Source organism: Rhipicephalus microplus, chromosome 4 (assembly GCF_043290135.1).
Source record: "Rhipicephalus microplus isolate Deutch F79 chromosome 4, USDA_Rmic, whole genome shotgun sequence".
In the NCBI taxonomy this organism is placed as follows: domain Eukaryota; kingdom Metazoa; phylum Arthropoda; class Arachnida; order Ixodida; family Ixodidae; genus Rhipicephalus; species Rhipicephalus microplus.
The window spans coordinates 26130265-26378635 of NC_134703.1; the positions used below are offsets into that span (position 1 = coordinate 26130265).

The 248371-nt window shown below is 47.1% G+C and overlaps 3 protein-coding genes and 2 long non-coding RNA genes across 11 annotated transcripts; 2 read left to right on the forward strand and 3 right to left on the reverse strand.

Annotated features, from left to right (window-relative positions):
- Nucleotides 1-11426: 11426 nt before the first annotated feature.
- Nucleotides 11427-209577, forward strand: LOC119171764 (ETS transcription factor pointed). 5 transcript variants are annotated; one of them, XM_037422593.2, is made up of 9 exons: nucleotides 11427-11876; nucleotides 39634-39742; nucleotides 90769-90964; nucleotides 165305-165421; nucleotides 169876-170076; nucleotides 192278-192454; nucleotides 202443-202676; nucleotides 203575-203931; nucleotides 206712-209577. In XM_037422593.2, the coding sequence occupies exons 2-9, from the start codon at nucleotides 39644-39646 to the stop codon at nucleotides 207050-207052; spliced, it is 1722 nt and encodes a 573-aa protein (XP_037278490.1). In that variant the 5' UTR covers nucleotides 11427-11876; nucleotides 39634-39643; the 3' UTR covers nucleotides 207053-209577. The 5 variants fall into 5 exon arrangements, with proteins under 5 accessions (XP_037278490.1, XP_037278491.1, XP_037278492.1 ...); XM_037422594.2 differs by having other exon boundaries at nucleotides 203575-203922; XM_037422595.2 differs by having other exon boundaries at nucleotides 203575-203850.
- Nucleotides 89975-97726, reverse strand: LOC119171766 (uncharacterized). The gene is made up of 2 exons (XR_005109890.2): nucleotides 96902-97726; nucleotides 89975-90193 (listed from the first exon to the last, which is right to left on the reverse strand). It is a non-coding gene; the product is annotated as an uncharacterized LOC119171766 (long non-coding RNA).
- On the reverse strand, nucleotides 150303-192363 carry LOC119171765 (uncharacterized). The gene is made up of 2 exons (XR_005109889.2): nucleotides 192226-192363; nucleotides 150303-150531 (listed from the first exon to the last, which is right to left on the reverse strand). It is a non-coding gene; the product is annotated as an uncharacterized LOC119171765 (long non-coding RNA).
- A 14059-nt stretch (nucleotides 209578-223636) lies between the features above and the next one.
- On the reverse strand, nucleotides 223637-230007 carry LOC119171571 (acetylcholinesterase). The gene is made up of 3 exons (XM_075892379.1): nucleotides 229727-230007; nucleotides 225172-226664; nucleotides 223637-224137 (listed from the first exon to the last, which is right to left on the reverse strand). The coding sequence occupies exons 2-3, from the start codon at nucleotides 226659-226661 to the stop codon at nucleotides 223990-223992; spliced, it is 1638 nt and encodes a 545-aa protein (XP_075748494.1). The 5' UTR covers nucleotides 226662-226664; nucleotides 229727-230007; the 3' UTR covers nucleotides 223637-223989.
- Nucleotides 230008-236223: 6216 nt separating this feature from the next.
- Nucleotides 236224-242203, forward strand: LOC142814203 (protein C-ets-2-like). Of its 3 annotated transcripts, none has more exons than XM_075892382.1 (2): nucleotides 236224-236684; nucleotides 239341-242203. In XM_075892382.1, exons 1-2 carry the CDS (start codon nucleotides 236429-236431, stop codon nucleotides 239679-239681), a joined length of 597 nt encoding a protein of 198 aa, XP_075748497.1. In that variant the 5' UTR covers nucleotides 236224-236428; the 3' UTR covers nucleotides 239682-242203. The 3 variants fall into 3 exon arrangements, with proteins under 3 accessions (XP_075748497.1, XP_075748495.1, XP_075748496.1); XM_075892380.1 differs by having other exon boundaries at nucleotides 236233-236765; XM_075892381.1 differs by having other exon boundaries at nucleotides 236238-236756.
- Nucleotides 242204-248371: the final 6168 nt, after the last annotated feature.

Consider the following 248371-nt stretch of genomic DNA (forward strand, 5'->3'; position numbering starts at 1 on the left):
GCCGCGATTCGATCCCGCGACCTGCGGGTCAGCAGCCGAGTACCTTGGCCACTAGACCACCGCGGCGGAGCATGTACTGAGAGATGTCAGCGCTTGTTAAAGAACACCAGTTGGTCAACATTTTTGAAGCCCTCCACTACGGCATCATTCATAAGCATATCCTGGTCTTCACGACGCGAAACGCCAGATATAAAGTGTATAAAATTTTGGCAGATTACACGTACCATATTTCCGCATGCATGCGGGCCATGTGGGCAATTTATTTTTAGTGAAACGCAACGAAATGACGTTAAAAACATGTACAAATATTGTACACGAGACATATGTTGAGAAGTCACATATGTTATATAAAACCAGCTGTTCACAACTGAGTAACGATGCTGTATTAGCAACGTGGGCATTATACCAGAAGCCGTAACCTGAAATGTAGTGCTGGTGCTTGCGAAGATGGTAGCCCTGAATAGTTCTACCTAGACCAAATGGTGATTAACTGCAGCTGACGTTAACCCTATATACGTGACGGCTGTATGATACGAGTATATCGTTTATAACGTTTTTAAATAGCCAGCACTGCAACCACATTTGACGTTTCGCCAACAATACGCCTGCATAGGGTCTTCTTTTAAAGCAGTTCCGAGACCTGACGTGGCTCTGTGGTAGAATACTTGATTGGAACGCAGAATGCTTGGGGCGATTCCTGCTGCAACCCTAATATTTCTTCTCTGGATTCATCGGGTCGACGCTGCCGATGGCAGTTTTACTTAGCGCTCCCGCATTTAAATTAGCAATATCTGTCTTCGTCCTTCCTGATATAAATTCTCAATCACCTGTGGCGCGTATCCACACTACCTGTGGCACATACCCACCCACGGGTATGTGCCACACGTCTGGCGGATAGGGTTTGACGACGTACGCGACAAGATTGTGACATTATTCATGTCATGACCAGACAATCATATTCATCAAGCCCTCTTACTTTCACATACTAAGTTTGGTCCCAAAGTTAAGGAGGCCATCACGAGTGCACCCAGACGTAGGCAGCTGGATACATTCAGGCATAGATAGAAACACTCAAAACCTGTAATAACCACAACCGACCGATTCACTGCTCGGAATACCTGTTCTTTATTTAGACCTCTTGAATATCTCACGCTTATTTGTTCTTTCGATGGTACTGCATACGCAATAATGATTGATGTGTGCATACGTGTAGGCCTATATACGCGCTGCGAAGCATGTGAATCGAAGGTGCGCGAATCGAATCGCTGTAATTTGGAATCTGTTGTCATGCGTCCAGAGCCTGTATCACTAATTGTGGCTCTGCATAGCATGCTTGACTGCTGACCCGTAAGACGCGTGATCGAATCGCGGGCGCGTCAGCCACATTTCAATGAGGGCGAAATGTCAGAGCCCCGTGGACTTACATACAAGCCCAAATGGTTGAAACTTCCGGAGCCCATCACTACGGCGTGCCTTGTAATCACATAGTGGATTTTGCGCGTAAAGCCTCAGGTATTTTTATTGCGACTACGCTAATGGCATATACAGCAAGCGATTACTTTAAAAAGAATGCTGCATTACTAAAAAGAAAAAAGAATGGTTTTTCATATGACGCCATAGGAGGCAAGACTAGAGAGGTGAATTAATGAGTGTCCGACAGACACGAAGTCAAACAGACGCTTCTCGGCCTTAATTTGTCACCCTTTCTGACAAGGCGTGCAAGAACAATAAGCCTGGCCAAGATGTTCCCCGCGCCTCTGCCAACGGTGGAATGCGCCCAGCGCGCCCACTGCAGACGGGCCCGAGTTGCTCAATGCGTCGAAATGTGCCCCTACTGGAGGTCTCGAGTTTCTAAAAATGCCGGCGCTGCCTCATAAACACGTGAAGGTCGTATTTCAGCCTGTTGGTCTGAATCTGATAGCGAAAACTGCGTTCCGCGACGATAACGTGAAACATGATAATTTATGAGTGAATTGTGGTGGGGATCTACACTGCGTTCTGTGACTTTTCATTCAGGGTTAATGCGGGCGGCATCGAGAAAGGTAAAAGAAATGGAGAACGGCAATCTGGTTCACTATATTGAGGGCCCAGTTACTGTGCTCAGCTGCTGACCTGAAGGACATGGGTTCGATCTCGGTAGCATGCATATATATGGAGACAAAACGCTACACTTCCATGCAGTGTGCAACGCCACTGCACGTTGAAGAAAAGCAGGTGGCTGAAATTCTACGGAATCCTCCATTACGGTGGGCATCGCAATAAAATCGTAAGGAAACGCAGCCGCTGTATAGTCTGCGAGGTGACCTCCATGCTGTCCCTGGCTTCATCACTTTATGAAGAGAACACAAAACCTACAAAGCCCCGCCGCGGTGGTCTAGTGGCTAAGGTACTCGGCTGCTGACCCGCAGGGCGCGGGTTCGAATCCCGACTGCGGCGGCTGCATTTCCGATGGAGGCGGAAATGTTGTAGGCCCGTGTACTCAGATTTGGGTGCACGTTAAAGAACCCCAGGTGGTCTAAATTTCCGGAGCCCTCCACTACGGCGTCTCTCATAATCATATAGTGGTTTTGGGACGTTAAACCCCACATATCATCATCATCACAAAACCTACAAAGGTATGCGCCGTCTGCCATGGTCTCTCTGAAGATACGGTGCGCGCAACCGTTCGCGATTGCTCTTGGCAGATGAAAGTGTGCAGCTCCACATTCCACGATCCATCTATGCGCCTTGATCCATCTGTGCGCCATCTACGGCTGGCGCATTTCCCCTTCGCTGAAGTTGCATCGGTCGGCAAGTCCAGACAAGCTTTCACTCCCCGATAAAACACAACTCACATGCACATGACGATAGTTATAGCGCGAGAACAAAACGACGACACAGAGACAAGAAGGTGTGTGTCGTCGTTTTGTTCTCGCGCTATAACTATCGTCATGCCATACCAACTAGCCCAAGCTGCCACACTTCTAAGTCACATGCACAAAGCGATATTATCAATTTGGATTTTGTACGGAACCTTAGGGTATATAGCTCCGACACCGACAGCTGCGTCAAGAAATATGCTGGTAGTCGCAATAAAGGAGCCTAGATTATTGACTACAGTGCAAATTGAGAAGAATATTACGAAATATTCGACATCCGGCACCTAAATGGGAGGGCCTACTGGAGGAAGGAGTCGTCCACTATAACTGCGTTTATAAAAAAAAAAAATATCTGCATTGTCCTAATTATTTGTTTTAGAAGTTTTTATGCCGTTAAAGATATTTTCTCATAAAATGTGGAACTAATATATGTGCTATGTAAGGCGATGTCCCATCGCGAATTTATCAGTTGTCCATATTCTTATATGGCTCAGAAGACAAAAAATAAATCATGCAGCATCTCTGATCACCATCAACCCCACACTCATGTCTTCACTGGAACTATATAATATGCGCATATATTTTTTTTCTGCTTGACCTTGCAATCTGTTTTCCAGCTGTCACTTCACTATCTTCCCGTTTTCTAATTTCCTGCTTGACGAAAACCAGGCATCAACAAGAAGAAAAGCCTCTCTTTGCTGATCAGCACGAACAGGAAACGATCTTACCCCGTCCTCTGACCGTGCGTTTTTACGACCAGCCTATTACGATCGGCCAAACAACGCTTTTCTTATTAGGGAGTGCTGGTTATTGCTTGCTTCCTAAGAGATGCAAGCTGTCGGGTGTACGATAAGTTCAAAAAGGCACACAAAAAAAGCGCAGGAGGTGCCCGAAAGAATGCAAGCATGATGTGGAGATTCGGGCGCGCACTGACGTCAAGGTGAGTCATTTCTATAATATTCAAGGGCTTCACAATGTGATTCTTTCAAGTGTCACAATATGTAAACAACAACAAGTGTGAACGTGTTCATTGCACCAATGACGTTGTTTTAGGCGCAGTGGGTCATATGTAGATATGCAGTTAGGAATAATGCAGAGCCATATAGTCATATGCAGTTAGGAATAATGCAGAGCAACGGAAGCAAAAAAAAAATAACAAAATAATATAGCGCAACACGTTGGAAGGAGGATTGCCATTGCAAACTCTTTAAAAAAACTTTTTTCGAATAAACAAGTGTCAGTTTCCGCATAGGGCGTGGAGGTTCTCCTTCGCTGCTGGATGCTGAAGGATGTCTTCTTTATCTGAAGGTTCAGCTGAAGGTTCTTCTTCATCCATATATATTATTCGACCTAAAAATTGTGTTATCACTGTCTCGTAGTTTTATACTGCACCAAGATTACCTTTTAATAATAGTAAGTGGGTGTTCACGTCCGAAAACCACGAAATCGACTATGAGAGAAGCCGTATAGTGGAGGGCTCCGTAGATATCGACGATCCGCTGTTCATTAACACGCACTGACACGGGCCTCTACCGTGTCACCTCCATTGAAATGCGACCTACACGACCGGAATCGAACCTACGACCTTCGGTTTAGCAGATGAGAACGCTAGTCGATGATCCCCCGAGGTATACAGACTATATCATTCATGTCCACGGTATCCTGAAAGCAGAAAATGCGGTGTCAATCACACGCGTGATGAAAGGATCTCACTGCTGCCGACAAAAATGTATTCGTTTTGTTTCAATCAAGATGGTCGTCCGTGGACGTAGCATTATTCCGCAACACAACGCTAAAGACAAGACACACGGACACAAACAAACCTGATTCGTGCATGCATGGACAAAGACAGGTGACATGGTACATTGATCCAACATTTCAGGTGCCGGAAGGTTAACGATGCTCGGTTGTTATGCGCTGGCGAACACGTTCGGGCTGTATCTCCTGGCACAACCGCAGCAAGTGCTACCCGCGCGTTCACCGCAGTGATACAAATGCTACACGTCCCGACGGGGAAACTACACGGAAATAAAGTGCCCGTACGGTGCATCGGGCACATTTGTTTGGCGGCAACGATGTTGGGGACTGAAAGGTTGTACTGGGCGAGCTAGTAATAAATTCATGGTGTGGCTTAGCGCGTGGAAAACTGGACACATTGAAAAAGACACGGCACAAGCGCTCACCGACCAGCGCTGAAAAGTTGTTCGAGCAGCCTCCTCCAGAGATTAAGGCATTCGGTGCTATATGGCTGTTAAGCGAGTGGCAGCTGAACAGATAGCGTGGTTCGTGGCGCCGATTTGAGAGTTGTCAAAATAGTGGTATTTTTCGAATCCCGGTTGCGGCGGCTGCATTTCCGATGGAGGCGGAAATGTTGTAGGCCCGTGTGCTCAGATTTGGGTGCACGTTAAAGAACCACGGGTGGTCGAAATTTCCGGAGCCCTCCACTACGGCGTCTCTCATAATCATATGGTGGTTTTGGGACGTCAAACCCCACATATCAATCAATCAATCAATCAATTAATCAATCAATCAATCGAAATAGTCGAAATTTCCGGAGCCCTCCACTACGGCGTCTCTCATAATCATATGGTGGTTTCGGGACGTTCAACCCCACATATCAATCAATCAATCAATCAATCAATCTAAATAGTGGTATTTCGTACCAGCAGCTGGTGGTTGGCATCTGATAGCGACATATGAATTGCTACTCATATCCAGAAATGCTTCCACGTAGGTTGACAACCTTTGAATCGTGGATGACTTCATCAACACGCATCGGGTTCCAGCCATCGTGACACGTGACGGCCAGCTCAGCGATACGCTCTGGTGGCTCAGGGTCGGTTACAGGCGCACGCATGCTGTGCACATTGTTGTTTTGAGCATTCAGGTGCTCTATGTGCACCATACCGGTTTGGATACATCGGCTGTGTTCCAATTCTTAGACAGCACGTAGACAGTCTACGCAGACTGCTTAGGAGACAGCACCGAGACCATGCTGTCCGAGAATCGGAACATGTCTGGATGGCTTTTACGCGACGATGCGCCACCTCGCGTCGAGAAGAAAAAGCTAAAATAAACAAACGTAACAGTTGTATTTTCTGGCTTATTTCGTGTTGAAATCAAAAACAAATAAACGTTACTCACATTAAGCGTCTGGGAAAGCGTCAGCTTGTGTGCAGACGACCACTTTGTCGAGATCTGATCTATTTGAGCGATTCGCTGAGCCACCATCTTGTTTAGACAGCAAAGTAACCTGCATTGTATTTGTCTACGATGTGGTCTTCTCGGAGCTGTCTATTTTGCCGGCTACGTAATGGGACTTAAGATAGCCGCCGTGCATTTAGCTGTCTATTTAGCCGTCTACGGTGAGTATTGGAACACAGCCATCATACGGTTTTGATACCGCACAAGAATTCCTTGAGCCGTTCGTCGATGCGTATGAGACGAGAGGGGAGAGTCGCCTGTCGAGGGACCGGGAGATGGAGAATGCCACGTGGAGGGTCCTCCGTCAGCTGTAATCAGCACCACCGTGGAGGAAAAAGGGTTGTAGTAATGGGAATCACTGTCGCCGACTACGAAGGGGTAAGACAGGAGGACGGTCCGCGGATCTCTTACAAAACGGGACTAAACCTGATCTGAGCTTCACCACCAGTCGGCGCCAAAGATCCACGCCTTTCTCTAGTGTGCAATGGCTGATTTGTCTAGTGAGAACGCCTTAGATGCCTCATCAAACGCGAAAAGTGATCGTCTGCGGCGTCAACACGAGTGATGCGAACAATCATCATCACGTGATCATGTCATCCTAGACATCACCACGACATCACAGGTCGCCAATATTGGTCATCACGATGTCATTATGACGTCACATCACATGATGGTGTTCTCAAATGACATCGTCGCTTGGTCAGAGGAGGGTTGATCACGGAGGCGCTGCAGAACCATGTGGGGCGTAGAAACCTTCCTATTCCTCCGATCCCAGAGGCAGTGCGAAAACACAATGTGAAAGCTTTGCGTCGGAATCGACACAATCGACTCAGAAGAAAATCAAGACGACAGCTTTCGTTTTCCAGTTGCCTCAGGTCAGTTGACCTAAGCCAACTGCGTAAGTTGCCCAAGTGACCGTGTTACTTTTTCTTTCGAAGTGTGGTGATGACGATGAAACCCGAGTATCCCGCTGCGTGAAGTGGTTGCAAAAAATTTCGCATCTTGATGGTGATGGTGATCAGGATGGGTAGCTGTTCCCTTTGAATCGGGTAGCCGCAGATACAGTGTCCTAGCCGGGCAAAAAGAAAAGCAAGAAAATTATCGCATGGATAGCGAAGCACACACTAATGTCTCTGCAATCCAGAAGCGTCGTGACCGTCCGGTCTGACCTCAGTTCACCGTTGACCTTCACCACAGTTGTAGACAAGCTTCAGTAATCAACACGACAGCGGCATTATATTCTTCCTCTTCCCTTGTAAATCCTGCAGCTTCTGTGGTAGAGTCTTGTCCTCGGCTGGACGTGGAGAGAAACGTGTAATCCAGTATTAAGTGTTCAGCCATCTTGCTTCTTTCTGCGCAATAGCGACAGGTCATTCAAAACGTACAGCGTCATAGGCGACATGCCCATAAGCTCGATTTACCATGTTTTCTTAGGTGCGAGAACGAAACCACTCTCATACCACAGCCTTTCGTGGCGCTATCTGTTGCTTTTTAGGGGCGAAGCTCCTTATAGCGGCACCCGTTCGTCTCTCGTAGCCGTTGTAGTATGTAACAAGAATAGCATTTTGACCTCCAAGGTGGTGCCGGTGAGAGATTTCTTCTGTGCGTTGTTGAACAATAAAAAAGTAGTGCTCAATGTACATGCCAATGGCTGCTAATGAGGAATGAGAGAGAGGAGCATTCGGCTTTTAGTTAACGCGCACGCTGTGATCCCCATCAGCAGCCATTGGCATGTACATTGAGCACTATCTGACAAGAAATGGTTGCTACGTTATACTCCCTGGGTGTAACCTCCTTAGTTTTAGATAGGTTTAGTGAGCGTTGAGCCGCAGTGCCATGAATACAATGAACTAGTATATACCATGAATGAACTCGAGCTGGTTAAAGGTGGGAAGTAGATACGAAGCGCAAGCCGTAAGAAAGTAAAAGCCGAATTCTCCTGTCTCTCATTTCCCATTAGCAGCCATTGGCATGTACATTGAGCACTATCTGACAGGAAAAGGTTGCTACGTTATACTCGCTGGGCGTAACCTCCTTGGTTTTAGAAAGGTTTAGCGAACGTTGGGCCGCAGTGCCATGAATACAGTGAACTAGTATATACCATGAACGCGAGCTGGTTAACGGTGGGAAGTAGACCCGAAGCGCAAGCTGTAAGAAAGTGTGCGTGTGCCACCTCTCGTTTAGTCCTTGGAATGTCCGCTGGATGGCGGTGCTTCTATATGGGGAATATATGATGAGAAGATGCGAGATGGTGGTACTTGGAGTGTTGAATAGATGAACGAACGGACACACAGACAGATGCATGGATGGACGCATGAACGGACGCAGGGGCGGATTCATGGACGAACGCAGGGACGGATGCGCGAACAGACGCACGCACGAACGGGCGGATGGACGCATGGACGGTCACACAGATGGACGCATGGACGGACGGAAGCAAAAACGAATGCACGGACGAATGTTTCGCCCCACTCTCCATCATTCACTCCGTGGATATGCTGCGAATTTTTGTTGTTGTTGTTGTTGCTGCTGCTCTGCGATGACTTCTTAATACGTCGTGCACTTTTCAGGCAACTATAGCCGGAAGCCCTGACAATGACGTGATAAAGGTAACACTATTGTCAATTGAATTTATCGGTTTGCTGAAGAAACAAAAAGAAAGTACCGCTGTGAACTTGTTTCGTCAACAAGATCGTCATTGGGCTTTGGTTTGGAAATGTTCAGCGCGCTGGAAAGTGCTCCTCGACCTCAGTTTTCATTTCTCCATGCAGTTTTGTTGCTCGCCCTGAACGTAAGCTAGACTTGCGTTGGCAAGTCTAGTCGTCGGCCGTCAAGTCGTCAGCCGTCTATTTAAAAAAGCATATGTAATTTTGAATATTACGACACATGCTTTTTAAAATAGACGGCCGACGTCGCACACGCAGAGAGAGCATGATAAATCAACATTAGCTTGTTAGTGTTGCAGATCGACGAAAGTAATGATTAAAGAGAACATGATAAATCAACATTAGCTTGTTAGTGTTGCAGATCGACGAAAGTAATGATTAACGTAAAGAAACATGTGTAATAAGAGCCACAGACTCTTCTGCAGGCCTCCACGGAAAATCAGTGCAGTCAAACGAGACCCGATTGGCGCGAAAATCCCGACAGGCAGGCTTGTCGTAGGCGGCTACTCTGTACAAAATTGGCTACTTTAAGGACTCCCGTCTATCAGCAAAAATATCAGCTTGGCGCCATAGTTAAATTTTGGCTTAAACATCAGCTTTCGCAAACTTAGAAGCCGATTTGTTTACTATTTTGACGTAAAAGAATAGACAAGCCAGAAGAACGCCCACTGTTATCAATCTTTTAACGCGACAGTGTTAAAGAGCTCGTTTCGCTGAAATTTCGGCGTTGGCGTGATTGGTTGTGAGCGAAAAATCATCAACTTGAGCATGACCGAAAAATCAGGAAAGTTCCAAATAAAATAAACAACAAAATTTTTCGGGTCCTATAGTGAGGATCGAACCAAGGCCGTTTGCTTGGCATGCACTTGTTCTATACAAAACAAAGCCACAGAAATTTCGACTATCTGGTGCTCTAGCGCGCCCTGACATGGCACAGTACACAGGGCCTAGAACATTTCACCCCCATTGAAATGCGAACCCACGACCTTCAGGTTTAACGGCCGAGCACCCTAACCACTATACCACCGTGTCGGGCCTCGGTTTCATTTAAAGCAGTGTAGCTTCCTACATGAAACCCGCATTGACCCGAAGTAAAGTGTGATTAAACTAACGAGAAAACAACCACTTAAACATTGTGAACATCCTTCATGGTATTTGACCCGGAAAGCGCCACTCGGCACTCGTGTGCCTTTGTTGATCACATCACCGGCCTGAAAATGGAAACTACGCTCGCAAACAAAAGCGGCACGACATGTAAGGAAGATACAACAAAGAGAACTAAAATGCAATGTTGAATGTGCTAGTCCCCTGGAACACACTGAAGGTGCACTAACTCTGGAAAACAATGCGTCATGACTCAAGTAAAACAACGCGGCCTCTAAGTCGTTACGCATCGTAAAGCATTGACAGTGGCCCCTCTGCTCTGTTATTTGCTCTTCCTTTTGACCGCACCATAAAGCATCCTGAGGTGCAATTCTACTCTCGTTTGTCTCTACCGCGTACCAGCCGAACGTTCGCCATGCGGCGATGTCTGTGGCACGTTATGATGCTTTCGTGATCAAACAGTTTTCCAGCATCCGCTATGCAGCACACTTCGGGCGATCTACGCCTTCCCTTCACTCAGGCTTTTCAGTGGTCAGTCCGATCACCCTTCGACAGAGGAACAAGTTACTCCAAGTCTACAAAAAAAAAATTACACTCGTCCCATTCATGTATGCTGAACATACGTATAGGACTGCGCCACGTTGCGTACACCATCCACCAGCTAAATGTAAAAAGAGAATGGAAACAGGGCTGGTTGTTCTCGCACCTTCCTGACCCATTCCTCCGACAGACAAACGGCCGCTCAGAAGCACACCAGAGCACAAACATAAAGAAGCGGATGGGTTCCTAAAATACTCTCCCTCCACGCCTGCCTCACGCTTTCTGGCGAGCTCTCGCGAGCAAGCAAGCCGACACTGTATGCGCGTCGTTTCTTTGCTTTTCGCCGGCTTAGCTTAGCGAGTCTCCTCGGCTTCTCTGCTGCAAGCATCGACGATGATGATCCCCGCCTGCTCCTCTTCCTCCTCCTTCATTTCTCCTCGGAGGAAGAGGAGACCGCTCGCTTTCCCAACTGATTCCGCGAAGTGGCAGCAGCAGCTCGTCCTGTGACGTCACGCGTGACGTCTCCCCGTTCAACCTCCTGCCGAGCCAATGGACTCCGCCGTGGCGTAGCTTCATTCACATCGGCCCGCTCGGTGATCAGCAGCGCCCCCGTGTGCCGCCGCACCGGCTGCTCTGGAGTGCTCCCCCTCGCCATCTCCACTACTCGTTGCCTCTTTCAGACCAGCGTTCAGACGCGAAGCTCCGATTCCCGTACGGGACGTTCGTTCTCTCCCCTCGCCCTCCGCACAAGCGTCCCGTCCTGGAGTTCCACTTGATCGTCGCAGTTGGTTTCGGGTCTTATCTCCACGGCGGGCGATCGCCCTCTCTAGCCTTCTTTACGAGAAACACACACAAAAAATAAAAGAGGGAGTGCATAACAAAGTGAGAAAGAAAGTTTCTGCCTCGAGAGTTACCGTGCATTACACACGCAACGTCAGGTTTGTTTTGCTGTTTGGAGCTGCCGGTGAGAGTCCCAGTCGGTGGAGAGGAGGACCGCGCCCTTTGGCGCGCGTGAGCGAGCGAGCGCCGCTGTCGGAACGGCGCGCACACACTTTCTTCTCGGGCCTCAGTCGAGCGAGGTTGCCCCTCTCGATCTGACGTGGTTCCTACGTGCGTGCGTTCGTTGAGTGCCTCGCTTTGGTCCCTTCGCCGAGCGTGCTTTGCCTCGGCCGTCACCGGGCCCCATCCACGACCTCCGCCACCGTACACTTGGTTTTCGGAAACGTACGAACCAGGCCCACCGACGCCCCGTGTCCGAACTTCTGGATGGAGAGCTGTTACGGATTGAGAGAGTGAATACGCCGTTACGTGTCACCGGGTGACGGGTGGAACACTTGGTGGCGGAGAGAGGCGCGCCCCATCGCGCGTCGGTTTGTGTGTGTGTGCGCGCGTGTGTGTAACCAGCGACCCGGCGACGAGACGTCCCAACCCGGCTGTCTGCTTTGGCGTGTTAAGCCTAAGGCAGGGTTGGGTGGCCCCGGGCTGGCAACTGTCAAGTTGCTGGGTGAGTTGACTTTGCGTAGCTCCGACTCTTTCCCCTAAACATCTCATTCTTGCCTTCTCCTGTATTGTGCACATACGTGCTTCATCGCGAAACGAGAACATTCCTCTGTTGGTTAAGGATTTAAAGCTTCGCACAGTGATGTCGTATAACGCGTTAAGCCGCTACGCTCTTTTACAGCAGCTGGAAAGTGCACGTAGCAACTATTAGCCACAGCGATGAGCACTCGCGAGTGTCATTGGGCTTCACTGGTTGATTTGAAACGGTTAATGTAATATTTGTATACTATTTCACATGTGCACTCACTTCTTGCTGGTATTGCACCTGGGATCCTGAATTCAAACAGGCTGGTTTCACTCGGAAGCAACGTGAACTACCTTAGAAGGAGTTGTGCCATGATTCCATGGCGAGACGTTTAAGCAATATGGACACCTGCCAGATTCAATGACCGTAAACATAGAAAGTGGTAGACGTAGATAGCTCGAAAACATCATAATCCTTGTTAACCATCGGTTTTCCAGATTATTTCGTGGGGCTCAATATGCTTTTGCCCGAATTCTTCATTTTCAAGTTTACACACTCGTGCTTACCTTATATTGCCGAAGCAAACCACAACGTGAGGAGAATGACAGCGGCTTGAATTTTGTACTGCTTGCCGATGGTTTTGTCATTAAGGATGTTGGGCCACGAACGCTCATACAAGTTTTTTCTTAGCGAAACACCGTCACGATTCATCGTTTAAAAAAACCTTAGATATACCATGCGGCGAGCCAGTTGGGACGTCATTGGGCTGGCAAGCTTGACGTCGCTCTTCCTATGCATGTCGTCCGTAATGTGACGGAGCCGGAACCCGGTAGTGCAGGTGTGTGCTTGCGACTGTACTACGGGGCTTCCCGTAGTAAGGCCCTTTTTGCCCACCGTAGGTCTTTCAGTTGTTGCGTGGGTGGAACTTCGGTGAATACGCGAAGGTGCATGAGAAATAGTTAAGGAACGTAATAACCGCGGGAAGGAAAGGCGTTCAGCGTAGGTTCACGTGTCACTGATAGATTAATTAGCCAACTAGAGCCGATATTAATAAGTGGAGCAAGGTTTTATATATATATATATATAGGCAGGCATGGTGGTTGAGTGGCCGTAGCGTTGTAAGTAGTCAAGTAGATCCTGCGTGAGCAGTCACAACATGGTTTATTTCGACGTTTCAGCCAGCGTAAATGCCAGGAGTGAAATCCTGATGAAAGCCAGACCTTGGCTGAAATGTCGAAATAAACCACGTTGCACGTTGTGACTGCTCACGGAGGATCTACCTGACTAATATATATATATATATATATATATATATATATATATATATATATATATATATATATATATATATATATATATATATATATATATATATATATATATATATATATATATATATATATATACAACTACAGAGCGGTTATTAGAAGTGCAGTTGTGTACGCCAGGGAATGGGGCTGTGAAATGTGATTAGAAACGTACGTCAAAGGCGTTGGCTCGGAGGCACATGAACCATTTCAGGGTTAACTGGGGATGTCTTACACTGGGGGTGTCTTACTTTGCGGACATGCGTGGCATAACGACGAAATACTTAGGTTAAAGGTTGTGGTAAAGAACCCGGGAGATCGAAATCAAGCCGCACACCAATTCTATACCGCTTCTCTATACTACAGACAGTGTTGATTGGATGCGTGCACTTCAAGTCAACCTAATTGACCGTTGGTTGATATGATTGATATGTGGGGTTTAACGTCCCAAAACCACTATATTATTATGAGAGACGCCGTAGTGGAGGGCTCCGGAAATTTAGGCCACCTGGGGTTCTTTAACGTGCACCCAAATCTGAGCACACGGGCCTACAACAATTCCGCCTCCATCGGAAATGCAGCCGCCGCAGCCGGGACTCGAACCCGCGCCCTGCGGGTCAGCAGCCGAGTACCTTGGCCACTATATAGACCACCGTGGCGGGGCAACCTAATTGACCGTACAGAAGGGCGACTCTGGCGCACAATCGGGGACAACATTCTCGTTATGAGAACTTAGTCATCGATTTGGATAGTCCGGCGCCCGACGTGGCAGACGGGAGGAGGCTTGGAAGAAAGCTTAGCCGCGGGCGAACGCCTGCGTCGCTGGGAGTTGTCGACACAGTCGTGGAAGCGCAAGCATACGCACGCTATCTGCCTGCTTCTGTCGCTATATCAGCTCGCTCGCCGTTATTATTTCACCTCCACAGCCGCCAGCGCAGTATACTCCGACCTTTTGCAATCGAGAGGCAAGCCGCGGCGTTGTTTTTGTGCGCCGATGCTCGACTCGCGATGGTTACCGGGCACGCAGCCCACTACAGCGCCGGTGTTTCGATACGCCGAGGCAACGCGCGAAAACCGCGGGCATCTCTTTCATTTTCAGCGGACAGCCGACCAAGCCGTCTCGTGCGCAGGACCGTACAAAGTCCCGACTGGCCGATACTGCATGCACACCATAGGTTTGAAGCTTGCCTCAGCTAGCGGCCCGCAATAGCGAACTTAAAGGGGGTTGTGAAACGCTCGCTCTAAAGCGACAATGCGAAGCCACCGGCGTCCACACACACTAACTTGGTGACGTCATCATAAGTAATGCTTTGCCTCTCGAGGAACGCAGAACTCTTCGGTGCTTGCGAGTGCGTGAAACCGGGACACCCATCAGCGTCTTTGCCATACGAAATCGGCACTACCTTGAACTCTGTGAAGTCATATGATGTTGTCTTTTGATTGTTGAAACCTTGTATTGAAATTTAAAGTTTCTTCAGGTATTTTACATGTCTTACATTAGTTTTGTTTATGTCCTCTACAGTTTGCTTCATTTGTCGGACACGCATATGCTTTATTGATTTCATTGCCTGCGCAAACTTTCGCTCATTTATGTTTTCTGTACATGTTTTGCATGTAAAAACTTATTTATGCTTAATTTCTTATTGACTCATTACTTTACACTGAGCACTGTGTTATTTTGGCGGGGTTTTGGGTTTACAGGGGGCAGGCGCTTTGTCAGGTTTTTATGCCTTTTCGCTGGTCCCCTAGGCAAATTGTATCTTTTTTCTTTTTTTTTTTTCGCTTTTGCCTGAAATAAACTTAAACTTCGTATTAATCAGCGTTCTTGTGGGACGCAGATCGCGTATGGCAGACGCTGATGAGCGCCTCTTTCACGCGCTCGATATGCCATATATAGCTCCGCGTTCCTCGATAGACAAAGCGTCTATGCAGGTCCACTCGGGCTGATGATATAGTTAGCGCATGTGGCTGCCGATGCTGTCGCATTGTCGTTCCACAGCGACTGTTTCACGACCCCTTTAAGCCCGGCAAGGGTCGAGAAGAAGGCAGGAGCAGAGACGGTGGGGGTGGGGGTTGAACAGTAAGCCTGCCACTGTTGTCGTTTGAAAGATACGGGTTCTTTCCGAAGAGGATTTGACGTCAGGATTCGAGAAGACTAGAAGCTCCAGCTTGTTGAGCTGAGAGTTTGAAGCCGCTATTTTAATACAAGTTTGGGCGATGCGCGAAAAGAAATCCCGTAAGACACTGAAAGTCTTAGTGCTCGCTTTCCTTCGTAAGGTAACAACGTACACCATGAAACCGTGTGAGGCACCATGCTTTACAAGTGGCCATCTTAGGAAAACACATAAGTAGACGAGAGCTTTTAGACCTGACATGTGCGCATAAATGTGTGAGGTTCATAGGCTCTCTCGCTTTCGGATGTCCACCAAACCAGATTTAGATTCGCCGACTGCGCCGTTTGAACACACTACACGGCGACACCTTGTACATGTGGTATCGCTTCGACAGATATCAAGGCCGCGTTATTATGCCTATCCCATTATCTGATTTTTCTGATTTACCCTGTCTTTATTGTACACGACGATGGTACCAGTGGATTGGTTGCATTGGGGAGTCAATGCCGAAGTCTCTTTTTTTTTACCATTGTCACTGCCACACGTAAGTGGACACTGCAAACCGCGGCATGTCCTTGGCATGTAATGAGTGCAGCTGTCAAGCTTACGCCCCTCGCCGGCGTGCGCACCAGGATCACGCCACGCTTAGTTAATGGTCCGGGACATTGTTGAAGCCCCGGAGGTCAGCTGGTTCGTTATCGGTCGAAACCTAGCCGGCATGATTTGTTCGACTGGCATTCTCGTTTATTTATTTTTACCTGTACTTTTTCTTTTATTCACATAAAAAACAGCGCCAATAACGAGGGACAAGAGAAAGAAGGAGACAGACAGTGGCACTGACTTACAACAAGATTTATTTGCTAGAACCGCACAATATATACCTGGGCAGTATTTTACCCACGCTGAGAGGCTGCTTACTACCATCATCGGCCGTAGCGAAATTGCAGAAAACCTGTAATCTCGCGTGATCAAATCCTGGCAGCGGCGGCTGCATTTTCGATGGAGGTGAAAATGCTGTAGGCCCGTGTGCTCAGATTTCGGTGCACGTTAAAGAACCCCAGGTGGTTGAAAGTGCCGGAGTCCTTACTACGGCATTTGTCATATCGTATAATAGTTTTGGGGCATTAAATCCTAAATATCATTTAATGAATAAAAAAACATGTAATCTTGGCTAATGCGTATTGTGCAAAGATGTTTAGTAGTTTGATTATAAAACAAAAACAAGCAGATAAGTCCTCTAAATGTTGCTGCTTTCAAAGCAATGTATACTGTGAAGCAAACAACAAACATCTGGCCTGTTTTTAAGAAGAAAACAATAGGGCGCGGTGTAGTTCAGTAAAACGGGAATGCCGTTATTCTGAGAAAAATCATGTGTATTTGATTCCCAAAATATGCGCGTTGGGAACACCTGTTGCTCCTCTCGCCTACATGAAACGAAAAATACCACGGTACGCTATTCTATCAAAACATACTCCCGTCCCAAACAATTTCCCGTCTGGCACCTCTGCTTGTTTTACGCCCGCATGATCATGATTCATTTCTGAATTCAATTCCTTTATCGTGACATAGACTTGCCCTTCAATTTCATCACGCAATTCCTGATAAGCCGTGCTGTGCTTGTTTTGCTTTTTAGACATGGTTTCGTTAGTCTCCGTGTGCAATAGAACTTCTTTCGAATGTTGAAAAGCAACAAACGATTAAGAACGTTTATAGAACTTATGGGCATGAATGTGAAATCTTTGTTAGTGCCTTCACCCAACTTCAGAGAATAATGTATGCCGATGTGTTTCACTAGGTGACAACAACATACTCTGGCATTTGACATCGCCATCTTCTGAAACGATTTCTCATTTTAAATACAGTCCGATAATAATATTAATTGAATTTATTTATTCAAAAGCAAGAATAGATTGTGAGAGACTCCGTAGTGGAGGGCTTCGGAAATTTGTACCACCAAATTTGTTCTATACGATGACATAAATCTATGTGCACTGGCCTCCAGCATTTCCTCCATCGAAAATACGGACGCCGCTGCCGGGATTAGCTCGAGTGGCCTTCGGGCCAATAGTTGAGCACAATAACCGTTACCATGTCACGACAGCAGCGCGTCAGGAAGCCTTAGCGATATCGAGTCGATGTTTTTAGAGAGCTCTCTGTGAGCTATTTGATAGCGCGATGAAAATTGATAAGGTCATGAAACGTTGACAGCACGAACCGAAGCGTTTTCATGCGTATAGGCCTACCATAGTGATAGGCTTACCGTAGTGTTCGTTTGGTGATTGAAAATGCAAAACTGCAAGGCTGCTACCATAGTGATAGGCTTACCGTAGTGTTCGTTTAGTGATTGAAAATGCAAAACCGTAAGGCTGCTACCATAGTGATAGGCTTACCGTAGTGTTCGTTTAGTGATTAAAAATGCAAAACTGCAAGGCTGCTACCATAGTGATAGGCTTACCGTAGTGTTCGTTTAGCGATTGAAAATGCAAGACGGCAAGGCTTCTAGCAGCCTGACAATGGTGGCATCCAGATCCATTCGTAGAATAGTCTATAGACCAGCAAGCAGCAGGTCGATCGCGGAATACACGCGTGCGCAGCCAGAGGGGCGTGCGTGAACGCATGGACGGCGACTTGGGTCTTTCCACCGTCGCAGCCGCACTTGACCCGCAAGGCAGGCGTGCGAGCTCACACACCTGACAGGGGGGGGTTACTTTCACGGCCGCCCAAGCCGGTCGCTGGAGAGGGCTGACATTGGGCCGGCGAGACCGCGTGGCCGAACCGCTCCCCGCGGGCCTCTCACGACGGCGGCATAACGAGCCGCCCCGAAGTCACGGCGCCGGACTCTCTTTCCGTTGCCACCGCCGCGACGGCCTTCGCCGTGCACGGCATGCCTGTGGATTATTTGTGTGTAAGTATGGACGTAACGCTATCTCAGCGCGTCTACAACGCGCACGGGGCTTGTCTTGCTGATTGGTGTCGCATATTCGTAAAAAAAAAAAAAAAAAATCACACTTGCGCATTTACCTAAGACGGCTCGAAGACGAAAGCGAGCTTTTTTTCTTTTTTTTTTCTTCCTTAGTCGATATCGTCTTTCCTTTCCGAGAGCTTTGTCGTTGCCTCCAAGATCGGGAGCATCAGAAGGCTACGGCACACAATTTGGTTTTGCACAGCCTCCGTGATTAGCCCACTTTTCACCAAGCGATGTGACGTCACGTTGACGTCAATAATTTTAATAACATGTAATGTCTTAGGGTGACACGATCGCGTGATGGCTTTTATTTACACCACTCTTGACGTCAATGGCATATTTTTGTGTCTGATAAGACGTCTAAGGCTTCCCCTTTAATAAAGAGCCGCAACCTCCGGCTTGATGCAATGCTATGTTTGAACGATAGCGAGGCCTGGGCCTACGCGGCCCTTTTGGTTCGAACCCTTGGTGCTGTGAGCTTTGCTATTATTACTTATTGTACGAGGAATGTGCGTTTGTCAGCTTGCCTTTAAAGACAAACAGGAGAGAACGTGGAAATAACATTCCTCGAATGCAATGTAAGGTAAATGTTTATACAAGCTGCGTGTAGAGAGGAGCTCTCACATGGGCTTTGGTGCGATTCGTGTCCGTTGTGTACTAGCTGGCATTTATTGTTCGGATTCGAGGTGGGCAACGCAATCTACGACTACACTACGCACATGTATAGTTGGTGGGGTCTTGGAGGTAGCTTAGACCTCGGAGTAGACGCATATGATGAGGAAGGCGTGTTCGTTTGATAAATCACATGATTTCGAGCAGGGTCTTGCGCACGGTGGGGAGGAGGGCAGATGCAAATCCAGCCCTATACATTGGCATGGTAGGGAGGGGGCGGGGCGCTACGAAGAACATTCCCCCCCCCCCCGAAATCCCCTGAAGGGGAACCCTGCGCAAGCTTATGATTCCGAGTACAATGTGAGGTGTAGGGGGTGCCATGGAGTGATCCCATGAGCGTTAAGTGCGGTGGTAAGCGGCACAAATAACCGATTCGTCATTGGCGATTTTGTGACGGGCAAGAGCAGTGCTGACTTATTTTTTCTTATTCGGCGTCGCAAGTTAATGGTGACAACGAATGTCGAGAGACGCAAAAATAACCTGTCTCCGAGAAAAAATATAAAAAACAAACGCCTACGCTTTTCAAGAATGCTCCCCCCCCACCCCTTTTTTTTTGTTTTGTGTGTGTGTTGTTAGTTGCACTGATTTCATGAATTCACCGCTAAAAGAGGGCGGTTATAAATAACCTCGCTTCCACGATCTCATGTTTCCACGAAGAAGTGCAATGTAGAACGAAAAAAAAATTCAAGCTTATAGTTTGCGAAGCTGTGTACACGATCTGAATGACTACACTTATACGCGATGTTTTCTTTTTCGCGTTTTTTTTTGTCTGTATAAAATGCCGAATCGCTTGCTCCTGATATAGCCGCTGAAAGTGCAAGAAATAGAATTAGTGCAAGTTGCACTTATTCCATTCGCTCTGCTAGAGGTATGACGGCAGTGGAGTTTCCTCGATTGAATTGGGGAAGCCCCTGGAACTATTCGGAAAGCTGCATTCAAGTGCGAGTCCAGTGTATATAAGCGTATATTCAACCAATAGGTTTACCGTTATATAGCTTCACTTACGAAACACGGAAAGGGTACAGGAACAACAGCGACAGCCTCCCAAGTAGATGTTTAATAATAACCCGTTTTGCAGTGGTGTGATCGAGAATATGTTCCCTGCGGGAACTCGTGTCGTCATAGGTAGAGAACGTTCGATAATTCAGCCTTATCATTTTTTAACATGGATTTGGTTTCAGATTAGTGAATAACTGCTGACGTTACCGGGTTAGCTATTCACAAGTCGTGCCTGGTGAAAACTAGCATTTGGATTTACATCTAGTTTCTTTTAATGGCAAGCAAAGGCGCCTTACGTGAGGAACAGAAAAGATAACGTCACGTATTTTTATCCATGTAGAGAGTTAACTGTGCATTGAAAACTAAACTAAAACAGGCTAAAGCGAAAGTGGTTAAGGGCTCACCTCATTGATCGTTTTGATATGTCCATCCGCGTCCTATCTCGAATCCAAAAATGCGTTACCGGAACATTTCTAAAAAGAAAAAAAAGTTTGTATTTTTTTTTTTTGAGGATTCTACTTTGAGGAAGCGACAAAAACCAGTTTCAGATACGTTATTTTATTTCATTTTTTTATAAATGCGCAGCACCGACTACGTGGAACGCGATGGCATTGCGAAGAAAACAGGCAACACATTCCGCTCGAGCAGCAGTATGTTGATACGTCGCGCATCAATAGTTTAATACTAAAAGGGACTTATTTGGCCCATGAGTGGGACCACGACAGACAATTGATCCACACATAATTCTACCCGTAATGACATTTTATTATGCATCATCCACTCCGGAGGTGGTGTAACGCGCAGTGCACTACGCCCCTGTCTGGTCCCCCCCCCCCCCCCTGATCGTCAGACGTCTTGCACTTCCTTTCCCTTGAAGACATATATGTACGCAGGAAGTATATGTTATCCATATCCAAGTTTCAAGACCTAACGTACCCCCCCCCCCCTTGTTCCGGGTTATTACGAAGCGGTACACGTACAGGCTTTCCCCGAGCCATCACTGTACTGCACTGTACGCTAATTTCAGAGATCGCAATCGAGCCAGCTGTTGCCGTGACTCGCTAACACCCTCTTTTACATATGTGCACTTGGCGAAATCTGGCGTCAGTTCCTATCAGTTCCACCTCGGCGCCTTCTCTATGAGTCCGGGAAAACAGGTATCGCAACCATGGCGCCACCCGTATACAGCTAGTTGATTCTCAGTAAAGTTGCAGAATTGGTTGGCAAAGGCATCCTAAAATGCATGGTTGTTGATGGATCTGTACCACTATGTTGAGATGTTTGTACGCAGCTGATGCATGCATCGTCAGGGCAGCCTGCAGTGCATACAGGTATACCTGTAGCAACGGATAAGCTTAGTGTCTGACGGTCTGCCTTTTCTTATACTATAATACAATCAATCAAACAATCAATCAAGAAAACAATATTTCTATGAAGATACGAAATAAAAATGAGTTCCGTTTCGTGTCGTAATATCAATGAGCAGTGCTAGCAGTCTTAGCAGTCTATGTACATCTAGTCACTTTTCTCGGGACAACTTGTTGCCCTGTTAATATTCTAATGCGCGTAAATAATCCGTTCATTGAAGAAGTTCAAGTTTGTGCCATTATAAAAAAGGGAGGCACCGGCAAATAAAGCTAGCCTTAAAGAAGAAAAAAAGAAAGAAGAGGGAGATGCAAAAGAAGTCAATAAAGTACGGGAGCGAAACAAAAACCCCGTCGCCGCGCTAAGTTTAGCGCGAAGGCTTGGGCCGCTCGGGACCTCGAGACCCCATTCATCATGGCCCAGAAAACCACCGTTGTACCATACGATCTTCACTCAGCAAGAACACATGGCTCAACTGTTCCCCCGTGCTAACAAACATTCTTCGTCACTTGTTTCGTTTTTGTTTAGCGTCCTCCAATCGAATTTTAAATATTTCATGACACGGCACACCTTTATGCTAAGCTGAGTACAAGAGGTAAATGTCACTCAATACGCATCTATGTTTCAAACGCTTTTATCTTTCATTTCTCTCATTTTTTCGTGAGGGACGGCAGAATAAAAGTTACACCATAGTATATCTTTTGTTACGTGAACGACAGACTGTTTTATATGTGCATATCAACGTAGTGCGCACAATAACCACGTGGTCCAGCTTATAACAAGTGGCGGTACAGTGGTGAGTGGCGACTGTGCTCGGCTTCTCGCCCGATCCTCGCAGGATCAATGCCGGCTTCGGCGGTCCCATTTCGATGTAGGCGAAATACTGAAGGCCCGTGTATACAGTGCCGTGTCAGTGCTCGTTGAAGAACACTAGGTGGTCGAAATTTCTGGAGTACTCCACTATACGGTGTGCCTCATTTTCATAGCATGATTCGGGCACGTAAAAATGCCAGACTTGATATTTATTACCGTAGAAAAATGATCAATGAAGATGGCTTGCACTCTGTCGTCTGAGTACGATCACTGGAGTTTCGTTCCGGTTGGCTGTTTTCAAAATAAGAATAGATGCTTGTGACAGAGCATCACGTGTTCCAACAATGTAGCGAGCACTGACGTATTATAAAGACTTTTATTCTAAACTGATCCCGAGGCGCAGAATGTCACTGTGACCAAGTGGTACGTTTCGCTCCCGACGTCGGGAGCGAAACGCCAAGACCACAGCATCTCGATGACCAATGTGGGTGTGGCCCAGCCCAGACGCTTATAGGAAGCAGTGCCCCCATACGGTGCTTTGCTATCGTGTTCCGTGTACCATCACTGCTTCATGTGTTGAGGCTGTTGACAGACTGTTGTTGTGGTACGAGTAAGGCGTGTAGGATTGAACTTCCGCTCTTGCAGTTCTTAGACTACTTTGGGATTAAGGAGTGACATTTTTTAGGTATCGGAAAATCTCGCTCTATTTGAAAAGCCTCTTCAGCGCGTGCTCTTGTTGCACTTTCTAACAATTATGGTAGCTTCGAAAGCGTTGCTAGCAGGGCATGAGTTTGCCTGAGTCGTGCCTTCTTCCGAAATGGAGGCCGACTGCTTGCCACTTACGTCGGTGTCGTGCTTTAAATTGTCAGAAGGAGGCGCGGGGTCTAACTTTAGGAAAAAATGGCTCGCAGCCACGCCAAATGGCTGCTGGATGATCCATGTGCGCCATATGAGAGAGAATACTTGGACGTCATAAAAATCGAGCCGTTCCGGAAAGCGCACGTCGTGAAACTTCGGGCCGATCACGTTCAGACGCGCAGCTTTTCGTTTCAAACGCGCGGAGTCTTTTTTCGAGGAACGGGGCGGGAACGGCGTTATCTCCGCAGCTTGCACACCGCCGACTGAGCGGGAAAGAAGAGCGTGGCTTGACTATCGGTGCGACCCGAACGAGCCACGTGTAGTACCTCGGCCGATAAGGCCCGACCGTTGCAGCTGCTGGTAGTTTTATCGGGGGGCGATCGTAAAAGCGACCGGGGAGATAAGCCGCGAGCGCACACACGCTCGTTTCCACTCGAACGCCTTTCGTGCGGGGGCGTCAGTCCGTGCCTGCATCGAGTCTTCGCGAAGAGCAGAACGACTAAATGGGGCCAGCGCGGACACGCTTCTTTGAACGCCGGCGCCTAGAAATTTTCGCGTGATAGCGCCTTATAATAATAATAATAATAATAATAATAATAATAATAATAATAATAATAATAATAATAATAATAATAATAATAATAATAATAATAATAAATTTCTTGTAGTGCTATTTCTAAAGCTTCGAAAATTTGGAAGAGCTGGAGATCTTCAGCGGTCGAGCACCGTATATATATACGCCCCGCCGCGGTGGTCTAGTGGCTAAGGTACTCGGCTGCTGACCCGGAGGTTGCGGGTTCGTATCCCGGCTGCGGCGGCTGCATTTCCGATGAAGGCGGAAATGTTGTAGGCCCGTGTGCTCAGATTTGGGTGCACGTTAAAGAACCCCAGGTGGTCGAAATTTCCGGAGCCCTCCACTACGGCGTCTCTCATAATCAAATGGTGGTTTTGGGACGTTAAACCCCACATATCAATCAATCAGCGTGTATCGACCAAACCAACGTTGCTGGAGAACCTCACCTTAATGTAACCCGGTTGGGGATGATTTCGCAGCGCATGATGGGCAATATTGATAGGCGTTCAAAAAAAGTACTGTTTGAGTGCTGTTTGAGTATACTGTCTGACCCTCCTCCTCTTCCTCCATTTGCTTTCGTATGCGCAGAAACTGAGAAAGTTTCATGAGTCTGGTGTTGAACTTAGTCGTAGCGGTCTAACCCCCGTATTCTAGAACGTCCCTTCACTGAACGCTTCACCTTCACTTGAGAAAGCAGATTGAAACGCCGTCTCTAGGCACGACAAGTCACTGCATATCAACCAGAATCTGCTGCGATTCTTGAGTAGCGCAGCGTCATTTTCAATTTAGTGGTGGCCCAGTGCTCAGCTCTGTCAAGTGAAGGATGAAAGTCGAGTCGAGGAGCGTTTGTGAATACGGGGGTAAGTGGGGCTTTTTTTTTTTTTGAGAAGTAGAGCTCGCTAGCAAAGCTTTCTTGAACTGTATACCTGCCGCTACCCGCGGAAGGCAACTCGAGTCGTCGACGCGGCGTCCCATGGCCCGCATTGACGTGGTTTGCTCGTTCGCTTGTTTACATCTTTTGCGCGTTTTTGTAGCCTTCGGGCAAGGTCGCGCGAACCTTGATGCCATGTGCCGCAACTTCTGCGGGCGCGAATCGAGTGCTCCGGAATAGCGCCGAACCAGCGGGCGAGTCGTCCTCGGTTTTGACAGCAGCTGTCCCGGCGTGTAGAGGACCGCGCTGCAGCGGCGCGTGGGAGACGCGCTCATCTGCGCGGGCGCTGCGAATGCGTGCCGGCGCTTGTCAGCGACCCCCTGGGGCGGAGGCGGCCCTGGGGCCAAAGAGAGATGTCCTGACGTCTTTTTCCCCCCTCAGAGCCCTTCTTCGTACTTGACTGGCCTGACTAATGCATCGTCGGCTTTAGCGCGAATTATAAACTCACGAAAACGAAAGTAATGTACAACAACCTCGGAAAAGAGCAGCGCTTCGAGATAGGTAGCAGTGCACTTGAAGTTGCAAAAGACTATGTCTACTTAGGGCAGGTAATAACCGCTGAGCCGAACCACGAGATTGAAGTAACTAGAAGAATAAGAATGGGGTGGAGCACATTCGGCAAGCACTCTCAAATTATGACAGGTAGATTGCCACTATCCCTCAAGAGGAAGGTATATAACTGCTGTAACTTGCCGGTACTTAGCTACGGAGCAGAAACCTGGAGACTTACAAAGAGGGTTCAGCTTAAATTGAGGACGACGCAGCGAGCAATGGAAAGAAAAATGGTAGGTGTAACCTTAAGAGACAAGAAGAGAGCAGAGTGGATTAGGGGACAAGCGGGGGTTAAGGATATCATAGTTGAAATGAAGAAGATGAAATGGACATGGGCCGGGCATGTAGCGCGTAGAGATGATAACCGCTGGTCATTAAGGGTAACTAACTAGATTCCCAGAGAAGGGAAGTGGGTTAGGGAGAGACAGAAGGTTAGGTGGGCAGATGAGATTAAGAAGTTTGCGGGTATAAATTGGTAGCAGCAAGCACAGGACCGGGTTAGCTGGCGGAACATGGGAGAGGCCTTTGTCCTGCAGTGGATGTAGTGAGGCTGATGATGATGCTGATGATGATGATGATGATGATGATGATGATGATGATGATAAACTCACGGGTCTCGAATCAGCTCGAACGGCTTCTGGAATGGCTTCAATGTAGTATGCGTGCGAGTGACGTAGTAAAAACAACGGTGGTTCACTATTGATCGATTGCAAAGCGCTGCTGATGAATATCAGTTTATAAACTGTAGTTCACCTATCAACTAGCAGCTGGCGCTTAGAACTAGCAGCCGGCACTTTAGAATCACTAGTTCCGGTTGCGACGGCAATATTTTAACAATCATGCCAACAACTGCTTCGTACTTTTCCACGGAGTATGCGCAGTAAGTTAGCGAACGACTTCCACGGTTCGTATCTCTGCATATTTTTTGCAGCTGTATGAACCACCTGCCCGAGAAAGGTGAAGTTTATTTCCTTTCGTACAAAGGAGGAAGCCGGGGCTAAAGGCAGGGGTGCCGGACAAAGGCCTCGGCTCCATTGTGCAGTCTGGCAACAGTTAACAAAATAATATAACTACATACATGCCATAATAAAGACAAATCGGCTACACTTGCCAGTACAACAAAAACTGTTCTTAAGCATATAGCAGTGAAAATGTTACACCTAACAGAGGTCTGTAGTACTTTGTACGATTGTTTCGTTCGGCCTAAGGCTATAGCGAATTGTCATACAACGTCATGCACAATGCGTCACACTGAGACTTGCGCGGCGAACTTATATATATATATATATATATATATATATATATATATATATATATATATACGTCATCATTGGACGCCCGAGAGTGGACGTGTACGGCACCGCGGCTTCTATAAAGCCAACATTTCATTGACTGTCAGCAATGTTTGTGGCAATTCCAGGCGCGACGCAAACAAGTATCAGTCCCACTCGCCTATAGCTTCTACGTTGTTTTCTTTGTAATATTATATTGCTCTACAGCTGAATCTGATGACGTATCAGTGCGGTCCACGCGGCAGAACGAGCTCGTGCATACACGCGCCACCCACCGCAGCGCGATGTCTCAGTAATTCCGTGCAGTGTAGGGGAGCTTGAGTCATTCGATTAGGTACCCCGACTAGCGGTGCAATTCACAGCGCAGAACTTCTGGTGACTGCGCCGACGTAGTAGCTGCGGCGTGTGCAGCTATCGTCATTGGTAAAAAGGAGGCCTACATAGTTTACCCGGTTAGACCAAACCATGTGAACGCAGTCACCCGATTGGCTGACGGAGAGTGGAGATTCCACATCGCTGCACGGTTTAGATGAAGCAAGCGTGTACGGTACACTATATAGTGCAAGCGGTCGCTCTCTTGCTGCCGTCACCCAAACAACCCGGCTGTGTTTTGTCTAGAAGCTTCGCCTCAGCCGCTTGCAGGGCAGGGCTACGCAATGCGCGCTCTTAAGGCTTTCTTTGCCCACACTGCCATTAGCGTCCTCGCGCGCGCATTTCTTTCTTTCTTTATTTTCTTTCTTTTTTTGCCTTTCATTCTCTGTCTTTCTCTGTCTTTGATTCTTTCTTTGCCTTTCTTTCTCTGTGTTTGTTGCTTTCTTTGCCTTTCTTTATCTTTCTTTCTTTCTTTGCCTTTCTCTGTCTCTCTGTCTTTCTTTCTTTCATTATTTCATTCTTTCTTTCATTCGTTCTTCCTTTCTTTCATTCTTTCTTCCTTTCATTCTTTCTTCATTTCATTCGTTCTTTCTTCCTTTCATTCCTTCTTCCTTTAATTCTTTCTTCCTTTCTTTTCTTCTCTCTTCATTTCTTTCCTTCTTTCTACCTTCCTTCTTTCTTGCTTACTTTCTTTCTTGTTTCCTTTTTTTTTGTTGTTTCCTTTCTTTCTTGTTTCCTTTCTTTCTTGTTTCCTTTCTTTCTTGCTTTCACTTCCATTCAGATTACGCGCTTACTTCAAGGATTTCTCTATACTGCTCCCTCCCTTTTTGCCAGCGCATGATTGCGCGCTTTGATGAGGCTTCACTTACAATATAAATCTTCAGGAACACTCGGTGAGCACCTAAGAACACGTGCACGTGTGCTGTGAATTTTCGCATCTTTTGGTATGCTTATTTTGTTATAACTTATATGTTAAAGTAGAACTGATGTGAAAATTGCCTCGCTTACGGGATCGCCGTGTCTTGAACTAAAGCTAAAACGATTAAGTGACATTAACGCGGCCATTACGAGGCCATTACGAGGCATTGAGTAGTCATGCTAATGTTGTCAATACCGCTCAACTGCCGTATGTAACGAGATTTTTCCGCGAACTTCAAAACGTGCCTCAGTTGAGTAATAATGACATCTGAGGCCGTTTAGTCATACAAAAATTGCAGTTATGTTTGAATTGCAGTTAGGTGTTAAGCCATACAAAAAACTGAACGCGCGGGAAGCACCGTTCGTTTCGTAAGTGAGAGGCTTGTGTCCTCTGCTGCGAATGATGACAAAAAAGGCTGTACCGTGCTATGCATAGACGGTATACATAAGCCGTGCCATTTCAGCGTGTCAATTCACTTGAATGATTCATATGGTACAAAGTCCGAGTGAAGAAAAAGGCCCTATGGCATCAGCTGTAATGAACGGCCTGCGACAATTCCGATCGCCTGCGGTTGTTTAACGATTGCGTAATGTGCGGCATGCCAGCGTTATCGCGCTGTGGCAGCGTCAGCGGATAGTTATCAAACTCGCTGTTCGGCTCAACGCCAATAAATGACATATTGAGCCACAGACGGCCCCTCCAGGCTGTTAATTTGCATGTTCAACATCGGTGACACTAATACGGCTAAGGTACCACAATTCTATTCAGCACGTAGACATTGCTTTGTTTTTCTAATAAGATAACTAATAGAAGGTTCCAGTGCACGCTGGGAATACACGTTGGCCAGTGATAGGTTACACCAGTGTGACGTCCTTGATAAGATTGAGCAATGCAAATCAATCCTTGGTTCATATCCTACAGTTGTCGCCTCCAGGCATTGCTTGAAAAGGGCAGACACGTGCTTCAGTCACGTGGTTCTGACGCATATTTCTGGCTTTCTTTTGGTTGACAATCATTGTAATTATACGTAATGAAAAAAATGAAGACATCTTGAATGCATTGAATGAAGGCAATAACAGCGGATAGCCCATTACGACTAGCACTATGGCCATTGATAAGTGCTGACAGCGGGCAAATAAATGCTCCAAACTGCACTGTCTTCAGGATCGGCCCGGACTCTCTGTCGACGCAGGCGACGGAATCTCGCAGTCCGAGTCGTGCGAGGCTTCGCTGTACATAATAATCTGTGGCCCGCTGCTGTGACGACGTACGCCCATAAATGCCGAAGGGTATTATGTTGCTCCACCAGTAGCTCTGTCTCACAAACAATTCCGCGCTGCAGAAGTTGCGTCTTTTCCTTTCCTCAACATCTCTCTCTCTCTCACACACACAAACGCACTCGCGCCGCGAGCATGACATAGACGCCGCAGAACAGAATCAGATTCGAGTTGCTGAACGGACGTCTCAACTTGGAAATAGTGAGTAAACGGATGCAACATGAAGGACCACGCTATAGATTAATTAAAGGCCGCTCATATAAATCACCTGTCATAATTTGAGAGACAGGTAGATTGCCACTATCCTTCAAGAGGAAGCTATATAACAGCTGTATCGTGCCGGTACTTAGCTACGGAGCAGAAACCTGGACACTTACAAAGAGGGTTCAGCTTAAATTGAGGACGACGCAGCGAGCAATGGAAAGAAAAATGGTAGGTGTAACCTTAAGAGACAAGAAGAGAGCAGAGTGGATTAGGGGACGAACGGGGGTTAGGGATATCATAGTTGAAATAAAGAAGAGGAAATGGACATGGGCCGGGCATGTAGCGCGTAGACAGGATAACCGCTAGTCATTAAGGGTAACTGACTGGATTCCCAGAGAAGGGAAGCGGGTTAGGGGGAGACAGAAGGTTAGCTGGGCAGACGAGATTAAGAAGTTTGCGGTTATAAATTGGCAGCAGCAAGCACAGGACCGGGTTAACTGGCGGAACATGGGAGAGGCCTTTGTCCTGCAGTGGACGTAGTCAGGCTGATGATGATGATGATGATATAAATCACGCGCGGTCGCCTTGTAGTGGGATGCTGCGTTCAACAGTGACGTGTGGCCAGCTGTCGTGCACCGCACCGCGCGAAAGCTAAGAAAGGGTCATCGTTCCGGAGATAAAGTATAAAAGGAGGGGGGGGGGCAAATGATTCAACGAGACAAGGAGGTTGTGGCTGTTTAGTCTGCGCGCATGCACCAATGGCACAGCTGTCGCGCTCGCCGCCGGGAATCGCCGCCTACGAATGGGCGACAGCAGTCGACATCGGCCGCAACCGCAAACAAACGACGTGACGGCGGCCTTTTTTCCAACACGCACTCAGTCTCGTCTGCCCACGGCGACGATCTACACCCATGCGGCTGTTCAAACAGTGCGGCTGCCACGATGGAGGAGGCGGAGCGCGTTCACGGTGCGACCCGAAAAAGGGCGAAGTCATCGACCATCCGATATCTGTGATTGAAGAGCGCCACGCGTGATTGATCGAGACACATGGGTGGAAAGGCGCTGCCATGACCCTCTAGGCTTTCTTCTCCAGACCGTGTCCATTGTTCGTTTTCCTTTCGGAGCCAGGCACGAACTTGTTTCCGTGGGTGTAAACACGATATGCGTAGTCGGTAATTGCGGTATACGCTCTTGACAGGTGTTTATGACAACCGATCACAGTTTCCTGCTGCCGCAGGTAGTGTGTCATGGAAACCGTGCGTTTGGTCGGAATCCATGTTAACACCTTATCTCTATCAGGTGAACATTAGTGACCTTTATGTACACATTCATCAGCTTTTAGCTAACGACAGTGTCCGTTGCATTCACCCATTTGTCTTCTAGAAATTAGTTAACGCGAGAAGCGCCGATTGTGAACGCTCTCTTAGAAGCTCCGAGAAGCTCCGAGAAAAAACGTGTTCTTAAAACACGTTTTTTTCTGGTGATAGCAACCGTTAAGGTTAATCGCGACGTAGACGGAAAAATGTGGCTTGTCTATGAGATTTAGGCGTAATGCGCCGACATCGTTTTATTGCAGGCTTATAATACGTTAGTAGGGTCATTTAACATAGTCCCACTGTATAGTGGAAACGAATGCTAGATGAACCGACCCTCTTCACTGCACATCTTCGAGCGTCTGTAGCGCTTGCATTTCCTGCCAGGAAATTGTGTTTCGTACATCACACACGCCAACGGAAACACTCTCGTGACGCCGAATTGCAGAGCTCCGCACCCAAAACCTTCCTTGCTCATATCTTCGCTCAGTCATCTTCGGTCACTGGTCATCCTTCAGCAGGAAGATCCCTTCGTTTTGTCTCAATTTTTCAGCTTCAAAGCCGTGGCGCTTACAAAGATACACTGAGTTGATACAGTGATACCACATGTTAAATGTGTGTGCGTGTTTCCTCGGGGAGACTTGCATTGCTTGCAGATTGTTAACAGCGGGTGACGGCTGCCTCGCCCGCCACTTGGTGTAGTACACCTGTCTCAGTGTCTCTGCTTTCACGGTCGCGTACATCTGTACACTCGCTGCTATGCGGTGGGTTTCGCGTGGTTGAAAAAGAGTGTCTTCTGATGAGGCAGCTGCAACAGGCTCTCGTCATTTGCCAGCAGCGCAGCTCTTCTAATGCGCACAAAGCATTCCGATGAGTGCAAAAGTCTGCCGCGGTGGAAACATTCCAACAGCTGCCTCCCAGTCGATGCGACTAATCTTGTCCCAGTCGAAGTCGAATGCTCTTGGGTGCCGGCCATGCTGCTTCAGTATAGAGCCAGTCGCAGCAACGGCACAGAGTTGTAACTACACCCAATCTTCGTGGAATCTTCGCTTCGTGTAACTAATAAAAACGGCCTTGCATCCAAAACAGCCGGTGCAACAGATAGCTTCATTCTGCGGGGACTAAGAATGCGTGACAGATGTTCGGCCAAAGCGTACAACCATTGTTGAAGCGACCGCTGCGCCCCTTGCGAGCATGTGATGCGAAATGCGGTATACACGCAGATTATTCAATCGTTCCTTTCTCACTCACACTCGAAGACATGCGACTCGCAATCACGGGCATTCAGTAGCAATGACGCTTCGACCCGCATCAAATGGTGCAGCGACTGGAACGCGATTATTTAGCGAGGCAACCGCAATTTCTATTTGATTTGAACGTAAACATTCGACAGAAGTCTGTCTGCAGGGTTGGGTACGAAACTGGGAGATGATTTAGACTCCAACCAAACGTTTTTGAAGAAATCCGACGCTTCGAAACTGACTTGGTTCGTTCCTCAGGGTTGACTGCTGGACTACGTTGCAGCGGCGTCTTCAAAGCACTCGCGAGGCAGATAATGAGGCCCCCCCCCCTTTCTCTCTCTCTCTCTCGTTTTGCAGTGGAGCGCAGTACATGTGTATACACTGGGGGAAGGGCTCCGAGAGAGCGGTTGATGTCCTCGGCTGACCTCTGTATGTGCCACGACTCGAGTAGTAATCTTCTTCTTTCTATTTGATGCATTTAAGAAGAATGCCATGAATACAACATCCCGGTACAACGGTGGTAGAGTCTGGAGAATATATAATGCTATTCGTTGAACTTTGCATTTAAGGACACTTGTATGTTAGCACTGATTCCGCAGCTAGTTGCCCTAACTCTTGCAATGTGACCATTTGTGAGTCGGCTGCATTCAGAACTCGAAATCTTCCAATATGTTATCTGTAATATAGAATTAAACTCCACGGGCGGTGTACTGGTGGACACGACTGTCATCGAATGACTCGCGGCGCCATCGTTTTTATATTACATATGGCATCGACACGTGGATAACAAATAGGAAGGCGTGAACCAGCAAGAAGCTTTATATAGCATACAATAAACTTTCTCGTGGCCTGACGTTCCTGAAGAAAGCGTTGACATCTGTCGGCACAGTCTAGAACCATAACGCCTGAATGCAGCACAGTGATTCGCACGCAAGAACCCACTGATTGGAGCCACTTTTAGGAACAGCTACATTATAAAAAAAATCGCACAATATCTACGAGGAGAATGGTGACGAGTGGGGTGAAGTGAACGAATGGACGCTTCAGCCCACTCATCCTTTACTCCGTGGATATGCTGCGACACCGTTTTTATGGACATGCAATGCAATGCAACTGGCTACTACGACTACGACGACTACGACGATACGGTACATGCGACCCACGAAGTGAGGGACTTCACCGATAAAAATGTACCGTTAGCTTTCACAGTGTGCTACCTCTGAATAATAATGTCGCTATATGTGAAACACATCAAATGTTTGGTAAATAAATAAACAGAAACGAAATTCTTTGCGTGTATGTCTGTCCGTTTGTTCGTCTGTCTGTTTGTGGTAGAAAGCTTTGAGAACAGACAATGAAAGGTAAAAAAAGGATGAAAAGATCAGATCGTCAACACACCAAGGCGTACAAACATGCTGCGCACAAACAGCTGGGTGCAGAATGCTATCTCTGGTCTCGTCTTGCATTGCACCTGGCGGCCGTTTTTTCGTCAAAGTTTATTGTCTACGTCTCCTTCTTTCTTTCCTATTTTTTTCAACACTACCATCCAACCATCGCTTAACGTCCATCGTAGTGACCGATAGCCTGTTCAAGCGACCTTCGTACGTGAGAAGCCTTTGCTAATTCGTTCAACTTGTATATATCAGAGGTCACTAATAGCGCCGCGCGTTATGTGGCGATCAAATGTTGTTTTATTTTTTTGAATTTCACGCACTCTAAACAAACCCTGGACAAAGAATTAACCAGCGTCGTTATCACACCGTAAATTGAAACTTTTGTTATTTCTGGATAAGGGCTACAAGCTTTGCATTGATTTTTTTTTTTCCTCTCGAGGCAATGTTCGAAAATTCGCCAAGCAATTTTTGTTAAGTACTGTGCTTGGGGGGTCCGAAAATATTCTGAGGCGCTACATACAGCTAAGAACAATACCGCGCTACATTTGGGTACGCGTAGCGCTTATTTTCAATTTTTATTGCTTAGCGCTTTTTAGGTGAAACACCCTGCATGCATACATAGTACATATACCTTTACGACCAGTATGCCGCGAGGACATCGCTCGATTGACACAACTGACATCACGTGACTGTGCATGTCGCTCAACAACGTAATTGTTAGCCAACGCATCATCTTTCGTCGTACCTTACGAGTGCGAATCTATACACATGCGCTCTATATACATGACGCCTATAGCTATACGCGCTCTTCTCAGAACAGTGTGCTCGTGATTGTGTGTACCTTCTCATCTTTCTGCAACCTCTTTTCTTCCCTTTATCCCTTCCCCAGTGCAGGGTAGCAAACCGGATGTGCGTCTGGTTAACCTCCCTGCCTTTCCTTGCATCTTTATCTCTCTCTCTCTCTCTCTCTCTCAGAACAGTTCGCGAGCTGTTCGGGTCACCTAATTCGTGCAAGTGGCGCCTCCATTCCGTGTCGTTGCGCTCTCTTCTCCCATCTCGGAGGCGCAAAACATTAACAGACGTCGGGGAGCTTGGAAATAGCGCTGCCTTCTTGTCTCTCTGCAGAGACGACGCCCTCTGCGAAGGACGCACGCTCTTGAACTTCTTGGCTTTGTGTTTGTGCGCCACCTGGCCGCCCTCGTTTGCTCTCTCGCTTGCCGCATGACATCTCGTTGGATGATACCTCGCGGAGGGGGGTCTGGGTGTCGGTGTAAGGTGACGCAACCGCGAGCCGAGACACTCGGCGGGAAGCGACGGCAGAGAGAGGAGCGAATGATTCTCTTACGAGCACGCGACAATGACAGGAGGCTGTGACAATGAAGCACCCGGCTCGAAACGGCGTCTAAATACACATAAATGAGCAATGTGAGAGCCAATACTGGCAAATTCTCGCACTTCGCTTCGTATACCGTCTGGGAACAAAGTGTAGTTAGCACTGACGATCGCATATTATAGATCTACCTGGCAAAGTTGTAACTGCGGGTATCGCAAAGCTGTATGCTAATGTATACGATTATTTGGATTTTTTTTCACTAGCTTGACCTTGAACAGCTTTTAGTTCCGAAGGAAATTAAAGATTCCGTTGCGTAATGCCGTATACTTAGCAAGGAAAACCTGGTTTTAGAGCGCAGAATGTTTGAAGGAAAGTCAGGCCAAAATCCATGGAAGCACGCACTGTTACCACAACGTTAAATCAACTTTCTCAATGACATGGCAACGTTGTGTCGACATTTGGGCCTACTGGGAATATACGTCAGAGCTAAACACTTGCCACCAAGTTTATAGCTCAGAAGGTTGGACTACACACGCAATGAGGGGGGGGGGGGGGGGGTTAAGGATCAAAAAACAGAATGGGAATGCACATGTGCAAAAGCGCTGATAAATATATGTCGTATAGCTGTGATGGTAGTATAGAGACACTGATTGCAATAATGGTGACATTATTTCAATGGGATAGTTGAAGTCCATACTTGGTAACCTATATATTTTTTCTTATAAGCGAATGAAAGTAAGTATCATACCAATACCCGGCGCCTCTACACGCGTAAGGTTAATGAGGCGCACGTAATAACTTTTCGTTTGGTTACTCTTGGTACTTAGACATTGGTAGAACGTGACGGCGGAAATTGATTTGGAAGCAATTACCGTTGCTCGCAGTTGAGCGGTGGCTAAAATTTATGCCAGACCATATTTGGTTAGAGCTTCGGAAATTTCGACAAGTTCAGATCCTTCAACGTGCTCCTATATCAAAGTACGAAGACCTGTCGCGCTTCTCTTTCATCGAAATGCGACCGCCGTGACTGGGGTGAAACCGACGACTTTCAGGCCGAGCCGAATTGATCGGATGCACCTTTGAACGTGTGTACTTGCATCGATGACATACTTTTGTTGTTGTTGTTGTTGTTGTTGTTGTTGTTGTTGTTGTTGTTGTTGTTGTTGTTGTTGTTGTTGTTGTTGTTGTTGTTGTTGTTGTTGTTGTTGTTGTAAACTACAGGACGCTTTGGGCCATGGAGGAAGAAGACGTATTGTCAGTCTACTCAACCTCCACGGCTGAATCGTATATATTTGCTAAAGCATCTGTTTTAGGAAGACTCCTTTGTGGTGGTGTAGCGGTTACGGTTCTCAGCTGCTGACCCGAAGGTCATGGGTTCGATTCCAGCCGCGGTGGTCACATTCACACGCAGGTGAAATGCTAGACGGTCGTGTATACTGCGCGTTGTCAGGACGCGTTAGAGAACGCCAGATGGTCAAGATTTATATAGTCCTCAACTATGGCGTCTCTCGCGATGACTTCAGATGTTAACTTGTTTCACGAAAAGCACCGCAGGTCGCGGGTTCGATTCCCGGCTGTGGCGGCTGCATTTCCGATGGAGGCGGAAATGTTGTAGGCCCGTGTACTCAGATTTGGGTGCACGTTAAAGAACCCCAGGTGGTCAAATTTTCCGGAGCCCTCCACTACGGCGTCTCTCATAATCAAATGGTGGTTTTGGGACGTTAAACCCCACAAATCAATCAATCAATCACGAAAAGCACAGCTAATGTAAAATTGTACAGCAGGAATTCTAGTTAGGACTTGGTATCGTCAGAACTTCTTCAGCAGGCAATGTGGCCCTTCAAAAGAAAACGAAACAAGTAATATGCAGAAAGAGAGAGTGAGAGAAAAAAGAGACACCAACCGCTGGTGTCGTTGTGCTGGTGGATGCAAATAAAAGCGTACACTGTGCAGAATAATGCCTCCTCGCCGGCGTTGACACCCGCGCTCTCTCTCTCTCACCCGCGGAGTAAATTTGGCCGCCGCCGCTATGGCGCTTGGTTCGAGGCCATGGCAGTGCTGCGCCGAGCTGTTTTAGCGGCGCTCTTGTGCATGAGTAAGCAGTCCACTTAACGAGCCCACGCTTACACGCCTGCGGCTAGGGAGGCTGTAGTAACATGCGCGTGCCAACGAAGACGAGTGCTGGTTAGGTTTAGGCATACGGTCTGTCCCTGCGAGGCGCGCGCCCCCATGCGACCTCCCTATATGGAGCACAAGCTTGAACATCAAGGTCCCTTGCGTCCTGTGGCGCTTCATCGAAAATGTCTGGCGTTGGCAGTACAAACACTGGCTTGATTTCAACAGTTCTATCACTATCCCTGACAGCATCATCACCACCACCTCCACCAGTGATTGAGACTTGAAGAGAGAGAGAGAATAAAATTAGGGACAAGCAGGGAGGTTAACCAGAAAATGGAGCATCCGGTTTGCTACCCTGCACTAGGGGAAGGGGAAATGGGGAAGAAAGATTGGAAAGAAAGCGAAGAGCGAAATAGACGCGCGCAAAAAAAAAAAACCTTGAAAGGCCCCTGTTGTGGTATTACATAAGGTGTGAGCACGCATAAGAACTGACGACGACACAGCGACAAATGAAAAATCGAAGCATAAGGTCTAAAGCAAAGACAGTTAAGTACACATATGATGCCGTAACATTCAATGCCCTCGCATAAAGGTCGTTTAATACTGTAAGGTCGCATCCCTATATGAGTTTTTTTCTCTGTTTCCTGCTCCTTGAGAAAACGGTGTAGCACATAGTTAAATATACGGACACATATAGTTTGTACGCTCGCCTTACGTGGAAACCGCATCGAGTATATATATACAGTTCGCCATATGCAGTTACACCATGTGATGCCGCCGCCGTGGGCGTGGCGGAACGCGTTTCGCGCGTCTCACGCTACTGAAAGGAAATCAAACCCAAGCACAGCAGACAGTTTTCGGCATGTTCCAATGCATAATGCACTCACAAGACAATGCAGACCAGGAAGATGTAAGGACTCGGCGCTCTCTTGAAGTTACATTTTTTTATGATTTGATTTATATGTGGCGTTTAACGTCCCCAAAACCACCATCATATTATGAGAGACGCCGTAGTTGAGGACTCCGCAAATTTCGACCAGCTGAGGTTCTTTAACGTGCACCCAAATCTAAGCACATGGGCCTACAGCATTTTTGCCTCCATCGAAAACGCAGCCGCCGCAGCGGCTGCGTTTTGATCCCGTGACCTGCGGGTCAGCGGCCGAGTACCTAAGCCACTAGGCCACCGCGGATGGGCGCTTACGTTTTATTTATTTATTTATATTGTAACAGGTGCGATTTATTTGCGTGTACGCAGAAAAAAAATCGATAAAATGAGAAAAATAACAAAAAAAGCAATGGCTCAAACGATGTTGAGGATATTAAGAAAACCAAGGTTGTTGATGCCACCCAAATGCATATAGCATTCCCATCACCGGTCCAAAGGAATGAAACTTCTCATTTATCGGACAAAGAACGCACTCAAGCAACTGAGTTTCACGCCATCATCACAGATTTTTTTTTTATTTTTTACCTAACTCAATCGCAACACTGTTGAAAAAAAAAACGAAACGTCTTGAGCGGTCTTTGTTCCTCGGTCGTGTACCTACTAACCAGCATGCCAAGTAAGAAGCGTATGTCTCCGCCCTTTCGGTATTCTATGTCGAGAACGTACAGTTTTGACACATCCAGTGCTGGGACACATCAGAAGCAGCAAACGCGAGGGAACAGTTTTTGCCTCGAAGGTCGGGAACAGTCGATTTCATCGGTGCTCAAGGGACAGCTGAGCTGTTCTCCTTGAGAACTTAGAAAGCAAGGCGCAAGTGCTCGAGTGAGAAAAGAGAGGGAGAGAGACGCAGTAGGAACAAAAGAAAGACAAAAAAGTTGAGTCAGACCCTTCTTGGTCGTCATCGCGTGCTGCCCTTTCGCGCGCTTATGTGGCGCCTCCTCTCCCTGTCGCCCCTTATTCTTCGCGAGGTTCGAGTCAACTCCGCTGCGGCGGCTGTTTTTAGAAGCCAGGTTTAGCCGACTCCCAATCGGCACATCGGTGTCCGAGACATCGGCTACACAGTTCTCACAGCTCAAGCGCGCATCGTGCACGGGACACACTCAAAAGAATGTATTTGCTGGAGGTGGGTTCCTTCACTGCCTCGTGCCGAGACCGCTGGCTGTTGTGCGTAACTACGAATTGGTATTACTGTGACGTAAGCATGCGGAGTAATATGGCTCTTCATGTGAGCACCACATCTCTCTCTCTCTCTCTCTCTCTCTCTCTCTCTCTCTCTCTCTCTCTCTCTCTCTCTCTCTCTCTCTCTCTCTCTCTTTCTCTCTCTCTCTCACTCTTCGTATTAACGTACACCTGTCAATGACGTGCGTTTTATTATGAACCAACCGTGTTGTTAGCTTAGCGCCCTGAACCTCTTTCGCTACTTGATGCATGCAGGGAGTCTTCTGCAGAGAAAATTCTGCGCTGTCCTGACTTCTCTCTTCATTCATTCATGACCCGAGCCGATTAGGGTTATGTGCGATGTACGCTATAGGTGGAATCTTATCTTTCGGCATGCGTGAGATTGTTCTAAGCGTTATTCTTTAGCAAATAACACGCCAGCACAATTAGCCCATGTATGCGTACCGCTTTCGAAGAGAACAGGAGAGAAATTCAGTGTTGCATCGCCTTGTTCCAATGGTATTTGGCCATGAACTTCATGCGTTCACATCCGAGCACTTGTTCATATCTACCGTCCTATTCCCCTTTATCGAATACAGCTCGCGTTGTTGCCAGGGCACCTCCAGCTGTGGAAAATATACACGAATATGGCTTGAAACATGCCACGTTCTGCTGCGGCAATGATGAATAACCCTTTTCTGAGGACAGCTGTTTTTGAAGCAGAATGATACTTAAAACCATGAATTGTACTTTTTGGTGCGTCTCTTTGGCCGATGGAATTGTACCGTCACCCAACAACTTCGTAAACGCTCTTATTTTACAGCGAAGGTATGTTGCTCTGGAATATGAAAATGCTAACACAATCTATGCGCATTTGCATCTTGCTCATCAATTACAATTAAAGTATACAAGGGCCTGCAAGATGCAATACTCTTTAAATAAAGAATTCGTTGTAAAAGCTATGTAGTGCAGATCATCTAGAAATACGAGTTCTGATTGTTCCTTTGTGTATTTTTCAGGATCTGGAAGATGGATTTAGAATTCTACGCTGACTTCAGCGCCGTGGGTCACTACTCAGCCCAGACTTGCCTCAAAAACATGTCGGCGAGAAAGAACAAGGTGCCTAAAGTGAGTACTCGAACGGTTTGGTATACCGGACTGGGTCATAAATCGAGTACCTTACTTGATTTGCACATAGTATACTAGTATTTCCACCAGAAATACATAAACTAAAGCTCTAGCTGAATATCGTATCTTCAATCAGGCGCAGAATCAGGCGCAGAATCAGGCGCAATCAGGGCAGTACAGTAGTGCTTTAGAGCAGTACAGTATTGCTTTGCAAATCTGCGCATGCCAATTGATCCTTATCTATAGCTGCGTCGTCTGCCGAGATGCGAGCATGTATGGATCTTCGTCTTCGCGAGCAACTGCTTCACGCTGCGGTGCTAATGGACACAACGTAATAAAGCAAGCAGAGAGTGAATGTAAAGGTTAAGGGGAAACTGATCAGCAGTATTAAATGATTTAATTAAGTGTTGGAGATGTCGGTATATGCTACTCGCCAAACACGCACGGCAATTCACACTCCGGCGAAGCGATTGTGATCGCTTCGCCGGAGTGTCTCTTGCAGTTAAATCACACACCACGTTACACACCACACCACGTTAAATCACCTGCGTCGAAAAATTGTTGACGGCGACCGAGGTTCTGGATCATGACAACGCATTACTCAAAAACTCAGACGCGATAACTGCAGCTGAATTTTATCCTACAGCCAGTGACTGTAGTTGATTGCAGTCACTTCTGGACAAAGTGACACCGTCCATGTATTCCCCGATCCATGTCTTTGTTTTCGATTTTCAAAGTAGCAAACCAAACGTGTGTCTGGTTGACCTCTCCGTCGTTCTTTTCGCTTGCGATTTTTCCACGTAGCTTGGACATTCCGCTTTATTGTGAAGCCACTCTTTCTTTACCTTTGGATACCGTGGTTATTCCAGTGGTGTCTGCAATAAGTATACCCACACGCACCAGAGCAGTGGTTTTCTGGGCCGCATAAAGTACGTGTACGAGGCCCTCAATACGCCTAGTATAAGTTCGTAAGCGCTACAAGGCCTTTTACAAGGTTTCCTGCGCAAGCTACGCGGTTGTCCATATAGTGGACAGAGCACTCCGCCAACTATTGATTACCACACAATCGAAACGTCGCGAAGCGTTATTCTGCCGACACGCCCATCACTTTCTTCGCGGCTTGTAATTAGACATCCTTCTAAATCGACACACTACACCAAGGTGGCCGGGCTGGACGATTATACGGGAACAGCGGTGCGCTTTGAGCTTCGCTTCAGACTAACGCAAGGTCACAGAAACACGCTGCACACGTGAGTCAGAGGCCCCCAATAACCGTCTTTTGCGCTATGCAACGCTCGTACAAGTGCAAGTCCAAACCGCTAAGATCGCGCGCCATCACAAATTAGCCGCGGGCTATAGACTGTAACGGACACACTTACTCCGCAAGCTTTCTTGGCATCATCGTCTTGCGAGGCGAGTTCGTATATAACCGAGCCTGGGCAGAGGTGTTGGATTCGCTCCAGTGGCTAATGAGACGTAATCTCTACTTATTTTTAGGCTCGGCCTATCGGCGCGTGGTTTTCGTAGCCTTCGCGCGTCTTTCGTACGTATACAGTGTCGATCACACGCCGCTTTGTGTGGCATCCTATAAGTGTCTGTGTGTGCGTTCGTTCGTGTTCCGCACGGTATCCGCCTCTTAATTGTTAGCGCATCGTTCGCGCACATGGTTGTGCGTTGCAGGCACGCGTTAGTATACGCGGAGGAATAGACGAGGTCAAAGACCGAAGGCCACGGAAAGTCTCGATCGCTTTCGAACGAGCGGAGAGGCCGTTTTTTTTTTTTTTTCTCGACTATGTGGCCGTTCATTTTTGATATGTCTGTATTTTGTCTTCCACCATGCGGCCTCCGTTATATGCGCAAACATGCACAGGCGTGCGGAAAAGTGCTAGGCCGCCTTCGACGCGTACAGCTCGTGTTCTCCGCATTCGAGGTCGCAAGCATCGGCGACTATACATGCCTACCGCTTGATTAACGGCGGAGGAGGCGAGCGCGGGCTGCAGCATTTTCGAGCCTTGAAAAGAAAGCGGTGGACGTGTTCGCCGTCGTTAAGGATGGTAATACCGCCGCTCGTAATCATCATCGCGGAGGCCTTTTGTTTTCCTTCTCGCAGTCTTTCCCTTAGAGTAGAAAATTAAAAAAAGAAAGCAAGGTGACAGGCTTCAGCCCGAGTGTGTCTCAAAAAAGAACCGCGCACTGTGCTCTCATGTTTTAGACTGCAGAAGCCCCACTGCTCTGCTACAGGAAAATGGCAATGAGACCCTACATGAACGCCAGGGACCACCCGTACCGCAGTTTAACTTTGAAGAGAAAAATGCGAACTCTAAACCGCAGTGGAATCCTAATCAAAACAGCCTGACTCTCCTCAGCCGCCGTGCAGCGACTCCCTCTCAATCAAAAAATTATAAGTGCAGCTCAATATTCGTCGTCAGCGCGCGTTCGCGATATTCGGTATGAGAGCGAATGCACCGCTATGTTTTTATTGTTGTATCCACCACACTGTCTGCGTTGGAAGATCTATGAAAAGCTGTTATTTTGTGTGTAGGCATGCCATATTTCTATCGACTTAACGAAAGAGCCAGCATCTAAACAGAACCACGTGTCGTCCAAGCAAGTGAATTTTCACGTGCCTATACTGTGTTAGTACTGGACAGAGTGCTTTCCAGCGATGTAGGCAGTAAAGAAAATACCTAAATATGTTTTTTTTTTGATAATTATGAGTTCATTTTCTCGTGCGAGAAACGTGTTAATGAGATTCCCTACAGGAAGATTACTGAAACATGTTGAACACCCTTCTAACTGGTAGCGAAAAATCTCATAACCACAGCGTTCACTTTCAATCGTTTTTCGCCTCGACAAAGATACAACGATATCATGGCTTCGTCAGCAAAACACGCTCTTGAAGCCAATAGTAGGATACGCAGTTGGCAAAGACAGAAACACATACGTGCGCGTGCTTGCAGGGTCTTCACTGTGTTGCTTACACTTTCGCTAAGCGTGTGTCGGTTATTTTCTTATTCGGTGTTTCCAGCGCTTGGCGCAAGCGCATGTTGAGGTTCGCACAGCAATCAGTGCCAGAATTAGAGGCGTTCCTCGATCGCCCAAGGACTCGTTCCGACTGTTTCGCGAAGGCAATAGAGTCGGCAGAGAGAGCCAAGCATGGCATCAAACGCACGCTCTTCCACAACCGTTATGCCAGAGCAACCGGGTCATATACGTGTTCCGTTGTTCGGTGCAGCGCGAGGCCAAGGTCGGTTGCGCCATGGTCGCGCGAAGGAAACGAATACAGGTGCATGCTTGAAGGCGCTGCAATCACTCCTTCGTCTTCACCTGAAATTTTAAATGTTTCGTTCACCCAGAGCCGCCTGGATGCGCTTGCTTTCATTCACAAACCAACAATTTGCCTGAACCAAACTCTTCGGTAACGTCAGTGAGGCGCGATCGCTTGTATATAACATTGATGAGGTGCCGTTGTGTTCGTTCGCTTCGTAACGTCTGCGCTGTAGTGCACCGTATTTGTGAAGAGGGAAAGTACAGGCAACATCTGGGCGTCTCTCGGTCTGCATGTGTCCACCTTGGCGCGCTTCCCGCGTTCGCTTTTCTGTTTGTACGCGTCAACGATTCCGCGAGCGACTAGCGGTTCGTGTAGCCTTGAAGCGAAATGCGGGCCTGCCTGTGGCTTTCTACGGAGTGCTTGTGCTGGTTTCGCGGGCGGGTGTGACGTTGCCTCACGGCCACACGCTCTAGGTAGCTAGAAGCCTCGCCAGGGCACGTTATGGAAGCATTTTTATAAGCGAGCACTCGAAGCGACTTGAGAGTGAGAACATGGGTTTGTTTTGTTAGGTTTTATCGAGAAGAACCGAAAAATATATACGGCAAATAACTGAATAAGGATGTCGGCCTAAGCCAGGAGATGCTAGGAAGGACTATGTGAAATAGACAGGATATCATCCGTCGAGATCTCCGCTTTAATGAACGCGAAATAACGGATTAACTACTATACCTAATGTTAAATATTCGCGAATGTCCTGTTCTTGCGTCTGAATGTGTGAATTATCAACAACTTTCTTTTATTTCAAGCTAAGTTTCTAAACGACTTTCGTACAGAGGAGAAGTATGTAACATGTGCGTTAACTATATGACAAAGATAGAGAGAGAGAGAGAGAGAGAGAGAGAGAAAGGCAGCCTTTTTTTTATTTTTCGAAGGTGGCACTGCTGAAATCATCAGATTAATGGGATGACGAAATCGGTTGAGGTGATAACCAATGCTACAGTATAACCTTACATCGACCACACGACCCTAACTCCGTTGCCTGAGTCACCGTGCATTACTCGAGCTGTTATTACTCCAATTACGCCCACCTTGAAGCTTCGCGACGCACAGCTGCTCGTGTGGCATGGGCGGACTAATTTGAGCCATTAGGACAGCCCTCATACACACGAGAACGCTTTGCAGGCCTCGCCAGGGGTAGCAAACAAGGCCGTTTTTCAAGCCGTGGTGATGGTCGATATACGATGTTCATCAATCGTGCTTTAACTGTTGTCGCTTCCGTCAGTTGTTCCAAATCGCACTCGCATTCGGCAAATAAATGCCTCTAATCGACCTGAACGCCAACGCCATGATTGAAGCCGCCTTCAAGCTCAAATTAAGAGAGACTGAACAAAGAAGCGATTTTTCTCGCATTAGTGAATCAGAATTCCACACTATCGAAAGCGCCACTCTGAGCGCGAGTAGATGCTTCGCAAGTGAGAGAACGCCCAGAAAGAAGACACGCGTTGACAGATCTTAGTCTCGGCATGCTAATAATGTGTTTAACCATGGCCTCCGAAATGACAGTCGCGCGGCAGGTCACGCGCCTGCCATCTCTGAGGCCATGATTTAACTATTTCATCGCACTTGCTAACGAAACAATAGACAGAAGAACGACACGGACATATCTCTTGTGTCCGTGTCGCTCTTCTCTTCCCTGCTTTGTGGACCAGTGCGCTTAAGTTGTAAAAAGATACAGGTGGCGATGCCACTTCGGAAATTTTCGCCCCAACTCTCTCCTTGAAGTCAACGATTTTCGTTAACGTAAGTGTTTGTTGGGCAAACTTGGTTAAGTTGTGTTGTGTTGGATGTCCCAAAATAGCAAGTTACAAAAATGTTCATTGAACAAACGTGGCCACAACACACGCCAAAAGACATTGAAATTCATAACGTCACATTGACGTTTACTTGCTGAAGTTCCGGTGCTAAATTGTTGTAATATTCGTTCGAAAAAAATGAATTGATCGACCTTAGCTGAGCGCCTCTTTAATGGTGTTAAGTGTGTACGCGGACGACGTTAAACGAGCGATTATGCAAAATTGTTCGTTGAAACAGAAAGCCTGTGCGTGTGTACCGCCCTTAAAATAAGCATTTGGATGCTTAGGTTTGAAGCAGCGCTTACGTGTTGCGATACTGTTAAACGCAGCCGACCATAGCCGTTACAGGCACGGAGCCAGGATATATTCTTAGTCAAAGGTGTGTCAGAACCAACGGGTTATGGCGGAGGGCAGTGGTTTGGGTAGATCCCGTTACCCGGCGAGCCGAAAAAAACACGTTATGTTTGGACTTGCGCGCGTACGTGGTAACCCAACGACAGTCGAGCAATGTGTTTTGAATTACGCGCACGAAACCACTACAGGTGCGATGTCCGTGACGCAGACCAGAACGTGACGTGACGCAAAACGTGATCCATGGGGATTACTGTGGACTCTTGACATATATCAAGAAATATTGAAAATATTATTTCTTTGTTAGGACATAATTCTGCAGTACATATTCATTCAGGTTGACATGCAGGTAGAGACAGTGTCGAGGTATTTGACATCGGAGAAAAGCTGTTAATTGTCGCTTTGAAAGTAAAAAATAGTTTCTAAGAATTCCTGATACGGCGTTTCAGTTGCTTGAAAATTATCAGTGGTTAAAAAGATCAGTGCTTTAAAATTACCCATGATCTTCGTGCGTGATATTGATGAAATGATCACGGGGAATCGCTACATGTCGTCGCAACCAATGTCTTGTATTTGTTAGGTTTTACTGATGACTACTGGTCGCAACTTAGCTGTTAGCGAAATGCTGCCACTAATGACTGTGGTAGGAGTTTTGCCACTTGAAAAAGGTATCAACTGTTACTAGTGAGACGTTAGAAAAAGTAGTAACCAGAACTAACGCGTTAATATTGCCGCACAATTCTACACAGCGGTAGAATGACCGAATGACGACACTACCACACAGCTGCATGTAGTGTCAATTTCGCCATAAGGCTCCCTCAGCTAAGAATATAAAACGGCCAAGACGGGCTAGTAAGCTTCAGTGCACCCGACTGAATGGATGACATAGCCTCAGTGCACCCGACTGAATGAATTCCCGTGCTGCTAAATAGGTAGTAAATGTTCATCAGCAGTAGTAAATAGGCATATTATTAGCATTTTACTACCTTTTTTTTTCGAGAGTATAAAAAAGGCACGCCACTGGGTTCCTATGGAATAACTTTTATTACTTAAACTTACCAAACGAACGCAGCCTAAATGTACACGGGATGTCTATAGCCTTTCGCTTGCACCGAAATATGACCATCGTCACCGGGAGTCGAACCCGTACCCTTTCCATGTCGTTGCCTTAGCGCTAAGCCACACATAAAGAGTGCGCTTCGTTGGTGTTTCATGTGCGGTCGAATATTTTCACGCCTCGCTGACAGAGCCAATAAAAGTTTATCCAATCCAATAAAAGTTTATCCAATCCAATCCAATCGCTGACGGAGCCGGCCAGTTGTAGAAGTGGTGTGTCTACACAACGACTCGCCTCGGCCTTCTTGCAAGAGTGGGCGTCCCAGAAAGAAACCGCCATAAAACATCCTTGCACGAGGAGTACATACATATATACACACACTTGACTGACTCCTTCCGCGCCGATTATTGCGGTCGCCGTTGCCTTGGGAGAGCGCGCCGCTGTGCATGAGTCGAGATATAATTAGTAATTACCTTTCTCTTCTGTTTGCTTTTCCTTTTCCCACTTAAAGCGCGCTCCGAGGCGCTCGCTAAACAACGTCTGCGCGAAATTCGCTACATATTGGCAAGGCGAACAGCGTGACGTCACGCAAGAAGCAGTGACGTCACCCACAGAGTGACACGAACGAGTGATCTCGCGAGCGCAAACAGAGCAATTACGACGAACTACTGGGGGAGCAGCTCTGTCGAAGGTTGAACATGGGTGATTTTGGGCGCACGCTTCCGTCTATTTTTTTGCTCCTTACGACTGCCGTTTACCACCTTCATTAGCGGTAATAAACGAGGGAGGGAGAAGAGATGTGTGTTCACGTGGCACTGCGTATACGTATGCACATGCGGACGGACGCATGCCTGCTCCGCATGCCGGTTATAAGATTCCCCAATCTGCGAGTCTATCTTGTGTACGCATATTCCGCTATATACACTGTCTCGTTCTCGTGTCCGAACGAGAAGCTCAGAATGTACGCTTCCAGCGATAACTTATGCGATTCAGTATGTCAAAAATTTATGGAGCAAGCCGTAGCGGAGCTAGGTCTCCGCAATTTTAACCATTTGGAATTGTTTAATGTGCCCTATGGCATCGCACTCTACGTGATTCTCTGGCATTTCACCACCATCGTAATGTGACCATCATTGCGGGAATCAAAGCAGTAACAGTTCGGTCAGCCAGCAGCAAGCAGTAATCACTGTAGAAGACGTACTCAGTAGAAAGCAAACGTACCTATACGTGTCTGGTGTCGTCTTAATTCTTAATTTTGTGTGTTCTAACTTGCTGTATAACTATGCTCTCTTTTTGTGCCCCTCCTGCTTGGTCTACGGACTGCAGTATGTAATAAATAAATAAAAATAAATAAAAATAAAAATTCTGTTTTCTTTCGCTGTCGTCCGCTCGAGTGATGCACCGACCGCTTCCACAGACACTGTTTATTACTATTGTTAATTTCATTTCCCTTTCTCACAAACATAAAAAAAGAAAGAACGATTTCGACCGAGTATTCTGGGGGTCCTTACCCCAGAATACTGGGGTAAGGACCCCAGAATTGTTGCCTTAACGAGAAGGGTAACCAGTTTCTCGTTTTACAACACCGAACCTTTCACCTTCGTCTGTCCCATCAGCCCGGTGTTTTCGAGCTGATTGTTGTGCGGCTGCCCATTCGTGGAAAGATGTATAAGGGCGGCCACTGCGTGGGGGAAGTGTGCTCGCACTGACGCACACCTGTCCCAGCAGCCTCGTCTCTCTTTCCACTCCTATCTCGTCGCTGTTGTTGTTGGTTACCTCAACGGCAGCCTGTGACGCTAATGACTGGTTTGTGCAGCGCGCCTCTCCTTGTGATCGCTCCCAGCACCGCCGCCGAAATTACGCTGTCAGTCTGCTCATGCGTGCGCATTGTATCACACTGCAAGCAGCTTTCGTTTTGCCCGATAGCAGCGCGCTGCCTCGTACACCACACGTGCAGTACTCGTATACTGTTATTTACTGTTTGTTTTAGGAGAGCGAAGCTGCCCAAGTCGTTCCTATAGTACACAGCCTCTGTGATGCGGCTGCACTGAGCGCATCGCTTGTGTGTCAGCCTAGTTTCGCACGGTGCATCTCTACGGTATACTCTTGCTCTTCTGGAGCTGCCGTTGGTAGTGGCGGCGAACAGCTTCTGTTCAGTGCACGTATGACAATCTGACATATGCATTGGCCCTCCGCGTAGAAAACAGTAAGCGAAATTTTGCCCGAGAGCCTGGTACTCATACGTATATAAGCTTTCGGCGCACTCATTTCTGTGCATATAACGCCGGGCTGTCAAATCTCGCGAATCGAAAAACGGGCCACACACGCAATAGCGGCACTTGTGCTAATTAAGATCACTACAAGAATTGTGGGCGACTTGTTTTCGTGATCGTTGGAAGTAAATGTGGGCTTCTCTCAAGTGCAGAGCACTTTACGGGACATCATGCTGTCGTATGCTGTTGTCGCATGGCGTAACGCAGAATGGATAGCACAGCCAGCTGTAGCATATATACTGAGCGTGCTAAGAAGAACGCATCCTCCTCTTGTTCTTGGAGCACCTTGATGATGATGATATTAAGTGCGGATATCACTACTAAAGCCAGGTTACTATGACCCTCATACCACGTATAAAAATGTTAAGACGAAGTAAGTGAGAAATATAGAAAGCGAGAGAAATTCGAAGAGATATATAGAGAGAAAACCACAGAATAAACTGGAAAAGAGATCTGCAGGGAATAAAAAGACGAGGAAAGCAACAGAAAAACGAAGAGAAACAAAGAATGCTGCCCAGCACTGCATTTCCTTCAGGCTTCGAGGGTGAAGCTGCTTTCATTTTTTTTTTGTTCGCAAAGAGCAGAAGGTTCGTAATTGCACCCCCCCACCCCCTTCTTTGCCTGCTCTTTCGCGAAGTTTCTCTTCCTTGCATCTTTAGTGACCCGTCTTTTCCGATCGGTTTTCTTCCTTTCATAATTTCGCTGCGTTAGGCAATCGAGAGGCCCAGCGAATCGCTGCGTCCAAACGCGCACAGCAACTTTCTTCTGTGCTCCGTAATTTGCGAGGCCTCGAAAGGCACGCATGCGTGCGCCTTCTTAATTGCGAGCCTCTTACGCCTGTATACGGTTACTTCGTTTCGTGCACGAGGAGCGCAGAGGCAATGCATTATAAAACAATGTGCACGTTTAACGCGTGTAACATATGAGGACAGTGCTGTTCCATATCGCCTGCTAGGCGCGTTGAACAGGCGTACTGGACCAAACTAGATCGAGCACGTGTAAATGTTCCCTGCTCGGGCGGTAGTTGCGTACATTGCATTACACGCTATGATTGGCCTAAAATAGCGCTCAAAACTTCGTACCTTAACATCAGTGTCTTGTATGACCGGGTCATTATTCTGGCGTGTACTAATGGCGCGAAATCGTTTAAAAGATATTGAAACGCTTACGCGAAAGAAGCTTGAGAAATGCAAAGAAACGAAAGTACGAAAATGACGGGATGAAGTTTATTGCCTTTCGCAGACGTTGCTACATTACGCGTTATATATGATAAAACTAATTGAATGAACGATTATGAACGATTATGAGACACATAATGCAGTAGTTAGACGAAGAAAGTGCTTAACAGCGCAAACGACCGGAGGGGATAGAAGAGACGAGAACAGAACGCTGAACTAACAACAAAAGTTTATCGCAACCCAACTGCAATATATAGAAAAACATAATCTGCGCATAACCACGCAACATCAGCAAAATCTGACATATATACATGTGCCGAACGGCCTACCTAATCAAGTAGTTAATTGTGATTAATAGTAGTTAATTGTGGATACATTTTTACGACATAAAGTCAGTCTGCGGCTGGATATAAGTACTATCAGCGTCAAATGAAACCTGAGCCCCGCCGCGGTGGTCTAGTGGCTAAGGTACTCGGCTGCTGACCCGCAGGTCGCGGGATCGAATCCCGGCTGCGGCGGCTGCATTTCCGATGGAGGCGTAAATGCTGTAGGCCCGTGTACTCAGATTTGGGTGCGCGTTAAAGAACCCCGGGTGGTCTAAATTTCCGGAGCCCTCCACTACGGCGTCTCTCATAATCATCAGTGGTTTTGGGACGTTAAACCCCACATATCAATCAATCAATCAATCAATCAATCAAATTAAAACTGAACAGCGGCAAGCCTTTGCGATAGTGTAGCGCTTGCCGTCCAGGTATCACCACTGACAGGCGCGCGCATCCTGTTCAGCAGCAGCTTTGCATATTTGCGTGCCTGTTCGTATATAGTGACAAGTATAGACGGCGTGCACTATACCATCGCGAAGAATTGCCGCTGCTCGGGTTTCATTTGATGCTGATGATAGCACACGAAGTGTATTGACATTTCGTCCATCCACGCGTATATACGCACGTCGAAATGCGGCTTCCGTGTCAATGAATCGAACCCGCGCCCTGGGACTTTGCGGAGCAACGCCGTGGCCGCTAAGCCACCTCGCCGGTCCATATAAGCAATGCGGAGAACGTGGCTGTCATCTATAACTTGCGTGGCCCACAACGCATGACCGCGCCTCCCCGGGGATGCGTTCTACCGGTGAAGGGGATAACCGGGAAATTCTTACAACATATAACGAGCTCACTAAACATTTCTACCTGTCTAGAAGGATTTTCCCTCCACCTCACAAAAATCTAACCCGGCCCCAAGCACTTACATTAAGGCTTTTGCAAACGCGGATGTACCCTACTTTTAAAATGTTACACATCATGTACCCTGACCTATACCCAAGTAATCTTTGTCCACATTGTGGGGAAATAGCTTCATTAGAACACATGCTCTGGCAGTGCACCAAATTCGCTCATTTATCGCACATCACCTCTGCCAGATGGGAGGCGGCAATCCGCAGCTCGTCCTTGGCAGATCAGCTCTGGGCTGTCCACCAAGCCCGCGAGGCGGCTGAGGAGCTTGGCATCACAGTCCCCACGTGAGAGCTGCCCGCAACACAGTGATCTGCGTTTTGGAGGACCAAATAAAAGTTTCTCTAATCCAATCCAATCCAATCCAATCCACAACGCATGAATCGCGTTGAGTAATGTCGAATACAGGCTACGTCATCGTTCTTTCGTTTCTCTAGGCCGTGTTTGTAGCCCTTGTTTGTTTTTTTTTATTACGTTTGCCTGCGGCTGGCGCAATCGAGAGCGCGCTCTTTCGTCTTCCGCGTGCCTTCGGGTGACTCACGCCGAGAGTGATAAATAACGCGAGCCGAATCGCGTCGAGGGGGGTGATCCCTTTCAGGTTCGCCCACACACGAGCTTCTAGAACGCGCGCAGGGCACACACACAACCACCTCTTCGCGGTGGCGGCGGTTTTGCAGGTATACTACTACATCGCGAGCCATCTCGGTCGACATGCGCCCGTCTTCCCATGCGGTCTTACGTCGCGTATGCGAATTCGCGGGCTTAGTGTGAACGTGCCGCGAAAGCTGAGCAGCATCCACTCATCCTGCAGCGTCGTCGCCTTTTCGCGCGACTTTAGCGGGCAACGCCTTTTTGAAGAAGAGGGCGACGCATGCATTGAGTCTTTCCTCGCCTCGCTCTGCACCGCGCATGCCTCGTGCTTAGTGGGCCACAGTTATTATATGCTCGCAGGAGTATAGCGTGGGCGCGTTGCGTAAGGAAGAGAGCGAGAGAGAGACCCTTCCTTCTCGTGCAAAGCTTCTCGAGCGCAGCGAGTGTGCCGTTAACTTATTCACATCGCGGGAATGCGAATGGCTTCGCTTCGTACACTCGCCATTGTTTTCTTGCTGCTTTTTTTTTCTCCCAGCAAGCGGTTCCTTCGAGGAGACCACCGTGGGGCTATCATTCGCACAACTGCCCTGCAGCATGGCAACTGTGCCTTACGGGTATGGGCGCCTCCATCGGCAAGGGCGCGTTTGTATTCATAAGCAGGAAGCGTCGACCACGCTGTATTCGCTCGTTCGATCACGCGGGATTTTTTTCAGGGGGAGTAGCGCTTCGGCAGAGGAACGTGCAGGTCTTCAATGTGTGTATCGTGTTGCGCAAACACTGCGATCAGACAAGCTTTCTTCGCCGGAGTGTATTACTGGTGCGGTGTTGTCAGCGTGGGGTACAACTTACTTGGTAGCATCTTGGCAAAAAAAAAAAAAAACCTGTTCAGTGAAAGTTCATCCAAACTATTGTTAAGACCTGCCTTCTATTGAACGGAGACATGCATGTACATTTTAACAATTGTGAATTATTGACAAATAAATATTCTAGAAATCATTTTAGCGTTAGCATTAGTCGAAGAAAGGTTAGTTTCAATTGTGCTGTAGTGTGCAATACACTTCACACACGTGTACTGCCGGAAGTGTCATCTGACATTCAGAAATATCTACAGATACTACTTGGCAACACAAGTACTACGTCACACCACAGGCGAATTTTAGCAGACGACGTGCTCCTGCAGAAGCAGGTCTTTGTAGTATTTTAAATTTCAGATGTATACATGTTGAATGTATACACACTGCCAGAACGGACACACGGGTATTCGATAACAAAGTGTATGCTAACACGACATGCATAAAGGCGTGTTCTACACTTTGAAAGTAACAACAAGAAAGTTGGGATAGACACCCACCCGATAGAAAAAACTCGAACAAGTAAGACTGCATGATTTAAGGAAGATTTGTTCTATAGGATGGATGGCCTGCGATATTCCTCAGTGAAAAAGAATACGTCGCGACGGATCGCCGACAGTCTTGAAAACACGACATTCCGAGTTTTATCGTTTAATTTTTCGGGTTTCACTGATTTACTCCAAATAAGTAACAAACATGCTAAACAGGGCCACAAAAAGTGATATTGAGAAGAAAAAAAAACTGACGTGCTCCCTTATCAGTCTCCTTAAGCCAACTCGGAGACGAAAGCCACCATCACATTAAATCTGCAAATTTCTCCACTAATCTATATTCACAAACTTCTGCGATTTGTGACGTCACGATGACATCGCATCACGTATGCCATCCTGATTTGGTACCGCTCGTGTTGTAACGCAAGGTCACCTTCCCGTCCGATCAGGCTTTTGCACTGATAAAAACAAAACAAGAAACACGATAGAACTGCAATTTGCGTAAAGAGCGCGAAATTCACGCAGCTCATCGGAATGACCTCGCTATTTTGTTTTCTCCGCCTGGTCACCGCATCAGGCAAGCGCAACGCGAGGGTTGCTCCGCATGTTTGGCCCTTGGTAGAGCGAAGGAATCCGACGTTTTCACGGCCGCCCGCCCGCTGGACGAACGGATCTGCACGCATGCGAGGTTGGCAGGGAAAACAGGTTCCGCCCCGTTTAATTCTCGCCTTCCTTGGCGAGGCTTACGTGGCACAGAGCCCTTCGAGCACCCCTATGCGTACACCAAGGCACAGACTGTGCGGTCCCCGCTTGCCGCTGCTCTTGACGTGCCTTCTTTCTAGCCAATCGCGGTTCTTTTTTTTTCCTTTTTTTTTTTGTCAGTACTTTCTTCGATGCCGTCCAGTTCTCTTCTCCCGCGACCTCGACGTCCCTCTCCATCTCCCTCTTATTCACCGTTGCGGAATCTGGGTCAATGTCGGAAGGAGATGGCCAAAGGCAACACGCTGCCACCGTCATAGACTTTTGGCCCGTACTCGATGAAGACCAGGAAGAATTGAAAGTGCTGGAAAGGACGTTTTCTACGTCCTCTTCTTTTCTCTCTCACCACTCCTTGACATTTTTTTTTCCCCTTTGTAAAGTGGGGATGCTGGTGACTGCCAAAGACGATCGCAAATCTTATTGCGCAGTTTGAAGGATATTCCTTATGGTAGTGCGTAGGAATTGATAACAACCAAAATAATCGTGTATCCGCGTCGCAGCTGTTATGTATTTTGAAGCGTTAGCTTACGTAACCACCTTCAACGTAACTGCGCACAACATGCTTTTTCTTGGCGAGGGTATCGGCTGTACTAGCAACCATAATATGTAATCCACTTCGGTATCCTCTGGGTCTAGACTTTTCGTATTGTAACTGAACGGACACAACGCATTGTTCGTATTGTTTTGTTCTCCGGACACAACGCCCTGACTTATGAAATCTGCGGCGCCTTGCAGTTCCAATAGGCATCTGCTTGATCGTCATCTATAGACCATTATCTCGTTACCCTTAATCCGTGCATGGTCGCAGGCAGACTGTCTTTCTATATGGGTAATTTCTCACGCTCGGAATGAAACGTGCAGGTGAGAAAGCAATTTCGCAATGATAAGAATGCCAGTTAGACGCCCTTCCGCCATAGCTCCTCCAATCTTCAACCGTCGTGCTTTCACGGCGCCATCAAACGGGCTAGCTGATGCTACACAATGCGTATAGCGGCGCTGTGAGTAAAATTCCCTCGCCACGATTCGCATCCTTGCTCTAATGTAGGGTTGATATGCAACTTTAGCGCAACATTTGACGCTTGGTTACCTTAAGGGGGTCTCAGTTGCTATATGCAGAAACTAGTTTTTTTTACTATCATATCTCCTCTCGCTGCCAGTGGAAGTTTCCAGAAGCAGCGTACCGTTTTATCTGCCTTGAACCTTTGCTGTATAGCAGGACGACACCAAAAGGGGGGGGGCGCATTCGGTGTCCACGCTGGCGTATAGGTGACAGAATATTATACGAACCGCGGCCTCTATAAAAAAATGAAAGGAAACTAAATTAAGAGAACAGAACGGCGATGCGGAACTGCAGTAGGTTATAAAATATAATCGTAACAGACCAGAGGCTTAGCCAGGTGGTGGAACACCAGGCCCGTGTCCCCCCCCCCCCCGAAATTTTTTTCGCCATGGCATTTTAAAGAGGTGCTCCTTCCCCTCCCCCCCCCCTAAAAAAAGTTCTGTCTACGCGCCTGTATAGAGACGCTACAGGTGTCGACTCGTCGCCGTCCCGGTTAAAAAGGAGTGCTAATAATGGTCGTTGTTCAACCAACGTAACACTCCTGTGTGATTCAGTTCACCAACACGCAGACCTCTCTGAAGTTTGTTTACAAAACATTCGGCCATATTGCATTGTTGCTACTTCGACAGCAGCGCTAAGCGTATCGCGTTTCACACAGTTCGCGCTGTCTGCCGCGAACCCTTCTCAAATAGCGTCGAGGAGATCCCATGCAGAGCGACGCTTGAAGCAAAGAAGGTATACGCGTGTCCAGGTAGTTCAGACGAAACCGTTCCGAGCGTGCTCCTCCTCCGAGCGCTCTCCGAGACCAGTGGTGCGGTCGCTGGCAGCATTCAAGGCCACCGGGTCAGCGACAGCTGCCGACGCGGCGAGCGCGCCGACGGCCTTGAACGGGCCCGACTGCAACCACCTGAAAGACACGTTCACCTGCTTGCCTCGCTATACTGACGCACTTACGTGCGCCGTGCATTGAGAGACTCCTGTCCGCGCGCAATTTTTATATAACGCGAAACGAAAACGACCGCCGAGCCTCGCTAGCGAGTCGCTCCCTTCCACGGTGCACGTCCTCCCAGTTAATTTGGTGCCACTGCGTCCTTCGGCTCTTGGCTCTCGAGACCAAAACAAAGCGCGGCTGTGGAGCAGCAACTGCCCTTGAAACTGCCGGGAAAGACTCGGTGCCAACGGAATGCCGAATTCGTCTCATTAGCTATAGACAAACCTGGAGTATACCTTCGTCTCACAGTTGGAAGGCGAAAGAAATGTTGCGCTCGTTCCAACAAAACGAAACAGAAGTGAAGCGATTGCGATCGGAAAGAAGCTTTGTTTTGTACCCCACAAAAGCGCAGGACTTATACCGGTCCGTGGTGGTCCTTCTCGCACGAGACACGTCGTGGAAACTCCTGGACCGATTGATTGATTGATTGATATGTGGAGTTTAACGTCCCAAAACCACTATATGATTATGAGAGACGCCGTAGTGGAGGGCTCCGGAAATTTAGACCACCTGGGGTTCTTTAACGTGCACCCAAATCTGAGCACAAACTTCTGGACCGACGTCTTCCCGAGCCCACCTAAGCATATGCGTGCATTTACGCGGAACTATTTAGCTGTTATCACCAGTGCTCATATAAACTAAAGCGCCACGTGCGTATATAGGTCAGTATCCACTGACCACTGACCTGTGGATAGTTGTCCCTAAACTGCAATGCTTATTAACGGCTTCATCCTTAGTTGACGAACTGCGTCAACCCTTGGTTGATGAGATGCAATCTGGTTAACCTCGCTGCCTTTCCTCTTTCTTCATAACCTGTACGATAAGTGCACTTTGTAGGGATGCTATTCGTGCTAAAATTTTGCGTCGTCCGCGATCTTTGACGTCTGCAGCGTAGCTCTCGCCGATTGGTGCCCCGTCCTCGGACTCCTTCGACCATGTCCCCCATCTTTCCTACCTCTCTCTCTCTTCTTTCTGTCTCTCCTGTGGGGCTAGTGCTCTCTCTTTATCTTTCTATTATTCTTTTTATCCCCTTCTCCCATCCCCTACAAGGCAGTGTTCCGTACGTGTCGCCGATTAGGCATGCAGACAGAAATTGGGTGCCTTTTTTTTCCTTTCAAGAACCACGAATTCATTCATTGTAGCGCCCATTCACGAAGAGAATGTAATTGGCTACGAGTTCATTTCAATACATACGATTGCTTGCAAGTGCTCGGGATTACACGTGACACACACACACAAAAAAAAAGAAGACAACATAACACAACGCTACAGCACTGTGCACAACGAAACATGAATAGAAGCATGCAAATATTGCTATCATTCTAAGAGCTTTTTTTCTTTCTTTCTGCAAGAGGTCTCGTCTACGCTGGTGTTGCTGGAAATTTCTGCGTATTTTCGTTTTCGTCAGCAAATGATCGGAAAGTACTGTCGTTCCGTTCTCACAGTGTTCTATTTATTTCGTATGACACCGAGAGAGAGCGAAAATTTCATCAGAGATCATGTGTGTCACATGCAGGTGGCAATTGTTTCTCCGTTTTAGCTGAAAATCACTTGCATAGTGCGACTGCGATTTTAATGACAACTTGCGTCGTATTCACCGGCAGTTGGCGATGGTATGACTTCTTTCCTTTAATACATAGGTTATTTGCGCTGCCACGATGACAAATTGAGCGCGTGGCATGGCGCGCTGCGTTTGTGGGTGAGAGCCCCGACATTTAATATCAATTTATCAAAAAAAAACAGAGGTGAAAGATGGCGTTTGCATACGACCGTACGTTGTTTTACGCAGTTAACAGTGAAAAAAAAAGGGGGGGGGGGTCGACTCTTTCCCGCTTTTTTGCATCGGATGTGATGTATAGACGAGCTTAAGGCTGATATTCTGCACGACCTTCTGATCAATTTTTTTTGCAGCAGGCGGAGCTTGAGCTTAGTTTGATGTTTATCTTTCATCACGTCGGCGCCACGTGGTGTAATTGTGCGCGAGCTATAGAATCGGTGTTGCACACTTCGGGTGCCGGCCCGCCGATCTAAAAGCGGCGTGCAACAGACTCGCAGCTAGGCTTTCATTCTACACGTTTAGGCCTGCGACGCCTGAAAAGCCTCCAAGTGGTACACTTCAAATTTATTTGCAGCACTATCTGACCAGTAAAGGTTGCCACGTTAAACTCACTGGGCATAACCTCCTTGGTTTTAGCATGGTCCCTTAATTCCTCAATTCCAGTCCCTCAATTCCAGTCCCTCAAAACCATGGTCCCTCAGGGACCATGGTTTTAGCAGGGTTTAGCGAGGGTTGGGCCGCAGTGACACGAACTAGCGGCGGTTGCACGCGCAGTAATGTTTGGGTCTGACCGACGTACTGCGAGTAGACACACACATTTACACAAACAGGCGTTCAATCAAAACAGGGGCAAAGGTGGGAGATTACAAAAGTTAACTAAGAAGAAAGACACCGTAAAGCGTGATGAAAAGAACCGCTACAAAAGCAAACTGTGCTCCAAGAAAACAGTACAAGAGCTACAAGCAAACAGAACGTGGAATGCTAATACAATAACTACACATGATGGAACTAAATGAGGTACACAAGGGGAATTCGAGAAATGTCACGCTCGCGATTCTGAGTTAATAGGTGCGGCGCAGCGCACACTAAAACAATTATTTGAAAGCTGTAAATAATAAAATAGCGATTGAAAAATAAAATCGCATTAAAAAGTTCCACGCAGACCAGTCCAGCTCGGGGTTCAGTGGGGGAGTTGACAGGGTGCCGCTGAAGGTCTCGCCAGTTTAGTAGGCGACGATGGTGCCCGGCGGTGCAGCCGTCTTAATACCTTGCGCAGTACACGCCATGCTTGCCGCCTACGCGAGACTCGCGACACTGACGGCCGCGTTTCTCGCTGGTTGAACGTGAGCTGCCGAAGCAGTCCGATTCTCCTCGGGGAGTACTCATCCCTCCATTGGGGTCATTTTTCCCTAGCATATACGTGCCCCCTTCGTTACAGTCTGAACGACGTATTATGGAAGCCAAGCTCTGTCAGCTGGATTCACGGCCGCTTACAGAAGAGAAGATCCTGGGACCTTGGCTGACGATTCCCATACGCGCAAATCCACGAAAGCGCTCTTGTACTTCTTAAGGAACACCAGACTTCAAGACTGCTTGTTGAAAAACAGTGTGAGACCGCGCTGTGTAGTCTCGAGCTGAACATTTATCCTTACGATACTTACCCCTCTTCTTTTCTATCTCTTTCCTTTCTATTACTCTCCTTTTTCCCCACACCAAGTGTAGCGTAGCCAAGCGAGCCAAGCTTGGTTAACCTCCCTGCCTTTCCCCTATATTTGTCTCTCTCTCTCTTTCTCTCTCTCTCCACTACAGGTGTAGGGAAGACGTGACGGCACCGTTGCCGAGTAGCTAGTTGCCAGAACTCTTCCCACTTTAAAGGTGTCCTCCCTTCGACGAAAGGGGCGCGCAATGGAGAATGTTTGAAGTTTGTGACAATCGGGTGCAATAGATGGTTGCATTACCGCAGCTCAAATGGTCTCATTACGCCTCATAAACCTCTAAAAAATTATTGAACTAAAATTCTATGCTCAGTAAGCACAATATGACTTGGAGGTCGCCTGTAAAATCACTCAGGCAACAAACGCTAGTGTAGTAAATGTATATAGTGCAGCAGATGGAAACAAGTACATGGTAGTAGTAACACCACGTTCTTTAATCAACGATTGGGTGAAATAAATTACTGTTTGTGTGAAGTATACTATAATTCTAGATGTAGCTTTCCGCTCGAGCATTTCCTGTTAAACACTTTCGCGCTAACCAACTGCGTTTAGCTTTTGTCACCTTTAAAATCTAACTTTACTGTTGCCTCACATGTTGCTCGCGACTACAAACAGCTTAGAGTTAGGCACGACAAACAACCGTTCTCGCGCGATTGCACAAGAAAGTCGATAGAGACATATTATATGTGCGATATGTCGGATCAGGTTGCCCTGATTTATCAAGTCAGACGCGCCCTTGATGTCGGGAGTTGTACCCCGCCGCGGTGGTCCAGCGGCTAAGGTACTCGGCTGCTTACCCGCAGGTCGCGGGATCAAATCCCGGCTGCGGCGGCTGCATTTTCGATGCAGGCGGAAATGTTGTGGGCCCGTGTGCTCAGATTTGGGTGCACGTTAAAGAACCCCAGGTGGTCGAAATTTCCGGAGTCCTCCACTACGGTGTCTCTCATAATCATATGGTGGTTTTGGGACGTTAAACCCCAAATATCAATCAATCATGCCGCGAGCTGTGGTGGCCTGTACACAGGCGTCAGGAGAGTTTCCGTTCGCCTCGCAATATTTTTTATAAACACCCGTTGTGGTCGCTTCCATCCGGTACTGCGCACGGCCAGAGGCTAGACAGAGCAAGTGTTGTTTCCTCTTCAGGAACCGTGCAGTGTTTCTATTATCGCTTGGCAGGTGTGTTGGCAACAGGTGCGCTGTTTTTCACTGAATGGAAATTATACCCACGAAGTTGTAAAATTACTCTTAACTGATAAGCGTGTTTCAATGGAATTGAGTTGTAAACAAGCCCGCGCACTTTTTTTTTCTTCTTCTGTGCGTGCAGTGCTCAGGATGTTTCAGGATGAGGCTATCGGTAACACTAAAATCAGCAGACAATGCATTAAATTTACTCATTGGCAAGAAATTCCAGACTTATCTGTGCTGAATTATGGCAAGAGAAATGTCTTTTGTGATGAATTACCGAAAATAAAAATGCTGAGAGAAACTCACTGGGGGCGATTCTGTAATCAGTACTATGTTATTATATGAACACCAAACAGTCCATTGTACGAATGTCACTCGGTGCTCACAGATTTCTAAGGTGTGCACTCACACACACACACACACAAATCTAATCTTTATATGTACTCCACAAGCCAGCTTCGCTCATTTGGTGCGATGACATCTACATTGCGCGTAAATGCCTACTTTGCTATTGGACATGCTCAGTGAGGCGCGGCGTGCGTTGACAGTCCTTCCGGCTTATTGTCTATCACAGTGCTACAGTTTTCGTTACAGTTCCATCTGATGAAAATTAATGCGTTGTGAATTGAAACATAATCAGCCCCTTCAGCGAACCTGCATCCATGGCGCGCTATGGCAGAAGCAACCTTCGCTTATGAAGGTGCCACATAGACGAGGTAGGGAGTGACGGCAAATATACGGGACCCCAAAGACGTCAGGCGAGCGCGGGAGACCTTGGTCGCCAATCAAGGCGGGTCCACGCCGGCGTGCAAGCGGGCTGTACCGCGTGTGAAGCGACGGGGAGCCCGCTTATGCCTCCATGGATCTTGAACCCTCACTTTCGTGTACCTTCCCCCCCCCCCTCCTTTTTTTTTGCTTCTGCTGTCACCCGCATGTGTGTGTGTGTGTGTGTGTGTGTGTGTGTGTGTGTGTGTGTGTGTGTGTGTGTGTGTGTGTGTGTGTGTGAGTGTGAGTGAGTGAGTGTGAGTGAGTGTGAGTGTGAGTGAGTGAGTGTGAGTGTGAGAGTGTGTGTGCGAGTGTGTGTGCGAGTGTGTGTGCGATTGTGTGTGCGAGTGTGTGTGCGAGTGTGTGTGCGAGTGTGTGTGCGAGTGTGTGTGCGAGTGAGTGTGCGAGTGTGCGAGTGAGTGTGCGAGTGAGTGAGTGTTCGAGTGTGCGAGTGAGTGAGTGTTCGAGTGTGCGAGTGAGTGTGTGTGTGTGTGTGTGTGTGTGTGTGTGTGTGTGCGTGTGTGCGTGTGTGTGCGTGTGCGTGTGCGTGTGCGTGTGTGTGTGTGTGTGTGTGTGTGTGTGTGTGTGTGTGTGTGTGTGTGTGTGTGTGTGTGTGTCGGACCACGTTCATTGCTGGCCCGTCAAGGTTGCCTGTTGATTCTGATGACGGTATAGCTCGTTCCGAAACGAGCTATATACATATTCAGCGCCTGCGCACAAATCCGAAGCTGTATTGGCTGGTTTTAGTCCGTCTCTAAAATGCATGCTCGTTAGAAGTCACAAACCTGCCGGATTCAAACCTGCGAATTCAAACTCTGCGAAGCAACGCCGCCCTCTCTGGGTGATTCAATGAGTGGTGCGCAAATTCGCCGCCCCCTCTGGGTGATTCAATGAGTGGTGCGCGAATTCGCGGAGTCCTTCCCTTTCTCCCATCTTTCTTATTCTCATTTTTCTGACGCTGGATAACCAACTAGACGTTTTATACTGGTTAACCTTCCTGCCTGTTGCCTTTATTTTCTGCTCCATTTCCCGTTCCTCCTCGCTGAAATTGCGAACGTAAGATTTAGGTGCTGCGTGATCCCACATCTAGGATATTGGCTTACGCGGTCGCAACCTGCAAGTTACTTCGGTTTAAGGTCAGTATGGAGCATTATACGTCCGCTCTGCAACATTATCGCTACTCCATCAGCTCGATGATTTCAAGGTATAGATTCCTGGATACCTATTTGTGCAATCCTTTAGAAATATCGTGGATTCATGTCCGTTTCCTTTGTGATCGTCTGTGCCTGAACGCCAGGCATTATGGTATAGGTGCGCGCGCATGGCAGCATCGCTTGTTCTGTTTCATTTTTTTTCAGTCCACCTTTTCCTCATTTCCCGAACAATGTAGCAAATAAGGTGCAACAGTGTTATCATCCCGACCTTTCCTTTGACATATATTTCTCTATCTCGGGGTCATTAGCCCGCGCAGCGCCGATGGTATAAACGTTTGTGTCACATAGTCCAGAGATGATCACCTTGTTTCCGGACTGTAATACAGTATTTTACCGACAGGCGTAACAAATCCTGGACGTATGTCTCCTATCGCCCAATTCAGCCATACCTGAATTGACGTTTATGAAACTACAAGGAGAGGAACGCCCTAGTTTTCCGGGAGCGTGTATTTGTATGTTATAGAAATGGCTGTGAATGTCGCTATGGTTAAAGTGAGTAATAGAAATAAATTACTGCTTCCGCATATCACTGTAACGCCGACACCTTGAAGCTGCGCCTGTTAAATATTGAGGAGAGAGACCTTGTAGAACTCACCATTTCACTACGCATATTTGCGCAACGTTTTTATTGACAAATAGTACGTTAAAATCGATTTTCCACTAGCTTACATTCTGTTGATGATTATATATGGTGCTTATTGGCGCAAAAGGCTATTTGATGGCCAAAGAGCGCCGGTACACGAAACAAAAGATGTGGCCAGTTGGGTATGGTGACTTGTTGCATTGAGACCTAAAATTCCTCGCGCTAAAGGCGTGTGAAACGCATAGGTATTAAAATCATTAGAGTGACATGAAATGTGCGCAGTGAAAATGAGCGGCCGACGGCTGTGATGATAGTGCTATGGGGAGGTGCTATAGAGCGCGAATGTGCCTTCAACGCCCTTGCGTCCTATAGAGGCGCGAGACAAGTGCTTTGTAACCATCTTGCATATCTATGCGGGGATTGTGATTCCCTCGTAAAGGTACATACCGCTTCATTCCTAATGCTTGATTCATAGTATACACACTGCACAATGTCCCCCGAGTTGAGAACGAGGCTTAGCTTGAGAAATACTCGTCGTTCGTTCTGCGTATAAGCACGCGTCTGCATAAGGATTACACGCACCAGGTGAATAATAAGCACCGAACACTTGAATTCACACACACACAGAGAGAAAAAAAAGAAAACTCGCTCTACGGCTGCGCGCCACAACCTGCTCCATAAGGTCGTCGACATGGCGCCAGCGTCTCCTTGTCGTCCTCCGCCGTCGGCCGCGCGAGCTGACGTCGCGTCACGCTAGGCGGCGCACCGTGACTGGCCAAGGGGAAAGCACACCACGACGCCAGCGTCACGCTTGCGTAACTTCCGATTGAGACGCCCTTACCGACGAAGAGGGCGATTCGTAGGCGTCTGGCTCGACACTTTCAGCCTCACGGCGCAAGGTGCACGTGTAGCAGACCCACGGCTTCCGACATCTTCCGGATTACTGGGAGACAGGGGAGGGTCCGTCGACTCGCATCGGGAATCTCGGAGGCCATTCTAAGAGCCTGGTCAGACGTTGGGTGCCGCAGGGCAAGAGAGATAGAGCGTCGTCACTGGCAAGCGCTCTTGGTGCCTGCCAGCGCACATGCAACTGTATACCATATTGCAGTCCCAAAGGAAACGATGCTTGAGAGTGGAGATTAGTCTCGTGGTCTGCACAACTATCAAGCGTTGTGCAGCTTTCATGTTAAAAAAAGGGGAAAAAATGCGGGAGGTGGAGATACGGCAAATAGCGAAATTTCAATAAATTTTACTAAATGTAGTTATAAGGCAGCTAGTCTTGAGAATTGGGCAAGTGCGTTTGCCATTCCTAAACTGACACAGTGCAGCAAGAGGAATGAAGAGAGAGCCGAGCCGGCCAGTTCGGTCCTTTGCCGGTCGGCTTGACTCTCTCTTAATTTCTCTTGTTGCGTTGTGCGCGCTTACGATTGATTTCATTACCTTTTAAATGCTGTTCAGATGGGCACACGAACCGAAACCTGACTGGGTTAACACTGCAAATATAGGCACCGCCTAAGACTATGGGACGCTAGCTCCTCTTATGACTGGCAAAGGCGTGCACCGGATTCCCCGTGTTGGAGAGGGAGGGGGGGATTAATGTTTCACCGCAGCCCTATTAGCTGCCTCCAAAAACAACATGCTTGACAATGGGGGAAACAAAAATTAAAGTGAAGAGCTGACGTGCTTCTGTCTAGTGGCCTATAGCTCCCATCGGTCCCTTGCCTTGCGGGACTTCATCAGGGCCTTTCGGCCGCCGTTATCGTCAAGTAATCAGCGTGGCCATAACCCTTCTAGTAAATGAATTGGGCATACTTCGCCCTCCCCGAAGAGATTGGGAGGAGGCGGCACCTATTTTGAGTATAGGCCTCCTATAGATGTCGGGCTCTGCCTGACGTACTCGAGTGACGAACAATGGTTACAGCTGTGGCCGTCGAATACATCATGCTGTACACAGGCTCGATTTGGCAGAGATTATAAAACTATTTTTATTGTAATCGAACGTGGACGAAGGCAAATTTGTACCTTTCGGAGTCATCTGACTAGGGTTCATCGCAGAGGTCAGGCGCGTGCAGAAAAAAAATTTCCCACAGGATGCGTTTCAGGTGTTTCGGCCAGATTGCTCTGGAGGCGAGAGGCTCTCAACAAAACATGGCGATTTGTCATCGGGTTCTGCGATCACTTAACGATCGTTCCTCACTTTGGCGATAGAGTATACAGGTGCCTGTCACTCGAATCGAGCCTGCAGACCTCAGCGCGGCGCGCATACCGATGGATGGATGTGTGCATGCCACGGCGTGCACGTTTGTGTGAAACAAATCGAACAAATATCGGAACAATTTCGTTCTATAAGTACTTTGCCCGCATTAAGAGCGTCTGTTTTCCTGAAAGGTTAGCGTGACTAAAGCCACTTCAGTCGTTCACGTGATTCCCAGTACTAAATCGGCGTTTTTTTTTTCCTCTGTATTTCCTTTATATTTGCGGGTCACGTAATGTAATGTGTAATTTGTGCCAAACGCGAACATCTTTTCCCCTCCTCTTTTAGATCCCTGTCCCCTTATTGCACGATGCTCATCACTTGCCTTAGAGGTAGACGTTCTAAACACAAACGAATGGCAATAATAATCGACGAGGGCAACACTTTTTTTCTTCATTTGTGATGCTTGCTGTTTTTTTTTCTGTTGCCTATATAAGCTATCTTTAGGCCTAAACATGTAACTGTGCGAAAAATTAACTTATTCGGAGTAAAAAGTGATTAGCCGGTAAGCTCGGCCTAAGTTGTATAAGTAAGACAATGGTAATTGGGGCAGAGGAAAATTCAACCTAATTTTGCCGAGTAGGTTAGTTTCGATACTTCTCTGTACAACGTCGTGCTCTGTAAGATTAATTGAACAGCGTAATGCTAACGTCGAGTTAAAATTGTACTTTCGGCGAAAGTCATGGCTTACTGTAGCAATTAAAAGTCAGTATGCACGTGTTCAGTGCTGTGTTTCTTCCCGATTTGTTACACAGAAGATAAAATAAAAATCTGAGGGTGCGTGCGTTTTAATGCGAGTTCTAAAAGTATAGCGTGCATTGTTGGAATGTAATGACTGGTCGCACCTAAACTATTGCAGATTCACTGTTATAGCTGTGTGTTAAGTATATCCGCAAGCCGACACCGGCCGAGAAGACAGTGGGCGATAGCCTTAAACAATTGAATGTTGGAAATGCTACACGAGGAAAATATTCACCGTTCACTCGACGCAGCAAATATTCACGACGACGCCCTTGGCACTGGACCAGATTCTGTGCCAACACGTGTTCAACAAGTTGCGAACAAGCCCGGAAACCAGGTGTCTGCGGAGTGCTTTTCTTCCATGATTAAAGAGCTCTTGTCACCTAAGGAATACCGGTGAGGTCGCGACGCAGCTATGTTGAGCTCCTATTTCATACAGACGTAATCTTAGCTGTATACAACCTAGCGTTCGTGCTACGATTGAAGACGCTGCCACAGGAAAGGAGAAAACAAGAAGACTGAAGGGAAGTAAAATTAATATGATGGTTGTTAAAAATAAAAACCACGATATGATAATGAGTGTAGGGCATTGGAAATCTCGGTCACTAGGAGTTATTTAACGCGCACCTAAATCCAAGAATACATGGGTCTAGGGCGTTCTCCATTCCCCTCCCATGCGTAGTGTAGCAAAACGGCTGCCTATACCCTGGCTAACCTCCGTGCCGTTCTTTTCCTCCTATTTTCCTTCCTTCCTTCACATCCATCGATTATGAGAATGCCGCGGCCGGGATTCGATCCCGTGACCTTTTGGGCCAGCCGTCGGGCGGCATATATACCATTAGACCATTGGGGCTGGTGAAGCGAGGTTAACCCGAAAAAAAAAAAACCTGTATACCGCTACACTGAGGGCAGGGAGCGATGAAAAGATCAGAGAGGGATAGAAAAAAAAAAATGGGCGGGGAAGTATCGCATGTGTTCAAGACTGTGCGAGTTTGTCGAAGGCGTTCGCGCAGATCAGTCGTCCTGAATCAGCCGTCCGCACAAGACGAGTGTCGTCACCAGTCAAACCGTATAGTCCTGCTAGAAAGGAGGACGGCTGGCTTTTTCACAGTACTGCGCCTTCACGAAAAGTGATCGATCTTCCAGCTATCGCTTCGCGTTGGATTACATTTGTCTTCCCGAGTCATATTAAATATGCAGTTGGTGGAATTTATTTATTAGTCTTTTTTTCTTATGGCTAATTGAAGTAATGACACGCGTGCTGCGCAATGTATTGCCTTATGTATAACACACACATAAGTTAACTTCCGTTGTTCGTTTAGTTGATATGATGAGAGGAAGCTTGTAAAACACGTGCATACAGCTTTGCCCTCTCTTCCTCCGCGTGCTTGTGTGTGTTGCCTTGTGTCGTGTGTGTTTTGATTCATTCACACGTACGTTCTATTCGGGGCAACCGCGAATGGTGCCCTAAATAGAACACAGTATCTGTCTCTCTCACAAGCTGTCTGCGTTTGTGAGCGTACGATACTGATGAATTACGCTCCAGTTCCTCCTCCAGCATCCCCGCACTTCCACCCACATACGCACTTTTTTTCGTGGGCGTGCATTTAGTCAAGGACTGCGATACTACACGTGCTGCACGAGGCACTCCATACTCGCGGCAACAGTGAACTGCAGTGCAAGATATTTTCAGATCAAGGCCATCACGCTAGCTGACGAAGTACGGATCTGGGTTGTCATAATTGGTCCTTTTAAACATTTTTTATGTTTCTCTATCAATAGCTCGCACATGAAGTCACGGACACGGCTTATTAAAGTATATGTACTTTCAACATGCCCGCTATGAAGAAGCCAAGACAGAATAATGGCCTGCTTCACCTGAGGAAATTTATTGACCTCTGTGCCTGAATGATGAGCGAACCTGCATGCGATGTACTGATAACACTAATATGCCATCGTGAATTTCTTGTCTTACAATGTCTGGTAATCCTGAATGGCGGTTTTAGTGACGTCAATGCAAGTAATCGGTTTGTCTTGAAAAATGCACATAAGGTGGGCACGACATTGTGTCCGGAAATTCAGTAGATATATTAGATTCAGTAGTTTTGATCATAATTGCATTTCTCTTGTAGGTGTATTTATTTATTCAGAGGGCTTGCCGTAAAGAGGTACATGTGTGCCAACTTATTATACGTTGCAGTAAGCGCATACACCCAGCAAGTGACGCTTTCGTTATTATTTTGAAAACGTATATATTCGTCTATACTGGCTCATATCATTTCCTATGCCTATGTATTGTGGAGGTTGGATATTACCTGGGATCGTTGCCATCGATTGGCTTTTACCCACTTCCCAACCTTTGCCTAAATCGTGATTCATACTGTGCTAATATTTGTGCATCTACATAGACAGATGCACACACGCGTGCGCTCGCATACGTCAGCAACATTCTCTGTTAAAGAAATCAACGTGACGTGATTAAGCATACTATTCAAGCACCAAGAAAGTGTAGTAAATGATCACAACACTAAATGAACTCTGTCTAAGCCTTACTTTATTCAAAGCGGAGAGGCCGTAAAAGCAGCCCCTAATTGGCTCCTACATATAATTGCCCCCACTCCAGCAGTGCGGGAGCTTATTTATTGCGCTTTGGAATAAAACTATGCTTCGTAGCGGTGACGTGGCAGTGGCAAAATTCAGCTGCTCATGCCCGTGAGCAGCTGCCCCATTGGTCGGTTATCAGTGCGCGATATAAATCAATCTCCGAGATCTTCCGCCACGCGGAGAAGTGACCTTGGTGCTGTTTATCTCTATAGTGACAAAACAACGAAGTAATGTGATTGGGTATTGTTGTCACATAAGAGCACGATGACGGCGCACTAACATCACAAAGTACACGGACCTCGACCATTGCGCCTCATTTGGGTGCACACGATTGATTGATTGATTGATTGATTGATTGATTGATTGATTGATTGATTGATTGATTGATTGATTGATTGATTCACTGATTTGTGGAGTTTAACGTCCCGAAACCACCGTATGATTATAAGAGACGCCGTAGTGGAGGGCTCCAAAAATTTCGACCCACCTGGGGTTCTCTAACGTGCACCCAAATCTGAGTACACAGGCCTACATTTCCGCCTCCATCGAAAATGCAGCCGCCACAGCCGGGATTTGATCCCGCGACCTGCGGGTCAGCAGCCGAGTACCTTAGCCACCAGACCACCGTGGCGGGGCGTTTGGGTGCACACGTTAAAGAACCCCGGGTGGTCGAAATTTCCGGAGCCCTCCACTACGGCGTCTCTCATAATCATACGGTGGTTTTGGGATGTTAAACCCCCAAAATCAATCAATCAATCAAATATTACCATTGCGCCTTCATCGAAACGCGATCGCCACGGCCGGGATCGAACACGTGGCCTTCGGGTCAGCAGCAGGACACCTATAGCCACTGATTACCGACTGGCCGGAGCCTTGGAAAACTGAATTATTTACTAGCGAAACACTTAGATGCCCCATCAAACGTGAACGTTGACTCTCGGCGACGTGGACACGCAGATTGCGAAAAATCATGTTATGACGTCACCGTGACGCCAAATCACGTGACTTCACAGCAGAACGCCACCACATGGCATCGCCGCTAGTTCAGGGGGTGGTGATCGGGGGAGTCAGGACAAAACTATGCGCGATGCATAAAAATTTCGTGGGGAGTTAGACGGAGGGGGGTGGGTAGGGAATAAATACACCAACTTAGAATAAAAGAAAGATTGCTTTCACGTTATACGGTCGTCTTAGGCGAATGCCTAAGCAAGCTTGTATAAGGTTTTTTAAAACAAGGCGATCTCAAGTGATTTCACGCGCCGCTGCCACATTTCCGTCGTTTCACCTGTAACGATTCCTCGGGGCATTTACCTAACATCACCTTGTCTTGTGATCAAATAAAAAAAAATTAACAACGCCGTCAGGCATAGTTCTATGCTTCGTCGGCGTACACGGTGATAAAAAAAGTCGTATCGAAAAAAGAAACACACGAAAAAGGTATTTGTTAGTCTAATCGAGAATTCTCCGCAGATGTGCACGGCTCGTTGCGAGGCCACAGACACGCTTTTCTTCATTTATTTTTCTTGTTTATTTTTTTGTGGCAAACTGAAATGAAGCCTCGTGTGCCTCAGTTCAATGAGGAACGGCACGAGGGAATCAAAAATAAGGAACATACGGAGAGAAAAACATAACGAAAATGCGCGCGCGTACAAGCACGCAGTAAAATTTAGAGAAAAACAAACAAAATCTCAGCCGCCGCTATATGCTTGTTCCACCATAAACACGTCATGTATACGAACCGAAGCAGATGTCAAAACGTTGGCGGCCGGCGATATCCACGCGCGTCGCCAGAGTGCACAGTGCTACGCGCCACTCCGCTAACAGGTGGAATGGGCTGTCGATCTCTTTGTTGTTTTGTACGAATCGCGAAGCGCGCTCGCCGATGTCTCACTGCTGCTTCGTGCCTTCGTCTGCACCGCTGACACGACCGGCCGACGGACAGCGATCCGCGACAACACAACTTTCCCCTCGTTCTTCACCCGTCCACCGATAAGTGTGCCTAATACGTACTATACGTGCGCAAACTGACGTAGTCGTGAAAGTGTTCGTGGCGGGGGGATCGGAATTAGCGCGCTCGTATTTGTGAAAGCGACAGGCAGATCCGAGAGCGTCTACGGCGTTGAGACACTTTGCGAGGTAATGCCCATTCGGTGGGAGGAGCGTGCTTGCAGACAACTGAACTGAAAGAAACTACGAACTTTTCGGAACTGCTCGAACTGCGCAATATGACGTTGACATACTTCTGGGATGTATTGCAGGTGAGGAATCGTTTTGAACGGATTTGTACATACAGGAGTTCGACTATCTTTTCATGTCTCGTGAATGGCCTACATATACACATCAGTAGAAAGAGAAAAAAAAAACTACTTTATTTACATATCAGTAAAAAGTGTCTTCTACAGATCAAACGACTAATTTATATGTAGTGATTGGTTCTATACTTTCAAATTTTAGGATCAAGACGAAATGTAGCTGATGCCACCGTAAGTGCCTACCTGCTTCACCTGGGACCTCTGATGTAGGCTTAACAACTGCGCAGCATACCTCGCACAGTTTTGTAGCAAATGTTTAGTGCCCACTTTAGAGAATAGCAATGGCAGTGCTTTTGTCTGCATTATTTGATATCCAACTAACATTACTTAACGTACTTCCAGTGTCCACATAGATTTCGTAATAGTCGCCTTCCAGCATAAAAACCCTCTGGAAGTTCTCGGGTAGCCTACATACGCGCCTCGTTCATGTGAAGTATTCTTTATTAACGCACTATATTGTCACTTTTTCAGTGCCTTCTATCTCTGTAACGCCTGACAGCTGATGTAGAAATGGTATCTGCCACACGGCGTGTACTGTCACAGCATTCTACGATTGATGACAGCTTTTGACTAACCACAATAGCATTCAAATGTGAAATATATTGTTTTCGAATTCTCGGTGATGCGTGCAAGAGCGTGGGCAGGGGGGGTGCAAAAGGGGCACTCTCCCCTCAATTCTCACCAGCGCATGCCATCACCCGAGATACACCAGTGCTCCCCCCCTTCCCAGCCGGGATGCAACACTGTATGGTCCGCACCTCTCAAGAGGAAAATCCTGCCGACGACCATGGATACGTGTCAGTGGTTTTGCCATCGCCAACGGCAGCACCTTTGGAATAGTGCAGTCGTACTAGCCGAGGTCTCGAATTAAGGCTAATTTATGCTCAGATATGCGGCGAATTCCACGGCGAACATTCTCACAGACTGCCGGGGAAAATATATTGCTTTAAAGAGAAAGAAAGGGTTGTTGGTTGATTTATTTTTGTTTATTCTCTACTGAAGAATGTGTGCATCTATATGTCTAAACCGAAGGCGTGCGCATGGCGTAAGCAGGGGGGGGGGGGGGGGGAGTCTGCTCTCCATACTTGGACTTAATAGGAGAGGGAGGTGCAGCGACCAACCTTTGAACCCTCTGAAGGGGTACCATGCACCACGCCTATAATCTGAAAATAAGTGCGCAGTAGTTAGGACGCGAAGAAGCTGAACACGACTTTATATAAAAGTACCCTCATCACAAACCTGTTTGTTTATTTTTCAAAACGCTGAAACTCCTATGACTTGCGTGATTTACTAAAACATATGTCTGGTTGGCCGGCTGGTGATGCGCCATTACGTTAGCTGTAATTGCGGCGCGCATCGTCGGCCGCTGGTTGTACACCTGTCCTGCACAATACCGGCCCTTGAGCAACTTCACCACAGAACAAATCTTGCTGCCTTCGTTCGAACAGCAAGGAATGGCTATCAATCTTTATTGTTGCCAAGTGGCTGCCTGTCCTGGGCGATTGGGAGAGACAGGGACAACAGTCAAGCCTCGTTTTCGATGACAAGGCTATGGTTGTAGCTGCTGGGCCTCGCAGTCAGCGAGCATCTCTCCCACACTCGCATCAACGCGACCATCGAAAACACGCAGGAACTGATGACGCGCCGTCCTTCTGGATGGCCCGAGTATACTCCACGCATCTGGAAAAGCCGCTGTTCCAGACTCGCCAAGCGTACAAATAAAGAGGGTGAATCTCCAGCTTGATCCAATCAGCGTCATGCCATTTCTGATTGCCGCTGATCGTGTAGAGGTTGCTGTCGCGCCACGGAGGCACGCAGCGATCCGTTAACCCTGTGAACTCCACGCGCAACGACAAACGCTGGGATTGCCCTAGCTGACGCTTCTCCTCCGGCTCGTAGCGTGCATCAGGGGAGAGAGGCCCCTGTCGGCAGTGAAGTTATATGCGCGGGCGTCTTTGAGGCCTTTGTTGTTGGCTCGGCTTCGCGCGCGCTATTCTCGCGCAAGCAGCGGCTTGTTGAGCGCTAATAAGGAAGTTCCGAATTGAGGATCCCTTTGCTCCTGGCGGCGGCAGTCTCGCTCGCAACACGGTCTGCTTGTTTGCTTGCAGAACTTCGCGGGGGTTTAACGCTGTTCGGCTTTTATTGTTTAGTTTTTTTTTTCTGTGGGACCACTTGGTGGTGGCTTCGCGGCCTCTCTCATCGGTCGGCCTTCCTCCAATCTGTCGGCAGGCGCGAACGAATCTGACTCTTCGTGCCTGCCCTCGCTCTCTAATATAGCGAGACTTCGTAGCTTCTTTCTTCCTTCACCTCTTTAAGTGACACTGAAGTAGCGCGAAAGCTTCGCGACAAACCCAACTCCAGATTGAGGCGCTGTGCTGCCGCGGTGTTCTGAAGGCGGTTTTGTTCTGAAGGCGGTTTTGTTCTGAAGGCGGTTTTGTGCACTCTGCTACGCGCTCTGAAAGCCCAGAAAAGCAAAGTATTTTGATTACCCAGTTAAAGCTATGAAAATCTATGTGAAGTTTTGTATTTACCTCGTCTCTAATTCATTTATTCACTTGCGAACACATGCGGCAAAGAACCCTGACGAAAGTGTATATTTTCGTCAGGGTCCACAGCACAGAAACAGTTACGTTTCTGTGCTAGTGAGTGGCACACTTACCACGTCGCTTGAGCCTTCACCGGTAGATACGAAGCCATATCACAGTATATAGCACACACGACAAAAAACCTTTACTCGGATAATTGAGGGTCAAGTGACTTTTGTTAGGAAAAGAAGAGCTTCAGCAGCCTATGCGAAAATAGAGAACTCCAGCTCTTCTTTTCCTAACAAAAGTCACTTGCCCCTCAACCATCCGAGTAAAGGTTTCTATCGTTCGTGCGATACTGTGATACGGCTTCGTATCTACCGGCGAAGGCTCAAGCGACGTGGTAATTAAGTGTGCCACTCACTAGCACAGAAACGTGCTTTCGTCAGGGTCATTTGTCGCATGTGTTCGTTGTGACAGGCGCTTTCTTTCATCAATGTAACTGTACCTTGTTATATTTCAGTATTAATCACATCTCGATTGTCTTCTAGCAGCGTTTTCATACCCAGCCTCGCCAGGATGATTTCTCTGGGTTTTGTTTAAGGTGTACCTATATTGTTCCCCACGCTTGTCGGCGTTGAGCGGCTGGCTGTTTGTGCCGTGCCCACTAGTTTTGGTGGGTGGTCGCCACACCTTCGGGAGTGGAGGACCATTTATTACCTTTACAGGTTCGACGCAGCCATTTCCACTGCTCTCAACACGTTAGGGCCTCGTGTATACGCACTTCGACCACGCTGCATTAATTTTTTCTCAGTTGTTCGTTACGTGTTGGATTCTTTGTACGTCAGGGGGAGTGGTGCAAAGTTGGAAACAAAGACAGGCATCCTTCAACCGAGATCGACGCCTTCCAATGGATGTATTTATTTGTTTCTTTGTATTAAGAGTACGCTTAGAAGCTGCAGTACCGCGCAGCAAAGTCTCGGCTAACGAGGAAAAATATAAAGCAAGAACACAGACTATCACAACCACTGGAGAAACGGCCTACAACGGGTGGTACATTTCTCCGGATGCGCCGAACCGCCAGCGGGAGCCCTTTCTTTAGGCGCGGAGGGAGGCGAGACGTTCCAGCCAGAACCAAAACAAATTGTGGTCGCCCTTTCGCCTTGCTGTTCTTCGGACGTCCCACGAATGGCACAACTGGCAGCCGCGCTTGTTCGGGTCGCCGGCGCGCCCCCGGCAACAACACGGTGCCCGAAAAACCTTCGCTCTAGACGAGGATACCCTGCGAGGCCGTGACTCGGGAACGCCGCCGTCTTGTTCCATTAAGACTCGTCCGAGCTGCCATCTATCACGTCTAGATAGATGGGCCCCTTAAAACAAGCTTCACCCGCTCCGCTTATGCGACCCAGAAAGAAGGTTGCACGTGCTAGGAAGGGTGTCGCAGCCGGGCAGCTTCTCGCCCCCTTGACGAGCGATACACAATAGCACGCGGCGGCAAAAAGAGAGGCTATACACTTGATCCACCGTGCCTTCCTTAACACTTCTTTGTACCGTCAGCTCACTTTATTTCTTAGCACCCTTGTACCCAACTTTTCGCGATGGGGTACTGGCGGTTGACACACGGATGTGCGTTGGTTTTTGCAGACTGACGTTTAAACTGGATACGGCTCGCACACAGACACTAGACGGAAAAGCGCAAACGCTGCAGGCATCTCTCTAGACTCGTGGATGGTGACGTCAAAAAGTGCCTAGTTTGTATGTTGTTTTGGTCGGACGGTTACACTTTCGAGGTAACATAAATGTTCACCTATGATCAACCGCTCAACCAACCAATCTCCGCATTCACTGCCTACACGATTAAATTCTTTTTAAGATGCGAAGCATCTTTCTTATGAGCGAGTTTGATCCGGTGGCGTCCGTGCTCCACTGGGCATTCGCCTGCTCTCTCTCTCTCCCTATCCTCTCCTATGCTCTCCTTCTCACCTCGCAACGCCGACGCGGGTAGCGTTTGTTAGCGAGTTTCTCGATTGAAAAAACCGACTGCTCTTGCTGCACAACCGTTCAATGGGCACCATATATATATATATATATATATATATATATATATATATATATATATATATATATATATATATATATATATATATATATATATATATATATGCATTGGAACTTGCACCTCCAAGGTAGTGTGCCGGTGGGAGATTTCTCCGGTGGGTTGTCGAACAATGAATATTCGCAGCGTGCGCGTTATCGAAAAGCGTACTGCGGATATCTGTGTCCAATCGAGTGTTCTATCTGTCATTGCCCATTAGCAGCGATCGGCATGTTCCAGTCGGAAACACCGGTCCATGCGTGCCTTGTGCCTCACCTAGTTTGTCTCCTGTGCAACGCCGCCATCGTCATCGCCGCCGCCAGTGAGCGTTAGTTAGCGCCCTCTGCTTCGCATCCACACATGGTTACCTTTAGCCGGAGGCTGTGTAAATTTTTTTTGTGTGTGTTCCGGGTCATACGGGTACGTCCACATCGTCACTGTCGATATCATCGTAAGCCTCTGCAAGGTGAAGGTCTCTTCAAATAATCTCCGCCTCACCCTTACCTGCGTGAGGCTAATTCCGTTGTAGGCCTCGTTGTTAATTTCCCATACCACGGCATTTATTCCCGTCGCTAATCCTGGTCATTTTCGGAATATATAACTACGAATGCGTACAACTAAAGTAACAGTGTGCTCGTATGCACCACGGTCATTTAGCCTTCTGCGTGGTTCCTTTCTTGTTTCGGCGGAGGCGTTGGCTGCTCCACATGGAGAGACGAAGACCACCTCCCCACCTGTTGCTACCAGCTCGTTGCCAACCACTTCCCCCCGTTTCCTGGAACCAAGCTCAGCATCCGCCTCGACCCGACCGTTGTGTAGAGGCCGCCACCTTTCTCGCACCCCGCGGAGCTGATCCTTGAAGCGTACCCCTCTTCAATTTGACTCGTTTTCGTCTCGACTTGGCAGTGGGTTGGCGTTCTTAGCCTCCTCTTCCTCCTGCCATGTTTCGGCTTTTGTTATCGTTTCTTTGCCGCGCCATTCCTTGACGCGGTTTCATTTTGTTTCTGCTGTTCTCACTTTTAACGATTTATCTGTCGACGCTGTGCCTCTGTGAGGATGACTGGCTGGCCCCGTCTCTTGTTGCGCGTACCACTGGATCTGGCTAATTATAGGCCCTCTGTTAACTTTTTCCCCTCTATATTCTTACTTATCAGCTTTAGTGGTGTTCGTCGTGTTGCTTCTGATACTGCCAATGTTCTGAAGGCAAGAAGGGGCTTTCATAAGGCCCCAGGTGTAGAACAATGCATCAAATTTTATTCGCGTTCAGTTATGCTTTGTGTTTCTCCGTATTCAGTATTGGGAATCTCCAAGCAAGATTCTTTCTGAAGTTTACACAGCAGGTAAAGGTGGCAATACTGTATGTTCATAACTTCAGTGGATTCATAGACGGTCTGGAAATGACGAGACGTGGTTTGGTTTGGCTTACAGATTAGCGCACGATGCCACCCTTGATAACCCGAGTCGCTTCGGGACGTCAAACCCCACAAACCAACTATGAGGGATCGCAACACGCTTTAGTGTCTTGCCTACTATGCTCTGTAAATTATCGATACATCCGCGAGTCCGACTCGACAAAATTTCAGTTTTAGTGACAGTGTACCGTCACAGAAAGATGTGAATACCTATAGAAAGTATGATGCAGCAGCAGATATAGCCTCTCTTGTGAAGGAAACGCCGATGATTGCGTTCTACCGCGAGGGATGGGGTAGGGGATACTCGGGAGAGGGTGGCCAGCAGTATTGCAAGCTTAGTGGAAACGTGAGACAAAAACCCTTAATTATAGCATTTATTTTCACTCTTTTTTCTTTGATTCTGTACTATTTTCCAACACTCCCTTCTGACTTACATTTTGCCTCTCTATCCTCTTTTTTTTTTTCGACGCTCACTGAGCACTGCGTGTTGTTTTTTGAAAAATGGCTTAATGAAGCTATAGCCACAATCTATCCCGCTATCTGCTCTCTATCGATCAATCTATCTGGTACCTCGCACCAAGCCTCAATGTTTTATAGGCTACAGTGCAGGTTAGTCGGAAGCTATGTTCTGTATGGGCGTTGTTCGCAGCACATATATACGGTGAAATGGGCGCACATTACTAAGCTGAACCCAACTGATTCGTTGAACGTCGCGTCGGTAAGGTGACTGCTTGTAGGACTGTTAAAATGGTGACTGTAGACTACTTTCTAGAACCATAATCTTTCACAATTTCTAGAATCATTGGAATCACGTTGCGTAACACACGTATTTTTTTCATATCAAAATTAAGGCTAGCTTGTTTCATGCGTTTTTTTTTACTCCCACACCTGCTATAGCATGGTCGTCAGGAGCGATACAATGTTGTCGATCATATTGAAACTACAAACTCTGCAAAAGAAAATGCTCCGCGTTATCGGGTGCTATTATTCGCCCGTTGAGCATGTTTTCGTACAGCATAACATTCTATCTATGAACTAATTATTTGCATGCATTTTGCATGCTTTTATGAAACAGTAACAAAAAATGACTAATTCATTTGTAAAATTGTTCTATTTGCATTTCGTCACTCATCATTTGATACCAGAATACAAAGCAGTTTCGTATTACGATAGTGTAGAATTACCTATGGTTTTTCTATGTTAAGCTATATTGTGCCAAAGTTATTGAATACCTTATTTTACGACTTCCTAAACACTATGTCTATTTCAGCCATCCGCACGAGCGTTATTCAGCAATCTGTGTTACCGTAATATCAAGAGCTTTCATGTATTCGTAGACTGCATCAATCTGTGTTACTGTTTTAAACTCACTTACAATACTGCTGCCAATTAAGATATATATGTCTTTTTGTCAATTTTATCTCTCTGTGAATTCCTAGCGACTTATACGAGCATTCTGTGCAGTGCTTGTTTACTAATTCCTGCCTACTGCTGACATGCGAGGTTGGCGAGGGCCGTCAAGAAGCGTGAAATTCACTGATTTTTGTCGTCGTGCCCTGTTTGTACGTACTTAACTGAAATAAAGACTAATTATCGATTGATTGAAATCTGTTGGAAATTTCAGCGAGACTTATTAGCTTGATTGTCTCTCAGATGGGGTGACTTTTACCAGCATATATGTCGTGAACATGGATGCTGACGATGTAATTGTTCGACGTAGTTTTAACAGTTATGCCATAACGTTAGTGATTGATCAATTCAGTATAATAATTTAAAAAAAAAAGTTGACTCAGGGAAACGTCGTGGATGAGTGTGGTTGTTTCTCAGGGGCGCATAGATCTCAGTCCAGTTGGTTTTTGCTAGGCGGAACCGAGGAAGTTATAAGCACAAAACGTGATTGAAAAAATCGAGTATAATGAGATACCGCAGGGACTTGTCTACGGGTGGAAAATAAGAATCGAGAACGCGGAAACGTTTGCATATTTTAACTATAGATTCACAACTAATCAAGCACTGTGTTTCGTCTTAGGGAAGCAGGTTTTCTTATTACGGATGACCATGCCAAGTCCCAGTGTCTGGACGTCTTTGATCACATCTCGTTGGGTTCAATGCAGTAGCGACACCGGCTACAAATGAGTTGCTGAGTCGCCTTATTGAATATTGTTGCTCTCTAGCCCGATCACTTCAATGAAGAGTACCGTGACGGTGCACGATGCATATCACTTTCTCTACTGAATATGCGTAAAATTGAGGCACAGAATGAATGACGTGAGCGGCCGTGCTGCACGCCCTCTGTTTACGTGTGCGCGGTGAGATTGTCATCTGACCAGGCCTTATTGGCGAGTGGGGCAGACTGACCATTGCATTCACAAACGCTCCTCGACTCGACTTTCATCCTTCACTTGACAGAGTTGAGCACTGCGCCACCACTCGGCTGAAAATGACGCTGCGCTACTCGAGAATCGCAGCAGACAATCGCTGATATGCAGTGCCTTGTAGTATCTAGAGATGGCGCTCCCGTCGGCTTTCTCAAGTGAAGGCGAAACGTTGAGTGAAGGGAGGTTCTAGAATACGGGGGCGAGGAAGGACGGCTCGCCAGAAGACGGTAGGGCAGATCGAAATGGCTCTCTTCGTAACCGCCATCAGGAGGAAGCTGATTGATTAATTGATTGATATGTGGGGTTTAACGTCCCAAAACCACTATATGATTATGAGAGACGCCGTAGTGGAGGGCTCCGGAAATTTAGACCACCTGGGGTTCTTTAACGTGCACTCAAATCTGAGCACACGGGCCTACAACATTTCCGCCTCCATCGGAAATGCAGCCGCCGTAGCCGGGATTCGAACCCGCGCCCTGCGGGTCAGCAGCCGAGTACTTTAGCCACTAGACCACCACGGCGGGGCGCCATCAGGAGGAAGCGGCGGCAGTGGCTCGACATGTGGCCCTAATGCGATGGGAGCATTCTGGGAATTCAGATTCAGAAAAAGGCCGCAGCCGGGACAGTAGAAACTTCGGCAGAGAATTCAATGGAAAATTATCACCAGAACTTTCACCTTGACATTCGCGGAAGGTTCTCAGCATCCCTCGCATTCCTTTTTTTTTTTTTTTTTTTTCAAATTGATGTATATGTGACGGACAGGATCATACGTCAGACGTTATCACGTTCGCAGGACAGACCATGAATGAAAGCAGAAAATGCCCTTAAGAAACACTCAACACTGTCTGAAGAGCCCGAAGACGTTCACATCTTCGTAAATGATGAAGAGAAAACACGCTACTTTAGCGATAAGCCATAGCATAAAGCACGTTGATATCAATAAATTGTGCCGTGCAGTGCACAAGCGTCGGCTCCGTAACTGAACACGTTGACAGCACGTCAAAAAAGGATCACCGCTCTTTTGCAAGAGTCACCGCAATTTCGCCGTCGCAGCACTGCACTCATTGTAGCGCGTGCAAAAATGAGCCAGCGCAGTTACCAGTGCAATATTTTGGGGGAAAGGGCGCAGCGAGACGGCAGAGGAGGCGAGAGGGATGGGTCGAGTCAGCGTCTACGCAACCGATGCGCAGACGAAGCAGCATGGACGGTGCATCCGATGCACACGCCTCGTCGGTCTTCGCCGTCGACCGGTTTGTAGTCTATTAACCCTCATTAGGAGGAGCGGGCCCTCCCGGCTGTGTTCGACGACTGCTCGGCCCGGCACCAAGCGGAGGTCGCGGAGCCCTCCTTCACCCTCCATAGACCTCCTCCCCCTCCCCTTTCATCTTTCACTTCCCCACATCTTGTGGCCGAGTTAGCAGCGCCACCCCGGTGAGCCAGACTTCGTCCTCTGCGAGATACGATCTGGTTCCATTCAAACTATACTTCTCGCGAGAGTTCACCGATCGAAAACGAGTCTCCGCTTCATTTGCTGCTGTGCGATAACAGATAGGCCAACGTCGCTATTAGCATATCGCGACCGTAAACCGTGCTCTATCGGTCCTTGAGAGGCAACGTCTGTTCACACAAAGTTACGCCGCATCTCACAGTCTTGACTACCTGGTCGTATAGATGCTGCGCTACGATTCTTTCCTGAATGTAGCCTCTTCGATGGTCCCTCCACGTAATTGAGCATTTGCTTGTGACTTGCAGAAGACAGTGATATGCGCGTCACTTACGCAATTCACCGAGCGTTAGGCATGCGGCCGGCTTTTATGCTGCTTGGTTACCGCCGCGCGCATGCATCGAAATCTCCCAGATGCGCACACGTTCTGGCAGCCTCCAGAGCTTATACACTCGCTGCTCCTCAACTAAACCACGACGCTAAATCATGGCGGTAGTGAAAAGCCAGCAACAGTCAAAGGATCTATGACGCGAAACGATCGCGAAAACGACGACTTGGAACAGAAAGCGTTTTCCTGTGCTTCCTATGCAGTCTGGTCGTCTTCCTCACGCCTTTTAACGTCTAGAGTCAAAACCAACTCCTCAGGCTTTCCCTTGAAATAGACCCCATGTAATCAAAATTCATTTAGAAAATTGCGGTACAACACCGTAGCGCGAAATGTTTTGAACAGAAATCATTGCAAGGCATTTGAATTACCTGACCAACGAGCAGGCACTGCGGCACAGATTTCGGCGTGTCCCCCACAGTTTTCGGCTTGGTCGTTGCTGCACGTTGCATCATGCCTCGCCGACTGGAAGGCGGCAACACACGTTATCACTGTTTGAAAGTACCACTGACCATCCGATTGGCGTGAACTGTTCTAGCCGACGTCATTCGCAACTTTCGGTGACCGTGGCGCCGCCACACGGCATTCGCCGAAAGCCGAGATCCGGCGCTAGCTCAGAACACCCGTGATAGCTGGTAATAGAACGAACACGACGACAACGCGCGAGTCGTGCTTCGTCATCGTTGCCATGCGCATCTCGCGTTTCCAGCAAATGAATGACGGTGGGTTTTGTTGGTGCATGCAACGTCGTGGGCGTCGGAAATGGGTTGATGGTACAAGAGGAACCTCATATGCTGCGTGCCGCAGCGCTCTAACAGCATTGTGCAATGAGTCGTAAGTGTGGTTAGTTTTCCTTTGGAATGACGGAAGAGGCGCTCAGCTGTCCAACTGCGCGTCGGGAAGCTTGTCACACAGAAAATGATGGTTTGGAACGTGCATTCCAAATGGGCTGATTGGTGCCACGCAACTGAAATACTCGGATATTACGCGCTACAAAGGCACACTAAATGTGCGCCTTCTATACTAGTAGTGCGCTTTGTAGGGTGTAGTAAACCACACCATGACTCTGCCGTTTTGTAAGCCTCAACACGGCACCGATTAATCGTCTCCAGCGACAACACTGGAGGTGCCACCTGGCTCGCAGGTACAAACGCTGTTGCATATCAGCTGCCGCTGCAAGCTGAAAGCATCGCGGTCCAGGCGGCATCAAGGGAGTCCTTTTTAATTCTTGAAGAACGTGTCTTTCGGGTGTAAAAAGAGCGCTTTCTCGTGAAAGGAGAGGAGGAGGTGTGTAAAATGAAGCGAGGGGGGGAGGCGACTTATCGTGCGACCCGGTGGTTTCGTTCGATAGAGGGAGCCACTGGCGCCGCGCAAAGACGCTTGCGTTTGTACAGATGCGCGCCCTCACGCAGGCACGAACGAAGGAGACTGCGAGCTCTATTGGCCCTGAATGGTGGAAAAACGGCGGCAGCAGCAGTGAGCTGCTGCAGGTGCTGTTCCCACGGTTCGGGGTGAAAGGTCGCACGCCTCCCCCCCCCCCCCCCCCTTCCCCCTGCACCGCCCGACACCGGCTGTCTTTTGCCGCTGGTGTTGCCCGCCCGCCCTGAGGCAAAGCTTCCCCGCTTGCCTTGTCGCTTCATGCAGGGGCGAGAAAGACAGCGGTAGAGCAGGAACTGATCTCATCTGCGCTCGTCTCGTGGAAATGCGTACTTGGCCTACGCTTCATCTTTCATCAAATTTGCTTTCTCTCGGGGGCTAGATTCGCTTGCCTCGTTTTACGCCCGCAACTAGTTCAGTGGCTGCGTCGGGCTCGCCTCTTTGTTTGGAATACTCGTGGGAAGAGAAACAGGCAGATACGGAATTTAAAAATTTGAGGAAACGACCTGTGTTGAGATGTTAGTTAATGCCGTGTCAAGCTCCGGCTATCTCGTGAAATGTGTTGCGTGTAGTGTCGACCGACGTGATAGCTTTACCTAAAGGTGCCCGTAGCTTGGAATGAGGAATTGGAGGTTCCAACAATTGGTACCTACTCCTTATGAAAAATTCATAGCGATGAACACGAAGGAAAGAAATACTTGCGATAGGTGTCAGTTGAGCTTACAGTTCCGCGTTCGGGAGTGATAATACCATCAGTGTTAACTGCTCTGCAAAACAGCAGCCTTAATCAGTCGTTGGGGGCATTGATAATGATGATACCACACCAATGAGGAAAAAATGCCGTGCACCATCCAGTTCGGAAGCTATCAATATCAAACTGATGTAACAAATGCTCAGTAACACTGTCGCGAGCAGATTCCTGTGAGAAGTGTGGTTCTATAAGAGATGTAGTTAGCATACCCTGCGTTCAATACTGAGCGTTCAAAATTTCATCCGGCGAGGTTATACCCATGGGGGCTTCATTGATCGTAGAGCTCAGTTCAAAATTAACAAATTGCCTTTGACGAACCATTAGGTTAGCGCTAAAGGGCGCAATCATGGACGCCGTCTTCCGAAGTCGGTGTCTTGTAACTGAGCAAACAGGGTAAAATAAAAATAGACGAAAAGACATTGCCCACACCATCTCATTTCATCCTATCCTCCCTAGTTAAAATTCCGTCAAGGCATGTTCAAAAGCTGTTGATGCCAAAAACCCTCCGAATGCTCCCACGGGGTTTTTAGTGCACGGTCACGAACTGATACTATTAATGATTCAGTGGCACTTCTTCGGGCTCACCCCGAAATGCCGGACAGAACGTCTTGAATCGACGTCCGCAGTCAATGCAGCGGAAAACGCGGTACCACTATTGTTCACCCTCCATTCCACACGCTCTCAATGGTAAGCAGAAAACGCGATCATGCACTACAAGGAATGGGTAGGAAAGATAAGAGGAGTACGGGGACCTAAAGGAACTCGACGCTGCCGTCATAGGTAGATGTCCCCGCGGTAGCGGAGGGGGGGGGGGGCGTAGGGAGGGAGAGGGGACGACGTTTGAAAGGATCTGAACACAGGCAGGTCTCACTTTCCACTGTCGCCGGCAAAATCCACTTTGTGCCCACGGTGAATGCAAGCCCTCTTCATGAAGAAAGGGAAGAATGAGGAACGCCACAGGGTCGTCCCTGCTTGCTGTCTCCCTCTCTGTGTCTGTCTACGTTTCCCTTTCCCATACCACTCCGGCGAAGGGCATTCGTATGACTTCATTTTTATTGTCCTCCTTTTATTCATAAAAGGCTGATTTCTCTTTTCGTTTTCTTTCTTCCCTATAGTGTCCCAAATTTTTGTAGTTATCTCTTCCTTATCTCGCTTTCTTTTACCTTGCGGCACGCCTGCGCGAGGTTGCACCGGTTTACTTGATCTCAAGGTTGGCGAGGTTCAAACCCCACCGAAACAGATTGAAACAGGGAAAGGAGGGGGACTTAAAACGAAAGGGCGAAGCATGGCACCTGCGTACGGCAATAGTGGCGTGCACGCGCTGTTCCGCGTAGCTTTTGGCTAAACAGGAAAGCGGAAGTAGATTGACAGGACGTCCTATGGCCTTGCTATTACTTATCCTATCCCCCGTCTCACCTTCATCGTTTTTTTTTTTTCGTAGTAACGAGGTGCTATGAAGGTAACGGTGGTAGACGCAATTCCCGTTATTCAACGTGTTATCCAGCTGGTGCGATCTCCAACAAGGCTTGTCTCTAATGTGGTGCTCACTTTCTAGCTGTGCGTGTATACGAGTTTCGCGGCACGCTGTGCAATGAGTCAGAGTAAACAGCATCAATATTTTCTTGGTCAATTTATCGAACTTTTTTTTTGTTTTACGATAAATCACAACTCAGTGAAAGAAAAGATGGAGAACTCTCTATCCCTAGCGTATTTGTATCAGACATGAAGGGTACCCTTTTTAACGTTAGCGTGTTACGGGAATACCGGATTAGGTTAATCGTGTTACCAGAACGCATCTTTTATAAAGGCTCTAACTTCACGTTTACGTATGAATACTTGAACGTATACTTTTAAGTTTGCACGAACCACCAAATGATGAAAACTTCATTCAAACTAAATTTGATTTATTATTCAATCACCGCTGCGACTAAATTGCTATAGACGCTTCCGGCGTGTACGGTATTACGTACGTGCTAAGGGGTGAAGAAATACCAGGTTACCGGACGATGATATCGATAACTTGTGGCGATTCGTACAACCACAATCGTATACATGTCTATAGACATGTTTGTTGTGGGTTTCAGGTTCTTGTGAGAAAAACTTTAAAAGGCAACTAATTCGTAATTACGCCGCTGCAAAGAATTTACACCAGGAGTATAAGTTTCCGCGTTTCTAACTGAACAATTTTGCGCTTACCTATTGCATCTCGGCCCCGCTAGATGGCACCACCTATCCACCTTCCTGGGTTTTTTAGGCTTGTCACGTTTACGACTTCCGTATTCACGGTCACTCTAATCGCGGCAATTCGGATCAAACAAGCTGGTCCTAAATGAGTTTCGGATACTCCAGGAGGCTGGAGTATCCGAAAAGCCGATAACGCGAGTAGCTACGAACGAAGGCGAATTCGCGAGCTATGGCCGCAAACGTAATATGTTAAGGCCGCGTATATATTTACGTTCCGTGAAAGCAAATCTACGTTGCGTAAAGGCCCGCGCATGTGCAGATTCCATCCGGTAAGGAAGAATACGTGCAACCTGAAAGCCCCTATTATTAATTTCTGTGCTTGTTTCACATGCGAAAAGCGCGATATGATCGTAAGGCACGCCGTAGTGGATAATCCAGATTAATTTCGACCACCTGTGGTTATTTAACGTGCACCTAAGTCTATGTGCGCACGGGTGTCCCTTGCATTTCGCCCCCATCGAAATGCTACCGCCGCGGCGGGAAATCAAACCGACGCCCTCAAGCGGAGCGACACGTCACTACGGGCTCAGCTGTAATACGCGTAGGACATACTCACTCACTCACTCATATATATAACGATTCATAAAAATTGCGTACCGAAAAACAACAACGGGACAGAAAAGCGTTTCCATGTGCTCCCAGCGCTTTTAATGGAGATTTCCCATCACAGATGGTCAGCTACACGATGAATTGTGCGCAGTAGATATTCCACAGTGACATGGCTGGTTGTGATTTACACGGCATCGTTTATCTTGCCACGTAGGTGACCTCTACGCCAAAGCTCAGTTGCGTGGATGATTCATCTCGTGGAAGAAGTCATAAATAAGCTCGTGTATACGTTCAGGCAAACGTGCGATTCCAGAACGTGCAGGTGTATGCATGCAGTGCGATCAACCGGCATGCTTTCGTGCCTCTGTTCCGGTAGCGGACGAAGCGACCGGTATACCCCCGCAGTCCGGCCCACCTACGTGTTTCGGATAAGCTACGGTGACAGATTTGACAGGCAAGGCGAGAAACACAGGAACACGCAGGCACATTTATATTGTGTGTGCATATGTAGTCAGCTCCATGGAGCTTTGCAGATCTCCTGGGCTCATCGCATCATTGTCTCTGGCAGGCACGTCGCTTTGAGCAACTCACCTTTGCTGTATACTATGTAAGGAAATATATAGTGCGGCTGCAGACAAGCATTGTATATGGTCGACAATTTCGCCTATAGCGCGATGTGCCTCGGGCTCTCCAAGACGTTTCCATTGGCCCGCTGCGCGTGCTTGTTCAATGGCGTCTGTACAGCATATGATATGTAGGAGAACTTGCGTGGGAAGAAATTCCTCTTCGATGACTGGGCGCATTTTTCATCGCATGGCCCACCCTGCACGTAAACCGAGACGGCTTGTTGCTCTTCTTCTTGTTATTTTTCTCGTGTCTCCGGCGGGTGTCTCCTCGGGTGTCGGCGCAGCGAGACGCAGAGCAACGATCTCGTGCCCGTCTCGGGACGTTAGCAAGCGACATGGCCACTTGAATGCATGTAGGATGCTTGAATGCAACGTAAGCCATGGCGCAACGTAAACGACAGCGGCGCTGTTCTGTATCTATAAGACAATACGCTGAATTCGTTTTCAATAGGGAATGGTGACTTCGGTTAACCACCAGTGCAGCGGAACTGGTTCGAGCGCACGCAAACCTCTCAGGAACCTCCGATGCTGCCTCCTTTTGAGGGTGCAGTTAAATGTGCGTTATGCAAAACAATGTTGATCGCATGCTTTCTGAAAAGCTCACTGGTGAAAGTATATGTGGAAATATTGGGTGCAGCTGCTTTTTTTTTTTCCTCTAGCGAAAGCGGTAGTGCACTTCAGTATATTGGTAAATATCTTCCATGTATACACTATATCGCAGAGTTCGGTTGCCTATCACCTATATATAGGTAGCAGCAAGTGGATTGCAGGATAGAGATCCTACATTCCATACGTGCTTGTGTTAACGGAAGGAGTAACGAATGAGGAGAGAGAGCGTCGTGGGGCACCAAACGTACCGATCCACAAAGTGGTATGATGGCGCCATGAAGAGCGCGCAATATTAGCGCTCCTATACTCTGCATGCATGCAGATGCGGCTAAGTGCGCTTAAAACCTACTGGAAACCACCATACATTACTGGCGAGTACGCCATGCCTGTGACGTTACGTCTTGGTCAGACATATACGCGCTGAAAAAAAGTGACAGAAAAACAAAAGCAATGATTTCAAACGTATAGTTCAGTGGTCAAGGCTGGCTGTGCGAGTGAACACTCATTATTTTTTTTATTTTCTTGCTCGAGGCATGTATGACTACAGAGGAAATGTGGTTGTTTTACACCTATTGTTTAGCGCAAGTCGTACATATTCATGCACACCTTAGGTAATGTTAACCCAAACATCGTGCAGTAATTTTGCTCTCACCCTTCGGCCCAAAACACGTACGAGCCATTGGCTGGTGCGCGGCCCCACGCATCCATTCACGAGGATGCACGCGTTACATCGGCGTTGTCAAAGCGGGAGACGTCGTTCTTGCGTGTCGTGTCGTTACTCTCCTCGCGCTGCAAGCAGTCTGGAAATGGCGTCTCGTTTTGCGTCTCTGCGACACCCGCGTGACGTGACTTATACGCACCCGCGACGAAAGACGCCGCTCGACGGCTGACAGCCGCGCTTCACGCTGACCAGCAACTCTGCAGCAACGCGCAAAAGAAACAATGCATGTACACACGGCCGTCAGTCAGCGAAATCGAACAGTCGGTTACCGTTACGACCACGACAATGCATACTGGGCTGTATTTCGCGTCTCGACCAGTTCGAGGTCACGTGAGTTGAACAGAAACGTCACGCGTGACGTCATTTGTAGAGAGACACGTCACAACGGCAGTGGCGATGCTGGCGAAACAACGAGGACCGCGTTCGGTGTGACGGAACTACGTGCTTATACATTTTGCGCCCAAAATTCCCTAATGAAATTGGCATGCGCATGCACAAGGAACACGAAAATAAAAGATGTCTACATTTCGCTTCGAGGGGGGGGGGGGGGGGGATAAACAACAAGAGGGAAGGCAGGGAGGTTAACCAGGGACATGCCCGGTTTGCTACCCTATGCTGGGGAAATAGGAAGGGGGCATAAAGATGAGAAAGAGAGAGGAAAGAGAAGAGAAAGAGAGAGAGAGAAAAAAGAGGAGGATTGTCAGTCAATCGGCTGGCGCGTATGCAGCGGTGGCACTACAGTTTTTAAATAACGTGCATGCGCTGTTTTCATGACTCAACCATACCAACTCGTTCGTATGGATCTTAATGCAAAAGTTACTTGTTAATCTTTCGTCGAGTGCTGACTCGTCATATAACTCTATTTAAAGATGCGCGCTAGCTGTGTTTCGGTAAGTCGCGCCTGCTATGACTCTCTGAAGAGAGTATAATGACCTCCTAAAGAGAGTCAACGTGTTAAAAGAGAGTCAGGACTTGCGAAATGGTGTAACAGGCGATATTTCCTTTTTTTGATTGAGGGCTATTACAATAAATATACAGGTATCATAAGTGTCATTGCACGCCGGAAAGGAAGAAGGGAAGAAAGAAAGAAAAGAAAGAAGGACAGAAAGAAAGAAAGAAAGAAAGAAAGAAAGAAAGAAAGAAAGAAAGAAAGAAAGAAAGAAAGAAAGAAAGAAAGAAAGAAAGAGAGAAAGTGCTTAAGGTGATGCGAGTTGATGAGACAACGACATCGTGGTGCTGCACGTGCGCTGCCTAGCACAACATCAAATACGAGTCGTCGTGGTGCCTCAGAGGGACGACTCTGAGCGCGCAGAAGAAGGAGCAACCTGTCGCTCCGTGGGAAAAAAAGAAGAGGGCACCCAGTGGCACCCTGCGCCTCCTTGCTGTCGTTTCTCGATGCGCGAGAGCCAACGAGATCGTGGGATCTTGGAAACCTTATACTGGTCCGGGGTAGCACCTCCTTTCTTCGGATTTTGCAGACGTGCTGGCATTAAACGCACACATAGTTAAGATGGCACGTCGGCTGGTAAATAGCTAGGAAAGATGTTATCCAAGACAAATGACCGGGGTCCTACTTCGTGTTTCGCCTTGAATGAGAACGAAGGAAAGACTGGAATCGTCAAGGAGCTGGCACGAATGCAAAGTCGCGTACACTTTTCATCCCGAGATAACGTGTCCTATGCACCGTCTTGTGGACATTATTTTCGACGGAAACATTTTGCCTTTCCCGCTTGGCAGCCCTTATTCGTTTTCCCTTCTACCGGCTTGTTTTGTTTACATCGCATTGGGTTAAGGCAGGAAGATGGATACAACTGAAAGAATGATTAGAGGCGGGCCTGCAGTCGTTTTGTTGCCCTGCAGACGAACATCCAGTGTGACGCGCGCATGTACTGTGCTTGAGCGTCCGTGTCGCTATCTCACGTTTGATGGATGTCTCTTCGGAGTCTTGTTTCAGCGGGCGATGCTCTCCGTTCGGCGTTCGCGTCGTAACAAATGGCTTCTTGCGACTGTCAGCCACTCTCAGTCACTTCATAGAGCAGGTAAAGGAAATACAAACCGGGAAGGAAGGAGCTTGTTCATACTATACTGTGTGCTGTGACAGCTCGCACCTTGGACTGTTGTCTTTCGCGCTGAGTCGAGTGAAATATTGGTCGTTTTACGTGTAGAAGCAAAACGTGGTTTGTCGCATCTGTTTGGTGAGAAGTATATTGGAAATGAAAAACAAAAACAATTGTACCAAACAGGATTTATTTCCATATGAACGTCGATACAGACACAAGAAAAGCGACGGTTATTATAGATTGATACACAAGGTGTAAGTATCAAGAGAGTCACAAATTTTGCTCGCATGGAGCATGCGTAGTGTTAGTTGTAAGCGTCATGATGCACGAGCTTGACATTTCGTCATGGGAGAGTCGATTTGTGGCTGAACAGTCCGGAATCACGAAACCTGAAAAAAAAAAAAAACGTCGCACATTCACTCTCTCCACACGCAATACTATCGCTTTTCGACGACATCTGTAGATTTTTTTTAGAGGTCGTAGTAGTACTTTATTCAGTACAATACAGTGCAAGTAAAATGTTGATGTAATACAGAAGGAGGTCCCAAAGTAAAAACTGTCAGGGGGACCTCCTGTGAATTCATGTATAAAAATATAGAACAAAAGATTGGCATTACGACATTACGTCGTACCCCTGCGTTATAGTTTGAATGTAAGGCAAGGGGCTCGCTTACGTTGCGCAAGTGTCGCGAATTTGCTATCGTCATAAGACGGGTAACAGCGGAGAGCCAGTAACCGTAACTATAAGTCGTATACCCGCTGCACGATTCTCACCATTATGCCACGACTATACTACTGCCATAGACATGGTCGACGGCGACGAACCGGTCTACACGTGACGTGTGACGTTTCTGCTCAGGCCACGTGAACCCGGGCTGTCGAGGTGCAAAGAGACTCTCTCATCTTCGTGCGCAGGCTCTTTGCCGTGTGCACATTGCAATGTGCGCGTGTTGCTTTCTCGCAGCAAATCAAGTTCCAGCTGGACCTTCCCACTCGAGGCGACCTGATGGGTGGCGAACCCGGCGGCGGGACCCTGATCGCGCCCGAGAACATCAAGCGCGAGCTGCCTGACGACCTTCCACCGTCGTCGGGCCCACGCTCCCTGGGCTCCATGCAGAAGGTGCCCTCACTCTCCGACCTGTCCGAAGAGAGCTCTCTCGGTGAGTAATCCTACTCGCAAACCATAGAGTTTCTCAACATTAACTAGAGGGCACTCTGGCGCTGCGATCGTTCAGCGACCATGGGAATGATGGGTAGTACCCACATTTGCCTAGTCTTCGTACTTGCGGGTGGCGAATCGTACTTGCGGATTCATTTATTTATGTGTTTCGATTTTGTTTTGAAAGAAAAATTCAACCCTTTTGAATGTCGTGACCCAATTTGGAAAGGAAATTCGAAAAAAATAGGGTGGTGAAGCGCAATCGCTGAACATTTGCTAATACTTGTTTCGTAAGAAAACAGCTCCAAGCCACACGAACACACACGGAGCCAAAATCAGGCCACAAGTACTAATATTAGACAAATGTGTGTACTACCCATCATTCCCATGCTCGATGAAGCGCCGTGCGTTGTAGCTCCCATAGATACTAGCGCCAGAGTTCCCTCTAGTAAGTATTGTGGGAAACTCTATGTCGCAAACTACGCGCAAGTGTAAACGGGCGCGTTTGCATGACAACTGGTTCACATCCGGGTGTATCAGTGAATTGAATCCGGATGCTGCTGCTAGCGCTATCGCCGCTTCCTCAGCTTCTGTCGTATTAAGCACACGGACAGAAGCAGCCGCTTTAATTTGAGGTGAATTGGCGTTGTTGCCGGGGAGAGTGATTACGCTTATTGCATATGCTTTAGTAAACATATACTCAGTGACTCAAAGGCTGCTATATCCAACTTCGCACGTGGCATTGTGGCCCCCACAACTCTGCGTTTACTATTGCCCAGTCTCCTTACAGATGCTGAGGAAGACGCACTATCCTCCATTGCGCTGGTATGGGTGCCGGCTCACGCGGGGAACCCAGGGAACGAGGCGGCCCACCTATATGCTCGAGGATTCGTCAGCCGAGCGGTGGTACCCGCCTCTGATTTGGAAAACCCTGGTGAAGCCTTGACATCCTACCATGACATCACACAATATTACCGTCTTTCGAGGCAGACAAAACCACCCCCGCACCATAAGCTAACTAAGCGCCAGGAGGTTATCTGGCGCCGCTTGCAAACACATTCATTTCCGTGCCCATACATTTATGCACGTATATACCCCGACTCGATTGATCCGCATTGCTCGCATTGTGGCTCAATAGCCACACTTAATCACATTCTCTGGGCCTGCAGGGAAGATCCCCCCTCTCTCGATCTCCTAGCCGCTCCCTCGCCAGAGGGGTGGGAGGCAGTTCTGACCTCCACCAGCCTGGCCGTTCAGCTCCAGGCCGTACAAAGGGCAGAGGAGGTGGCCATCAGGTTCAGCCTGGCGGGTCACCTACCTCCTTAAGTCTGACGACAATAAAGTTGTGTTCTCTCTCTCTATCAGTGAATTGAGAGAGATTTATCGCGGCGGCTGATGCTGGCGGCGAAGGTGTCGCCGTCTGCGTTGAAACGATATTCCTACGTGTCGCCATTTAGCGTCCGCCTTATCTAAGATAGGTCGCTCTTCGGTTTTACGGCACTTGAAAAATATTGGGCTACTTTACGTCAATCAATGACGTACTGTGTGTATTGCTGGCGCTAGTTTACTTCTGTGGGGAACGATGGGAAACGCCTTCTGGTATCCACGCCATAATCCCGCAGCACTCCATCTGTTGCTGCTATTCTAAACTATTCCTATTCTGACTTTTCTTACTGCGCACGTGAGAGCTGCATGAGTGAGACAGCTCACTTTGATGTACCATATTAATGTGAAATGCTACAAGCCTTATCGTAAGCGACAAGTGTTTGTCAACGTCACTCGCAGGTGGTGATCACCAAATATGCGTGTAGTACACAGAGCTCCTATTAAGTTTATATGATTATGATGTGGAAATTGTGCCATAGAAGCAATTAGCAGTAGTGAATTATGGTTTAGTATGATTTAGTAATTAAACAGCAAATGGTTTATTGTGAGAACGGGGCTGTGGTGTAGCTTTTGAGAGTGTATATGGCAAAAGTGAGTCATGTGAAAGTCATAAACAGCTAATACTCCAAAACTCCATTCCCTGAGCATTAAAAGAAAAATAATTTTTAAGGTATTCGATTATGCGACCTCTAGTACGAAGCCGAAATACTATAGTCATTACAGTGAAAGCTGCTTTGTATGTCTTCGTTGACGTTGTGGAATTCATACATAAAGACCCATTATTCAGACGAGGGTGATGCAGACACCCACAGAAACGTTGGTTGTGAATGGAAGGAATCAAAGCTACCCACACATACACCGGCCCTCCTAAATCAGGCAACCAGTCTGCTTCCGGTTCTTGAACTTTGAATGTTTACACTAACTCCACGTACGCGAGATCCCCCACAGAGAGTTCCACACGTGAAAGCTGCAGCGCGTTGAAAACTTTAATGATTTTCCGCTTCGCCGCATGGAATCGTGGTGCCGTGTTGGCAACTGGTGCTGCATCGATTCTCGAAATGTGTTACGTTACGCAGAAGTGGTTGGTGGTGGGACAAGAAAGGTGGCGCTATCTTTTCCATGTCAATAAGGATCGGTGACGCAGGAAAGTGAGGGAAGGAATATAAGTGATAAAAGATGGGTGCTGTAAAATACAGTAGAGCTTCGCAGTTTTTTACTGCGAGTACTGGTTTATTCTCAAGAAAGCTTTATTACGAAGACGAGCGCAACAAAGTAAGCGACTTTTCCGAATAATCAAGGGCGTCGGTGACAAATTTATGGAGTCGACGTGCCCCCTCGTTAGCAGTTACTACGAATAGTCTTCGCAAGGAGGTGCCAGCATGGCGCGGTTGCATCATGGCGATGACACCACAGAGCTGTTATTTACACCTTGCCGTGGCAAGTTGGGGCTCAGAGCACACTTTATTTTCATTTTGGCAAAGTTAAGGAGCCCGACAACGCCAAGAAATGCTCTAGCTGTCATCGGTTTCTGACACGCTCTCGCTGTTTTGCTCTACGCGTCAAAAACGTGAATCCTGAAATAAAAAAAATAAAAAATTAGCTGATGTGGTTATGTCTTCAAGTAAACCATCTTTTTCTGGGTTTTTTTCTTGTCGTTATTTTTCTCGAGTGCACCGTTTGGAGTCCACGTCGCTAACGGCTTGAGAAAAGTGTGCAGAGCTTGCCTCGCCTGGCAAGACGAGTCAGCTTATTCACGCCATTGCAATCCTGATTATGCATAATATACCACGTCTTCTTACGTAATGCGCACTTGAGTCTGCCGAGTACTTTCACCTTCCCTTGCACACCCATCATTACATCAATACACCAATGACCGAATTAGACTTCTCTTTAAATTGGTAGTGCGAGTACCTTACTTGTTTCATGATTATTGGGCTCGACTATCGTCTACAACATCGGCATATTTAAATAACAGCGGCGCTTTCGAGAATGGTGAGCTTGTACAAACAATAAATAATACAGCTCAGAGCTATGCTATCTCATCGGTGAATTTCTTGGTCCGTATAGTGAAAGCATGAATACTACATCTCAAACCTAAGCCTAACTGTTATGCTTGTGGGAAACCCTATAGCAACTAAGAAAATAAGGAAAATCTGTGCCTCCAAGACAGACGAGCGTAAGTCGGCCCCCGTGTCCTCCTTTCCAGCTGAAACAGCAACGCGTGATCACCACCTTCTTCTCGAAACTAGCCGTTTCTTCGACAGTTGCTACAAAGAGTGCAAGAAGGCGGGAGGGAATGCGAGCAAAGGCGAGAAGAGCACCGACTCGGCACGGCGGCGACCTCTGCGTTGCATCCAGATTGCTCATTCCGGCGTCGTACGATATACACACCGCATACCACTATTGCGCGGCGCGGCGTTCGTTTTCCTCTAAGGAAAAGAAAACGTTCGAATGGCGTACGATTTGAAACCCTCGTGAAACTCGATTGGCGGTTGTGTACGATGCGCTACGTCGTGGCTGACGTCGACCCTCGATCGTGGCCTTCGGAGTAATACCCGTGTCATTCACGAGCGTGTCATCCGTTTCGCCGGCAAAGCGCTTTTCCGACCTCTCACGTTTGTTCTTAAATTCCGCGCGCACTCGGTGATTGACTGGTCGAGTGGTTTCTACGCTAAGCCTAATAACGTTTGTTTTAGGGGCGATGCTCCTTAGGGCGTGGGCTGTGCGTCCCCTCTATGTAGCCACCTCTAGTTTAGTTCTTGCAGTGTTCACTAGATGGCGGTACCGTCCCCTGTATGTAGCCACCTCTAGTTTAGTTCTTGCAGTGTTCACTAGATGGCGGTACCGTCTCCTGTATGTAGCCACCTCTCGTTTAGTTCTTGTAGTGTTTACTAGATGGTGGTACTTGTAGCTGATGATGAAAAGATTAAAGATGTTATAAACTAGAAAGCGGTACTTGTAGTTGATGAAAGACGCGAGATCTTATAAAATAGGAATGATGTCACATATGGCGCGTGTCATTGGTTGAAGGCCATCGTTCGATTTAGTGCGGCGACGTACGCTAGGGGAGCGATGTAATAAAATCGAGTGGGCGAAATGTACAGAGGATTCATGGTTTACCAGGTTTACCTCCGGAGCTTCGCCCACTCATCATCATTCACTTCGTGGATATGGCGGAATTTTTTGGGTTAGATGGTGCATAGCTGAACTTCACTCGGAGAAAGCGCGCTTTTCAGTGTCTTACGTCTTCCGCGCCTTCTTCTTCGCTCCTCTATGAACATTTGCGCCATCAATTCAAGTTCAGTCACGCTAAGCTACATACCCGCACGCTTTTTATGATCACAAACAGGAGCGATGACCGCGAAGCGATGACGTTACAAGCACTGATGAAGGCGCAGTTTTCGTTATTAATAGCCACCAGTTATCGCTATTCCTAATGGATTGTATGACCCTATGACGCCGTTTTCTTTGGTAGCGATAACGAGTTTCTGGAACCAGTTTGCCTTTAGTTACAAATAAGGGGAGAGATATAAACGCTTGCAAGTGTATCTGTAGGGTACTGTTTCAGTGAGTATTTACAATATCAAACGATCGTTGCTTTTGCTGTGCAATTACGTGCACATAATTGAGGTCAAAAACCCGTAATTGTCGTCACCTTTCTCAATACGTGTAATCCGCTTCGTAACACAGAGACAAATAGACAGCTCCGATGGTGGTCACTATCGATCATACGGAAACGGTGGGCGTATCGAATTTGGTTCTTCTTGATCGCTGGTTGAGACTTAACGAGCTCGTGTTTGATAATCTTTCGGTCGGCAGCCACGTAGTTCATCGTCGATTATTCTCTCTTTTTTTTTCTCTTTATTTTACGCTCGTGTAACATCGTTAGGTGATCTATTACTCGTAGCTTTCATCGTATTGATCATTTAGAGCGGCTACATATCAACCAAGGCTAGTCCCGTGCATTGATTTGTATGCAGTTACTCAACCACGCCAACGTTTTCTTTTCTGAGTGCTCTCAGAAGTAGTAACGATGTATTTTCGAACATCAGTGCGCACTCCTAGATTGATCGAAACAAAACGTATACGAAACCCGTCTGTCCAGTTCTAGATGTCTCTAGAGAACGTTGTCCACGTATAGTACAATGTATACTGATTAACACAGTTTTAGAAAACGGAGAAAGTTAGGAATATAATTTTTTTGTGGTTGGTCAGAGAATTCGTAACCACTTCGGTGGTTACGAATTGGTACAAATGGTACAAGTGGTACAAATGTCGCTGGATCAAATCCTGACCGTGGCGGCCGCATTTTGCCGGAGGCAGTATTATGAGTGCCCGTGTACTTAAATTTGGGTGAATGTTTAAAAAAAACCCTAAGGTATAAAAGTTTTAGCATTCCTTCACTTCAGGGAGGAAGCAACAAAAAGGAGAAGGCAGGGAGGTTAACCAGAACGACATCCGGTTGGATACCCTACACTTGGGGATTAGGGAAGGGGACAAGAACGATGAGAAAGAGGGAAGAGAGGGAAAAGAAAAAAAAGGAGTGACTTACAGTAATTTCACTGTAGCGTGTAGAGCTCCACTGCGTGTCAGAGGCGTTCACACAAGCCTGTCTTTCTCGGGAAACACAGCAGGGCTTCACTTCAGCGTCTCTCATATTCATATCATGCTTGTGTGACTTAGAAACCCAAGCAATTATTAAATATAGAATGCAGAACGCGCTGCTAGCTTTAAGATTATGAACGTAAAAACGACGACGAAACAATAGTTCCTGCGGACGTAACGTTGCCTGTAGGCCTTGCGTGATAGGACTAGGTGAAAGGTCAAAGAAAAAGTGGAAACAACGAGACCACTGACAGAACAAGCATGATATTAGCGCGAGAAATAAGGCGTTCTTCATCGGCGAGCAAACAAGTATTGAGACGTGTACTGCCTTCGTAACACACTGCGAGCCGCTATACAGCGGAGAAGACAAAACGCGCAGACATGCACAGTATAGGAAAACATGCGAGCCATAGCCGGATTGCCTTGTGCGCGAAGGGCAGCCAGCGAATCACCCTTCGGGAAGAATATAATGCGCGTCGCTTGCTGCTCAAGCGCGAGGAGGAGTTGAGTGGACAGAGAGCTCTCTCTCTCTCTCTCTCTCTCTCTCTCTCTCTCTCATAGCGCTGCCTTGAACGGTTCTCTTTCCCAATCCAACTTCACTACCACATAAGCTATCTTCACTCATACGGGAGGCATAACCGTTAATTGGCGAGCTGGATGTTTGAGGAAATGAATGTCGCGTTTTCGAGCTTTATAACACTCGCGCAAGCGACAGTCATCTGCTAGGCTTTTACGTAAGCGTGCAAAGGACGCTGATGTAAAATTTCATGTTGCGCGCTATTAACTTGGCAGGCTACGTTAAGTGTTGCTTATAAGTGGGCGATCTGCTATACGGATTCGTAATCGTGGCACGGCACCACGATTTAAAGAAAATAATGGAGGTGTTTCTGTTTCTTCAGTTTCTCTGTGATGAAGGCGGTATAACTGCTTGCATTACTGCACGAAAATATAGAGAAAAACGAGCTCAAAAACAATAATCGTTGACTTGTATAGAGCGGTGTATTTTTTTCATAAGTTTTGCGGGTTGAATACTTATGTGGTCGTCTATGTATGTATTTGACCGCATCTTAAACTACCCCCTGCTTAAGCATATCATTAGTTTACACCTGCAACCGTGTGGGCTGTATTTTGCGATACGATGAACTACAGTACAGCAGCCACTCTCTCCTTTATGAAGCTTATGAAGGTTTGAGGATAGCCTGGCATTCAATTTTTAGACGCTATCAAGCTTGAGACGATCTATACTTGAAGTGGTGCTTGGTTCTGTAACGTCAGGCGGATTTACTCTCACTCTGTCTCTTTCTCTATCTTTAAAACTCCCCCATTTTTCCCCAGTATGATACGACATGTGATATGTAAGGTTTAACGTCCCAAAACCCCCATATGATTATGAGAGACGCCGTAGTGGGGGCTCCGGAAATTTCGACCACCTGGGGATCTTTAACGTGCACCCAAATCTGAGCACACGGGTCTACGAAATTTCCGCCTCCATCGAAAATGCAGCCGCCACAGCCGGGATTCGATCCCGCGACCTGCGGGTCAGCAGCCAAGTACCTTAGCCGCTAGACCACCGCGGCGTTCCCAGGTTTGCGGTATCATACCAATCCTTCTAGACTTGTTTGCAACCCTACATTCCCTTTGTATTCTGTTCCTTCCTTGGTGTTCTTATCATTTTCTTTGCGTGTACTGGATGTCATTTTATCTGGAATTTCTACTCAAGAACGAACAAACGGTGTCATAAACTGCTAAATAGGCTGTTTTAGAATTTATCAATAGCACTGGACTAGATACTAGACTGTAGGGTACAATGCTAAGTGGCTACTGTACATACGCACCACCTAATCTTGTCCCCATCATCATCCCTCTTTCTAAGCTCAGGCCAACCTCTTTGCCTTCTATAATAAATTCTCACTCACACACTCTACTCAAGAAGAAGTCGAGACGAAGGAGGGTCACGTCCTGTTCTGATATCGAGGATTACAGAGTTCTGTCTAAAAAAAAAAGTGTAGTTGCGACATTTGTACGCAAGCTCGTGTACGCGACAGCCTATCTCAACAGCGTATACACTGTTGAGATAATAATAGCGCCCCCGACGCTTGAAGCTTTAAGTCATGCTCCCAGAGCTGGGAATGTCACACATGCTCAGAGATGGACACACTCGGAAGATACCCGTTTTATTCATGTGTGTTGAGCCCATGAGGGCCTTCGGTCGGCGCAAATGACAGACATTCCGTGGGGCAGTGACATGCCTATAATATAAGCCGCTTGGTCACCGAGCCACACTGTTGGCAGCCTGCCGGGTTTTTTCGCACTTCATCAGTGTGCGTCCAATTTGTAGTTGCTTTTTTAAGAGATCTTAATTAGTATTTGTATATATTATTCCTTTTATTTTTATTTTATTTTATTCCTAATTTTTAACGTCTTACAAGCGTCCTTGCTTATACACGTCACTTGCACCAGGACGCGCCCGTTCAGCCGCTAGAATGTATTGAAACGTTTTACTGCAGTTCCATTTTTGTTCTTCTTTTTGTCGCATTATTTACGTGACTTAATTTACTTTCCCGATCCTTCCTCGAAACTGCTTCACGAGGTTATTCCCATCTATTCCCCAGGAACGTGTCGGAATTCTGTGTATTTCCCCTAATTTCACGCACCACCTTTTGCTATCCTCAAGGGTACGAGTTCGATTCCCGACTTGAGATTTGAAATTAGATATCTGATTTGAAACACAAAGCAAAATCGAAAGGCTACATAGTATGACGAAGGCTTTTGCTCTGAAATACAGTCTGGTACGAAGAAAATATGTCATACGCAACTGAGACGCAAATAGAGAACATCATTTTATACATACACCCTCTTCGCCGGCCGTGTTTCGTTTGAAGTGAAATGAGCAGACAACTCGCGTGCTAGAAAATAAAGTTTATCCAATAAATAAAGTTTATCCAATCCAATCGCGTGCTAGACTCACACTAAAGAACCCCTTGCGGCTCAAGTTAATCCGCTATCTTCCAATATGGCGTACTTCATAATGATAACGCGATTCTAACACGCAAAAGTGTAGTTATTATTATTATTATTATTATTATTATTATTATTATTATTATTATTATTATTATTATTATTATTATTATTATTATTATTATTATTATTATTATTATTATTATTATTATATACCGCTGTTACACACAGCCTACGGCGACAATGCAGCACCACAGCTTCCACACCGAGTTGGATTCTGACCCGGTGGTCTGGTGGACATGGTGCTCGAATGCTGGCTGTGGCAGCTGGATTTCGACCGTGAGGCGACGTGGTACAGGCCCACGCAATTAGATTTACGTGCGCGTTAAAAACATCGGTTCGTCAAAATTCCCGGAACGGTCCACTACGGCGTCCCTCACAATGACATCACGCTTTTGGGACGTAAGACGCCAACAGTTACCCTCGTATTCACAAACGCTCCTTCACTCACAAAACTCTCCTCGACTTAAAAAGGTCGATGGGAGCGCCATCTCTTGGCAGACCATGTCACTGCATATCGGCAATATTCTGCAGCGATTCTTGAGAAGCGCAGCGTCAATTTCGGTCGAGCAGTGGCGCAGTGCTCAACTCAGTCAACTGAAGGATGAAATTCGAGTCGAGGAGCGTTTTTGAATACGGGGGTTAATGTTACAAGTTGAAAGCCCCGCCGCGGTGGTCTAGTGGCTAAGGTACTCGGCTGCTGACCCGCAGGTCGCGGGATCAAATCCCGGCGTCGGCGGCTGCATTTCCGATGGAGGCGGAAATGTTGTAGGCCCGTGTGCTCAGAATTAGGTGCACGTTAAAGAACCCCAGGTGGTCAAAATTTCTGGAGCCCTCCACTACGACGTCTCTCATAATCATATAATGGTTTTGGGACGTTAAACCCCACAAATCAATCAATCAATGTTACAAGTTGAAAGAATCACGGCCGCAACTGGCGCGATTTCGCTCTTGGAAAAGGTCGCGCTGCGCGGGCGCTCTTCCACAGATGCGCGAACGGGCGCACGCACATGCTGCGAAAAGCGAGGCACGGGAAAAGCTGCACGGGTTCGGAATTTTAAGGCGATGCCCTCGGCTGCAGGGGACAGCCGTCGCCCTTGTGCGTGAGTGTGGCGCGCCGCGAAACCGACGACTTCAAGAGCATATAGCGCGAGAGGAGCAGCATGCGGCATCGGGACGTGCCAGCCAGTTAGTTGCACAACGGTTCGGCGGCTCGCTTGCTGACTCGCGCGCTACGATGGAGGCCTTGGGAGGAGCTTGTCTTTCGCCGCTAAAGCACGTCGTAATATACGAAAGTGCATGGGCGTGCAGCGCTGAGGATCTCTTTTCTCGGGCTCTTTTTAGCTGAGCTTGCATTTCAGTTTGGCCCTTGCGTGAAGTGTAACAAAGCGAGGCGGAGGCTGCGAGGGAAGGGTGACATTGCGCGCGGAGTAGTTCCAGCTAGCGAAAATGAGCAGTGCAGCGGGACCTGCTAACAGTTACATCAGCGGAATGCCTTGAAGAGGATTTGGAACGAAACACTTTTTATAGTCTTCAGGACAGTACAAAGTCGATTGACGCATTCTTTTAGCGCTTGTGCACATTATAGGGCACATTATAGTGCACATTATAGTGCACATTAAGTGCACATTGTAGTCCACTCGCTCCATAGTACCATCAACAATCTTTCGTAAGAACATTGCGTCACAATATGCAAGGTATAGGAGCGATTTGTTCTTTGCCCTCCTACTCCTCTTGTGCGTGGACATCGCATAGTTGATGTGGGGACTTCCAACGCGCATGGTCGAAAACGGCATTTGGCGGAATACCAAAACAAAGGGGTAGAAAGACTCCGGCCATTTTGTACATTGTTATATTGGATCAGTGGGACAGACAGTTGGGTTACTCGCATTTCAACCAAGCCAATGTCATCTGCGTGTTCGTCATTATTTGCCCTGATTGGGCTTTGTTACTATAAGGAAATTAGACCATCTTACCAACATTACGTCGCCTATGTAGAAACAGAATTCTTCTCTATACAACAGTACATATATTTCAAGGAACTCGCGCAACGCTGCTAGTTGGCTTTTTCAGTATTCCAAGACCTTTGACGGAGCCCGGCTATAGTGAACTAGATAGGGGCCGCGGCGGCCATTTCATGGAAATGTTGCCGCCTCGCGCCAGACTCTTATCGGCAGCGCAGATTTGCCTCTCGTCTGTATCGGTGACGCCCTCTCAGCGCGCGCCGCAGACTTTGCCCTCCTCGCTCCGCGCCTGGTTTTCTCCGCCCGGCTGACTCGGCTTCGTCGAGTGGTCGTGCAAGCTCCGTGTTTATTCGGCACGCGATGCTGAGTCGAACGCTGTTGCACCGTCCTCTCTCGACGGGAGCACGTGCCGCGAGCGGTGTTAGTCTTCCACAAGCCTTCTGGAGCCTCATGGCCAGGTGATCGATAAGGATTGGACGTGCAACAGACAACCCTCTTGGTTTATATAGGGCGTACTCAGCTATAGACTAACACGTCGTAAGAGTTTCTAATGGTAACATGGTTAGAGACTGCTTCGTATTGTTGGCGTTCCGTCTCTTCGTTCCTTGGAAGTTTGCCGGCCAGCTGGACGCAGCCAGTCTGGCCGTGGAATATCCATATGCCTTTGGCATGTAATAAAGTCGTTTCTTTCTCTCTCACTCGCCACCTTGACTGCAAGAACCGATTCTGGGTTATCCGGCGGGTATCAGACGTCGCTTGGTTAGCAGGGGTCCTGGACTAGGTATTCCCCTCAGCGAGGACATGCGAACACACTCCTTGCAAGTTAAATGCTCGCTCTGTCCGTTCTGAGGAGGTTAGTGTTGCTGCCATGCAATAGTGGCAGTATTATCGACGTGAACCGAAAAGTGACCCCACAAGATGTAGCAATTGATAATTAAGTATGGCTAATGGCTGTCAAGTTCTTATACAACGGGACCGGTTGCTTTATGTTTTATGTCTTACAAGGAAAGAAGAAGATAGGAAAGAGAAATCAGTAGCAAGAACACGTTAAGTCTTCGGTCCCGTTTCAGCAGACAGCTATAGACTACTGCTCGTGCTCAACAAAGAAAAAAACTCGCCTTGTCCACCTACGCGAACCGGATCCGTTATCTGTTCCGTACCGTAGGTGTTCCGTTGTCACTCCGCCAGTTGGCGCGCGTGCATGCGCGTGAGCCGCGAAGATTCATTCTTTCGCGGCAACGAGAAAAAGTGGCTGTCGTAGTAAACACCTTATCGGCAAGCCCGCCTACGGGCAGGCGACCTGCGAGCACTCGTCCTTATCTGTGGTACCAGTCTCGGTTGCGCTGCCGGGACAGATTCGTTCTCACCTTGCGCTTATCGCCGTCGCCTACGTCAGTGTTTGCCGTGTGAGTAAGCGCTTTCATTCACGTAAACGGCGCGTGATGGAAGAAGAGACGGTAGAAATTGTGCTCCTTTTTTTTGTTGTTGTTGTGCGTGAGGAAGGCTGACTTTCGTCTGCAGGCGACACACTTTCTTCGCCTCTTTGTTATGACGCCGGTCGAACTTTCCGCTCGTTGTTTGCAGCATCAGATTGAGATAAGAAGTCTGTAAATGTCATGGCTGCAACCTTTACAGTTCAGTTTCTGTTTGTTTTGTGTGATAAACCTGTGGCGCCGCCTGGCCACCGTTGCCCTTGGAATGTGCGCCTGATTGATTGATTGATATGTGGGGTTTAACGTCCCAAAACCACTATATGATTATGAGAGACGCCGTAGTGGAGGGCTCCGGAAATTTAGACCACCTGGGGTTCTTTAACGTGCACCCAAATCTGAGCACACGGGCCTACAACATTTCCGCTCCATCGGAAATGCAGCCGCCGCAGCCGGGATTCGAACCCGCGCCTTGCGGGTCAGCAGCCGAGTACCTTAGCCACTAGACCACCACGGCGGGGCTTGGAATGTGCGCCTGGTGCGCGGGATTCTCACATATGGAAGATAGCCAGCTCATTCTGTATGAACTAGACCATGGTGTCCGATACACACATTCATGAACTCAACAAAAATAAATCAGGAAGGCCTGTTGATGGCCTGATGTTTGGTCCTCGGGAAATCGGTGACATGATCAAGTGCCACGCATAATCTGACGTACTTATTCACAAAGTTACGTCGTAACTCCAGCTCCACAAAGGTACCGCGATTACTTTTTGCATCCCCTTTGTCCATATTACGACGCTTGCGAATTTCATAGTAGAATGTCACTTCTTGCGTAGGTAATATGGCACAACTAAACTTTGTGTATACAGGAAGCAACTATTTCAGCGGTCTCTTGCGTTTGATGTCTAATGCCGAAGAAGAAAAGCACACAATGGCAAAAAAGTGGGTCACTGTATTCTATAGGCTGTCGGGAGTAGTTAGTTAGTTGGTTGGTTAGTCAGTCAGTCAGTTAGTTATTTTGTTAGTTAGTGTGTTAGTTACTTAAATAGGTAGGTAAATAGTTAGTTATGGTGTTTTAATTCACTTTTAGTCTGTACAAAATAAGCATGAAGAGCCATTGTTTGTCACTCACCGGGTGTGTGCTAGATGGCGCTATATTACCCGACCACTGCTTACGTTGGTTCGTGCTTGGTAAAGCGGAAAAGCTTCACCAAAATGAGCGTGCATTCTCTTCCCCTTGCTAGCGCAAGTTCACCAGCGACAACATGCATGAGCAGCATGGCATATTCGTATTGTGCAATGAGTTCTGTAGATTGAACTTGCCATCTCAGGGCTATTCAGTCGCAGTTTATTTGCTGTTTGCTTTTTTTGTTGCCGTTGTCTAATTTCACGCTGGGCTCAGTGCATGGACGTGTATGCAAACGACTTTTTAAAGCTCCCAGCTGAGCAGTGTGGGACGTCCGGCACGGGGGCGGGCGTGTTACGCTGCAAGAGGGCTCCGTATAGCGCCCCTGACCGGATGTGCCAGTTTCCGCTGCACCGCCAGAGTTTCTCTGACCTCGCCGATTGTTTTCAGAGTCGCTCATTCAGAACGCCGCGGGCTCTCTGCGGCCGCTTCGGGGTCCTCCCGGAAACTGGCTGCCCCGTCTTCATCCCCCGTCTTTCTTTTACGCTTTCGATTGCTCCCTGCACTTGCGTCTTCACTCGCTATCTTTCTGACTCCCCCCCTCCGCCCAGCCAGCCCCCTTGTGACGTAAGCTTTCCGTCTGCCTCCTTCACTACACGCTGTTCACGGTCGTGCTCTAGTGCGTGGTGAGTGCTTTTAGTGGTCAAACCTTTTGTCGACGTTGTTTGTGGACGGCCGGACCCAGTGAACCTGGACAGGAAACGGGATAAGGCGATCTCGTGTGCGTAAGACTCGTGGCTACGGCGCCAGATCACGTGGGAGAGACAAGCACTTGAGAGAGCGGCTGTGTACGCACCACCGCCTGGTCAGAGGCGTGCGTTTACGTTTATTCCTCGTAATACGGCAGTTTCCATGACAACTGTTGTCTTCGGTCGACCGAAACAAGGAGCGACCCCCATTACGCTACCAGAAGCAGAACTTGACACAGTGTCACTGTTTCTTTTTTTCTTTTTTTTGCTTTTTTTACTATAGGTTATTTCATTACTGTGCATTCACACGACATCCTCTAAGCTACCCTGATATTATTGCAAGGTATTGCACTTACACGTAAAAAAAATCGGCAGGTTTTGTTTGAAATATCGTTCTGCCGCTATTCCTACTACAGTTGACAACATTATTTATTTATTTATTTATTTATTTATTTATTTACAAGATACTGCAGGCATGGAGCCCAAGCAGGAATGGTCCAGACAGTATGTCAATCAAGCCAAGCATCACACAGCATACAATAATCCAAACATCACACACATACAACAATAATGCAATCAAGCTTATCATAACAACAATGAATTAGGTGGTATTTCGAGAATCGCATTTGCGAGAATCGCAAAGGGAAAGCAACATGGCACTGAAAGTAAGCAATCAACAAAAAGGATCAGTGGATAATAAAACTGCAAAACATTTTTACATTAGTAAACAATATCAAATAATTTTTGTAGGACGTACCAGGTTGGTAAAGCGCTTACGTTATTAAAAAAACGTTCTCGCCATTTACTTCTGTCTTCTGTCCCTTCGCTTATCTTGTTGCATAACAACAAAATCCTCTATCAGCCAATTAGCCTCAGTGCTTATCTTATCTCGCGATGGTACTTGTATGCATCGTATCTGGCGCAATCGCCGAGCAATTAAAGCGTTCCTACGCTGTAGCGGAGGTGAGCCACGCATCGACAGTCACATAAGCAATGACCTTTTCCGTCCTGGTGGGGTCGTGTTCCGTTAAGCTGTCCCAAACTCTTTCTTGAGGTGGACGCAGCTGCTGATTGGGTCAGGACACACTTTAGGACGTGCGGATGTATGCTATCAAGAGCCCCATCACGTATTTAGTCCAAAAAGCGAAAACAGCCGTCCCGCTTTCACCTGAGCGGAAGCGCATCGTCTGTAATACCTGCTTCCGGTCTAACCACCGCACATTCGTCAAGATCAGTGCGTGCTGGCTCCTTACGAAAAAATACTTCTTTGCCGCGGGTCCCTGTACAGAGGAACCGTTAAAATGAGCGATTTAGTTGGCTGCTTTCTCTGGGGAGGAAGAGTGACTACAAGGGGGGACGCACAAAAGGAATCGACGTCCGTTACTGCTGCTCGCAATAATGGAGCGGCCACCGGCGTTTTTCCTTTCGACCAGCGCTCCCTTACTACGGAGCCGTGCCTTTCTTAGAGCCATCAGAGAACGGCGGGACGGAGCGCAACTTTTTCTAAGCCGGACGCGCTGATCGTTCCGAAAAGCTGCCGCGGCGGCTGCCCGGAAGCACTGAAGTGAATTTAGCGTCACACGGTGAAGGTAGCCCAGTGCTGTCCCCGGGTATAGTACACAGGGACAGTGCTGTTGTTGTTGACCGTTTGTAGCGAGAAGGCATGTTCGCCCCCGTTACACGGTTCACTTTCTGTACCACCGTATAGAGGACGTGGTGATTTCGCTGGTGGTGGTGTGAACGCCCCCGGTGGCTCCTCTCGTTGGTGTCTACCTCTGCCAGTTCTGGACGCGGCTAATTCACAGCCGAACCTTCAGCAGAAGCGGGGGTGGCGACGGACTGATGCAGGGCGTGGGCCGTGCCTGTACCGGATACGGAGCTCCTTGAAACACCGCTTCCGGCGTCAAGGAAGCGTGTCGTATGCGGCCCGGGTCCCTTATACGAACCCTTCATTTCATCGCCACTCCTGTAACTGGTGCTAACTAAAAGTTCTATTGGGTGACGTCGCAATTTCCGGGATAGTGTGCTATAAGTTAGCCGTTAGCTCCACCCCGACTTGACAGGGTACTTGTTCGTTCGGAGACAGCCACCTGGACGTCAGAGTTGTTTCTTTTCTCGGAGGTTTCGCCCTACTTCGCTAGTTCCGGGGATCACGTTGCGGAGCAATCTCGCCATTTCGTATGACGTGTCATTGCTGTTAAATCAAAGGCTGACAAGCTAAGCTGTTATATAGGTATGTGAATGATTTACCGAATCTGGCGTTCATAAGGATGTCACTACGGTTCACCTCAATGGATGAAGTTTAGTACGGCAAGACAAAGAGAGTGACATCAGAAGCTTAACACTCGGTTTCTGAGGCTGATTTACAGGATCGAGTCCCATCAAAATCAGAAGACTCGCCCGGTGTTGCCGGCATGAGTTGGCCACGCTCGGTGCGTGGATGCGTGCACATCCGCAGGTCTTCAAAGTAAAGGGCAGAACGGCCAATGATCAGGACTTCAGGGATTAACTTGAAACCGCAAGCACGATGACCTGGTCCACTTCAGTATTGTTATGAGGAGGCGACATAAAAAGGCTGTAATTAGAATATTTACACAGTCACAGTAATCGGGGTAGAAGCAATCCGGATGGCGGGATCAGAAACCACCCAGTCTTTCATTTCTTCTTCCTCTATGTGAGTGACCGACAAGAATAAGGCGTTGGTAATTGAGTTAATCATGGCGATATTCGAGAAAACGCACATAACTTAATATTTCTGGTCTTCCTAATTGCCAAAATGAGGCAATTATGTCCAATGTTTTGTAGCCTCAAAATGTTTATGTGGAAAACATGCATCATTCCCGGAGGACGCAATTGGTTGTTTTGAATTGGAAAACATTATCGCGCTTGCATTCAAGTCTGGTGCGCAGGTAATCATTTTGTTGTCCCACCGAAGGCTTGACATGGAGAAACACGTACCATACAAAGTCCGGTTATTACCCGAAACCGTCAGAAAGAAAGTTACTTGAAATATGGTCTTCACTCTGAAACAATGCCTACTTATGAAGACAGACCAACCGATAATTCACCGTATGTTGTACTCCATGACATTCAGTAAAGCGCACTGACTCTGGGTAATAAGGACGAGTAGTTACTGTTAGGAATGTGGGTTGATGGCATCCCACCGCTGCCACTACTGTTATAGGAATTCACTGTGTTGCGATGGTAGCGGTAGCCGAGAACGGCGAGCAGTGGAATGGACTTCGCTAAAGCCTTCGCCCAAAGGCGCCATAGGGAGGCAATCGTCGTGAAAACAGCAACAGGTAGGAACGTTTACTATAGCAGGTTATAGTTTGTACAAAGCCGGCCAGTACGACGAAGTCGGCTGGGGCAAAAACCCTCAAACTTAAATAACGTATTTGGTACTTTCTTCGATACCAGTACCCGGTGCTTGGCGGAGAAGCCTTCCTCGAAACTGCCAACGATGTTCTGTGACGTGGCTTGGCGGAGGAAGTGCAGTTTTCCCCGTAACTACATAGTAGTTCACCGCCGTATGCGCGGAAGGTGGCGCTGGGAGGGAGGAACAGTGCTTGTTCTCGTGGCAAGAAGCTCTCCCGAACGAGGACCATGTCTGTGGCATAACATTCCACACAAATACACATTTCGACGTGCGAAGACTCATCCACTAAGAACGCATCATCTATCATCAACATCGCGGAGAACGAAACAAATTTTCATCTCTATCATTCTCTCACACAATCCACGTCTCGGAATTCAAAATTCTGGCCGGGGCAATGCATGATGGCCTTCTCCTCAGCGTGCTTTCAGAAATGGCCACTTTCACCTTCGCAAGTATACGACGACTCGAGTGTACCATCACAAGCAGCTGCTTCGGCGCTTACAATGTTTACGCAATCGACAGTCTGAGTGCCGTCCTGTTTGGACGGCTGGTGCGAAGCTCAGATAGAATGAATAACGCTGCTGATAAGGCGAACTCGCACATCTGTAGCCACCCTCCAACAGCACCCCTCCCCTCCGCGTAATCTTTGTACTTTGCGCCATTCATTTTTTTGTAACTTATCTTATCTCTGCCCTGTGGCTACAACGACGGCGAACGTCTACGTGTCCAGCACCTATATGCAGGCGAATGCTTGGAACATTCGATTTTTTTACTCGAAATATGAAAAAAAGTCATTAATCATACAGAACCGGTTCACCTATAGAACGCTTTCTTGTATTCTACCTACTTGGCGACCGGCGCCATTTCATTCCAAGGATCGCGGCAAAGTGCATGTTTAAAAGTAGCATATGTAGCATGTTTTTGAGACTGACTCCTCCACTTAAATATTTATCCTTCCCCTCTCCTCCAATAATTGGCACTCGTTCTTTCTTAATGGTTTCTGTATTTTGACGCAGCTACTTGTTTCGTATATGTATACAGCAGACCGCCCATGCTACTGTTTATGCTTTATGAGTATAAAAATTCTAATTAGGAATAACTCGCCACAGTAGTACAAAAAAAAACACACACACACAGACGACGACAGAGCGAGCTACTATACAGCGCTATAGCTCTGTCATTGTCTGTATGATCTTTCGCGTTACCGTTTCGAGTTATTTGTCCTTTTAAACTTCTAAACAACCCAGGTTAACATCATGCGCGTGTGACAGTAGTATAATATCATTTTGTCAGATAATACATTATATCCGCACTGAATTATCAGTTGTCTCATCAAACCTGAGAGCGCGAAGGTTACGCTAAACATGCGCTAATCTTGTACGAATAAAAAGGTAACCTATATATTGCGGTGACACGCGAGACGAGGTTTTACGAGATTGCACGTGATGCACGGATTCTATTACCCCATTCGTACTGTAGCGCACTCTTCAATGACCACAACGGTGGCAAAGACGCAATAATAATCACAGGGTCCATCAAGTATTTGCCCTTGAGGGCGAAACCCAGCTTCGTCTTTGCTTCCCTTACCCCTGCGAATCTTTCTGCGTCTCACCTGGTATTGAACTGCCTCCGAGATCAGACTACCCTTGAGCAAGTGATCTATGACGTCATGCGATGACGTAACGAATTAAGGTGACATGTGACAACCTGATGACGACATGTCGTGACGTCTCCAACGTCGTAACTTTTTGCATCACTCGTATGAACGCCACCGACGGGCGATTTTCGCGTTTGATAAGGAATAAGTCTTTCGTCTTAATAACCTTGGGCGTGATACGCTTCGATGTGCAGCATCACTACAGATGCAGTGCTAGCTGTCAGTGTGGGCGTGAGTGAGGGGGAGTGTAGTAATTGTGTACACTATAGTCGGCGATGGCGCAAGGCACCCGAGATTCAACTATATTTACGCTCAAACCGTGAGCAGACAGCCGGCGGCCTCGAAGCACAGCACTGCAAACAAAGCTCTCGCATTATGCCAGGCTCGCGCATATAATACCAACTGCTGCTGCCGCTCCTCGGATAGGCAAGCGAGCGTGTTGTTATTCCTGGAGTCTCCGTGGTACCAGCACCAGCTCGAAGCGTTCATTGAGGCTGGCTCATTAAGCTTTAGGCTTCGTCTGAATGAAGGAAACCAGTGGAGAGATCGGACGACGTTTCCCCCGCGGCCAAATGCATCCCGTTCTCGCGGTTGCCAACGGGTTTCGGATAGCGCTGGCACTTTATTTTACTTTTTTTCCCCCCGAGATTTCGCGGCTGTTCGCCGCAAAAGCTGACTCGGCCCGGCACCATTGCGGCCTTCCGCGGCTTGTCTGCAAAATAAACACGCCGCAGCTGTGCTGCTTGCTGCTCCCTGGGAGCATAGTTCAAGGGACGGCATACAAATAGAAGTCCATATATCTATCTCCTCCTCGTGCGCTGCACTGCCTCTCTCCCGAGTGCTCACTCTGTGAAGATATCTTTATTATTTCACTCTCTCTTTCGGCCTTTGTTTTTTTGGCGGCAAGGCTTGGAGAAAAAAAAAAATATGTCTACCGATTTGCTTACAGAGCCCAGCGGTTTCTCTTTTTTCCGCTGAGTCCGCACGGTGCACTCTGCGCCGCCTTCTGCTGGTGTGCGGTTTCTCTTTCCCGGGTGCTCTCGTCGCTCTAGTTCTCTCTTTCCTCTTTTCTTTCTCCCAACTCACTCTCTTCAATTCTTCTCTCTCAAACTTTTCTCCTTGCCACTATTTCCTTCTTTCAAAAGTTGTTCGTGGCTTCGTGGGTAGATGGCGCTAGCAGTCGCGTGCGTCGCTTCGCGAGTGTGTTTCCTGTTCGAATGAGCCGTCGCGTGGGGCGCGGCATATGACTAGGGCTCGGAGTCTTCGTAGTTTATTTACTTATTTATTTCTTTAGGTGAAGGGGATTCACAGGGTATTTTTCTGAGTTAATTATCTTTCTTTCGGAAATTCGTAGTTCATCGGAGCCCATTTCACGTGAATTTTCGATTCGCCGAACTTCGGTGCTAAATTTGGCATTACGAGCGGCTGCAATGTCTTCTCGTTAATATGATTTCAAATGCTAATGCGTTACATTGTTGCTAATAAGCCTGTTTTTCATTTTTTATCTTTTTCTCACTTCCTGCTCATTTGCCCACTTAATAAGGCTGTCGATCATCATCTTGCGTTCCTCATCGTGTTGACGAAAAATAAAGGACCTGTTACTATCATTATTCTAAATACTCAAAGATCTTAGATGAAATGATATCTCAACACGAAACCACGTGAACACACTGGTGCACATTCGATGTCTGGGAGGTATGAACGCGAAAACACCTCAAACAACCTTATAGCTTGTTGTAATAGACGCAAGCATACATCACGAGGTTGCTACCGCTTATGGAAGTGCGCTCCGTTAGGTTGAAGATTGTCAGCTTGATTGTCAGCCACACATTTAAATCGAAGTTTGCCGGATAAACCCGAAATGTCAAAATTTTCAGGGGAGTATTTATCGGATTTATCGGAATTACCTGAAAACACGGAGCCCTATACTTTAACGAATATTCCGCCGCACTGCGTAGCTATTCCGTAGACTCAAATTCGGAATGAGGCGAGGCCAGGGGATGGAAGGCGTTTTGTGTGAGTTACACTTGACGCTTTTATTAAAAAAACGTTTAGTGATTTATTGTAACGTAAGTGTGTTTGTACAATCAAGTGCACCATGACGCATTACTTGTGTTATACCAGACGCCATAGCAAGTTACATTTATCGTGTTAAGTGATTATTTATTAATAGCGCTTCCTCCTTCTACGATAATTTGGGGCGTCAGGAGTTACCAAACAATATTTTTCACATTATTTCCACGTTCCAAATTTTCTATCTGTGATTTCATCGTCCTTTTTTTTTTACCCCACCGCTCCTAATTGCGCTGGCGTAATGTTCATTAGCGTCCCGGGTGCAATTTCGCTTATCCTACTATCGGTAGGCAATAATGCACTTTTTTCCAGCCTATCGCGCATTTCACATGGAATTCCTATTTATTCTATTGCGTAAAAAAAAAAATGTCACCACTCGTGTCAGCCTATCCATCCCATTAAGTTGTGCTACCACTCTATCCTGCATTTTTGTAGGCGCGGAAGTTTTCGAATGGGCGCCCTACTTAGGAGAAAGCTGTGATCAGATACACAACCGACCTTCGGATGCGCCGTGCAATGATATCGGAAGATTGCAGTGAACACAACATTCTGTGATAATCGTTCTGAGTCAGCATTCCTTTATATCGCGCTGAGGCTCATAATGACGAGGCTACGCTGGTACACGCTGGTTCTCCTGCCACACACTGACTCGCACGTGCTGAGCCTGTCGAAGGTTGATTACGCCTATAACAATGAGAAAAGCTATCAGCGATGGAATATTTTCGCTTTGACAATACGCCTCGGATATTGGCAACATGGAAACCATCCACATTTTCATGCAGTGGATCTTTATTTGCACCTGTCAGATTTGGGTGCACGTTAAAGAACCCCAGGGGGTCGAAATTTCCGGAGCCCTCCACTAGGGCGTCTCTCATAATCATGTAATGGTTTTGGGACGTTAAACCCCACATATCAATAATTTATTTGCACCTGAAGGACTGCAAGTAATGTTTTCACTGCTGCATGGTGTATACAAACTAGATATGCCGATAAGAAAATAACATCATGTGACAACATATTCACGTGTGCATGTTGATATTGAAGACGTTTCATGCGTCATGGGACTCCGTGCTGGGCTAGTTGCCTTGCGTAGCGGCTAAGGTAACAGCGCTACAAAGACAGGCACACGCAGAATTGCATATTTGATCGTTTGTTGTGGTTAGCATCTGTCTTCCATATTAAATTAAGTTACCATGGTCAAATTCATTCTTCGACATCTGCAGCAACCCTAGCGTATGCTTTATGTTACTTTTATGATCCGTATGGCAGGTTGCCATTTCGACATGTGTTGTTCATTTATGTTCATTTTTGTTATAGCTGCGCGGCTTGCATCACACCTCTAGAATTGTGGACACTGTCACTGACGCACGCGTTTCAGATAACTGTCATTGTCATCGTGTCGCTGCGTTGTAACTTGTAAATGCCCCTGTCCCGCTTACAGTAGCGCCATCCCGTGGACGAAGTGCGAAACGTTGAGAAAGAGTGCGCCTTTTTCCTCCTCATTTCCGGGCTTCTCCCTCACTTCCTGTCAGCGGCCATTATTCTATCGCTCTCTGCTTTCCATATTCCCCCCTCGGCTGTCGTCAGTTATGCATTCATTCCATTTTAGTTGCGGTATGTGTTGGGCTACCACCAGGGTTTGTTATTTGTAGTGTGTGTGTGTGTGTGTGTGTGTGTGTGTGTGTGTGTGTGTGTGTGTGTGTCTGTCTGTCTGTCTGTCTGTCTGTGTGTGTGTGTGTGTGTGTGTGTGTGTGTCTGTGTCTGTCTGTCTGTCTGTGTGTGTGTGTGTGTGTGTGTGTGTGTGTGTGTGTGTGTGTGTGTGTGTGTGTGTGTGTGTGTGTGTGTGTGTGTTGAAAGAGAGAGAGAGAGAGAGAGAGAAAGTAGTTGGGTGAGTGGGTGTGTGCTAGAAGTGAGCGAGCGTGCCACATTTGCAAGGCAGCCTTCTTTTCTTTGAAGTGTGGCAGCTTGGGCTAGTTGGTAAGACATGACGATAGTTATAGCGCGAGAACAGAACGACGACACAGAGACAAGAAGGACGCGAGTGCCCGTGTCTTTCCTGTCTCTGTGTCGCCGTTCTGTTCTCGCGCCATAACTATCGTTCCTTTCTTTATCTTCCATCTCTCTATTTCCTTTCCCATTCACCCAGCGTAGGATATAGCCAACCGTGCACTTCTCTGGTGAATTTCTCTTCCTGCCAACAGTGTCTCTTTTCGCCTTCCTCCTCATTCTCTGTATCCTTTCACGTATTATGTATTTTCTTCTCATTTTTGATGTCAAGCTTACATAAGTTCGGTCCACTAAGATGCACTTCTGGAATAAAAACACAGCGCTCTTACTGCGAACAGCTGTCGTAATAGTGAAGGAGTTTTAATCATCTGTATTTTCTTCCTTGACGTTGAAGTCGGAGAGAGAGGGACGAAACTTTATTTAAAAAAAAAAAGAACATCCAGCGAGTTATTCAGGGATCTGGGCAGATACACCCGCCTAGGTATCGGCCACAAGCCCTTGAGCTCTGGTGGCGGCCTCGGCCCGCTGGACGGCCCACAGTTGGTCTTCAAGGGCGTAACTGAGCAGTGCACTCTCCCAGCGCTTTCGGTTCGAGGCTGCGTCCCCGTCCGGAGCGTAATTTTTTTATTCGCGCGAAGTCGGGGTAAAGTGCAAGCGTCACTCTAGTAGTCTAGTAATTCACCGATGCATCGCTGTCAGAGCTCTAAGCGAGCGCGGTTTAGGCGCGAATTCCTCTTAGCTTGTCAGTTCGCATCATGTATGTCCTCTTCTTTTTTTGCTTTCTCCGCGTTTTCTTTTTTTTTCCCTTCTAATTACCGTCAATGCTGGCTTCTTACGTCAACCCGCTTGGCGTCAGCGTCGCCTCTCACTGTCAGCGGAGGCAGGCGGGGCGGGGGGGGGGGGGGGGGGGGGATACTGCTGACTCGCCCGTCAGACGGCGGGCAGCAGCAGCTTTGAAACTCGCTGTTCGCCACAGTTGAGCAGGCACGTCCTTGGAACCGTCTGTTCTCTCTGGCGAGCCCGACAGCTCGTAGAGAGATAGCCGCCGCACCGCGCTTGCATCGTTGGGTAACAAGTGCGACAGCGGAGGCAATGAACAGCTTTTTCTTTTTTTTAATGAAAACAAACGCATGCAAAGCCCCGAAACGCTGCGGACATAGATGCTAGCGGGCGGCAGAAATACGGGCATGAGCAACTTGTATACGCGAGCGCGTGCAGACGATTTTTTTTTTTTTTTCAAGGGCAGACAAATTGTGAAGCCGCCCATGCGTAGACGTAACAAAAGGAAGGCTTCCCAGCTCGACTCTTTCTTGGCACCTCGGTGGCGCCTCCTTCTTCGAGCATTCTCCGTCATCAGTCATCGCCGCCAATTGCGAAGACATTTTTCGCACATTTTCCGGGGCTGTTGTAGCTCGTCTCGTGCCAATGAGATTGCGTGTCGTACTTTCTTTCCCTCGCGCATTCGAGACTGCGGTCCACTTGGTTCATCCGCATGTTAATCGAGTTTCCTGAGAATGCTTTCGCGATGAAACGCCACCTGAATGTGGGCCTAGGAGAGTCTCGCCACACGTTGACCCAGCGTCATTTTTTTCAGATACAGTTTACTACACATAACGAGGGGAGGTACAGGCGCGCTCAATATGACTTGCAACCTTGCTACTCGGGAGGGTGCGACCTCAAGAGTTCAAAGGATGCGCATGGCTTTAGCTCCCTTTTATTTGAACAACTCAATACTGTTTTTTTTATTATTTGGTATCATACCCAACTGAGAGAAACGCGTTTAGTTATGAAAATAATGGCCAGTGGAAGCTCGTGAGTCCATTCGCTCCCGTGTGGCAAGTCATATTGAGGGTGACTCTACACGTAATGTAATTTGACACGTGAGCAATTTCGTACGAGTGTACCACGCTAAACATGGAGGGCTGCTATAAGAAAAAAATTACAGCATGTCCACGTGGTGAATGATGACGAGTGGGGCGAAACGGATGGACTGACGCACGGATGGACGCACTCCAAGTACCGCCTCTCACATATTTGCATCGTATATTCGTCATATACAAGTGCCGCCATCCAGCGGGCATTCTAAGGACTAAACGAGAGGTGGCTACTACGACGACGACACGGAATATGCGACCCACGGCGTAAGGAGCTTCGCCCCTAAAACCCACATGGCAACTTATGGATTCGTCTCAAAAGACTTCAAAGCCAAAGCCTCACGATGTGGCTATTTTACCATGCACTTTTACTTTTTTTGCCGTAGAGGCATAAAAGCCGCAAGGACGAAGTGAACGCGCTGCTAGCGCGCCTCGAGCAACGAAGTGTGCGGGGGGGTCATGTGACTGCGAACGCGGCTTTTTCAATTCCTTTAGTCAGGCGAATGGCTATATGGTCGAATTCACGCTTGAGACGTATTCCGCTCACAGCTCTCGCTTGTGTTTTAACTCACCGTGCTTTCTTTCCTACAAGGTCATGCTCGAGGTCTCTCAATGATGAGTTAACATTTTTGCCTTAAGGAGGAGGAGGAAAGATCAAGCGGAAGGACAGGGAGGTTAGCCAGTTCTTAGACCGGCTGGCTACCCTGTGCTGGAGAAAGGGACGAGGGGAATAAAGGATGATAGAAATGTTGCAAAAATAGAGAGAGAGAAAAAATATAAAAAAATAGCGACAGAGGAAAGCCAACATCAAAGATTTGCCTTAATATTCGAACACCAGCAACGAGGTATACGGCAGCGCGTACGCACTCTGTAAAATGGTTGCCAGTCTCCTTTTGATAAGCATACGAAGTCGTGAGAATAATGCAGCCTCCTTATTTATATTTCTTGGCAAACTTCTTAGACTTTGAGCGTATCTATCTATCTATCTATCTATCTATCTATCTATCTATCTATCTATCTATCTATCTATCTATCTATCTATCTATCTATCTATCTATCTATCTATCTATCGATCTATCTATCTATCTATCTATCTATCTATCTTTTGTATCTTTTGAATAAAATCCTTTGATAATGAATGCGCAAAAAGAATTATTTTAAAATTTAGTTTACACTGTTGTCAGCATTACCCTCTCCTCTTCCAGACAGCCTGCTAAGCGTGTAACTTGGCTCGCTTGTATTCGCCTTCGAATCCCAGCTTTCAAGTACGCTGTATGACCACATGCCTGTGATTTCCTTTTCTTTTCTTTACATTTTCCACGTTATTTGCTAAAAAAATTATTTGGCCCAAATAACGGCATGTGTGATCATTACAGTGCTCCGATTACTAAACCCGACGTTCATGTAACGGCCTCTGAAACGAGGTCAGTGTGCCAGATGGCTGCTGCTCGGGTTATAAAACTCTTAGGGGCCTAGTGGAAAACTCGCTTTCGAGCCGGAATCGCTCATTGAAGGCTCATTTGCGTAGAACCGCAGTCGCGGCGACTGCGAAGGCGACATCTGTAACAGACCCCGATTGCCGATATCGGTGGCTTCATAATCTTCACCAAAAACGCGTGCGGCTAACAAAGCGCCAAGTCACCGCACCCCATTTTCGGTCTGGATAGCAGCGATAGCGAGAGGGCGGCACTCTTTTAGAGCTGGAGACGAGCAAGCGCGGCGAGGTTGTCTGGGTCAAGGTCAAGTTTGATGAGCTGGCTCTCTCTAGCTGGAGGTCAGCGCCGCGGGAGAGCAGCGGTCACTGCTTTGTTTGAGGGGCGGCTCCTTTCAGAACATGCCTGCAAAGGCGTACATGCCGGCATCGTGAGCAGGCGCTTGCTTGCTTTCTTTCTTTCTTTCTTTCTTTCTTTCTTTCTTTCTTTCTTTCTTTCTTTCTTTCTTTCTTTCTTTCTTTCTTTCTTTCTTTCTTTCTTTCTTTCTTTCTTTCTTTCTTTCTTTCTTTATGATAGGAGGACAGGGTCGGAAAAAATGAAAGCCATACAGCAGAGAAACCGTGCCGCGAAGTCGACGCCAACATACCCTGTTTGCAACCGCAACCAATCTTTCTAAAACCAGATTGTGGTACTGTATATAAGTCCTTGTCAAGTACGTGTAAAAGGGTCGATGCAGTTACTCCGTTGTTGGTCAATTACTGGCCAGTGTCACCGCGCCCTTGCTTCGTTTTTCTTTGCGCGTAGGTTTGACGATACTTTTAAAGTCAACCCGCCAGATCTCTATCGTTCTGCGCGCGTGTTTGATTGATTGATATGTGGGGTTTAACGTCCAAAAACCACTATATGATTATGAGAGACGCCGTAGTGGAGGGCTCCGGAAATTTAGACCACCTGGGGTTCTTTAACGTGCACCCAAATCTGAGCACACGGGCCTACAACATTTCCGCCTCCATCGGAAATGCAGCCGCCACAGCCGGGTGCGCGCGAGTTTAGCTGACGACAGTTCCATCGACAAGGTTAATTCGAAGCACTCAGAGTCGATTATATGTTTATTCTCCGAGAAAGTCACCGAACAAAAGAATTCGGTACGCCAGTGGACTGCCTTTCACTTTCCGCCTCTTCGAATTCCCACGTAAGCTCCCACACGTCAACAACGTTCTGGCTCTGTTTGTTCTTTTTGTCTGTCGGTGAAGCTGGCCCGTGCGAGCCTCAGTGCGTGACAAAGAAGACGTCGCCCCTTCGGACGAGCGCGAAAGCGTCCTTCCCTTTTGACACCAGAGAGTGGAACGAAGTAGAACGAAAAGGTCGACCGCACCGACCTTCTGTTTCGACTCGCCGAGTGTCGACCACACTTTCCCTTTTTTTTTTCTTTCCGCGCCTGCTGCCCGCTGACAGATACGTGCTCAGTTTCGTCAAAGTGCGACCAAGACCGCTTCTTCCTCCTCCCTGAAACGCAAGAGAGGCTCCTCTGGACGCCGCGTGCTCTTTTTGTATCGCCGTCGCAGGGCCGCGGCGCCAACTACGCGGCCTGACATCGCGAGGGATGGGCCGCTGGGGGCGCGACTTCCTTTTCCCGTTGCGAGAAATCCGCTGCGCGCCGTCGATAACGGCTGTCGCATCGCGGTTTTCCAGAAGCCGATCGCTACTTCCGCCGCTGCCACCACACACCGCTACCCTGCGAAGCCTCTCGCTACGCGTCAGCCTAAGCGCACAGCTGCCTGGGCTAGAAGCCCGACTCTCTACGCCTATCGCAGTCACGCAGCTTGGGCGAAGGGCTTGGTTGCCCAAGATGTCTTGTGTAAATCCCTGTTAGGACTGTGGAAGTTCTGTTATCTTGAACCTTTGTGGGTGCTTGCACAGTTGGTGCGAAAGCATAAGTGAACTCGCGTCGCATTATCGTTGGAATTATATATACAAAGCTGTAAATGGATAGTTTCTTGTAAAGCATTTAGCTGTGGATTCATGATTGCAAGTGAAGGCCAAAAATAACGACTCGGGCTACAGCCAGGACCATGGAGGAAATTTGGTTGTAATACACTTGTTTGTACGAATGCTGCCAGTGAATATAGGGTACACTACGTAATTCATCAAAGTATAACGTACGCACAAGCAGCAGTTCTTTATCCACGAAGTTTTCCTTTCTTCAGCGTAGCATAAAAGATGTTCGCCGATTACTGGACGAGATTGAAATGCTGACCTGGCAGGCGGTGCCGTCATTTTTTTTTTATTTTTGCACGTGTGGTACCGCACGCGGCATTACTGCCTTTTGCACGACTGCCGAAATGAGTAGAAGTTGATTGATTTGTGGGGTTTAACGTCCCAAAACCACCATTTGATTATGAGAGACGCCGTAGTGGAGGGCTCCGGAAATTTTGACCACCTGGGGTTCTTTAACGTGCACCCAAATCTGAGTACACTGGCCTACAACATTTCCGCCTCCATCGGAAATGCAGCCGCCGCAGCCGGGAATCGAACCCGCGACCTGCGGGTCAGCAGCCGAGTACCTTAGCCACTAGACCACCGCGGCGGGGCAATGAGTAGAAGTTAGCCAGCTAGCTTGTGAGCGTTGCCTAATAAAGCATACATCAGTTTATAGCTCGTATTTTTAATAACTACATCTGTCGTCCACAACATACGCTCACGATTTGGTCGTTTACTAGTTAATCATTGTTAATTCGAGCCGTGCGATTCTTTAAGACAACATTCTCTTTCTGGGGACAATGGTTATCTGAACTCAAGAGTGCGAAAGCTTGGGGCTTTATCTCACACCACCACCGCACCTGCCACACGGTCTGTAACGGAAAAGCGTCGAAAGGAGTGGTTTCCGACACTTCGCTTGTGTGAGATTTCATCCATCGCGCCACTTTCTCGTGCTTTCCTTTTTTGTTTCTCTTTTCGAGTCGGTGCTACCCGGTGCAACAAGAAGTCAATTCGAAAGGCGAGAAACTGCTATTGGCTGTCGTATCTCTTTCGCGAGTGTGCCTGGTAGGCGTTTCCGTCGAGCGATCGCAGCGCCACCACACAAGATAGACACGGGGGTTGAGCCTACGGGCTTTTGTCTTTTTCACTTTTTTTTCCTGTCGAGTTTTCAAACACGTGGCCCTACCAAGCTCCGCCCCCATTGAAGACTTTCGTACCGAGTCGACCTTCTTGTTTTTCTGGTTGTCGAAACTTCCACCCTTACTGCACTTGATGCCCGGCAAGGAGATCTGCCATGCAAACGGCCATGTGTTTGATGTAGTTCGGTCTTAAGATGTGGCGGGATGTCTTAGGGGTCTTCGTGATATAGCACCTATTTAATGCGATCTAAATGCGGCTAGCATCCGGCTTGCTCGTCGGAAAGAGTGCACTGATTGTGGACTCTGCGCACCAACTCTTGCATTCGTAAAGTAACAAGGACCTATCCCTTTTGGACTTGAAGCGAATTTGAGGTAAGTGGAAAGCTTCACCTTGTTAAGAGGGCAGAGAGAAATAAATAAAAGGAAGAGACAGGGAGGTTAACCTAGAAGAACTGGTTTGCTACCCTGTGCAGGGGTGGGGAAATAAGGGTCGCAAAGATGATAGAGATAGAGAGATATAAAATAAATTAGAAAAAAATTGTGAATTCACCTTGTTAAAGTCTGCAAGAACGTTCGATGTCCTAAGCCGCATACTTAATGAAGAAAACGCGATAAGACGTGCTATATCGTACGTATGGTCAGCTGGTGTTGTTATTTGAAGAGTTTAATTGCGAAACCGATTTCGTCAGCCGATGTATATCTAATGTTTCTTCAAGCCAGGCTCTTTGTGCAGCAACTAGAAGCTTTCTAGCTCAACAGGACCATGTGACTCACCGGACATATTGCGTACCGTGACACACGCGTGTCCATATGTGCAATCGATGTGCAAGCTTCCAATATAGTTTGAAATACATTCCTGGTACCCGCCGCGGAAGAAGCTTGTCCATGCTTGCGGATAGCATCTATAACAGCACAATCTGTTCACCAACGAGGGAGCCTTCAATTCTAAGAACGTGGCCACGCTCACGGGAACGATCTTTGAAGCCGATAACAGTGGCCATGGTAGAAGCGGCAGTCTGAATCTGAGCCGTCTTGACCACCTGTTCTGGGCAGCCGCCATGTTGGTTCGATTCCGCTGCGGTCTTCGCGCGCCGGCAGGTGTTGTTAGACGTACAGCGATCCGTCTGTCGCGGACGTGCCTGCTTTTCGCTGTGCACGAGCAGCCCGATTTGTGTCGAAAAATGTATTGTTTTTCAGTTTCATGGTTGGTAGCTTGCATGTGCCATCGCTTGGCCGCGTGTTGCGACTAGCTCATCCCGACGTGCCAACGGTATAAGACATCAGCCCATGCCTTGTTCGTTCCTGCCCGGATCATAGTATTTTGGCGATAGAACGTGATTTGTTACTGTCACCGTTTCCAAGGCTTTACGTCGCACTTTGTTTACTGAGAGGCAGTGAAGCCTTTCCGTGGCCTTCTAATAGAAGCGACCGTCGCGACCTCTGTGTCCCACGGGTCGCAGGGGTCAGAGTACGTCCACGACAGCGCTGGTACCGAAAAGACTGCCTCTCGGCGGCCGCCGTCTTTTCTTTTTTTATCCTCGCTATATTAGTTTCTTAGCCGGGTCCAGCAAAATACTTTTCTTCCTGGTTGTATTTTTTTTTTAAATTTCTGTTTACTACATCACGAGGAAATATAAAAACCAAAGTCCTCTTTCTTACTGACTTTCCGAAATGCCTGCGTCTACGCCGTTTGCATTATTTGGGAGCGAGCGATACAAGAAAGCGGCGTTGACCAGTTGCCATTGTGCCGTGTATTCGCGTGCCGTTTCGAAGGAACGCGATGGAAGAAAAGAAATGCAAATCACGAAATTTCGTACGTAAAAATGTAAATGTCTTACAATATGTGTCAAAGGAAGCTAGGGGAAGGGGGCTGGTGGCACGCGAAAGGAAAGGGGGGGGGGGGGGGGGTTCGTTCTATAGACGGTATTCAGGTGGTGTCACGCTTTGCCGTATGCACGTCGGCACAGTATGAGCATTGATGAGGCGAAATAAGTAAAAAAATAAAAAGGAGACACAGAAAAAAAAAAGGAAACAAGCCAGGGGAACAAACGCTATATAAGAACTTTATGGAAAAGGAAGAAAACCGCGCGACGCTTAGAAGGCGGGAGGAGGGCAACGGCGTAGGCGAAGAAGGTCTCCCGTCGGGCACGAGAAAAAAAAAAAGAAAAGCAGGGGAAGGTTAGCGTCTTGGGGGGAACAACCCCTGGCCCTCCGTTTTTCTGAGCTTTTCCCCTCGTTTTCGTCGGCGGCGACTCCTTGGGGTTCCCTGGCAGAGCCGCGTTCACGATGTGGCTGGCGGAAGGTCCTCGACCAGCTGTCCGACTTTCCCACGGCGCTCCTCGCAACCAGACGCGAAAGGTTGAAGCGGGGGCTCCGTAAAGCGGGGAAGCCGGCTGCCTTTCGCGCCCCACTGCGGCTGGCTCCACAATCAACGGCGGGAACAGTAGTAGCACGCATGCTGCTGTTCCGATACCGTGCCACTGACCGCACTGAGCCTCTTCTCCCCACCGCCTGCTCCGCGAGCGACAACGAAGGAGTCAACCTCGTTCAGTCTGGCTCCTGGTTGATGGCAGGACCCGGAACGGAGTACACGAGCAGATCTTTCACCTGCTTTCTGAAACCACTCGCGCATGCTGATATTCCTCCGTGAAGCTGGGAACGCGCGAGCACGCAGCGTGGAAAAACGGAACTGCGTCGTTCCGTATGAAGGCGCGTAAGACGCAGCTATGGTCGTGCCGATACGTCAGTGATTCGGGTGCAGAAATGTACGCAGCTAGGGCAGTAGGAGTGGTTATTTAGCGAAAACCTTTACGCAACGCGTTCAGTGGCAATACTTTTTTGCAGACTAGTTGGTTCATACTTGAAAAATTGAATTGCTGCACAAACTTGAAGGAAAACAAGGGAGACAGGAAAGAGCGCAGTAGGGTAGCTATAGGCTATGTAGACAGGAAAGAGCTGCGCTCTTTCCTGTCTCCCTTGTTTTTCTTCAAGTTTGTGCAGCAATTCAATTTTTAAAGCGTTGCAGGGGCCTCGAAATTATGGTGCTGTTATTTAGATAGCTGGGCTTTGGGAATAACGAGCGCATATTCACAACTTTTTGAGCTGCGCGAAAATGTCGGTGAACTCTCCGGTGAAATGTCGGTGACATCGACTACTGATGTCAAGTCAATATTTGCTTTCGTAAAACTTCGTGGCCAGTTGTTAGTGCCAAAAGAAAACCATAATCAGAGAGAGAGAGAGAGAGAGAGAAATTGAGGAATGACAGGGAGGATAACCAGAACTCTTTTGTGGGAGACCCGGTACCGTGGAGGAAGAATTGGATGGAGTGCGAAAGAAATAATTAGAGGAATCGCGAACAATGTAAGTAGAACTATCAGTTACGAAAAGTCCCATATCGAGCTTTAGTCCTGAATACGTTGGAGGCAGCTCGGCCTGCCTCTTCTCCGCACTTCGGCGTATATAGGAAATTGGCCCTCGCGTTCGAAACGTCAGAATATATAGGTATTCAATGTACAGCTGTGTATTCGAAAGCACTAGAACTGTGCGAAATAAGTCCTCTCGCTGCTTGAGGAAGCCACACGGTATTATTAAAGCTATAACAGACACTGGTGCCAGGTCAAGGGTTATTAGCGTGGAACGCACGACTAAGTTCTCGGCAAAACCGGCAATAGATAAACAGAAACAAAACTGCGCTGTATACTGCGTATGCAGAAGCGACAGCCACGTTATTTGTTTCGCGTCAGCCGACTTCACGCATGAATCGCATCGATGCACACAGTGTAATGCCCTGCCACAGAACTTCTGTCGGTACTGCTGCGAGTATGAAGAACGACCTGCTTTCCTTAAGTCGGTTTTTATTGCGTAATCGAAGCAAGTATGGGAGACTTGCTTCTGTGGTTGGTTTGGGCATATCATAATTTCTGCATGTTGGCTGTAATAGAGCAGAACAAAAGAAGAACTAACAACCACGAAGAACAAAAGTGTTATGTGCAACGTTCTCGTACGATATATATAACTACTGAAGCTGCGAAGGGCGGTAGGGTAACGAAAATTTACCCCGCCCCCTGCACGTTCTAAGAAATGAGGTGTTTCAATTCTCTCTCTCTCTCTCTCTCTCTCACACACACACACCAGTTTTTTCGTAAGACAAGATATAGCCAATGCGGGCGCTGGTAATATTATTAGCAAGGCCTACTGGCCAATAATAGTAAAGAGCACATTAGAAAGAGTTTTTTCTAAACTCGACCCCTGAATGTTACGTTTACTAATGCTATAGTTTTAGCAATGACATTCTAAGCAAGACTCCTTTATTTTTATTTTTTCATGAATTACTCATTGTTTTATGTCTTACTTAAAAACCAAACCTTGCACTCAGTAGTTACACCCTGCCGCGGTGGTCTAGTGGCTAAGGTACTCAGCTGCTGACCCGCAGGTTGCGGGATCTGCGGCGGCTGCATATTCGATTGAGGCGAAAATGCAGTAATCCCGGGTGCTCAGATTGGGGTGCACGTTAAAGAACCCCAGGTAGTCGAACTCTCCGGAGCCCTCCACTACGGCGTCTCTCATGATCATATGGTGGCTTTGGGACGTTAAAGCACACATATCAATCAATCGTCAATCATCCCAGTAGTAAAGTACTGCTTCCTTCTCAGCTGAACCATTGCACTGTCTCGTCGCGGCCTTGTCTACAGGCACCGCACACTGACCAGAGGGAGCTGTGTTGATCACACTGCCCCGTCTCGAAGTTTCTGACATTCACCGTCAGGGGAACGCAGAAAAGAAACGCGTGCTCGCGTCCCCAATGTATCTTGGGCACAATCCGCTGACAGATGCAGGGCGCGAGACGCGCGCGTTGCGATCCATTTTTTACCGATGCCGTCTCAAGGTTTCTTTTTTTATCCACTAGGCTATGCATTCTGGCGCTGAAGTCAGACTGCGAAACTCGACTGAACGGTCCCTATGCTCAGTTAGTAAAATAACGATGGGATATGAACCTGCACGATATACAAGGAAGCCAACAAACACGACTCCGCGAACGTATTATTGAGCCACCCCTGCTGCCATTCCTAATTCGAAGACCGAAGCATCGGTTACGAAGACGAAGAATTCAGTCGTCGCTTCTCTCTGCAGCAACACGATATGCAAGCGTAGATTCGATGGTGTACGTGCGTAGGCTTATGTAATAGTGTTTGAAGAAAAAGAAAAAGTGAAACACGTATGACCGAAGGCGTCACGTTATACGGCGAGGCAAAAACGGGACGCCCGAGCGAGCGCGTTCCACAAGCAAACAAGCGAGCGAAGACGAATGAATCGCTGGGCAGTTGTGGGAGGCCAGCCATGGCGGTCGCACAATGAGTTGTGTTCGTTCCTCCCCTCGGCTTTTCACTGTAGCCGCTCCTCCCCCGCACAACCAATTGACTCACTTTTGCGTCGAGTTCTCTCCGTCCGCGTTCACGCTCGCTGGATTACGGGCCGCAGACTTAATTTCCGTCGCCGGCCTCTCAAGGGCCTTGCGTAGTAATTTCAGGCATTGTTGCGTGCAGGCATGTGCTGCGAGCGAGGAAAGCAGAAAACGCGGGAGCATGGTTGTTGAGTCTGCCCTCCTCGAGTATGACAGCGCTTTCAAAATAGGAGTGCACATGTAACGTGCACATGGTCCTCGTGGATGTTTTTAGAGCCTTTGAGGGTGCAGGCCCGTTCGTGTGCGGCTTGTAGGCCTGACCAGTGTCTCAAAGGCGATCGCCAAGTTTTTGCCGCTTACATCATGTAACGTATACATGGAGTATGCAGTGCAATGGAAGAGCAGTGCCTCTGTCTCGAAATAGCTGCAATTAAAAAAAAATGAAACTAGCAAGATTTTGGCAGACGAAGAAAGTGCTTAACAGCGCAAACGACAGGAGGGGATAGAAGAGACGAGAACAGAGCGCTGACCAATACTACCATGCGCCGACCACGTATACCATGCAGCACCAACCAGCCCAAAGCACCTTGTTATAGCAAGATTTTGTTTCCGTAAATTATTTGTTTTTTAGCGAAAACTGACTGCGTTGGCTAATATCATTTTCAGCATGAGAATTGGTTGACCTTTGATCTTATGAAAAAGGCTGCAACCTACAGCGCCTTGTGAAGACAAGCATTGGGTTGTCTTCACATGCGAAACAGGAGACGTACCTATATTCCATACTCTCACTCGTTTTAGTCACCGTTGCATTCACTGTTGACGTCAGTGAACATTGCTAGAGAGCCCTGCGACGTTTCGGTGAGCTCTTCCAACTCATTCGCGCAAATATTTTCCGGTATAATCATCTATAAACAATAGGGACATCTGCGCCAAGACCACGATTGTTAACCGTTTGCTAGATTCGGAAGTCCAGTTCGCCCTCAATTTCCGCTCAGGTCAATACCATTCATAAAATTACCATGCAGTGCACCGGAAAACAAAAACAAAAAAGAGCCTCGTACTCTCAGAACAACGTCTTGCTTGGCCTTATCGTGGATGATCGAGAGGAACTATGTTACAGTAGGAAACAGTCAAAATGTTCAAACTGTTGCCGCACACATCCTCCCCATTTAATGTGCGACGTTGGGGAAGATGAATGAAGTGTCGGGATACGAGGAAGCTGCTCTGATGTGACGTCATAAGCGAAGCATACACCGTTAACTTCTCCCTTCGTGGCGCTTTCTTTTGAATCAAACGCAATTTCATTGTCCCACTTTTCCGGTCAGGGCGAATAAAGCAACCGAGCCGAAAGGGAGAGTATGGGGAGGGTGCTCCCTTCTCTGGGCTTATAGGGAGTGAACGCAGCTTTTGATGCCTTTGTTACGTCACTGCTACAGAAGGAGGCAGCAGGTGGAGCGGGACCTGCTTCCGTTGTTTCCAAGTGAGGTTGGGGCAGGGCGAAGGGGCTACGTCATCCGGCCAGGCTGCACTACTGCCTCACGAAATGACGCCTCCTCGCCCGAACACAAGGAGTAAAAAAAAAAGGGAACAAAAAGGTACAATACAGAAACGCACTTGATTGGCCTCCTCAAGCCGGCTTTCCCCCTTCGCGAAGCTCTTGAAAGCCACTTTTTAGACACGTTGAGGAACTGCAGCGTGAAAAAACAAATAACGGCACATCGCAATGATCACGCGTTATGCACGGTGCTTGCAGGAGCACGTATCCGAGGCAACCGTCGGCGGGTACACATGCATCTCCCTTCACTCCCTTTTGTGCCTTTCGACGTACATCCATATTTGTTTGTGTTCTTGCGTGTTGGGCCTGTATCAATAGGCCGAGTGTTCCCCGCCGTTTCCTTTTCATCATTTTTGTCTTTGATCCCGACGCCACCACTTCCCCCTTATTTTTTATTTCTTTCCCGTCCGTGCTCTACTGGCCGACTTCCTTCGAGCCGGAGGAAAATAGTTCAAGGCCGTTGCAACGGAAGGAGTTCCCCAACGTCTTTCTTCCTATAGCTTACGCGGCAACACTTCCCCAGCTCCGTCTCTTTCGCTTTTTTTGCTTTTGTTTTGATGCGTCCCTTGCTACTGCATTTTCGGCCTCGCCTTTCTGTTCTCAGGGTTTGCATGTATAGATGCCACACTATGCATAAGACCAAGTTACATCCTTCCCGCATCACTTTGGAAACAGATGACAGTCAATCGCGCGTCTGCTACGGGGTTGGTATAATTACGCGAACGTTTTAAATGTGAATATACTTGGAACAAGACCTACATGGCTTTTTTTATAAAGTGTGAGAGACTGATAAAGGTGCGTCACAGAAGTGCCTCATGGTTCGCGAGCTAATTTAGGACGGCTGAGGCGCCTAGCAGTGGCTGATATTTGCCGAGCAGTATACTAATTAGACGTAATTCCATGTTTTGTTACGGCTCGCACTATCTCAACTACATAGAGCTGCTATGGGCTTCCTACGTAAGTTGTTCGTGACAACGTCACGTCTGTCTGGCTTTTATACCGGTCTTGTTATGAAATTGCAAACAAAGTTTTCATCGCTTCGGCTAACATGAAATGCTTATCGTAGAAACTGTAGTCTGAACTTTGTGTTGCATCAAGCACACTTTGCCTCGTTACATAGTGCCCCGCCGCGGTGGTCTAGTGGCTAAGGTACTCGGCTGCTGACCCGCAGGTCGCGGGCTCGATTCCCGGCTGCGGCGGCTGCATTTCCGATGGAGGCGGAAATGTTGTAGGCCCGTGTGCTCAGATTTGGGTGCACGTTAAAGAACCCCAGGTGGTCGAAATTTCCGGAGCCCTCCACTACGGCGTCTCTCATAATCATATGGTGGTTTTGGGACGTTAAACCCCACACATCAATCAATCAATTACATAGGAGATTGTTGAAAACATTACAGAGACTCATTGACTCATTACAGAGACTCATTACAGAGACTCATGTATATATAGTACGCGTGCGCATATACACGTTAAGCAGAGGCTATCGAGACGGGACTTGTTGGAACTACTGTTCGTGATCCCATGCATGGTTTTCAGGCAGTTGCACAGATAATTTGTCACTTCCATAGTACTGTATCTCCCGTGGTGTAATTTACCTTTGAGTACAGGCTAATAAAACGACACGTGAGCATACACTGCAAATGCAAGGTCAAAACGCAGGACATGTATAATTTATAGGATCTTCAGGAGCAGGTTTTATACATAGATGAGTGATATATTACTGCCGTTAGCTTTTATGTACGCCACTAATTAAAGGAAGTCCCCCTGACAGTCTCGTACTTTGGGATTTCCTGATTCTGTACGTATCATGTAATCTGTTTTTGTGCATGCAATAATAACGAATAAACTTGAAATTGAACTTGATACTACACGCATATGCAGATGTATGTACCCACCCATACATACCCCATAAAGTGGACGAAAGGATGACCATCGCTATACCTCAGTTGCATTGGACGCGTTATTCGAAGGTCACTCGTTCTGTCACTGTTCACAGTGAAGTTATCTTTTAGTCTTTATTTTTCATTTACATCACAATTACTACACACTATATCCCAAACAATTTCCTTGGTTTCTGACTGTTAGTTCTAATTAAGCATTGTTTAGGCATTCGCTCGATGTTTGTCCCGCGTCTTTGTAAGCAACACTTCCAGCTAATGCATATCGCGGAGGCCCGTGTGCTCTGATTTGGGTGCACGTTAAAGAACCACAGGTGGTAATAATTTCCGGAGTCCTCCCCTACGGCGTCTCTCATACTCATATGGTAGTTTCGGGACGTTAAACCCCGCATATCAATCAATTACTTTTACGCTGGAAATGGGCTGGCGGGTTCGGTGCGCCGACGTGGTCAAGCGCGCCATGGCGTCATGACTCACCGTTTTTTTTTTCTTGTTTTTTATAGCTCTCCTGAACATACAACAACTGGCCGTGTTTGTGCTGCTCCGGGTTCACGTCAATAGTTCCTTAGCTACGATCCTTATCTGCGTTTCCTTATCGGCCGCGGATGGTTTCTTCGAGCGCCGTAGCCAGCATGGCGCGCGAGTGACCGACAAGAGCGAGCGAAAAAAAAAAAAAAACAGCGCGTTTCCTCGGCGGCGATAATGCGGGAGTGATTCAACGCAGCAAGGTTCGTTGCCTCCTCCGCGCATGCAGTGTGTGAAGTTTCGCGCTTGTTTTACTATGTCTAAACGTACACAAGTTACATTTGTTCATTCAATCTCCTGCCACTTAAACAATGCTTCATCCGCCTGCCGTTTGAGTGCGCACCATTCATTGCTTCTTTGCCATATTTGCAGAACGACAGCGCAGTGTTTGCGCAATCATAGTTCTTGAAGTCTATTCTTGGTTAAGCGCGCAGACAAACGCAGTTTTTAACACGACACTTGTAATTATAACATGAAGTCTAAGAACCGAGGTCACCTGCGCAGAACCGAGGTCACTTGAAAGGTCATGGAGGTACTCACCTGTAATTTGTTCCGCGTGTAGTTTGCGGTTTGTATCTTGTTATTTGTTGTGTGTGTATTCCCGTATGGTCCAACACTCAAACACCCCCTAAATTCCTCTGCGTCTCCTATAGGCCGACATTCGGCTCGCGTTAATCGTCAGAAACATATAAACCTTGAACGGTGAAGGTTAGTGAGGCATCGGCGGTGTATAACGCCGCAAATCGTGACCGAGCAATCTGCGAAATGCTATATGCGCGCGTGAGCTGTGAATTGCAGCAGTTGTAGGGGAGCGGCTTTCGCGAAAAAAAGAAAAAGAGAGAATAGAGTCGCCATCAGGCCAGCCCCAGTGCTCGCTCGTGTGGGCATTGATGACGCCGCTGGGCTTTTCTGATCACGACAATAGCCACAAAGAGAACTTTGCACTGCTCTCTTCGCTCTCTGTGGAGTGCTTTGGAAGCCTCACATGCAATGCTTAGATGCGACATAGCTGAGAAGTTGCATCTTGTTTCGTAAGCTGATACCCGGGTATCTTTGTATTCGTTTCGACGCGCAGCATGGCAATGCGTGCAACACTGACCTACCGCACTGCACCGTCGCGGCGCCCTCTGGGGGTGAAATGAAACACCGGATAGACCAGTTTCACCGAGAAAACAAAATGCATTAATAAAGACGGCACTTCGTTACCTTGTGCACATCTTATACAATACGTCTTCAAGGCGAGAGCAGTGATGTGGCTTTTAGCCGCCATCTTCGTGGCTGTTTGCTAGGCCGAGATACGCGATAATTATACAGGCTCGCCCGTGCTCTACGGCCCCAAAATTGTTCGTCGGCGAGAAAAAAAACTTGATCTCGTAATCGACTCACTACGTCACATGTGGACGACGTGTGGGTCGCACGCATCCTTGGTGTTACGCAGGCGCTGCCGCGGTGCCACACAGAAATTGTTGGAGCGTCATTATATGCGTAATTCATGGAAATTTTCTTTTTCTCACTATGGCTGCCTGTCTGCAGGAGAAGTGCAAAGGTTATTTTTCAAGGTTGACACTGGAGCCGCGTTGTTTTGGGTCGGACGCCACTTGTAATATACGGTCATTGGGGTAATTTTTCTCTTATCGCGGCTCACTTATGTCGCCTGGCTTCAGAGACTGCGCTTGTCCTCCTGAGCGCATACGAAATGACGTTTTCTTGGCTGTCGCTTCTTATTTTCGCTGCGGCGATGGGTTTCGTATGCGAGACGTGTGCGTCGCTGTAGAAGCATCATTGTGGCCGCGGTAAAAGCTTAATGAGGAAGGATGCTACTTCCGGTGCCAGAATATATTCGGTCCTGTGTGTTTATGTATCTCTCCTCATTTTGGCCATGATGGCCACTGTAAGTTCCCTTAGCATATGGTGATCTCGGAAAACACGTTACACTATTATGTACGGATGCATATATGGTAGAGAAACTCAGGAGTTGTATATTTAATCAAGCACAAACGCCCATATGCTTGCTGCGATGGGCACACATCTGTTCCGTAAATCCCTCCAAATGTCTAGCTTCGAAGCTACTCTTCATTGGCGCGCATGAATTCGCATGTATGGTTCTCCTTATGTCGGGGGCAGTGGTACAAAAGGTGCGAAGAAAATCAGTGCCTTACGACAGCTCCATTTGGTACGCCTATAGCAGGGGCGTGGACAGATTCATCTTTTTTTTTTTTTTGGGGGGGGGGGGTCTTTTTGATTTGAAGCGCGAGCTGGTCAGGCAGACGTTGTCGAGTCTCATTTTGTGCTATGATTGGCATGACAAAAAAAAAAATGCCAGAAACAACATTTGAGGGGAAAGCCACGGACGTGATGTGCCCTCTCCGGCTACGCCACCAGCCCATGACCAACCACACACTTCTCGAACTAGCTTACCGTTTACGTAGTGAACACCGACCTACAAAGAGCATTCTCTGAGCTTCCCCCGAATCATACCTGAACGCAGCTCGTTTGCGTGGGTAGAGTCTGCGGGTGGGAACACGCAGACATAGAAAAAGCGGCGAACCCAGCAGCCCGTTACGCCTGACGTTTGGAGCGACGTTTTAGCCTTGCGCTGCTACCCGAAGACCAGCTTTGGCGTGGCATCGTCGTCAGGCAACCTTGCGTCGGCGTGGAGCGTGCCAGACGGTGAGAGTATGGCAGGGAAGAGCGCATACTGTTCGGTAACAGACACTGTACACGTTGATGGCGGGGCCTCTGATTAGCCGCAATAAAAAAAGATTCCCCTCGTATGCCCTCCGCCACTGAGACGCACAAACACGAGCCCTCTATTCTTTAGCGCAGAAGGTCACAGCAATCGGCCGCTCCTGGCGGCGTTGTTTCTTTTCTGTGGAAAACACCTTCGCCGCGAAGGCTGACTCAGGGGGGGTCGCGGCGTCCTTAGCGGCACGCTCCGAGACAATCGGCGAAGCCCGCTGTTGTTTCTTCTTCTCCATAGCCTGAATAGACGCGCCCCTCTCTCCGCTTCTCTTTTGTTGCCACTACTCGTCATCGCCTACCGGCAACGAACGAACGTCGTCGCCTCGTGTGCGTGTGTGGACGGCGCGAAACAACGATGCTTTCTTGGCTTCGTTGTTGTGGTCCTGCTTGCGCATACTGCTCGTTACGTGTTGTACGCGTCCGCGGCGAGGGTTCTACGAAGAGAGTGTTGCGGGGCAACAGCCACTACAAGCGCCCTCTTGATCCTCTCCTCGCTCTCGAGCTGCAATGGCCGTTCTACTCCCTCGGCACCTTTTAGGCGCCTGCTTCTTTATGACCGCAGCTCGAGGGCGGCCGGTAATGGCACCGTCGCCGCGCCTTGAGGGAGAGCGTCGGGCATCGCTTGTCGCGCGCCGTTGCTCTCCATCACTGCATTGTCCGTACAGGTGCGGTAATGTTTGGGGCCGGCGCAGCTGATCTCCGCGGCCGCGCTCAACCGTAGGATGCACGACTGCGCCATGGCTTTATAAAATCCCTGTATAGAACGCCTATTTTTCACGCTCTCCTGCCCGTGGGACGACACGTCTATCTGTTTGACGGGGTTTCCGAGAACGATTCATTAACCTTGTCTATCTGAAAAAAAAGTTGCTTGCAACGCTAAGTCGTTAACACGCTTGGCGTAGGAACCACGAGAGAGAAAAATGAGTTTAAGGTGACAAGAGTCCTATCTTTCACATTTAAATAACAGCTAGCCTCAAAAATCTGAACATAAACTGTTCAGGCACATCTTTGGATTATTGCATGTCTGTATTCTTTCATTTGAGGAACCATGACTTCACCGAGTTCGCTAAGTTCACCACAGCCGCATTCTATAGCTTCTAAGCTGATTGGCGCTGTGCTGTTTAAACGTAGCAATAATTGGGAGTAACAGATCTCAGACATTTAGTGCTAGCTGTCGTTATTACGCTCGTGTTATTCTATAATCCGTCAATGAGGTTCTCTTGAGCTCTTGCAGAATTGTTACTTTCAATTAAGCGGCAATAAGATGTTTGCTTTAATACGTGATTTGGGGGCACTGCCATCTCGAGACGTGGGCGTTCTAGAGCTTACGAATATAACCAGATTGGGTGGCAGGTGACTAGGCGAATGTACCGTGGAAACATCGAGTCGTTTTGCAGGCTACCGCAGCTGTCTTCCGTGGTTACGTGAGCGTGGGCACCCGAACCGGCTTTCGCTGTGTCGCTTAGGAAAACGAACCTCCAGATGCCCTCGCTCCCGATTTTCGTCGCAGTATGTTTCGTTTTCTTCGTCGCTCTTGCCTTCATTGCACTGCGCGGTTCTGAAGAAGAAAAAAAAGATAAAAAAATCACCCTTCTCTTTTAGTGCCGCTTTTTGAGGTGAAGAGAACTCGTCTTCTCACTGTGAGCTCCATTCTTTCACGCCCTCCTCTGCTCTGCCCGCCAATTCACGCAACTCCATTGAGAAATGCGCGAGCCAGAAGAAACAAACAGACCCACGAGGACAACATAGGGGTGCTTCGTGTTTTTTTTTTTTTTTGTCGTTTATTGAGGCCTCGCTTGTTCCTTTGGGTCTCCTTCTTCACTTATTTCCGCCCACTGTACTCCAGCGTTCACGCACCCGACGCACACATACGACCTCACTCATCGCCCGGAACCCCATAGTAAAATAAGAAAAAATACTATTAAAACGAAGAAAGCAACGACGCGTTCAGAAACCGCTGGTTCTGCCGGCACCACCTGACTTAGCACTGCCCCGCGATTCCGTGAGAGGAGGGCTGGGCGCTTGCCGACGCTGGGGGCAAATCGGAAAAAGGAAATACACACTGTAACAGCCTTGCCCCAGTCTTCAAAACTCGGTACCCGTGCAGCGATGGTGATGATGGAAAAAAAGCGAAAAGGTCGAGGAGGGTTCATTCGAAGGTTTCAACTACGGCAATGGGGAGCGAACACTGCGAAGGCAGTGGAGGGGTTGGCGGGGGGTGTCACGGGAGAGTAAGGAGACGGGAAAGAGCCCCCCCCCCCCCCACCCGTACTCCCCGCCACCCCACGACCGGATGTGACGGTCGTGGCCCTCTCTCGCCGGTTCGTTCGCGTGCGTCTCCCCCTCTCTAACCGTCTCCGGCCGCGGCTCAGGTGTCGTCCGTCTTCTTCACTCCGGCTCGTCCCCCCCACCTCTAGGACTCGGGAGTGTGCACCGTCGCTCGCCCTCCTCCTCTCGTGTAGCGGAGCCGTTCTCCCTCGCCTTACACACTTTACTACCCTACTACGACTACAACTCCTCTCCATTGACATTTCGAGGGCAAGGGTGGTACGGCGCGAGGGGCTGCGGCGGACTGAGCAGCGTAGACGAAGAATCGCGGCACGCAGGCAGCACATGGTCGGCGTCTGGTCGACCGGTGGCAGTTGTGGTGGTGGTGTTTCGGTGGTGCCATCGCGTCGATAGGTTCCCTTGTTTCCGGAAAGGCTCGGCGAGTTTGTCCTTCGGGGAAGGTCTAGCGCCAGATGGATTTTATTCGGCCGTGTGCTCACCATCGTCGTCCTTGACCGTCGCCGCGAAGACCGCGCGCGCGTTTGACCACCACCGGCTTTCCCCTTCCTCCGCCCAGCCGATTTCGTCAGCGGGGAGTGTGCCCGTGAATGGGGCAGACTAATCACCTGTCTCGGTCACCCGTTTCTGTTGCCGCCTTAGTCCCGACTCCGCAACGCCGTCTTTGTAGCCACACCAGTCGAGTGCTGGGAAGACAACGCAGCGGCCCACGACTAAGCCCGGCTGTCTGTCCTGCCTTGACAATGGATACGTGCCATGGATTACGGCTGCGGCCAGGTTCGCATTGAGGACGTGTGACCCGACTCCAGCCTTCTTTACCCTTGAGCGTTCACGTCACCAGGACGCCGCTCACCAGCCTACTACGGCATCTCGTGATTCAATGTGTAATTCCGGAGGTCCTCCTCTTCCACGCGATTGTAGGCACCTTTCTCGCGTTTTTGAACTGTGAGCAAGCCTGCGATCAGCGAAAGTGAAAAGAAAAGAAAATCAAAACTAAAAACAAAGTGTACAAACATTCCTTGACTCGATGACGATGGTGCTAAGCGAAGAAGCGCCGCGACCCCTGGTCAAAGGTCGAGCCCAGTTGCCCCCTACCGGTCCGCCGTCGCCTGATTCAACGCCACGGCTGACGCGAGAGGCGAACAACAACACTCCCGTCAGTCACCACCATCACCATAATCATAACGAGATCTCCAGAACGGACTTCAAGATGCGGCCGCCTCCTGCACCCAAGAGCGCGATTCACAAAACCACAAAAGGTGAGCTTAGCGCACGCTTCAAACTGGAGACGCAGCTCAGCTGCAATGTTCATTCTGTCACTGCACTCTCACCATGTGACCTGTGTGCAAAGCTAAACATGCCTTTAATTTGGTATCTGTACCGGTTGGGGATAATCTACTAGCAAATGTTCAGCACAAAACAAGGATCCGATTCATAACTTAAACTACACTAAACTGCTCAGTAAACTTACTCCACCTTTATCCACGCTATCAGTTTAGGCTAAACTAGAACGGCTACCATGCACTAATGCATCACTGCTGGATAATGTGTGTTGCCTATTATGTAAGCGCACTTTATTAGCTTTTGTTCAGGCGATTTACCTTAGCGCCAATAGACGCGCGCAGCGCAGTGTGCGTGCAATCAATTCGCGAAAGATGATTCGCCACGTCTCGCGCTATGGTTTAACCAGAAAGAACTGAGAACGCCCTGATTTGCATACACGGCCGTCTGCTCTAGCGACACGCGAACGAAGAGCCGGTGCTCGAGTGAGAGAACGTAGAGGGTAGAGGGGGGTCGGGTAGGAAGGGGGCAAATGCAATGGCGCCATTTCTATGGACATGGAGCCGAAGCTGGGCATGATGGACGAGGGTACATACAAGTGAGCAGGCACATGCCCGAATGCGACGGCGGTGCCTTGCTCTTTCGGCATTTCCCTCCCTTTCTCTCTATCGACACCTAATCGGATTCGCATTTCCACGGAGACGAACCAGTGGCGGCGACGCGGCGAAAGACGGAATCTCGTTTTACGCGTATTTCCGTTCTCCCGGCATTGTTCTATAAGCCAGCCTCGGGAAAGATCGCCGAGTCGGCCGGTGGCCTCTCTTCTTTCATTTGCTCTTCTTGTTCCTTTGTGTTTTTTTCTTTCTCCGGCCTATACCAGCAGCGTCACGTGATCGAAGCGTGTGCTTTGCCGGCCTGTATTTTGGCGTGTACATAATTAGCGTGTAGAGTCACGCTCGGAACCTTTGTAAGGGTGGTGCCTTTCTGGGAGGTCCTTCGGCGTGAAACTGCACAATACTTTGCCCTCCTACAGTGGGCTACTCGACCGGATGTAGCTGGCGAGAAAGTGCGAACTGTGGATCGTTTGCAGGAAATAGCCAGTCGCTGTGGGTTCGAACTCACGACCGTGTTGGCGCGGAAGTTATCTTGTTTGAAAACGCCGAACCAGGGCGCTGCGTACGGAACGTTATCGATAGATTGGCGGTCCTGCACCACCTCGCCTGGACAGCAGCTGCGTTGAAAGAGCTGGGACGCGTTAAAAAGTGGAAGATAGAGCCAATCGCACCGCTTTCTTGAAGTAAAGATGGAAACGGGCGTCCACAGCACTGATGCTCACTTCGTCTCGTGAAGGTTGTAGTCGTGATTTCAATTAACCCTCGCACATGTGTTTTTGATTGGCTGAACTACGCTCAGTGAAGAATACTACTCGCGTGTGTTGGGGAGTCACTGATAAAATCGGTTTTCCGTTGACCATGTTGCCTCTGCACAAACTGTTAGATAAATGATAGATATGTGGGGTTTAACGTCTCAAAACCACCATATGATTATAAGAGACGCCGTGTTGGAGGACACCGGAAATTTCGACCACCTGGGGTTCTTTAACGTGCACCCAAATCTGAGCATACCGGCCTACAGCATTTTCGCCTCCATCGAAAATGGAGCCGCCGCAGCCGAGATTCGATCCCGCCACCTGCGGGTCAGCAGCCAAGTACCTTGCACTAGACCACCGCGGCGGGGCACTGCACAAACTGTGACTCCAATGACTAGTGATCAAAGTGTGAGGATGGGTGGGAAATTATGCAGTAGGTTTCGCATACCAGCACATACCGAAGTAGTACACTGAAAACGCATTTTCCTATGCGAAAACGTTATGAACACAAATCAAACTTGTACTATGGGTGCCACATGCGGCTATAAAATTTTATGTGAGCAATCACCACACGCATTAAAGCGTTGGTCATTTACTTGATTCACTCTTGGACCTGAAATTGATCTTTGCAGTCTCTTGTACGCCGATACGCGCACGCAGCTTACCAACCAACATACGCGGGACAAAAGGTACCATAGAATTCAAAGAAATAAGTTTCTCGTTTAATGATCACATATTGCCAGAAATTGATATTAAAGATGTTTCAACAGCTCCTGTTAAGCTTACATACGGGTAGCCTTCAATCTTTATAGATACCCCAGACTTCTTATTGCCACTAGCTTTCTGAAACGCGCCCAACTGATCTGTGGGTATTGAAGACGGGTCTATGAGCTTGTGGCGGTTTGTGGATTTGGAAGGTGCCATTGATTACTCTTTATTCGTGGCGTACATTCTTTGCTCGAAGTTGATTTTTGAAACTGCCACCCTGACTAGCGTTTCTGTCTAGTAACACCATTGTGCGAATGCTCGTAGCTTTATTTCTGCTAAACATTAAACGACATGGCAAAAGTCGTGATTTCCCGAGCTGCATCTATGAAGGCAACAAGGTATACGGACACAGTATCGGTAATTTCGAATATCTGGACATCAACGTCTGACTCTGGTTAATATTACATTTCTATTTTACATTCTTCCAGCCCTGCAGAGTTGCAAATCGGGCTTACTCTAGTTCATCGCTTCTTTCAATTCATGCTCCTTCTGTCTCAAGTTCGAGAAATCAAAGCTGGATACGCGTCATATAGATATGTCGCTGACGTGTATGTATCTATACCGTGAAGGTGTTTATTTTAGCCGTTATTTGGTCTCGGGAAATTTCGTAAAGGTTCGTTTTAATAGACCGTCCCCAGTGCCCTTCCAACCTTCTTTCTTTTTCTTTTAAGCGTGAATGGTAAGTTGCATGCATGTAGAGCAATGCCACTGACCAGTCGGGGACGAACATGTCTGTGGGAAGTCCCGTCGCGTCGTTTCCGGCCATTACCCTTAGAGGCCGCCCTTGACTATATAGCCTCCGAGTGCACAGTGGATGTACCATTCGATGACTAACGAAACGACCCTTAACTTTTTTTTTAGTACGTTCCTGTTTCTCTCGGTATTTCTCCGGGGCTTCTCGGAGAATCCATTGCAAAAGAATAACTTTCTGGGGGGTAATTTACTATACAAGCCGATGGTGTGCGCGTCGCAGTTCTACATCGCCATCTTCTATACACCGTGACATGGCGCTTCTATTAGGCACACATTGCGTGCCTCGTTGTTTTTGGTTGGAAGACTTGTTTTCAAACATCGCCACGATCACGAGGTACGTATGGGACGATAGCACTTTGTTTTTGTTCGCCCGATGCTGTGCGAGGATGGCGAAACCGTTCCTGCATGTGACTCTCTGAGAGCATCGTGCTCTGCCTCTATTTTACTGCCTGTTTCGCGAAGATTGTATCGGCACAGACGTAGCACGGCGCCTTTTAAAAAAAAATCGTGCCCGGTGCAAAGGTTAACGCGTGCTTAGCGATTATCTTTGATTTGCATTTATTCAACTACTCCTCGCTTAAAAACTAAGAGGGTCTTTGCAGTTGTTTGTGTAGGTTTGAGGCAGATTGAAGACGTGCTTGCAGTTATGGATTTTAACGCAGTTCCACCGATATTTCATAACTTAACTTTTAAGTGGTCGCGACACAGACCTATTCGAATATGTCCTTTCATAGGTTGCGGAATGGCAATACAAATAATACCTTGGTACCGCGTTTATTTGGTCACAGTGTCACTCGATGCCAGAGGTATCAATTGAGTCTGAAAAGAAGAAACGAGCACAAGGAACTCTCATTTCTGTTTTATTTTATATCAATAGTCAAGATTTTCCATCTTAAAACCACGCTGTGATTGTAAGAGGCGCCTTGAATAATAGAGCAGAGCTAATTAGAAAGTAATTGATGCTGAAGTTAGACTAAGCACGCCAATGTGGATGTAGCCCAGACACCATGAATGCGTGTGGTTCTGTGGTGGCTTGACTTCTCTTTTGTGTCCGTGTTTGCACGCTTAGTCTATTACGTGACAGAGGCCATAGTGGGGGGCTCCAGGAGTTACGACCACTTGGGGTTCTTTAACGTGCGTCTGAAATTGCGTCTAGCATTTCGCCCCCATCAAAATGCTGCCGCCGGGGTCGGGATTCCATGCCACGACCTTCGAGTCGGCAATCGAGCACCATGACAATCTTGGCAGGTTGTAATTTCTTTTTTTCCCCAAGCTCTAGTGTGCCAATAGTTATAGTGCGAGAACAGAACGATGACACAGAGACAAGAAGGATACGAAGGACCTTTGTCTCTGTGTCGTCGTTCTGTTCTCACGCTATAACTGTATATCGTCATGTCATACCAACTAGCAAAAGCTGCCACTCTTCTAGTGTGTCAGCATACTATAGCAACGATACAAACAATATTCCAACATAAAACCTAATCGCAATCGTTGTAAGAATTGGTTTTCCTCATCGTTCCATCGCTACGTAATACCATTGACGCATACAGGCGGTACCTTAGTACGTCTAGTCTCCCACACACATAATATTGGGCTGACGAGCAAGAAAAGATGGTTAAGCTCATCTGTAACTGCGCTTCGTTGGCTCGGATCTAGATCAGACGAGCAACGGTCGCGCGCCTGTTGGGGCATCTACTGCATGCTTCGCGGTCCCTTGATGATGGACGGCCGAATTAAGGTCATTGTCTCCAGTTGAGCAGTGAGATTGGGGCGGGTCGCTCTGTACCACTTATGTGTGCCAGCTGACTCACCAATTGAACGCGCGTTCCCAGCAGCCAGTTCAGGGTCCCTAACGTCGTTAGTGGCGGGAGCCGGCCCGACAAAAGAGCGACACGCGTCTGTCGGCCAACCACGGCGTCCCCCGCACCCAGACACTGCAGGCGGCTCCCCGTTTGTGGGTACGCGAAGTCGGGAGCCTTGCATGCGAACGAAGTGTCTGCCCGTGACCTCCAGACCAGTGCTATCCTTTGGCGCCATGCGCCCGTTCCCCAAGGGTTTTCGCCCTTCTTATTCGGTATACATCAGTAAACTCTAAGGCACAAGGGCAGCAATTCGGCCTTGTTGGTAAGACATTAGGCAATATTTAGCGCACTTCTTGTGTCCTGCTTTCTCGTCATTGTGTGACTTTGCGCTAAATATTGTTCAAAGACCCACCTATCACCATCATCTGGGTACCGCCAGCTTGCAAGACGTACCAACAGCGTTCATTAAATTTTGGCTGAACGTAGCCTCTGTACCAATGAAACGAAAACAGAAAATGAATCGCTAAGGAATTCAATGGTAACATTAGACCCTACCGGTGTTTGTTCACATACTGCATGGTCTAGCTTATACCGACTCGTACGTCAAATAGTATTTTGCAGATCTCCACAACTTTGACGAATTTCTGCAGCGATAGTATTTAGCGATCGCGTAGAAGGGGTCGCTAACATGCTACCAATGTCAATGGGCACAGCCGCCTTTCTATTTACAGTGGTGGTACAGCAAAGCTGACTTTGCATGAACGGCTGGACACTGACAAAACTGATTTTTTCTATAGATGGAATAGAACTGGCGTATAAGGACGCTGCGTTATTATGGTTGTTTATTTATCGCGCAGCGTGCAGCTGAATTCTGCTCAAGAAGTACATCTTTTGCTAAACACTCCTTTGTTTTTCTTATAGAGCTCGAACTTAAGTTTGGTTATCGGTTTCGATCTCTGCAATGTACTCCAAGAGACGTGGATGCTTTCGCTTACGGTCGTTTCCTTGCTCCTGGCGATGATGCTTGGCCAGCTTGTGAGCGGCGCCCTTCTCGACAGCAGCCATTGACAGACGCACCCCGTCTAAGCCTCGTCGGCCCTCGCGGCACCCAACCAAAGCCAACGAAAAACGCCGCTTTCGGCGTCATGCTTGGGGGCCCACTTGTGAGAGTTTGGTTGGCTTTGGTCTCGCGATGAAGTCGGGGAGGGCAGCGGCCTGCCACAGCCACCGAGCCTCAAGTGCAGCTGCTGCCACGTTTCGGTCCGCGTATTGGGTTACAAGCCACGACCACGGGCTTTCTGGCACGACCTTGGAGCGTATTTTGCCCCGCATTTCTCGTGCGCGTGCTGGCGCGAGGGGATAAACCACTTTTCGTTAACCAGCCGCTCCTTCCACTTAACGCGATGCCCCCTCGGCTTACTGAGTCTGCGTGGTGTATCTTTTCCTCGCCGATTCTTGGAAACACGCTCGAACGCCTCTGCTGTGCAGTTCTTCTATAAACCCGACATATGGTACGACGCTTTTTAAGGGTGACTCCACAGCCTCGTCGAATCTGGCATGGTACGAGCACGTCTTATGCGCTGCATCGCACCCCGAATGGAGTCGCGGTTCCCTCGCTTTATACCAGAGTTAGTAGCGCTACCGTCTTGAAGAATACATTGCGACAATCGGCGCGTTTTCGCTCTTTTGCGGGGATGTCTGTCTCTCCATTTAGTTTGTACGTCGCGGAATAGTTGGAGCAACCTCAATCTCATCCCGATGGTTGATTGAAACGACACGCTGGTCGCATTATCAACACGATGGTTATGTTAAGAAAATGTTTGCCACGCACATTTCGTTGTATTCCTCTCTTCGAGCTCCTTCATACCTGCATGTTACGTAAGGGAGACGCATGCTTGCTAGTCCATGTGACCCGGCCGATCTATCGAAGTTGAGTAAGTCGTCTCGCTGTATACAGCTTTTCCATTGACGCTCCTCCGCCCACTTTGCTAACGACCCATATATCTCGCGTTTTCCAATGTGTGTGTACACGCGCGCAACAGTACCTTACATGCCTGTGTCTCGCGAGTCACACAACTGGCAGCGCCGTGCCATTCTCGAGCGGCTGCAGATAAATTTAATGCGGATAAAATTAAAAAAAAAAATCCAAACGAAGCACCGCGTACACTCACTGTCCGCTTCGTGCTAGCGTCACGAAAATAAAGTGCAAGAACGAATTGAGAGAGAGAGAGAGGGTTCCCGTAGCACAGGTCTCCCACCTAGCTGATGACGATATTGCAATCGCACACCGGTGGGCGCGAAAGAGGAAAGAATAAAAGAAAATAAATGAAGCTGTACTGTGGCGACATCGCTAACAGGCAGCTGCGCAGAAGCTGTGCACTGTCGGTGAGCGCGAATTGCGTTCCTGGCTGCAGCCGACGCCAGTTCCGAGTCAGGTGGTGTTAGAGCTCCGTGGCGGCTAGAAAAGTTAATCTATACGTCCAGCGGTGGATGCACGTGAGATGAGTTCGCGTGGACCGAGCCAAGTCGCCAGCACCGATGCGGTCGACCTCTCGTCTACGGCCGACCATCGCTGCGATGGCGCGCGTGTTACCGCCGACGGCCGGCAGCGTGCGGCGGAGGATCTTGGCTTTTTACTCCAGGCTCTTCTTGCGGAGTGAGTGTCGATGTGGGTGCAGTGCGTGCGTCAGTTCACACGTTCTCGTTGTGTACCTTAGAAGTGTGGCAGCTTGGGATAGTTGGTATGACGTGACGATAGTTATAGCGCGACAACAGAACGACGACACAGAGACAAGAAGAGACGTGTCCTTCGTGCCCTTCTTGTCTCTGTGTCGTCGTTCTGTTCTCGCGCTATAACTATCGTCTCGTTGTGTTAGGCGTACTCTAGACGAAGACCTGTTTTTGACGCCAGGCAAACACGCGGCTATATGTTACGCGCGAGCTATTTCACCGGAGGTCTACGTTTCCCAGAAAAAAGTTTCCATCATGGTGTAGGTTGCAAGAGATAAAAGTGCCATTGCGGCAGTACAGATCTGGAAGGCGGGCTCGTACTTTTCATTGGTCGTTCGGATATTACGCGCTGGTGTAGGAGATAACTAGTGACAGTGGTTAGTGTTGTTTCCTGGCACAGCCAAGTAAAATGACGCGAAGCAAGCAGCGCAATATCTCCTATGCGTGGAATTTAGATTAAGCGCAGCGGTAAAATGTCAGTTCACGAGACACGCAGTGAAAGCTAAACTTATGATTGGAAGTACATTTAATCAGCCTCATTTTCCTCCGCAGCATCACCGAACAGTTGATACAGTGCAAACAGTGTGACTTGCTCAAACATCGTGCCCGGGTTTGTACAATAAGGCTATAACGAAACAAGATTCTTACTTGAACTCTATAGAAACACCTGTGACTCATAATGGGTGCATGCTAACTGTGGAGGGCATCGCGGTAATCAATATAATAGCCGCGATGTCCCATTTGATTTGGTTTGCACGAGTGCAAGTGACCGTTACATCATGGGGTGTTCGTTGACAAAGTTTCGGATGATTGTGATGATGATGATGACCCGTGGTGCATGCACATGCGTGAGTACATGAGTCGTCTCCCGTTGTCGCTTAGCACAGCTACAATTAGACCTCCTTTTAACTTATATACGTGCTGTTATACAGGTGTACTGGAATGGGTTATAATAGAGCGACGCTTTTATCGCATTCACGATTTCAGGTGAGCAACGCCTAAACACCACACTCAACAACTTTTGAGTACATGCAACCATTATTTTTTCCTGTCGATTTACTGTGATCCGCAGATCACGCACATTCGCGGAATTTAATATCTCCTGGCATGCTTCTGAAAAGCGCACTTCTAAGAACACATTCTCGAACTGCTGTTATGTGCTTTCGCTTTACCGAGTGTCATTGTCGTAGACGACGGTTCGTGCGTGCTTTTCCTTTCGTTTTGAGTAGCATCATCGTTTCAGTGTTTGTCTTTTTTTGCGGCGGCTGCTACGACGCTTGGCCATATGGCTGTCTGGATGTGTACTCCTGGGCACGCTATGCACTCCGGCTTTTCGCCTGCTCGCTCGATGCAGTAGCCGGGTGTTGAAAACGAAGGGCAGTCAGTCGAGAAAGACAGCCTCTATCTTCTCCTCACGCACAGAGCAACGTGGAGAGACGAGACAGGCATGTGTTCCGTACGTGGGCCGTGCTGCAAGCAGCGACTCTGCGTTTCTTGTTTTAACCGAGCTTTAAACGGGATTCTGGGAAAATGGTGAAAGGAGCGAGCGAGAATTTCACGGAGGCGGGCAAAACGGTTCCACGCGCGCACACTGGAAAACCACGATGGCGGCGGGGGGTGCTAGGGGAAGCGTTCCCTCTTGGAAGGCTGCGGCATGTGTGCATGTGCGTGCCGCACGAATGAGCAGAGCCCGGGGGCCGGCCGTAGCTCGCTGAACAGCTGCGACCTCTCTCTGTCGAGCCGGTGTGATGGGAAAGAGTGGTTGCGCTGAGAAGACGAGGCACTTGGCGGATCGCGCACCCCTACTCTTCTTATTGCAAACCTGTGCTTTCTATGCATAACCGTGCTCAATGACTGTGACCGCCAATACTGTGTGTGTGTGCGTCTCTCTCTCTCTCTCTCTCTCTGTGTGTGTGTCTGTCTGTGTCTGTCTGTGTGTGTGTGTGTGTGTGTGTGTCTGTCTGTGTCTGTCTGTTTGTGTGTGTGTGTCTGTCTGTCTTTCTGCCTGTCCGTCTGTCCGTGTGTCTGTCCGTCTGTCCGTGTGTCTGTCTGTCTGTGTGTGTCTGTCCGTGTGTCTGTCCGTCTATCCGTGTGTCTGTCCGTGTGTCTGTCCGTGTGTCTGTCCGTGTCTGTCTGTCCGTGTCTATCCGTCCGTCCGTGTGTGTGTGTGTGTGTGTGTGTGTGTGTGTGTGTGTGTGTGTGTGTGTGTGTGCGTGCGTGCAAGTGTGTGTGGCACAAGCTCCAGTAGCTATCACGTGATGCCAAGCTTCAGCAAATGAGTTTACACTGCTTAATGAAGCCGTATGTTTATTGAGCATGATATAATCACCAGGTCCACTTGTTTAATTGCAGACTCTTTCCATTGTCACTGCAGGTAAATCTTTCGGTAGAATTTTTTGTTAGTAGCAGATATACTATTTCTTCTGTAAAAAATTATCATCGGTGGACACTTCACCTTAATAGTAGTGTCACGTTATTGCAAGAACTTGATATGAAGTATTTATGTCTCCTCAGTTTCCTTCTGAATCTTCCGCTTGACGATGCGTTGCAAAGTTTCCTTTCTTTTTATTCGTTTTTGAAGATAACCGCGCCTCGTCATAAGGGTATACAACTTTCCCACCGTGTCCACCTATATTTCCCTGTTTCGACACGTCCGGTGTTTCGACACACGTCACCATTGCGTCGTCCGCGGGATCGTCGGCGTTTCCACGTTTCGCCACTATAAAACAAAATAATGATTCAATAGAAAGGCCAGTTCGACGGCCAGTTGTCAGTCGGGGCCCTTCGACCCCATGAGCTCTTTTTCACCCTTCTGTTACGCCGTAGCGAAGAAAAGCCACAAGCACTGCGATTCTCTCCACGGGGATTGAAATCCTTTATTCACGCTGATCTCACCATCCCAGCCTTCTCTTTAAAAATACGGTGTAGTTTTAAAAGGCCATGAAAAGAGGGAGGTCGGCGGCGTTATAAATCCGTCTCGTGTCGCGCAGGGAGAAAAAGAAGTCACCCTCTAAATCCTCGAGTGATGAAAGGGAAGAGTTGTGGAAGCGAAGGGAACTTCTCACGTTTCGCCCTGCGTCCGCCATGCCGCTTCCGTCGCGCTGTCCAGACGGGTGATTGTTGAGCTTAAACCCGAATCGGGACTTTGCTGCGCTGTCTCCACGTCGTAACAAAAGAGACGATGTTGTAATCGCCGCGCGCAGACAAGAAAGTGGCTTCCTGTTCGAGTGGTCGCTGTCGCGTCCCTTTTCCGATATCTTTATTATCGAGAGGCTCTAGCTGCTCCGAAGGGGTGCCTCTCCAAAGGAGACACGAAAGGAATAAAACGAGACTTGCTTCGGTAGACACGACGGGAAAAGTTGCGGAGAGTTTCTCTCCGAACTCCTTTTTGCACGCTAGCGACAGTGATCTACTTTCTTTTCTTTTTAGACCCCTCATGATTTCACGCGTACATTATGCCCGCACTTGGAGTTGGAGGGCAGCGTGAAATTAGGACACAGTTTTCGCACGGTTCGCGTTCGTTTTATAGACCTTGGCTTTTCTCTGAGAGTATACGCGTGTTTCTTTATCACCCCAAAACATTGCCGCGCAGTAAGGCATGCAGAACCAACTGAAGAAATTAGAATGGGCGAATAAATACGCTTGCCGCCGGTAGCGCTCGGAACTCCATTCAAAACACGAAGCTTGTGTATTTGGGCCCCACCGACAGCAAATGATTTTTGTTCTTTCACTTTGATTTCCATTTACTTCATATTTACTACAATACAAATAAAAACTGCAACTAATGTTTCCTATGCTTCACCTGGCTCCAATATATATTGGTTGCATTGGGTTGTGTCTACAAAGCCTCTCGAACAATTTCTCTTCTTTTGTTATTCGTGGGACTGGTATGAGAATTGTATCCTGATTGATATTTGGTTCGTTAAATCACCTGTCAACTACTTTAGCTGATGAGCATTGCTGTGACGTGTTTGCAATATTAACATTGCTCAGCACACACACACTATATATATATATATATATATATATATATATATATATATATATATATATATATATATATATATATATATATATATATATAACGCGTTCGATGCTCGAACGCGTTATCGAAGGTTCGATTCCTGCTCACGGCTGGTTATTTTTTCATCCACTTTTCTTTCTTCTTATTTACATTCCATTGGTTCTAATAACTTCCCCTGTACATTCCTTGGCATTACTGTCTGTTAGATCTCATTAATATTGTGTTAAAACACGGAAAAACGAGCCCTTAGCTATACACTTCTTTCCCTTATATATATATATATATATATATATATATATATATATATATATATATATATATATATATATATATATATATATATATATATATATATATATATATATACTTCTAGTTAAGATGCTATAATTCGGTGAGGCTTCTCGTTCTGGCACACGTGTGTTGGCATGCCGTCGAGCGCGTCGGCCATGTCGTCCGCGACCAGCAGAGAAGACTGCTGCACACCGCCGCGGAGTGGAGGGCCAAGCGGCAGGTGCGCGGCGTATGAAGCCAAGCCGAACGCAGCACTGGCGGCCACATCGTGGAGCGCTCGGAAGCATCGGATGGTGCTCGAACCATCCCGGCGCCCCGTTCCTCCTCCTCCCTCTTCGGCGGTGAGGGAACCATCCAGGCACAGCCGTGGTGCAAAGGAAGGCTTCTCGTCGGAGGCCGTGCGCGCCTGCCAGGTGGCCCCAGCGAAGCATGTGTGGTGCGGGGATGCCCCTGCAGCCCTCCCCAGCCACCGTGCGCGATGGCTGTGTTTGGAGCGAGTTTTCGGAGACGAAACGGAGTTAGCACAATGTGTGGCCTCTCAAGGGCATCAAGTGTCCACTGCCGACTGTGCACTTGATGTCAACACTGTCTGGTTGTTTTTCCTAAATGTTCCTGAACAAACAGTTGCGCCGTAAGTCCTGCTGTAGCCGATTTCGCCTAGGCATTACTCATGACCAAGAACAAGCGTGATGATGATTCCGTCCGGAGGTGATTAGCTATATAGGTACCATCCGTGATCATCATCGGATAGCTGCTACACGTTACGGGGCTCACTATTCAAACGTGTGCTCAGATTTGGGTGAACGTTAAAGAACCCCAGGTGGTCTAAATTTCCGGAGACCTCCACTACGGCGTCTCTCATAATCATGTAGTGGTTTTGGACGTTAAACCCATATATCAATCAATTACTATTCAAACGTATATACGTGGTCGGTGTGGAAGTACGGATTATAAGGCTGTGTGCGAACGACGTCATACGTAGAGAATCTGTCATGCGTCACACTTGCTAGTGACCAATCTCCTGACGTAGTCTACAGTTACATGTTCATGAATGAATCAGTGAGGGAAGAGGGGAGATAGAGAGAGAAGCGACTTAATTGAAATGAGTGTTTTTCGGAGAGTGGATGGGAAGATCCCTACTCCGATAGCACCGATTCATATGCGCGCCTCATTACTAGCACTGCCGTATAACACCATGTGAAACTCAAGCATGAACTCGCATAGCACGTTCACTTGGAAAAGCATCCGTCAAGGGAGCTTTGACACACAAGCTTGTTTCATGTCCCGTTGCCCTAATAGGAGCCAAGCGGATCGGTGGTGTTCCTTTACGGTCGTCCAATGAGGGCGACATCTGGTGTGTACCACCGCATAAGGGGGTCTTCGGTCGGTGAGCGAAGTCCTACAAGTTGGTTCCTATAAGCCCACCCGCGGAGCTTGTCGCAGGCACTCGTTCTCAGCGTGTCCTCTGCTGGGCTTCATCAGGCCCTTCAGCTTCCACACGAGGGCCACTGTCTCGGTGAAGTGTTGTCGAATGACCCCGACGCCACTTACACTCCCGCTGTTCTCACAGCGGGCTTTAGACAAGCGAGCTACAACCGGCCGCCTCTGTGGAAGCCACATACATACATCGGCTGAAGCAGGGGGCTTCGGCCGTCAGAGCCCAAGGGCTGGTCGGGAGTACACGTGAGAATAAATGTGAAGTATATGATGACAGTCTCATCTCATCGTTATGGTTAATCCACGTTTTTTTTTTCAATCTTCTTTCTAATTCTCTGTTCGAACTTACGCGCTATTTGCGTGATCGGGATGACTCATCGCTTTACGCGGATTCGGCTCCCGCTGTGGCTTGATTCGTGCTGAAAGTTGCGCGTTTTTCATTTCAATCTTTACACTAGTGTCTCACTTCGCTTCAACGTTTCTGAAGTGGTATTTCGAACACCCCCATTTTTATGCGATAAAACTTGAAACTTTACGCATAAGTGCTGTGAGGGCACCGCTTTTTCAAGGTTAATCTTACCCGTAGCTATGTGTGCTCCTTGTAAATGTGTGCGCGCGCGTGTGTATGTGAATCAAATACACAATGAACAAACAAAGTGGATGACAGCAGGCTGCCATAGCCCTCGGCTTTATTTATGACGCCCTGGTCGCGGTGCATTCGCAACTCCAGTTTGCGAGATGGGAAGCAGTACTACGTGGATCCTGCAGCGTGTTGGCGTCCGAGCTGGGTCGTTGGTTTTCTCCTCTCTCTCTTTCTCGCAGTCGACCTGGTGGCTTCGTTTCAGAGTCGTTTTTCTCCGCCCCACCAACAGCAGGCCAAAGGAACCTGGGAGGAGTAGGAGGGGGTGGATATGGAGAAGATGCGCGAATTGCAAATCAGTCGGTGAGCTGCTAGACGACGTGCACTCTGTGCCGATGTTTTCCGATTCCCGGTCATAAATAAATGGTCCACACGCCGACAGGTGGCGTCGGCGACTTGTCGCCGTGACACCCCCTCGCACTCTTTTTCGACTCCCGCCCTTCGTATAGGCGCAGACGTGGCGTCTCGTCCCTCACGTGTTGTCACAGACGGTCGCTCGAGAAAAAAAAATAAAAAAATTGTACATCGCATCACTGAACACCGCCAGTGTGTATGTGTTTGCGTGCCCGAGTTCTCTCTCAACGATCTTCGCTGTGGCTGTCGCTTGATGCACTGCCTTCCATACCGGCGTGACTCACGTTGCAAGCATGCCTCAAAAGTCGTCAAACCTGTTCGATTAGCTTTTCTTGCTTTATGGCTAGATCTGCTTTATTTTTATTTTACTTTTTTCCTTCAATTTCTCTACTCCTTGAAGAATCAACGCGTGAAATAAAGAAGAATACCACACTTTCTATATATATATATATATATATATATATATATATATATATATATATATATATATATATATATATATATATATATATATATATATACATATATATATCTAGATAGCGGTAAGTCGATGTATGTTTCTTGCACAGTCGGCGTTACAAGTTTCATCATCATCATCATCATCAGCCTGACTACGTCCACTGCAGGACAAAGGCCTCTCCCATGTTCCGCCAGTTAACCCGGTCCTGTGCTTGCTGCTGCCAATTTATACCCGCAAACTTCTTAATCTCATCTGCCCACCTAACCTTCTGTCTCCCCCTAACCCGCTTCCCTTCTCTGGGAATCCAGTCAGTTACCCTTAATAACCAGCGGTTATCCTGTCTACGCGCTACATGCCCTGCCCATGTCCATTTCTTCATCTTGATTTCAGCTATGATATCCTTAACCCCCGTTTGTTCCCTAATCCACTCTGCTCTCTTCTTGTCTCTTAAGGTTACACCTACCATTTTTCTTTCCATTGCTCGCTGCGTCGTCCTCAATTTAAGCTGAACCCTCTTTGTAAGTCTCCAGGTTTCTGCTCCGTAGCTAAGTACCGGCAAGATACAGCTGTTATATACCTTCCTCTTGAGGGATAGTGGCAATCTACCTGTCATAATTTGAGAGTGCTTGCCGAATGTGCTCCACCCCATTCTTATTCTTCTAGTTACTTCAATCTCGTGGTTCGGCTCTGCGGTTATTACCTGCCCTAAGTAGACATAGTCTTTTACAACTTCAAGTGCACTATTACCTATCTCGAAGCGCTGCTCCTTGCCGAGGTTGTTGTACATTACTTTCGTTTTCTGCAGATTAATTTTAAGACCCACCTTTCTGCTCTCCTTGTCTAACTCCGTAATCATGAGTTGCAATTCGTCCCCCGAGTTACTCAGCAATGCAATGTCATCGTTTAGCTACCACTAAGTGAAAGAAAACATTGAATTTCTCAGAAGCTTGTGGGCTGTATTCGGCCGAGCTGAACACTAGTATACACGTTTAGCGCGTTTTTCAACACACTGAAACTCTAAATTCAATAGAGCGGTTGACTGGGCTAGTTGGTATGGCATACTTGGGTTTTAGCAGCGCGAAAAATGCACAAAAGACAAGAAAGGGACGAGACAAGGCTGGCTAAATTCAAGGCTGGCTGCCAAAGCAGCTGGAGGCAGCCTTCTGTAACGTGGTGTCAAAACTTTTGACGGTGAATGTACGTGACCAGGAAAAAAAAAAAAGGATGCGCGATCACTTGTACAGGGCTTCAGGCGCTATGAACGACGAAAACGTCGAATGCTTATCTGCGCCGAAGAGTAAAAAAAAAATAAATGTGTTAAGAGTAAGGCGTCCAACAACAGCACGATTTTGAATAGAAGGTCAAATCAAATTGAAGTTCAGACAGATAAACTTCTTTGCAAATAAAAAAAAATGTCGCCCTATATATGCAGTATCAGCACCTTGATGCAAGATGGCGTGAAACAAATAATTTTGCACAATTTACGTAATTTTTTTTTTTGCAATGACTGAACAGTTGTGTGCGTGAACTACGCCGAAACGTGGGCGAAGTGATAGGCGCAGAGCAAAGTAGAAATTCATATGAAGGCTTCATGGTTCTCACTGTCACCCATTATATGTCACGTGCCCAATTCCAGAAACTACGTAATAAATGTACATGCACCGAAAAGTTCGCATGTGTTGAAGCCCTCTCGTGTTTGACCATATTATGTAGGTGTTCTTAAAGCACATTCTTTGCCACTGACAATATAGCGTTTTTTATTAAGCACAAGAGAAGCGTAACAACTTGGTCAACTGGAACATAAACATATCGGTGAATATGTGAGGCGGTAGCGTTTGGGAACCGTAAGTTCCAGTATGGTGCAACTTCTTCGTAAAAGCTAAATTATTCGTAAGGAATAAGATGTCCAATTGCAGCATTACATAATAGTGCATTACAACATTCAGGAATGCACATGGTTGCCACAACTGCGGGGCTATCGAAACGCTGCTGCACAGCTCAAGGCCACAACGTCCAATCCCATCTGCACGTTCTGAATCGCGGGTTTCCACTATCGTGTCCTTGGACCATTCGTCGTAACAGCGCGGCTGGCGCATCTCTGTCTGATTAGCGTTTTCGACGCGGTACCTCTCGCGTGTATCGTGCTGGAGGCGCCGTGGCCTCCGCCGTGGGCTTGTGGATGCGTAATAAGAAACGAAACACAGAAAAACTGGGTGAACACACAAGGGCATCTCGTGCAGGGCGCCACCTTCCAAACGCGCGCTTCCGGTGGTGGTGGCGACTGAGAAAACGATCGTAAGCAGTTTCATACGGCGTGCGTATTCGTGTGTACGGACCACGGTCGGGCTGGGCCGAATGATACTTTTCTTTTTCTCTCTCTTTTCGCCAGTGTTTATGCTTCAAACAGGCCCGCTGGCGACTTCCGCAGGAAGTGAGGGTAACCCCGTACGTGAGAGGGAGGGAAAGCAATGGGAGAGATTGAAAGCGAAAAAAATATATACGAACAACTCCAGTCGCGGGGTGCGTATCACCCTCCACCAGCAAGAAATCCATTCACATCGTTCCTGCGTCTGCTGACCCTCCTCCAGTTTTTTTCTTCTTTTTTTTCTGTTTATTTATTGCGCGCTACTTGTACGCTGTTGCTTGATCAGCGTCACCACAGCCACTGTCTGCCGGCGGGGAGGAATACCGCAGAAAAGCTCCGCGCAACTGTACCCTTACTACTACTACTACGGAGACTGTGTGGAGAGGGAAGGGGGCATGTGGCTTAGTGGAGCTTGTCGCGTGCACAAACGCATAAAGGGAGAAGAGACCTTAACGCGAGGCACAGAGACGATGGCGAGGATATTGTCGGAGGGTGAGGGTATGATGGGACCATTGAGGATGCAAGAAGTGCGGAGAAAGAGCGTCTGAAGGTGGCAAGGAGACGCATTTTGGGGTGGGGAGGGGGAAATCTCCGCAGATCTGGTGCGGCCGTTCGTTTTTCACCTGTGCGGCTTTTTTCCCATGGCCTGTGACCCACTCCTCCTGCTTCCCACGGTTCCTCGACTCTCCGTCGTGGCGACACACAACTGAGGCACAGCTTGCCGGCATCCCCCCTGGGCGTACATTCTCTTTGCATCCCGACCAAAGCGAAAACATGGAGGCGATGCTGCACGCTGGAAGGGGCCAGAAAAGGAAAACAAGAAATTTTCTGATGTGGCCCGAGGTGGTGGTAGCTCGCTCCTCTCGCCCTCCTCAGCTGGCGCCTCTCTCTCTCTCCTGGCGGCGTCTCGGGTAGTAGTACTACTACGTCGCCCGCCGTCGTCGTAGTAAGACTTTTTTTTCGCCGTCGTCTTCCTCCAGGCGATTCGTGAATGAAAGCGTAGAGTAGTAGTAGTGGTGTGGCGTGGCTGCGCCCGCTTTGGGCATCCAGCGCGTGAATGAAACTGGTTTTGATGCCGGAGCTTTCGCTCTTCCTCTCTCCCTCTTTTTCTTACGCATCTCGTTCCTTCCCGTAGTTGTTGTTTTTATGCTTATTGCGCTTCCTTCCTTGCCACCCTGCGCGTAGAACGGGAACTTGTTTGGCCTGCTTGCGGACTTCTACGCTTGTCTGACGTGGCCGGCGCCTGAGGCGCTCGTTCGACATGTGCTTTTATTGTTTTTCGCATTCTCCTTGCGTCAGTTCGAGCGCCAGTCCTGTTTAACTTTTTTTTTTCTTCCTCTCGCTTACTCTTACCGCACTTGATGATGTGTGTATGCGTGTGATTGTGTACGTGTATCTGTGCTGCGAATGAATTGGCTTCTCACTTTCTGGCGCTCCCTCGGTCGAGGGTGTATAGAGATCGATCCTTTCTTTGCTTACAGCATCGCGGACCGGATGGAGGCGGCTGAAGCGATGCGTTCTTGTGTAAATAAGCGGCATATCGGTAAGCCGAACTGAGATGGGCCCCCAAAAACAATGCACGCTTTTGTAGCCGTTAAGCTCCCGCACTGCCGAATTTTTTTTTTTCGTACTTTTCCGAAATTTCGTCGGTTCCACAGAGAACCCTCACTCTCGGCAGCCGCACCCGTTTTAAGCAAAGAGACGTGCCGAATTTTAGGGGCGAGTGCTCGCACTGGAGTAGAAAGTAGTCCGAAGATGACGTCGCGCCGAAGCACCTTTTGCGTAATATCCAGATTGTGTAAGGAATCCGCTTCAAAGCCTTTCTCTCTATAGTCTACCTTCCTTCATAGCACCATGTTTAAAGAGCCAGCCATGTGGTATACGAAGAAGAACATGTGATTGATTGATTGATATGTGGGGTTTAACGTCTCAAAACCACTATATTATTATGAGAGACGCCGTAGTGGAGGGCTCCGCAAAATTTCGACCACCTGGGGTTCTTTAACGTGCACCCAAATCTGAGCACACGGGCCTACAACATTTCCGCCTCCATCGGAAATGCAGCCGCCACAGCCAAGCACATGTAAATTTTGGAAACATGTCGGTGCGCACACAGTGTACGTGTCCTCAAAAGCTACTCGCCCAACTTTCCATACTATTACACGTAAATCTAACTATTGTTCGTACGTCGGCATGGCATTTATGAATTATTTACTGCGAACCGTACGCTAGCCAGATACAAGACAATGGAGCGGAAAAGCACGAGTTCTACAAGTGTATTGAAACAATGTTTTCTCTGCTCTTACGATAATTTTTTTTCGCAATTTCAAAAGCTTGCCCCCACAATTAGCTACCATTGCCAATCGTGGGATGATAACGCGAAAAAGTCTTTTTATGGAGAGGTGACGCACATAATCTGGGAAGACATCTTGGGAAGACATCTTGTTCAAGGAAACGTCGGTTAAACGCTCCTCCCTTGTAGCGGCTCAATAGTTGATTGATTGATTTGTGGGGTTTAACGTCCCAAAACCACCATATGATTATGAGAGACGCCGTAGTGGAGGGCTCCGGAGATTCTGACCACCTGGGGTTCTTTAACGTGCACCCAAATCTGAGTACACGGGCCTACAACATTTCCGCCTCCATCGGAAATGCAGCCGCCATAGCCGGGATTCGAACCCGCGACCTGCGGGTCAGCAGCCGCGTACCTTAGCCACTAGACCACCATGGCGGGGCCAGCGGCTCAATAGTACCCCACGTGTTTCAGCCGAAGAACAAGCACAAAGCGTCCCTTTAAAAGTCAAGAACGCTTTTGTCCGACGATACTTGCACCACCGCTTTCAACGGCGGCCACTGTATGCCGTTCAGTTTTGAACACGCAAGTTGCACCACCCGTCGTGGTGCTCACAGGTCTGGAAACCGGCGTCCCCGATCCTGCCAGTGTCCTGCGCAGGGTGGCGCTCTCTACTTACAACAATGCTTGCCGCAGATCTCTTATCTTGTCATGCGCCCCTAAAAGCGTGCAGTGTTGGCAATATTACAGCTGCCACCACGCGTAATGGAGTTAAGAACGTGGTTAGTTTGACATCATATATCAAAGATGAAGAGCGATTGCAGGCTTTTTCCGTTACTCACCTGTCTGCAATTAAAAAAAAATAGCACTTTAACAAGTGTACTAACGATGAGAAACGCGGTTGGTGCAGCCTCGATCTTGTCACACCAGTTGACAGTGACGTCATCGAAAGCGGCAACGTGTACTGGTGTCTAGATAATTTATAAGGGAAGCAAATAATGAACATGGGAAGGTTGAAAGTTTTTTTTTTTTTTTCCTGTCACGGTAGTCGAAATACGACGTCTCATTGATGGTTCGCCCTGCCGGCTTGGCGTGGAAATCTATAAACAAAAATCTGTCTTTATCTTGTGTTGTCGGTGTAATCGATCGGTAATAGCACGATCGAGTTAGGGTCCCTTCAGCCACCTCATCGGTGGGCGTGGTGATTTGCCATGATTCTGGATACCGTTCGTACCAACGTTGCTGCATCGAACTTTCGAACGTGGTTTTGGGTCTAATAATGCTGCACGGTTTTGGTGGGGTAGACTGTCGGGAGAAGGGGATGCACTGAGCGATGAAGGGGTCCGCCTTGTGGAGCTGCTTGAACCCCCGAGGTTTACCACTGGCACGAAGGCGCACGATGCTCGGCGCGTAGGGGCTCCCATATGGTGTTTTTCGGCACTTCCATTTCGCCTCGACTGCTGCCGCTGACACGCACCGGTTATTACGGCGGAATTTCGGGACGTGGAGGGAAAGACTCTTCGGGTCGACCATTGGCGGCAGCACCCCGTTTCAATGGCGCGGCTGTTTCGCGCTTGTGCATAGGCAAAACTTTGCTGAGGGGCGCCTCACGGAGGAGAACGTCCTGTGCTATACGGTATACGGGGCATCGGAGAGATTCGGATTGTCCGTAAACTTGTTACAGTTTACGGCGTACACGGGTTACCGGAGAAGTACACGGTGGCAGCGTCGGCCATGTTAGTATATGGTAAACAGAAAAAAAAATTAGTGGCCAGTCACTCCTGCGCGGAGGGGAGAGGGGGGGGTGTTGACCTCCGGGAACTGGGTAGTTGCATTCTCCCCTGCAGTGCGCCGGTCTCCCTGGTGTTGGGAACGCCCAAATGAGAGGGCGCCTCAGCTCAGAGGTCAAGGGCACGCCCGACTCTGTTTCTATGCCCACCAGCTCGGCTGCCGCCACGCGGCGCTCGTAGATGTCTGAAAGTAGAGCTAATGTATATGCTACCTTTCTATCGCAAAGTAAAGTCCCTATAGAGGGGTTAGCTAGTAACAGTGGCGTTCTTACACACAACACAGCGAAGTCATCTCCGCGGTTGCAAATCGTTATACACGCACTGCTTTGAATATTGCGATCCGCTTAGAAGTGAAAGACTCGGTTACTGTTTTCCGTGGGTGTAAAGAGAAATCAAATTTTAGACAGAAACGTAAAGTTATTCCCGTTTTCTGATGCACAGATTCTCCAACATTCCTTTAAACAAACTGCTACTCAAGATAGGCGTACCAGGGAACTTTTTGCAGTCGTGTCAGTGTTAGGAGACTTTCACTTGTGAGACTTTCATTGGTGTCACGGGAAACGAAAATTGTTTAAATGTGGCCAAAGACGGGAACCAGGTCATGGCGTTTCATTCCTCATTCGTCGAGTGAGAGCTGTAAACAAGCTTTTGCACGTACTCCTCGCTTCTCAACGGGGCAGCAAGGTCATGCTGACGTCACTCGTACCACCATCACAGTGGTCGATGCTCTCGAGGAGTCATCTGGACGAAGGGCGCTGTGTCGGCAACCCTAAACGCGAACACTGCCGAGGCATGCGAGCAACCGAAATGCATGGCCGCACGTGTAGTTAAAACCAGCGAAGCACCAGCTGCCCCAAACACGCGTCTTTCCAGCAACCCGAAAAGGGCAGGTGGCCTCCCCTGCCGACCCTCCCCTCATTGGGCGCCTGTTGTCGCTTGCGTTCGCGTGCAGTTGCAGGTGTTGTTACGACATGGGACAGTTCATGGAGCACGCGGGCAGACTGCGCAATGGAAGAAGGGGAGGATAGCTATAGTGCCAAAGCCGAGCAGGTTGCAGGCAAGACAGACAGACGCCACCGCGGCCTGCTGCTGCCTCGCTTTAGCTGCATCCACTTGCATGGTGGCGGCGGTCCAAGCGTGTCTGATTGGCCGATTTCGGCCACGTGAGCTGAATGTCTTTACGCGCGTGCTCTCAGACACGTCGTTACCGAGGTCCCCGCCGCCAGGCTGACTCGACGCATGCCGGCAGCGAAGGCCAGCCCCCGACCGATGGCCTGCGTCGTCATCTAGCAGCTGTCGCCGAGCCGTTCTGCGAGGACGAAATGAGATTTTATACGCAACGAGATTCGCAGTTTTGGGGCAAGCGAGCGAAAATGAGATCGGGGAGGAACGTAGTTTGGGGCCCGGTGACGAGGTTACTACCCGCGTTCGGCAAAAGGTCCGTGTGCAATAGTCGCGCCTCTCTCTCTCTCTCTCTCTCTCTCTCTCTCTATATATATATATATATATATATATATATATATATATATATATACATATATATTACTGTGGATGAACAGCGAAGATTTGTAGAGCACGGCACAGAGGAAACACAGCATATTTTTATCAAAGGCGCAGAGAGCTCATCTTCGAAAGCGTGTGACCCTCTGAAGCACCTCCACGTCGATTTGCGAGGCCCAGAAGTGCATCACGTACGGAGAATATTTATTTATCAAATTAATCTTGTTCTTTTCATTTTAGTAGATCAGTGACGGGGAGTTGCTCAATTTCTGTGGCACATATAGCCAGAGATATCCCGTTGGAAGGGTCGCTGCTGTCGTAGTTACGAATCGCCTAGTTTGTGCAGCTTCATTATAAAACAGTATAGGAACAATCACTGTAAAATAATAGGGAGCAATCCACATTTTTTCATTTTTCTGTGCCGTTTTAAAATTGGAGGACACTTGAGCTTCGCCTTCAATAGTGGATCGTGATGGCGTAATTGGGCCCTGTGTGCAGCACCTTCTATAACGGGTAGTGAAGCTTCCGTTCTCAGTGCATGCCTCTCAACGGTGCCGCAAGGAAATTAGTGTCTGTGCACATAACATTGGGCGTCTAAAACTATACTGGAATGCCTACTGCAAGTACACCGGCCAAGTTTCTTCTCTCTGCGCCATAATTCTTCTCTTTGATAATAACCGAAGGGTCCAGTAGACGTCCACATGATAGATCCGAACTTCTACCCAGCTGCTTACGTTGTTTATTCTTAAACCGGTAATCCTGGGATTGTTAGCCTCCCTATCTTTCCTTCTCTACCATTTCTTCTCTATCTTGATGCCGGTGATGAATAAATATGTGTGAGCGCTTTGCGATGAGTGGGCCTTTAAAGCACCCACCCGTTGCCGAAATTCGCGCGTTTTGAGACCTGGTGCAATTCGGCCACGCAATATTTACACGCGTTGAGGAGGCTCCTCCCACTACAGGTCACTCATAGAGTGGCACTGAGGTAGAACTCTTGCTTGCCCCGCAGAAGGCCCGAGTTCAATTATTACTCGAACCGACAATTTTTATCCCCATTTTTTCGCCCACGAACAACGCCGATTTTTCGCTCACAATTAACGATGTCGACAACGAAAGTTCTATGATGTATACGAGCTTAATAAGCACTGTCGCCTTAAAATTATTCGAGAGCTAAAGCTATTCGGAGATACTATATCAAGGAATTCCGATGTTCCGTGAAAAGGCAGATATAAGTTATTACCAGGTGGCAGAGCACAGTACTACAACTATTCTTAGCTGTTAGGTGATAAGAAAGACGCCTATTCGCAGCGTTGTTGCGGGAGCAGAACAATAAGAAGTGAGAGAAGTGGGAAACCGTGGCAGTTCGCTTATTTGTTGACTTGCCCTTTCAACTCTCCCCTGTACTCCCTGCATCGCATTCCTCTTCTTCCCTTTGAAGAGTGCCGCGCCGTTTGCAACACGCGTCCAGCAAATACTCGGGAAAACTTGTTACCAAGGTCACAAAAGACATTTTTCAAGCTTCCACAGTCGGCAGCGTGGTCTATCGCGGCGGTGGCCTTTGAAGTGTTATCAGTGAAAGCAGCGCTGCTGTTGTTAATGGATAGCGGCAAATTAGAAAAAAAAAAGGATGGCCGAAGGATTCCGACAGCGGCTTTGCGACAAGAGTGTTGACCCCTCCACGATACTACGGTGTACACTATAAATGATACCGCCTTTCTGTAGAAGTGAGAACGAAGTCGCCGAATGACCACAGGGACTGAAGTCACGTGGTATTTAAGCACCAGTCTAGCAATGCACCCAGAAGCTGGTTTTCTGCGCATTTTGATGCACGTGTTTGCACGCTGTGTCTGCCTTCTGAACTCGTGCCTACGCGAGTACGTCATGACTCCTTCTGTCACAACATGGCGCGCGCTACTGTCATCGTCGTGCATCCACGGATATTTCCGCGTAGGTTGTCCTCAGCGGCTCACTCAGGCAAGTCACGATTATTCATTTTTTTCGCTGCTTCAAGATCGCTCACCTCATTTGTCCGCGCGTTTTTTGGGACTCATTCAAAAGTGATTGTGACTTCGGCCACGTCAAATTAGCCTGTACGTTTCGCCACATCCGACCTACGGTTGCGTTTGCTGGCGTATCTCTCGGACTGCAGATGCACTGAACATGTCTGCGTATTTCGCGCTTATCGATGTGCGCAGTAGCTGTCCCCGGCTTGATCGAAGATCCTACGGGGCTGAAAATGCGCCCGCCACACGCATTACATCGTACGTGCTAATCGTATATACGAGCACACGTATAGTACAGTAGGCACATGTATACGAGCACATGTACCATAGAATATTACGGACCATGCGAGCACAAGCCGAAACTGCCGTGAAACAGCAGATGGCAAACTATATGCTGGCGAAAGTATTTGCTACAGTGGCTATATGTATAATGCATAGTAGTGCTCCTGCGATCGCGCGGCCGCCGTCGACAAAAGACGGTTCACCGTTAGAGGGCGCGGACGGCAATTTCGTCTGGCGCTCACTTATTCCGCATTTTGTGGCCAACTGTGCATTCACGGAACTTTAAAGAAGAGTGCGATAGCTTGTGTCACAAATGGTGCGGGTACACAAAATTTATACAATTGTTATGAAGACGGTCTTACTATAGTATCTCAGATACCATTATGCTGCCATGTTTCGCTGATGTATATGCATCATTAACTGAATGCGGATTTCCTCATTTGCATTTATTTCCTGCCACATTTGCGGTAACATCATTGCGTCAATTAGCATGCGGAAGAAACTGGCGCGCACGAATATTCGCGGTTCCTGGTTGTTCCTCAGTTATTTGAATCCTTATCTCGTGGTGTGATCTCAGCTGCTGTATAGTGGTCGTAGTAATCCTGTCAGGTGGCGGAAAGAACACCCATGAAGACTTGAGAGTGAACAATAGTCACACGACCGCGTCAATTTTAACCAGTCGGTACGTAACGCGGGAAATGGACCAACTTCTACATCACTTTACGCAAACGCTTCCCCGCTCGCCATGAAACCAGGCAATCCCCTGCTTTCGCAAGGTGGTGGTTATCAAGTTCGCTCAGGCGTGAATAACGTAGGTTTGGCTGGACGAATCCGCAATCAACAGGCTCTTTGTTTCACGAATGAAACTAACTACTTACTAATTTTGACTATGCTCTTTGCATGCTTTTGCAAGTCGTACGCTCAGTGGTTCGCTTGATGAACGTGCTCATTGAAAACGGATTCTCCGATTAAAGCTTGACGTTCCATCTTCTTTTAAGACTTTGGACACTCCTTAATTATGACCTTGCGCAAATCTTGGCGATTTCACTGGTTTTTCCATGGGAGATGTTAGTTGCGCACAGCGCAAATAGAACATCGAATCTGGTGTACGGGAACACTATTGCCATGTATATAGTTTCTTATCGAGCAGACGTGGAAGTCTCCATAAGTGTCGGCAGGGAGGTGCAAAAGGGGCACTTGCCCCTCTCCCCAAACTCTTCCCAAAGCCAAGGTGCAACATTGGTTTGCATCCCCTTACAGAAAATACTGCCGGCACATATGGCAGTCTCTAAGGCCGCACTTGAAGCTATAGAACATGAATATACCGCACAACATTGCGCCTGAAATGAAGTTTGTCAATGCCATGTGGGGCTTGCGTAGCGTAATACAATTTGATACAATATTTACAACGGATAACACCACGCGCTTCCAGCCTTTGTTGCTCAGTTCTCGCTTCTATATTGATCTTTATGCGGAGCCAGCGTCGACAACACGTAGTCATGCATGCAGTTGCTTCTTTGTAACAGGATCTATTTGTACCACTACGTTTTGTGCACTGATGTGCAGGCGAAACAAATCCGGCGTGTATAGATAACGCGTCTTCATCACAGTCAGTTGCATCCTCTCCGTCGAGATGCCAAGGCGGAACATCTAGGACTCTTGAATCAGTGTTTTAAATTTCTTTCATTGGCTCATTCTCGTGGGTGCCACTATAGCAGTGTCGCAAATGGTCGCAATGGTATACGTGCGTGGGCTGCGAAAGGATGTTGATACGGATATCCTCGCGTCAGAAGCTTGCTTTCTTACGATGACACGTATTCGCTCGTGCAAGCGAGATGCTGCTGCGGCCCTCACCATAAAAATGAGTGAAAAGTGGCCGATTAGTAATACTCATTCAATAGTACTGTCATTAGTATTGTTCTCATTTAGCACTGATTATCGTAAGCTTGAGTTTGAAGAGCTGGTATCAATAGATGCTAACTTAAGTTTGAAGAGCTGAAAGCACTATAGATACTGACTTATACTTAAGTTCATTTCCTCCATATGCGCGTTTTTTTTTTCGTTTCTTTTTTTTTCTGCGAGTCGGTGAGAGAGAGCATGCATTGGTGTCAGCTAGACGTACTCAAACATGAAAACATTACACCACATATACCACAGCTTCGTTTTACCACCGAGGCTCGCGACGACCTCTATATATTATTGTGGAATTATATATTATTGTGTATATTATTGCGGAATTTGAAAATAAAATAAATAATGAGATATGTTCATGAAACCCACTGCTGAAGTAGTTTAAAGAACGTAACGCATATGAAAAAAAAAAGGCTTGACCGGAAAGTCACCTTACAAACTTTTACTGTATGTCAATCGTCTGCACAGATCAGCAACTTTCTGTGCGCCTCCAAGGTAATCTTGCCATCAAATAATTTGTTTTATTTGCTGAAATTAGGGAGAAAAAGCTGTGCTTTCCGTAGTTCTGGTAACTCATTTTGCCGAGCTCTGTCCATAACTGCAGAGCTCAGTTAAATAGAGATAATTCGTGTTCGATTGTTTATATTTTGCGTATCTTCATCAACCGCTTCTCTCACGCCCCTCTTTGCTGCTTCTTGGACGATTAGAAGTCGTCAAGCGTGATTCATATTTCATTGGTGCTTACTCGCTGCAAAAATAACGTAAGAAAGAAAGCAGACCGGATATGGCGCGACGCGAGGTGATCCACGCAGTTCGTTTTTCCGGCTAATTGCATGGTAGAGCCATGGCGCCTCTTTCCCTTCGCTTCTCCCCCCCTCTTTGTAATACTCACTCGGCACGAAAGACTAGGACGAAACGAAGAATTGAGCTTTCCACTGGGGCATGTTCTGTATATACTGCGCCGCTCATAGTGACGCACGTCCGATTCGCGAGCAAAGATTCGAGCGTGCGCCGCCTTATCGGCGATCTCCGGATCTCCCTTGGTTGGTGCGGTTCGGCAACTTCCTCGTCTAACCGACCAACCGCGTACTCGCGTCACTACCGCCACCCAATCAGCGATGCAAGAGAACCATTTTGAAAATGGGTTCCGAGGCGGGCAGGCTCCTTGGAAAGCGAGCGAGTTAAAATTTAAAAAAAGAGTTCGCGAAAGAAAGGATGTGGGCTGTCTTTCTCGCGTAAGCCAGAGTTAGCAGCGACGCTATACGCGTGGCCTCCAAGCACGTTCATTTGTTTGCCCGTGTCCCACGCCTTTCAAACAACGTATCCAGCCGCGATCAGTTGATCTACTCCTTGTACACATGTTCGGCCGCCATCTTGTTCGAAACCTTTCCGGCCCCGGCTGGGACATGTGGGATGCAGAGTACGTTTCCTCTGGTTTTACTTGCCAATAATATTAGTGATATTGCTAAGGAAAATATTCATTATTTGTACGGCTACTGTTCGTTCACGCAGCGATGATTTGAAGACGTCGTTGGAAAATAGTGTAGCCATTTATTTCTTACTTTTAATTGTGGCCAACCCTTTCGCATGTTTGAGATAGGGCCAATGTTTTTTTTTTGTTTTTTTGCTACAATTTCTACTATGATGTATTTTCGTAAAGTGAAAGCAAATGAAAAAAAAAAAGAATGCTTCTGTTCGTCATTCACCTCTTGTCTTCTACTTTTTTTCACGCTATATTTAGATACTCATTTCTACACTACATGTTTTACCATGTTTCTCTGATTATTGTCGTGGACGGTGACGTAATTACTAGTTTGTAATTATTACGAGGGAAATTGAGACGTAATATGCATCATATATTTTACTCTTAATTGAAGGTGTCTAATTTATGTAGAGCAAGCGGGGATGTTTTAGGTGTACAGGTTGATAATTTGCAATTCTAAGTGGGTTCCTTATGGTTTTCCTTGACGTGTTTCTGCGGGTATTTCAGCAACGCAAGCTCTCGCAGTCAGATCAGTGCAAACTCGCGTATTGAAATGTTTACATTGTTTCTGCTCGCAGAACTTCCAACTCAAGTGCCTCCTCTTACTCCTGGGACCAACCAAAAGATGACGCAAGCCTTAACTGCTAGCTTCAGCAGTTGGGAAAAGGAACGAGAGTCGCTGAACATCGTCAAGGGTGAGCATAACCCTGTTTTCGTGTCTTCCGATTTCTTAGATATGGCTAACTTATTCTTCTTCACACCGCTTTGTTTGCTATCCGTGCACTGGGCGACCAATATACCAAGAATATGCAAGAACAGAACAGGGACCAACTGCATATATGCGATAAAGTCGCAAAGCATTACTGCATGAACATAATGGAATTCGCAGTATACTGCTAAGCTCAACAGAACTGAAGCGGTGACTTTTGCGATTGTCAATGACAAGAGCTTCCGCTAATCCAAACTTTATTAACCAGTTTTATCCAAACAGAGAGGTACAAATCAATTGCGAGAAGTGCGATGGCATCATTACTCTGGACCACATGCTTTGGCAGTGTCCTGCGGCTTTCACTGGCTGTCACAAGGAAACACACTGTGGCAAAGAGTGCTTCACAGTGGACATCTTTCAGATCACAAGTACAGGGCCGTCTAGAAGGGCTACGATACGGCTGTAAGGTTAAATCTTACGTGGGAACCACCTGTGTCAACCTAAGCCACGGCCGATTTGGAGGCACGTGCTCGGAGAGATCGAGAGTGCCCCCTCTAGACCGGCCATACCATACCACACCACACCACACCACACCACACCGCACCACACCACACCACACCACCCCACACCACCCCACACCATACCACTTTGTTTCCTGAACACGGCCGACCTCGTGCATTGAATGGATCCGTATAGTATAGGACGGAATCCTGAAGCTGTCGGCACGAGGGACATTCTTGACTATACTGCGAGCACGCTCATACGCAATTCTTGGAGAGTTGGTGCATTATTACTAGCGCGTGCAGAAACTGTGCGACTTGCGAACGTCCAGCCACTGACACATGTATGGGTATACGTGTCACGTGATTACCTATACGTGTACAAAAGAGCTGTCGCAGGACTTGCGATGTTCGCGCCCTCGCCAAGTGACAAAATCTTTCCTCCGCGTTTCTCAGAATATCCGCGTTTCACTTACTCCCCACAAATGCACGCAGCTATGGGGCGATAGTCCATTCAACAGTTCACACCTGCGCCCACGCTGGCAGCACGTCTCAACTGTGCACGCGCCTATACTTGTCGAGAGTTGTCTTCCCGAGAGCGTGCTTCACTCCCGAGCCGAGAGGCGCGCATACAACGTATAGAAAAGACCTCGTCTCGTAATCGGAGACGGCTCGGCCTGGGATCCATCGCGCTTTCTTTAGCTAGTTACGTGCACCGGTACGTCGGCTGAGAAACGGATAAGCTCGTGAGTGCACGTGCCTGGGACTTGCCTGACATGGGCAGGCTTGTTTCGCGCCCTCTTCTTGGGACTACGCGTATATTGATGTACATGGACATATGTGTTGTGTGCAGTACACTTACATATAGTGAGTGGTGTGAGCAGAACAGCAGAGATTGAATGTAGCGCAGCGCTGTGCAACATGAGATGTGCTGTGTCCCACAGCACTCAACTTCAAGTGTTCAAAACTACGAAGCGCATTTTAGGTTTGCGAGGCACAGCAGTTCGATGCATCGTGTTCGACGTGTTACGGCTGCGTTGAAGTTCGCTCCTGCCGTAACCACGGCAGTAACCACGGCAGTACACTGTACAACGGCAGTACACTGTACTGCCGTTGTACAGACGGGTGCTATAACAACGGCAGTACACTGTACTGCCGTGGTTATAGCACCCGTCTTATGACCCGTTTATATCCACAATGACACGTGCCGGTGTCCTCGCTGACAGGGATTGGTTTGGAAGGGTCGCAACTGGCGGAGGGTGTCCATTGTGTACCAGGGCTGCACACAGCCTGGCGGGGGCGAGGCCACCACAGGGCGAGGTGCGGGCGTTGCTCCCCGCAGGCTGAAAACCAGCGTGTTGTGCGGGGGCAGGATATCCCTTGTGTGACAGGTGAATCGCAGTTCCCCTCCGAGCTGTATAGTATTCTGGGGCATGTCCGGCGGATGTCACGTGTTGTGCCCTGGTTAGAGACCTTTTTGCGCCTTTTCACCACGCTTCGTTATGCTTCTTTTTAGCGGGCTCTCGCGAACATCGCCATGCAAATGGCACACAGCTCATATATGAGCGGTAACCTGGGGCCATAAGTGCCTGCTCGCGGTCGTCGACCGAATGGTGCCTTCTAAGCGTGTCCCCCAAAATGACAACACGCGTCGATTTTGTTTTTTATTGTATCGTTTCGACTTGAGCGAGTGATTGAGTGCGTTTGACAAAGATTAACGCGCGCGAAATCAGACAAAATGTATAATTAACAACATCACGAATAATCCACAAGCTCCGTCATTCATACTATATTCCCGTGCCTTAAGTCTTGCTGACTCTCCTGCGCGCTGTTTTGAGGTGTAATCTCACTAAATGAAGCTACAATAAGAGTCTGCTCTAACATAAATATGCGCGTAATGTTAGACTATGAGATGGCTTGCTGCCTATAAGGTCGAGCGATACCTCCTGACTCTCAAAGTATATTTTATGGGGACAAAAGTGAGTGCTTTTGAAAAGATTTAGGTCCGTATTCACAAACCAACCTCATACCTTCCTCAAGTTTTGCTTATAGATTTTGAACCTTTATTACGCATGATAAACAAATTTCTCCAGTATACCTTAAACAGTCTTGTCCTCATTTTTCACCTTATTGCCATTTTTGTGCCTTTATTACGCATGTAGAGAGTACAGGAAGTTGAGGAAAACGTGAGGTAAGGCTGAGGTTGGTTTGTGAATACAGGCCTTAGGATCAACTTAGACTAAATAAGTGTGCATTCTCTTAATTTTACAAACACTGATTTCGTTTATCACAATGAAGCCCTCATCGCTTACTTATATCCTGACATCTCAGCACATTTGGACCGAGAAACTCCCTCACTTCACACAGTAATACAAGTATCTTATTTTTTTTTCTTTCCTTCATGAGAGGTGAAGGGAGAGGAGAGAAAGAGAAATCGAACAAAGCACAACCTTGCTACAATCGTCGGGTGTTTGGGCGCATTTGCTTTTTTTTGGGGTGGGGGGGGTGGGGGGGGGTTGGGCTGTTCGAGGTTGGTGGAGCCATGGGACGGCATGCCGGAAATTGCTCGTTTGCCGCCTGGAATTGAACTTTCGAGGTCCAATAGGAGCGAGTAGGTTTGCCAGCAGCAGTTCCTCCGTAACGCGCTTACGCCACTTGTGTCCTGCCAAACACGCAGTGTTCTTTCTAGTTCTTTTTAGTGTCGGGTTACCTTACGGCTGGCGTTTACCTTATACTGCCCAAAGCAACGAACAGCAAAAAGCACACATTGCATCTAGCAAACATGTATACGCACCCTCCACACAAGGAAGGAATCGGTAGTGCTAATGCGAGCGTTCGCCTTCACTGCAACGTCAATGGTCCGCAGGAGAAGAAACAAGCAAGATAGAGGGCGCGTTGGAAGCCGAGACGTGATGTAGTTACACAGCCAAGAAGCAAAGATGAGCAAGTAAAGCAACGAGTGCCCACACTACAGGATTGAGTCGGGGTTTGTAGGAAGCGTTCGAAAAAAAAAACGTATAAGCAATACTTAGAAATAGCTAGAACGAAAAAGAAAGGAAGCTTGTTTGAAGAACGACGGGAGCGAATATCGGAAATCGGTATAAATGGAGATGCATGGTCAGCGCCGGAGCTCAGATCCTCGTCCAGCAGCGTTCTCAATCTGGCGGTCACTCGGTATAGGTGCGCTGGTCCTTCTCACGCGCGTATATAGCGATCGAGGAGCCCCCCGCCGGCTTACACACGTTGCAACGATTCTTCGTGCTCGCTCTCGCTCATTTTTTGTTTTGTATCTCGTGGCCTCCGAGTTCTTCAGCTTGCTACATCACTTAAGTCGGCTGTGGCTATCCATGGACCAGTGAGTGGGCGCGCGTGCCTATGGCAGCCTTTAAAACGCCGCAGGCGTTGCACCGCATCCTAATGGCCCCATAACCGAAACATCAAATGCTTCTGGGACGATGGCAATCGCAGGCTATGGAGGTATGGTTTCGATTTCTTAATGACTGGAATCTCGAGTATGTACCATGACGTAAAGATGTATGAAATAACGCTGGCGGTTTGGTACGACGTCCTGGTGTTTGGGCTCCGACAAAGTTTTCAGCTTGTAACTCGTCATAAGTCCTTTCCTTAACGCTGGCGCACAGCCACTATACCATGGGCGCTGCAAGCAGAGCCTCCTCCGAGTAACGCAGTCTTCGAGTTCGGGTAGGAGCAGACACTATCTCAAAGCCGACTCGGGCTCACACAGGCAGATCTGTTGTCATCACTATCGTCTCAATTAGACGCATGGTTATATATATTTTTAGGCCTGCCATCTATACATGCGAAACCTTTTGCCTTCGTAGTGTTTGTTGTTCTTTCCCAAAGTGTAGCGTTACATTACGGCGTTTCCCACTTTGTAAGAGTATTCTCTCTTCTAATTCGTCGCCTTTTCTCATTTCAGACCCTCGGCAGTGGTCGGAGATGGACGTGGCGAACTGGCTGAGCTGGGCGATTCGCGAGTTCAGCCTGGAAGGCGTCAACATGCCCACCTTTGCCATGAAGGGCAAGGACATGTGTGCACTCGGCAAGGATGCCTTCCTCGCAAGGTTTCCGCCCTTCATGGGCGACATCCTCTGGGAGCACCTGGACATTCTCGAAAAAGGTAGCTTTGCCTCTCGACTGGCTTCTCGTTCGATCGAAATCTGTCACCACGCAGAAACTGCCATAATGTTGACGTAGGTAACAGCATCGAGAGGGCTCTGTATTCGTATGGTGTTATCGATGGCACTCGAATATACAGGGAAGTTTTAAAAAAATGAAAGTGTTTACTGCCGACAGCCCTGACCCATTTAGCGGATGTCTTAAAGCTCCTTTATGTGCGGCAATTGACAAGTCATTCAAGATCCACATTAAGAGCTAAAGTAGATGGTCAGAACTTCTTACATCTATCTGTTGTTTGGCGCAAGGAAAGTGGCAAACTTGTCCCTTATATTGGACCGTTGCTGAATTAATTAGCATAATTGAATGAGTATTAGCTAGTCGACAAAGGCTCCCCCCCATAAATTTGTATAGTGGGGTAGTTTTATAGTGGATAGTTTTATAGTGTTTTTCAAAGATCTTAACAAATACCCCCCCCCCTTCCCTCAAAAGAAATTCCTGGCTACGGGCTTGCTTATAATGCATTTCTTTCTGCTTTAGCCAGATGAGAATAAAAATGAGTTGTAGATTTATATCGAAACATTTTTTTCTCATATGACGTTGTTCGAGAACCGTAAATGGGAGCTGCTGATATTTACATCGTACAAATTTAAACGCGAATGAATAGGTTCTTAGGTACGGCAGTGTTATTTCTAAGACGGGACGAAAGTTGTGTTCGTCAACAGCTGTGTTGAGCGAAGAGAGAGAAGAAATGTAGAAAAAGTAGGGATGGTAAATGCGTTGAGATTTGGGATGTAAACAAGCGGCTCGGTCAACAGCGTGCCGTGTGGTCAGCTCTATTTAAGACAGCCACGGGTGGTATAGCTCGTTTTTGAATAACCGCTTTGTGCAGGTATACCTCTGATTTTATATGAATCAGTGTTATTGGGAGTGCGCCCTCGTTTGTTCTTCACTTTCACAGCGAAAGCAGAGTTCGCTCAATCAGCCCCTCTGTTTGATCATGCAGTTTGTAGTGCATGATCATCATCATCATTTTTTCAACCACCGCGCCGCGCCTCTCGCGCAGCTGATGCGAGCTCGAGCTGCGCGAGGATTAGAACAAGTTAGCGCACTTGGTGTTTCGGACGTGGACAGCCACCGCGGCTCCGTTTGAGGCGTGGAATAAAGTGGCGAGAAAGAAGACACGACCACGTTGGCCGCCGTCTCGTCTACCTCTCAAGCTACAAGTTCTTTACATAAGACGTGCTATGCCTACAATCCGGCGAGGCGCGGATGGTAGGGATAGCACGTACACTTTCAGGAAGAGGAGCATGTGTTACTCTTTTCACGGAATCCCGATTAGCCACGTATATGTGCTCCGCCGCGGTGGTCTAGTGGCTAAGGTACTCGGCTGCTGACCCGCAGGTCGCGGGTTCGAATCCCGACTGCGGCGGCTGCATTTCCGATGGAGGCGGAAACTTTGTAGGCCCGTGTGCTCAGATTTGGGTGCGCGTTAAAGAACTCCAGGTGGTCTAAATTTCCGGAGCCCTCCACTACGGCGTCTCTCATAATCATGTGGTGGTTTTGGGACGTTAAACCCCACATATCAATCAATCAAAGCCACGTATATGACTCTTTGACGAGAGATATAAACTCTCTTTTGGGTAACAACTACTCTGCGACGAGAGTAAACTTGCCCCCAGAGACCACTGCCTTTAAAGAGATATATACATGGCAATTAGGTCTGTGCTAAAAAAAGTAAAAAAGGCTCTTTCTGAGAATACCCATGTGACACCCACTTGTCTTAGCCTATTTAAAGACTGGGTAATTAATTGATAACGGCTATCTGCAATGCTAGGAACATAGACGGTAAAAGGAAATCGTGTCGGGTTAAGGTATACCTGCACCACGCGCTGCCGTAGGGGTGTTCCACGATTTGGCGGCGCCGCCCACCCGGAGAGCAAATACGCCTCGCCCCGGGGCGGGCGATGCCGCGTAGGGGAGGGTCCCACGTGAGAGCGCGAGCACACAGAAAGCCCCCGTGTATGCATACGAAGTCCTCGCCGTGATGGAGCTGAAGAGTGTGGAAGAAAGAAGCCGCCGAGACTGGTTTGTGTGCGCGCGTGCGTGCTTACGAGGCTTCGGTCTGGTCATGCGACGCGACCGAGTGACTCATACACGGCCCTCGCGGTGACGACGGTTCGCTCTCGTATGTGTCGTGGGCGTCGCCAGTGATACGGAAAGCCTTTACACGGAGGCTCTGCAGCGTTCGCTATATACGTTGCAGTCAAAAATTTTGCCTCGCGTACTGACAAGCTTCGACCGGAGCTCGTCTTGTTCTGCAGAAATGGTTCCGCGCCATTCACTATTGAGAGAGCCTAAAAACGTGACGTCTGGTAACGTGTATTTAGGGCATGTCGAGTTTCAATAATGATTGATATGTGGGGTTTAACGTCCCAAAATCACCATATGATTATGAGAGACGCCGTAGTGGAGGGCTCCGGAAATTTTGACCACCCGGGGTTCTTTAACGTGCACCCAAATCTGAGCACACGGGCATGCAACATTTCCGCCTCCATCGGAAATGCAGCCGCCACAGCCGGGATTCGAACCCGCAACCTGCGGGTCAGCAGCCGAGTACCTTAGCCACTAGACCACCGCGGCGGGGCTGTCGAGTTTCAACGTGCTGATAGTTATAACGCGAGAACAGAACGTTGACACAGAGACAAGAAGAACACGGAGGACACGAGCGCTCGTGTCCTTCGTGTTCTTCTTGTCTCTGTGTCGTCCTTCTGTTCTCGCGTTATATCTATCGTCATGTCATACCAACTAGCCGAAGCTGCCACACTTCAACGTGCTATCGCATCTGTCGTCGTGGCCAGGCTCACTGAGTCTTTAAAAAAAGGAAGAGTCGTTTCACTCTTGTTCGTTATATTGGTATTTTATGATATTTTATTTTTATTTTATATCAACTTTTTCTCCTATGTCGTCAATATGAACTTGCGCAGCTATCAGAATATTTTTTTTTTCGTTGTAGCATACTGGGGGAACAGTTGCCTTGACATCCCAAACAGCGTTGCCAGCCAGATATCTTAATGCGGAGAACAAGTTACTTTGTAAAGGCACGAGTTCTTACAAGAGTCCCGGGTGCCACACCCGCACTGTTCTATGAAAGTTCTTGTCAAAAGCGTAATTGACAAGAATCTGACTTTGTTTCGAAGTATCACAAAAAATACTGATTAGCTTTTTTTTTCAGTTAGCGCTATGACGAAGTGACCTAGCTAGGGGGTGGTTATATGCCAACACCCAGCAACGGCCACCATTGCTGGGTGCTGGCATATGGCTCTCCGGACCCGTGCTTACCTATCTTCCCGAAATTTTTTTCGCTCTGAATACATAGTGCAGAAAGACGGCATGCCTGTCCAGCTCCCCCTTTTAAATCAAGGAGGCCCCTCCCCTTCTTTCCACCACAAAAATTCTGCATACGTGTGAAGTCCGCGGTTTGTGGTGCGTAAGCTTCAGCGAAGTCTCAACTGTCTGCATCGACAACGAAACAAAATACAATTTGTGGTATTTCCACAGTGGGTAATTAGAGCGTAAGAGCGGGCTTTTTATCGTGCGTCCGATTTGGATGGTGTCATTATAGGCCTGCAGCAATAACTACAGAGACAGAGAGAGAGAGAGAGAGAGAGAGAAAAACAACGCTTTCGAAGTAAAATCACATCCACTGAACCTCAAAGCGTGGCGTCATTTCTGGCCTCAAGAGATAAACCCACGCGAGCAGCAACTCCAGGTCCATGTACGCTGACACAGGAGCCACTCAAGTGTACGTGTCGCCCAAATTGAGTCACACACCCATGCCGTCGCTGATAAGCGGTCCGTTTGCAGAAACTTCCGTTCGTTGGAGACGGACTGGTTCGTCAGATAAGGAGCTGAGCGTTCTTGAAGCGCTCGCCACTGCTCAACGTATACATATATGCAGCGTTCAGTTAATGAAAACAAAAGTCGCATAACGGAGGGACTGTGTGGGTCCTACTGGAAGATGCTTAGATGCTACTGGAAGGTATATGGTTAGCTTTGGACATTTGGGTTACCAGCGTACTTAAGATGGTTGTATATGCCGTACATAGTGAACATATATATGGAGAAAAATGCTTCGCGCCTCTTTGGCCTTCAGAGTTTGTTCATGTAGCCACAGAGGGATCGTAAGTGTGCAGATGTGAATTCGGCATTCACACTTAATAATGAGGGACGATTAGGTGAGGATGCGCTAATCTGGCTGGCAAGAGCGCTTTTCGCACCATGAGCGACCGCTGTAAGTTGTACAGAGGACGGCGAACGCTATTGTCACTTAGAAGTGTGGCAGTTTGAGTTAGTTAGTATGACATAACGATAGTTATAGCACGAGAACAGAACGACGACAAAGAGAAAATATAGCGCTCGTGTCCTTCTTATCTCTTTGTCGTCGTTCTGTTCTCGCGCTATAACTATCGCTATTGTCACATTTGAAAATTGAGCCTCGCGTAATAGGGAGGCATACCCTCCGCATTTCGAAATGACCCAATGGCACGTGTCCAAAGCTCCTCAGGTTTTTCTCGTTCGTTGACCAACCGTCGTGTGTGGCCCCTTTGTTCTAGCCACGCATGCATACCAGAGGGGGGGGGGGGAGGAGCTTTCAAGAAAGTAAGTACTATCTGGTTCTGGAGACAAGAAGATTATACAGCGTCATTTGCGCATAATGAGGTAACGTACACTTGAATCAAGGCTTGGGCTTCACAGCTCACAGCTTGACGCTTTGGTTCGCCGGCGTAATATTTTTTTTTCTTTTTGAATGCCTGCTTTGTCAGATGTACGAAGCCTCACTTTGATGACGGCACCAAGTGCGTATGTATGTATGTGTATGTATGTATGTATGTATGTATGTATGTATGTATGTATGTATGTATGTATGTATGTATGTATGTATGTATGTATGTATGTATGTATGTATGTATGTATGTATGTGTATGTATGTATGTATGTATGTATGTATGTATGTATGTATGTATGTATGTATGTATGTATGTATGTATGTATGCTGGACACTTCCGGCGACTGCATTGGGGCTTGGGAAAGTTCGAGGCGTAAAACATACCAAACACTTCAATAAATATGTTTTGCAGACGTGGAATTTCATATACGTAGTCAACCAAACCAACGAAAACTTGTGCCTGGCGGATCACGTGAACATGAGCTCCGTCCGCAGCGGCGCTCCTCTCTGCTTGCTACGCGAAGGACGCCTCGCGCGAAAAGAAAAGAAAAATGCCCGGAGCAGCCAAACGAGCACAAACGACGTTTGGCTGCTCCGTTCGGTAAGCTGAAACACGTGTTTGTGAGCAGAAAAGCGAGCCGCCGCTATCGAAGGCCCTCGCGTGTGCCGGCGTCACAGGCACTCGGCAGTGTGAAGTGCACGAAACAAAGCTTCAAAATGGAAAAAAACCTTGACGGCTCTTGACTCGTTTGTCGAGGCCTGCGTACTGGTCGTATTCTGCGCCTAAACTGAACCATGCACGTTTGCTGCGTGGCGCCGTCGCCTGTCAGAGCGAAATGTCACCGTGGCTGCTTTCAAAAGCCGCCCACGTGGGGGGGCTCAAAGAGGTGCCGCACTTGGTGCTGTCCCCGGACGGCTCGCTTTCATGACGACCGCCGAACGAGGATTGATGGCCCGTCCCGTGCGGAGCGGTGGCGTGCCGCGGGAGCCGAGGAGACGTTACATTACTCGTCGTCAACTGCCGACGTGCTTTATCTTTGTTAGATACTGTGGAGGAACGACTCGTGTCAGCTGGCATGTTGTAGCGAGAGAGGAAGACGGGACGGCGGCCAACGTGGTCGTGTCGTTCTCTCGCCACTTTATTCCACGCCTCAAACGGAGCCGCGGTGGCTGTCCACGTCCGACACACCAAGTGCGCTAGCTCGTTCTAATCCTCGCGCAGCTCGAGCTAGCATCAGCTGCGCGAGAGGCGCGGCGCGGTCATTGAGAAATGATGATGATGATCATGCACTACAATGTATCTTCTTATTTGCCTTTCATGATTGCCGCCAAACGGTAGAGTAGGGAAGCGGGCATGCATAGGTTCGGCGTTGGGCCGATCCGCAAAATATTTCAGTGGAAAGAAGGAAGGACGGGTGGACGCAAACAGGCGGGACTCACAGGCTACCCTGTACTGGAAGAGAAAGTAAGGGGGATAAAATATATTAGAAGAGAGATGTTCCAAGAAAGAAATAGTGAGAAAAAAATGGGGAAGGAGGGAGGGAAGAGATTAGGAGAATACGATACTTGTTCGTGCGTTCGTGTGCGTGAAAAAGGAAGAAGCTGTTCACGGAAAAGGTGTTATCACACCCCATGTAGTAAGTTCTTTTATGGCGTTTCGGTTACTTGGATTATCTGGGAGTGTAACAGTCACCGTGTGAGAGGGTAAAAATTGTTTTTGTTTAGTTTTTTACAAGTGTATCCCTAAATTACGGTGCACTGAAGCGAAAGCTTTGTACGTCTTACGCAGTCGTGACCTTTGACGAAAGCCGGCGTCAACAAGAAAACGCTCCCCCCTCCTCCCCCCCCCCCCAAAAAAAAATCACCTGACCAACCGCGCCCCTCGTGGCGCACAACGCTATGAAACAAGCCAGAAACCAGCAATAAAAATGTGGACGCAACACGAAATGACGGAACAAGAGAAGCGCACGAAATGAGGAACAGTGACAAGTTGATTCACAGCTTAATTGTGTGTATACTAGAACACGTAAGGTTCCGGTCACATATGGAGTAAATTAAGATTACGATAGCGTTGAATGAAATAAACTGACGATGACAGCGGACTTGGAGCTTTCTGCTGGGCGTGTCGCAAATGATGACCAAACGACACGCCCAAGAAACACAGTATACTGAAATACTGGCCGTTGTGATCACGACTGTGCGTTTCTTGTGTTGTGCGTTTTTATGCGCCCACATCTTAGTGTTGTTCCCATTTTTTTTTGTTCCCGCCAACACCTGTTTCTGATAAAACAATTGATCCCGACTACTCAAGGCTGTTCTCGTAGCAAACACTGCCGTTGTTATGATACAATAACAGTGTCAGCGGGAACGAAGTCGGCAGCAGCGACAGGTGGAAGCCAAGAAAGCTACCTCGCAGACATTGCGTGGCGGCGAAGCACTGCGGTGATCTTGAACCTGACACACATTGTAGCGCGGGCGTCCACCGCGTGTCGCGTGACACAGAGAACTTGAACTTTGCCGCGCCTGTGGTGGAAAGGCAGCAGGGCCATCGGGCGTCTTGAGACCGATTCAAGGACTGCGCAGTGGCGCTCGTTAGGAAAAAAATGGCGGTGACCCTGAGTGGCGGAACGGCAGCGCGAATATAATGCTTCTTTTGCTTCGCGTATCATTAGGCGCAAATGCTGTTTTCCCTCGGAAAAGAGAGAGAGAGAGCGGCAAACCTTACGTAACGCTCCAGGCGCGCTGCTTCGCCTCGCGTCCACGACGGAGGCCTTCGGCGATATCGCCCGGCAGCACGCGTGAATTGTTGTCGCACTTAAGCGTTTTTTAATATACCTCTTTTCAATCTAGCTTGGCAGGGAACAAGTGCGCGGAAACCCTCGGAAAGGCTGCAGATCACTGTGAGCCGTTTGTTTATGAAAGCGCGCAGGTCGTCGGCAACGTTTGATTTTGAGTGCTTTCTTGCCTTGTACCTTCTTACCACTAGCAACACTTTTTGGTCCCTTCGAATACTTGGACAAAAGAAAAAAAAACGATTTCCTATTAAGAAAAACGGGCGACAAGCAAGGGTTTTATTGCGTCAACTATTTCGAATATTCGTGCTCATGTTGCAGTGACTTAGGAATGGTGACTGCCGACAATTTGGATAGGTTGACGTGTTGTCCTGTGTGTTGACTAACACAATTCGTTCAGCCTTAGCTTTAGCGCAGTTTTTCGCCAGGCCAATGAACTGTGGTCACGAAAACGTTGCTTCGATGGTCACATCCTACTTGTTGAACGGCGTGTATACTCCGCTTCAGCAGCCCGTGATTTTGGCCACTGTTTTACTTGTGGGGCGTATATATACACTATCAAGGCCGTTCATTCCGGGTAATACCTTATATTGGGCAGCTACTTCCTATTGGTCAGCGAACTAGCTCTAATCAAGAAACGGTGCGCACGCAAACTTCTCCATTTCTACTACTACTTCACTACGCGTCGCATCGGAAGCAAGGACAACTAGTGCCGCGGTAATGGCCCCGTTATACAAGAACTCCCCTTCCCGTCACTCGGCCCCGGAAAACAAGAGTAATCGACCTTGGCAATATCCCTGACATTCTTTTCTCTCCAATTCGTCAGCCGCTCGTTGCGCTCCGAAAAAAGCAACACAATTTGGGCTTTCCCTTTCTTGCCCTTTAATGTGCGCCAAGCGAGTGGTTTCAAGGCCGGGAGGGGGAGGCGACGTCGTTCCGCACTGCTCTCTTTCGGCCACCGCCGCTGCTCAAGGTGTTTCCACCTCGCAAGCTGCCAAGGCGCCTGCCGTCGCACGTGTTGAGTGGCCGCGGATCGCGCCGTGATTTGCTCCGCGTAGCCGCTTTCTTTTTTAGGTCACTCCTCCTCTCTCTCGCGCACGCCGCGTAGCACCGCGCCACACCTCCTCTCTTAATTTCCAAACCTACCGTTGGACGTCCTTGATGCGCTCCGAGCGCCGACTGTACGTTAGACAGTGGTGGTTTAAATAAAGGCGCTCGTTTGGACTACCCCCTCTCCGCACGCCGTGCCAAACGCTTGGTGACGTGGCTTCGCTATCGAGCAGGCAAGGAAGTAAGACATGTAATCCCTTACGTGTGATGCACACGGACGCGCTCTTCATCGCATTCAAAGGCACGCGCCATTGCGCTGTCGTGTCACGTTTTCGACTCCCCTGTCCCTCGCCTCGATTTTTTTTTTATCTATGGGAACAGAACGCGCTTGCTTGCATGCACACAACTGGCCCTGAGCACACACAGCGCGTGGCGTTTTCATGATTCTCGTTACGAAGTGCCTAATTGGAAAAGACCTTCCACGGCTCAAGCGATGCGCTATCGCTCTGGGAATGCTGTGCTCGCATATATATTGCTTCACATCGCTTGGGACAGGTGACGAAATGACGGCCGGGCACTAATACCGCTGCTGTCTGTTGGCGAGGTTTCACTCTTTTCGAAAGGGCCATTTCCATGGTGCGGAGATGGTCATAGAAACGATATGTATGCGCAGCCCTACTATTTTTCAACGCCTTCGTCTGCGCCTTACCGCCAGAGGGCGATCAAATAGAAACACCGAATTCGCAATGAGATGAAATCTCGGATCTCGTTGATTATTTTTTGATAATTTGTTGCATGCACCATCACTGGCCCACACCCCACGTCATAGGTTAGCCGGTATGTCGGACAGTGACAAAGCCTCCCTCCATCAAAACAAATAGAGAGAGAGAGAAATAGAGAAGAAATTAATACTAAATTTGCTCAGAGCAATCATATAGTATCCCTCCCGACTGCATCTTTGCACAGTTGTTACATGTCTGTAGGAGTAGTTTTGTGTGTTCATGGGTATGGTGTATGGACTGACACCTTGAATACGATCGCAGCGAAACACGGAGAGATTAAGTTGCATCCCGTACAAGACTTCATAACATGTCGTGCCCCACCCCCCCACCCCCGTTTTCGTCTAACAACGGAGCACTTGCATTGTAATTTGTGGGATGATATGCTCATAAGCGTCAAAGGGAGCTCAACAAGAGCACACGCGAGACACGGCGCCTTTCTGTCACAAAGTAGTCCGGATGCCGACGCAACTATCCTCCTCCTCCTTTTCCTCAGTGCTCATTGGGAGCGAGGCTGCGCTCGAACCATTAGCTCTGCCGCCTTCATATGCACGCAAGTACAAGCCCGTACAGTGGTGAAAAAGCAGATGAGGATGATGGCACAAACCAAGAGTAAATACTCGAGCATATCGAAACAATACAATTGAAAGAAAAAACAAAAACTTCTGCATGCACGCAGCCTGGAATCGCGCGACTACCCGCATGGGCGGTGCAAAGTACGAAAGGTGGCGGTACGGAAAGATATGAAAGCCAACTAATAAGCGCTTCAACGCACAGACAAAAGAGGCTTCCGAGCTTTTTTGCTACAGGGGCGAACCATAGCTGTGGTGGCGCCGACCGCATATCCGCGCCTGCCGCAGAGAATATATACGCGGTCACGCTCAAGTTGGCAGTGTAGCGGCGGGGATACGCGCATGCGTGTTATGACCCGAACTGCGGCGAACGCCCCTTGGGTGCGCTACCGTCAGCGGTGCAGAGAGGCGACGTGCATGCGCCGAGCCGAAAAGCGGGGCATCCTGTATTTTGTCAGATCGAGGAATGCCATTGTGCGAGCGAGCGAGTCCTGCGATGCACACCGCTCTCTCTCTCTCGCCCTCGCCGTTTCCTTCCTCCTCTCACAGTCTCGCTCAGCTGCCACTACCCGCGTGACAGAACGCGACCAAGTCAACAGAGTGCTCGGTGCGCAATTAGGCTTCGAAAACTGTACGTTTCGTTAAGAGAGTTTGTTCAGTCAAAGTTTTGTTGGTGCAGCATCCATTGACAACTAGCTGACCATGCGTAACGCTTAGGAGCTCACTTTAATAGGGGGTGTCTGCTGAAAATTTTAAACCTCGCGTACTCGCTTACGCTAGAAAGAGTCAGAATTGCGTAACCGTAAAGTGCTTACGATGGAAATATTACTAACTTAACAGTGTTCAAATATTCTAAAGAAAGCCGTCATGCTATGAGGAAGGCAGCGCACAGCGTAATGGTAAAAACCTCGCAGTTGGATATTCCGGATGCTCCTTTCGCAAGGAGCGACAAGGAATCCCCTCCTGCCGAGCACTGCCGCCTTTGAAGAGGCTTTTGTGCCTTGCTTGCGCGTCTTGAGGAGAAACAAACTCAAGCAGTGAAGGCCGTGCGGATACAGTGCTTCTTTCGTCCACACTACACGGAACGCTTGATTGTGGATTTCACGCAAGGCCTATTTTTTTGCGAGTATACACAGAACTTTTTGAACTGCGGAAGCCGGCCGAAATCCGAGTGATCTTTTTCCACTATACGAACAGTCTACCGTGCGCAAAACCGTGCACACACACGTTTTTAAGCGCCGTAAACGCATTCCCCAGCAGTCTTACACTTTGCGCGTTGCCACGACCGTCGTTCTGACTTCCTTGCTTACCTGAAACGTCTCAGACACAAAATGCGCGATATGTTAGATCGTTTGTCTCGCCCGAACAGCATTTGCCAACGCTTGTATACCCTATAGTATATTCCCTGCTGTGGCATTCTAAGTGTAATGCGGCGTCTTTATCTCCGTGGCGTCTACATCTTTCTTTCCTTTTTTTTTTCGCCCCATCAGCTGAGCACGATCAAGGTTGGTGCCATTAACCATTGTTCCTTTCGCTGTATACGGGAGGTCGGCCTTAAAGACGTCATTGCCGCCGCTACAGTCCTCCAGTGCTGGCGGTTGTTTTTCATCGAAGGCGAACCACACCGCGCGCGTTGTCCCCGAGGACGAAGAAGAAGAGCCCTTCTTTTCCCACTTGCGCCAAAGCTGAGCACCGGGAGCGCCGAAGATCGCGCCGCGATTGACCGTGAAGCAACGGCGCACCTGCACGAATGGCGCAGCAGCTGATGTCCACTCGGGACGATCATTCTCACTGCCTGGACACCGTGCATTTTTTATTTTGTGTGTGTGTGTTCTCACTCCGAGTCCTCACAGATTGCCCGTCCTTGCGAAGAAAAGCGGCTTTCTTTAGCTCGCCCGTGTCCAACGATAAAGCACCACCGGAGCGACTAACGATCGCACCTCCGCGAGAAGACCTTGTGGGCGGGCGCCGTCAGGTATATTGCCGCGTTTCGCACCTATCGCTGTCGTGTGTCGATTGTTTCTCTAATTGCCTGCCACGTGGTGTCTTGCGTTCCTTATTCTTCCTTTGTTGTGTGCTGGAACGTATGCCTTGATAGGGCGTGGACAGAGTTAGTGCTGTATACGAAAAACTTTAAAATTCGTTTGTCGTTTAGCATTTCAGCATTCTGACAGAGCGTGGTGTACAAACGCTGCCGCACTTCCATGTCGGCTAGCAACGGTATTGTATGAACGCTATGAGAACAAGGCCGACCTATCTTCCTTCTAATAAATTATATATCTCTCTCCCTATAAGTGCTGTACATACTGAGTTGACTTGGAAGCCTATAGTGCACTGGTTTTGTATAATTAGGCAGACGACCAAAAACACGGTGATTAAAGGAAGAAAAATAAACGCCTATCTGCGACAAATGCATTTCGTTAAATTAGATTGATATCCGAGTAATTGCTTAAACGGGCCGTAATTATACAAGTAACAACAAATTTTGCTTGCCGTGCGCGCTTTTGTATTCGCTAAACCTGAGAACCGGCCTATATGCAATTAGGTGTGCTGAACAACAGATTGTTACGGCACCTGTAACAATATGCGACTAACGCCATGGGGGTACGGACGTAGCACGTGATCGAGCTACTTGTATAGCACTTTGTCGTAGCTACGCTGATTAAGAGCGTCAGAGCTGAACGCCGTTTCGAGATACTCGGCGACAGCGGAGAGAAGGGCATCGCACAAGACAAAAGGCCAGCATCGCGCCGCGTGGACGAAAAAAAGAGAAGTTTGCGACATCGAGAAATAATCATGCAAGGGGGGGTGGGGAGAAAACGAAATAATAAGGGGGCAGAAATAAGCCGACCCAGGCCGCATGTGGGTGCGCGAAACAACAAGAGGGGAACAGCAGAAGAGAGAAAAAAAAGCAAAAAAATGAGTGCGGCACACGAACGCGCCGAAACAAGGCAGCCATCCGAGCGTGGCACCCCTCCGCCCGTCCCCGCTGAGCCAATGAGCAGCGGACCGGGCCGTTCCCGCCGTGGGACCTTACCTGAATCCGCCATTCACGTCGACGGCTCCCGCACGCCGTCCTTCCAGCCTTCAGCCACCGCTACGCGCGTCGTCAACGCGACGTGTTCCGCGCGCTCGGGGTGTCCTGTCCGACGGAGCTGTCTGATGTGCCGCCGAGGGCGTGACAACGCGCTGCACGCAGGCCCCCAACATTCCTGAACAGAAGAGATCCACTACATGGACTTTGAGACTCTGACGTCGTCGCTCTTCTGGCCAAGTGGTCGCAATGGTCTTAAGGGCGTCTGACTTGGCGACTACATCGCTCTGCAGTTGTTGGTCACGAGACTGAAACTCTATTCTGAAGACCAGGCACCAGGCTGTTGACAGAACTCCTGTAGTCCTTGGCACGACCCCACAAACTATTCACGGCTGTCACGAACAAATTTCTCGAACCAGACTTGCGGACGGATCTTCAAGTATCCATACTAGAGGCATCCACAGGAGGAGTCCAACAAGTGCCGATGAGTAAGGCAGGGACAGTCTTGATGTCCACACTTCTTCCTCGAGGCACGTGGTGACCCCAGGTTGTGTTCTCGACGTGTGTCCTGGTGAGCATTTCGAAGACGACGGCCGGCGATAGTCCAAGCTGGGTGATTCGGCGCTGCTTCGGTCGCTGCTTCTCCAGAGCCCGGCTCCACCACCGGCCGCTGCGTGCAACCGGGCTGCGGTCGACTGTGCTTCTGGCGTCCTTCCCGGACGCATCCTGGCTCCGACGCATCCGACGACCCCGGGCGCCATAATAGCGACGTTCTGCCAACTTCCGACCGGCAGCAGCCCCAAGCTCTTCCTCTCGGGCGCCAGACTGCGTAAGTCGCCATCCGCCCCCGGGCGTCCGCATCCTCCCGCCGCATCCCATGTATAGGCGTCAGAAAGAGAACAGAAAGAGAAGGGGCGGCTTTCCGTTTTCCTGTGCTCTCTGGCGGACGTTTTTAATCGGTTCCGACGACTCCTGGCCCTTTGTTCGATGCGCAGAGGGGGGTCTTCCGCTGCGACAGCAGCAACAGCTTGGCTGTTCTGTCTCCGCGCGCTATGTACGTGGACACATCTACGCTTCCGCAGTCGCAATGAAGCTGTCGTACATGCAAATCTGGCGTTCAAAGCTCCTAAGCTTACGCGGCTGGCATATAGGGTCGATCTAACCACCAGACACCAAAGCCATGCCGAGCGGGTTCCATACCACGTGCAATCGCCGCCTAAAAGCTCCGAGATAGTCATCTGTTCTATTTACTTATCTTCTGCGGAAAGCTATACCATTGATAGCAGGCGTTCTAAAGCAGGTGTTAACCTCACTTTCGCACTTCTGTCATAGATAACTACAGGGCGGACAAAAAGGCAGCGATAATAGCGCACGACTGGTGCATCACACCGCTGACCAAGTCGATATTGCCGCTCCATGTCACTCAGTAAGACGCAGTGTTTAGGATCAAAACTGAGCTCTGATGAGCGTGAGCTGTGATACAAGTGTAATGCACCCTCTTTTATGTCTTATCTTCCATACGCTGGGCCTTCGGTTATATCTTATCAGCCTTCATGTTTGTTTCCTACGACGAAAAGCACGGCGTCGACTCCCTATATCCTCCATCGTGGGCGCAGTGTTTTTTCCTTTGCCGGGTAGCATCGCGTCGGCAGGTTGCGAACATGGTTGCCAGGTGACCTGCCAGTCCGGAAATGGGCCAAAAATGCCGCGCCGTAAACAGCCGCAAGTGCGTTCCACGATCCCTCCGATAGGTTGCTGTACGACAGACAGGGAGTGAATGTAAACGCCTGTGTCAGTGTTCACGAGTGGGCTCCATATCCCAATGCTGAGCTGCAAATTTGCGCACTCTGGTAATAGATCGAATCGAGGCGTCCTGGAAGAATGGCTGTTCATTGACCGCCGGCGAACGAGGTATACGTACCATGAGTTTTTTTTTCGTTTTGTTTAGATTTGACTCACTATATTCATTATTTTAGTTGGTCGTGTGATTTCGAGCGTGGTCAGTACAAACTCAGCACATTTTGTAAATCAGGAAAGCAGTTTCTAGCGGCCCGGCAAGTGTAGCCCTGGGCGACGATGTTGATACCGCGCTCACATCTCCCTGAAGTTTGAATGAATTATGTTTGCTTCTACATGCCGGCATAGTTTTCTGAAAACATACCTCAGACGCCGTGTATACGGAAATTATAATTGTGCGTCTTAGCATTGATGTGAGCGTCAACGTAGAAAATGATCTTATCAAAACCTAGAAGTGAAATTTCGATTGCCTTATACGTGAGCAGCATTCTAGTCTATACCACGTCACAAACTTGACTTTTTTTTTTGTCTCAGATATAGTGGTATAGCTGTGGCTTTTGTTGATATTTTCTTATAGTACATACTGTTGCTGGTGCTAGCAAGATTATAAAGCTGTCAAGTCTGCGCCATATGGTCTTCATCAAAAGTCAAGATGCACGAAATAGATGTGTTTTCGCTGGAAAGCCTATACACTGCATGAGGCAGTTCGCGTGATGCAGTTTCTATTAATATCAATGTTTACAGCAGAACATTGAACCTGCCTCTTTTAAAAGGAATAAAAAAAAGGCCACGTTCACTGGCGTCATGCCCAGTACCCTGCGTTCACATAGGCACGTGCGGACGTGAGACGCCTCATAGTCGGAAAAAAAAAGCTTTGCGTTTTATTTTTATCGCCAACGAACAGCTGCACGTGCTCTCTGATTATTACCTCTCGCAGTCTTTCTTTAAAACGGTCATATTTTCCGCGAAACATTCGCGCCAGCGATGCACTTCAGGTTGCATTCGAACGTCGAAAGCGGGGATTCCCATTACTGGTCCACACCAGAAAAAAAAAGGGGGGTCTTTTCCCCGTGCCAAATTCACGGCGGGTAAATGGAGACAGAGAATATGAGAGAGAGCAGCCGAGAGGAGAAAAAAATAGATAACCAAGCGTTCTGTCTTGGACTCCTGGTACATTGTAAAGTTAGCAGTAGGGTCTTAACGCCTTGGTTGATAACTTTAGACACGTGCACGTCTAGCTGTTATTAGAGTTCATTTACAAGTTAGAAGTGTGGCAGCTTGGGCTATAGTTGGTATGACATGACCTTAGTTATAGCGCGATAACAGATCGACGACAAAGAGACAAGAAGTCCTTCGTGTCCTTGTCTCTGTGTCGTCGTTCTGTTCTCGCGCTATAATTATCGTCATTTACAAATCCACACCGGGGCATCTGTAGATGTTATGCTTTTAGCGCAGTTCTCTGTATCACTTGAACACAATCTCAGCGAATTAACGGTGGTGCGGAGAATTCTTCCGCGGGGGAAATCTTTGGTCGAGTCACGGTCGTCCAGCTCGTTTAATGGGAAACGTCCGTCGCCGCGAACGTTGTCGCATTTGCACTGCTAGAATTATACTGCTGCCAAGTCATTGCGGATCTATACTTATCAGTGCGTAATAAAAAAAAAGCGGTGTCGAAGCACGCTATAGTTAAACGATCCAGGATGCACTTACGGTAGTTCGCGGTATTTTTGAAGACTTTCTGTATTAGGCGCATCATCCAGCTATAGTTAGGCAACACTAACGACACACCTACGCACTTCATTAGCGGATGCTACGACAAAGAAGACATTCTCTTTTTTTTTTTCGGGAAGCAACGTGTGGAAAGCACCCGTGGAGTGCTAATAGAACAATGTTTTAGTGTTCATTGTTTTACCAGTGGAAAGATGTCGCAACGAAAGCAGTGCCAGTAGACCTTGTGAACACGTACCGACAGCCAATCGGCTGAAGTGTCCAAGATGAATTTTGGTCAGTTGCCGACATCCGAGTTCACGATGCCTCGCAGGGACGTCGTAGGAACGACTTTCAATAACAGTGAGTAACATTCTGTTGTAGAAGACAGGTGCCCTGAAGTCGAGGTTGTGTAGTGTGGAAGTTTGAACGTAATTAGCTAGGACAGAGAATTCAATTAAAACAGAGACTCCTGGATAAAGAAGAAAGAAAGCCACTTTTGAGAGAAAAAATGTGTGACCAAGTATATGAGTGGCCAGTTTTCCTGCTTCGTTTTGCCAACCGTTTTTATTTTTGCTGAGCTATATAACACTCCCTGCAATGATATTCATAGATTCTCTAGCTACACACACACACACACTGCCTTTCATTTTCGAGTAGCATTGCCGAAGCTGCAGCTTTTGGACATCGTATAGTTGTGAGGAAAGCCGTAGCGGAACAACGGCAGTTGCTTCTCAACATGAACACCGATGCCAACTGTGGGCATGTAGGGCGAGAACATCGAAAATGTCCTTGCCTCACTTGCGTCAAGCTTAGGCAGACTTTCCTTTATGAAGAGTGCAACATTCCCACGGTGCGCGTTCCTCCCACATCGTGGGAGTCGACGAGTCAGGTCGCACTCATGCAACGAATGTCACGCTGATTGGCCCAGTGCTGCAGCGCGGGGGTCGAAGTCGAACGCTTGGCTGCTTCCGCAGTCCGTTGGTGTCGGCACCTGCCGCTAACACGGCTCCGTGGAGTGGATTGCATGCTCGCGTGCGTACATATCAGCTGCCTTCGACAGTGTGCTGAACAGTGTATAAGGAATGCCTCGTAAACGCCGATTTATATCTGCCCGTTGCTTACATACCAGCTTGATGGACAGAGTGTACGGCCACATTGAACAATGCCGTGCAGACACTCTGCTGGGCACTTGATGATATTGTTACCTTATTTATCGTTATATACAATGCATACAACGAACGTGTTCATGCTTCTCTTCCGTGCCTCCCATCACAGGCCTTTCCCACCTTGTGTCTCATATGTTTCTTTACCCGTGACAACTCATGTTAGCTGCAATCGAAACGCCCCTGTCTTTACCAGATTTTCGAAGCTTTGCCGAAAGCGATCACCAGTCCTTCGAACAAAATGTTAATTACGCGGCGCTGAGGGTGCGAGTGCCTTGATGCATTGTGGCCAACCAGACTGTCGACCTGGTTAACCTCTCCGCTTTATCTCTCTATCGGATCGGGTGACGAGATGTAGGCGACTTGACATGTTTATGTGGGGTTTAACGTCCCAAAACCACCATGTGATTATGGGAGACACTGTAGTGGAGGGATCCATAAATTTCGACCACCTGCGGTTCTTTAACATACATCGAAAATCTGGGAACATGCGCCTACAGTAGACTTGACATGTTCGTTGAGGTCATTTATGTCAGGCACTTGCACGAAAACACCAAATAAATGCTCTAAATATCTACCATTACTTTATAGACGTCCTATGGGGCTCTACGGCTATATATCATTCATAATGTCCAAGGCGTTGACTTGGTAACTTATTAGCTTGCGAATATATTGTGATGACGCGAACATCGTTGGTGTGCAATAACCTTGTGTTTAGCAGAACGCATCAGCTTTTCAATGTCCCTACTTATGAAATACTTTAATCCATGTTAGGGGTCTGTCGGTCAGCGTAGAACGTATATACAACATTATAGCGTGTCATTGTATTTGAATGGGTACTTTACTTGACGCAACAACTTATGGGCGACGTGACAGTTGAACTATAGTTTATGACGTTCAAAGATAGGACTGCTTAGCTTTATTCGCCACAGTTAGAATCAACGACCTTTCGTCAATTTCACATCTGCTGCGTATGTAACTGCATCCTGTTGCGCCGGAAATATGAGCACTGCGGGTCATCGAAGAACACTGACAGATTAACATAAAAGAAATATGGGTAGGTGTAGCGTCCTGTTATTTACTGGAATAAAAAAAAACAAAACCTGCGCATGGTCGGCACATGTTCTTCGGCGCATCAACGAGCAGAGTTCATTGAATGGCTGTTCCAACGCAGCCGTGTAAACACGCTGAATCATCCAGGTCGGAACCGTCTCCACCGTAAATGCTAAGCTCCGAAATAAAGTAGGCACCTCAGCCGGGAACTGCGCAGGCTGGTTGTTAAGGAGGCGAGTGTGAAATAAACAGATATGGTATAAAAAAAAACAGTGGCGGAAACTATTTAAGCCACCGTGTACAGTTCTTCAGTTGTTACATAAGAGCTGGCTGGTTTGCTAGTTTAGAGAAGAACAGGCCTTTGCAGCATTTCTGGACAACGTGGTTCGATGTATTGCATTCTGTGACACATCAGAAAGTGAACTCACGAGGTCAGCAAACACGTGCAGTTGGGGAATTTGATATGCGATTAAATAAAGAGTTACTGCATGTGGACTTTTCTGTTGAGAAATACGTAGTGTAACCCTACGAGATGCACTCAAAACGCAAAACTGTATACTGTAACTAATGAACGAAATTTTTTAACGTTTAAGTGTAAGCGATATGTATTTTTGGCATTATACCGTTGTTTCTCCTTGCGTTTCGCGACCTTTACTTATTGACAAGATTAAAATGCTTGAACCGGAAACGATTGGCCCTTTTGTCCAAATATTAACTCAGGATTTCCTCATCTACCAGTATAGCTGTTATGGTTTACATTGAGCGAGTAGCACGTACTTGGGCTTGCGTAGTGGAAGACACTTGAATTACCAAAAGTCGGTAGGAAATCATGACCAAGAACAGAAAGAAATGCTGTTCCTTGTGTCACGAGGATGAAGAGCTTTATTACGCAGCAACCATTTAGTTCGCGCTGATAATATGCCACCACCACCATCATCATCATCATCATCATCAGCCTGACTACGCCCACTGCAGGGCAAAGGCCTCTCACGATCTGCCAATCAACTTGGTCCTGGGCTTTCTGCTGCCACGTTACACCTGCGAACTTTTGAGTCTCATCAGTCCACCTAAATCTCTGTCTCCCCTTCATGCGTCTGCATTCACTATAGGAATTCAGTTAGTTACCCTTAATGACCAGTGGTTATCCTGCCTACGTGCTAAAGTAGGTGGGCATGGCGCATGTCCATTTATTCTTATTGATTTGAACTTTGATGTCCTTAACCCTGGTTTGATTGATTGATTGTTTGATTGTTGTGGGGTTTAACGTTCCAAAATGACCATATGATTGTGAGAGATGCCGTGTGTGGAGGGCTCCGGAAATTTCGACCACCTGGGGTTCTTTAACGTGCACCCAAATTTGAGCAAACCAGCCTATTTTCGCCTACATCAAAAATGCAGCCGCCACAGCCGGGATTCGATCCCCCGACCTGCGGGTCAGCAGCCGAGTACCTTAGCCACCACGGTGGGGCTAGCCCCGGTTCGTTCCCTGACCCACTCTGCTCTCTTCTTGTCTATGAAAGATAATATGCCACGGACACCTATATAAAGGTAACGCACAATGTCATCAGCCTATATCAGCACGTTATTATAGCCTCACAGCTGGCACAATTGAAGAACCTGACGGCAAGCCAGATTTTCGATCTAGCCTGCGTGAATAGACCACATCGGCTGATTACCGACCTCGCTCAAAGAAGTGAAGTCTATATGTTCAATTTATCCGCGAGGATATCTGTTTATTCCTTGAATATGCAGCATGACCCACCTAGTCTTTCACTCTGTCCCTAAAAACAAGAACGTTGTGAGTGTGAGGGTGAATTAAGGTTCGTGTGTTGCGCACTGATTTTATATACGTGAATGTCTACCCGAACTTCCACCTCTGAAAGTATATGGCGGGGTCATTCGTGCTCTGTGAGCTGAAGGATTCGGCGTCCCGCTTTGAATGCCCTCGACTCGGCCGAGAAATTGCCTGCAGCCACCGCCCCCGCCGTCTTCACCTGGAAATTATCCGCGTTCGAGTTTTTTTCCCCTCCGCACCCTTGACCCAAACCCAACCTTGGTGCTGCCGTTCTTTTCGTGCGGCCTTTTGCGTCGCCAAGCACTGGTGAGTGGAAGGCCCATTGTGGACCTAAGTAGGGGCGGTCACTGCTCTTTGTGTGCTTAGCTTCACGCCAGCTGGATTAGTCACGTATACACAAACACGGCCGTCTCGTGCTATATGCACTTCCGAGAAAGTAGAAACACAGGCAATGTCTGGCTGGCCGTTACGAGAGAGCTCAAGCGTGTTAAATTAGCTGAACCGAGAGTCTGTTGCCTGCACAAGTTGCTACAATCAAGTCGTTCCACGATGGGACCCGATTGGGCGATGAGTGAGCGAGAGTTCCAACAAAATGAAATTAATTTTTCTTGTGATGCAACGTAAGCCGATTCAATTGTGTAGCCGTAGCTTGGCTACTGTCCTTGAACCACTTCTTGTTTTGATGCACCGACGTGATAAGTTCGTGCGGGACCATTTATTAGTTCGTTTCTTTGTAATGAGACCCCGTTAGAGCAAAGAACAATGCAATGTACTCACGTTTCATCACATGACCGGTGTGACGTCATTGACAAGTGCTGCCTATAAGCACAGACACGCACCGTCATGAGCACGAACGATGGGACTATTTCATCATCGCGTGCAACGCGTCATCCGAGTGCCCCTTTGTAGATGGTGCGCAGTGTGCACCGATGACGTGACGTGCGTGATAGTAAAATAACTACAACACAAGCAAACTGTGCATGTTCAGAGCACGGCCTGATATAGGTATACGCCTATCTGATACTGCACGCGCTTCCATGCTCACGACTGTATGCGGAATGCATATTTGATAGTAGTACAGATGAATTGCTTGATATGTGGGGTTTAACGTCCCAAAACCACGATATGATTATGAGAGACGCCGTAGCGGAGGGCTCCGGAGATTTAGACCACCTTGGAGTTCTTTAACGTGCACCCAAATCTGAGCACACGGGCCTACAACATTTCTGCCTACATCAGAAATGCAGGCGCCGCAGCCGGGATTCGGTCCCGTGACCTGCGGGTCAGAGCAGCCGAGTACCTTACCCACTTGACCACCACGGTGGGGCTTAGTACAGATGAACAAAGCACAGATTAATTGGAAATGAACAACGTGTGTACAGGGCAGCACTCGTCCTGTCCACCCTGTGCGCTTTCCGTCTTCGTCTCTACCGCTGCGCCGATCATGCAAGCATTCCAACAAGCGGAACTTTCCATTCAAATGTCGTACAAATGAGTTAGATAATCGTTGCCAGTGGCTTCAGCCACAGTACGTGACAGAACACATGCTTGAAGGAGCGAGTGTGCTTATCGAGAAGAGCATATAAAACGCGCAATGCTGCGGTGCACATCTTATAACGAGTACTTGTAAAATCCACGGTGTGCCGCGGCGTAACACGTAAAAGACAAAATGTACTTACCAAGTAAATCGACGAATTAGTTAACCTTTTGTTTGCTCGTTCTCTGTCGCAGACGTGGAAAAGGAGTGCGCCTCCCTGGAGAACGTGCCCTCCAACCTGTACGAGTCTGTGTGCGTCCCAGGTCTGGACGAGTTCTTTCAGCAGGGGGGAAGCTTTCCGATGCCGGAGCAAAAAGTCACGCCTGTCATGAATGGAGCCGCAGCGCCCACTTCGCAAGCCTACATCGACGGTAAGTGAAGGCGTGTCAGTTCTGGACTTCGTTGCGTCACGGCCGACTCTAACTGAACCGCTGTTGGACTGCAGATGCGCGGCTGTCGTCTCTGATAACCGAGGGAGATAAATTAAAAAAAAAACTGCGGTGGTTCGTGCTTGCACATCATCCGTGTCGCTTGGCTTGAATCGCTATCGGAGTTGTTAATCTTTTGCCGCCAACGAAAATTGCATACTCATACTGGGTGAACTACTTATCTTTTGATAAGCAAAGGATGAGTGCAGTCATCAACTTTAGCGAATTGATAACAGGTAAGGCTGCATCTAATACTGCTACACGAATTGAAGAGCTTAACGACTCGGGGCGAAAAAGAGAGAGAGAGGAGATGAACAACAAGAGAGAAGGCAGGGAGGTTAACCAGGCACATGCCCGGTTTGCTACCCTACGCTGTGGGAATGGGAAGGGGGCATGAAGATGAGAGGGAGGGGAAAGAGAAGAAAAAGAGAGAGAAAAATTAGGATTGTCAGTCAATCGGCTGGCGCGTATGCAGCGGTGGCACTACACAAAAGTTAAAGGCTGTCACGTAGGCCTGTAGTCCTCAAAGAAGAGAAGAAGCGAAAAAAGAAAGGACACCCATGGGACTCGTTTCATGCCACCCATTTTCTTGTCTTTGCGCGTTTATATTTATTTAATGCATCTTGCTCACGCAACTTTCAGCATACGTTGCCATGAACAGCGAATATGTACCCTGCAATCTTCGATGCAGAAAATCGGTGGCGCGGAACGCTGAAAGGAAGCCCGGTTTACTGGAATGCACGGCGTTGTAGTACCATGCGGTCTGGTCATTCGGGGCAGTCACTTCCGCTGCGTCTAATTAACGCACTTATCCGGGGCGGGCACTTTTTGAAACAAATCCCTGGATAAGCGTCTCGCCCTCGTGAGCCGACCAGAGGTCGCATATAGCGCGTCAAGGATCTGTAGGAAGGGAGTGGGAGGAGCTGCTCCCGTAATGGAGCCCAAAAGGCGACTTCCTCCTCCTGTTAGCGGCGCGCGTAGTGTAGTCTCACTTCCGCCGCTAATTACAGCTTCCGGTTCCAGCGTTATGCGTACGACTCCTCCCTTTTTTTCTAAAAGGGGGGGTCATAGCGGGCAATCGAAAATGACCGACTGATTCGCACGCGCGCCACCGCCACGGATCAGCGGACGCAAGCAGAGGCGATGCGAGGAGCACCCCGAGATCCTGAAGTGTGCCCGCTCTACTATGACGTCATTGGAGGCAAACCTCGTGATGCGGGGTCTCGGCTTGAGACACGTGACACGAGGCTGACAACGTAAGGACGTCTTTTTTTTTTTTTTTTTTTTTGCTCCTAGCTTCGGAAACAGAGGTGTGCCTAGCGGATGCACGGGCCCGTGGGCTCGCATCCCATTGCGTGGTTTCTTCTCGCACAACGGGATGGTGCAGCCTCCTCCTCCTCTCTCTCTCTCACTCCTGGCTCACCTGTTGTTGCGGTGGTGAGCCGGTCGCTTTCTACCGGAAACGCGCGGTTCTTTTCTCCCCTCCACGTCTCGCTGTCACTCGCTGTCCGCTTTTTTTCTTCCCGTCTTCTTCTTTGTTGTCGCTTCTGATCTTTCCTCCTTTTCTATATTTTGTTGTCGCTGGGTGGAGTATGCTGCGGCATTTCTGAGCTTCTTCGTGTTCGCTCTGCCACTAGCGGAGCCGCCCTTCGGGTGTTTGTTTTCGACCCACGTTTTCTTTTATTTCTTCGCGGGGCTCTCCTGTTCGCGACATACTTCCTGCCCCCCCCCCCCCCCTTTCGACCATTTCTCGTCTTTCTGTACGTGACCAAACATGAAAGCAGAAAGAAAAGTAATGTTCGTTTTTGTTTCGATTGCTTTCCGACAATTGCGGGCGTTTTCCTAGTTCCACCACGGTTAGAGCACTCGTCTTAGGTGAGGACTTCCAGAAGTACCGAAAAAAAAAAAAGTTCGCTTGATTAGTTGGTGATCATTCTTGTAGACCCTTTTCAGGTGACGCTTAGGTGTCTCTTGCCCGCGTTTAGTTACTTTGCCCTTCAGAGTTTTGCCGAAGAGCTTGTTGCTTTCTTAGCGCAGTATCTGCGTTTGTATTACTTTTTTGCGTGTTGGTTTGATTTCTGATGCAGCCTTCAGTCACGTTCATTTACATGCTTTTTTCTGCTCCTTTTATTTAACTGGGTGGTTATACTGCTCTCAATAACCGAAGCGGTTTCCGGCGGATGTTTGTGTTGAGAGCCGCACCAGTGTCGCATGAGGTTTTCCCGGGTCTCGGGTCAATCCTCTCCCGACGCGTTCCACTGACAAGTGTGCTCTTCCACTGATACGCCCAGCGACCAGCGTATAGTGTCATGCTGATTAAGAAATGCAGCATGAAGAGTACTCGTTGGACGTGAGCTGAACTTTTTTCTACAGACGTACGCTAACTATTACATGTTATCAGGAAAGACCGATAGGTAAGATAACGATTAGTAGCGAGAAGTTAATCTCTCAGCAGTGCTTCGTCTGTCGTGTTTATTACTCCCTTTCACCATTGTCAGTCTTAGGTATCGTTTGTTGCGTGATTCATAGGGTTTAACGTCCCGAAGCAGTTCAGGCTACGAGAAATGCTGTAGGGAAGGACTTCGGATAATTTCAGTCGCGTGGGGTTCTTTAACGTGCACTTCAATTACTCAATGTACGGGCCTCTAGCAATTTACACCCATATAAATGCTACCTCTCTCCCTCCTCCCCCTCTGCTGGTACCTAATCTTTCGTATCAGAAGCTAAGCACCATACCCACTGGACCGTCGCACGGATGAACGATATGGTGTCACTCAACGAACAAAGCAAAAATTTACGACAAAAAAAAACTACAACACTTTTTTTTTTTTTTGCGCCTGCATGAATGCGTGCTTCATCGGGTACATGCGAAAATTCACCACCGTCTGTGCTCAAGTACAGACTGTTGGCTTTTTTTCTTAGAGCGGTGACAAAGCTGGACTGCAGCTCTCTGCAGCTTTCTGCGTCACAGCCCCACCGTATTTCCCCACAGAGATCCTATCTAGAAAATCCCCGTGATCTACTGCCGCTCGTGTGGCTATCGGTGCCAGATCCGTCTTCGAACCTGCGGAGATCGTCACTCAGCTCTTCGCACTTTTTTTTTCCACTCTACGCAAAAAATTGAGAAGTGAGCAGGCGAAATGGGCGACACCGTCAGTCAGGGCAGGCCGCGGTATCCCACAAAGGCGTCCGAACCTGCGAGATGAGGCTTTGCCGCTTCTCGCCGGCGTGTATATGCTGGTCGCACCACACCTGCACTGCAAACACGAGGGCGGTCGGCGATAGCGGCACTGGCGAGACCTCCCGCCTCTTCTCCACTGCACCTTTGGCCACGGGGGCCGACGAGTGGTTTGCGATCCTCGGTTTGTCGGCTTTGCGGAGCGCGAATTTTCCACTATGGTATATGTGTTGGCCTATAGCTCGCTTGGGGCGGGCGATGGCGCATGCGCGTTGCGTCTTCCATCAGTGAGAAGGTTCTGTCTGGTGCGAGCAGACCATCTTTGTTTCCGGCCGAGATAACCACACGTATAGAAGTGGTCCCATGTACGCCTCCACATACCGTGTTTTCTCCAACTCATAGACTTGCGATGGGGGCTGGAAGGAGATGTGCAGGGGGGGCACAAACCCAGCCCCATGCATTGGGGAAGGGGCGAGATGGGGCCGAAAATTCAGCCCCATACATCAACATCGCCCCCCTCTGAAAGGAAACCCTGCGCACGGTTATGGCCCTAGTGGTAACGTCCCCTCCTGCAGTGCCGAGAAATGAAGATCAGCTGGTTTTGAGTAAATTTCCTCGGGCCAAATACTGGAAACAGAGACAGTGGGATTGGGCGTGTTGGTATAACATAATAAAGGGTGCTTACCAGCGCAAACGACAGGGCAGTAGGGGAATGTAAAAACGAACAAAGCATTTCTCTAAAAGAATATAAATGGTAACGCTGTGTTTGCGTGCACCTTATACGAACGACCACTGTTCCCTTTACCTCATTCGCCAATCATGATAATTACACATCCATACAGTTCTAAGGACCAGGTGGCCTGTAATTTATCTCGTATAGTATATTTTACGATTGTTGAACCTGGGCATTTTCGGTGTATAATCACCGGAGGAAGTCCGTATATAGCGGACACAGGTTATTCACTCTGTTTTCGCACGATTCATCCGCATATTCATCGGAATTCCCAAATCATGCGCTGGAGGCTTCACTGGCTGGGCCATACGACACGACTAAACCCCTCCCCGATTCATTATCGCGATTCCTCAGCACACATGTGGCTGTTCTGCTGGCTCGGCTTTCCAGAGATGTGACAATGTGTGTGTTAGTCATTGAGATAGGATATACGTCAGCTTAGGCCTACTTACACTTCTGGGGGTTTTTCTTTTCTTCTTTTAACAAACATTTTGAACCAACCACCTGAGGTAATTTCTTGGTGCTCAGTACGCCCGTTATGTTCCCCACCTGGTATCCGATGTCATTGGATTCTATTACCGGCAGCTCGCGGTATCGAATCTAAGGCACAGCGGCCGCAGATTCGATGGAGGCGAAAGTGATTATTATTATTATTATTATTATTATTATTATTATTATTGATTCCTTTAGCACTGAGAGATCCAGGATCCCCTGCCTGCTTCGAAAGTTTTCTAAGCATTAAAAAAAACAACGAAACAGAATGTTGATGTTTTCTTTCCTTTGAAAGTATGGGCTCAAAAATTTTCGGAATTCCTGCAGCGTTGCTGTGTTAACCAGGTGCCAGAATTGCGATCGTCACTTGAACTGCGTTGCGAACGTGTGGTGCTGCCTGTATAGCAATCTGGCACGTGCCAAACTGGCAGCTTTCGCGAATGCCAATGCCAAAGGTCGAATCGTATAGGGAAATCATACCACGCTAAAACAAACGGAAAGCACAGTTCTCCCAGTGTTGAGCCGTATTCAGAATTCGAATACGGTGATGATAGGCAGCCCCTGGAATAGAAAGAAAAGATGAGACAACGCAAGGCGAGGCGATGAGGAACAAAAAAAAATATGAAAAAAAAACAAATGAAAAACTTTGGTGCTTCCGCACGCACTTTTGGCTTCGAGCTCGTAAAATATCCTCAGTAGAAACTCACAGTTGACCTCAAGACACATAATTTACTATTGCAATTTCGTCACTGTGCTGGAATTTATGGCCGAAAGTGAAGCTGACAGAATCATCAGAGCGGACAGTAAAAATGCATTTGCAGAGAGAAAGTTAGGGGGGACGAAGCAAAGCAACCAGTGTATGGCAAGAAACAAGCCTACCGAGCAAATGACGTAATGACCTTGCGACATACGCGTTGCCTGCAGGCGGGCTGAAGTTAAGAAACGCTTTTCCAACCGGGGAAAAATAAGGCACGGCTCCAGTGAGTCCGAACTGGTCCGCTGGGCAGTCCGACGCCGTCGCCTTCTCTACCCCCCCTCCCCCCCCCGTCATCTTATTTTTGCTTCTTTTTCTTGCTATCTTGCGGACTTGGTGGCCTTGTCGGCGCGTGGCGGTGGCAGCAGGGTTTCTGCCGCTCCTTAGCTCTATTAGCCGTTTTGAAGAACGACATGATTTTCTATGCATTTCTATATTTTATTCTGTTATTTTATTGCTTTCTGGCTTTACTATGTACGAGTGAGGCGCTGAAACTCGGTGGTAAACACATTTTCCACGTTCGTTCTGTTCTCCAGTACGAAGACAATTGCCATTTTGCCTTAATCTAGCTGCTGTTCCTATTTATATTTTCCCCTTGTCTCCTTATGTGTTCCAGTAGGTTTCCACCGGGGCAAGGACACGAGAACACATTAGTCATGATAGGCGTTTACGTACGGTGTATCATTTGTCGTTCGCGTCGTCGTTTCGGGGTATCGTGGTGGATTTCGTGCAATAGCTGATCGCTATAGAGTTGTTGTGACCAGTCACACGGATCCAGAATATCACTTCTGCAGACGCTATCCATCAGAAAGGTTTCTTCGCTTCGCCGTGAGCCTTAAGCACAAGTGCACAATTTCTCTCATCTATAAACGATTCCCCTGATAAAAGTTTCACCATCATCCCCTGAGGTAAACATTTCGCGCGTTGTACTTGGAACTAACACCAGGAAAGCATTGATAATTCCCGGTACACGAAACTACCGTCACTGAAATCGACCATTATGCATTGCTGGAAGTGAGTTTACCATGGCGGTTTGTGTTGTTTTCCCGCTATCGCTGAGAAAATTGCGGGCACGCGAATGGCGCGATTCGGCTGTTTCGTGCCATCCTTGAAACCGTTTGCCGCCTCGAATAAAAGTGTATAAGAATGCAGATACAGTATCAAGGCTACAACGCATACGTACGGAGCTTATGACTCACGCGAGAGTGATAGACGCCTCGCAAAATATGGCCAGAGCGAGATATGGTTTGCGCGGCGATAGTTTTTATACAGACACCTCGCGCTATGCAGCGTTGTGGCACTGCAGGCAACCGCGTAAAGCTTCAACGCATAGCAATGCAGAGTGGTTCCATTGCATGCAGACAACGCCGTTCTCACGGCTGCAAACAGGGCTCGGACGGTAGCTGATTTGGATCGATGAGTGAGGCGGGTTGTGTTTGTGCCTCTCTACGCGTTTTCTCCTCTTTCTCGGCCCCGTGAATTTATAGCCGGTACCCGCGGTCCCTCTATCCCAGGCTTCCGCGGGCCCTAAATTAGCCCCGTTCCGTTGTTTTTCGCCACGGCCGGACGAATGCGTTTCCTTTTTCCCGCGCTGATTTCTGTTCGTCGCGCTTGCCACCTGTTGCGCGTGCGTATTTATGACGAGACGGGCTTGGACTGCACGTTTTCCTTCTTCCGATTCCTTTCGCCGTGAGATCGTTCGTGGCCGCTGCTGTATACGTAGGGCTGATTTCTCCGAATTCCGGTGGCGCAAACGTGCTTATACGGCACATTTCGGATGCCGCCATGTCGACCTACCCGCACCGCTTAGACACGTGTGCCGCGATTTTTTAGAGAAACATCGCCTTTCTGTCATTATCCCGCTCGTCTTTAGAACTTGGCTCACGGTATAGACAATAGAGACACATAGGCAAAAAAGCGTTTATTTGTGGATTAGAGCGTGGAGGAGGGAAATGTTCCCTTTCTTCTCCTTGAGGTGGGCGCCTTCTTCGTTTAGGAATGAGTGGCTTTGGTTTTTACGGCTACTATGGTGCAATCAGTAAAACGAACACTTTCTGTGTGAACAATCTTCTAACTTTATAACGCGTTTAACCTTATTCTCGATCGCGATGCAGAATGCGCAAACTTAAAAAAAAATGCAATCAAACAAGAGCATGGCTGAATGATGGGTTGTACGTAGCAATCGTGCAATGTACGCATTATTGGTGACCAGTTTTTTTTTTTCTCTCTCTCTCTCTCTTGCACGGAATGAGATGCGTGCGAAAGCTCGTTCATTCTTTCTAAGCATCCTGCGTTGACGAAGTAACGCCAGGTCCTTATACTCATTCCCGATCAGACCCCGCCGCGGTGGTCTAGTGGCTAAGGTACTCGACTGCTGACCCGCAGGTCGCGGGTTCAAATCCCGGCTGCGGCGGCTGCATTTCCGATGGAGGCGGAAACGTTGTAGGCCCGTGTGCTCAGATTTGGGTGCACGTTAAAGAACCCCAGGTGGTCGAAATTTCTGGAGCCCTCCACTACGGCGTCTCTCATAATCATATGGTGGTTTTGGGACGTTAAACCCCACATATCAATCAATCAATCATTCCCGATCAGAAGCCGCCGGGCATCGAGTTGGGATTAAAAAAAAAAAAAAAAACGTCGCGAGGTTCGTTCCGAGGGTTGAATCATGCTCGTCGAAGTTCCCGAGAAGGGGGAGTTTTGCTTTGTGTGCGTGCGCCCGAGCGCCACACGTGATTCAGCGCTTTGCCAGTGATGGGAGTCAGTTGCCCAATATGTGTCGCGCAAGCAAGACGCCGTGCGCACTGACCGGTGGCCAAGGCGCTCGTCGTCAGGGGCAGCGGAGCATGTTATGGCGGCGGAGACCGCTTTTCTCCGGACCCCTGCGTCGCCGCACCCGACCGTGGGGGCGAGCACTACAGTCTTCGAGAACAGAGCTCGCCTCGGTTTCGAAATGGAGTGGTCCCTTTGAAGCACTGCAGCCGAATTGGCTACTGCGGTGTAGCCATAGTCGTGCCCGGGACAGGCTGCGGAGGCGGGGGACCCTTTGCCTCCGCCTACTGTCAACTTGCTCCACCACGCTGACCGCGCAATTTCGGTCTCTCATGAAGGGCCACCAGGCTGCCTCAAAAGAGCACGGACATTATCTGAATGCATGCGTGACCGTTTGTTCACCGTGAAGGCGGTGGAGAGCGCGGCCGGCCGCTTGAGGACTTATGGATGCTGCGGGCGGTGGCACCACCTTGCGGACTTTTTTCATACTTTTCATCAAGTCATTTTGATTCCATTATTAATTTTTATAGCTGAGTTGTTATTGAAAGTAGAAATGCTCGGAAGTGTCCTGTACACACATTTTATTCTTACTAAGCGAATAGCATTCATGTCTTGGGCGGATATACGCTACTAGTAGGCATTCTGCGTGTGTATGCGTAATTTATATATTGCGCACAATTTTTGGGGCGAAGCTCTTAAAAGCGTCGGTCGTGTGTCCCCTGTATGTAGTGGCCACCTCTCGCTTTAGTCCTTGGAATTTCCGTTGGGGGGCGGCACTTGTATATGATGAATATAAGATGAAAAGGTGCGAGGTGGCAGTACTTGGAGTGTTTCTTCACTAGATGGACGGACGGGCAGACTTAGACAGGCAGACATCCGGACAGACGACAGACAGACGGATAGATGGACAGGTGGACGGAAGGATGGACATACATACATACATATATACATACAGATGGACGCAAGCACGGACGAACAGACGGGCGCAAGCACAGACGGAAATATACAAGCATGGAGGGACGGATAAACGTTTCGCCCCACTCATCATCACTTACTGCATGGATATGCTGTGATTTTTTTCAATGCTATCAGCATTGGCATCTGTAAATTGCTAAGAGGAGTTCGGGGCTTGGCAGTAGGTCAAGATTTGCAGGACATCCTATTATCTAGTGTATGCTGAAGTTGGCCATGCGCTGAAGCATGTTCCTATACTTCCAAGTGCTGCCATTCCAAACACTCGTGTCAAAGACACACAGAACGCGACCTGGGTGCCATCAGGCACCTGTGAAAGTTTTCCCCAACGTCAACAGCAAACTTTTTCCGTGATTCTCATGCATTCAAGGCTTTCATGCTTTTCATGTACAGTTGGCCAGCCTGTCATACTCAAGCTCACATAGCGATTTGGTCAAACATATTAACGTAAAGGATTATGGCTCACTTCATTTATTTTTGTTTTGATAAAACAGAAACGTAAAGGACTAACTGATATTCATATGCTGTGCTGACGCTATATAGACAGCGAAAGCATTGAACATTGATGCATGTCACTGTGTGGATGCATCAATGTTCAGTCCCTATGAACTTCTGTCTTCTGTCCTTATGAACTCAATATTTTACGTGACGAAGTTCTGCATATAATGTCTTTGTACTGGAGGCAAAGTAGCAATTTTTATGGAGTTGATTTTTTATTCAGTGAATTTTCTTTGAAATATAGCGCGAGTAGCAAGTTTACTTTCTGGTACATTGTGCGGACAGTATGGTTATAAATGAAAGGGTGTGCGTCACATAGGCTTTCATGAGCTTTATTGTGCGATTCTACATCACAGTTATTGAACCTTTGGTTCTCCCGATTATTTTAGGTCATTTCACGTATTCAGGTATAACTGTCCCCTGTTCGAAACCTTAGTGAAGTGTGGTGCTGTTTCGTACAAAAACGTTCACAGTACAGATCTCATGAGTCTGCAGTTGCCCGACAGAAACACAGTTCTTTTCCACATTTGTGCAGGAGGCTACAACCACATAAGCGAGAGCCTTCACACGTTGAACGACATGAACCAGGAGGAGATGGCGCTTGGTGGCCACAATTCCTATGACGAGTCCCAGGAGTACGGGCTCGAGACACCTCAGTCGCACCCACCCTACTTGGACTCAAGTCCGGAGTTCTACCCTTCTACGTCCGCTGTTGTGCACGAATCAAAGTTCCAGCCCGCATACACGACAAGCAAGGAGTTTTCCAGGCGTAAGTGTTACTGCCATTTCACTGGCCCAGTTTTTGAATTGGCGAACTGACCCCCAAAAGTTGTATGGGTAACATTGACTTCCAACATGCCTCGCCGTCTTTAAGAGAGACTTATCCAAAATGACAGTAACTTTGAAGGTTATATGGGTAATATTGCCTTCTACATGCCGCGCCGTCTTCAAAAGAGACGTATTGTAAACGACAATAACTTTGAAGGCAATAGGCTTTCTTCTGCCAGTAACATTTTTTTTAATAGAAAAATAACTGTTGGTCTATATGGTTTCACGTTTAGAAGAGGTAAATCAGAGCAACAAAAGAAAATGGACAAAACAAACACAAAGACAAGTGTTTATGATTGTTTACTTGTGTCAGTTGAGATTTGTTAGGCTCATTTGCACCTGACACACACTGCCTGACACACATGGAATTGATGCTTAAGAGGATCATCAAGATGTATGCGTATATTGCACTTAGGTAATAATGAGAGACACGCTTGTACTTCAAATGATTGTTCTTCGCTGCACCATGAGATGTGGACCGCATGACCGCATATATATGATATCAATAAATTATTTTATTATATAAAAGAACTGCATTAGATTCTAATGGGACTGATGAACCAACCTAGTGAGATTTGAGAAGTGTAACTTTGAACGGACATAGGAGCTACATATGCCAGGAAAAGAAAACGTACCACACACATCTTAGCCGATGTTCTTTCACGCACATAGGTAAGTATCTACTGTAGAATATGCGTACCATCACCAACCTTCACAAACGTGACATTATTTGACTGTTTGATGACATTTCCACTTTCCCAGCTCTCAAGAGCAGCTCTCAGTTCTTCTACTGATGCTCGGTTTCTAATGTTGCCTACGTTTCTATTCCCCAAATCCAGCGAGGTATTCTCATCATGACATGGGCCTCCCCGAGCGCTATCCGGGTGCCCATCACTACGAGCCACCCTTCCAGACGGTGCCCACGGCCGTTCAAAGCGCTGCTGACCACTGGGCAGCGGCCGCCGCGGCCCACCAGAATGGCGTGGCAGCTGCCGCCGCAGCCGCAGCCGCAGCCAACGGCGGTGTGCCACCGCCGCACCACCATCACCACCCATCGTCATTTGGACCTTTGCACGGGCTTCGCGTCGACGGTCCTCTGGCCCACCTGAGCCCTGGTGCGTTGCAGCGATCGCACCTCGGCGCCGGCGGCGACAGCAAGCCTGTCATCCAAGCGGCCGTTTTAGCAGGTTATTCTGGTGTGTCCTTGGACTAACCCTCGCCGTTCTGCTTGCTCGTGGAAGCGATAAAGTCAGGCGATGTTTCTGCCTCACATCTTTTTCACTAGATGTGGTTAGATAATGCAATTTATTATTTCTAATTGTTCTGTACATTGAGCGAGAGAAACTCATCCATGTTGCAACTCTTGGACTAATACCTTAGGCTTACCTAAATTTTTTAGGGTAAATACTAACTGAAAAACTATGCGCTCTATACTGATTGATTGATATGTAGGGTTTAACGTCCCAAAACCACCATATGATTATGAGAGACGCCGTAGTGGAGGGCTCCGGAAATTTTCGACCACCTGGGGTTCTTTAACGTGAACCCAAATCTGAGCACACGGGCCTACAACATTTCCGCCTCCATCGGAAATGCAGCCGCCACAGCTGGGATTCGAAGCCGCGACCTGCGGGTCAGCAGCAGAGTACCTTAGCCACTAGACCACCACGGCGGGGCATATGCGCTCTATACTGTTGGTTAGATTAAATTTATACCCTTTTCTGGCAAATAATATGTCTCTGGTAAATTATTGCTGCCATTGAAAATAACCAAGACATATATTGTAAATATCATAGAATTCTTGCTGGCTAGTGATTTTTGAAACTACTTTTGTGGGGCAGTATCTCAAGAAAATTAGGCATACTTATTGCTCTGTGGCCTCTGAACATTAAAGAGAAGCTATTTTTACCCTACGTCAACATTTTGTATTTTTTCACAAAGACAATAAGATAAAGTTTCACTCTGTAATAACTTTAAATGACATTTTGCTAGAAACCTAACAAAGAATCTGCTTTGTGAAATCAGGTAAAAAATTGCGCTGAAATAGAAAGGACACCACAAAGAAGGAACACTTAAACAGATCGAGCGCAATCTGTTTAAGTGTTTAAGTGTTGCGCTCGATCTGTTTAAGTGTTCCTTCTTTGTGGTGTCCTTTCTATTTCAGCGCAATTTTTTACCTGAATAGAATGAACCAACTAGCCCCTCAAGACGTCCTGTGAAATCACATGTTATTGATAGTCATGGGCCCCTAAGCTAGTTGATTTGTTCAGAGAGATACAGTATATCTTCTTTGTGAACAAAGACTTGTACACCGAGCTAAAGCGTAAAGGTTTGCAGCAATCTCAATCTGTTGAAAATAATGTGCTTACATAGATCTTAGATTCAGTACAGCCCCGGTATGAATGACAATATTATGCTTTAATTAGGTATAATAATTGCTTAATAAATGACTTCTTATTGTTTTAGCTCAGGTATGTCTATTTTTGCATGGCCAGAGATCTATTTCGGCTGTCCCCTTTATATGTGCACATTGTGAAACAGTTTGTAGAGCGCTTATTACATTTTGTCACTCAGGCATGCACCCACCTTAGAGCTTCGCATTTCTTTTTACTGCAGTGTTTGAAGGCCCTTTGCTTTTGTGCATGGCTTTAGCTGTAAATGGAATGCTACATGGATGAACTTTGCTCTTGGCTCTGCTTTTTGAAGCATTTTTCACTTGGTATCTTCTTGCCTTCGAAATTTGTGCTTGTAAATTCTCCTTCCCGCTTCCCGCTTCCATAGCAAACAGAATGGTGTTGAAGTGACTCAGAATGATGCTGTGAATCCCAGGCTGATTGCAAAGATATTGCGCTTGTACTGTTAGAAATTTTGTGCTAAAAACTTCGGCAAACATTTTTCATAAAGGCAAACTCGTGAATTATCAAATATCTGTGGTTGGGCAACAATATAGCAACAGGCTGAGTCACTTCTACTGTCGTTCTAACTCACACCGTGTCATGACGTTTAATTACTGATCACCAAAATTGTTGTGCTTCACATGCATTAAAGTTTGAGGGCTACTCGAACAAATTTGAGTGTGCTAAAATATGCATTATTATCTTGTCAGCATCATAAGATTAGGAAGACTGATAAGATATCGAAATTAGCGAATAATGTAAGATAGGCCAAGTTGATTATCTACGACCACACTGCTTCATCATACAAGAATCGTGAACCCCTTATATCTATGTTATATATATGGTGTCTCTGAACTTCAAATATTAGGTCAAAACTTTTAAAAGAGCTTGCACAATAGAGGCACTATGCACTATTGTGCTGACGAATAATAAAGCTGCTTGTATGCACTTAATTATTCTATAACAACTCACCATAAACGAAATGCAAAATAAATAGCATTATGAGGGTTGTACTGATTCCATGAATATCTTCATCCATGCCGGTTTGCAGCTCATTTTGTTGTAATATCCTTCATATGGCTACAGCATGGCAGCAACTTTGAGCGCTTCCAGTTGGCCCGTCACAGTGGTTTCAGTGCATGCGTCAACCACATGTGAAAGCGGCTTGAACAGATACAATCTCCCCTCTCTTGCAAATACTGTGTTATTTGCTTGTATTGATATAAAAACACACTGACTCGACTTATTAAAAAAAACATAGCTCTGATTTGCACGAAAGTCTCTTCATAAATGTAATGCAAAAAGATTCGTTAAAGTATTAAAAATATAAGAGCTTAGATTTATTTATATGATAAAGATTTTGAGCGGGATGGCACTGACTCATGATGTAGAGCAACCTAGACTTACTTTATCAGGGATATCCTAAATATGGTCTTTCTTAGATGATGCTATGCTGGCACATACTAGTAACATTGCAAGGTGGTCAGCTTTTTGCTATTTTGCATAGTAATGTGATCACACAGTCAAATAAATTTACTGATCTCCTTTTCTATATTTCTTATTTTCTTATTGTATCACAGGAAGTGGACCAATCCAGCTTTGGCAGTTCCTACTTGAGCTCCTCACCGACAAGTCCTGCCAAGGGTTCATCAGCTGGACAGGTGATGGCTGGGAGTTCAAGCTTACTGACCCAGATGAAGTGGCCCGGCGTTGGGGTGTCAGAAAAAACAAGCCGAAAATGAACTATGAGAAGCTTAGCCGAGGTCTACGCTACTACTATGACAAGAACATCATTCACAAAACTGCTGGAAAGCGCTATGTGTACCGCTTTGTGTGTGACCTGCAGACGCTGTTGGGCTACACGCCTGAAGAACTGCATGCTATGGTCGAGCTGAAGCCAGAGAAGAAAGATGAAGACTGAGACGATCAGCTTTCATGCAGGATGTTGTTTCTTTAAGTGACTTTCACACAATCTGAGTTCATCATCAGAGGTGTTGGTGATGCAGGTTCTACAGCACGGACTCACTGGACGGATTCCTGCTCAACCAGTGTGGGAGTGTGTGTGTGTGTGTCTCCTGACGTATGCTATGAGATAAGAGACTCTTTATGAAAGCACAAACATTTTAATAAAGATAAAAAGTGTTTCAAGGAGCCTTTTCTTAGACGTAATGAAGCATAAGAATCGCTGGCAGTCTTCATACCCCGCCGCCTGCAATACCGAGGTTACCTTTGTCTCATATGGAGTTGAAGCCTTAACCTTGCTCAAGCAATTCATATTTCCATCAAATCTTCTTCCTGCCCAAGTGAGGCAGGCGGACGGCACTTCCCAGCTGTCGACTTCAGTAGTTCATGTATTTTTGTTTGTGTGTTGAAAGTTGAACGTATTGCTGATATGTTAATACATTTTCAAAGAAATTGTCTTAGCACTTCACATTTCAACATGCACCAAAGCGGTGTACTATGCAATCAATGTTGATGAGTGAAATGACAGTTGCTTTTTGCAGTTATATTGTGCCCAGAGACGAACGTATTCCCAATGTTCTGCAAAGTCAAATCTTTACAACATGTTCTATTCTTCAATTTTATGTCTTTATTTGCTTAATGTGCTTCATGTAGTGTATGCACAATACTTCTGGCTATAGTTTTCTACCCAAATAACAAAATTATGTGAATACAAATGGCTTTGAATAATTTGCAGAGAGGTGTATCAACGGTGGGCTGCACTTCGAGAAGTTGAAGTTCTTTCTGGCATTAAGCTGTTTCTTTTATTTACCATGACAGTTTTCTAAAGTGAAAAAAAAAACAAACCGATATCTAGCGACGTTGCTGATTCACTGTGGCAGCTGTAATCTCTGAAACCATAGTGCATACAATCAATTACGTTGTTTTGTTAATTTCAGCTAACAATTTCTTTATAAATAGTTAGCTGAAAACAGCCAATTTTTCAAAACAAATGTTACCGTAGTCACTTATTCTAATGAGCCATCATTTTTATTGTCTCAGTGTTTCTCTGGTAAAAGTTACATCATGCACATGATTCTTTCATGTTGAAGCGCCTCCTAAAAAAAGCTCATTATATTTGTCGTGAGCAAGAACTATTAGCTAAGATCAACATTGCCAAGTACCTTTTTCATCTTTTATCTTTGTTTTATTGTGTGTTAGTCACGAAACGTTATTATAGTCATAAACAGGATGTGCTTTTTTTCTTTTTTTTTCTTGTTGAAACTACAAAGCAAGAAAGATACAGCAAAAAGCCAAAGTAGTTCACTGTCTCATCTGTTTGCTCTTGGCAGTTGTCTGTTTTGTTGCACATGACATTAGCATTTTGTCATTTGTTTTTTTTGTGCTTGTAACTCTGAATACCTGCCTGTTGGTGACAGCAGTTGCCGTTTGCGTTGTCATGCTGCACATCATTTTTCAACTTGCTTAGACTTGTAAATAAATACATGTATATTACAAGCATGAAATTTTACTTCATGAACGTATTTTATTAGTAACAGCTTGATACATTGTGCGGCATTTGTGAGACATGAGGAATAATTATACATAAGATGACTTTAGGACAGAAGATATATAAGAATTGTGCATTTTTCTGTGTGCAGATGAACTGCCCAGAAAAATAGTGGATGTGCATTTGCTATTGCTATGGTTTTTGTTGTTCATGTGATGTGAATGGCTCCCCCTTGATGTATCCAACAGCGAAAGACAAGCATCTACAGTGTTTCTTTTTCGCCTTATAAATGGTGTCCCCATACATAACACATGTTGAAACCAGTTTTTCTCCCTTGAAGTAATTTATACTTGATTAAACAATGTGGATGCTTCTCTTCAAAGGAAGTGTACAAAAAGTATTAGGAATGTGTGCCGCCAGTATTTTGTCATACGCGAACGTTGTGGAAGCCGTGCCTTAATTTGTTTGTCTTCCAAAGAAGATTTACATATATTTATACAAAGCAAAATTTTTATATGTTTGTGCGGCACGTTCCAAGTTGGAAGTGCAATGCATGAACGGGCATGTTTCCCTTTTCTACTTCATGCCTTTTTTTCTTTAATGTTCTCGCATCTTTTATGTGTCACCCATTTAACGCTGTGCGCCAGCCTTTGTAAATTATTTCCAGAGGTCTCTATGCTTTTGTCTCGGCATGAAGAGATGATCTTTATTACTATATCTTTCTTCACTCTACCTTTGTTCTTGTCATTTTTTCTTTTTTGTTCAAAAAACGTCTGAAGTGCAAGATCTCAATAAAGAAGAAAGCATTACAAACTGCCCCACTTGAAGGATCACTCCAATGGGGACATAGTGACATCTTGTGATCTGCTATCTTCACATATATTTTTTGCAGACTTGTTTGTAATGTGATTCATTGTTCTCTTGTTTGCTTTATTTCAAATGCAATGTGCGACTTCTGTGGTCTACAGGAAATAAAATGCACAGACGATTTTGAATTTTTTTTTCATTTTTTCTAGCTGAGATACTGAGCAGTGGGAAGGGGCTGGTGTCCTGAAATGGCATATGCAAGTTTTTTCTTCAAAATAATTAATAGTAGTCATATGTTAAAAGTATTGGAATATGTGAGATTTACCTGCATGTGACAAAAAAATTGCTCATATTTCGTATTCATTCGCTGTCCCTGTCAAAAGTGGTGCTGTCGAAAACATGACAACTACCAGTTTAAGGCCACTTGCAGTCCTCGTCGATCTGCGCAAAGCTCTTGATATTATAATCAATTCTGTAATAAATATCATGAATGAGCAAAGGGTCTCGTGGATCAAGTCGTGGGGAACACATTTGATACTGCACTCTCCAGGTGAAAGGTTTCCCCAATCTGAACAATCGGAAAATGATCGCTAAGGCACCTAGATAAAACAGCATGCAGTTGGCCTAATGTCAAAATATTTTGATGTATATTGTTCATTGGCGTGGCCAAAATTTGTTTATGCCCCATTCAATGCCCTATGCACTATTCCAGGCAAGGACATGTAGCCCTCCCACACACACAATTTGTATTTCTCGAAATAAAACACTGGATGCACTCCTGATGCATACTCATACACCTATTAGGGACTGCCGTTCTTCTGATAAATATTGGCTTCGATTTATTATGAACAGTTCGACGTGATAGTCCTATTATTCTTGCTAGCCTTGGGTACAATAAACCAAGGTTCCCTTGCTGTAACTCTGATAGAACACTAAAAAGGACTATTGCATTAATTTATGCGCTAATATATAAGAGTAATACAGTCAAGAGTCCGACGGAATCCCATCTGGTCGGGGGCAAACATAGTGCAAAATAACAAAAACGCCGACCAAGGTGAAATACACAAAAGTTAAAACAACGTTTGGGCTCCCCACACGGGAGCCTTGTTCACAGAACTGTGAACAAGGCTCCCGTGTGGGGAACCGAAACGTCTTTTTAACTTTTGTGCATTTTACCTTGGTCGGCGTTTTTGTTATTTTGCAAAAGAGTAATACATAACCTGGTTGGTCTATTAACGGTAAGGTCGCTGGAGCTATTTGTAAGTGCGCGTTCTCTCCCAATTTTACGAGAATCGACAAATATGTGTTCTTTGAAACATTTCGTTGACAATGTTTTCTTGATTATGAGATGTTTTACTAAAAACGTGTTAGACGATGGACACACAGAAGTTGCCGCGGCCTTAGTTAGTCGCAAGTAGAAAAAAGTCTCAGTTTCATCGCAAGGGCGAAGCAATGAATGCAATAGCAAGCAATTAGAACGCCACATGAAAACAAAAAGCAGCTCAATATTTGCAGTGCGCCCTTGAAGCACGAAGAAGCATGCACAGGAATACTACACAGGACAAGCGAGAACGAACTGTCAGAGCTGTTACAAGTGTCGACAATGCAGAAACCGGCTCTCTCTCTCTCTCTCTCTCTCTCTCTCTCTCTCACACACACACACACACACACCTCGGCTGGATTTTGCCGCTGGTGTCGCAGTCTCTAACCAATTGATTTGTGGGGTTTAACGTCCCAAAACCACCATATGATTATGAGAGAAGCCGTAGTGGAGGGCTCCGGAGATTTTGACCACCTGGGGTTCTTTAACGTGCACCCAAATCAGAGCACACAGGCCTACATTATTTCCGCCTCCATCGAAAATGCAACCGCCGCAACCGGGATTCAATCCCGCGACCTGCGGGTCAGCAGCCGAGTACCTTAGCCACTAGACCACCGCGGCGGGGCGCAGTCTCTAACCAAACACAAGCACAAACATACATTTAAATAATTCAACCCCCCCCCCCCCCCCTGCCAAGTATGCAAGAAAAAAAAAAGAACTCTTTCGTTCCTCCATGAAAGAACTACATAATGCTGGAAACTCCGGCTTCTTTAGAAACCATAAACTACAAACTGGGATAGCTCTCTTGCTGTCATGTGCATTATTACTACAAAGAACTGAAAAAACGAAATTTCGAACGTAAGTTTGTTTTTGTCTTCATTATAATACCTTGTTCCAATCATAATACGACGTTAATTACTGACCCTTTATTTCATCCGTTGCGTATTATGGAATACCCCGCACTTATAAACACTTAAAGGAAGAATGAAACCTACAAATCTTCAATAACCTACCAACTGACGCAAGAAGTGTGCTGCCATCTATTGACGTTTTTATATGACTTTTGGTTGTTGTTTAGAAATTTTTCCGACAGGTGGCAAAACATTTCCTCCACGATGCAGGTAGAATATTAATATACTGGACTCGAAATTAATGACATTTGAAGAGCGCGACCAATCTATGTAAAGAAATATTGGGGAAAAGCCTTCCATGAGATTAAGAAAAGTATTTGCACTCATAATGATGTTCATGGTCTGCCTTTATTGGGCACTCTAAAAAAAAAAAAAAGAGCGAGTAAAAAGGGTGTCTTTTTGTCCCACAACAATAATCGTCATCTATATTGCGTTCCATCCTTGCGCTATCGCCCCACGCCCGGTACATTCCGGTCACGATCGACATGCCCATTATCAGGGTTACATTGCATTCTCGGTAGGAAAGTGGCCAGCGCCGAGTTTTCAAGAAAGGAAGTGCATGCAAGTCTGATGACGATTATTGTTGTGGGACAAAAAGACACCCTTTTTACTCGATATTTTTTTTGAGTGGGGGAAGGGGAGGGGGCGAAGGTCAATCGCTGCGTTGATGCTGATTATCTAGCACGCTGATCGTGGTACTAAACTTGTTAGACTCTTATTTTCGTACAAGTCAACGCCATCGCATGTAAGTCAAACTCACGTCGACAAGGTCCTTTCAAACACTAGGGTGCGAAAGCCACGAGACGCAACGTGGTCTTGCATATGCTTGCACATCCTTGCATGTGCTTCGAATTTCGTCACAAAGCACTTCACAAAGGAAACTTCCATAAAGGCACTAGTGACATCTGAAATCGTGCCATAAACGCCGCACGTATTGAACTTACCAAGCAGAGGACTGTGAAAAAAAAAAAAAAAAAAGGTGTCATGGCGCTGACGCAACATAACGGGAAAGAGATGGAGAAAACAACACATGTGCTGGATATAGACGTCCGTGCGCTTGTCCCGGTTAAGACTGCGTAGAAGCTGCCGTGTTACTCAACTCCACTAATAGTGACGCGATGACTGCATCGTGTTGCCCTTACTAGAGGACCCTAGGGGGAAAAGAAAAGAACATGTCATGGTCCTTAATGTTATTTGGGAAGCTTAGTGGCACCAACACCACCTTCAGAAGCGCAGATTTGTGTTCAGCACGGTGGTGTATCAATAAGGAATCTTGCGTCTTAAGATACCTGATACGTTATTTCATGTATTATATATATATATATATATATATATATATATATATATATATATATATATATATATATATATATATATATATATATATATATATATATATATATATATATATATATATATATATATATATATATATATATGGGAAACAAGAGTATACTTAAGGGCTTGTTTTTCGTGTTTTTACACAATAATAATGAGATCTAACAGACAATAATGCCAAGGAAGGTATAGGGAAGTTATTAGGCCAATTGTAATGTAAATGAGAAGAAAGAAAAGTGGGTGAAAAGATAACTTGCCGTGGGCAGGATCCAAACCTGCGACCTTCGAATAACGCGTTCAATGCTCTACCACTTGATCTACCACGACAGCTATCCCCCCAGCCACTTTACTGGGTATGTATGTCAATTTTAAAAACGTGGGAGTGTCATTCAGCGCCTCTAGTAGCCATGGCGGCGAGTGTAGCACACTCTTTATGAGCCTGTTTGGCGTCACGTAGCACGTAAACTTATTACGAACTGGCAGCTGACGAATAGTGCCTCGTATACAACCTAAAGGCACCAAGTCTGCCAGTACGAGACCCTCGTTAATGAATAAGGGAAACAAGTGTATACTTAAGGGCTCGTTTTTCGTGTTTTTACACAATAATAATGAGATCTAACAGACAATAATGCCAAGGAAGGTATAGGGGAAGTTATTAGGCCAATGGTCACAAGTCCGGATCCTGCCCACGGCAAGTTATCTTTTCACCCACTTTTCTTTCTTCTCATTTACATTACAATTGGCCTAATAACTTCCCCTATACCTTCATTGGCATTATTTTCTGTTAGGGAGGAAGAAGAAGTTGTCACAGAGAACAGCCTCTGCTTCGAGCTCTGCGAGTTTTCTAGTTCTTTTGCCTAGACTTTTCAATAATCGACACACCTCGAAGGGGCGTTCCCCCTTAGAATGGGGGATCAAAACCCCCTCCAGCAACCGGGACCGGGCCGACCACATCATAGTGCGTCTGACACAAGTTCTCACCCCGGCCCAAGCGTGGTCCACGTTGAGAATTCTGATGACTCCTCCGTTGAAGATATGGCTTCGGACAGTGACTACGTGGTCGTACCAAGCCGACGCCTGAAAAGGAAAATCAGCCGGACATCGCCGACTGGCTGGCAAGCACAGACAAAGGCGAGTAGCATGCGGTCGTACACCATTTCGTATGTGCCGACATCGAAGACAGACAACTTGAACTCTCTAAATAGGCAGAGCCTGTCGGAGTACTTTGAGCTCGTCGCTCCAGGGAAAGTCGTAGAAATACGCAGAAATACCCGAAAGAACATACTGTCCGTAGAAGTCACTACGAACGCTTTATTGGACACGCTGAAAGCGATTGTCCGATTAGGAAACATTCCGGTACGCGCATTCTCCGCGTATGATGAAGACACGACAACAGGAGTTATATACGATGTGGATGAAAAGATAACAGACTCGAGTCTCGAGAAACTGCTGTCATCGTCGGCTCCCGTGCTTCGTTTCCACCGCTTTGGACGCACGCGATGTGTTAAAGTAGTGTTTCAGTCGAAGACGTTACCCACACATGTAAAAGTTGGGTACGTGAGGCACTTGGTACGTCCTTACGTACCAAAACCTCTGCAATGTCATAAATGCATAAAATTTGGGCACGTTAGTGCAGTTTGCAAGGGTGCAGTAACCTGCAAGCATTGCGGCGGCCTTCATGATGGTGATAACTGCAATGCTGTGGCCAAATGCCCAAACTGCTCAGGCGCCCGTGACGCAACATCAAAGGAATGTCCCAAAATGAGGTATAAAATTACTATCCTGAAGAAGATGGTTCGAGACCACTCCACACACAGAGAAGCTGCAAGGGCTGTACGGCGCCGTAAACATCATTCACGACACCGACACGAAAGAAGCAGCAGTGCTGATAGCTTATCGAATTCGACACAAAAGACCGTGCCCTCACCACTTACTAGCCTACTTTTGTCGGCCAGAAAGGAGAATACAGATGCTCAAATGCCAATACTGTCCACGCAAGTACAATGTAACCAGTCATTGGCTCTCCCCACGTCGGAGACTCAGTGGCCTTCACTACCGTCAAGAGCTACGATAGCGCCATCATCACATAGTGTTCCTACCACCAATGAAAAAAACAAGAAGATGGACAACGCAGATGTCAAGGCTATGCTTAAAAATTTGATGGGTTCGATGCGTAAGATTCTCAGCAGCCTAAACACTCCCGCTGCTAAGGCGGCTGTGCAGCTACTTGAGGTTTTGGAGCCTCTTCTACTGGTTCTTCAGTAAGTGAACATGGCACTGATATTCGAAGAACGCATGTGCCAGTCGCTTGTTATGCAATGGAATGCTCGTGGCCTACGCGGCCGTCTGTCAGACTTCAGGCAATGGGTTTTTAAATATCAATTTCCTGTTATCGTTATATGTGAACCGAATATGGTTTCATCTTTTCGTATATCTGGATATATTCAGATTTGGTCCCGCAGTGATTAACGCACGAGCGAAGTTCTCGTTTGTATACGCCGTGATTTGACGTTCTTGAGACATGAAATTGCGTCGCATACCAGCAATGATTACGTGAGCCTGACTATAACACATAAAAAGCGGACATTCTCACTAATAGGAGGATACATACACCCAAGCGCACAGATGGACTGCTTCCACCTGGGGACCATTCTCCAAGCAGCACAAAGGCTACACATTGTGATCGGCGATTTTAATGCACATCATCCTCTCTGGGGTAGCACTGCAACGAATTATCGCGGAAGGGATTTGGCCAATTTTATATGCAACAATGGACTAAGCGTACTCAACGACGGATCACCTACATTTGTTCGTGGCACGTCCTACAGCAGCTGCCTCGACCTCTGTTTCGTTTCCAGAAGCCTCCTGTCTTCCGCATGTTGGTGCACAGATTTGGACACTCGCGGCAGTGACCACCTTCGAACCTATGTTCAGTTCAGGTGGTTTCGCCGCACGCACACTCACTACATCCGTCAAACCAACTGGACACTGTTCAAGGCATCTGTCAAGTCTGGCTGTGAGCACACGACTGGTCCATCCGAGGTAGAGAACATCATTGCTTCTTCACTGCGTGACACAACCAAACAGGTTAACCTACCGATGCAGAGATCAGCAGTTGACTCCCAATACGAGGCCCTTCGTGCAATCTGTCGCCGTGCCGAATGCCGATACAGACGAACGAAGTCGCCTTCAGACCTTTCCGCCTGTCGTCGAGCTCAACGACATGTTCTTCGGCATCTTGACAAGATTGACAGGCAACGTTGGAGAAAGTTTTATGGATCTCTGGACCCCAGGCAACCTCTATCTAAGATCTGGTGGGTGGTACGAAGTTTGCAGACAACTCCCCAACAACGTCAACCATTTGAAGCTGTTGCTCTACATCAGGGACGGACAGAAGTTGAGATAGCCAGTGAATACTGTAGCCTCATCGTGGACACCACTGATGGTCTGGCCTCTAATGAGCCTCTTACTACCGTTGCGCCTCCATCGTCTGACGAGCGCCTTGATGTACGTTTTGCAATGCATGAGCTTGACGCTGCGATTTCTGCCTCCCGCCGATCATCAGCACCAGGACCTGACAGAATCACGTATGCTGCACTCAACCATCTTGATACAGAAGCACGACGTATCCTGTTATCTCATTATAACACCTCATGGGAGTCAGGAGAAGTCCCAACTCATTGGAAATGCAGTCGCATTATTGCATTGCTTAAGCCGGGGATGTGTCCTTATGCACTTTCCTCCTACAGACCAATCACCTTAGCCAGCTGCGTCGGAAAAGTGATGGAAAGAATGGTACTGTCAAGATTAGAGTGGCTTCTAGAGAGGAACAACTTCTTTCCTGAATTTATGAACGGCTTCAGAAGAGGCCGATCTGCCATTGATGATGTGGTCGACTTGATCACCAGCGTTGAAGAGGAAAGAAGCCGATGCAGACTAGTGGCGGCGGTCTTCTTAGACATTAAGGGTGCCTATGATAATGTGCTGCATTACGCGATCCTTGACGCACTGGGAGATTTTGACATCGGTGGACGACTGTACGCTTGGATTTTTAGCTACCTTAGGGACCGCACCATTTACATGACGACAAATAACGGAGACACCGATCGTTATAAAGTTCATCGTGGTGTTCCCCAAGGAGGAGTTCTCAGCCCGATCCTATTCAATGTCACAATGATCAGCCTAGCAGCAGAACTTCCCAGCACGGTGAAGATCAGTGCATACGCTGATGACATATGCATATGGGCATCTGGAACTACTCGTCCGCAATTACGAGCTCGACTGCAGCGTGCAGTGACGATCACATACAAATATCTACGACGTTAGGGGCTCACTCTTTCAATCGACAAATGCGCAGAGCTTGCGTTCACGCGCAAGCATATGTCGAAATACCCGATATTCATTAATGGAACAGCAATACCTGCTGTAACGCACCACAAGTTCCTTGGGGTTGTTGTACACAGAGATCTATCGTGGACGAGGCATGTCGCAGTACTTAAATCTAAATTGAAGAGCTTTGCTCTCGTTCTTCGCCACGTAGCAGGAGCAAGATGGGGCCCGTCAGAATCATCGCTACTTCGATTGTACAATGCTCTATTTGTGGGATACATTCGACACAGCATGCCGGTGCTCTCCAATATGAGACCTAGTTGTGGGAAGACGTTAGAGAGTGTTCAAGCTCAATGCTTACGAAGATGCTTGGTTCTACCACGCTGTACTTCAACAAATGGTACAATCGGAGAGGCTCGGGCTTGTCCCATCAGTGTATACATGCTCTGCGAGCCACTTAGAGTTCACCTCCGATTGCTGAGCAGACACAGACAGCACCCACTGTCAGTACTACCCGCCATTCACCCAGATTGCAGTTTCTCAAGAGTAATATCGCGGCATGAAAACATTATACCATCAAGATTTTCTCCGCCGAATGCCCCTGCAGTGCCTCCATGGGTCCTGCCTAAACCACCTGTTTCATTTACGATACCTGGAATCACGAAGAAGTCGCTCATTTCTTCTGTTGGCCTCAGACAGCTGATCCTATACCACATTTACACAACGTACAGTGATTCTCTGCACGTGTACACCGACGGATCCACCACGCTAAACAGCTCCGCCGCAGCCTTTGTCATCTCAGACATGGATATCGCTCGACGATTCAAAGTGGACCATAAAACTACATCCATTGCCGCAGAGCTTGTCGCTATCCGGGAGGCAATAAGATTTATTTCCGGAGAGCGACCTTGAGCCTGGACGATTTTCTGTGATGCCAAACCCACTTTGCAAACCATTAATTGCATCATAAAGCAAGGTCCGTATTACAGCTTGGCAATAGAAATCACAGAACTTATTCAGGTTGCTTCAACAAATGGTCATCTTATAACTTTCCAGTGGATTCCCGCTCATTGCGTGATGGGAAACGAAGAGGCAGACGCTGAAGCTAAAAATGCCTTAAGCAGTGCCCCTGAAGTACGCATTGCGCTTTCACGAGCTGACACGAACGCCCTGCTTCGCTGCGTGATGCACAGCTACACACTTCAGCACTGGACCAAACCGGAACGGCGACACCAGCGACTTCACAAATGGGACCCGGAAATGAGGTTCCGCATGCCCCCTAAATTGAAACGGCAACACACAAGTATGATCCACCGCATTCGTCTTGGTGTAGCGTACACCAGACGTTACGCACATATCATCGGTCGCAATGACACCGGTCCTAATTGTGAACACTGTGATGTGCCAGAAACACTTGAGCACATATTTTGTGTCTGCCCAGCATACGCACGTGAACGACAAACGCTGATTTCTTCTACTGAACTATATCGCAGTAGGTCATTAACTGATCAGACCATGTTGGGACCTTGGCCAGACACCAACAGTGCAACTGCGGTCACAAGAGCAGTTATAACCTTTTTGGAAACAACTGGACTATGTGCGTGGCTATGAAATGTGTCTCAGCTAGAAAGAACACTACATACTCACCGCTCTATCTCTCACCATCGTCATTAATTAATCTTTCTTTTCCCCTTTCCCTTCCCCCGGTGTAGAGTAGCAGGCTAGAGCAAGCTATCGCTCAGGCCGACCTCTCTGCCTTTCTGTAAATAAACTTACCTCCTCCCTCCTTGTGTGTGAGATCTCATTATATATATATATATATATATATATATATATATATATATATATATATATATATATATATATATATATATATATATGAGATTTAATAGAGTGTAATGCCAAGGAAAGTATAGGAGAAGTTATATGACCGAATACCAATCAACAAGGGTGCAAGGCAGGGAGATACAATCTCACCAATGCTATTCACCGCGTGCTTACAGGAGGGTTTCAGATGCCTAGAATTGGAACAGTTATGGATAAGAGTTAATGGAGAGTACCTTAGTTACCTGCGCCTCGCCGATGACATTGCATTGCTGAGTAACTCAGGGGATGAATCGCAACTCCTCATTACGGAGTTAGACAAGGAGAGCAGAAAGGTGGGTCTTAATATTAATCGGCAGAAAACGAAAGTAATGTACATCAACCTCAGAACATAGCAGCGCTTCCAGATGGGTAATAGTGCGCTTCAATTTGTAGAAGACTATGTCTACTTAGGGCAGGTAATAACCGCGGAGCCAAACCACGAGATTGAAGTAACTAGAAGAACAAAAAAGGGGTGGAACACATTTGGCAAGCACTCTCAAATTAGGACAGGTATATTGCCACTATCTTTCAAGAGGCAGGTATATAACAGCTGTATCTTGCCGGTACCTAGCTACGGAGCAGAAACCTGGAGACTTACAAAGAAGGCTTAGCTTAAATGGAGGACGACGCAGCGAGCAATGGAAAGAAAAATGTTAGATGTAACCTTAATAGACAAGAAGAGAGCAGAGTGGATTATAATCCACTCTGCTACCTATATGATATTCTTAACCCCCTATGATATCCTTAACCCCCGTTTGTTCCCTATAGGGAACAAACGGGGGTTAAGGATATCATAGGTGAAATCAAGAAACGGAAATGGACATGGGCAGGGCATGTCGCGCGTAGACAAGATAACCGCTGGTCATTAAGGGTAACTGACTGGATTCCCAGAGAAGGCAAGCGTGTTAGGGGGAGACAGAAGTTTAGCTGGACAGATGAGATTAGGTATGCGGGTATAAATTGGCAGCAGCAAGCACAGGACCAAGTTAACTGGCGGAATATGGGAGAGGCCTTTGCCCTGCTGTTGGCGTAGCCAGTTTGATAACGATTAGACGAAATTGTAATGTGAATTGGGTGAAAAGATAACTTGCCGTGGGCAGGTTCCTGCCCACGGCAAGTTATCTTTTCATCCACTTTGCTTTCTTCTTATTTGCATTACAATTCGGTCTAATAAATTCCCCTATACTTTCCTTGGCATTATTGTGTGTTAGATCTCATTAATATTGTGTCAAACCATGGAAAAGCAAGCCGTGCGCACCCGTATCTGAGGTGATAATGTGTAGAACGAAAGGCGAAGGGTAGGTGGGTTTAGAAAGAGTTGTTAACGATTTAGAGTACGATGTACTCAACTATGGGAGAACAGAAAGCCGTCCCGTGTAGTCCTGTTTTCAAGGTGTGCAGAGAATGGTGTGCCACCACCGTGTCGTCTTAGCAAAGCGGTGGAAACACTTGCCGTTTTGTGCAAGCGTTGCATGGGCAGCGCAGCGTTATAAAGGCTACGATCCTTGAAATTACTTATGTATGCCTTTTCTAGTAAAAAAATACACATACATAATATTGACGTGTTGTTATGGAGCGTGAGTTATGCGCAATAATTGGTTTTTATTTGACAATCGCACAATTATGAACGCTTAACGTTGAGCAATATTGCTGGCGCTGCGGAAGGGGTCAGCCGTTCGGAGTATCGTTTGGACACTTTGGTGCCGTTTGGAATACCGTTAAGGGTGGCCAAACAGACAAATGTACAGACAAATGTACAGACAGACAGACAGACAGACAGACAGACAGACAGACAGACAGACAGACAGACAGACAGACAGACAGACAGACAGACAGACAGACAGACAGACAGACAGACAGACAGACAGACAGACAGACAGACAGACAGACAGACAGACCGAAATTCTTGCGTCGAAGGTCCCCAAGAAAGACTATCGTTTTTAAATCCACATTAGAATGCTAAATACTCTGCCGGTGTGCGTGTATAGGCGGCGTGCGTGTAGCCGTCTACATGCGACTCTGGTCAGGAGAGGAGATCTACGCGAAAACGCGATTTGTGATCACACCCTCGAGTTTCCTGCATTGTTGATTGAAAACAATATTATCATGAAGTGCACTTTCAAGAAAAGGTATGCAATAGTGAAAGAAGGAAAATGTTAAGAAGAAATTAGAAATGTGTCCTCTCTGAGTGTGAGTATTTCTGCGCTTGTTTCATCATGAACCTTTACCAACACGCCCAGCTAGCAGTCATGCTTGAAAAGATGGAAAGAGGGGCGCTAATTCGAAGGAGAAACGCTCATACTTCAGAGCACATTACTATGCCAGATAGGTCTGCAGTCATTGCAAAAAAACAGATATATATTGAAGGTATCAGTGCTTGCATCAAGGTATGCCACCCATGCGAAAGACGTGTGTCGTCTCTTTAAGGCTGTTATGCACTGTCTTTAGCATAACGTATTGTCGTTTGGAACGGACATGACGTAACCTAGAACGTTGCACGGTAATGGGCCATTAAGCAAGAAACTGAAATGTTGATTGTTATTTGACTTCTTCCGTAGAACATACTGGCGCTGCTGAAAAGCAAGTTGCACGGGGATGGGGCCATTAAGCAAGAAACTGAAATGTTGATTGTTATTTGACTTGTTCCGTAGAACATACTGGCGCTACTGAAAAGCAAGTAATACCTAATTATATATTAACTGTCTGTACTGATTATCGGAGCACTTCCTATAAATCTCGTGTCGATAAGACCTTCCTTTACCTCCTGTGTTCCTACCACAGTCATGTTTAGGTGCACTGTTTCGTGTGTATACCATGTAAAGAATATACAATGATACCAGAGCATTTTTATTGTTCTGTATTACGAGGAAAGCAGTTTGGCATTTCGTAAGCAAGTATTTCCTAGAAGAACGAACTTTTGTAGCCCTTCCATGCAGAGCCTAGACTCTGATACATTTGAGCGGATATTTTAGCCTCTACTGACGATTTACAGTTAATTGCGAGCGATATTCAGCTTTTTATATATCTTATGCAAAAAATGTTAATAATTAACTAATCTGTTTATTGTTATTCAGCCATTGCTGTCACAGGAACACCAATATGACATTCCAGGGAATTACTAAGAAATGTTTTTATTGCGTCAACAAATTCAAATGGGCCCTGCGGAACGTTTTCAGCACGATCAGAAAACAATGCCGATCGGTGGTTGAGGACCCTGAGAACACGGGAAGCAGACATTATAGGGCAGCAAGTGGCCTGTAATTCATGATTCTCAAAGACAGCTCTAAATTGTCCCTTGTTTCTACAAATGATCCCATACATCCAAATTAAAGTGTTGTATGCCCAAATTCACAACTATCGTCTGATTTGAGCGTTGTGAACTACTTGCTTGCGCGTTCGCTCGCGATAACACTGAATGTCAGTCCATTGGTCAGTCATGCGTTTGAAGAAAACAAAGATGGACTCGCTCTCTGGATTTCGTGCCAACCGGTTGTGCCTCCGCGATCTCCGACGACAGCGCAGCTCTGGCCGACTGGGCTCGCCCTACGCCATCTCCTGACGCCGACAAGAGCTCTCGCCGAGTGGTGCCCCGTCCTCGGACTCCTGCGAACGTGTCCATCTTTCCTATCTCCTCTTTACTTCCGTCGTTTTCCGTCGTTCGCTGTCCCTGCGTTTCACTCTCTCCTTCCCCACTCTATCTGTTTAACTTTTAATCCTATCCTTTTAATCCCTCCTTATGTCCATCCCTCGTGAGCTGCTGTTGAGGTGTCGCACTCTGATGCAGACCGTTACGGGGATCACTTTTCTCTTCTTTTCTGTTTAAGAATCACATGAGAAGAAAACAAAAGAGTGTACAAAGGGATGACGCACGCGCTATGCAACTTCTTTCCTTCGTGTCAATGCCTCTCTATTTTTGGCCTCCAGCCCGCTCACTGGGACGACAGAAGAGAAAAATCAATTACAGCGTGCGTCACGAATTTCTGCGAGCTGCTCGTACTCGATGGGTTGTAAAAAGCTTAGCAGCGGCCGATTTGGCAGCTAATAAGCCTCTATCAAGCTATTCGATGGTTATTCGGCCACGTGTTGCAGGGCCCTTTGAAACTTACGAACAAAATATTGGCAATCTGACAGCCCCTTCACCCATGCGGCAGTAGTGGACTCTGATATTGTAAAGCCCAGTTGCAGTAGCTGCCACAGCTAACACTCGCTCAGCATGTGTGTTTACTGGTTTATTGTGTAAAAGTGGCATTGGGTCCTCTCTTCATCTGCAGCACTCCCTCTATTAATTTTGTTTCTGCATGCCAAATTTCAACGACTGATCACATCTGCTTTTTACTCATTTGCTTTCTTCCAGCGTTCGACTTAGTTATCTGCATACCGGATGATGTGGACGCACTCTTCTTCAAAAATAACGTGTGTCTTAGCTGTTAATGAAGCGTATCCCGCATATCACCTTGCGAAAAGCGAGCAGTTACGGAAGCATAGCAGACTGAAAGCTGTTTTATTCGAGACCAGTTCTTACGTCCGAGTAGGTACGAGTTGAGTCTTTCTTCTCCACCATCGGGAGGCGGATCTTCTTCTTTGTCATCAGTGACATGAATTTTACGCTAAACTGCAGATGTAAAATGACAGTATACCCTGTAAACTTCGTTTTACATCTTGACCACGATTGATGTCAGTGAATGTCTACCTCATCTTTGCATAATCTGAAAATTTTGACAGAACACCCTGCTTCAGACTGTAAGTCGCCCTTCATGGCCTTAAGTATATGACGTGCCACCTTCACCTCAGCTGTCTTGCAAGGAGCTATCGGATACAGGTGGTACGACGACATTTCAATTATAGGGCTTTTGTTCCTCCCAAATGTTGCACGCAGGCCCAAGAAGGTGCTTTCTGTTGACGTTGGCTTCTTTTCCAATTTCCATGTAATCACGTTCTTCACCAAACTTGGGCCAGGTGTTGTTGTCAGGGACTCGTGGTACTCTGTAACAACATAAAACGCAAACGTTACATTCTTCTGCAGAAAGTGATGCGCAATTGTTGGAACTGGAGGTTTTAGAATATTAGAAGTGGTCTTTTGTTGTTTTCATATTTACATCTGGATTAAAGGGACAATGACCCATGATCTACGTTTATGATAAGCTAACAGGAATAGTCGAATGAGGAAGTTTGTATGTAATATAGTTATTCAAATACGACCTTCATATCAAACCAACCTTATATTGAGAGGTGTTATGCAATCTAGGTAATTGGAATTGAGAAGTCTAGGTCCATCACGCTAAATTAGCCGCCAAATATCAAAGCGCTCGAAAAAAGGAAGGATCCCCAAGAAGCATTTGATACACAAAAATACTTCCTTTGTGTTGTTTCCTGTTTTATGATTTCAAAATCAGTTTCGACGTTACTTTGTAATAACTTCTAATGACTCCTCGCAATACCCCAAAATGTGTTTATAAACAATTTCAAAAAAAACATACATAGAGAGTATTTTAAAACACACAGGTCCTTCAACGCAAAACCTTTTGTTTGAACGCTACTTTCTCATGTCATAATACGACTTCATCATCACATGTCTTGAGAATGTTTTATTAATAAAGAGGGTGAATTGACACGACGACTGATTGCGCGAAAATGAAAAAAAAAGTACAACGAAAGCGTCTATGGTTTCAGACTGTAGAGAACTGATGTGAACGAAGTGAATACTGGTATCTTTGGTAATTAGAATTTCATATGTGATGCCACTTGAAAGCAAATTACAACCCGGTGTGTCAGGCACACGCTTTCTTCGATTGAGCATGAGTGGAGCAGTTGATATAAAATAGAGGGCAACTGAAGAAAGGGGGATCCGTTTGATAATCGAAATCTCTTGTCACAACATCTACCTTAAGCCCAAGCATGTCACTTCATCTTGCAGCTATTTTACTACTTGGGCGTGACTTTGTCAACTATATATCGAAGGCTGTGGCAAGCGAACCATCACGAACTTAACAAACACTGCAAGCACAATGATCTCTTACCCGGTGTGACTGAACGTCGAAATAATATGCATGAAGTTCTCCGCAGCCTTGGCATCCTTTTCGGAGACGTCACTTTCAAGTTTGAACACAGAACCTAAGGCGAACGCAATTTCGTCCGCATGTGTCGGGCGCACCCACGTCGGCCACCCAATCTTCGATGGCTGCTGCGAGAACTTGTACATGAAGACGGCAGTGTCTGGACCAAGAAACCTTTTGGCAAATCCCAGCATAGGACATCCCAACTGGCTGTCGCCTAGAAGGTCAGCAGCAGCGTGTACGGCTTCGACGCCATCCCCGACGTTCGGACCGCCGAAGTATTGATCGATAATTGACTGAGACTCTAGGTCCAACAGGGTGATCATCATGCCTCTGGCGAAAAATACCATCGTCCTCTTCGTTATGTCAGCGGCGTCGGTGTTATCGCGGAACCCCTTAGCCACAAAATCAATGAGTCCGTCACCTTCGGCTGATGAGATACCGGCCAGGAGCTCGCGTGCGTTTAGCCTCCGGCTATTCAAAGCCTTCCCTACTCTTACAGGAATCAGGTCATCTCCTATGACTGGGAAGAAGCCATCGAGTCCCTGAGTCGTGAAACCTGCAGTCGCATTCAAAATCTCTGAAACATTCTTTGACCGCATGCAGCTCGCCATCGTTTGGAAACCTCTCCAGTCCTTTTCCAGTGAACCACAATCTAACATTTCCGCCAGGACACGCGCTCTGTGACGAGCCTGTTCCTTGGTGTTTTCAAGCGAACTCGTGAAAGGGCTTCCGCTCTGCATGATAACACGTCGAAACAGTCCTTTGCTTCTAGGCGACACCAAGTGGACACCGACAGAATAAGATCCCGCACTCTGACCGACCAAGGTTATTTGGTCGGGATCTCCGCCAAAAGCCTCGACGTTGCGTTTTATCCAGCGCAGGGCAAGGAGCTGGTCGTGAATGCCCATGTTTCCTGGAGCATCTTCAGTCCCCATGTTGAGAAATCCGAAAGCGCCTAGCCGATACGCAACAGTAACTACGACGACATCTCCTCTGGCAGCCAGCTCAGAAGCGTCGTGAATTGGCATCGAAATACCGCCGTAAGAAAAAAAGCCTCCGTGAATATAAACCACAACGGGCTTCCCCGATGTGCCGTTAGTAGACGGAGCGTAGATGTTAAGGTACAGACAGTCTTCCGACATTGGATCAGCTTCTTTAACCAGGTAGTAGCTGTTGAAACTCAACGGCATTTGGGGGCACATTGGTGGTAGGTTCGTTGCGTTAAGGACTCCTGTCCATGGTCTTTTGGGTTCGGTTTTTTTGAAACGAGCAGAACCTATCGGCGGTTCCGCATAAGGAACGCCCAAAAACGCACGCACTGACCCAGTCTTTGTGGACACAAATTTTCCTCTTAAACACCCAGTGCAAGTGTTGACAGTGACTGAGGAACGTTGTTGAGTGCTTAGTTGCAGACACATTAACAGGATGCACGACCACGTTGCCGATCTCATTTTCTGCAAAAGAAGAAACATATATGGAGAACCTTTTTGTTTTTGAGCCATTTTACTGTTTTTTTCAAGTCGCATTGAGTTTGAGTCATTTCCATATTTATCGTTCACGCAATTAAGGTTGAATACCAGGCGTGTTAAAAACCTGATTATCTCACTTTACATTGGGCTTATTACGCATTAGGTTGCTCAAAAATCAAACATATGAGCACTGCTCTAAAGTCTTTTTTAGCTCGTGTTCGAACCCCAACAATCCAAGTAGAATGTCAGCAGAGGACACACTGGGAAGAGCATATTTCCATAAAAGAAGGCCACTATGCATGTCGCTCAGTATGCCACCATATTTTATAACAATGTAGGACACTAATCCTACATGACACTTAACAAAAAGATACTAAAATTTCAGTGTATTACTGCAAGCCGTGTTAAGCCCTCAAGTTTCCATAAAACATTTAGATCTTTCTCAAAGTAAAAAAACACCAAAAAAAAAAAACAAAAATTGGCAGATACCACGTACAGTGAGAATCGATGATATGCGAAACACGAATGAGGAAGGCCGATAGTCGACTTTAAAATTAGCACAACGTTATGAGGCGGAAGTAAATTATGCCGTGCATGACTTCCATGTCATGACTATCATGTTTGGACGTGCCATTTACCTTCGTCGTCTATTCACGTCCCATGATATTAAATTTGGTATAATTAGAACCAACGAAACAGCCGCGAGCACACTGTCAGCGCAGCATGTAGTCATGTTTTACATGACACGCGTGTCATGATTATCATGTTTTGACATGTCATTTACCTTCGTCGTCTGTTCGCGTCACGTAATACCAAATTTGGCATATGTGAAGCTAGCGAAACTGCCGCGAACGCATGATGAGCGTGGCATGTAGTCGTGCTTTTACATGACACGCATCTCATGATTGTCATGTTTCGCACCTGTCATATACCTTCGTCGTCCATTCACGTCACGTAATTCCAAATTCGGTACATGTGAAGCTTGCGAAACGGCCGCGAGCACATCTTGAGCGCGGCGTGTAGTCATGACTTACATGACATGCATGTCATGACTTCCTCGTTAGGGTCTGTCACTTATGTTCGCCATGCAGTATGTCATACCGTACCAGTTTTGCAATATGTCATGTGAACGAAACAACCACAGGAGCAGCAAGACCATGAAATGTAAATTATGACATTCATGGCATACATTTCACGACTTTCATGTTATGACTAGCCACTTATGCTCGTCATACAGTCATATTACGCCACACCAATTTCGGTTTCGATACTATTATTGAAACAGCCAGGAGAGCTAAAAGTCGTAGACGGCTAGATAGATAGATAGATAGATAGATAGATAGATAGATAGATAGATAGATAGATAGATAGATAGATAGATAGATAGATAGATAGATAGATAGATAGATAGATAGATAGATAGATAGATAGATAGATAGATAGATACGCTCAAAGTCACCGAAGTTCGCTAAGAAATTATTCGCACTAAAAAAAAGAGAACACATTTCAGGTGAGCGGTGACACAAAGAACTAGCTATCTACGGATCGTCTAGTTCTTTGAACTAGGATCTCAACGTATCTACGGACAAGACCGGACGTAGCCAGCCTATGAACTGAAGAGCGGAGGTTGCGTGTGATCTCTGGGCAACGTGTTGAGGCGGAGGGTCAAGTTAGCACGAAGCCGACACAGCGGGGGTGCATGGCAAATCAATTGGGGGGGGGGGGGGACACTCAGTAGGCAAACAAAAAAAAATGTTGTGAGTTTATAGTAATGAACAAACCGGAACGAGTATAAGTTTATTACCTGCACGCATATGAGATGGTTGAAATTTACAAATACAGATTGCTAGCGAAATGCTTATTGGAGGACGAAATTGCCATTTCGGCCTTCAGGTAGGAAGTGACAAGAGGGGGGAGAGGACGTGTTCTCATATTGTGCAGGGAGATCATTGCGGTCCACGTGTTGCCGATCTCTGCTATAATTCATCATTTATATTATGGTTGCGTCTGTGTGACGCCATACATGTTTACGCTGTGCTCTGTTCTCTTCCTTAATTCTTCAATTATCGTGGTCCCCCGTTTTCTGTCCCAGGCCTTTGCAATGCATGGCTCTGCTTCACATGGTGACGCTGAGTGACAACACGAGACGACTGCATGCGATGACAGCATACAGCCCCCTGCTTTTACTCCCTCTTCATTATAACCTTCCTTTCCAAGCTCTTTGCTAGACTTTACTATGCTCTTGATGGCTGTGCTGTGCACTTCTTTGCCTGCGTGGTGTCATGCATGACTAAGCTTTTTATGCTCTGGTTTACTCTTTTCGTCCTACTTGCTATCACTTCCCTTTCCCGCATGCTTTGCAGTTGCAGTGTCATACAACAGCAGTTGTATGACAAGGCACGTTTAGTGTGCCTCCGTGACCATTGAATCAGGGGCGACATGAAAAGGAACATGAATAAAATCATGAAGTTACACCTGCTACAAGCTGCTAATTAGTAGGCTGTCTTGCATCCGAATAGCGTATGAGTGTCGGCAACACTTATAATTTGTGAACTTTATGCAACTCACGAAAGCATATCGCGTGACAGTGTCAGTCACTGAAACTGTGTTCCCCGAAATATACCAACTGTCGCACAGTCACTTGAACATGAAAACGCGGCCATTAGTGGACCCTTACCCAAACAGGACATGTACATGGTTGTTTTGAAACGAGAGAGCACATAGACTTTATTTCTGTCCACGTCTAAGTAGTGCGCTCTCATTTCAAAACAATCATGTATCACCAACTCGCGCAATCAACCATAACGACAGGTACGCAAGCACTAGTTCACCCAAACGTTAGCTATGGCTGCGTCCACTGTTTGGCTGCTTCTCACCCCTACTTGTTACACAGTTTGACTAAATAGGCAAGCATAACCCTCGCAATGTGAGGCACCTGGATATTATATAGAAAGGTGAACTGAAGACACGAAATTCACTGGCATGTGCGAAATACCACAGAAATGCATCAGCCATTGTAGTCAGAAGAGGTCCACGAAGATGCTTACCTCAGGCAATCGCGGTGTGTAATCCAGGGACCGAATGAATCAGGGTGAGCTGCTGCTCGATTCAGTGGCTTGTTCAGAATCAAAATGACCGCTGAAAGAAAATGCCATGGAGCTGCAGAGAGACAGCCTTTCTAAGCCCGGTGGCCGTGTCTGCGCTTCCGTCTTTTCCGGTGGCCTTGAGCATGTTTTTTTGCTTCACCACCTTCGAATGGCCATAGCTCGTTACGCAACAAAGTTTTCTTTTTTTTTGTTTGTAATGACGCAGCCTAATCACTTAATACCACCACCCCCAATGTATCCGAAGAACGAGGAAGTTGGAGAAGAGGAAATCAAGGGTATCTGCCCTCTTTTCATCCGCGCTATAGTGTGAACTATGATAGAATACAGCGAGGTCGGATTGTTTTCACCTTGCAGGTACGCAGCTAGCTGCAGAAGGGCGAGAGAATGAATGCCACGGGAAGCAAATGTAGAAAGGGTTATCTGAATTTGTTGAGCCATATATGTTTCGAGGAAGCTGTTTAACAGCGTGTTCCTACATAGCACGTGACATTTGCGACATAAAAGTATGTCACACATCTACACAGTCCACGTGTTGTGTCTTGTCTTGCGCCCTCGCTCAATATGCCCTGTGCAGAAGTGTCGGTGCTATATCCCGAATTAACTCAAGCTACAGTTATGTCGATTCTTATTGTCGTCGTAAAGTATTTAATGTTTATTTTTGGTACTATATATTTTGGTGCCAGGTTGCTTGTTTAAAAGTTTTCGATACATTACTTTATTACGTTTTTATATAATATCTTTGAATACGATTTCTGTTCTTGCGTGTTAGACTAACCATATTTGCAGTGTATATTTAAGGTCTTGCTTTTTTTTTGTTCACCACAATATCATTGAGAACAAACAGAAATTGATGCCAAAGAAAGTATAGCAGATGTCATTCGAAGTTTAGGGAATTATAGAGGATGTAATTCATTATCAGCATGATCAACCTGACTACGCCCACTGAAGGGCGAATTCCTCTCCCATGTTCCACAAATCAACCCGGTCCTGTGTTTTCTTCTGCCATGGTATGCCAGCAAAGTTCTTAATTCCATCGGCTCAACTAACTTCCTGTCTGCCTCTCACGCGTTTGCCGTCTCTTGGAATCCAGCTTGCAACCCTTTATGGCCAGCGATTATCCTGCCTACGTGCTACGTGCACGGCCCATGCCCATTTCTTCATAGTTTCAACTACGATGTCCTTAACCCCGGTATGTTCCCTGACACAGTCTGCTCTCTTCTTGTCTGTTAAGGTTGCTCGTATTACTCGCTCGCTGCATCGTCCTCAAATCAAGTTGAACCCGCCAAGTAAGCCTCGAGGTTTCTGCTTAGTAGCTAAGTACACCCCGCCGCGGTGGTCTAGTGGCTAAGGTACTCGGCTGCTGACTCGCAGGGCGCGGGTTCGAATCCCGGCTGCGGCGGCTGCATTTCCGATGGAGGCGGAAATGTTGTAGGCCCGTGTGCTCAGATTTGGGTGCACGTTAGAGAACCCCAGGTGGTCGACATTTCCGGTGCCCTCCACTACGGCGTCTCTCATAATCATATAGTGGTTTTGGCACGTTAAGCCCCGCATATCAATCAATTAGTAGCTAAGTACCACTAAGATGCAGCTGTTATGTATACATTCCTCTTGAGCCAAAGTGGCCCCCTCAATATCGATACCGATAGTGTCGTTTTAAAGCAGTGTAAATGAAAATCTAAGCACTGCGTTCTGAGGCACCACAGCACTGTTTTTAGGGTTATCGAAACCGGTGTTATTACTTAAAGCAACAATCCCAAAATATTTAAAATTTGTGTCGGTACTCCTTTAGAGGCATCTCGTCAGCACTGTAAATGTCCAAAAGCTCGTGCTCGTCCATAACTTTTTTGTTCGTGTGCAGCCACAATAACGTCATTGAGTCAATAGCTGCTGCTTCCTGGATATGACTTTGACCACAATGCCGTGGTGGGCTTTGAAGCGGCTCGACCAGCCAATGCTTGCCGTGAAGCTGTCGTAGACAAGTATGAAAGCGAAGTCCATCGTTTTCTGTTGAAGGCAATAGAACCCCGTTCGTGCGCAGTTCGCAGCTCCTGGTGGACACTGCCCAGCCCGTGTCAGGCGATGCCACAGCCATCACAGAGTTCTTTTCACTCGCATTTTCAAGCGCGCCATGAACAGACGCCTTCTTTTTGAAGATCGCCCCGCCGCGGTAGTCTAGTGGCTAAGGTACTCGGCTGCGGACCCGCACGTCGTGGGATCGAATCCCGGCTGCGGCGGCTGCATTTCCGATGGAGGCGGAAATGTCGTAGGCCCGTGTGCTCAGATTTGGGTGCACGTTAAAGAACCACAGGTGGTTGAAATTTTTGCGGAGCCCTCCACTACAGCGTCTCTCACAATCATATGGTGGTTTTGGTACGTTAAACCCCACATATCAAATCAAATCAATTCTTTTTAAAGATCATACACCACAGAGAGCAGCACGCAATTCCGAGCTTGTTGGAAATCTTTTCCTTGGTCTGTTATAAATGCGAAGCATTTCTATGCGTACTGCATGTACCTTTGGCATCTATCTATCTATCTATCTATCTATCTATCTATCTATCTATCTATCTATCTATCTATCTATCTATCTATCTATCTATCTATCTATCTATCTATCTATCTATCTATCTATCTATCTATCTATCTATCTATCTATCTATCTATCTATCTATCTATCTATCTATCTATCTATCTATCTATCTATCTATCTATCTATCTATCTATCTATCTATCTATCTATCTATCTATCTATCTATCTATCTATCTATCTATCTATCTATCTATCTATCTATCTATCTATCTATCTATCTATCCATCCGATAACGTCTTGGTGCTCTCGTGATACCCCCTTAACTTGGCGTGAGCCAAAATTAGATTCGAAGGGTAAAATGATTGGACGAATACGATGTGCTATTAAGAAATGAATCAAGTCACAATTTTGTCGCGTATGTCGTCAAACGCTTCGTGGCAGACAGTGGCACATACCCGTGGGTGGGTATGTGTCACTGGTATGCGGGTATGCGCCATAGGTGATTGACACGTAGTATCTAACTAGGAACGGCGAGAAGTCACATGGGTAATTTTAACGTCTAAGCATTAAGAAACAAAAATTAGGCAGATCCCATGTACCTGGGAATCGATGTTATACGAAGCATGCGGAAGGAAGGTGACCGTGTTGCAACGTATTTTTTGAGCGACACGTCATGGACTGACACTAAATATATGTACAAATGTTGCACGCACAGCCATATGTTGTTGAGTCGTATAAGTTTACATAACAAACTGTTTGCACTTGCGCAACGATGTCAACTGGAACTTGCGTATTAGCAACACCAGAAGCTGAAATGAAGCGCTGATGTTCGCGAGGATGCTGCCCGTGGACACTGCTACATGAATAAACTTCAGCGCATGGCAACTAACCACAATTGATGTCGACCCGACATGACGGCTGTATCAAAGGAGTACATATGTAATGTTTATAAAATTGGGTAAAGAGCACTGAGACCACTATTGACATTTCACAAAGATGAGCGTCTATTTGAAAAAAAAAAGGAGATCAGCGTCTCTTTTCCTGGTCTTTAAACAAGGAAAAGAGACGTGATAAAAAAAAAAAAAACTTACGTTATAATCAATAGTGTGCAAGCCTAAGCGGCGCAGTTCAAGTATCCCCCGCAAGAAAAAAAAAACACACACACACATGAAGGTGATACCTGACCAGTAATCGTAGAGAAATACTAACCAAACAGTGCCACAACCAGTACTTATCAAGTATCGCTGCCGAGTTCAAGGTGAAGGATTTTTTCGCCGCTTCAGCGCCGCATTGGGATGAAGGTTAAATGCAAAATCGTTCAAGCTCTTCAATGTAGGAGAGCGTGAAAGCAGGGAACATGGTCATAATTATTTCGAAGTCTTCCACTATGTGTTTACACAACGTCGATCAGAATATGACTATATTGTTTTGTCTAAGCGGGTGTCATACGAAGGGCTCACGTGTTTGTGAGAACTGAAAAAAGGATGGCCGAGGGCAGTCAGAAGTTTGTAGCTTACCCTAACAAAGCGTTTTTAATTGCAATAGGCGACAAAAATCTCTGATATCATTTAGCGAATTAAAAAGCTTATAAACGTACTTATTAAGAAAAAAAAAAGAAAAACAGGACAAAGACAGGTATGTGTGAGCCAGGTCGCTAATGACAGGGCTGATGGTCGTTTGTTTGATCCGTGGGCTAGAATATCTAGTATTTTTAAGACTAGCAAGTAGTTACTTGAATTTATACACGAAGAAAACTTGCATGTGTATTTTTGATTAAAAATAATTATACTCAAGGGCACATTAAAAAAAAAGTAGCAATGACGCGAGATTGCTAGTTGCTGAATTTGTACGTAAACCTGTGCGAAAGAAACGAACAGGATATAGTGTAGGAAGAATAAGAGCTGAGTAAGCAAACACACAAACACACACACACACACACACACACACACACACACACACACACACACACACACACACACGCACGCACGCACGCACGCAAACACGCTAAAAATATTATATGCTAGGAACTATATGCAAGCCATGTCCTAACATTTACCAATCTCAACGTTTGCTATAGAGCCCCATTGCGGCACATCAAGAAAACTCAATTGCTCAGCATACGTTGCAGGGTGGGCAGGTCAAGTACTCAGAGCGTGTTGTCCTCAGAGCGTGGGCACGTGCATTAGTCTACAGTAAGCGGTTTTTCGGCTTGCACGCGCACAGCCTTGGCAGCAGACAAAACATAGTGGACGCTGATCACCCGTCTCGCCAGGCGCCCGTCAAGGGCGCACACAGGGTCGGCGACATGGCCATCGACTGCGCGTCGATTTCCTCTTTCCACTTGCACCCGTATTTGTTAATAGTCCATGCTAGCGTCATGTACGCCGATTCTTCAGATAAATAAATAAATAAATAAATAAATAAATAAATAAATAAATAAATAAATAAATAAATTTTGTTGGTACAGCATGGGCGTGGGAATCATTTTGCTATGACTTTCAGCAACTTTTAAACGAACACTGCTGAAGTCTTCCCGATATATAATCACTTGGTGAACGAAGAACGAAGAACGAAGAAAAAGGTTGATGGGACGAGCGTTGACTAACAACATTACGTGACAAGTTTTATGTTTACCATTTCTTATCATCTAAGCCATCAGCGCACGGTCCTTATGAACACTTCTCCACATAGATTTCGTCTTGTGAACGTTTTGTCACTGTAACAATCTAATTTTATACTTTTTATTACAACGTATGGCGAGTACGAAGCTGCTCACCATCGAAATCGCTGTTCATGTTTTTTGTTCTCTCTCTTTTTTATAAGCTATCCTCCTTCCCCATTCCACCAGCGTGGGCTTTTCTGGATAACCTCCCCGCCTTTTACATTCTTCTTTCCATCTTTATCTTCTACATGTTATGGCAGAGTATTCGCCTCACAAAAGCATGGGCAAAGACAAAGGCAGTGGGAATCGGGGTGAAGGCGACTTGATTAAGCCTGCATTATTCTAACAGGTTCAGTGGCCCCGCTTCCCTAGAGCGTCTCTCAATCATATCGTGGTTTTGGGGCGTTAAAGGCCAATAATAATATTTATTATTCTCTTTTCGCCAGCACTGAACAAGCCAGTTTGTTGCACTATTATGAAAAAAATAAAACGAGGAGCCATTCGATTCAGTTAGGTTGCGTGGCCAACGAAGCTTTCCATTTTGGTCGAAGTGCGTGGCGGGAACAGACACGAAGAAAAAAGCAATACAAACATGCGCTCACGAATAACTGGGCATAAAAGAACGAATAAGTGTGTTTTTGGACAAGTTCAGCACGCATTGTCGTAGCCTAAGGTTTACAGTTCAATTTCATGATAGTGTTTGGTTACTAATCTAACCAAACAGCCCTTGGCTGTTAGCGGCAAAGGGCCCAAAAACAGCTGGTTAATTATGCACCCAACCACTCGAAGATGAACAAAATGGAAATCGCTTTCAATGCTTTGCGAGCAGAGCTTGAAAAATCCTGCGCCCGCAAAATGATGCAAGACATCGAAGAGCAGGTGGAAAGGCTAAGTAAGAAACACTGCTATCCCAACCACTTGACGGACACAGTCTGTAGTAAACCGGGCCGTGTGGTAAAAGAAAAAGAAGTCATGTGACAGAAACCTAGTAAATAGTCCGAAGATATGGATCAGTTCACCGTTGTTCTGTATCTTCACGGCCTTTCCAATCATTATGAAAAAAAAAAATATTGGGAACAATTAGATAGCAAACGTTGTGTTTTCCTCGCCTTCTAAACTTTCTAACGTATGCAAATGGGTTAGTAAGAGGAAAGAAGGTGCAAGTGAGTCGCTGGAAAGTGAGTGCGTTATTCAGCATAGGAATGAGTATGCATCTTACGAAACCGGTGAGTGTACTAGGTGCCATTACCGCGAGGAAAATTGTATGTAAAGGAAAGCGCAAGGTGCATCAACAGGTGCATCAACATGCTTATCAATACTTATCAATTTTTGATGACATTTCCACTTTCCCGGCTCTCAAGAGCAGTTCTCAGTTCTTCCACTGATGCTCGGTTTCTAATATTGCCTACGTTTCTATTTCCCAAATCCAGCGAGGTATTCTCATCATGACATGGGCCTCCCCGAGCGCTATCCGGGTGCCCATCACTACGAGCCACCCTTCCAGACGGTGCCCACGGCCGTTCAAAGCGCTGCTGACCACTGGGCAGCGGCCGCCGCGGCCCACCAGAATGGCGTGGCAGCTGCCGCCGCGGCCGCAGCCGCAGCCAACGGCGGTGTGCCACCGCCGCACCACCATCACCACCCATCGTCATTTGGACCTTTGCACGGGCTTCGCGTCGACGGTCCTCTGGCCCACCTGAGCCCTGGTGCGTTGCAGCGATCGCACCTCGGCGCCGGCGGCGACAGCAAGCCTGTCATCCAAGCGGCCGTTTTAGCAGGTTATTCTGGTGTGTCCTTGGACTAACCCTCGCCGTTCTGCTTGCTTGTGGAAGCGATAAAGTCAGGCGATGTTTCTGCCTCACATCTTTTTCACTAGATGTGGTTAGATAATGCAATTTATTATTTCTAATTGTTCTGTATATTGAGCAAGAGAAACTCATCCATGTTGCAACTCTTGGACTAATACCTTAGGCTTACCTAAATTTTTTAGGGTAAATACTAACTGAAAAATCTATGCGCTCTATACTGATTGATTGATATGTGGGGTTTAACGTCCCAAAACCACCATATGATTATGAGAGACGCCGTAGTGGAGGGCTCCGGAAATTTCGACCACCTGGGGTTCTTTAACGTGAACCCAAATCTGAGCACACGGGCCTACAACATTTCCGCCTCCATCGGAAATGCAGCCGCCACAGCCGGGATTCGAAGCCGCGACCTGCGGGTCAGCAGCAGAGTACCTTAGCCACTAGACCACCACGGCAGGGCATATGTGCTCTATACTGTTGGTTAGATTAAATTTATACACTTTTCTGGCAAATAATATGTCTCTGGTAAATTATTGCTGCCATTGAAAATAACTAAGACATATATTATAAATATCATAGAATTCTTGCTGGCTAGTGATTTTTGAAACTACTTTTGCGGGGCAGTATCTCAAGAAAATTAGGCATACTTATTACTCTGTGGCCTCTGAACATTAAGGAGAAGCTATTTTTACCTTACGTCAACATTTTGTATTTTTTCACAAAGACAATAAGATAAAGTTTCACTCTATAATAACTTTAAATGACATTTTGCTAGAAACCTAACAAAGAATCTGCTTTGTGAAATCACATGTTATTGATAGTCATGGGCCCCTAAGCTAGTTGATTTGTTCAGAGAGATACAGTATATCTTCTTTGTGAACAAAGACTTGTACACCGAGCTAAAGCGTAAAGGTTTGCAGCAATCTCAATCTGTTGAAAATAATGTGCTTACATAGATCTTAGATTTAGTACAGCCCCTGTATGAATGACAATATTATGCTTTAATTAGGTATAATAATTGCTTGATAAATGACTTCTTATTGTTTTAGCTCAGGTATGTCTATTTTTGCATGGCCAGAGATCTATTTCGGCTGTCCCCTTTATATGTGCACATTGTGAAACAGTTTGTAGAGCGCTTATTACATTTTGTCACTCAGGCATGCACCCACCTTAGAGCTTCGCATTTCTTTTTACTGCAGTGTTTGAAGGCCCTTTGCTTTTGTGCATGGCTTTAGCTGTAAATGGAATGCTACATGGATGAACTTTGCTCTTGGGTCTGCTTTTTGAAGCATTTTTCACTTGGTATCTTCTTGCCTTCGAAATTTGTGCTTGTAAATTCTCCTTTTCGCTTCCCGCTTCCATAGCAAACAGAATGGTGTTGAAGTGACTCAGAATGATGCTGTGAATCTCAGGCTGATTGCAAAGATATTGCACTTGTACTGTTAGAAATTTTGTGCTAAAAACTTCGGCAAACATTTTTCATAAAGGCAAACTCGCGAATCATCAAATATCTGTGATTGGGCAACAATATAGCAACAGGCTGAGTCACTTCTACTGTCGTTCTAACTCACACCGTGTCATGACGTTTAATTACTGATCACCAAAATTGTTGTGCTTCACATGCATTAAAGTTTGAGGGCTACTTGAACAAATTTGAGTGTGCTAAAATATGCATTATTATCTTGTCAGCATCATATGATTAGGAAGACTGATAAGATATCGAAATTAGCGAATAATGTAAGATAGGCCGAGTTGATTATCTACGACCACACTGCTTCATCATACAAGAATCGTGAACCTCTTATATCTATGTTATATATATGGTGTCTCTGAACTTCAAATATTAGGTCAAAACTTTTAAAAGAGCTTGCACAATAGAGGCACTATGCACTAGTGTGCTTACGAATCATAAAGCTGCTTGTATGCACTTAATTATTCTATAACAACTCACCATAAACGAAATGCAAAATAAATAGCATTATGAGGGTTGTACTGATTCCATGAATATCTTCATCCATGCCGGTTTGCAGCTCATTTTGTTGTAATGTCCTTCATATGGCTACAGCATGGCAGCAACTTTGAGCGCTTCCAGTTGGCCCGTCACAGTGGTTTCAGTGCATGCGTCGGCCACATGTGAAAGCGGCTTGAACAGATACAATCTCTCCTCTCTTGCAAATACTGTATTATTTGCTTGTATTGATATAAAAATACACTGGCTCGACTTATTAAAAAAAAAAACATAGCCTTGATTTGCACGAAAGTCTCTTCATAAATGTAATGCAAAAAGATTCATTAAAGTATTAAAAATATAAGAGCTTAGATTTAATTATATGATAAAGATTTTGAGCGGGATGGCACTGGCTCATGATGTAAAGCAACCTAGACTTACTTTATCAGGGATATCCTAAATATGGTCTTTCTTAGATGATGCTATGCTGGCACATACTAGTAACATTGCAAGGTGGTCAGCTTTTTGCTATTTTGCATAGTAATGTGATCACACAGTCAAATAAATTTACTGATCTCCTTTTCTATATTTCTTATTGTATCACAGGAAGTGGACCAATCCAGCTTTGGCAGTTCCTACTTGAGCTCCTCACCGACAAGTCCTGCCAAGGGTTCATCAGCTGGACAGGTGATGGCTGGGAGTTCAAGCTGACTGACCCAGATGAAGTGGCCCGGCGTTGGGGTGTCAGAAAAAACAAGCCGAAAATGAACTATGAGAAGCTTAGCCGAGGTCTACGCTACTACTATGACAAGAACATCATTCACAAAACTGCTGGAAAGCGCTATGTGTACCGCTTTGTGTGTGACCTGCAGACGCTGTTGGGCTACACGCCTGAAGAACTGCATGCTATGGTCGAGCTGAAGCCAGAGAAGAAAGATGAAGACTGAGACGATCAGCTTTCATGCAGGATTTTGTTTCTTTAAGTGACTTTCACACAATCTGAGTTCATCATCAGAGGTGTTGGTGATGCAGGTTCTACAGCACGGACTCACTGGACGGATTCCTGCTCAACCAGTGTGGGAGTGTGTGTGTGTGTGTGTCTCCTGACGTATGCTATGAGATAAGAGACTCTTTATGAAAGCACAAACATTTTAATAAAGATAAAAAGTGTTTCAAGGAGCCTTTTCTTAGACGTAATGAAGCATAAGAATCGCTGGCAGTCTTCATACCCCGCCGCCTGCAATACCGAGGTTACCTTTGTCTCATATGGAGTTGAAGCCTTAACCTTGCTCAAGCAATTCATATTTCCATCAAATCTTCTTCCTGCCCAAGTGAGGCAGGCGGACGGCACTTCCCAGCTGTCGACTTCAGTAGTTCATGTATTTTTGTTTGTGTGTTGAAAGTTGAACGTATTGCTGATATGTTAATACATTTTCAAAGAAATTGTCTTAGCACTTCATATTTCAACATGCACCAAAGCGGTGTACTATGCAATCAATGTTGATGAGTGAAATGACAGTTGCTTTTTGCAGTTATATTGTGCCCAGAGACGAACGTATTCCCAATGTTCTGCAAAGTCAAATCTTTACAACATGTTCTATTCTTCAATTTTATATCTTTATTTGCTTAATGTGCTTCATGTAGTGTATGCACAATACTTCTGGCTATAGTTTTCTACCCAAATAACAAAATTATGTGAATACAAATGGCTTTGAATAATTTGCAGAGAGGTGTATCAACGGTGGGCTGCACTTCGAGAAGTTGAAGTTCTTTCTGGCATTAAGCTGTTTCTTTTATTTACCATGACAGTTTTCTAAAGTGAAAAAAAAAACTGTATCTAGCGACGTTGCTGATTCACTGTGGCAGCTGTAATTTCTGAAACCATAGTGCATACAATCAATTACGTTGTTTTGTTAATTTCAGCTAACAATTTCTTTATAAATAGTTAGCTGAAAATAGCCAATTTTTCAAAACAAATATTATCGTAGTCACTTATTTTAATGAGCCATCATTTTTATTGTCTCAGTGTTTCTCTGGTAAAAGTTACATCATGCACATGATTCTTTCATGTTGAAGCGCCTAAAAAAAGCTCATTATATTTGTCGTGAGCAAGAACTATTAGCTAAGATCAACATTGCCAAGTACCTTTTTCATCTTTTATCTTTGTTTTATTGTGTGTTAGTCACGAAACGTTATTATAGTCATAAACAGGATGTGCTTTTTTTCTTTTTTTTCTTGTTGAAACATACAAAGCAAGAAAGATACAGCAAAAAGCCAAAGTATTTCACTGTCTCATCTGTTTGCTCTTGGAAGTTGTCTGTTTTGTTGCACATGACATTAGCATTTTGTCATTAGTTTTTTTTTGTGCTTGTAACTCTGAATACCTGCCTGTTGGTGACAGCAGTTGCCGTTTGCGTTGTCATGCTGCACATCATTTTTCAACTTGCTTAGACTTGTAAATAAATACATGTATATTACAAGCATGAAATTTTACTTCATGAACGTATTTTATTAGTAACAGCTTGATACATTGTGCGGCATTTATGAGACATGAGGAATAATTATACATAAGATGACTTTAGGACAGAAGATATATAAGAATTGTGCATTTTTCTGTGTGCAGATGAACTGCCCAGAAAAATAGTGGATGTGCATTTGCTATTGCTATGGTTTTTGTTGTTCATGTGATGTGAATGACTCCCCCTTGATGTATCCAACAGCGAAAGACAAGCATCTACAGTGTTTCTTTTTCGCCTTATAAATGGTGTCCTCATACATAACACATGTTGAAACCAGTTTTTCTCCCTTGAAGTAATTTATACTTGATTAAACAATGTGGATGCTTCTCTTCAAAGGAAGTGTACAAAAAGTATTAGGAATGTGTGCCGCCAGTATTTTGTCATACGCGAACGTTGTAGAAGCCGTGCCTTAATTTGTTTGTCTTCCAAAGAAGATTTACATATATTTATACAAAGCAAAATTTTTATATGTTTGTGCGGCACGTTCCAAGTTGGAAGTGCAATGCATGAACGGGCATGTTTCCCTTTTCTACTTCATGCCTTTTTTTCTTTAATGTTCTCGCATCTTTTACGTGTCACCCATTTAACGCTGTGCGCCAGCCTTTGTAAATTATTTCCAGAGGTCTCTATGCTTTTGTCTCGGCATGAAGAGATGATCTTTATTACTATATCTTTCTTCACTCTTCCTTTGTTCTTGTCATTTTTTCTTTTTTGTTCAAAAAAACGTCTGAAGTGCAAGATCTCAATAAAGAAGAAAGCATTACAAACTGCCCCACTTGAAGGATCACTCCGATGGGGACATAGTGACATCTTGTGATCTGCTATCTTCACATATATTTTTTGCAGACTTGTTTGTAATGTGATTCATTGTTCTCTTGTTTGCTTTATTTCGAATGCAATGTGCGACTTCTGTGGTCTACAGGAAATAAAATGCACAGACGATTTTGAAATTTTCTTTCATTTTTTCTAGCCCAGATACTGAGCAGTGGGAAGGGGCTGGTGTCCTGAAATGGCATATGCACGTTTTTTCTTCAAAATAATTAATAGAAGTCATATGTTAAAAGCAAGGAAATATGTGAGATTTACCTGCATGTGAAAAGGAAATCGCTCATATTTCGTATTCATTCGCTGTCCCCGTCAAAAGTGGTGCTGTCGAAAACATGACAACTACCAGTTTAAGGCCACTTGCAGTCCTCGTCGATCTGCGCAAAGCTCTTGATATTATAATCAATTCTGTAATAAATATGATGAATGAGCAAAGGGTCTCGTGGATCAAGTCGTGGGGAACACATTTGGTACTGCACTCTCCAGGTGAAAGGTTTCCCCAATCTGAACAACCGGAAAATGATTGCTAAGGCACCTAGATAAAACAGCATGCAGTTGGCCTAATGTCAAAATATTTTGATATATATTGTTCATTGGCGTGGCCAAAATTTGTTTATGCCCCATTCAATGCCCTATGCACTATTCCAGGCAAGGGCATGTAGCTCTCCCACACACACACAATTTGTATTTCTCGAAATAAAACACTGGATACACTCCTGATGCATACTCATACACCTATTTGGGACTGCCGTTCTTCTGATAAATATTGGCTTCGATTTATTATGAACAGTTGGACGTGATAGTCCTATTGTTCTTGCTAGCCTTGGGTACAATGAACCAAGGTTCCCTCGCTGTAACTCTGATAGAACACTAAAAAGGACTATTGCATTAATTTATGCGCTAATATAAAAGAGTAATACAGTCAAGAGTCCGACGGAATCCCATCGTGTCGGGGGCAAACATAGTGCAAAATAACAAAAACGCCGACCAAGGCGAAATACACAAAAGTTAAAACGATGTTTGGGCTCCCCACACGGGAGCCTTGTTCACAGAACTATGAACAAGGCTCCCGTGTGGGGAACCGAAACGTCTTTTTAACTTTTGTGTATTTTACCTTGGTCGGCGTTTTTGTTATTTTGCAAAAGAGTAATACATAACCTGGTTGGTCTATTAACGGTAAGGTCGCTGGAGCTATTTGTAAGTGCGCGTTCTCTCCCAATTTTACGAGAATCGACAAATATGTGTTCTTTCAAACATTTCGTTGACAATGTTTTCTTGATTATGAGATGTTTTACTAAAAATGTGTTAGACGATGGACACACAGAAGTTGCCGCGGCCTTAGTTAGTCGCAAGTAGAAAAAAGTCTCAGTTTCATCGCAAGGGCGAAGCAATGAATGCAATAGCAAGCAATTAGAACGCCACATGAAAACAAAAAGCAGCTCAATATTTGCAGTGCGCCCCTGAAGCACGAAGAAGCATGCACAGGAATACTACACAGGACAAGCGAGAACTAACTGTCAGAGCTGTTACAAGTGTCGACAATGCAGAAACCGGCGCTCTCTCTCTCTCTCTCTCTCTCTCTCTCTCTCTCTCACACACACACACGCACACACCTCGGCTGGATTTTGCCGCTGGCGTCGCAGTCTCTAACCAATTGATTTGTGGGGTTTAACGTCCCAAAACCACCATATGATTATGAGAGAAGCCGTAGTGGAGGGCTCCGGAAATTTTGACCACCTGGGGTTCTTTAACGTGCACCCAAATCTGAGCACACAGGCCTACAATATTTCCGCCTCCATCGGAAATGCAGCCGCCGCAACCGGGATTCAATCCCGCGACCTGCGGGTCAGCAGCCGAGTACCTTAGCCACTAGACCACCGCGGCGGGGCGCAGTCTCTAACCAAACACAAGCACAAACATACATTTAAATAATTCAAACCCCCCCCCCCCCCCCCTGCTAAGTATGCAAAAAAAAAAAAAGAACTCTTTCCTTCCTCCATGAAAGAACTACATAATGCTGGAAACTCCGGCTTCTTTAGAAACCATAAACTACAAACTGGGAATAGCTCTCCTGGTTGTCATGTGCATTATTACTACAAAGAACTGAAAAAACGAAATTTCGAACGTAAGTTTGTTTTTGTCTTCATTATAATACCTTGTTATAATCATAATACGACGTTAATTACTGACCCTTTTATTTCATTCGTTGCGTATTATGGAGTACCCCGCACTTTATTAAAACACTCAAAGGAACAATGAAACCTACAAATCTTCAATAACCTAATAACTGACGCAAGAAGTGTGCTGCCATCTATTGACGTTTTTATATGACTTTTGGTTGTTGTTTAGAAGTTTCTCCGGTAGGTGGCAGAACATTTCCTCCGCGATGCAGGTAGAATATTAATATACTGGACTCGGAATTAATGACATTTGAAGAGCGCGACCAATCTATGAATAAGAAATATTGAGGAAAAGCCTTCCATGAGATTAAGAAAAGTATTTGCACTCATAATGATGTTCATGGTCTGCCTTTATTGGGCACTCTAAAAAAAATAAAAGAGCGAGTAAAAAGGGTGTCTTTTTGTCCCACAACAATAATCGTCATCTATATTGCGTTCCATCCTTGCGCTATCGCCCCACGCCCGGTACATTCCGGTCACGATCGACATGCCCATTATCAGGGTTACATTACATTCTCGATAGGAAAGTGGCCAGCGCCGAGTTTTCAGGAAAGGAAGCGCATGCAAGTCTGATGACTATTATTGTTGTGGGACAAAAAGACACCCTTTTTACTCGATATTTTTTTTAGAGTGGGGGAGGGGGAGGGGGCGAAGGTCAATCGCTGCGTTGATGCTGATTATCTAGCACGCTGATGGTGGTACTAAACTTGTTGGAATCTTATTTTCGTATAAGTCAACGCCATCGCATGTAAGTCAAACTCACGTCGACAAGGTCCTTCGAAACACTAGGGTGCGAAAGCCACGAGACGCAACGCGGTCTTGCATATGCTTGCACATCCTTGCATATGCTTCGAATTTCGTCACAAAGCACTTCACAAAGGAAACTTCCATAAAGGCACTAGTGACATTTGAAATTGTTCCATAAACGCGGCACGTATTACCAAGCGGAGAACTTACCAAGCGGAGGACTGTGAAAAAAAAAAAAAAAAGTGTCATGGCGCTGACGCAACATAACGGGAAAGAGATGGAGAAAACAACACATGTGCTGGATATAGACGTCCGTGCGCTTGTCCCTGTTAAGACTGCGTAGAAGCTGCCGTGTTACTCAACTCCACTAATAGTGACGCGATGACTGCATCGTGTTGCCCTTACTAGAGGACCCTAGGGGGAAAAGAAAAGAACATGTCATGGTCCTTAATGTTATTTAGAAAGCTTAGTGGCACCAACACCACCTTTAGAAGCGCAGATTTGTGTTCCGCACGGTGGTGTATCAATAAGGAATCTTGCATCTTAAGATACGTGATACGTTATTTCATGTATTATATATATATATATATATATATATATATATATATATATATATATATATATATATATACACACACATATATATATATATATATATATATATATATATATATATATATATATATATATATATATATATATATATATATATATATATATATATGGGAAACAAGTGTATACTTAAGGGCTCGTTTTTCGTGTTTTTACACAATAATAATGAGATCTAACAGGCAATAATGCCAAGGAAGGTATAGGGGAAGTTATTAGGCCAATTGTAATGTAAATAAGAAGAAAGAAAAGTGGGTGAAACGATAACTTGCCGTGGGCAGGATCCGAACCTGCGACCTTCGAATAACGCGTTCAATGCTCTACTACTTGAGCTACCACGACAGCTATCCCCCCAGCCACTTTATTGGGTATCTATGTCAATTTTAAAAACGTGGGAGTGTCATTCAGCGCCACTAGTAGCCATGGCGGCGAGTGTGGTACACTCTTTATGAGCCTGTTTGGCGTCACGTAGCACGTGAACTTATTACTAACTGGCAGCTGACGAATAGTGCCTCGTATACAACCTAAAGGCACCAAGTCTGCCAGTACGAGACCCTCGTTAATGAATAAGGGAAACAAGTGTATACTTAAGGGCTCGTTTTTCGTGTTTTTACACAATAATAATGAGATCTAACAGACAATAATGCCAAGGAAAGTATAGGGGAAGTTATTAGGCCCATGGTCGCAGGTCCGGATCCTGCCCACGGCAAGTTATCTTTTCAACCACTTTTCTTTCTTCTCATTTACATTACAATTGGCCTAATAACTTCCCCTATACCTTCATTGGCATTATTGTCTGTTAGATCTCATTATATATATATATATATATATATATATATATATATATATATATATATATATATATATATATATATATATATATATATATATATATATATATATATATATATATATATATATGAGATTTCACAGACTGTAATGCCAAGGAAAGTATAGGGGAAGTTATATGACCGAATACCAATCAACAAGGGTGTAAGGCAGGGGGATACAATCTCACCAATGCTATTCACCGCGTGCTTACAGGAGGGTTTCAGAGGCCTAGAACGGGAACAGTTAGGGATAAGAGTTAATGGAGAGTACCTTGTAACCTGCGCTTCGCCGATGACATTGCATTGCTGAGTAACTCAGGGGATGAATTGCAACTGATGACTACGGAGTTAGACAAGGAGAGCAGAAAGGTGGGTCTTAATATTAATCGGCAGAAAATGAAAGTAATGTACATCAACCTCAGAAGATAGCAGCGCTTCCAGATGGGTAATAGTGCACTTCAATTTGTAGAACACTATGTCTACTTAGGGCAGGTAATAACCGCGGAGCCAAACCACGAGATTGAAGTAACTAGAAGAACAAAAAAGGGGTGGAACACATTTGGCAAGCACTCTCAAATTAGGACAGGTAGATTGCCACTATCCCTCAAGAGGAAGGTATATAACAGCTGTATCTTGCCGGTACCTAGCTACGGAGCAGAAACCTGGAGACTTACAAAGAAGGTTTAGCTTAAATTGAGGACGACGCAGCGAGCAAAGGAAAGAAAAATGGTAGATGTAACCTTAAGAGACCTGAAGAGAGCAGAGTGGATTAGGGAACAAACGGGGGTTAAGGATATCATAGTTGAAATCAAGAAGAGGAAATGGACATGGGCCGGGCATGTAGCGCGTAGACAGGATAACCGCTGGTCATTAAGGCTAACTGACTGGATTCCCAGAGAAGGCAAGCGTGTTAGGGGGAGACAGAAGGTTAGCTGGGCAGATGAGATTAGGAAGTTTGCGGGTATAAATTGGCAGCAGCAAGCACAGGACCAAGTTAACTGGCGGAACATGGGAGAGGCCTTTGCCCTGCTGTTGACGTAGCCAGATTGATGACGATTAGACCAAATTGTAATGTAAATTGGGTGAAAAGATAACTTGCCGTGGGCAGGTTCCTGCCCACGGCAAGTTATCTTTTCACCCACTTTGCTTTCTTCTTATTTGCATTACGATTCGGTCTAATAACTTCCCCTATACTTTCCTTGGCATTATTGTGTGTTAGATCTCATTAATATTGTGTCAAACCATGGAAAAGCAAGCCGTGCGCACCCGTCTCTGAGGTGATAATGTGTAGAACGAAAGGCGAAGGGTAGGTGCCACCACCGTGTCGTCTTAGCAAAGCGTTGGAAACACTTGCCGTTTCGTGCAAGCGTTGCATGGTCAGCGAGGCGTTATAAAGGCTACAATCCTTTAAATTACTTGTGTATGCCTTTTCTAGTAAAAAATACACGTACATAATATTGACGTGTTGTTATGGTGCGTGAGATATGCGCAATAATTGGTTTTTAATTGACAATCGCACAATGATGAACGCTGAACCTTGAGCAATATTGGTGGGCACTGCGGAAAGGGCCAGCCGTTTAGAGTATCATTTGGTCACTTTGGTGCCGTTTAGAATACCGTTAAGGGTGGCCGAACAGACAAATGTACAGACAGGCAGATCAAAATTCTTGCGTCGAAGGTCCCCAAGAAAGGCCATCGTCTTTAAATCAACATTAGAATGCTAAATACTCTGCCGGCGTGCGTGTAGCCGTCTACACGCGACTCTGGTCGGGAGAGGAGATCTACGCGAAAACGCGATTTGTGATCACACCCTTGAGTTTCTTGCATTGATGTTTGAAAACAACATAATCATGAAGTACACTTTCGAGAAAAGGTATGCAATACCGAAAGAAGGAAAATGTTAAGAAGAAATTAGAAATGTGTCCTC

Excerpts from the sequence above, each read along its gene's own strand:
- LOC119171764 (XM_037422593.2), top strand. The coding sequence starts at position 39,644 with ATGGATTTAGAATTCTACGCTGACTTCAGCGCCGTGGGTCACTACTCA. Across the intron at positions 39,743-90,768 it reads GAAAGAACAAGGTGCCTAAA|CAAATCAAGTTCCAGCTGGA; the intron begins GTGAGTACTCGA and ends GCTTTCTCGCAG. Across the intron at positions 192,455-202,442 it reads TTCGCAAGCCTACATCGACG|GAGGCTACAACCACATAAGC; the intron begins GTAAGTGAAGGC and ends ACATTTGTGCAG.
- LOC142814203 (XM_075892380.1), top strand. The coding sequence starts at position 236,429 with ATGGGCCTCCCCGAGCGCTATCCGGGTGCCCATCACTACGAGCCACCC. Across the intron at positions 236,766-239,340 it reads CGTTTTAGCAGGTTATTCTG|GAAGTGGACCAATCCAGCTT; the intron begins GTGTGTCCTTGG and ends ATTGTATCACAG.
- LOC119171571 (XM_075892379.1), bottom strand. The coding sequence starts at position 226,661 with ATGAGATCGGCAACGTGGTCGTGCATCCTGTTAATGTGTCTGCAACTA. Across the intron at positions 224,138-225,171 it reads TCGACGTTCAGTCACACCGG|AGTACCACGAGTCCCTGACA; the intron begins GTAAGAGATCAT and ends ATGTTGTTACAG.